The sequence below is a fragment of the Tetrao urogallus genome, assembly GCF_951394365.1.
Source record: "Tetrao urogallus genome assembly, chromosome: 8".
Classification (NCBI taxonomy): domain Eukaryota; kingdom Metazoa; phylum Chordata; class Aves; order Galliformes; family Phasianidae; genus Tetrao; species Tetrao urogallus.
Window position 1 is genome coordinate 26188675 of NC_136821.1, and position 288358 is coordinate 26477032.

At 42.3% G+C, this 288358-nt stretch overlaps 3 protein-coding genes across 3 annotated transcripts in view; 2 read left to right on the forward strand and 1 right to left on the reverse strand.

Annotated features, from left to right (window-relative positions):
• Positions 1-1414, forward strand: part of TYW5 (tRNA-yW synthesizing protein 5) — a gene marked incomplete at both ends in the record, with an annotated part of 5142 nt that extends 3728 nt beyond the window's left edge. Inside the window, 3 exons of the mRNA XM_079539119.1 lie at positions 292-379; positions 888-1004; positions 1158-1414. Of these exons, the coding sequence (XP_079395245.1) occupies positions 292-379; positions 888-1004; positions 1158-1414 (462 nt within the window). The remainder of the gene's footprint in view (positions 1-291; positions 380-887; positions 1005-1157) is intronic.
• Positions 1415-10673: 9259 nt separating this feature from the next.
• LOC306949433 (mitochondrial protein C2orf69 homolog) lies at positions 10674-13132 on the reverse strand (the record flags this gene model as incomplete). Its single annotated transcript, XM_079539307.1, has 2 exons — positions 10674-11513; positions 12821-13132. The coding sequence occupies 2 exons, from the start codon at positions 13130-13132 to the stop codon at positions 10674-10676; spliced, it is 1152 nt and encodes a 383-aa protein (XP_079395433.1).
• A 92505-nt stretch (positions 13133-105637) lies between these two features.
• Positions 105638-227807, forward strand: SATB2 (SATB homeobox 2; the record flags this gene model as incomplete). Its single annotated transcript, XM_079539136.1, has 10 exons — positions 105638-105851; positions 125008-125184; positions 159297-159423; positions 161502-161625; positions 166392-166494; positions 178149-178621; positions 190665-190877; positions 195618-195773; positions 206079-206276; positions 227352-227807. The coding sequence occupies exons 1-10, from the start codon at positions 105683-105685 to the stop codon at positions 227805-227807; spliced, it is 2196 nt and encodes a 731-aa protein (XP_079395262.1). The 5' UTR covers positions 105638-105682.
• Between the last annotated feature and the right edge of the window lie 60551 nt (positions 227808-288358).

Consider the following 288358-nt stretch of genomic DNA (forward strand, 5'->3'; position numbering starts at 1 on the left):
TCGCATTATATTTTCCTGTTTTATGTATCTAAAGAGTGGTGAGCCTTGTGGTTTAAGATGGAAGAACTTGATTTCTGTACAAGGGAAAAAAGTACAGTTGTTGGAAAGCAATGTTGTTTTATTTCAAATGCACTACTTTTAAAGACTCTGCAGCTAAGGGATGAGGTTGCTCACATTCTTACGTTTTTTAGATTAACTATGTGGAAACTTTTAGCTAGTCCTTATATATGAGGGATTTAATACTCTTCATTCTTAACTTTCGGCTGACATCTCTTTCTATGCTCATTTCAGGTAATGGATAACTTCTTAATCCAAGTAACAGGTAGAAAACGAGTTGTTCTGTATAGTCCTCGAGATGTACCATATTTATATTTATCAGGTATGCATGCCACGCACATCTCATTCAGAGTTTGCTCTGTTTGCTCATAGTCGCCCTTCCAGTTTGTAAGTGTTGTGCTGTAGGAAAACAATCTGTAACTGATAACTTTAATTGTGAGAAGTGATTTGGTCCCTCCGATGCAGTTTGCTTTGATCAAAGCCAAGAATTTTAATGATGCAAGTTAGGAAACCTGCAAACGAGCCCTGCAGCTTTACTTGGTTCTGTCTTCAACACTTAACTGTGGAGTGCTGCGCTCTGTTCAGCTTTGGAATGATGTTATATATGTCAGTGGAAGTGTCGTTTAGTGTTAATAAGGCTGCAGTTGCAGGAGAAATACAGACAAGAGAATATTCGTCTTCAGTAAATGAGAGATGCCAGCAGATTTGCCTGGCTTTTAGACGAGCTACAGAACAACAAACAAAACTAAACTGGACTCAAGAACTGCCATTTCCAGCACTGTATTAATGCTTTGTTTCTGTTTTTTTGTTACTTCTGAAAATTTCTCTAGGTACCAAATCAGAGGTGCTAGATGTTGATAACCCAGACTTTGAGAAATACCCACTTTTTGTGAAAGCCAAGCGCTATCAATGTTATCTGGAAGCAGGAGATGTGTTATTTATTCCAGGTAAGTAACAAATAGTTCCTGGCTGTAATATAGTAAATACAGTAGTGGAAGCTTTCCCTCAGGTAGGATTAGTTTGGGTGATTCTGACACTTGTCATGAGTTACAGGGAAGTTTTAGATTGCAATTTTCATTTTAGACATTTTTCTTTCACAGCTATGTGGTTCCACAATGTAATTTCTGAGGAATTTGGAGTGGCACTGAATGTCTTCTGGAAACACCTTCCTGCTGAATGCTACGACAAGAGTGACACTTATGGAAATAAAGATCCCACAGCAGCCTCTAGGGCAATACAGATCTTGGACAGGGCCTTGAAAACACTTGAAGAACTACCTGAAGAATACAGGGATTTCTATGCTCGAAGAATGGTGTTACGGATCCAAGAAAAAGCCTATAGGAATGATTATGGATAAAATAACACTTTGTAAGTCACAGCCTCCTGTGGAAGTAGAGTACTATATGTTAATATAGGAACTGTCCATGTCTACACAAATTCTCTTTCTGTAAGGATAAAAAGCATTGTTGATAAACTTTGTTATACATAACTGTTGACCTTGTAGGATGTTTTGTTTTTCCTCATGTGATGTGCCCAATCCCACTTCTACAATGAAGCATGTATCTGCAGTGCCTGCACTTCTAAATCTAATTTTGAAATTATTTATGTACATTTTCCTGAAAGGAAGTTTTGGTATCTGGACAGATCTAGCAGAATGTACTCTTAGAAATAACTGCACGTCTTCCTGAATGCCTCCTTTATACTAAAGTTAAGGAAAGCTGTAGAAATTTATATGGGATTCAGTAGAGCCATTGGTTGTAACGATTATGGTTTCCTTCTCTGTCATATAGCCTGCGTGGAGAGCTTCTGCTCCCTCTTGTGGTGAAACTCCATATAATTTTGAGCACAATTTAAGGCTGAGATGGGAACAGTGCAGCAGCTTGACCACGAGGTAGATGATGTCTCCCTTTCCAAGCTGAATGAGGCATTACGCAGGAAACTCTGTTGCAACCACAGTCCCTGCCTCAGTGCACTTAGGCAGCACTTCTGCTTCTGCAGCTAAAACACTTGCAACTAGCTTTCCCACAAATCCATCAATCTACAGCAGGAAAATCTGAAATGATTGTAATGCTGGAGGAGATATAGGAGCTGTTGGGAGCAGTATATGAGAAGCATTATGTTACCATATGAAAGGAGGCTGCAATGTTACATTTGCAGGTGATATTTTTAGCAGCCAAACGTATCTGTGCTTACAGAAGCCATGTAGAAGAAGGTGGACGTGTCACAGAAAGGGTTTCTATTGCCCCTTTAAAATGTCTGTTATTTGTGCAGTTTTGGGGATGCAGTATTTATCTGACATCCAGGTCACTCTGTGACTTTCAGCAGTGCGGCTATTTTCAGGAAAATGGTATGTTTTCAAAATCTCTTAGACAAGATACGTAGGGCTAATAAAGCACTGCAAAAAACAAAAAACAAAAAACAAACAAACAAAAAAAAAAAAACCAAAAAAATAAAACCACCAAAACTCTCCAGAGAAGCAGGGGCTTGCTACACTGTGCCCATTATTTCTCTAAACCTATTCTCCTTGGCAGTTTAACTCAGCGAAAATAGCTTGCTGCCGTGTGAATGGGCACCCAGCCAGCGGAATGAATAGACTTGAATTGACTCAGCCAAGCGATTCTGATGGGCATCATTGTGCACGCTGTGGGTAGAATTTAAATCTAGGATCACAAACAGGTCTCCCGAATTTTTTTTTTTTTTTTTTTTTTTTTTTTTTTTTTTTTTTTTTTTTAAGGATTGCCTGTACAATACTGCTTAGATGGAACCTGTGTCTGTTAGGCTGGGAAAGCTTCTTGGCTTTGGCAAAGTTGTAATGTCAAGGGCAACACATGGATTGTTTTTGTATGTTAGGAGTAAATGGAAAGGCTCAAAGAGCCTGCAGGATACAGAAAGCTGTTCCAGCATTGTGCCTTTGCAGCTCTGTTAACTCTAACCATCAGCAGCTTCTCATTATGTTAGTACAGAGGCAGTACTGTGCTGAGCCCTCATTCTATCATTTCTTGATTCTCTGTTGCCAAAAGAGGCACAAAGTAGCTTGGTGTTCTCAGGCCCTCTCAACACTAGGTATAAAAAGGGAAACTGGGTTTTTCGGATGTAGGTACTAGTGTGGAGGTAGCCCAGCAGAAAAGCTGCAATTCACTTGTTGGGCTAGTGTGAAGTTTGGATTGGAAAATACATATCTGGCTGGGCAGAGATAATCATGAATTAAATGTCAGCCAAGGGCCATAGGAAGTGCAGCTACTTGTGCTTCATATTACCAACTTTAATTTTATTTTTATATGGCAGCAAATGAGGTCATCTCACTGTGACCATCAGCTGGTGGTAACCCAGCCCTGCTCATGCTTCTCTTCCAGTGTGCTATGAGAAATGTGGGTGAGGATAGGTTTTTTTTTCCCCCTCCCCAGGACTCTTCTTGTTTTCACATCTCTGAGAAGATAGTCAGTAAATCCATAGTGATCTAAGCACATATTTGAGAAAGACAAATAGTATTCCATGCAGACCAGTGAGAAGATTAGCACAGCAGTTATTTTGTCAGTAGCATCCATTTTTATCCCTTTGAACCAATTTCTTGAATTTCTTAAACAATTCATATGGAACACATGGCTCTGAAATGCTATTAAATTAGTAACCAAGCAGTTTAAAAGTGTAGTTTCTTAATCTGAGCATAATGTCTCTAGTGACAAAAATACTGAAGTTTGTGTTAAAAAATAAAATATTACAAAACAAAACCAAAAGCCCTTGGTGCTTTCTAACCACTGTGGTAGATGTTATGAAGTAAGCAGTAGTGATGAGTGAATGGTGAAAGTATCAAAGAAATAATCTCCAGCTAACACAGTGAGAGAATACTTGTAGCCACACTGAAAATCAGTGACTAAAATAACATGTTAGAGCCACTAATGTTCTGTGGAAGTTCATTCTTTAGGGAGCTACAGCAAAATGGGATCATTTCACAATAAAACACGTGAAGTTGTGGCAATTATAACTGCTGACAATCTTAGACATCCAAAACAGTCACTCTAGCAGAGCACATAGCAGGTTAGTTACCCATGCAGACTGCTCTGGACAAAATACTTACAGTATCTGCAGTCAGTAGTAACCGAATTTTTAGAGTGAATTTCAACTAATGCTTTTAGAGTGTAATCCAGTACATGACAACAAAATAGCTGGAAAAAATACTTATCCTTGATTGCATGATATCAAGGATGACACACAACTTCAGAAGAAACACTTCTTAAGCACTTTTCTTAATGTTTCTGGTAGTAAGAATCAAATGCCAAAACTGATGTCAATATATTCTTTTAGCATCAAGATTCTGCCCACCACACGCATGCTGAAGATTTGATGAACCTCACTCAACAACCTGGTTCTCTCCAGGAGTGATGTAGAGTCTACGTTAAATGCCTAATTTAAAAAGACTAGGCTTTCACAAAGCATCAGAAGTACTTGCAATTGCTTTCAAATATGCAGTATGAAACTATTTGCCTCATTCACATTGTTAGTCTCATAATGAATTTATTAGCTTGACAAAGGCAAGGATGATTTTACCATACTAAAGGTTATATTATGTATATATTACATATATATCTATGTCTTACTTTACAGCTTTAAAAGATTCTTTCCTGCTGTTGCCAAAGTGTCCCTTTACACATCTGGGACACTTGGATGTCTCTATGCAGACAATCCAGGTGTTGGGGATGTACGCTCAAAGACAGTAATTTCTATAAGAAATTCTCTATAATATCATTCCATTACCAAGGACTCTAGTGTTATTCAAATCATTGTTACGTGTTTATTTTTTTGGTGTTTTAAAAAAATATATATTTTATTTGGGCTTGACTCAGACTGTAGCACCAGGAACTGATTCTGATCTCTGCAGCTATGAAATTCTGAGAGCAATTATCTCTTTATTTGGTGATTGCTATGAGAACCAGGAGCAAATTGAAAAGATTAAAAGAACTGCTCAACCATGCAAAATGAGCAGCTCCACATGTGATGCTATGTTTGGCCAGAAATGCTCAGAAGCTACTGCTTGTGGCAGATCACAGCACTGTACAATTTTTGCTGTAAAAGCACTTACATTTCAGATGTCAAGCAATACATGAATTGCCTAAAACTTCCATCACAAAACTCAATGCAGTTCTAAAGAAGACAAATGAGAAAGAAGAACTACACAGATGTTCTGTAAGGGATGCAAGTTTCACCTGATGTCAGGCTAGAGTATTCTTCAGTAACTGAAAGCTGTTGTGGGACATGTGAAGAGCCCCATTCTGCACTTCACCGCTGGTACCTTTCGTGGCAGTCTTTCTGTCTTGCAGCAGCACTTTCACTAGAAACAACTCAGCTCTCAAGTGCCAAGTCTAACAGAGGAGACAACCCTGACTAAAAGTGCTCTTTGAGAACCTACTGAAAAGGGAATTTTCATAAAAATTTATATGAAAATTGGAGTAGTAGCGTTCTGCTGCTTTTTAAATATATTAGATGCTCATAGATGTTCAGAAAAAAAGTATTTTTCCCTTTTTTCTAGCAGATGTTTTTCTGATCATTTGCTTAAAAAGAATCTGGCACTTTCTGAGTCACTTAAGAAACAAGTGTAATGAAACCCCAAAGGCAGGAAACTACTTCAGAGCCATCACTATTTTAGAACCTGAAGTACTCTAAGCAAAATGCCTGCCTTAATCAGTTTTTCCATGGTGAATCTCAGTAATGTGGAGCAGCCAGTACTGTATAAATCTTTGTGGGCTTCTTTTTTCTTTTTTGTGTCAGTGGGAGGAGTTGAAATATGCTGTTAATGCTGCTAAAATGAGTTCAGTCAGGAGTGTCTATCTGGCACTGGGAAAAGCAGCATCTGTCTCCTCCACACAGGTGTTGTATGATCTTACATTGAAAGAAAGATTGCAAAGACTGCAGACTGCAGTGTGAGACATGAGCCTTTGCTTTTTGTTTTGTACAGGGACACCCTTCACAAAATTCACATTTATAGATTCTGCTAGGCAGTACCTAAAAGTAGGGCTCACAAGAGAGCATAGAGGTTAGCAGTTATGTTGCTACAAGAAGGGCTGTGAAGGCCCTGGCTTCTATGGCACAAGGAATCCAAAGCACCGCTCAACACAGGGTTTATGCTAAAGCAACTACAAAAGCATAGAGTCACCGAGGTTGGAAAAGACCTCTAAGATCATCCAGGCCAACCATCCACCTGTCACCAACATTTTCACTAAACCATGTCCCTCAGTACAGCATCTATGCTGATTGCTACTCACTGTAGCTTATCTGCTACCGATTACATTGCCATATATCCTGTATTAAAACACATGTGGCACTATAGATTATTTCAGTGTTATCAAGAAACAATGCAACAAATACCTCAAGCTACAGTTATGATTAATATATTATACAGTTATGTCAGTCCTGTATGGAAACTCAGTAAAAACAATACAAAACCAGTTGAGTCATCCATAATTTTTCACAGAACATCTGTCGTCCATCTTTCCAATATTTTTTTTAATCAGTGTTACTGCAGAATCACATTTACAAAACAGCTTAAGTTACCCAGACAGAGAATATTATACACGTCTGAAGTATTCTTATAATTGAATGAATTATTTGGAAGAGACCAGGCGGGGAGGATTATCCTCAAAAGTACAAAATTCAAAACCAACAAGACCACCCAACAGGGGTGAGATGGACATCAGCAAAGGCAAGATGAAAAGTAATCAGCTTCTGATAAAGTTTAAAGATATCTTGGAGGGTTTGATTTTACCCACATCCTTCCTGCTGTGTTTCCATGGGATACCAGATAAGTCAATTCAGTCTGGTTTTTATCAGACTTTCAGTTAGTTTGTTTATTTGATGGGTACCTGCTTTGAGACCCTAGAACCAGATCTCAAGAAGCAGTGAATATATAGCATTCCACTGTTGCACTGAGCACATGTGAAAAATAAGGCCCTAGTATAATTTAAGATATGCACTTAAAGAAAACGGATGGATGTGGTATAAACTCAGTACTTCAACTTACAGTCTCTAAGACAGGATAAACACCACAGATAGCAAACTGTCCACACAGATAGCAAACTGTCACTTAGAGAAAGGACAACACTGTTAGAAGCGCCGTAAAAGGGAGGGGGGGAAAAAGTGACTTTCTTTCTTCAAATAGCTCCAAAAGACTCTTCTGGGAAAGCTTAAGTGCATGATCAGATGCAATCGATTTATCCACGAATATCCACAGTAATAACACCCTAATTTCTGAAGTGACTTTGCAGTAACTTCTATGACTATTTAAATACATGTCACTCCTATTAGTTATCTCTGTGTCAGCAATTAATGTGAATTTATTAAGCTAGAACAGCTTACTATAAAGTGCTAGTGCTAACTTACACTAGGAGGCAGAAAGATGTTAACACCGGGAGAACAAAAGATTTCAGTAACATTCTAAGTCTTGGACCCTCAATCACCTTTCAGACTTCGGAGTCCAATTCATTACAGAAGCATCTATAGAAATGCGACTACATCACCCCTTAGCCTTTGGTAGGAAAAAAGTTAGCTAAGTTTCTAGTATGTAAGACGCACTCAAAGTAGAATCATTTATGTTATGTGTAATCTGGACAATTTCACAGAACTGAGCACTCTTAAAGGGATTTTTAACAGCTGTGACTTAAAACGTATTAGCATTCCTCAAAATCTGAACAACATCTTTCCTACTGTCCAAAAACAAGCAAGTAATATGAAGAATACCAGCTATTACATACCTGGTTGACTAAGGACAGTGTAACATTCCTTACCCCACTCAGACATATAAGTGCAAGCAAGCATGAAAACCACTCAACTTTAGGCATATTAAAAAACTGCCTTTACAGTTAACCTTGAGAAACAAGCACACGCAAACTATGACCCATTTCATCCTAACATACAAATGTTCAGCCCTTGGGTACTTCACAACAGCTTTCCTATATCTGCAAGTTTCCAGGAAGCTCTTTTAGAATTATGGATGCCAACTATGCTAATGCGAAGCCTGCTCTGAAAAGAAAAAAAAAAAAGGTGCTTTGAAACAAATCACTTTTTAAACTAGGTCACCACAAACACCTGGCAAAGCATAATGCACAGAACTCAACAGCTTTAATCATTTTACACTCACATTGAAGTGTTTTCACCCATTATAAATAGTTTATTTTCTACATTCTTTGCATATCATTTTTAGCATGCATTGTAATAAATGAGGCACATCCAACAGAGCATTACAACTATTAGAGAATGAAGAAAGCAGGCAGTTTTCCCTCCACAACATGAAGTCTCACAGTAAGATTAGCTTTACAACAAAGTGCTTATTCTTCAAACTAATACAGCAATGCTTGAGCTGATTTTGCTTACCAAATTATTGTAAGCCACCTCCACCAAAAGGACAACCGCTCAGGAACTTCTGAAGATGATGCCAATATTTTAATAGTTGTTTTCAAAAGCTTGTACCAACCCTCTCCCGCTGTTTTGGCTGGCACCGCATTGTCTACAAATGGGTCTGTGATCTGCACTGCTACTGGGTAGGGCAAGTCTCAGCATATCTAAACTAGTCTGGTTAATTTTGCAGATAAGCTGAACTGACAGGGAACAAGGTCAGTGATACGTTTGTTTGTTATTTCAATTTAAAAGATATTTCAAGCAATCTGCAGGCATGTGGAGGCCATTAAAACCATTTTTAAGGTGGTCCACATTTCCTTTAGAGAAAAGAGTCCTAATATATGATGCAAGGGTCATCGAAAGGACCAAAACAGTTCTTCTTTACAACAGGTAAGTATTTAGAATCTCACTAAAATGGTAATACATAGAGTTGAACAAATTCTCCAAGAAAACCAAACATAGATACAACTAGATGTCAGATTCCTTTACGTTAGTTGGTTTACACGTTGCTCTTTTCTTCAGCAATTAAAATAGCTTATTTCTAGTTTTGATCAAAGTGGTACACATGGCCTCATAATTACTGACAGCTCCCTTCCACAAGCGTAAAGTATGCACAATTCTTTCTTGCTCTTGATATTTTGAGTTTTTAAAGAAGTTTTCTGAATTCAACAAAGTTTTCTCATTCTTCAGTGGTCATTAATATGTGCATCAACATTGCAAGAGATGTCAGAATAGGTCTCCAGTGAAACCTGCATATTCAAAATATCCCAGTAGAGGAAAGATGACCCAGGTCTTTCCTTCCACAGCTTAAGAATAACAAGAAGCAAGAAATAAGGGGGAAGGATATGGGAGCAATGTTGAATAAAAAAATATTTTTCAGAACTGAATTTGTCTCTACAATTTTCACTAACTTGCTTTTATATTTCTACCCTTCAAGAAATCCAAAGCCACTTTATGCCAAGGTTCATCAGTAAAAGCTGCAGTTGTCTTTAAGGATTCGCTAACATTTATTTGTAGATAAATAGAAGAAGTTGTTTACAACTGAAAAAAACCCTGCATTATTTCCATCTTTCATGTTGAAAAATACTCAGGCTCAAGGCAAGAGCAAGATTTGTCTGGCTTTGTTTTCAGTTAGAATTGGGTGTTGGGTTTGTTTGTTTTTCATTTTTAATTTCTAGATGTGTAGAACATTGAGCTTTGAATACAGATTTTTGGGTGGCTCTACAAGCAGCTGCTGCAATACGTGGAAAGGAGAGAACAGTTCTACAAACAGAAGAACTACAGAATAGCTACAGGCAACAGCCTAAAATTTTTAATGCAACTTCTCATACATTATGTACTTACGGCTTGATTTAGATGAACGCTAATGCTTCAGTTTATAAGAAAAACTTCCACCAATCCCAGATCAGAAGGGCTAAGGATACCCCTTGAGCTGAAAATGCAGATATGACTGCTGGTCCTTACAGAAGTCAATCAAAACAATAGCAAGGTACATTTAAACAGCAATAAACTACACCCTTACAAACATTCTTGGTCACTCAACACAGCTAGGTCTAAATCTTCAAGCTCCCAGGCAAAATGGCTATTCACAAGCAGATGCTGTGCAATGAGTTAAGGAAACTTTGTAGCCACAGAAAAGGCAAGGCGCTCACAAAGAAGAAAAACAGATTGGCACTATTGTTCCAAAGGTAAATACTCGTGATTTCTTTTCAATTAGGAGAAACGCTATAAAACTGGAAGATTTAGATAACTAAAGAAAACAATTTCCAACAAAATAGAGAGCCGAGATTGCTCTAACAATCATTATCTTACACCAAAAAACTAAAGAAAATAATGGACAGAGACCAAAGTTTTTAGCCCTGGAAGCTACTAAGTTGACCCATCCAGACACGTGAAAGTCTCAAGTACTTAAAATTCCCGTTGAAGGCAGCATATGACTGTAGACATCCAGGACTAAAAATTCTGTCAATAATTTAACAATAAATGCTCGCACAACAGAAAACATTTATAGAATAACTCTTCATAGCATTTTTTCTTTTCAGGTATCAAATGATGACGTCTTGCAGATGTCCTCCTTTTGAAGCTACTTGAAATGGTATATGGCAGCTATTAGTAACTCAGGTCTGATTTAGTATTCTCTTCAGAAAGCATCTGCTCAAAGCTTTAAACCTAGATAACAGGATTTACCACATCAAAAGTGCTTTTGCAATGAATATACTATTTAGACAGTCTCAAAATACTTCATGAACTCTGAAATGGTTATCTAAGGAGGGAACTTCGTCAGCAAAATGTAGTTGATCATTTATTTCCACACCAAATTCTTCAAGTATCTGTACAAATTTCTCATGCTCTCTCCCAATCCATGACCTCATTGTGTCAAACACTTGATATGGTGTAACGTGAGAATGAACTTCAATTCCTGTCTGTGCAAGCTCTTTCAGCACTTCAGGATAAGTAACCCAAGTGTTGCTTCCTCCCGAGTGACCACCATCCAACCAGTAAATGGCTTTTATGTTTTTTAGGAAGGCATCGGTATTCTTGTCTTTCTTAGCTTCTTTCAGCTCGTAAAGCAGCTGGTTCAAAACCACACAACCTTTACTGAAGCCGATCAAAGTAAACGACACTGCACCTACAGCAGATGGTATAATGAAGTTCATGGTGGAATTATTAGAGCATTCACAATCTTTCTCTCTTTCTGTGGATGAGCAGCCATTTGCTGTAGGAACAGACTGCGGCTCTGATTTACGAGCAGATACTTTTGCATCCTTGCTGAAACCGTGCGCGGTTGTCTGGGACTGCAGAATATTCTGAGAGAGTCTGAATGCATTAACTAGCAACGCGTGGAGATGCTTGAAAGCTCCAAAGTCGGTGCTGTGCTCTGGTGCTCCAAACATGTTGCTAGCCACAAAGTTGTCATAACAACTGAATTTGTGCAAGTGCATTCGAGAACACTTTACGACCCAAATAAAACTATCAGGGAATCGGTGAGCAAGTATGGTAGCAACATTTTCGAAACTCCAGTGCTCCCACTGAAAGTTTTCTGGGTGGCAAGACATGATGTCATAATAGTTCTGAAAAATTAAAAATAGAAAAGACGCGTTACTACATTGAAAAAACAGCTCAGCTCCATCTAGTACATTCACAAGAAGGGATCATGACCAAGGGAACTGTTTCGCACTACAAAGATGCTTTCTTGCTAGGCTCTGAGAACAAGAAACATGCTACAGAAACTGCTACATTTAAATTTACTTCTTCTACTTCAATATTTTTACCACATATTTTTACATCCCCAAAATCAACATAATAAAAATAAGTATCTTGAAGTACACATCATTTCTGTAATATTACTCCAAAAGAAGACTAAAGCATTACTCATTTTAGTATGACACAGAAGCAGAATTGCTAACGTCGGAAGGAACTTAAAAGCCCATCTAGATCGAACCCCCTGCCGAGGCAGGGTTGACAGCCACTAGATCAGTCCGCCCAAGGCCCCATCCAACCAGAGGCTGCCTGCAAAGACGGGACATCCACAGCTTTCCTGGGCAGCCCATGCCAGCACCTCACCACTCTCTGAATCAAGATTTCTTCCTCAAATCTAACCTAAATCTCTCATCTTTCAGTTTAAAGCCATTCCCCCTTGCCTTATCACTATCAGACCATGTAAAAAGTCAATCCCCCTCCTGCTTGTAAGCTCCCTTTGACTACTGGAAGGTCACAGTGAGTTGTCCCTGTAGACTTCTTATTTCCAAGCTAAACAAGCTCAGCTCCTTTAAACTTTATTTACAGGAAAAGTGCTCCAAAACACATAATTATAATGTATTTACTCCACTTGCAGAAATATTGTTTGTCCTATTACAGGCAAACAAAAGACTTGAATCTTCAAGAATCGGTTTTCTCATGCATGATCCTCACCCTGAATCCCCAGCATTAGAGAACACGGATCAGTTACACGTACTGAGGACAACACAAGCTCTGGACAAGGCGCAAGCAGCAGCAGCAGCCCAAAGGGTTTTCTGACCCTTGAAATGGAAATTACGTGCTACCGGTGACCGCTGCGTACACTGCGGCGCCCCTCCGACGTCTGTCACCTTAGGGACAACACGTGCCCCCTTACAGGCACGGTCTTTAATACCTAGGAAACACCCGGGTCTCCCTGCTATCCACAAATCTGCTCAGGAAAGCTCCCGCTTTTCCAATTCCCTCACCTCTGCGAAGGCACGCTTTGACACAGCCCCAGACGCAGCCGCCAGCAGCGACGCCCCGAGCGCCGTTTACAGACGCTTCCCCTCAGCTCTACGCGGCCGGCAGGGCCGGCTCCCTCAGCCGCGGGATTCCCGCCGCGGACTCCCCGCTCCCGGCCCCGCACCCCGCCCCGTACCTGCACGTCCCCCGGGAAGTACACGACGTGATGCTGAGGCGGCGCCGGGCCGCGCGGGGCCGGGGGCAGCAGCAGCAGCAGCTCGTTGGCCCGCTGCGGCTCCGCGCCCGTCACCTCCGGCAGCCGCAGCCACGGCGGGCTCAGCCGCGCCGAGGAGAAGCCGCCGCCGCCGCCGCCGCCACCGCTCGCGGGCCCCGCGGCGCAGGCGGCCGGCGTCCCGCAAAGGCTCATGCTCCCGCCCAGGCCGAGGGCAGCGGGGCCGATCAGCCCCCGCAGCAGCGAAGCTGCGCCCGCCCGGCAGCGCCCGCTCATCGGGCCGCCGACCGTCTCCCGCAGCCCAGCCCACAGCGCGCCTGCGCGCCACCCCCACGGCCCGCCCATCGGTGCCACCGCCTCCTGAGGGAACCCTCAAAGGGCGGTGCACGTGCGCCCGTAACGGCCGCGCCTCAGCCGTGACGTCACGAACTTTGAAAAAGAGCGGGCAGGGAAGCGAGGGGCGGCTGCGCGGCGCGGCGCGGCGGCGCAGGGCCGGGTTGGGGGGAACGCCTGCGTTTTTCCTCACCGTGCCTCTGCGCGCCGGTACCTGTTAGCAGGGCTCTGAAGGGAGTATTTGCTGACATGCCCTGCTCACGGCCCCTCGGCCTCGTCCTGTATTTGCTAAGTGATGCTGGGCTGGCAGTGCCCACTTTGTGTTCTGTGCGGCCTTGCTTGAAAATAATGTTGGGCTAAAAAATTCTGAGGAAAAATGGGGCAGCGTTTCCTCCAAATTTGCTCCTGTGACCAGGGAGTCCTCTGAGTGAAGTAGGCCCCTGAGTGTGCTGCTGTGGGCTTCCTTAAGTTCTGTGAGAGCAGTCCATGTCAAAACAGGTGTGTGAGCCCTTACCTTCCTTAAAGGTACTGCTGATTTATTACAGCACCTTAGGTGAACCTGTTTCATTTTAGTTATATTGACTTGAATATGGGAGGGCAGACATTGGAGGAAAAGTTTTGTGTGTGTTTTGCATTAAGAAAGTGCATTCATTGCATTATTTGGGAATGGAATGGAAATGGGGACCTTTCTGTTCTTCCCCGGCATTCTGGAGGGAGTAAGAATTCTCCTATTTTTGTATATTCGTTTATTTCTTCTGGTATTTCTACTTTGAACTACATGGTTTTTTGCATACTGAAATCAGAAACAAGATTAATGCCAGGTGCTTTTGAAGGCTGGCCCCTCATCAAAGGCTTGAGATATTCTAAAGATATTTTTTCTACTTTGTATTTCTAGGAGAAACTGGGATTTATAAACTTTTTTTTGTGATTTATGTGAATTGTAGAATTTTAAATTTAAAATAACTATCTTAAAACTCATCTTTACTATTTCTCACGTAGAAATTGTGTTTGATAGTTTTCACGGATCTTGAAAGAAAAATGCGCTTTTTCCTGTTCACCAGGAGACGGCGCTATGCAATGCGAAAGCCCGTGCTGGAGCAGCCTCTTCTTACAGCTATGATTCGGGAGCTTGGTGTTGAAGGTGTGTTTCAGTAATAGCTAGTGTACTTTCAGTAGATCTAGTAGTCAGTTCCAAATTCTGCCTTTAGAGCTGGAGTCCCTCTGGAAACTCAAGTGATGTATTCTGTCTGTGCTTCCAAGAGATTAAAGCTCTGAGCAATCTAGAGCTGTGGAGTGGTTGTGATTGGAAGACATCTGTGCAAGTTGTTAGTCCAACTCACCTGCTCAAAGCAAAGTCATCAAGAACAGGTTGCTCAGGATTTTGGAGAGTCCACAACCTCTCTGCACAACGTGTTTTAGTGTTTGATTATGCTCTTCAGATATAAAGTTGTTTTAATGGCAAGACTGAATTTCCAGTTTCAACATGTGCTCAGATGCTCCTTTCCCTTAATCATGTTGTCAGCATTTCATCGGGCTTGCTTGGGTACATCGGTGTTTCTCCTAGTGGAAAATCTAGAACTGAACCCAGCTCAGCAGGCAGCTGTGCTCTTACCAGTGTGAGCAGAGTGGAAGGACCACCTCTTTTAATCTATATGTGGAATTTTTCATAACACCAGCTGGGATGCTGTTTGGCTTTGCTGTGATGGTACATTGCATATTGTGTGCTTTTAAGTTATGTGTAATACCATATATACTATATATAACAGTAATATAAGCTATTGCGTATTTATCCCTCTCCTATGTGTATAATCTAGGAAGTGTCAGTGTTTAAACTGTTCACATGGGCTTTAGGATAACAGATGCCAAATATCCTGTTAGAAGAATCACAGAATAAGAGAGGTATAAGAACTTACAGAGCTTTTTGATGAAATTCTAGGCCTGTTTAAAAAGTAAAACTGGATGCATGAATTAGCTCCGAAACATAGGCACCTCAGCCAGAGTTTGATTTTCAAAAAAAGTCGTAATTAAGTAACATAACACACTGTCCATATGTATTAGAGATTAAACTGCAAATGCCCAAGTCTGTCACGTATTTGGAAAGATGTTGGACTTTCCTATATTGAGCAGCAGTAGTAAAGTTAGATGATAGACATCAAGTAAATGCTTGTAAGTGTTGAATCTTATTTCACCCTTGCTTCTGCACAGACTATGCAGCAGCACTGTTTCAGGGAGGAGGGGTTGCACTAGGCTTAGTGGAACTCTGTATGAACAAAGATTTGTTTAGGATGAAGGATTAGGGCTGAGTTTCCTAAAAATTTTACTTGACATTTGTGCATGTTAGAGGTCTAACATATCATGCTTAGGGCCAGCTAGAAATATTCAGGTGTTCACTTTGAGATTTTCCCAAGCAAGTCCTCTTTCATTACTTTTTTTTTTTTTAAGAGAATAGTTATAGGGTTTTAGATTTTTCTCTGTGAGCATGCCCCAGGGTTAGAGTCTTAAAATGGAAACTTTCAGAACCAGTGCTAGTGAAGCAAAATTATGAAGGGAAAAAAAACCCTCTAGCTCTCATTGTATAGCTGCTTATTCCAGTTCATGCAGACAGTTTTTCTTAATCCAATTTGAGCAGTTCTGGTCCACACTGACATAAAAATTTTTAATTGACCGGGCAAATAAAATGTGGTCACTTCTATGCTTTAATAGGTACTTGTGTGAAGGAAATACAAATTAAGACCTGCTCAATATATAAGCACATGAAAAAGCACAAGTGGTTTGACTTTCTTGTGGATACGTTTGTAAAATTGGCCAGTTGTCTAAATAGCAACAATAACACTCCTGTGCTCCTAAGTCTGGTTACTTGGACTTTGATTGTTAAGTTTTGTTTACACAAGGAGAGCTCTGTTATGACTACTGAAATTCCACAAGTAGTAAGGATCCATCTAAGAGAACAGGCTAGGGGAACAGGAGCTTCCATTTTAGTAAATACTTTCACGTAACATGAAAGATTATGATTAGTAGCATGAAAAATCTGTGCTCTTGGCCACATCTTGCCTATGTCATTTTCTCCAGATGAGCATTAGCTTTTCCTTAATTTCTGTACAGATGTTATTAACATTTTAATGAATGTTACTCTAACCAAAGGTGGCACTGGTACTTCTGCCCAGTAACGCATTGATATGTTTATGATGAACTTTAAAGATAACAGGTTAATGCATGAGGGAGTATACAGGGCATTTGTCTTCATGCCGAATGTTACATGAGCTTTATAGAAGAGCGTGAAGACTAGTCTGTATATTAGGCAGAGATCAGGTGCACAAAACCACCAAAATGATGGAATGGGCTCCTTTATTTGTAGGAAATGGTTTATGTAACATGTTCATACTTAAAATGGAAGACACCAATCTATTCATAACTCTAAGAAGATGAAAGCAATTTCATTTGATGGCGTAAGATAAATTTTAGTGAGAGTGAACTCTCTGAGTTTGCTTGGCATGTTTGTGATGCGGCTTTTGCAATACACAGGTATCTTCAATGAATCTCAGTATAATTCCTCAGTGTGGAGCATAGAGATGGTGATTTATGCAGCTTTGGTTTCTTAGTTGCTAAATTTATTAGATATATATATGGATTAAAAAGTGGAAAATAGGAGTAAATGTGATGCTAGAAGATGAAACTCATTTCTTTTTTTTAGAATGCAATTGTTTTTGTAAGGAGTTGATTTTGGTTTGGTTATGTGTTTACAAAGTATTTCAAAAGCTAAAAAAAGATGCTGAGTAAATGTGATGATAATCCTAAGTATATTAGACTATTAAGTTTAAGTGACAGCACTTCAGTATGGCGTTAAATAGAATACAGGCTCTTTTGTTTCATAGGCAGGTCAGCATAATTGTGTTTTTTTGCTGATACTCTTTGCAGTTGTCTTTGTTTCTTTCTCTCACCTCCCTTCTTTCCAATTCCTTCCAGTACACTATTTCTGCAAAAGTAAGTATTTAAGCCTACTACTGTACTAATTTTTTCCTACGAGATGCACATATACATATGCTTATCTTTGTATTGTATTTTGTTTTCAGCTGCATGTGTTTTCAGATTACTAGTTTGCAGGTTGGTAGAGGACTGGAAGAGCTGTGAAAATACCTGTAAAATACTGGTAGAAAACTCCTTTTTAGATGGTATGCACCAGGTGTAGCATATCATTCTTTTCAGGTGTAGTAACACTTAGAGGACAGAATCATGCTTCTCTGTGGCAGAGCATGCAGAGAGGAATTTCCAGCAGCTACACAGTGGTGGGTGATGAGGTCTTGACTCAGTTGTATTAGTGGCAACAGTTCCAACAGAATTATGTCTATATGCTTCATTACAAGCACTAAACAATTCTGATGAAATTCCTACGGACAACTATGCCTGTCAACATCCGTCTTCTGTGTAAGGATATTCAGGAGAGCATTAGGGGGGAATCATTTTGTTCTCAACAATTTACTGAGTTGTATGAAAGTGCGAGTAAAAGCTGTTCAGGATGAAAAACAAATCTGTTCTTTTTCTGTCAGAGTTCTATAGGGAACCTACTGAAATAGCAGGATGTGATCTCGTTTCTATCCTTTTCACTGCTGAAAAATCATCAGGGAGTATAAAGAATCAAATACTACTGATGCTGTTTCTCTTGTGCTATTTTTCTGTGGAAGTTTATTTTCTTCTATCAGTCTGTCTCGTACTACAGTTTATCTACATAATCTGTCAGTCCTTCCCAATGGCCCTCTTGGCCACTTTCAATGAAGAATAAGTGTTTTAGAGCAAATAATCTGTGAGTATTGGGAAAACTGCTAGGTGAATAGATGAGGATGATTCAAATGAGTACCTTCACTGAGGGAAAGTTGGAAGAAAGTTGGCCTTTGTACTTCACGTTTGGAAGCAATTAGCTGATAATTCTGCCTGTACTGGATTCACATGTGCTATCTGATGTCTGATCTGGCTCTTAGAGGCTATAGTGTATAAAAAGGGCTGGAATTATTTAATAGAGAAGTTTAGGACAGAGGGTGTGAGTCTATTGAAAATCAAAACCTGAGACTTTGGTACTTGTGCTATTCATGGAATGCTTAGTTAAATTACAAGCAAAGAGCTTGTGTTGCAATTTGTCTAAGAATATGGGAACAGCTTGTAGCTTAAACTGTAAACCGTCTGGTATAAATCAATGTAAATTGGAAACCTGGTCGGGATATAAATGAGCACGTGGTGGCCCTAGAATTGGAAATGGAAGGAGACTTTTATTGTTTAAAAAAAAAAAGTGTGCCAAAGCACAGCCCCTAACCGTTCCTGTGGTCTGAGATGTACCTGGCAGTGAAATTATGAAAATCTGGCTTGTGCACATCTGCATCTCAATTTCCCTTCTCTCATTCTTTGCTTAGCTACTGCAAGTATCAGCCCTTCCATATTGAGCTTCAACATATCGATGATAGCCTTACTTTTTTTTTCTAATCTACCCCGGATACCTTTGAGTTTGCTCCTAATTCTGCAGAGCTGACTGGAGTTTTCCTGAAAAAATCAGGAGTTAGAAGTCCATACTCTGATAATTTTCTAAGTTTTAAAGACATGAGTTTTAGTGGGAGTTAGATATTACTGAATGATGACATGAAATCTGATGGAAGATGTTTGAAGAGGTGAAATTTGAACTTCTGACAGAAAGCAGCTAATTCATACATAGTGTTTGAATAGTACTGCTAAGGTGTTAAGGCAGTCATCTCACTGAAAGACACTTACAGGGTGATTTTAGTCCACCAAACACTTCTTCCACTTGCAGTTATTCCTGTTAATGAAGAGAATGCTTACCTCTTATTACGGTTATCTGAGACTGATACTGTCATAAAACTAGAAATCAGATTTCCTAATAGCTGTTTTAGTCTAGATATTATTTAAATGTTCAGTAGATAGATGTTCTACCACAGTCACTAGAATACTGATATCTAAGCATCTACTCAACAAGAAAAATGGCCTGGTTCTTACGCTGAGGTATTTAGATACAGGGAAGATACGTTTACAGTGGTGTGAATCTGGTTTCAGATGCACAGCACTTTTGTTAGAGGAAACATAGGAATGGTGCAAAGATGAGTGGAAATAAGGTGAGATTCTTTTTGTAGCATATACTAAATTATGGTGAAAATGTAAAATGCTTTTCCTTACAATAAATTTCTTGTTAAAATACTTGAGTTTAGCAATGAATATAAGCGCATTTTTGTTGTGTATCAACTCTCTTTTGATAGAGAAGATTTGTCTTTTCCCTTTAAATGGCACTGTTACTGTTTTAACGTGTGCAGTTAGAGGTACTGATATTTATGCGATGTGTGAATGTCACAAACTATCAAATACTAACATTCAGTGTCCAGAAGGAGTTGTTATTGAGCTTTGCTCAGCATCAAAAACAGCAGCGTAAAATGTTAATTGTTTTGAAAATGACTTATTTCATATTAAATGTTCTTGAGTGCCATTCTTAGTATATTATGGGTTTTTCTTTAAACGCATTTTTTAGAGTTTTAAGACCTTGTAAATTTCTTAAAAACTTCTTATTCAAGATCAGTTGGTAGATTAAGGATCAAGTTACTGATTAGAGTGAATTAGAGATTAAGTGTTGTAATGTAGGAGTAATCTAATTAATATATATAAAATAATATATAAGTAATATATAAAATAATTTCAGTTTTGCAGTCTTTCTAGAAAGTTTGTTTCTAAATGAGTTGTTTAAAATTGACTTTGCTGTTTATGTGGCCCTTAGAGAGGAAGTATTACTCTACCCAGGTCATAGTCATTTGTTTAAATTCTGTGGAAACAAAACTGCACATTTGTATTTAGTGACTGCCTGCATTGACTTTCAAATCAACTGAGATGGCAGTGCAGGCAGGAGTCCATCCTTATGTTGCTGCTTTGGCTTTAATTCCTATTCTTTTGCTCTTGGCTAATGCAGGATATGGATTATCCTGCATAATCCAAAAGTGGTTTGGAAATGTGTAAGTGGAGATATTGAACTGACATTTAAATTTGTTGTCACTGATAAACTGACATTTTTTTCTTAAATCCATCTCGTATATGATTTAGAATAGGATTCAGCATTTAAAGTGTCCCAAATACGCATTTCTGGATGGCTACGTTTCCAGTTATGAAGTGAAGGATGTGTCAGACTAGAGAAGTATGTATGCATCAGTTACTTAGTATTTCAACATAAGCTCTTCAGAAAGCATGTGAAGCCCCAGTCTAGAAAAGGATGTAAACAGGTGATTGTTTTCCTATATTGAAGTCAAACCTAAGAGTAGTTATGAATATTTGGCTAACAGATGTGCAAATTCATCTTGGGTGCCAAGCCTTGAGCTTTTGTAAATGTTGTTCCAACAATGTTCTACATTATTGCTTGCTTGGTTGTTTTTTCTTCTTCGTGGGGGAAGAAAAGAGAAAACTTTTCAAGGTTTTATTCAGGTCTTGATTAAGTGGGAGACTAAAAAGCTGTAGATGCTCGCAAGAAACAACTGGTTTGAAAACAGTTCTGATCTTGATATGTATATAGCCCTACAATCTCTTCTCCCTTTCCTCCCTCATTACAAAGATACGATGTAATTGCAGGTAATGTCAGAATACCCTGAGCACGTTTATCTTTTACGACATGTTCTGTCACTGTATTATGCTGACTTGAAAAATGCTTCCTGTTTCCTAGTGAGTACTTTAACAACATCTGCATTTCCCATTGCATTTGCATTATGTTGAAATATTTCTTTTCTTTACCAACTGGACCTTTCATTCAAACAATTACAGGACGTATTACCCAAATATTGAAAGCTAAGAGAACCATTTTTCAAATCAGTGGCTTCAAATGAGTTAAAAGTCAGTTTAGTAGGTCAGCTCCTTGGGGCTCCTTTGGGGCCTTTAATCCTTCTTGAGGAAAAAAAGCATTGAGAAGATTTTATAAGTATTTCAATTATTTTCCTCATGGCTGGGTACAAGTATGTAGAGAATTCTGGTTAAGCCACCACTGTTGGTTTTGTTTTCATTTAAAATTTCTTTGCAATTCTGTTAATTCGTCTTTTTGTGCTGAATACTTAATGGGAAAGACAGATATGCTTTCCATCCAACAGGCTGAATGTCTGTGCTACGGCACGCTGCATTTAGGAATTGCACAGAGGGTTCTTTGTGTACTAAAATATAGCACTAAGCAGACTTCTAAACATAACAGATTAAATTCAAATTTCATTATTTTGCTGTTAAACCAGAGGACAGAATTTCATAAAGTAGGTTTCGTGTATAGAATTCCACGAAGTTGATTACAAATGAAAGTCAGATGAGCAAAGATGGCAATCTTCTATTGAAGTCCTCTTTAAACCTGAGTTACAGCTAAACTGTGAGTGAAGGAAGTTGTGTTGGTGTAGCTTAATACCAAAGTAAATTCCACAGGATGGCTCTGTGATAGCTGTGATATCTGCCTGTATTGCAGCTGATGTTATTTGCCTGCTGATACAGGATTTTCAGTCCTAGCTATGAATTTTCCATGATCCATTTATAAGAAACATGTATTATCAACTCTCTCACTCTTTACCTCTTTCAAGATCATATTTATGAATGAGCTAATGAATTGATAACAGTCCTTTAAATTGGAATGGCTTCTAAGGCATGAGATGAAAAGTAATGCTTGAAGGCGAATAAAATTATGACATCATTTTAGAAGTATACACAATTAACTAAGCTGGTCAAGATATACTTGCCAGTCTTGGCTAGCCTGACTTGTGAAAATATTCTAGCAAGGTGTCAGCGTTTAAGTTGTTTGAGTCATGGTCCCTCTTACATTGTTATCTTCCAGATGAGTCTCGAGGATGGTGCTCCCACCAGTGACTGAGACAGTAAGCAGAGCTGAAATAGTGTGGATAAATTTTCCCTACAAAGAGCTTTCTTCTTGCAAGTAACGTGTATTCAGGATTTTTTGTTTGGGGGTTTTGAGAGGAGAGGAAGAAGAAAGGAATTGAAGGAGATAAAGGGTGAAGAAGGAATTAAGAGTTAAATCTGTAAGGAGGCTTTGAAATATTTCTTGATAATACTTATGGTTAAGAAGGAATTTGTCATTACAACAATTAAAAAAATGGATCCCTCTAAAAGGTGACTTTTATTATTACTCCAAAATTAAGCTGTTAAAAAGCAATAGTAACACTTGCAAGAGGTGGCTGTAAGAGACTGAAATTATTCAGAAGTAAAACTTCAGAATCCAGAACTGGAGGCAAATATACTTTTTCTCAGAACGTATAACTTTAAGCCTCTAATGAAATCTTGTTAGAAAAGCTAGAAAAGCATTATCTTTAACAATGATATGAAGCTTCATGTTCTTTGTGGTTTTCATCTCTGTTTTGTAGCTTTCAGTTGCCAGACAAGCTAACATTTGATTGAAAAAAAGCTGTTGGGTTTTTTGATGACTTTGGCTGAAGCAGATGAAAAGCAGCATAATTCATCTGAACAGCTTACAGAGAGACTTCAAGCGTTTCACAGGTCTTACAAACAGCTGATCTCAAGACTTGTATTACCCTAACTTTAAAGGTTTGCTGCTTTTTGTCAGACCTCATTCTAGAAATAACGTGCGTTAGTGGAGTTCTTGTCAGAAGATGTAAAATTGAAGAGGAAAGAAATGGGAGCTTCTTCTATGTGAACATTTGTAATGCTTGCCTCTTAATGTCTAATCCAGTGCAATCTCTGAAAGTGCCAATCCTTTCTGACAGTGCTGGATTTTGTGAAGCTTAATTTCTGGATGAAATTATCTCATTTGCAGGTCATCTTAATATCTTTCAGTTCAATACTTGCAGCATTACTATCTGTAGTGGCTTTTAACTGTTCTTTTAAATAAACCAACCCAACTGAGAGCTTAATTACTGTAGTGTCCTGAACACTTGAACTCTTCTGCCATTTCATAAGAGAAGCAGTGTGTGGCTTTTATTCTCTTGTTCTTTAGTGTAACCAGATATAGAAAGGAAATCCACAAAGTGAGCTGTCACACCCACCTGAAGCACATGCTGCTAAGCACTCCAGTACTTTTCCCAGTATCCTGTCAAGCTGCATTGCCAGAGTACGAGTCACCAAAAATTCCTTGTGCTTTTGCAGTTTGCACTGCAGGACACAGTTCCATACAGTACGTGCCTTAGTGTTACCCTTTCCTGAGAGAGTTTCTGGCCTTTGTTTGATGCTGGCCTGAGTTTATTTCACCCAGGACCAGTCGCTTCTCTATTTTTCCAATGTGCTTCTCCACTAAAGCAGTGTGTGAGCACGTTGCTTGGAATGAGATGCACGGGTCAGCTGCAACTGCAGTTGGTTTTGAACTGATATGGGGCCTTTCTCTTGAGGATGTGCTAAATGGGTAACCATAAGAGAAGCTATTTCCTGTCTGTTGCAGGGTGATATGGCTCAAACTTCAGATGTTTTATACCAGCATATTTCTAACTTACTGAAAAGGACTCCAAAATAAATGTAGTCAGCAATTAAGACTTTCCAAATTTTGTTGAATGAAAAGTAAAAAGAACAGCATGCAAGATATGCAGATGGCAAGCAGGCAATTTGGAGCAAGCAATTCAGATTTTCCCTCTCTTTCCACAGAGAACAATCTGATTTTTTTCCTCTAGTTTACTCATTATTCAGATAGCTGTGGGCATTTCTTCATGGTGTCTTTTAGCAGCCAAGTGATTATGTATATTTGACAACTCAAATTCTGATATATTACTTTTAATTGGATGTTTAGGTCATGCAATTTGCTTTCTCTGACTTAATGACCCTTATTTCTATTAAGACTTCCCAAGTAAATGTTCAGTTCTTAAATTAGCAGCAAATAATTGCTTATATTTGTACAGTTCCTGGTTCTCGTCATTTCTGTTGGTAGCTTTGGGTACTGTAGCATCTGCAAACAATGGCTGTGACGTGAGACTGAAATAAAAATTCAAGTGGATGTTTTGGGGACAGAAACATCAAACCATTTTCCAGTTGTTTCCATGTGAATTTGAGAGTTAATGCTGATCAGTGAGGGTGGAGCACAGCATCATATTTATGCTGTTTTAGAATATCCTCTCTAGCTGAAACTGAAAAAAAAAAAGTTGATCATTTTATGTTTAGACAGATATTGTACTTCTAACTCTAATAGTATTCTGAAGAGAGAAATGCTTTCTTTACTTATGGAGCATGTTGCAGTCCTGTGAAACATTATTACGCAAGCAAAATGTCTTCTTGTACAGAATCCTTTCCTGTCCATGAAGTACCTGTAAGCTAGAACAACTTCATCTGAGTACACAGTATCAAAATATGTCTGCAGGATGTGGTTCAAATGTTGCAATTACACAGTCTGTTATGTACATGATGTCTGTGCTCTTCATATCTGCCCATATACAGTTCTCTGCAAAAGTACCAAGCCCAGATATTAAAAGTGAGGAATACTCTTAGTCCTTCTTGACTTCAACTGGTAATAAAGGCACTCATGCGTTTGTAAAGTGCTGGAGAATGGGAAGTGCCTTGCAGATATCATTCTGTGACTAGTTGAAAATGGTTACTGTTTCACTGAATTTGTAGGCTTTGAAGCCTTAAAATTTCAGTAAAGTGTATGATGATCATGTGTTGTCTTTGAAAAAAGTATCAACTTGGTCAGAGCTTTGTATGGTAGGTCAGTGGGATAGATAATCTTTTATATAAGTGCCAAAATGAGTTGCTTGAGAATATGGCAAAGTGCTGCAGACTCTTATTTTCTATCATACATACAAGAACAAATGCTTGTTTTGATATGGCACTTGATTTTGCTTTAAATGTTACTGTCTGTCAATACTGAACTGTGCACTTTGATACTACGTGCGTAGCTACAGTGGCTTAATGAGGAAACTTTCTGGTGGAAAGACGAACATTTAGAACCAGAAGAGCTTAGCAAAAAATGATTTTTCTTAACCTTGAACTTTTGAGGGTTTTATCACCTGTTTTCTTTTTCCTGTCTTTGTTTCATTCACGTTAATGAATTGACTTGAATTCCTTCTGATATAACTACATACAAATGAATGTTTTGTTGACCTATGGATTATTTTTAAGTATATCAGACTTTGCTGAGCTCTTGGAAATCGGAATCTGCTGCTTTTCATTTTGATCGGTAGTTACATTTTTCTCTCTACACTAAGTAACATTGCCGCTGTTTTGGAGTCTCAGCTTTGAAGAAGCTGTTGATTTTTTCTTTGCTACGTTAGAGGGCAGCAGTAGGCTAATAATGAGGGAATTTCACGGCGTTCCTTTGCTGTCATCTTGCCACCTGGTGGCAAAATGCGGAAGGCTGTAGCATGTGAAAAGTAAAGACTGCTCTCAGAGAGGGACTTTCTTCTGCTTGTATTCGCACAGTAGAATAAATTCGGACTGTTAACCCAAGAATCTAGGTTCTTCATATTCAAGTGAACTTTATTTCAAATAACCGCAATAATTTTCACGCAAATCCAGTGTTGAGCGCTCTGCTTGAAAGAGGGAGGAGAAAAAGACATTCATAGCTTCGTTACTCAATGCCAGCTTAAAATGCTTGTCTTTGTACTCTGTCTTAAATGTTTAAGCCTAACTCCGCTTTTGCTGAAGTAAACAGTGAAACTTCTATTGAATTAAGCTTTTGTGCATGTTGTGTATATTAGAAATAAATACAATTTGTTCACTTGTAGTTAATGTCTTAGATGTTGTTTCAAAGTGGTCAAATCCAGTCTTTATTTTTTAAACAGGTACCATGCAGTAGCGGCTGGAACACTCCTGGAACAGTTTCTCTAAGCAGTCCTGTGTGTTGAGCAGCACATGGTGAGTTGCTGAGTTTTTTTTAATGGTTGCCTGTAATTATTATTATATTTTTATTTTATCATAACTAGGTTGTGTTCCTAAAACACAACTTTCAGATCTTTCAAATACAGTAGTGAATTAGTCTCATCAAAATTAATAAATCAAAGCAAATACGGAGTTGATGACAAGAATTGTCTAAGTCTAGGGCAGCTCTTCCAGGTACTCCTCTGACTTGTATTAAAAAAAAAAAAAAAAAAAAAAAAAAAAAAAAAAACACCAAAACCACGAAGAAACCCTTAATGCTTGCAATATCTTGTTTGTTAGCTTTTAAGGATACTTTTACTACAGGATCCTGATTTTATGTAATTTTCATCTTTTACTTAATCAGAAAAATGTGTGTACATTCGAGGAGAGAGAGAGAGAGAGAGAGAGAGAGAGATCTCCCCTCAGTTTTAAATGACTTTTTAATGAATTACTATTTGATGAATTGCGAGCCTTACTCCTTCCCTGTGGGCTTCATTACTGAGGCAGTTGTCTTACAAGTTACAAAGATCTAAAAGTATGTATTAAGTAGATACTTATCTATTGCAATTTTGAAATAGTGTTATGTAGATTTTTTCCAATATTTTTGTAGGTGATGTAGTGGTCTTCAAAAGTGTACTGCAATGAAATGCTTCATGAAATAGTTGCTGGACTTCTATTTTTATGTATAAATATAAAGCATATGGATATGCATGCAAATATTTAAACATGCATTTTTCAGTGAAAATGACTACTTCACCGTATGCTCAAAAATGCTGCTTTTAGTTAATGCTGTTTTGCTGTTGGTTCTGTCAAGATGCTTAATTTTTAATGAAATTAAAATGTAGTTCTTCCCTGATTCTTGGACTGTTTCACATTCAATTCCTTAAGGAACAACGCAAGGGCAGCATTAGGTTTGCATTAGTGTTATTTTTCAGATCAGATCATGCACATTTTGCAGTCATTGAGGGTTCAAAACCCATGACAGTTTAAATAAGGTGGCTATTTAAATTGCAGACCTGAGAGCTTTTCAATTTTTAATGTTAGTTCTCTGAATAAGATGATGCTGGTATAATTTAAGGTTCTATATTGAATGGAACACGGTGACCTGTTCATGATGAAATAGGCTTACTGAGGTAACCTTGGCAGTGGTTTAATGCTGCAACTTCTTGATGTTGGTATGGTAAGTCAGTGCCTGTGCACTGGGCTCTGCCACCTAAATCTAATTACTCCTTACTAGCAGAGTACATTATTTCTTGACCTCACCAATGAACAAAAGCAAACATGATTTTTTTTACTCATTTCTTTGAGGAGCATGTGTGTACATAGGTCACTCTGAAAGTAATACCTCCTCTTTATTTCTGTGGAAACTACAGCAGGTAGAAAGAAAACACTGATGCTATTCGGTAGAGCAAATGCTCAACTACTAAACAGTTTTTCAACATAGTCACCACCATTATGTATGCACTTCTGCCAGCAATGAACAAGAGCCTGCATACTGTACTTGTAAAAATTTTTTTCCAGCAGAGGTGACTGTATCAGATCCTGGTAAATTTGAGTGGAATTAAAAATTGCATCAGTCAGACTGGATCTGCAACCTAACATCCCCCCCGTTCTGTATTGCTAAATGACTAATTTTGAGTGCTACAATATGACACAAATATAAAATTCAAGTTAAATGCAATTAACTCCTAAATGTGTTAATACAACACGTTAAATGACCAATTCTTTAAATTCTAGTGTTTAACATATTTGTTTTGATAGTACATAAGGGAACTGCTAGAACCACTATGTAAAACTGCTTTACAAGTTGCCATAGTGATTACATTGTAGAATTCAAGTGTTCTTTCCCTTCTCGTTTCTTATTTCTCTTGTACGATTTTGAAAAAACAAGCCAATATTTCTTTTCTCTAGCTAAATGGGAAGTCCAAACTGATCTAAACTGTTTTGAATTTGTGCTCCTTACCTTGGCTGTGCTTAAATATCAGCTGCTTTAATTTTCCCATGATTTGAGTTCTTTCTGCCTGCCTTGCTCGCTCACGCAGGATGCAGACCATACAGGGTGAAGTCAATTTCAAAAGATCTCTGATCTGTTTCTGTTCTTGTGTTTTAAGCGTTGTCCCTCTGTGTGACTCCATTCAATACCTCTAAGCTGTATATCTGCTTAATTGGGGGGTCTCTTTTTCTCCCCCAATCTTTGATGTTAATCTTTAAAATTATGAATGGAGGCAGAACTTAAGGATGGTATATTTAGACTCTCTTCCTCTTGGCTCCTTCCAGAGGCTGTAAATTAGTACATGCAAACATTGTTGCATGAAGTGTTATCAAAGATGTGTAAGAGGGAGAGGAGTGATTGAATGTTGTTTAACAGTCGGTGGGGAGCCTGAACACCAATGGTAGTATTCAGTAATCATGCTAAAGTGACCATGGCAAAGAGCTTTTTCTCAGCTCACCTTCTGCAGTGGTCAGTGCACCCCTATCAATGGAGATGTGTTGATTTGGAGAGAGTGATTGTGGTGTGAGTGGGACAAAAGTTATTTCAATGAAATACCTCCTCCGAACAATGTATAAGTTCTGTCTAAACTTCATTTCTGTAAGGATCTTATATACATGAAGAACATAGTCAACATTTAACATCTAAGCACTATTTTACATGTAGAACATTCTGTATGTTTATGCATACCAGGGGGATGATCATCCTCCTGTACTCAACTCCAGTGGAGCCACACTTTGAGTACTGTGTTCAGATTTGGGCCTCACACTACAAGGCATCGAGGCCCTGGAGAGTGCCCAAAAGAAGGGCAGCAAAGTTGGTGAAGAGTGTGGAACATAAGCCTTATGAGGAGTGGCTGAGGGAACAGGAATTGTCCAGTCTGCAGGAGAGGGGGCTCGGGAGACCTTATCACTCTCTACCTGAAAGGAGATTGTGGTGGAGAGGTCAGCTTCTCCTCACAGGTAACTAGTGATAGAATGACAGGGAATGGCCTCAAGTTGTTCCAAGGGAAATTCAGATTGGATACTAGGAAGAATTTCTTCTTAGAGTGGTTGGACATTGAAGCAGGTTGCCCAAAGAAGTGGTGAACTCCTTGTCCCTGGAGATGTTTAAGGGAAGAGTGGTGTAGTACTTCAGCATGTGGTTTAGAAGGCAATATTGGTGGTATGTGGACAATTGGACTAGATGATCTTAGTGGTCTTTTCCAACCTTAATGGTTCTATGATTCTATATATTTATATACTTGTGTGACTCTATATGTGTATGCATGCTCATGATGACACAAATGTTTATGTACTTCTGAATCTTCTCAATCTGTTTTCCCAGCTTTTACTGGGTAGGAATGGAAACTGGGTATGAGTCAATCACAACTGGCTTCAAGAAAGACTGAAGCAACATCAAATGGATGATGTGGCAGTTATCACAAAGTGAGAAACAACTTGTTTTACAGCTTGAGCCTAAGAATGTCTCAATTTCTATCCTTCTGTAAGAGGAAAAAAATGTCACAGTGACATGTTTTTCTTCTCAGAGGGCTTTATTCAGTGTTTTTAAAGCCTGGATGAGCAAACCAGTTGATGCAGTTAGAGCCCTAAGTGCTAATAACTACACTTACTAAATAAAGATGGTGTTCTTTTAAAAGGCTATTTTCAGAGGTACTGTTTGTCAGTTCAGGTTATTTTCCACCCCTACGCCCCCCCCAAAAAGGCACACCTAATAATTTTTCATTACAATATTTTTGTCAATTCTGCAAAGCTGAAAAGCTTTCAATATAGAGAATGCCTTTTCTATGAAATTGGGAAAGAGACTGGTATCATGAAGCTTACTGTTGGTGTGATTCAAGGACTTTTCTGAAGCTGACTAGCATGTGGGAGGAACACTGCAGGGAACCCATTTATATTGTCTGGTGTGATAACATTCAGGCCTGGCCCCTCCTAGTGGTTTACCTCCCCCGTGACTATTTGTTTGCTTTTTCACTTGCAGATTTAGTTTGTAACCTGCACCTTTTCCATTATATTGCATTACAAGTGGCAAAACTTAAGCAGTCCAGATTCTTACACAATTTGTGCTGGAGTGGTAGAATCGTAGATGGGTTTATGAAATGTAACTTAGTAAACAATGGAGAAGGCTGGGCTTCACAAGTCTTTTCATGTATTTGGGTTATGTAAGGCTTAATTGCGATCAGGAGCAACATCACTTTTTTTTCAATGCATGAATAAAGCATTCAGCATCTAAGGACTCTTTGGATAAAAGTTGCTTCAGCCTTGTTGGGTGCAAGTCCCTAAATAAATATCTTTAGAAGTCACTTTGATATAGGTTTATTCATTTTGTTATATTATAAATAATGCAAATGTGATGTCCATCTGGACAGCAGGTTTTTGCTGGCACCTGCCACCAGCTGCAAAATTCACTGACTACAAGCTGTGCAGCTGCATTATACAGTCAGTGCCAAGAGGGAGCATACTGCTAACGCACCTCCAAGTGCTTGGCTGGTATGTGGTACAGAAAACTTCAAGCAGGACATGAACCTTTGTTTTAAGAAAGTCACTTGGAGAAAACACTGAAATTGAATCACATTTGCTTAGGTTGGCATTGGCCCTCAGGACTTGTGTTGTCTTGTCTTCTAGTCTATTGTAACACAAGTTGCAGTGTTTAAGGTTATGCAGTAATAAGAGCTGTGTAACTGCATAAAATCTCTATGTATGTATGATTTTGATGTCTGCATCTGAATGCTACAGTTCTTCCACTTCTCTCATTTATTGACTTATCTGAATAAAGCAGCAGACTTTCTTTAGTTTGATCTCATAATTAACATTTACCAGATATTTTGTCCGCCATAGTCTTGGATCGGCTTGTTAGTCTTTAAACATTGGGGATCTTCATTTCTTTAGGCAACCTATCTATTTTATTTCTTGTCCAGGATTTTGCTGATGCTTTTCCAGCTGCTCACTCTCTTGGAAATGCATGTCCCAGATGACCTGAGGATGCCTGTTGAGGAGCCTAGGGCTAACACTTGGTAAATTGAAACTGAGAGCTCAGAGCAAAGGCAGTTGAAACTGATGATAGAAGTAAATACAAGGCCTAAGTTGGAGATGGATATAAGTTCATTGCAAGTTTTTTCCATTAAGAAAGTGTTCTTTAACTTCAGGGAAAGATCCATGCTTTTTGGGTATTTATATTTATTAAGTTAGCTAATATATTTAGATCTCTCTCTCTAAGCATAAACCCTGTGCTTTGGGCATGCACCTGTATACATTAGCAGTACTCAGTTACAAAGGAATATTGCTTTCTAACAAGGACTTCAGCTAGACAAATGTATTTACCTTTAACTGAAGGTGTCAAATATTCAGTCATGTCCTTCAGCAGCAGATTTTAAGCTGACAAAAATCACTGTCAGCTTTTTGAATGTGTTGGGAGCTATGTAGGTTAGCACAAGCTGATAAGCCAGATATTACTTTGTCTTGGCAATTGCGTGTCTGGCTGATTATGCTATTCTGTTCATGTCATTTGCCAATATTAGAACTGCACTTTAGGAGGTATTAATTTTTTTTTGTCTTTCACACTGCAGTGGATAATCTGGTGGGAATTAGTTTTCCCTACTACAAAGAATGGTATCACTGCACTGTAGAGAGGCATACATACACATATTTAACAGCTGTGAAAAGCAAAACTAGCTTTTTCAGCAGTAAACATTTTAAGAGTCCAGCTTTGGGGGGACTGTCATGTTGTTGGTAAGTAATTCAGAATTTACTGAATGTCAGTCACACTGCACTTCATGAAAAAGGCACATCACCTTTCATGTAATAAAAGAGCAACATAAATAATTTCTTCCACTCTCGTATCCAAAGAAAGATTCTGATCTGACTGTGCTTTCTACTATGACAGTGTGACTGTCCTTGATTTTGAAGTTTGGGATGTGCTTTCCTGTTGTGCTGAATGGGAGCTATGGTTCTGTCTTGCTGCCTTGACTTGAGTGTATTGGCTGTTTATGTAAGCTCAGTAAGGATTATAAAGTATAATCTGGGTAATTCAAAACATGTCAAAATGGAAACCACCAGATGTGAGCAGAAATTATCTCTTGATATTTAAAACAATGGGGTATTGAGACACAGAGTAATTGACCTCTAATAGTCTCCTGTTCAAAACTGAAGTGAGAGCAGTGTCAAATTCAAATACAAAATCACCTGCAGCATCATATCAGATAGGTCTGGGTCATAGTCCTTCAAGTTCTGAGTAACTTCAAGGCTGAAGATGCTACAGACTCTCCTGGCTAGTACAAAGGCACTCACTGGGTTCTTACCTGTTACAAGTGTCTGCAGTGAGACTTGCTTTTTTACTTTTCAGTGTAAAAATACTTGACAGAATATTTTGAAAAATGTGACCCTATTAGTTTCTGGTCATGGTTACCACTATGTGTCTCCAGGAAGTTCCACACCAGGTTACAATGGTAAATACATACAGGTAGTAAAAAGGAGCTGGATCCATGCTCAAAGTGATTTCTGTATATCAGATCAGAAACCTTTGTCACGTGCAGTATCTTCACAAGAATTTTAGTTTTGAGAAACAATTCCTTGAAGTGGATCTGTGCTCCAATTCATTTTAGAAGAAAGAACTACTGAAGTACTTCATAATCTCATTCCAAAATTAGGAGCTCTCTTAATGAAGAGAAGGATAAAAAGCAGGGGAGCTTATCCTCCTATGCATTTTTAAGCAAGCCCTGTCAAGCACTTCTATGAAGCTTGCCTTTCCTTATTCCACAGATTAGCACATCTGGGGTTGCTGTGCTGTGCTCTGGCTGTCCTGGAAAGGGACATGCTGGAAAGATTAGAAATATGGAATGAAGTAATTAGAGATGGGAACCAGTGAAAAGGCTTACCAGATATTGGAGCATGTGTGGCCTGACACTTTCTTTCTAGTCCTTGCTCTGCCCTCTTTGTCTGCTAAGTGTGTTCAACTAAGGTTGCTTTTTGAGGCAGCATATTTAAGGGTATTAGATTCTCTCTAAAAATGCTGTGATGGTCAAATTGGTATTCAGTAAGAAAGGAAGCTGTTAATGTGGATTCTGCCACCCAGACATTGGCTCCTGTAAAAACGTATAGAAATCAGCAGAATTATTTCAAAACAGAACTCAGCCTGGGAATGTATTTATCCTAAGTCCTGAATATCTGCTTTTAAATTAAGGCTCAGAACTTCAGCTACCTCCAGTTTTCTGGCTTTCATGTTTAGCTTTCCAGTGTATACGTAAAATGAATTGTGCCTTGCGATGGCCATTCTAATCGCTACTCCAACAAGCTACTGTTGGAGTAGCTTGTTTACTCCAACATCGAAACTAGTAACCCCAGTATTTGTTCACAGTGAGATTTTAGAAAACCTCCATGTGTTTATGATGGACTCAGACAACTCTCAAAAATTGAACTTACCCAGACGCATTCAGGTTGGCCCATTTCTATGAAAATCCATTTAGTAATAACAGGCTGCTACTATCAGCTTATTTCCAGGAAAAACTAATGAACTGGACATATCTGCCATGATGACAGGCTGGGTGTTGATGTCTAATAATGATTTTGATGTTTGGTGTACTGCTTACTGCCAAAATGTGTCATAGTAAGTGTCCTGGAAGACTTTATTGCAGTATTAAAATATGACTTGTAAATTCTTACAGATGTTTCATATTTATAATTAGTAAAAGATTGCTTTTGAAGAATATATGGCAGTATAAAGCAGCTAATTGAACAATGTAAGCCATAAAGACCTTAAAAGAACTCTTAAATAAGGACACTTTTAATGCTGAGTTTAGAAATCTGCTGGCTTTGGTGTTCGTTTTGTTTTGTTTTGTATTCCTGCCTCCAGCATCACTTCTTTCAAAGGCTGACTAGCACTAAGGAGGCTGGATATAGCAGTTTACTTCCATGAAGGGAAGCAGTAGATTCCCATCAACGCACACTACCAGTCTTTCACAAAGCAAAGAGATAGAGAGAGCTGACACACATTGGTGCAGTAGAGATTAGTTTCTACTGCCTCAGGAGATTTCTTTTCTACATTTTCATAAAGTTATGAGGGGGAAAAAAAGAATATGCATCATTTTTCACTGCTTGCTTTTGGATCCAGGCTTGTGTAGCAATAGGAACAGAAAGACAGTTGTGAGATTAATGCATAAATTTGTGGAAATCTTGGTAATAGTGCAGCCAGGGCTAAGTCTAAGTAGGACTAAGGCTGCTTGTTCATGCAGACTCAGTGTTTGTACCTTTTGTCAATTGATCAAATCTCTAACTGTTTAACCTGCGAAATGGAACAACGTGTAGTTCTCAGAATCCAGTTATTGTCGCAAAGTTCTCTGCAGGCCAAGGATGTTACGTAGGTTGAAGACACCTTGCTTCCATTTGGGAGTTTCTGTCAAGATTCAAATGAACTGTTCATCCATTTGGTGAATACTAAAGCTGCTCAAAATTGCCCACTCTTTTCCTCAGTCTCTCAGAGTATGTTTCATTAGAGTTTGTTTAAAGAAGTGGGGAAAAAAGGTGTTCAATGTGTATGTGTTTGAAGTCCTTCATGTTGACGCCTTCTAAATAATGCTTCCTAAAACTTTGTACTCTTTTCATGGGATTATTCTTTAAAGTTTGCTATTCATATGTTAATTACTGTAGTAATAAAAAATACTGAAGTGCATTTCGAATTTCCTTAAAAACTTCATTTTAAGTTTGTTTTTTTTTTTTTTTTTTTTTTTACTCTGAAAATGTTTACCAAGCTGTTCTTAAAGGAAAATATTCTTTGCTGTAGTTTGTCACATTAGTTACTTGGCCCTAACTTATTTTGACATGGTTAGCATAGCTGCTCATAGGTACTTTAATGATCATGACTTTCCCTGGTGAAGCAATTATTCTGATAATGATTGTGATAGTTCTTAAGATTGAGAGATCTATAAATCGCCCAATCTGAATTCTTCCAGTCTTTGCTTAGTACAGGAATGCGAGGAAGGTCTCCATGGAAATTGTTATTCACGCTCTAACAGCTGCAATGGACATATTCAGAACATAAATAGAAGTTTTTGAAGCTCTGTGATACGCTGGCTCTCTGGTATGGTGGTTAAATAATTCACCATCAGATTAAAGAGCTGATATGACAGACCTGAGCAGCTATAGGGAATTGCCAAGATATTGCCAGTGTAATTTTACCTGTATAATAGGATTAATGAATCCCAGTTAAGCTCCCTTTGGAGGCAACAGAAGTTTCAGATGAGCCCAAAATAAGTCTAGAGTGGAGAAGAAGCTTCAAACGCTACTCAAAGTTTAATAGAAATTAATAGAAGCTAAATATCAAACGCTGTAGGTAGCTTGCATACAAGCCTTGAATTTTAACAATGACCTCTTTTAAGTCTTATTGAGACATCTAGTAGGGGAGCTAAACAGGACCTCTGACCTGAGCCTGGCCTCTTTGTGAAGACGAGCTTCACCAGAACACGTGTAAATTTGCAGGCACATTGACATACACTGGCTAATGGGCCAGGCTGTTTGACTGCCAGTGCTGTACTGTATTACAAAATTACTGACTGAGCAAGGATCTTTAATATATTAATACTGGTGCCTTAGGCCAGGTATCAGGTGGTTTGATTGATGGCAAATTATGTGGTCCCACACTTCAATCCATGGATATAGCAGATGAGAAAATACTATTATCCTCATTTATTTTTCATATCACACAGCAGATCAAATGTTACTTTTCAGGTCTCTACCCCATTTATTTTGCTAAGCAATCCCATTTTATATTGTTTCAACAAATAAGATCTTCAGATGTTTCTGGCCACAGCTGGTTAACTATTTACACATGGATTATTCTGTTGTTATCAAAAGTGATTGTGATCATTCTTCCTTTTTTCTCCTTTTTCTACTCAGTGTAACAAGTCCCTCACAAGCAGCTCAGCACTGTTTGATTTTCAGTGCCTGTTAACAATAGAATGGATTTTAAGTTTTGCACCAATTATCACTATATATATATATATATCATGATGAATTTACATATTGAAAGAAACTGTCTCATTTTAAAGGAATATTTAATTAGAAAAACTAGGAAACAAAACTGGAAGTGATGCTTCGTCTTTACGTTAATACAGAACAGAAGAGCTGATCTATTTCATTACATTCCTCAAGAGCAAGTTGTGTGGTGTTGAGGCAAACAAAGGTCATTAGAACATTTAACATAATACTTAGTTTAATACCACTAAAATAAGACAAGCAGAAGAGTCTCATTTTTCTTTGAGAGAAGAGTCTAGTTCTCAAGATAAACCAAATAAATCCTGAAAGCTCACACAACACTCAGATGAATGAAAGGAAGCTGATTTCTTACTTTTATGAATCTCTTACGATCCACTAATTTTTGGTGTAGGCAGTGCACTACTCCCTGATACTAAGTATTTTTCTTGAGCCTGCATGTGCCATTAGTCTTTTCTTCCAGGGTCTGGTGTGAATTAGCTCACTGATAGATAGAAAACTGAGGTAAAAGCCAAATGATTTGCTGAAGTGTTGGTGCCCAGATGATGGAAGAAGAATTTAGTGCCCTGCTCAGAATTGCAGTTATTCTAGGTTCGAGGTAACTTGTTTCTTAGCAGTAAGAACTTTCCCCTTCTCTTTTTCATCTGATTTTCAGGATTTGAATAGGTCTGGTTCTCTTCTCTCTAGGTATATCGTACTTTCGCTTCTTTACGACATAAGGAAGTCCTTTGAAGAATCCCAATACTTCTTAAGCACAAGGAGGTATTTGCAGTTCTCAAAACATGTTTTAAAGTCCTTAAAGTCTCTGAAATGTTTGCTGGAAGTGCTGAGCTTGAGCTGAATTTGTGAATAGACAACAAAAGCAACTCTTAAAAATCAAGCTTATTTTCTTAAGAAGATACTTAGTTACTTAGTTTTATTGAAAATGTTCACTTTAACTTTCTAGATGAAAAATATTACAATGCCCACAGAAGCCTTTTGTGCTCCCTGTAGCGCAAGGTCTAGCCAAGGCAGCCATTTCCTTTTCAACAGACAGGGTAAGTTCCAGGATAACATGTGCTCCTAAAACTGCCCTGTTTGATTAGAAGTTACATTTGTTTCATCACAAAGAAAACCAGATTCCAAGCATGTGCTTGCCCAACTCTTCTAGCACTGCTTCAGATGAACACAAAGAAGTGTTCTTTGGGGGACTATGGTAAGATTTGGACCTCTGTACTAGTCTAAACACTTTTTGTCCTAGATAACCTCAGAGTTCACTACTGCCCGTGATATCCAACTTCAAAGATTACTTGAGCTGTAGTGAAAGATATTAGTATCTCTGTAGCACAACGGCTTATTTTCAAATGATCATAATTATTGGTTTACTTAAACTACCTTTCATATCTTCACATTGTCTTTTTACTGTGATTGTCAGTAACTAAGTTTGAAATAACTGATGTTGCTGCAGGCACAAATTCTGACAGGTCTGGGCAGGCACTTGGTCCTGTGAACTGCACTTAGCTATCTTTTTACTGCTCAACAGATGCCATCTTCTAAAGCTGAGAGGTGAGCCCTGTATGCGCTCTTTATGAAGCAATTGTTAGCTCTGAACAGGTTAGTAAGCATCAGAATCATGTGGGACTGGTGAAGATGAGCCCACGAAAAAGGAAACCTTTGTGTACTTTAGGAATACGCCCATGCTAATATGGCCAAACGCACAGCAAACTTGGTGGTTTGGGTGGATTATCAGTTCATTTGAATGTGAAATTCAAAGCAAACCTTAGGTGGTGTGAACACAGATGTGAACCAAGGCCAGAAGTACCAATAGAACTGAAACTCACTTTTTGTACTGATCTCATCTGAAAGTGAAATGCATCAAGAAATGAAACCTTTGTAGTACCACCTTAGTGAAGAAAGATGCAGATATTTTTAGACTTCTGGAAATATAATTATCTGCTTTGAGTGGTCTGCATGATCACTGAAGAAGAAATAGAAATCAAGCTTGGGGGCTGGTAGAGTGAGAGACTCAAATTTCTACTCAGATTTGTACTAGACTGTTAAACTTTGATTTCTTTTTCTAACTGAATAAGAAACTCAGGTTCTGGAGGCTCCAAAGGTTGGCATTCCAACCAGATCCTGGATCAACTTGTCCTCAATTGACAGAATAAGAGCCCAATTCTATCAAAGTGCCTCACTTAATTTTTTTTTTTTTGAAGGGAATGTTATCATACCCTGTTCTTTCTTCTGTTGTATTTTTTTTTTCCATTTGTATTTATCAAATCTTCAAACATATTTAGGACCAGACTGCAAACTATAGTGAAGGTGGATGCATATTAGTCATATGAGGAATCAGTAAGCCTATTCAGGTGAGCCCATAATCTACTACACTAGACTTACGCAATATGCCCATAGCAACTTAATTATGGAAGATATTAATCTGTGACTGGCATAATTTCTTTTTGGTACAAGTCTAATAATTATATTATAACAACGAAGGACCTCTAGTGAAGAATATACTCTACTAAGGGCTGATTAGAATCAGAAAAAAGGAGGCTCCCTGCTCCAAAAGGCAGTATATAGTCAGTATATAAACTGCAGCACATGGACAGAAAAGCACAATACTGAATGCAGGTATCTCCCAGGCATTACAGAAGAGAGTATGAAGTGATGCGGAAGAGAATGGTGAAATAGTTTTATAGTTAACTCCTCTCATTTGCAAAAGGCCTCATGAGACAAAGAAGGCTTCTTTGGAACTGTAAGAAGTAGGTAATGAATACTTGTGTTACTTGTGGAATGGGGAGCAGAAAGCTGTCATGATGGAATATGAAATAAAAGAAGCAGAGCGAGATTTGTCCTTGATGGCTTTGAGATAAAAATGTCTCACTCGGCTTCTTTCTAATAAAATCAGATAAAAGTTGAAGAGCATGTGAGATTAAAAAGAAAATCTTCGGGTTGTTTTTTTTTTTTTTTTTTTTTTTTTTTTTTTTTTTGGTGATTGCTCTATGAAATAATTGTCTCTCTAAGCGTCCTGAAATACCCGTGAAGTGACTGTCATAATACAATGCTCTCAGAAGAGGGCAGCATCAGCCTGAACAAGTCAGGAAAGCAAATTCCGAAGATTTCAGTCCAGCTGAAAGAGAGATTGCGAGATGTAGCACAAATGCAATTAATAAGCTTGTTAAGATTAAGGTCCGTATTCTGATGTTAAAACAAATTAATCCAAAATTACAGGACTATTATAGTGTCTCTATCGTGACTTGGTAATTTTTTGTTATCCTGCAATAGTAATGCATTCCTAAGAGTACTGGTTACAGGACATTATGGCTCTGATATCTACAGCCCTCTAGTTATGGGCCTTTTGAAATGTAAAAATGGAATCAACATGAGAAAAGAACCGAATCCTATGCATTTGATGCGGAAATGCTACTGAAGTCATAGCCAAGCTAATGTAAACTAGGTATCAATACAGGTAGTAGTACTTACGCTGGTCCTGAAGAAAGCTGTCAAGGACTGCAGTTTGGCTTGGGACCAGGAATTGAGCTAGATGGTTTTGGTCTAAAGAAGGCAAATGTTCATGTAATTATTTTATGGTTTTAATGTTAAGTGAACTTACTAGGAGTTTACTGAACAAGTACTGGACTGAATCCAGTGTTACTGGGTGAGCCATTCTTTTCCAGCATCTGATGACAAATAGTGCCTTATGCAATGGGTTAAATTCTGTTCCTGTTCAAAGGGCCAGTATGAGAGTAACAGATTTTACTTTAATGAAGTAGCTAGAAATATGGTGAAGTCATACTGATGTCAGTAGTGCTTACATATATGTGGAGTGTCTCTAAGAGGACTCCAAAACAAATTCCCGATCTTTAGGTGATTAGTATAGCTAGACTGTCAGCCTGCACAGTGGGGATAGGTGACTTGGGAAAAAGCGTAGAAGCTGTTGTTGCAAGAGCTGTCTAACTATATTCTTAATCAGGATACAGGGAGATAACAATCTACATTGAGAACTCTGCTGCCTTTGTTTTTGAAGCGTTTGGGTAATTACAGCTATTCTGCTGAATGTACTTAGAGTCCTCTGACTGAGGAAGATGCATCATATTTCACTTGATTCCTTTCTTACTAAAAGAAAGCTGAAAGAACTGAAACGTAAGCTGTTCTGTTTTCTGAATCTCAAGGTAGGTTATTTAACCTTCCATTATGAGTCAAAATCCTGTTTGAGTAGAAAGACTGTATGTATGTGCACTTAATGAACAAGACCCTAGAGTTTTGTATGTTCCATTAAATATCATCTTCACAAGCTAATTAGTTAGAAATTTCACCCTTGCTTATAGTATACATTGTTTTATGGTCAATAACACTAAAATCTGTGTAAACTATGTTCTTTATTAATAAGCATTATGTGCTTCTGGCTTTCAAATAAGGAAATGGATTACTTGTTTTTCTCTTGTGTCTGATCTGCTGGCACTGTAAAATTCAAGGAATTAGAATGATAGATTAACCAATTCATGTGAAATATGAAAGCTGTACAGATAATTTAGTTTTATAAAAGTGAGATTCTAGCAAGGGCACCAGTACAGTAAACCTACATCAGCAGAATCCTTGCCTCTGGAAGGGCATGAAGTCTCTGGGGATCAGTACAGAATAGCTTGATTGTCTCCTCGATACTACAGGTTTAGATTAAACAAAGATAAGTATTTGCTAAAACTGGTTGTTAGCTACTTCTTGGTGGATAACTTCTGTTCCATTTCTACCATATAATGCATATAATTCTAAAACCTTCTCCATATATGGCACTATTGGCTTTCTAACTGGAAACTGGATGATTCTGGTTGTGTACCACCATCCCCAATCCTGCAGAGGCCTCTGTGGGTTAGCATTTGAAGCAAAATGGTGAAATAAAGGTTCCCTGTGGAGCTGTAAATTTCTGTGATAAACTTCTGTTCTGCCAAGGCATGCAGACATGATCATCCTTCCAGTCCAAGGGGGCTCCAGATGATATGTACCTGGGGATATATATAAACAATCAACTAATTTTAGCTTGTCAACTGATAGGATTTCCCATTTATGACAGCAGAAGATACCTGCAACCAATTGTTTTTACCCCTTACTTAGGAAAGTATTGAAACAAAATGGCCACTTACCCTAGAGTGGCAGATTTGCTATGTACAGTTAGCCATGTATGCATGTATGAAGACCTAAAATGCATTGCAGCCCAAATATATTAATTAAATCTCCTGTGGTAACAATCTCTTCTTTAGCCACATTTTTTAAACAGATGCTGCAAATATTTTAATGATTTAATTAGAGAAATAAACCTAGTAGTTACTGTGGCAATGAATAAAAATGTGGATTGCCTTTGTATTTTGCAAACATAGTTATTTAGCAGCAAAGACAGACTTTGGGATAAGTGAAGATCAATTGCTTTTTGTGTTGTAGTAGCCCTGTCTGAAGTAAACTGTGTTCATCTGATTAGGAGTATAATTTTGTTTTAAACAGTGATGCTACCATATACTGCATCTGCCCTGTCTCTCCAAGGATGTTTCTTGAACATCTAACATCGTTCTGAGATGCATGGAGAAGCATGTGAGCCAGTATCCACTGGACAACTGCTCACTTGTACAAAAGTAATTGTTAGACACCTGACATAGACTTCCCTTCCTCTTATATATTCCATTTTTTCATTTCCTTTTTTCCCAAGTACAAAGTATGTTCAGAAGAATATCATTTAGAACACATTCAGAAGAAGCATTTCCTAACTTTTCCTGTACTATAGTAGTTCCTCTGAAAAAATGATGTTGAATTAAATTTATGGGTCACGATTATTGCCAAGTTCAGAATCCCAGGAAATCTGAAGGATTAGTTAATCTTTTAAATGAGTGCATTTCTCTGAGCAACTTTACGGTCCCTGGAGCATCTATGGATGCATTGCTTCTTTACCAAGCAATACAATGGGCAGTTCAAAGAAAATCTGAATCACGTAGAATTAAGTAGTTCAATCCTGTGTTCTAGGGCAGGGCCTACTCATTAAGCTCTTTTGTTTGTTTTCAAAGTTTAGGTCTGATTCTTGTTTGAACAATTCTCAAACGAGCATTAAATATGTATTTATTCCCAGTAATGCAAATACTACTGGTAGGGTTCTATGTGATGGTTGGATGGATTACATTTTACAAATGAAGGTCAAATCCTGTGCTCCTCATGTCCTCTTTTCTGTGTGTTTTGGAGGATTTTACTTCCTCCCAAATAATCTTCTGACTGTACACATTTTTACAGACTCTCGAAGAGATGATGTTTGTTTTTACAAACTGCCATGGCTGTTCCTGACCCCTTGTTCTCACAAGTTACAGATCCTTCTTCAAGTTCTTCCCCAGGCCATGGCATCTAAGTGCTGCAGTCCTGTTGTATTCCAAGTACTATTAAAGCTACATAGTTCAAAGAATTTAGGAACGTAGTACACACAAATTCAGAATGTAGCTTTTATCAAAATACAGACTTGGAACTGGTCATTAATCAAAGCTGATTTATGAGCCTACATTTTAAAGGAGAACTACTTCTTCTGAGAAAATTTCCAGAAGTAAATCAATTTTTCTCTGGAGAAACAGAGGGAGGTGTTCAGATCACAGAGCTGAATTTCCATCTATTACAAAAATTGTCTTAGTGTGCTAAAAAGTAGGGGGTCTGTGGGCTTGAGCGGATGCTTTTCTTGCTGCACATGAAAGCCAAATCATATTGTTGCTTGGATGATGGAATTCCCTTAGTGGGCAGCCACCATCTTATTTACAAGGAAATCTCAACTGCTAGTGTGCATGCAAACTGCTTATGGTCGGCTAGTTGGCTTTTAGCAGAAATGATACAAAGAAGAAATGAGACATCTATTGGGTTGGAGTAAGCAATCTCTATTACCACATCCATATTACTAACTTATGTTTAATTGCTCAGCATTTATGAGATTCATAGTTTATTGTCTTTCTTGCCACACAGTAGTAGGAGCAAGTTTAAAAAGCTCCAGGTTTCAAAGGCTAGAGTTTTGGGTGCCTGCCAGCACTGATCTGTTTAACAAACAGGCAGCAGGGTGCTTATTAGTAGGTTGTGGTTTGCAAACTCTGAAGCCTGTGGGGCCAGAAGCACTGATCAAATACTGGATCTATAGATCACTAAACCCATTAGATGAAAAAGGGGAGTACCACTGAGTATAAATATATTTTTCATAGGCTTCAATTAGGCTAGCATAAATGACTCTTGTAACTTTCTGTTGACCCAGCAGTCTAAATATTAAGTGTTAGTATAAGCAACATTTGTTCTAAATTGCTTGTTTGAGAATTTCCCAGTGACTTATAATTATATAGTACTTGGTACTAACAGAACAAGTGCCAAATTCCTCTTATTATTTCTTTTTATTTCAGTAACAAATAGTGCCTACATACAACTTGAGGTACTTGTATATTATTCATAAAAGCGTAACAAAAATTGGCAGTGAATCAACCACTGCAACCACCAGGTGATTAGCTGGCTTCAATCAGCACAGTTCTATGAAAGTCAGCATCAGTTTATGAGTTTCCTGAAGTCACTGAGGCTATGAAAATTTCTAGTTGTTCAGTATCCAACCAAAGGACTCAGCAAATGACACTTCACCCCTCTAATTCTGAGCTTCAGAGCTGCATGCAGCAGCTTCAGCCATGAAGTTTCTGAGTGGAGGTTTTACTGAGTTAATTACTTTAACTTCTCTGACAATAGTTTTTTTTTCCAATTGTTTCAGCCTGTGAATCTCTTGTGAATTATTTGTAATGACAACTGCTACAATAGTTGTTCAAGTTGTACCTCATTACTTAGGTCAGGTGGCAAGATTCCTCTCATTTTTCCTGATTGTGTACCTGCTGAACCCATGACACTTCTAAGACTGAAGCATTCCCAGTCCTGCTCCTTTCCATAATTGTTCCTGTGGACATATTTTTACTGTTATTGTTTGCAAGGAGAAAGTGAAAGAGGTTGTAATGCTGCTAAAGCCATCTTTTTTTTTTTTAATGCAAAAATTTGTGAATTCTTTCTGCAGTGTATGCTTGATTATAGTTACAGTTTCTTTCGAGGAAGAATTGGTAAAAAAAGAAGAAAAATCTTTTCTTTCTCAGAGTATTCTGAGGGTTTATCCAGATTTATTTAGATAACAAAAAGGAAAAATAAATTACTTTCTGCAGCTAAGAATCTTCTGTTGAAAACACTCAGAATAAAAACAAAGAACTCTCCTCTCATCCTCTTTCTACTCTGTTGTCAGCATCTCTTTTTTGTTTTCTTTCTGTTGTATAACTCAGGGCTGCCCCAAATTTTGAGGAAAAAAATACCACAAAAGAAAACATGTTGGCAGTTTTCATTCAGTGGTTGTCTCAAACTTTGCATGGTTGATATGAATTAATGTATTCAGAAGGTACAAGTTGTTGGTAAATGAATCTTCCTACTAAGCCTAACGAAAGTGATGTATTGCATCAGTTTGTAAGGAATTCATTGCAAATGGCTTTATCAGAACGACGTTTAGTTTTGGGGCCTCTGCAGGCTACCAGAGAAACATATATCTACATAATATAAAAGATAATCAAAACCCAACTCATTTAATCTTATTGACATGCAGCTTTGTTTTAGGTCTCGTATTGGCAAGATACTTAAGTATACACCAAATGCTACATAGGTCAGCAGTTTCACACTGACAGGCTACAGAGACTTATGTGTTTAAAATTCAGTGTCTTTATATTGCTTAGGCTGGTGCAAGCTGGGACTACATCACTTCTCACGTCATCAGTTCAGCAGAATTAAAATACATATATATGATCAGGTTGGCATTTTGTGCATGTGTGATTTACTTGTATGTTTTTTAGTCTTCAGTTACAAGTCTAAATCAGATCAGGCTCCATTAGCTCTCTCAGGTAGGAAACCAGAGTCTATTGCTCTGAGACTAAATTAGGACTAGAGGCCAGATTAATAAATAATATGATTCACATTCCAGAATTCTTAAATGTCGCTCTGCAAGTATACATATCAGAGGTTTATTAGCCTCATTATTCCTGTGCAGAAACGACATCTAAGAGCATAAACAGGAACAAAGACTAACTGAAAAAGAGCCAAATGCTAATACAGAATACCTATGTACTCTTGTATATAGGGCAACCTAAAACCTAGCAATTTATCTCGTAAGCATATTTATTTTTCAAGTTCTAGCACTCTTATTACAAGGGAAATGCGATTACTCTGTGACCTTTGTGTCAAGCTGATCCTTAAATTAAGATGTTTTGGTTCCCATTTTCTCTCTGGGGGCCAATGGCTATAACTCAGCCAAAGCAGCTCCTCACTCCTCCTTGTGCGTGAGGACTGATAACATTTTCTCCCAGTCCAGTTGACAATAAATCTGTTTTTGAAGCCTATGAAGTTTCAGATGTATTGCATGGGAGAAGGGTAAGAGCCAGCAGGCCCTGCTGTATTGTCATCTTTTTCTGTAATATTCCCTATGGCTGGAGAAACTTTTGTCTTTTTGTACAGCTGGAGTAATACAAAATCCTTACAAAATGGCTATGCGGGAGTTAATGCTTTCCAGTACTAACCTGGGCCGCTAAAAGGGATCCTAAATAAAAAGCAGTAGTTGGTTTTCCCTGCTTGATTGCCAATTCAGAACAAACGAAACAACATTACTCCCACCCTCTTTGTGCTAATCTTGAAACTTCTGTCTGTTGTGTGAGAAAACCTCTTGCTGGAGCACAGCAGTATTGCTGTGATACACAGGTGCAGTAAGGAAAGATGTAGAAATTAGCTTCACCCATCTTTCTCCCATTTCAGCTCTTATTTACATGACCTCACACCAGACGAAAGCCCGGAACTTTTTGGATTGCTCAGATGGAGAAGTCTTACGCTCTGGCAAAAAACGCTGTAGTGTGTTAGCTGAGCCTGGCTAAGCCAAGTTAGCTACCTTTGTTTAAAATGCAAAACAGGAAAGGCACCTTGAATTTCAAGTTGTGATGGTACTTGCCATGAACTCCAGATTCCTCAATTATCTGTTCAGCCAATAATTTGTGTTAGAATCTTAGCTTTCTTGGTTTTGTTGCAACCTAAGATATCACTCCCCACACCCCCTGTTCTCTTTTTCTTAATGCTTGCACTTATAGTTTAAACCTGTATTACTAAGGGATAAGTTTTACAGCTCCCAAGGATTTTTGCTGTGTTGCAAATGCTCAGGACTTCCAAACTTTTGAATCTTTAATGATGCATTGAAAAAAAAAAAACAAGAAAAAACACGCCAAGAGTAACACATGCTTCATGTCTGTAGAGAAATATGGAAACTCTTTTCTTCTATTAAACCAATGGATTATGGATAACACCATGAAACTGGACCAATGTTTTCATGAAAACAAGTCAACTTTTTTGAATTCAGGCCGTCTTGCTTTGTCTCAGGTTCTCTATTTGGCTGAAGTTCAGCAGGGGCATTAGGAGTTGCTACTAGCTGAATGCAAAACAAACTCTAACAGCCAAAATTAAGAACAGTGCTGTCTTCTGCAGGGTTTTTTTGAAACCTAATTAAAGCGAATAGTTGGGAATGATTAAAAGGCGTACACCATTTTAAGATAAAAGTTTACTATAGTTAAAAAAGGAAGCTCTGTAATTTAAAATGGAAAGTTTGTGAAGCTTCAGGATAAACTTCAGCTAGGAAAAATAACAGGTTTCAGATGTTCCAAATATCATGCATTAACTCCAAATGATTGTTCTGTAATGCCAGCTTCCTTAGTCCACAGCAGTCAATATCAGAACACGCACTCTGCTTAAAGGCACGACGCTCCCTGTAGTCAGCAGCTAGTCACCTCAGGCCTGTCACACACCAAGGCTGCAAGCTTCATGATTGAAAAGGAAAGAATGACTGTGTGTCTACTTCCACTAATTCTAATTTCATCATATCTGGACATGCTTTGAACAGGAAGTTGGGCTAGAGTCCTCCTGAGGTCTTTTCCAACCTAAATGGTCCTAGCAGTTTATTAAAACAGATGAGTGGTAGAACCAAGATATAATAAGATCAAATAGCCAGGAGATAGTATGTTTTCAAGGGTTTTGGTATTTCAAGTTATCACTTTGTATCAGAGAGAAAGAGAGAGAATATTGAGATGTTATTTAATTGAGAGTAGCTGTTATTTAATCTAGAGTCAGATTTATTTGGATAGTTACTATAATTAAATTCCAACTGACTACTAGAAACATATTGAAAGTTAACAACTATGTAATAAACTTTCTAAGAAACAATCAAGTGTGTTGGAGAGACAAGTCTGGAGATCTTTTGAAGGTGCTTTCAAAAAGGAGACAAAGTAGTATCTGACAGCAGCATACTTAAAAGTATGGTATTACATTAAAAAAATTAGCCTTTGTTTTGCTGTTTTGGGAGCAGCTATCCAACAGTGAGCAGTAAAATGCTGTGTATTAAATTTATAATGGTAGAACCTGCAGCCCACTCTTTGAGGCTGTCAGTGCTCTGTAACTGAAATCAACCAGAACACATGAGCTACAGTCTTCTTGCTGTAAGAAAATGAGAAGCTAAGAGAAAAATTCTTTGAGGTGTGCTGCTCAGGGTATTTCCTGATTCTGAATGTATGACTTCAATGTGGACCATTCTTGCCAGGCATTTTAAGGTTGTGGCGAAGTGCAAAGCCCGTTTTTCTTTCTTTCCCACTTTTCCCTTCCTCCTCTCTTACCCTCCTATTATTCTTCTTTTTTAAATTGGTATGTACTTTCCAATTAATAATTTCATCATAAAAGTAAAGTAGGCAGAAGCACGGGAAATGCAGTAGAACATATCCTGAGCAGTCCATGTGATTAACTGGGTGATAGTCTCAAGATTATTTTGGTTTTTGCTATCTTACCACTTCTTTGATTTCCTACCAGAACTGTGGATTTTCACTGCAGCAGTAATAGTCATTTTGTCCAAATCACGTTTTGAGACCTAGTTTGAAGGATATCAAGAGTTTCTATTATTATATATAATATAACATGCATTTGTATTATTATATGTAATTATTCCAGCAAAATTATTACATATTTTTAAATTAATTTCAGATATACTGTGAGATAAATATTGAATACTTTTTCACAAAATTGGTTGCTGAACTGGAATGGAAAATCAGTAACCGAAAATCCTAAAACCAGAAGACTTTCTCAGAAAAAAAAGAACATAACTAAATTAGATTCTTTTTAAGTGGTTCCTAGAAGCACTAAGAAAATCCAATACTTAGCAAAGTACACAGTGCCTTCAGCAGGCAGATACAGAGTTCCCTTGGAAGCTCATAGGCAGATGCTTGAAACACACAGCTTTTTTGCAAATTAGGCTGAAAAGATTGGTGTGATGCTTCATAGTCTAATCATCAAGATTTTAACACTTTAGACATGGTCTCGTGGAAAAATAATCTACATAGGTATTTTCATAAAACCTGGAAGGAATTTCATGCTACTACTAGATGCATGTGCTCCCAAAATGGGAAGCATGTGAAGAATTGTCACGCACAGCCATGATTTGGTGTTTTTGTTAATCAAAGAGAACAGATAGTTCAACAGAAATGGAATAACTGGACATTATTCATTCAAATTAAAAAATAAAATGCAGGAAAATAGGAAATGCTCATGATACCTTGCACGAAAGTAATGAAATGTATGTTGCATGAGTGAAAACCACTTCTCACTTTGTAGCATGATACCTGCTGTGCAATTAGGCCTAAACTATTGCATTTTCACTAGTGATAAACAATGAAAAGCTCTAATGATATCTTCCAGTAGTAGCCACTTGGCTTGTTTACCTTACCTTTTTTCTATAATACTGTGGAAGTTATTGCACAATTTGTTCTTCTGTCCATTTGCTGGGATAATGTTTGTCTGCCTTGTTAATGTCTTATTTGGAAACAACTGGTGTTTTTTTACAGTCTTTTGGTTGCCACACAGGTGTTTTTTTTTTTTCTTCTTTCCCTTTGGAGCTCAGAAATGTCCTAAAAAGTCCTACTTATACTACAAGAAGTTTTTTCAAGAGTGAGCCAACAGGATAGATGGACAGCTGGTGAAAACGGTACATTGCCTGTTTGAAATTAAATCATTAGAAAATAAATGGTTGAGCAGAAATACCTTTGCAGAAACAGTCAGTCACACATGATGCTAACTCACTGAGGGACCTCTAAATTAGAGTGGATGTCAGGAACCACCTTGTCACTCTGGAGGAGCTCCAAGAAATATTTGAGGATAGAAAGAATCCATCTATAGAAGCAGACCTTTCAATCTTGTTGGGAAACTTGATTACCTGAGTATTCTTTTGAAGATCAGATTTTTAATACAAAACACTCTGCTTTCCCTTATATTGTAATCAGTCTCTCAGTCACAGGCCAAAAATAAAAAAAAAGAGCAGCTCTCTGATCCTGGAAATAAGCTGTTAGTTTCATTCATGAACAACCACCTCACAGCAATGCAAAGAGTATGACAGATTCCATGTTGGCTGACTTTCACAGGGCTTTATCCACAGCAAACCTCTATGCCATTTCCTGGAGTTTGGAGCTGCACAGCTAGAAACACACGCGCACGAAAGGACCTTTGTGACCTTTCTCCTTACTCACCCTGTCTGATGATCTCTATCTTGGCATACAGGAAGAACTCAAATATGGGCTGCTAAATCCAAAAGCCTTAGTTTGAGATAAAGAGAGACTGGGAGCTGTAATGTCACATCCTCTGGACGTTACACTTGTGTGTCAGAGTCATTGTACACAGACACAGAACGGCCCTTGAAGAACCTGTCATGAAGCATCTTATTTCTTTGGGTATTCCATTTAATATAATTTAGTTGTTGGTTTCATCAATACACAGGGCATGATGTAGAGCTTTGTCTCAATGTATAGCAGGGTGACGTCATTTGGTCGGTATGACGTCAGGTGAGGTCTGTATGAGGTCATATGGTGTTTTTTACGTGATTTGGGACGTTCTGCGTCATTTGGTGCGCTGGACGTCATTTGGTGCGGGTGACGTCATTTGGTCGGTATGACGTCAGGTGTGTGAGTTTACTGTGGGATTTAAATCCTAAATAAATGACTAAAATCTAAGATGACAGTCATATTTCGTGAAGTGTTTGACAGCAAGACACAGTGCTTGCTGGCAGAACTGTTTAGGTCTCTCTGTCCGGCAGAGCGTTTAACAGGAGCCCAGTGAACTCCACTGAAGTTTAAGAGGGCTTGAATTCATACCCTCGGTGGGCAGAGTAGCAATGTGTGTAACCTGAGAGCATCAAAATCAAAGCTGTATAAACCAGGAGGTGTTGAACTCTTTAGTATATTCAGTTCCATTGTGATTAAGCCTGATGGATTTGTTGGTGGAGACAATATCATTTAATTTGTTTATCAGGTACAAAGTGAGGGAGTTTCTTTTCTGTCACTGTGGGATACAGTGACCCTCCATGCTTAATGTCAGTATGTGATTCCAGCTCCTACTCTAAGTTCAGCTTTGTTTAGCTTCCACTTATAAGTGGGATTTATTGCTGTGGCAGAACCAGGCATTCATCTGGATCTTTGTATGTGTGCGATGTTAACAGGTATGATAAAGAGGAGCTTGGTTTTGTATTTCTTACTCAAGCAAAACTCCCACTGACTTACTGAATCTGACTTGGAAGTGCTGTTAATTGATTTTTCAATAGAGCTTTTACTGTAGTGCCCTGAGAACCAGTACAGGTTTTTGCAAGATTGTATAATACATGCGTTTTGTTCTTGCTTTTGTAAAGGAATACTACTGCTTTTGTGATAATAGAAACATAGTGCTTCTTATGCCTCGATAGAAGGCCAGACTCTCTCACTGCTCAGTATATGGAGAGGCAAATCTCACACAGTTATATTAAGTAGGACTTACTGCCATTTTTTTCTGCACTTTTATTCACATTCCTTTTCTATTGCTCCTCATTATCAGTTGTTCTGCTAGCTATGCATACCTTAATACTGCGACTGCTCGTCACCAAACGTATTTACTGAGGAGAGGAACATCATCACAGTAGTGAGCACCTGTATGATTTGGCCTTCAACATATGATGTCCTTCTGGTTGTGATGCTGTCATTCAGTTTTTTGCTTCACGTTCCACTATTTTTACTCTGGATTAAGCAATAATCCAGAGCAACTCTGTAGCCACAGAATTCAATATTATGTTGTCAGCAATCAATTACAGAAACAGACAATATTCAGATGCACCATTTGCTTCATTATTAAAATACAATAAACTCTCTTGCTAAAAGGATAATCCAATTTTTACAAAAGATAGGTTGAATTACTAGGTTCCAATCAAGACAACCTCATTTCTTTCATTTTCCTGTTGTAAAAATGTTCTCTGCTCATTTGAAAGAGCTTTTATTCTTCTTTAAAGAATGCCAGCTCCCGGAGAATGCCTGAGTTTTAAAATCACTAGGGTAGCTTCTTGTCACCCATATTTTATGTTCTGACCCATAACACAAGAGAGAAAGTTCTTCACCTGCTAAGTCTTGACTGGTAGTTAGCTCCCTAGTTTTTTTCTAGTCTACTCATTGTGTTCCTGTTTGGTTTCTTTTTGCATAGCTGTCCTAAGAAATTTTGCTGCAAAACCATAGTCTTGAAGTAAGAATATGCATTGTGACACTATGAGCTTCATTTCAGGACCAAAGCTCAGTCACCTGAAATTTCATATTCAAACTTTTAAATAAATGAATGTAACCAATTTCTGGGCATGCTGTTTTAAGCAGGTAGTTAATGAACATCCTTAAGCCAGCACGTCCTGTATCCAAATCCCAAATGGACTTTATGATCCATATCCCCTCTTTACTAGCCACAGTGAGTATTTATTAAAAGTAGGTACCGAAATGCTCTTTAGCAGAAGGAACTTGCATGATTGTATGGGAACTGTTGTATCACGGCCTGACTACTGATTGATCAGCTGAGGGAAGAACTGTGAGCCATGGGAGCACAGGTGAAGGCAATTCAGATGTGACCGGAAGGAGCCAGGCTCCACCCCTTCTAGACCACTTTGGAGGGGTGACTGGCCTTGAGGAAGGTTCTCTTTCTGGAGATCCCTTTTCTGTGGAGTCTTTCCTGCAAACCTGGATCTTTGGACACAGGTGAGCATTCCTTTCTTGGTTGTTTTTTTTTTCCCATTTTTACCGTGATAATCTTTCCAGCTGTAACACCAACTGTAAGCCATGATGAACCCTGGAGATGTTATGATGCACTTCTCAGTCAATTCCCTTAATCTGATGAAGTCATCTATTGAATGTACAGTCAAACACTAGCATTTCTTGTCTAATAGTGATGACTAGCTTAAGATTTTTAAGCTGATATAAATAGCTGCTACAGACTTTATGATTATCTGTTTAAGTTACCCATCATTTACTATTGGAAATCTCCAAACTCAAAGAAGTTCCTAATCTTATAAATCAAACAAGCAAGTAGGATATCAGATCCCTTTTAATGCTTTTATGGCTGATTTATTTTACAAATTTTTCTTGTTTTTTTTTCTTAAATTTGACAGCTATTGAACCTTGGGATGGTGTGTTTTGTCATTGCTAGTAAACAAAATGAATATGATAATGGTATAATAAGGGATAGTGCTACATAAATCAAACTGTATGAACTAGAGGAGTAAAAGGGCAATCTGCTTTGGCTTCAGTTAGAATCAGTTCCTAGTCAGTCAGAGAAACCTGGAAGCTTCTTGTATTCTTTCGTTTCACAACTGGCATATCTTAAAAGGTTACATGTAGTACACCTAAAGATTTCATCCTCCGCTTGCCAAACATGCAATAACTTGGCTTCCTATTCTCTCTCAGCATGAGGGTGATATTAGTATCACAGTACGAACATTCCTGTCAGAAGAAATGACACCGAGGAACCTTTTAAAAATACGTATTTTCTCTATTTGACTATCTGCAATTAAAAAGGATTCTTTGGGAAGCCGCCTGCTTGTCACTCAGCTACATTTCTCAGCAGGGAAAGTTCAAATAATTTTCACAACCATGTTAAGCTCCATTTTGAGGCTGTGCAGGAGTACTTTCAGATGATGCCTGGAAGTTTAGGCGGAACTTGGAAGCAGCATCCAATCTCTCTCCATTTCACTGAAAACAGGAGAAATTCACACAGAAGGACTCTGCACTTCACAAAATGTGGTCATATTCCTGTTCCAAGCTTTCACTACATTTTTTCCTAAGATTCTTACTTCAAATTTTCTTGTCCTCAAAATAAGTCTTTGTAACTTGAAAATCCAAATGCAAACGTAGAGTCTCTTAGTCTTTATTTCAAGAGGAGCTGCTGTACAGTACTCAAAGAACTGCCTCAGAGCTAGAGGAAAAAGTCTATAGCTAGCCAAGCTCCAGTTAGCTTGCAAGCCAGGTTCTTTCTATGGCTGCTGGCGTACCAAGTAGGTTATGTATGGAGTCATGAGTCTGTAGTTTATCAAAAATGTGAGGAACACAATTTCATTACAAACTGTTTAGAAAGCAAGTGATGATGATCAAAAGTTAGCACAACAGTTATAAATGTTTCCTTTCATTATTGAATAAATTTCTGCCTATCTTGATAAATTCTTTGCTTAAAGTTGATGGTACTTCAGCTTTGTCTACAACTTTTTTTTGTTTAAAGTAAGTAGCCTACCCAAGTAGAAGTCAGTTCTAATCAGCAGATGCCACGTGCGGGAGTTATGTTACTTGTCCGTCAGATTCTCTTGAATAACATTTAATTTTGGTACTTTCACACTGCAGTGAATCTTTGCTGAACAAGCCTAATAAATACGATACAAATAAATGAAGTGGATATGAAAAACATTAACATTTGTGATGACAGAATTTATCTTAATACTTACTTGAGGTGGACTGCATGGGCTTTTTGAACTACCACAACAGTAGCTTTGTCTGGGAATTACCTATCTGAGCATTTTCAGATAATTTCTGCTGAATTAACTAAACAAGTGTAATATTCTCTGCATGTAATTTTGTATAATCTGATAATACTCACAGTTTAAAAAAAAATGGTACATGAATCATGTTTTATGGGATGCAGTATAGTTTTAAAAACATTTCATGACCTGATGTGAATTAGTGTGTGTCTGAATAGGACTGAGAACTGTTGTATCCATTGGATCTCAAAGCATTTTACAGTGTACTACATTTTTTCAAGCAATTTGATATGAACTGGGAGCGGAACACTCATCAACAGCTTCTGAGTACTCCGCTTTATCTGCTTGACTCGTATGCCTCTCATGCTCATAAGAATAAAGAGATTTATTGATTTCTTGCTAATGGCTTTTATACAGTTCATATTATTTGTATATGAACAGTATAAAAGCTGTATATGAACTGTATAACTGAATATAAATATATATTGTATATGTATATATATGTATACATATGTATATGTATACATATATGTATATATATATATGTATATATATTGCTATATTTGGGGTGGATATCACAGTATTTGTCTTATATAATTTTCCATGTTGACTTCATGATTCCAAATAGAATAACATAGCAGAAAAGAGTACACTGAAAGTGTACCCAGCTTGGCATGTAGTGTTGTGCTGCTGACTTTGATTTATAGAAGAGCTCATTAACTGGCCTTAAAAAATAATCACAAGTTTACAACCATGGAAGCCTAAGAAGTCTTGCCTAATTTCCTTGTTGATAACTGGTGGTGGCTTATCAATAATTGTTTCTGTTTCTTGTGAACCTGGAAGCTTGTGAATTTTAGTAAGTGAATAGCTATGTTGTCCAAATTAACAGAATAGAATAGAATAGGTTATTATTTCATTCTACACATGTGCAAAGCCCAGAAGCACTGATATTCATACTCTGGGATCCTCGGCAATGTGATCATACAAATGAGCAGCCAGTTAGCTTGCGTTTGAAATTAGTAATTCGGACTGAGTACCTGGGTGTTAGTACGTATATGTGTCTGAGTGAAAATACATGTCAGGCAAGACAGAAGGGTGTTCAGACTATATTTACAGGCAGTATTTGAGTGATCTTGGATATGAAGACATAAGAAGACTGAAAAATGGTGTATATTAAAACTTCTTATGAAAGAATTCATGCAACTCACCTACATTTCCTGTATGTTATAGTATTTGGGATTTCCATTTGGGAGTGTTCATAATTCATTCAAAGGAGTAGTTCTTAACTGTGCTGTTGTTGAATCCTTTGAGGAGTTGTTTTTCTTTCTAAATTCTGGTATATAACTGCTAATCTGGGTGAAAAAGAAGCTCAGTGTACAGTCTACTTGTTGTTGGAAACCCTCAGAAATCCAGGCTCACAGCTTCTTCAGGCCTACAGGCTACTAATGAACCAGTGCTTGCATGAAAACATACCTGAGAACACAAATGATGCAGCAGTCCTTAATATCCTGATCCTGCAGACTTTTTCTGCATAAATAAATGCAAGGAGAGCAAATATATAAAGATTATAGAGCAAACATATAAGGACTAAGTGTTCCCCAGATCACTTCCTGCTTCACATCTGGAAATAATAGGACAGCTACTCAGGTGCTGTACACCGCAGCTCCATTGAAATAAACTGTGCTTTGACTGTCCTCCTAGCTGTGTCTTTGCTCCGGTGTCAGCTACACGCTGCTGTCTGTACATGAGCAGCTTTGATGCATGTGCTGTGAGCAGTGGAATAAGCGTGCTCTCCACATAGTTGGTAAACACAGAAATTTTCAGTAGAAGTGTTGCAGGGTTTGGGAGGGAGCATGGAGCGGATTCCTTATGTCCCTTTGCTAGTGAAAGATCGTTCTGTAAGCTCAGAAAGTGTTCCGTTTCTCTCTGATGAGTCAGGGTCAGCCGATGAATTTGAAAAGAAAAACTTTCTCAGTGTCCTCTGTGTAAAGTGTCCTCAGACTTAAGAGGGCAGTGTGATTTGACAAAGTGGGCTTGCATCGCTGCTTTGGTGTGTTGCTGAACTACGCGGTTGCCCCTCTTTTACCTGCTGAGTGAGAAAGTCATTGTAGTTTTAAAGCGCTTTGAGGCAAATTAGGTTACTTCTACATGGTAAGAACTTGCTTACTTCATAGGTGAGCTATTGTTAACAGTGCATGCTAGCCACAGGTGCAGCCACAAACTATGTAGTTGCAAACTTAGGCGGGTTCAGCCTTACTCGCTCCTGCATCTTTGTGTCAGTAAGGATCTTATTACAGATCAGTGCTTGCGCTTCTCAACCTTTGGTGGACCCTCAGTAGTCTCTAAAATGCAAAGAAATTCTGCACGTACACCTTTGCCCCAAGCAAGGAAGCATACCACCAGAAGAGGTGAAGAGTGAACTCATTCAAGTTTGTACTGATTTGTATACTGGGTAACTTGGGACAGAATGACACTTGTTTCTCTCTTCTCCCCTGTCCAAAGCAAAAAAGTTGAAAAAGATTTATAAACTTTTGTGGCACTTTGTAGCAGTTTGCTGTATCTAGACAGCCTTTTCTAGCTGCTGATGCTTGGTGGGAGGTATGATGCTTGAAAACAGGTGACTGTCTCACAGGCTGCACAGATGACCAAGACCATCTTGCTGCTCAGTAGCAAAGAGAGGTTTCCTGAAACTTGCTACTAAAAGGCATGATAGTTCTCTGATTCTTGATTGATTATTGCCCACTGGGACTGTAAACTCTCAGGGTACCGGATAGTGAAAGAAATCTTAGTTCACTGCCTGTCTCCATAGATACGTGAGATCTCCTACCCTCAGCTGTTGCCTTGAGCCATGAAGTGGAGGGGCCATTAAGGGCAATTCAGCACACATTGTGCATTTGACTTCTGGTTTCTCAGATGAGGCTGCCAAGGCAAGGAACAGTTAATGCCAATTACAGTTAATGCCAATTACAGTTGTGGCTTTTGTGTGAAGAACACTAGTCCAGTAAAAGCTGTCCTGGGACCACCGTGCTCTTTAACAACAACAACAAAAAAGATGGAAATAATTTTCAGTCTTGAAAGTACAGTATCTTGCCAAGGTCTTTCGAAAAACCTTTGCAAATGCTTTTTTCACATCAAAACCAACAAATTCCTTTTATGGCATTAGTGATGTCTCTACCTTGACATTTTTTTTATTCTTTATAATCACTTCTGTTATTTCACAAGTGCTTTAAAATGATCTTCTGCATGTGATTAAATTCTGTATGTGCTTGAGGCTTTCATGAACAGAACGGATTTTGAACTAACTTTCCTTTTTATGTAAAGTTACATGTAACTGAGAGGCTGTGCCAGAATATACTGTGTGAAAGCCTCTGTGCCAGGTAGGTTCCCATTTCATCAGGGTAGCACTCATTTCTTTTCAATCCTTGGTGAACATTTCCATACATCTAAGTATACAAGGCCTGGAGGATTAATTTTACTTCTTGTAAAGAAGTTGGCGCTGTTTGTGATAGTGCACAGCCTTTGTTACAATTACCGCGAGTCATGGGAAGGTTCAACTATTTCATTAGCTGGCTAAATACAACAGAGTCTAAAGTTTCATTAAAATCAGATGTAATGTTTGCATTCCAAGATCATTTAGAAACTAATAGGAATCTAAACCATAGCATCCCAACGAATTTTGAGCTGTGCTAATCACTTTGAGAGTCATTCTGTGTTATGCAGTACTGTAGTCCCAGCCTTTAGAGGTAATCTCCAGGTGATGTGGGAAGTTAAGATAAGGTGAAGCACGCTTTGCTTAGGAAGCATGTTTTGTGGGGCACTTTTCTGCAAACAGGTACTAGATTAAGAGGCTGGTGTGGGTACCTTGCATTCTTCTCGCAGGTTAGACTGTCTCAAATAACGGCTGGAGGGTATGAAAAGTTGCCTGAAGAGACACCTGCAGTATGTAGGCTCCTTAGTCTGGAGGTTGTGCAAAGCTTATGTAGGGATTCCCTCTCAGATTATTCTTTCCAGGAAATTGTGGTGGTATATGGTAGTGAAATGCAGCAGGCTGATTATTACTAACAGTCATATTTGGTTTCCCATTTCCCTTTGCCCAAAGAAACCAAGCTGACCAACAAACAAGCTTGCTTGTACTTTACATTTAAAAGCAGGTCCTAATGGTAAAGGAAGAAGAGAGTGGGATTTGAATGCAGTTGGCCTGAAGAATGTAAGACAGTTTTAACAGCAGCAGTGCTTCCTCCTGAGCTTTACAGCTTCTCTTGATGGATCAAGAGAAGATGGATCACACTACAGTGGACAAAAGGGATGCACAACTAAAGGGTATTGATGGATTCTTCCAACTGGATTTCTCCTGCACTGGTTTCTACTTAACTGAAACATGAAGTGTTGTTACGGTTAAGCCAAAAAAGTGTAAAAAGGTCACTACCTGTAATAGGAAAAAAAAGGGGAAGTTCCAGTTTCCTCTTCCCCATAGTTCACACAGTATTCTTGTTATTCTTTCATCACCATTACAGATGGTTTGATCTGTGCAGAGTGCTCTCTCCCATGAGGGTCACCAACCAGTATAAGCACTGGTGTGCTGACCAAACTCCCCCTTTTAGGTTGGAAATGAGAAACATTCTGGAGATGTAGCAGCATAAGTGCCAACACTTTTTTTCATTATACCCAGGTCACTTTTATGGCTACTCCTGTCAAACAGAAAGACAAATACCTCTCCCTCCACATTTGTTAGCTTATTCCTGCATGACACTCTTCCCACTCGTTTTCCAAAATCTTTTTCATTTGCAAAACTCTCCACTCTGAACTTTGTAACCAGGTTGTGTCCAATGTCTCTTTCAGAGGTCCTTCTTGGGGCACAGGGCCTTGGCCCTATCTTCAAAAACAAACAAACAAGAACAACCAAACAACACCTGGACAGCTGATGACAGCCTCACTCTGTTCATACACAGAGGTGACAGTTTTCAGGAGAGCAGCTAACCACTGGCACTGGGAAGCTGGACACTTATCGAGTGTTTAGGAAATACCACATCTTAAGCAGCTCCAGTAAGATGTGGAAAAATATTGGAAATATCTTCTGAAGTCTGAATGCTATTAGTGTGACCAAATACGCCAGAGACTGTGACTGAACTACTTTGAAAACTAACAAAATTTTAATGCATGCTGAGTGCAGAGGAAAGGCTGACTTAGTCACCCTCATCTTCTAAAAGTCGGATTATTGCCTTGAAATCTGTGGCATGGGAGCTGGCCTGAGTTATGTGGTCTGGCTTAAGAAAACACTAAGAGAACTTTGCTCTAAGGTGTCTCAGCAGTACTCGTATGGCTCTTTTGCCTCAGCCTGCTTAGAATAGATATTTTAATCCTGCTTTACAGGTCACCAGGGTTTGAATGAAAAAGGAAGGGGTATGCATTATGTCTTATTATATCTTGTCATGCTGCTAGTAAGGTAAAATTCTGAGTTTGTGGTGGGGACACGGGAAGGCCAAAGGAAGGCAGAGCTTATCTTTTTTGGTACTACTTTATGGCAAATGAAGAACAGAAAGGCAGGGTTTCAAAATAAAGGAAGCAGAAGATTTTGGCTTGTTCCTTACACAAAAAGGTAATACCCAGTCTGAAAGGCTGTAATTGTGGAACAAATAAAATAATTGTACAGAATCTAAGAAATAATAAAGGAGTTCAACATAGCAAAGTGCAAGGTTTTGCACTTGGGTCAGAATAATCCCAGATTCATATACAGACTGGGAGAAGATCTCCTTGAGAGTAGCCCTGCAGAGAAGGACATGGGGGTCCTGGTGGATGAAAAATGGAACATGAGTCAGCAGTGTGCTCTTGCAGCTTAGAAAGCGAATGGTATCCATCAGAGAGGGGTGGCCAGCAGGGACAGAGAGACGATTGTTCCTCTCTACTCTGCCCTTGTGAGGCCCCATCTGGAGTATCGCATCCAGGTCTGGGGCCCTCAGTACAGGAAAGATGTGGAGCTGTTGGAGAGGGTCCAGAGGAGGTCCACGAAGGTGATCGGGAGCACCTCTCCTGTGAAGACAGGTTGATGGATCTGGGCTTGTTCATCCTGGAGAAGAGAAGGCTGCAAGAAGATCTCATTTAAAAGGGGATTATAAAAAGGAGGAAATCAACTTTTTACTCATCTAGATAGTGATAGGACACAGGGGAACAGTTTTAAGCTTGAGGAGAGAAAGTTTATGTTGGTTGTCAGGGAGAAGTTCTTCACAGAGAGAGTGGAGAGGTGCTGGAAAAGGCTGCCCAGAGAGGCTGTGGATGCTTTGTCTCTGGGGATGTTAAAGACCAGGTTGGATGGGGCAGTCTGTTCTAGTACCAGTTCTGAATGTTGGTGACCCTGCCTGCAACAGGGAGTTGGAACCTGATGATCCTTGGTATCCCTTCTAACCCAAGCCATTCTATGATTCTGCAGTCCTATGATTGTATTTTTTTTTTTTTTTTTTTTTAATATCTGTTTATCTTCAGTAGTTAACATAGTAAAGGATAGAAGCCTTTGTTAGAAAGTAAACAATTGTCTGTGAAGTGAAACTGTGGAAGTTCTCACCGTATGTGTTCTGAAGAAATCTAAGGAAACAAGGAAGTTAGTTCACCATGATGTGTTTATAATCAAAGGGCATTTTGATAGAAAACAACTGCAGCAACAGCAAAACATTTGTGTTAGAGCTATAACAAAAATCAAGATGCTTATGACCAGTTCTCAGTGCTTAATCTTACAAGAGGTGTTTAGCCTTACTATCTGTTCTATGTCAGTAAGCCTCAAACACTGAAGCAACGGAGGTTTATCGATTCCCAATCCGTTATCTTTAGAAATAGATTGAGAGCTCAGTGGAAAACTTACTGAAATAAAGAGAGAAAATTTCCCAGAAACTTTAATCCCCCCAGCAGTGGGATTAAATCAGGTAAGGAGTCCTTTGTCCCAAGACTTCAGAGCTGGAATCCTTGTCTTTTCTATGATTTGCGTGAGGAAAATATCAATGGTGAGATGGAGTTAAATACAATAGAGCAAACTGTCTGAACTTTAGCTGGGCAATGCATATGCCTGTGGATAAATGCAAAATAGGCTGTAAGTGAAGAAGAGATAGTAAAGTCAAGCAGTTTTTCCATTGATAGAAAATTGTTTGCAGTGCAAGAAGAGAGAGTTCAGGTTGGGGAGCTTGAAAGATTAATCAGTGTAGTAACAATGTCTTCTATGAGTTGCTAGACTGGTTTCTTAATCTGCAGAGTTCTGAATTCCAAGGGAATCCCAAGGGAATGCTGATGGAAAAGTGATTTGTTAGAAGATGTGCCTGTAATAAGGACACCCACATAATGAAGGAGGCCTGATTGGGTTAGAAGAGAGCTGGGAATGTGAAAGTGATGCAGTATAACCTAGCCCGTGTTTTGATTCACTAACACTCTCATGGAATGAGCTGAAGTAATTAAATTTCATGTAGTTTTACAGCCTTGCTTGTGTCTTGTCTTCATCACACAAAATTATTTCAGCCCAGAGATAAAACATTAAATCAGAGAAAAAATGAAAAATAAGAAGCAGAATACATGACTTTTGACTAGATTAACAGGCTGTAAAAACTGGGGTGAAGATGTTGAGGTTTACAATTATCAAAGCTCTCTTTGCATTTTTTTTTTTTGCAGCACTTTCTCAGCCACAAATATGCATTCCCACATAAGACAGTAACAGTGCTTCTTTATGCAGGTATCGTTAAGTACAGCAGAATGCCAAGTGAATATCAAAGCTTTGAATGCAAACTGTTAGTGTTTTTTTTCCTTCCTCCCTATGAAAAAGAAAACGAGAGGTTTATTTGAGTTATTTAACACATTCAGATTACAAAATAATATATTGTACGCGCACATTGCTGAGAATTTCTGTCACTAAGATTTTTCTGTGAGATCACTTCTTTTACATGGAGTGTGTATTTGAGACCTTCGGAAAGCTGAAGAATGTTTTCAGCATAGATACAGTGATCTTACCTGAATTTCTCTTTGTCTGATTGAACTTTCTTACTCATCTGAGGTGGCAGGAACACGCACAAAAGCATACTAACTCACAGGGCTGAGGCAGTGATAGTTGATTGAGAACTAATATTGCATATGAGGCGTGTTTCAGTCTTTGCATTTTTGGAAGTCTGTTAAGTTCCTTCTGCGTAATTAGATTGTTACAAGCACATGGTGGATGAAATGTAAACATCACAACTCCATGTAGGACTGAGGTTACATTACAAGACAAGTTAGTTATGTCTACATGGCACAATGCAGCGCTGTGTTGCTGCACCAAGCTAGCACTGAGGACCAGAAGTGTAGCCTTGTGAGCAAATACGGTATGCGACAGAGGAAGCTTAGTAATGCAGGCTGGTGCAAAGCAGCCACAGGCAGGCACACTGAGAATTTGTGTAGCCATGATTCTCCTTCCTACTGTTTGACTCATACTGTTTACTTCATTGCCTTTAATCACAGAAGATAGTAGATGTGCATATGTTCTTTCTACACTACTTGTAGACTCCAGTGCTGGAATTGTACAGGAGTGCTTCAGGAACGTTATTCTCTGGATTCATGGCCTGTGTTCCTCAAGGTTACAATGCGTGGCCCTGGCCTCTATGACTAGGCCTGCCAATTGGTATTTCTTTCCCTCTTCAACCAGCTGCAAAGTTCAGAAAAATATTGTCTTTTTCAAACAGTGTCTGCTTCTGCTTTATCATTAGGGTGCACATGCAGTCAGATTTAAATCTTTATTCTTTTTTGAAGTAATAGTCTACTGATGCTGAAAAGGAAAGAAGAGAACAGACTTTGTAGCAGGGCCTGTGGTAATAGAGCAAGGGGAAATGGCTTCAAACTCAAAGAGGGTAGATTCAGCTTAGATAGAAAGAAAAACTCTATTAGAGTGAAGGTGGTGAGGCGCTGGGACAGGTTGCCTAGCGATGTGGTTGATGCCCTGTCCCTGAAGGCTTTCATGGTAAGGCTGGATCAGGCTCTGGGCATGTCTCTGCTCACTGCAGGGGAGTTGGACTAGATGGCCTTCAGAAGTCCCTTCTAACTAAGGATTCTATGATTCTATGAAAACCTGAGTGCTTTGTGTACTGACCCCTGTGCAGTTTTATCCAGTTAAACAGTGAACTGCCTTACAGGAAAGTAACCATTTGAGGGATTTTTTTTTTTAAGGGTCAGCTCTCATCTGGAAGATTTTAGAATAGGATTAATCACTTCCCAATTCTGTTGAACCTGAAACAAGACTTTCTGACTGAAATGCACGTAACTTAATTTTCTTGTGGCTGAATGTGAAAACCACCAAGAAATCATGCCATGCAGTCAGGATAATTTTATTTCATTTTAGGGAGAATAGGCAGTGGAAACGCTCATGCAAAAATAAGGCAGCCTCTACCCTTGATGCAGCAGGCATATTTTAATGTCAGGAACCATGGATTCATTTGCAGAGGTTCTGAGAGAAGATGAGATCTGTTGGCAACAATTGGAATCTTGTTTTGTCAGTTTTGTGTTGCTTGCAAGGAGAGCAAAGGCAACAACACAGCTTGAGCACTGGAGTGAAGTAAATTATGAAATTGCAAAAATAGGTATAAAATAAGAAAATTAGCTTTTACATTTAGGATTAGAGCAAGCAGAACATGTTGAAATGTCCCAGCTACCTTTCATCTTTCTGGCTGGGCAGCAGAGAACTTTGCTTCTCCCACTGCTCTGAGGATGTAATAGGAAAAACACCAGAAACGTTAAAACAATCTTCACTGCTGAAATTCTCAACTTGAGGTGGCACACGTTGCTGAGATGTGCTGAGATACTACTTATGCTGCAAAGCACACTGCAAGCCACTGGGAGCTCTGAGAGCAAATTTTTCAGCAAGAGAAAGTCAAGAAGCTTCTAAGAGTAAAGCTGGCCAACAGTTTCCTATCAAAAGATTTTTAAAACTAACATAGACTATGTTTCTAAACAAGTTTTTTGTAGCTTCTGTTAAATGCTTCTGCTTTTTCCAAAGCATTTTTGAGGGGAAAAAATAATCCAGGTTTTCTAAAACATTGAGGATGTAATGTGAGAACGTCTTCATTTACATATCAAATTAAAAATAATTTCAGTATTTGAGCTTTTTCTGTTACTGTGTTCTGAGAGTAGGTCTTTGTTTCATCATAATCACAGTGAATGGCCCATGTGTGATGAAGTGCCTCACAAGCAAATAAGAAATAGTTTGTATCTCCGGATAACATTCACAAAGCAACATTTTAAATAGGAAACTTTCAACACTTTTATCCAATGTAGCTGCTTCCATAAGACCCCAGTAAGATGTCGGTAGCTCAATTTCCATTTCTTAAAGTACTGCTGGGACCTCTGTTTTTAGCATTCATATTATTATGGATGTAAAACTTTGACTCAAGCAAAGTATCATGTTAAAGTATTTGTGCATGTAGTGTCGTGTCAAGTGCAGATATTGGCATCTGAGCCTAACGTTTTCCAAACTGCCAGCCAAATGTCTGTTTGGGATGTCTGGCCACAAACACATAAATAGCTGTTCTTTTTCCTATTCTTCTGCTGTTGCAGGTTGCTTTCTGTGATGATTGTTCAGCTTATTTGGTCAGTGAAAGTGTTACTTAGAAAAAGTTAAATATTTGAAATAATTTATTTGTTTTATCCAAGTAAGAATTTGAATATCTGAAAGAAGTGGCTTCACAATGTGGTGTGTGAGAATAATTTCAAGTGCCATAAAATTTATGCCTAGTTTGAGATGTTTGAGGGAACTTATACCAAGTGAAAATGTTGAAAATGAGAGGCCACCACAAAGCTGAAAAACAACAAAATCATTTCAGAATCTCCCCGTGTAAATCTTTCCTTTGGTTTTCTATGTCTTAGCATTGAAAAGTCCAACTGCAAAAAGATTAATCTGTGCTCTGGGATATTCTATGCAGTAAGTGTGTCGATCAAATTGCACTTTTCAAACATAAATGAACTTCTATTGCTCAGAATAATCATGGTTGAAACAGGAACAGGGTGCGTGTATGCAGGGCTTATAACTTGCAAACTGTTCCCCAGGTGTAACAAACATGTCAGTGAATGAGTCAGTGCTAATCGCCACATTTTTATCAATTCTAATTCCCTTTTTTAATGTATTTTGCATTCAGGGATGTAGCTACTTCAAACAGTCCAAGCAGATCAGGCTCTTAAAAAAAGATGCATTTCTCGGTCTCCTTTATTGCCCAGAACAATGCAGTGTATTGTCAGTGGTCATGTTCAGTGCAGATTTAAAAGGTTTGATGACTGAGCTCTCAGTCAGTTTGTCACTGTAGGTCAGATAGATTGTGCTGTCCAGGATGTTGAGTCACTTCTCAGCTTCTGTGTTAATGTGCACCTGCTGGGTTTGTTCTGACTCTGTACAAAGGCATTTGCTATGTTTCTGCTCAAGTCTCTAGATGGTGTTGGCTCTTCATTTCAAGGACGCAGTAGATGATCACAGAATTATGTAATGATATGTAGAAAAAAAAAAAGCGTTCTGAATACCCAGGGATCTCAGCTGAGTATGTGGATGCAAATAGATAGACATCACTTTGCTTGCTCACTGAACCTTTTCCAGAGTGATGTACATACTGGTATTTTTTGTAAGTGTGGTATGAGTATTATTGTAAATAAAAACCGACATTTAAAAAGAGGGTTGTTTATCTTATTATATGATACATGATGAACAGAAGTCTCAGATGCCTTCGTGTAGAACATTTGTGTGTGGCTTCCTCGCTGTGTTAAGACAAAGCCCTTGCATTTCTAAGCACTTTACAGACATAAGCAGGAGGGAGTATTATGTGTCTGCCTAATTGCCTGAAGGAGGATGATTACAGCCACTATAAAGAGGTGAGGAAATACCATTGAAATTTTCTCTGCTGCAATAGCAGAAGCATGAAGTTGCTCATCAAATTTCTTCTACAGTTGGTCCCTAGGGGAAGTGTGGTCACTTCCCAAATCTGCTAGTTCTGACACATATGCTTGGAGAGAGACAAATTAAAACATCTGCAGGGAGTGGAGACTGCTGCTGACAGTGCACGTGGCTTGCATGTGAACCTGTGGTCTTGTTGGGATTTCAGAGCATTCCCCACAGGGCACTGAGATGAGCCAGACCTCTTTAGGAGGGAGCTGAAAATCTTTGTCAGACAGTTAAAAGACTACAGAACAACAAAAACTTCTGTGGATTACAGAATTGTAGGAGTTGGAAGGGATTCCTAGAGGTCACTGAGTCCAACTCCCTGTTAAAGCAGGCTCCCTATGGCAGGTCAAGCAGATAGATATCCAGGTGGGCCTTGAGTATCTCCAGAGAAGGAGACTCCACAACCTCTATGAGCAGCCTGTAAAAGTTTTCCTGTAATGTTTTCTTCAAAGGCCCTGGTAGGTTTGACAACCTTCAGTCAGTCCGCAGGAGGAATGGCAACATTCTCCTAGGCATTGTCTGCCTCTGCGTTTGTAAACTTGTGCTACAGCCATTAGCTGAAGGTGAGGCCTCTAAAAATGGCAAAAAAAAAAAAAAAAAAAAAAAAGGCAAAGAAAAAAAAAAGCCATAATAAATAAATTCCATTAGTTGCAGATACTGCAGTATCCTGACGGGGGAAAAAAAATGGAGCATTAATTAGGTAATACAAAATTACTTCAACACCTAGAAAATATCTATGTCTTTTCTTTGCTGGAAGCATGTTTAACATCAAATTAAATGTTCATGGCAGTTGACCGCAAGTTATTATATGTTATTTGCTACCACTGCTACATTGCAAAAAGCCTCAGCGGTGGCAGAGTAGTATGAATTCATAGCATTTGATAAAAAGAGTCCCTCAGAATAAAGACATGCAAAGATCTTTAGCTTTTAGTTATTTATTTCCTGTCTTCCTCTAAAGAGATATATGAAATGAATTAATCCATTGATCCTCATCAAATCATTTCTTGCTGCTCAGCTTTGGAATTTTAGGATATTAAGAAGGTTATGAGACAGAGGTGTTGATTTCCAAGTCAGTGGTAACTTTAGAAGGCTGTGTCAAAACTAAACTTATTTGACGTGTGGAACCAAAATATTTGAATTCGTATAATGATGAGAAGACTTTGGGTTTTGGTTTTATTTTGGTTTTAGTAGTTCTGGAATAGCAGTTGATGTCCTGTTTCGTGAGACAAAGATAATAGAGTGTTCTGATGTGGAGAGGAAACTGCGTGACTTCTTGCGTTGTAAGAATGTAAGAGGTGGTTGTTTCACGGTGATGGACAAACAGTACTGACAACTGTTCCAGTGCGACTGTTGGTACGGAGGTCTCAGGCACACACTGCTCACAAATGCGTATGTACAGCTTTGACTGTAGATATCCCACTGCTGGCTGTAGTGCGTGTGCTGCGTGTCTATGACTCGCACGTTCCCGTGCCTGCAGAACTACTGTCTGATAGCTGCAAGCTGGGACTAACTTAGCTACGTGCCAGTTCTTCAAATGGATTGCCTAGCCTCTATATTTTTGATAGTTACTGTGTAAGTCTTTATTGATATGCTAAGTCTTAAGGATTATTTGAGACTGACCTGTCATCAGGAAGGCTTGAAGCTAGACTGGTGTTGGTACGATACCAGATAAGTTCAGTCTTGGAAATTTTGGCCTATTTGGTTCAATTTTAAAATGCATGCTGCTTATTCAATGTAAGATAGTAAGAAATTAGCTATTGTAACCGCTACTGTATATGTTCTTGCACTATCTGTAACAACGATGCAGACCTAATACTTACTCCAGGTGACTCATGCATGTATTCCTAGGGAAAGATGCTCTGGATGAGGGAAATGAGCAGTGTTAGGTTTTTGTTACCTTGTTTTCATTGTTTCAAGCTATATTTAGAGATGTGTGATTAGTCAGATCGTGCTGCTGTCTCCTGCAGCAACCTCCCCTCCCTCCCACCTCCTAATGAGCCTTCTCTTGGTGAGAGACTTGTGTGAGAGAATAGACAAAGCTATACGCAGCATTTGTTCCTCTTGGCAGCAATCAGCTGTCAATCCGCAGTGGTGATAGGAGCAGAGGATCCTGCATACAGTCTTTGAAACATTAGCTGCAGCTCCATGGATTCTCGGAAAGGAGTCCTGTGCTATTCTAGAGAGGAGTAAATCCCATCACTGTCAGCATCAAACTGATTAGAAATCTGCAATATAAGGTGGTAAGAGGCCTCCAGAAGTGGTATTTCAGCCAGCAGAAAATGCATGGTCTTAAATAAGCGCTTCAGATAGTTTGAATAAAGAAAACAGGAGTCTTAATTTAAGCCAGTTTAACTGCTTTCAGTCAGGTAAACAGAAGAAAAGCTTGGGCTCAGAAACCCTGTGTTCATTTTGCTCTCCTGCAGAATTCCTAAGTGACCTGGAAAAATAATTTAATCTCTGTTTCCATCTAAGAAGATCCAGTTATACGACTCCTTTCCTCTGTTTTAAAATTACGAAGTTTGAAAACAGGGATTGTCTTTTCCTATTGGGAATACAAGGTATTCAGTAGGAGGGAACCTCATTTCAGCTGAGTCTTTGTTGTTACACAGGTAATAACAGTACCTCTGAAATACAACGATCCAATTATTTAAGTTAAGATTAAAGGAAGAAGTTACATATAGGCTCTGAGGTTTTTCAGGTTGCCAGGGGATTTCTTATACCTCCTAGAAAACTGTGTTGTTATGGAACTGGCTGGAGGGAGAAACCGAGAATCTGGAACTGCCCAAAGAGGAAAGGGAGATCATAGACTCTTACATTGATAGAAATCCTGTCAGAGCCCATGGGAGAGTAAGGGAACTGCTGTGCACACCAGAGCTGGTGAACTACTGAATTTGGGGCTCAACAAGTGAAGTTATGGGTAGGTCACAAGCTGCCTTCCTTTCATGTTTTTGGTGGTAAAGGCAGCCATGATCTGAGTGTCACTGCACGCCTTTTGAATGAATACAAAGGAGCAGACGGACGGCTCCACTTAGTTCTGAAATGAGATGCAATCATATCTGTGAATCAAGCAGTGGCAAATCACAGTAATCTGCATTACAATGCATCATACTGCTGCACTACCAGACTGCAATGCACTGCAAAAGCCCTCCTCGCTGACCTGGGCTGTGTGTGCGTAAGGCGTAGTGCCATCCTGACACAGGAAGACACAAGGAGAAATGCTTTTTGCCACAGCCAAGAGCAGTCTTAACAGGAACCAAGTCTCACTAATCCAGGACTGGTATTGTTTGTTACTGTTTGCATGATTGCATCTCATGAATAGTTACTACCATTGTTGGCTTTTTCCTGAAAACAGCCCAGTGTTCTGTAAGTTAGCTATTTGAACATGACTTTACTACCAGTTTAATGAGCATAGTGTGTGAAAAGATGCTACCTGAGAGCTAACACTTTAAAAATAAGTTCAGTATCTCCAGTATTAGTTGCTACTTCTATTTCTGCTGTCCTGAGACGCTATGAGAACAACAGGTTAGGAGATTTTTGTTATGTGATCAGCAGTAGGAATAGGATCAGGAATCCTCTGGCCCTTTTCTCTCCTCAGAGCATTTATTCTTATTCATATAATGAAAATAGCATATTCAAGTCCTTTAAGAGGAATGCAGCTTTCACGAAAGCTAAGCTAATAGCTCATGATCACAGCCTGGCCAGTTAAGAAGTATGTGCTCTACTCATCACTACTTATCCTTTTCCTTTAAAATAAGGTGGTATGTGAGTATTCGGGCACAGGCAAGAAGCAAACAAAATATCCAGCTGGTAGCAAAATCTTGAACTCTATAAATAAAGAAATTCAAGTCCTAATAGATAGGGAACCAGTTATAGAAATCTAGAAGAAATCTGTTCCTTTCTTATCCTTAAAAGAAAGATACTTTTATGTTTGATTTTTCTCCACACTGAAGACTGGATGGAGATTTTTTGTTTATTTTATTTTAAAATTAAAATAAAACTTGAGAATTTTACGTGATTAAATTTAGTGGAACCTCAGGATTTTTATTCTCTAGATTTTTTTTACTACCTAGCATGGAAAAATAGCCTTTGTGCTGAAGGATTCTCATTCTAAAGAGAAGCAGGTAAGGGAAAATTATGTGTAGAAAAAAATTCTAAATAAAATAGCATATGCATTTATTTTTAGAGATTTTAAATTTAACTCTTTATTGTGAAGCAGCTATAGAAGTTGTTGCATTTGGCTAGGTGGTGGCTAGTTAAAGCAAGGGAAGCGTGGTTAATGAAGCTGTTCCTGTGGCAAAGCGTACAAAGGATTTACTTGACTGTGAGTAGCAGCCCTTCTGGGCTTGGGTGCGAAGTAAAAGGCTAATATTTTTAGAAATACACTTGTATTCACTGATTGATGATAACTAGCTCTTGATCTCTTGCCTTCAAAAACTCCTATTTAAACAAAAGCAGATGTTGCTGTCGAGTCTGGAGTCTTTGTGGTCTTTAGTCCTAATGCAGCAGCTGAGTACAGGTTCACATTTTCAATGTCCTGTGTTAGACCATATTGAGCCCAACACGGAGCAGCCAAGGCCTCCAATACATGTGCCCTGTCATGTTCTGGGCACAAATAAACTATGTTTCAGTCTAGAGATTTGGAGGATGTCGATTTCAATATTACTTGTTCATTATATTAAAAAGTTTCAGGCTTGCTAGCAGTGAAATGTTTTAGAAGCTTTAGGAAGCAGATATTCTGTTTAAATAAAATAGGAAGCAATCCAAACCTGCAAATAGGTATGAGAGGTTTGAAGGATTGAAGAACACATTTATATCAGCTTTTCATCTACTGTAATTCCCTCAGTTTCTTAAAGGACTTCGTTTCATAGTGGGGAAAAGTATAAAACAGCCCAGCAGGGCCTAGCCAGGAAGACTGTTTGCTGTCAGCACCCTGAGGGCACGGGAAAGTAGAGAAGTGGGGAAAAAAGCTGGGAAGGACAGGGCAGGAGACGAGAGAGAGCTTTTGCATTGGTACGGCAACACCTCCCACCTGAGGGTGGAGAGTTTAAGGGAGGGACTGTGCAGTGGGGTTTTAAAGGATATCTGCAGGACTGGTTGCTTACCCTGAAGCTGAAAAAAAGAGGTCTAAGGAACTGATTCTGAGAGTGTAGTGCCTGAGGAATGGTCTGCTCTCTGCAATGTCTGAATAAAACCAGCTTTATGAAGACGTGAGGAATAAGAAGTAAATGAGAAAGACTTGACTGGAATCAAACACATTAAACGAAGATCTTTCAAAGAGGAAGGTTTGTGTGGCAGATCATGGAAATATACTCTTCTAGAAGGGGTTTTGAAGGCTGTGCCAGAGACTGAGGGAGTCTTTGGCTCTAGGATGTTTGCTGAGAACCAGACAACCACACTGTCATTCTCTGGTCAAGTTCATTCTCATTGTTTCTAAATTACTGACTGGGATGAGTACAGGCAGCAGTTTTAACACTGTGAATTTCTTTGTCCTTTCTTCCTTTTCTTGAATGTTGACAAGCATTTTTAGGGTGTGTGAGCTGTGTTGCTTCAAGATGTTGTGGTGACATGGATCACTGATCTTGAAAGCAGAAGGAAGGAGTACCAGGCCAGCTGTGCTGGATGAGCTTTAGATACACGCTCTTCACTTAGGTCAAGTGAATAGTCTGTGCCAAAAGAGAGTAGATGGTGACAGCCAACATTGTGTGACTTTATGGCTTTTGGTATCTATTAATACAGCACCTCAAGCTTGTACACAGTTGTGTCAGACTGTTACAATTCCTGTTCCATTTTGTCACAGTGATTCAGTGCTGTAGATGTTTGAGTAGCACTCTGGTGTAGAGCAGTTGTCAGCTGACAAGGGCACACACTTGTACCACTGAGTACTTTTGTGTAACAAAGCAAACAACTATTTTATCTGTTTAACTACACAATGCAAATGCCTCTTGCCCAGAGCCTGTCTTCTCAGTTTAAATGTGTGTTAATTGAATAACAGACAATATTTGTCACAAGGGAGCAATATATCTCAAGGATGTCTGCCACTGGATCCTGACAAATTTTGCAGAGCAGTATTTTTTAAGCAGCACATCCTTGCTGCACCATGTGGGTTCTGCTGCGGCTATCGTTCCAGACAGGACTGGCCGTAACCTCTGGAATAGATCAGCAGTGTGAGCTTTGTTTTGTTATTGTGGTAACTCTTGTAACTTGAGAAGTCAATAGCTGGCTTCTTTCATTTAACTTATCTTATAATACAGAAATGGCAATGTGCTTCTGGTAAGGAAACCCAATTCTGTTTACTTTTTTTCCCAATTCATAAAGAAACATTGTGTTCACCAAGTCTTACTGGTGCAATCATTTTGAGACTGCAGTCTTGAGATCATGCCCCTGAAATGCCTAGGAAGGATTTTTCTGTCTAAATATTCTCAGGAGCCAAGGTAATTATTACATATTTTAAGTGCTTGCCTTCATCTAGGATATCAAGTCACTAATCTTCAAGACCTTTTGGAATCAGATTGTAAGACCATCCTGAGATCTGTTAAACAAGTTTGCCACTCAGAGGATGGATATTCTAACTTACTAAAATCAGCTCCTTTCAGATAGATCAGATACTCAAAGTCACTAGTCAGTTTTAAATGCTAGAAACCATCACACAGTGCTTTTCAATGATGTATCGTGTTGACATATGACTTGTTTTTTAGAACCCGTAACCACTTACGACATCTAGAATTATATGAAGAAGTTGGGGCTGAAATTAGAATCAGACTACTCCCATTTTCTGGGACACATTTTAAAAGCATTGTATCAAATGTGTATCAGCAATGGCTCTGTTGATTTTATGTTAACTCTTTAGGTACTGGCTAAGAATGCTGAGGTGAATCCACACTAAAATAGACTGTATTTGGCCTTGGTAGCAAACTATTCACAAGGCAGTTGGCTAACACAAACAGGACACACAGGCACAGTTCTTAGGATCCACCAAGCGGAGAAAGCAAAATGTCAGAGTTATACAGGCTTTCTCTACAGCAGGAAGTACTTGCTCAAATTTACCAACTACTGTCACTGTATCACTCATGAGAAAGCTTGTGATGGAGAGACCTTGTTACTTGAATTGCCTTAATAATTACCGCAGGGATGCGTTGCTTTACCTTTAATAAAGTTTGATGATAGAAACATCCAAATAGAATCACGTTCCTGTGCGCTTTGGCGGTTATGACAGGAGATGGAAGTCTTAGGAAACCATCCTTGCGTAAATGCAACAGTATCCTCCTGATTTTCATCCACCTGCTCTGAATAATTGTCCCTTTTGCTTAAAATAATTCGCCACTTGCACTGAAATTTGCCTTTTAAGTGAGAATATCTTGAAGTACAGCTGTAATTACCATAAGGCTTCAGTATTAACTTCTGCACAGATCAATATTTGCATAGGAATTGGAAACTGCAGGGTTTTTGGGGAAGGTCACCTTTCCAGAACACGCTGAAATAGTTTTTTCAAACCCTGATTTTATCCAAGGGTGCAAGACTGGAAAGTCTTCATCGTACTGTTATTTTATTGCAAGCATGTTTGTAACTAGTGATAGGCAAAATTCTTTACTTAAAATTCAAACTTATTTTCACAAGGTTGGTTCTAAAATTGGTTTGCACTTAAGTACCTTTGGTTTTACTTTTTGTTTAAAGCACTTACTGGGGACTGGAAAAAGTGGGCATAAAATCAGAATTGATCTTAAGAACAGTAGAGTAGGGAATGGGGAAAGGAGAGTACATTGAGAACAGTAATGGTGTTGGAGATACAAGGTCAGAGAAGACCTAGAACAGGAAAATTGGTGTCTGAAAAGGAAGGAATGTGGATATTGTCCTAAAGAACATAAGGCACTCCCTTTTCTGCTTTTGTGATATCCATAAGAGAGAAGAGTTTTGATTTGGTATTTAAAAATTGTTTTCCATGGGCAAATCAGTTCACTGAATCAAAAAGCTTGAGCATAGCTTGTGGCTTTTAAAACACAGGAGAAGAAAATGATATTCCTATTTAGTTGTGAGCACTGCAAAACAAGTCTTAAGAGTTTTCTCAAATCAGAAACTCAGAGAAGTTCACCCTTCCCTAATACTAAGCCTCTGGTTTGGCCCCAACTGATCATTGCTTCTGGTTGCCTGGGAGTTGTGGTTTTATTTTGTCTGATAAACTGAGCAAGGGCTTCACAGGAGAAGTGCAGTGTTAGATAGCAGTATACAATCCATCTTAATGCTGCATATTTTATGTTGCTTCTTTTTGAGACACTATTTTTCCTATAGAGTTGCTAAAGACCTTAAACATTTACTTAAAGTAATTAAAATATTTCTAGGAAGTGTTATTATTTCTACTGTTTGTATCTGGCCCACTCAATGAAAGAAATGTACATTTAAAATTGTGTAACCTCTGCATTTAAGTGCATGTATCGGCCCTACTTGCAGTAACTACAGACTGGTTATTTGCCTTTACCTTCCACGTGGCTTTGACTGAATACCACCATCAGTAACATTTTATAGCACTAGAAAATATGAAATAGCATCAGAAATGCATTAAAGCACTTTTCCAGAATGTTCATTTTCTGAGACTCATCATGAAGGCGTCTATTGTAGCTCTAGCTGTTTTATCTATAATGTATTTGCTTTGATTTAGGAAAGAAGCAGTCATTTTTCAAGTTGCCCTGTAATAGTTGATATAAAGAGGAGAAGAATGGTATTATCTCACGAAAAAGAAAAAAACCCACCCAAACTTTATTCTTTTTGTTTAATGTTTTCTTTAATCCTCATTAAGCTTTTCAGATGGAAAGAATAGATATTGTAAATCAATTGTGATTAAGTCCATGTAAAATTCCTTATAACCCAAGAAAAATTTTACTGGAGCCATCTATGCATTTGGTGCAACAGCACGTATTAATTGTCTTTCAAGGGGAAATTCCATTTGAGACCTATTTGACTTTATGTAAAACGATATTCTCTAATGAATGACCGAAAAAAGGATTGGGAGCAGGGCGTTGTTTCTCCCAGATTACAGTCACCTAGCTGTAATGTGAAATTTGACTTTGGAAAAAAAAGATTGTGATTTGGTATTTCAGTCTGGTATGCACTCTTCATGTGTATTTTGGATCCAACTAGAATTAGATGCATTAAAATCCAAGGATGTTGCATCCACGGTAGCCATAGGGATGTAAACTGAGAAGGACACTTTGGAATAGTTGACATCAAATTCTAGAAGTTCTATTATGTTTGGACTTGCAGAGAAGCATCAAAAATGCTTTTGCAGCCCTGAAAGTGTGTCATTCTTTCTTCAAAGCAGACTGCTGGAGGAGATGGAACAGGTGAGAGCTGAAGGGTGTGAAATCTGAATTCCACAAATCCTTGTGCTGTGTACATACGAGGAAAGGAAAAAACACTGTGAAGTAGCTTTTAACATTGTCAGCGGGATGAAGTTCAACAAGACCAAGTGCCAGGTCCTGCACATTGGTTACAGCAATCCCACGCCCCAGGCTTGGGGCAGAATGGCTGGAAGACTGTGTAGAAGAAAAGAAGCTGGAGGTGTTGATCAACATTTGGCAGAACGTGAGCCAGCTGTGCGCCCAGGAGGCCAATAGGGCTGGTGGCATTCTGGCTTGTATTAGAAATAAAGTAAGCCAGCAGGAGCAGGGAAGTGATCGATCCCCTGTACTCAGCTCTGATGAGGCTGCATGTTGAGTACTGTGCTCAGTTTTGGGCCCCTCACTACAAGAAAGACACCCAGGCCCTAGAGAATGTTTAGGGAAGGTCAGTGAAGCTGGTGAAGGATCTGGAGCACAGGTTTTATGAGGAGGAGCTGAGGGAACTGGGATTGTTCAGTTCCTGAGAAGCAGAGGCTCAGGGGAGACCTTATTGCCCTTTTCAACTATCTGAAAGGAGTTTGTGATGAGATTGGAATCTTCCTCTTCTCCCAGGTAACTGGTGATAAGAAGAAAGGGAATGGCTTTATATTGCATCAGGGGAGGTTCGGGTTGGATGTTAGGAAAAAATTATTCTCAGAAGGAGTGGTGAGGCACCGGAATGGGCTGCCTGGGGATGAGGTGGAGTCACCGTCCTCACCATCCCTGGAGGTATTCAGGAAATGTTTAGATGTGGTACTAAGGAACATGGTTTAGTGGACCATATGAGTGGTGGTTGGACAAGATGATCTTAGAAATCTTTTCCAACCTAAATAATTCTTTGATTGTTGTGTGGCAAATGCAGATACAAAAAATATTTGGAAAACAAAGGAATTTGATTATAATACTGAAATTAAGTGAAGCAGATTAGTCTGATGCTAGGAGTAGGGAAAAATATCTGCATTGCTCTGGAAATAATATGCGTGTCCATGGGCAAAGTATTAATGTCAAAAGATCAAATCCTTCCTTCTTTTCCACTGGCTCAAGTTTTTGTTTAGATCTGGGCAGCTATAGACCACTAATGAGAGTTTGGCTTTGAGAGTTCTTTTAAATTTTATTATGCACAGACATTTGTTAAACCTAGAGCCATCCTGCTGCATATTCATATGTTTTGGACTCAATCTGATCCATTTCCAAATGGCTTGTGATAAACTTAAGACTGCCAGTTTGAACTCAAAGCCTTGCAAGGCATTTCGAAAATTCACGATCTGAGGAAAAAAAAAAAAACTGAATCAAGAAACAATTGCCTTACTCCCCTAACACCATCTACTGGGCAGCTGTAAATGAGTTTGCTTCCATTTATACAGTTTATTTGTGTTGGCCAGTATGGCTAAATCTGCTTTGCAAATTGCCATGGACCATTTCAGAGGTCAGCAAAGCAGGACATGAAATGCAGTCTCCAGAGCGGCTCAAAGATATTCACCAACTGTTCAACTTCTTGGAGACCCCAAGGCACCAGATCTCATGACAAAGAACATGTTGTCTCAAGAGCTGAACTGTGTTGCAGGGTAACAGGGAATGCATTCTGTGAAGGAAAAAAATAGTTTTAAAAACCAAAGATTTTTCTACCAAGTCAGCAGGGTAATTAATTAGCTCACCAAGGAGTCCAGCAAGGGGTCCTTTGCCAAGGAGAAGAGTAGGCTGTGGTGACAAAAGCAGCGGCAGAGAAGAGACAAGTGGACGTAGGGGGAACAGCATCTTTCCCATTCTGAAGTGAGAGCTGTTAGATTGGCTCAGCTTTAATTTAGAACCTTATCCTTATAAGAAAAAGTAAAACTGTGGAGGATGGAAATCAATCGTAATGTAAAAATAATGACTGACGTGGTTAAGACGCTTAGGAAGAGGTGTTTCCTACGTGGCCATGGAGAATACTTGCTGATTCAGCTTAACGTAATGTCTCTGAAATCAGAAAGCAGGGACTGGAAACTAGATCCTCAACTAGTTTGTGGTGGACCTTTGTCTGCTACTGCTAATTTGACTGTAGACATGTAAAATGATGTGGTTACACATACAAATGTGGCACACGGAGAAAGGAGGTTTCATTCCCCATTTCATAACGCAGTGCCAGTGCTACCCTGGGGAATTTTCAGGTTTTTTTTTTTTTGTACTTCTTTTGACATATAATAATTGGAAACAATAGCAGTTCCTCATTTTGTGGTGAGTTGTGAAAATTAAAATTGGAAGGTGCTTGGATGCGATGCTAACAATAACCGTACCGAGCCGTTAGATGGATGACATGATACTTTAGTTTCTGCTCAGCAGTGAGGAAGAGTATTCATTTCTCTGACCCTTTGAGCTTTTTACTGAAGTATTAGTGTCGTCTCAAAAAATATGCATTTGTTTCCATCAAGGCTTTCTAGGAGAAATGGTTCAGGGAGGAGGGGAACAAAAAAACATATTTTAATATGATTATAGATAATTCAATTTCCATGCTAGTGATCAGCAGTTAATTAGTAGCTGAAAACATTAATCCAGTCTGTGAACCACAGAACTACAGCCTATTCCAATGACTCTAAGATAGAGCAAACCTTTGGAGCCAGTTTAGTAATATAAGTAGAGCACAAATCTGACCAAAGCGATCTAATGAAAAAGTTCAAGCGCGACCCAATGGTCTCTAGAAAGTTAGAATTCCAGAATAATTGAATTCAGAGTAATTTCATCCATTTGTGTGGGCTTCTGTGAAGTGGGAGATGGACAAGAGTTTTATTTCATTCTGGCTCATCTAAAGAAATCTTAGACTTTTCCTTACCGATCAGATTACCTTTAGTCTTCAGTATGACATTTTATAACAGCTTGTTGGGACTGTGTGCTATTGTTCCCCACGTAATCTTATGGAAATTCTGGGCAGTAGTAAGCACAATGCTTTTACCACCATGATTGGTACACATTTTCCACACTCGATAAATGTGAGTGATTTGCTAAATGCCTGCCAATTACATACTGTAACTTTCCCTTTTTATGCAATTATTCATATAATCTGGAGACTCCAATCAGTGATAGCTTGTGAAGCTGCCTTTATAACAATTAAACCAGTTGTGGTATCAAAATGAGTTCTTGCGTCTTCTACCGGCAACTACAATTTTGGTTAAAAGGATGGTGAATGTAATCTACAGCAGCTCCAAAAAGAGGAAATACTGCAAGCAAATTCCAGCACGGTTTCTTTCTTTTTCTTTTTTCTTTTGTCTGGCTATTTGCAAAGTTCCCAGCAACTTCCATCTGTCTACCTCTGGCATCCATGTAATAAGTTAATAGTGCAATAATAGCTGATGAACTGGGGGGGAGCAGAGACAGCAGCAGAGCTGTGCTAAGAATGGAACGATGTGCCCTTACTATGATAAAGTGATTCCATTCCATTAAATCACAAAGCTGTCTCCACTCTTCATCCCATATGAGCGGCTGAAGAAAAAAATCCTGGAATTGCTATAGCTCACTGCAGCTGTCAGGAAATGATACTAATTAGTTTAATTTGCAATAACACAAGCACTTAACTCTCCAAATAATCTAAGTTAGTAAGTCAGTTTTTATATTATGACAATGACATGTTTAAGAGCCTCTGGAGCAGTGATTTCTTTAACCTCTGACTCAAACGTTTTACAAAGGAACACTGCCAAACTCTTTGTCCCGTGTTATTTCAGTACCTGCTTGGGAGGGCAATTACTTGGTAGGAAATTGTGGCAGCAAAATTTTAGAGGAGAAAATCCGACAGCTGTCATACACTGGGATTCTGCAAAGCAGCATCAAGTAAAGAAATCTTATTTCAAACAAAAGTGTCTGTCTTGTAGTATTAATTGCTGCAAGATGATATCAACAAAAATGATCAGATTGGTCCCTTCTCCTCATTTCCTTATGCTGTTTCTGCATATGGCTATATTTTCTTACTTGTTTCACTTATTGAAATGTAGGCACTTATCTTCAGGTATTGCATGCAAGTTTCTCATTTTTCTGTCTGCTGATGTTGATGAAACATTTGGAAATGCTAGCTAAACTCAAAAAAATTTTTTTGCACCAGATTGGCTTGAAAATGATGAGATTTAAACAGTCAGTCAAGCAGACTATCAATAATCTTGGTTCCGTTTACTGCTTGCTTTCAGACCTTTAAGCTGGGCAGTCGCAGGTAGCTATTCAATTTTGTGCAGTTTTCTGATGCAGTCAGCAGCCATTTGGTATAACATCTACGTGCCAGCTTTAGAACTGTAATCATCGTGGAAATGAACGGGGCACTTCGCCTAGACAAGTTCTTGTTTCAGGCTCCATCCATATTCATACGCTACATTAATTAATGCATTATTTCTATATTCATTGGTTTAGTTTTGCTTAGTACAATGATGATGAGGAGGAGGGATGAACACTGTTATGGTTTATCTTAATTTTGGGATTACGTAACTTTGGAGCAGAGTTTTTTTACTAAGAGGAATACTTGGCGACAAGTTCCCTAGTGATGGAACTGTGGAAATTGGTGGCTCCCAAAACTCTCTGTGAGCCGACTTTGAAGACTTGACTGCATTGACTTCTAAAGGCTTTGTCAGACTTCCAAGGTCGGATCTTAAGAGCTTTTTGTAACTGGTACAGTTTCACTGTACAGAGTCAACCATGCCTCTCCTAGAATCTCTCCTCTGCTTCTTGAATTTTATTTCAAAACACACTCTTCTCAACCTCTAAAAACCTGAATACTAGGAATAGTGATAACAATTCTGAAAGTAGATCAATGTAATTAGCAGGTAAAAAAAGAAGTCTCTGTAATCACACGCATACACATACAAAAAGAAGAAAAATATTTAAAAACCCCTGTTTACTCAAAGAAAAAACTGCAGAACTTCCTCTTTGTCCCAGTTTCTTTAAACCTTATAATTCCGTTTATCAACTGTCAATAGCCAAACGCATGCTTTGCTTTTCCCAAGAGCTGATTAAAGCTGTGGTCTTGTCTTGTAATTCATGGCATACCATTCTGTTGTTTCTTCTGGAATTTTCAAGCTGAATTACTGTAACTAATATACCACTAACTCTGTACTGCCCTGACCTTTTGAATCTCTCCTTTTTAGCAGAAAATTGGCCTAGAACATTTCAACACAATGAATGTTTTCAACTTTTTTTTTTTTTAAATTTCAATATAGAAATACACATATACCATCTTACTAGGTTAGTTTGCCACTAGTATCAGGTTGGGTTAGAGAGTTCTAAAGATGAGGAGATAAGAAAGGATGAACTATTGCATTTGCAGTGGATTAGCTATTACCAGGAAAAGACTGAAAACATGGTTCTTTTGGCATGGTATGTATACCCATATACACTCTGATTGCAAGTCCTGTCAGATGTCTTTTTCCTATCAGAAATACTCTGTTTTTCAGGAGAGACGGCTTTGCAGCAGAAAAGAACAATTATCTGAAATATAATTGTGATTATTCTTTGGACTCAAATCATAGCATTTGCTCTTCAGATCCTGCACAAGTTGAGAGTATGTCAAATGACAAGTGCTAAATATCTTTACCAAGTAAACAGATACCATCTTCTTGTGGCCAGCAGTGCAATGTCAGCATTGCTACTTGTGATGGAGCCTTAGCAACACATTCTGCTATAAAATGGGGGTAGTGGAGGTTAATGGAGAAGAGAATGTCTTTCTTGGGCTCATACTATGTGGTATTTGGAAGGTTATGAAATGACGCTCATCTAGGGGTGCTATGTACTTCTTGAATCAGTTTGGGAAGTCAGTGCTGCTTTTGAGTCTGCTTTCCTTTTTCCTGATGTTTTAAGGCAAACATTGGTATTTCTCAGGCTGTAGTGTGCTGTTTTGGCACATCCTACACTGAGGCAAAAGCAATATCTTTTGATCAGGATAGCGCAACACAAAAAGTGAAATTAACCTTGGCCAGGGACTTCAGTGCTTTCTGGGTAACATTTTCAGGCAGTACGACATATATTTTCCCGTGAGTTCTGGCAAGGCCATGGGCATGGTGTGTATAGGAATAGATAAATGACTCAAACCTCAGTATAAAAAAAAAAAGCAATAACCAGATAACGATAGTTCTCTGGCTGTATGGAATTGCAGGATTCCTTTGAGAAGTAAAACCTTGTTCAGCAGGTGAAATGGAAACCTCAAACTAAAGGCAAGTGATCTTGTTGCCATCAGAGGATCCTCACTGCACAGGACCAGGGAAAAAACAATATGCCATGTCTTTCCTAAAAGAGTAGTTTCTGAAACCTTCATTCAGCTGGAGCTAGTAATTCCAGGCACTAATATGGGTAGGACAGCTTGCGAGTTTCCCCCTCCACCTTCTCTCATCCACTATTGCCAACCCTCATCCTCAGTATACCTGCTTTCTGGTACTGACTTCAATCTTACAAAACTGTAGGTTTTCGATGCGAAATCCATAAACATTCAGAGCCCCTTCATGGTTCAACTGGATAAATTCTTGTACAAATGGCCATCCCAAGAGCAAAGAGACCCATCACCCACAAAAATTGAAATCTTAAGACTGTTGATTAACAACACAAATTCTTTATTAAAAACAGGACTTTCCAAAATAGTTACATTAAACAGTTAAGTATTTAAGGGGAAAAACTCTTTCAGTGTTTGAATCAAAGTGAGTAGGTTTTTTTAAGGTAGTCTGCTCTCTGAGAACAGCAACAACGTAGCTGAATTGAAATGCTCTCATTCGTTCTGCTGTTGTTGGGTTTGTTTTTTCTTCTTCTTTTTTTTTTTTTTTTTTTTTTTTTTTTTCAGTAGGTTGTTATATTCTAAACCCATCATGAAAAATATCTTCTCCTAAAATGTGTAATTACCCTCTGTCACTCCTAAATCTCCTCTGGTTTCTGAGCTCATTTAATAATAGTGAACAGATGAGCAAAAGTTACAAATGAAGGTACTATCAATTTGATACACAGCATATAAATACCTATAATGATAGTGTGCTTGTCAGCTCCATTGTTTCCATTTCTGTCCATTTTCAGCTTCTACAGGGAGCATCGTCGTCTTGTGCAGAAAGTGAGAGACAGATAGGGATTTAAGACTATATAAAAAGGGCCTCAAGAATTATAGAGTGTTTAAGATGTTCTCTTTATTCCCCTAGATTTTAGGCTGCTGGATTAAAAACTTTTAACTTGGAGATTCACATCTTCCCTGAGCCAAGACAAATGTGGAGAGATTTGTTTACAAGAAGCAAGTTGAAAGAGTGAATTAGGGCAAAATATGCAGGCTTATCTCTAGTGTGTCAAAAGCAAAAGCTTGTTTTGTATGCCATATTCTATTTAACTTAACTCATATCCAAGTGGATGCCACAACGAGGAAGTGTTCAGAAAAGAGCAGTGGGAAGTTCTGAAGGGATGGCTGTGGGGAGATTAATGGACAGACTTATTTTGAATGGGAAGGAGAGAGAGAAAGGACAAATGTCCAAAGGTATAAAACAAAAAAAATCCCTATAAATTCCTTAACATGTATTTTGACCTGTTACTATGGCTTTGATCATGCCACCTCTCAGCACTTTCTGGCAGCCATTGTGCAGTCATAACAAGCACTTAATTGCTAATATTAGAGTAGGGTATGCTCTAGTGCATTGTTCTTCTGATAGCTGTGGACATGGCGCAGATGCCGTTATAAACAAAAAGCTGCATGGGCACGGAGCTTTTCAGTGACTGTAGTGTAATAAACCACACTGATGCCTTGCAGGTCATATGTGGGTGGAATGCTTTTGACAGCAATCCAGGCTTGGAAGGTGCTGTCCAAACAAGAGTTCCCAGGGCATTCCTGTAGTATTCTATTTAAAGTGTGCTGGTCTACAGAGGCTGGCCTGGTGAAGATTTTGGCCTCTTGTTTCATGCTGGAAGTGCTGTGCAGTTTTGGGATTTGTCTTCTTTTCAGCTGTGCTCCATTTACATCCATATCTTATAGTCTGTTCTAAGACGAATCTTTAACTTGCACTCAGAGTTCTCTGGAAGTAAAGAAACATCACAGACCCAAATTTATTTTGCTCGTACACTTTAGATCCAATGGGTTTTGTGACAGAGGAACCATAGGGCAATTTGAATGCATGTGCCTGGGCTGTGTGACATCCCAGGCCACCCCTGCTAGTAAAAGCACTTGTGCCAGGCTTCTCCCTAACCCCAGTAAGGAAACTGCGTGTGCAGAGGAGGGCAGTGACTGCAATTCTAGTGGGAACTGTGGTGCCATGCGAGTCTGTGCAAATATCCACATCATTTCTCCTATTTTTGCTTTTCACTTTGAACAAAGACAGAATCTGAATCTGATATTTCAGAGATCCCTGCTTGCTGCTTTTTTGCAGCTGAAGTGCTACTCTGTGCTCTGATTTTAATATATTCATTTCTCAACATTTTAAATGGAAAAAAAAAATGCCACTGTTCTGTGTAATATTTCAAACATAAGTATTTACAGTACAGGCTTCTCCAAGTGGGTTGCACTGATGTTGCCCTAAGAAAGCACAGTACAGATGGGACAAGGCTAGGCTGTGACATTTTTTATGAGCAGTGGGAAAATCCCCTCAGGGCAATCATTTGCTTTGCTACACACAGACATTCCAGGGCAGAGTCAACAACAGTCTCTGAAATACCTTCCTGCAGAATACATGCTTGTTATTGTGATGTGAAATGTCGGACTTCATCAGGGCTGTATAGGCAGTACTCCTACAACAGAATTCTTATTCAGTATTCCATTCTTTCTCAAGGGAGATACCCCCATGTATCTTAACTATGAAAGGAAACCCAATTGCTACCCAATTTCTGTTGTGGTATTAGAAGGATGTCTCAGTGATGCTGATAAAACCAGGAATTTTGGTAAAAGTAAGGAGGTCACAGCTGAGCTCTCCCCAGCAGCAGTGCTATTCTTGACCCTCCCTTCTGCTCCTTCTCAATCACTGTGTGTGGGAGCATGCATACACCTTCTGAGGAAAGTGAAGCTATTATGTCTTCACCCACTGTATTCTACCCATTTTAGTTCAATTCAGTGAGGTGCACAAGACACTGACCCACAGATGATTAACTGTAAGTAATATTTACGTCATAAACAGCATATAGCAGCTTTTATTCTACATCTTTGTCTTTTTCATTCTCTTTCTTTCATGTATTTTCTGTAAAAAGAATATTCTGTGTGTCAGTTTTATAGAACAAGCTGTTTGGCCATTTCTGTGAGCTGAAATGAAAGTTAAAAATGAATGCTTTGCTCAATAAAACTCTTTTTCCGTATGTGTCTCTGTTGAGACTGGGTCCGAACTCGGGGCCTTGATATCCAATCCAGGTGATAAATTTCTGATCCTAAGATCCCAAAGTCACAGCCTATGAGTCCCTGCTGTATGTATTTGTCTTAGCTTCCCACCACCCCTCTTGTTGCAAATTTCAGCTGGGACCAAGATGCTGTCCTGAGATCCATCAGAAGGGTCTTTCATTCAGCTTCTGTCCTTGCTGCACTCATGCAGCAGCACCAGTGAGCTCAGCTCACAGTGCAAAAAAACCCAAAACCAACAAAAACAAACAGACAGAGCTGCACGAGTCTTTGTTAAGCCATCCTTACAGTGAAGAGGATAAACTGCAGTGCTCAGCTTCAGTACGGATGTAATAGATAGGGTGACTCACTGTGGAACTAGATGAAATAAAGGGATGGGTTGTTTTTTTTTTTTATTGATTGAATATGTGTTCAATCAATACAAACCCGAGGCCAGATCTGTGTTGTAACTGAGCCCAGTGGTTAGTATCACAGCTGTGAATACCACATTCAACTTCTCACTGATTTTATACCGTACTTAAAAATAACTTGCAAAATCACATGGTGATATTACTTTCCTATAGATCTTTCTTATTAGTTTTAAGGTTTAATTATATTCCTATTTGTTCTGCATCTCTCCCAGACCTGCCTCCCCCTTCTCGCTCACAAACGTGTGTATGAATGATATACACAATATATTGAAAGGACCCAGAGGTGCTTTGCAAACTGTGGGCTTGATTCTTTCTTTTAAGCCGTTAGCTTTTCATCAGTGAAGTAATGTGATGAACAGCTTAAGCCAGCTGTCAGGCTGTGTCACATAATTGCAGCAGTTCAAGCCACTTGAAAGCAAGAGAAAGTCTGGTGCTTTAGGTCTTGATGTCCTTTTCTCCAAAGAATGAGTGTTCTCCATCCTCATCACAGTGATGTGCCTAGAGAGGCTGTTAGAGTTACCAGCTTTTGTATGTATGTACACGTGGGAGAACAGATGCTGATTTTTAAAAAAAGTGAACACAACACTGTGGAAAAGGATTGCAAAAGTCATCTGTTTCAGTGACCTTCTAATTCTGCTGTACTGGTACTCCAGAGGACATTGCTGTCAGTGCCATTTACATCTCTGAACTGAATGGTTGTATGGCCATGAGGTAAGGACGTTCATCCAATCATATAATCAAAGAATGGCCTGGGTTGAAAAGGGCCTCAAAGATCATCTAGTTTCAAACGCCCTGCATGAGAACAATCACCAGCCATTAGACTAGACTGCCCAGAGCCACATCCAGCCCGGCTTTTGAAAGCCTCCAGGGATGGGGCACCCACTACCTCCTTGGGCAACCTTTTCCAGTGGATCACCACCCTCCAGGTGAAAAACTTCCTCCTAATATCTAAGCTAAATCTCCCTTGTGTCTTGGTTTAAAACCATTCCCCCTTGTCCTATCACTATCCACCCATGTAAACAGTCATTCCCCTTCCTGTTTATACGTTCCCTTCAAGTACTGGAAGGCCACATTGAGGTCTCCCCAGAGCTTCTCTTCTCCAAGCTAAACAAGCTCAGTTCCCTCAACCTTTCCTCATAGGAGAGATGCTCCAGCCCTCTGGACCAGCTCCAGGAGCTCCATGTCCTTCCTGTACTGGGGACCCCAGCCTGGATGCAGTGCTGCAGATGGGTCCTTACAAGAGCTGAGTAAAGGGGGACGATCACTTCCCTCTTCCTGCTGGCCACCCCTTTTTTAATGCAGCTCAGAACACAGTTGGCCTTCCGGGCTGCAAGCGTGCACTGCTGGCTCATGTCCAGCTTCTCGTCCACCGGGACCCCCAAGTCCTTCTCAGCAGGGCTGCTCTCAAGGAGTTCTTCCCTCAGCCTGTACAAACACTTGGGATTGCCCCAACCCAAGTGCAGCACCCTGCACTTGGCCTTATTGAACCTCATTAGGATTTCACGGGCCCACTTCTCCAGCCTGTCCAGGTCCCTCTGGATGGCTTCCTTTCCTTCCAATGTATTGACTGCACCACCCATTTTGGTGTCATCTGCAAACTGGCTGAGGGTGCGCTTAGTGCCATTTTCTATGTCATTGATAAAGGTGTTGAAGAGCACCAGTCCCAAGATCGACCCTTGGGGGACACCCCTTGTGACCAGCCTCCACCCCGGCATGGAACCGTTGGTTCCATGGTTTGGCTGTGACCAGTCAAGCAGTTCTTAATCCATCAAACAGTCCATCTTTCAAATCCACACCTCTCCAATACAGAGAGAAGGATGTGGTGAGGGATGATGTCAAAGGCTTTGCAGAAGTCCAGGTAGATGACATCTGGCGCCTTTCCCCGGTCCACCAAAGCTGTCACTCCATCATAGAAGGCCACCAGATTGGTCAGGCAAAATCTGCCCTTGGTGAAGCCATGCTGGCTGTCTTGAATCACCTCTTTGTCTTGTATGTGCCTTAACAAAGCTTCTAGCAGGATCTGCTCCATGATCTTCCCAGGCACAGAGGTGAGGCTCACCGGCCTGTAATTGATGAGAAATAATGGAGAGTACCTCGGCAACCACATCTGCCACCTCTCTCACCTCATCACCCTGGGATAGATATCATCTGGCCCCATGGACTTAAATACATGCAGTTTCATAAGGAGATCTCGGACATGTTCCACTTTGCAGTGGGATGGAATCCACTCATCTCACCCTCACCTGGAGCTTTAGGGTCCTGGCAGACATGGGGAGCCTGAAAACCAGTGAAGACTGAGGCAAAGCACTTACTGAGCACCTCAGCTTTTTCTATGTCTGAGGAAGCCACTTCTTCATCCTCATTGATCAGCAGGGGAACGCTCTCCTTGATCTGTCTCCTCCTGTGTATGTACCTGTAGAACCCCTTCTTGTTATTTTTCACATCCCTCGCCAAGTTCGGCTCCATCTGTGCCTTGGCTTTCCTGATCTTATCTCTGTGCACGCAGACATCCTTATATTCTTCCAGGCTACACAACCCTGCTTCCACTTCCTGTACATTTCTCTCTTTTCCCTCAGTTTAAGCTGCAGGTCCTGCCCAGCCATCCCAGTCACCTGTCTCCTGTGCTTGATTTCTTCTGCTGGATTCTTCTACCCTTTAAAGCTGTTAGTTGACTTAGTTCCCCTAATTCCTGTTTGCAACAGAGGAATACTTTTTTCTCAATGCATTTGTAAGACCTGGCTTTTGTTTTCCTCAAAATATAAAAGCACGAGAGCCAACTGCCAGGTTTCATCGTGTTCCTTCAAAGGCAGCAAGAGGTAGCATTACAGTTAACAAATGGCCAGCTGTTCTGGGATGAACAAACATCAGCCCAAATTCCTGGATGGGAGAGAGCAAGGCATAGCTGTGGAACTCTGATGACACTGTGTGATTTGGAGACACATTCTAGGCTGACTGGGGCTTAGTGAGAACAAAAGCTTATCTTCCCCATGGTAAAACTGTTGCCAGGTGCTAGCAAACAAGATGTGCAAGCAGAAATATAGAATCATGTTTTACAGGTGGTTTCAGCAGTGAATTACATTGGATCCTGCTGAAATATTTGATTTTTCTTTCAGTTATCCTACAGTCCTTGGGTAACCCTGTCTCTTGTTACAGAACAGATTCCTCTTGTACTCTTTTGCTCACCTTTTTTCAGAAGTAGATGTTTTTCCTTATAAAGAAAACAATAATCACATCTTTTGGATTAAAACAAAAAATCATTCATACAAGTTCAGTTGAAGTTTGCTTTGTAACAGTAGCCAGATTTTGCCAGCTGAAGCGAGTGTGTGTTCAGTATGTCTGAAGAGAAGAGTCTTACTGTTCAAAGTTCATACTTAGACATCATATCTAACTCAGGGAAAAAATAAGTTTGAGAAAGCTCCTCAAATATATGCCTTATCAACTAGGAGAGCACTCAACTATCATTTGAAATTATAAGGTTTGTGCAAGCCTGCCTATCAATAAATTATAATACATCTGCCATTCAGGTCTTGTTACTGGGAGCTGGAGTGGAAGAGCATATATTGTAACCTCTGCAGTTTTGCTTTTGCCTGAGGCAAGTTCCCGGCTCCACTGAAAGCAATTCTTGCGTGTGTTCAATGTGTTCAGTTCAGGGTTCTTCTCCTTCTTTTTTTTTGTATTATATTGGGTAACAGGCCCCACTGACCAACATCTGTCTCAGTCTCCCTAACATTTATGAATTCTGCCTAGCAGGACGAAGCTCCAGTGTACAGAGAAAATAATTCTGCTTAAAGTTGTTAACACTGCGACCAAAGGGACATAGTATGGTGCCTTTCAATCCCAACAAAATATGGATATGAACATGCACCCTGCATCTCACCTGGCCTAAGGCATCCCACAGCTTCATCTCTAATTTGGCTTATTTTCCCCCCATAATTGAAAGCTGGATGAATAATTAGCAAGGGCTGAGTGTACCAACAGCCCCTTGTGGCCTCGACAGCCTCACCTGGGGCTCTGCTTACACTGCTGCCCATCCACCCGAGGTCTGTGTTTAAGCTCAGCTCTGGCTATCCCTTGCTTCTTCTTGGAAGCAATATATTTTGTAAGTGAGAAGCAAACAGTCCATCCAGAATAAGTAATTGTTCAGGTTAGACTGAAAAAAAGAATTTTGCAGTAGTGAATTAATAAATAGAGTAAATTTTTGGACAAAGTTAAGTTAATATATTCAATTGCTGAAGGGTAGGTCTGGTTATTTGTTTTCTTCCTCTTGAAACCATTGATCTTGGTTTTAAGTCACTTGCTTTTAATTTGTTTATGTTTTAACTGGAAATATATATATATCAGAATGAGAAGTGTTGTTTGGAAAATGTTCTGAAGAAACATTTATGTCTAGAATGGAAGGATCCTTGTCCCCAGATGCTTTATCTATTGTTTGGGAAGCGGTGTTGTGCCAAAATACTGGTAGTGCAAAGGTCTCTTAGATTTTCCCATAGCCTCTATCTCCAGCAGGAAAGGTATGGGAATTTGATGGCTTCTGACCTTCACTCTGCAGCTTGGTATCTTCTCTTTTCAATAAATTATTTCAATGACTGATAGATTCAGCCTATTTACTTACAATTTCACATATAAAGTATATAGAAAATCCATGCAAAGTAGTAGATCCTCTATGTGAATTTTGGCTCATGGTGCTTTTCCAAGTTCCTTGTACTGCTGCTTGTCAGAACAGCACTTTGAAGCAACCTCATCTGCTGAATGTTACTAATTATTTTTTGATGGCTTCATAATTCTCTTGGCTGACCATTGTAAAACTTCTCCACTAGCATCCAAATATTTGCTAAAGACACACTGAGAATGAAAGGAGATGAGATGTAAATATGACAAGTGATTCATATGAAATTAGAAATTAAATGCACTTACAGTTTTATTTTCTTGAGATTAGTAGATTTCTGTGTTTCACATGAGGCTACTTTAGTGGATGTTGTTAAAATATACAGATAACATAAAACCAAACAGTTATGAGAAATAAATTTCTTATAAGGATGCCAGCCTATAGAAACAGTACAATGAACTAGAGCACGTTTTTTAATCACAAGTAGCCCATATAAAATGCAGCTGCCTTTTTTTTTAATAATATGTATTCCTAATGCACTTTCAAATGAGAAAGTCCAAGATCCTGAAAATCATTTTGGATAACTAAATATAGCTATGTGTTTAAATGAAATGTCTCTAAACCCTAAAGCAGCAGGATCAGCAAAAGAATAATTCACCAAAACCAAGAGCATTCACCTGAAGGTGAACGTCAGACAGAGACTAGCAAGTGCTGATGAGTTGTCCAAGTCTTATAGCTTGGCCAGTGGCACAAAATTGAAAACTGATGGTTTCTTCAAGGCAGGTTCCTCGGTATAGCAGCTCAGTCTGAGCTGCAGGTGAGTGGTTTCATTTAGTACCATACTGATTACCACAGGGACATAAAACTCTGTGTGTCTGTTAAAGAGTCACCCTTCGTAAGTCTTATTCTCACGACGAAGTCATTCACACGATCCTAGGCTTGGCTCCTATGCTGTTCCAGGCTTTCTGAGTTTATTTGCAGCTGAACTTTTTCCATCTTTCTGCAGATACGATGAAACAAGTTGAAAGTTTCTTCACTGGTTATGGCTCCCTATTTGTTGACATATTGCTTCCAACTTGGGATGTTCTATGATTCTAAGATTCTGTGATTATTCATTTTTGTTGCATTGAGAGTCTTTGAGCAGTGTTCATAGAGCCTGTGGCCTATGAAGGAACACATCAGTAGGTATGCTACCTGGCAAAGTTTGCCTACCGTCTCCTCTTACAACTTGGTACTAGCGATGAATTTTTCAAGTGCATAAGGGGCCGGATTTTGCTGATGAGAGTTTATTAACTCCTTTGATTTAGTAACAGCAAAGGTAGTTTTCGGAGATAGAATGAAAGTGTAGTCTGAGCTAAGGAGGCCTGGTGGAGCAACCCAAAGAACAATGGAAGGTGGAAAGATGGGGCAAAACTTCTTTTTTTGTTTGTTTGTTTTTAGGTATTACTCCAAATTCTAGTTGACTTTAACAAGATTGTTTTAATTTGTCACGCTACACAAGTCTCAGAGTTCTTCAAAAACAGGATAGATAAGAAGGGAATCATCTGGAGCCGTATTCAATGTTTGAGCGCTCTCTACAGCAAAAGGGAAAGAATGTTAGTGGTACTTATTGCAGAGAAACTTAAAATTCAAGCGTATTGGTCCTTAAAATGGTGATTGAATATCAAGAAGATAGCACATTTTAGCTTTGTTATTTGTGCAACGGTACAGAAACCTGCTCTGGATGTAAGTGCAGAAGTGGGAATTTTGACATTGATTTTTATATATGTAAAATTCAGCCCCATCTCTTTAGCTTCTTTCCTACGCTGGGTTGGCTATTGATCCAGACCAGGTGATGAGCCAAATGAAGTTTTAAAATACTTAAAACGTGTGAAAGAAAAGATAATAAGCATACACTATTTTTCCTAGGGAATGTCTAGATGTTACTATTAAAAGAGACTGACAAAATGTGTAATCCAAACATTTGTGTCCCAACAGACAGTTCAAATTGATTCTAAATATGGAAAGTTTGTAGATCATCCAAAACCAAATGAAAATCTGAGAATCTGGATTCTGCTTTGCATTTTGGAAATGTTTTCCCAGTTTGGGACGCAGCCTGGTCTGGAAGAATGCTCAGCACGAGGAATCAGGAATGGCTGGGGAACCTGCCAGTGACCAGCTGCATAGCCTTGGGCAGTCGTTCAGCTCCTCATCTCGCTTCCGCCTCGCACCAAGTGAAGCTCAGTGCATGCAGAGGGTGAGAAGCTGGAGAGCAGTGGGACAGGGTCCTTGCTGTCTTTTTGAGCCTGCCTTCATGTGGAACAGCAATGCCATAGTTCTGCAGGCACTTGGCTCCCCCTTGCTTGGGGAAATAGCAAGAGCCACACTTGGCACGTTCAACATTTTAAAAACAAACAACCAAAAAGCCCTTTGCAACCGTCAGCAGGCTTACCCTTAACGATTTAAGATTGCCTAATGCGTCAGATTGGTTTCCTTTTCCAGACGTAGGAAACAGGAGGTGACTTGTGCAGGAGAACTTCTCGCTTGTGCTTTGGTGACTTCAAAGACTGAATCCGGTAGAAGATGAATCAGACTCGTGCTTCTGTGTCAATATCATTTCTGAAAACTCCACCTAGGAGATCTCTCTATAGACAGAACTGGAACAAAACCAAAAGTGTAGCCCGAGCCTCTCAGTGGCCAGGCTGTGTGCTAACTGTCAGACAGGAGCTCCATCGGGCATTATTAGAAGTAACTGCTCATGAGGAAGTTGAAAGATGGCAATACTGCATCCCAGAGGACAGTTTCTGTTATTTGTTATGTAGCTTCAATTCTACTAAGCCTAAACCCACATCCGGCAAAGCTTTTCCCAGATTACTCTGGCTCTTGTGCAGGGTAGATGCAGTGCTTCGTGTCATTGCAGAGTCTGGGTCATTCTTGATGACTTAGGGCTGGATTTCAGCTGGTGCAAGTTGGCTATCCTTAGTGGCTTTGTTCTGGACAGTGGAGGAACAGCTTCAGATTTGTATGTGCCAAATGTATTTTATCTGCTTTTATAGCCTTGGAAGAAAATGTTTTCTGTACTGCTCCTAGTCCTTAGCAAATCCTTTTCCTGTACTGAAAATCTGCACGCTTAAAGTATCTGAATTTTAATCTGTTACGCCTCCTATTACCACCCTCCTCTTCCCTGAGCAACTTCTTTCCATCAGACAGCAAAACAAAAAAAAATCTAGGCTGTCAGTTACTAATTTAGGTTCACTGAATGTGATGATAACCCTTAGCAAAGTTCCTCCAGCACTTTCACTCCACCTCGAAAAGACACACTGTCTGTCTCTCATGCCAGCCTTTGCTCTGGGACACTGGCAGCGCCATCAGGAAGCTGTGCCTGTATTGCTGCTCAGACACCACGTAAAACTTTGTTTCTGATCTGCTGTGCTTCACTGCGGTGTCAGCTGTGCACTTCCCCTTCCGCTGAAGCTTTATTTACCTTTCTATTCTCCATTCAAGTGCTATCTAGGTTCTAGGTTTCACCACTAAAAACATAAAGAAGGCAAGGCACAGACAAAAGCCTGCCTTCTCTCTGATCTGCCTGAAAAAGCAAAAGGGTCAAAAGCAGGTAATGAGTGCATTTCCAAATCTGAATACTTAATAATTACAATAGTTATGGTTTGGGAATTTTGTTTGTTTGGTTGGTTTTTTAAACAAAGTTCTGCTTAGTGTTGTAACTGATCTAACTTCATGAGGAGCTTATCTTTGCTTATACTCACTGGGGAAGCGGTAGTGAAACATGTTGCTTGAAATCCTAGGTATTATTCAATGTATTTTGATGGAACTGTGGTCTTCTCCACAATTGGAGAGGCTGTGACTAAGTACTTTAGATTTAGAATTTAGAAATCCTGATGCTGTAGTTAACAACAACAAAAAAAAATTGTTGTTTTGAATTAGATTAGGAATTTACTCCTAGAAGAATGAGAATTAGAATGGTATTCAGGGGAAATAATGATTTTTTGCTTGTTTGTGATTTTTTTTTCCTAAGTGAGCTAATATTAGAATGGATCTGTTTATACAAATCATCTGATTATTTGGTTGCCATGATTGTTTGAATGGTGAGAGCAGTGACTAAGAATTGATGACCAAGGAGACCTTTCTCTTTTCTGTTTGGAAAAGAGAAGTTTGTGGGCTCTGCCTGTGTTCTAACCCAGCCCCAAACCGCTGAAGAAGTCGATCTGTTGGGGGATATGTTGTCACTGAAAGGTTACACTGTAGATTGCCACGCCACTGTTTACAGGAAGGGACAGATGTCATAATGACGTGGAGAATTAAATATTGAGAGCACAACACAGAACAACATTCTGATTTCATTTGCTTCTGTACAGCTGAACAGAGGCATGTCACAGCAACATCGAATGGCTGTTTTTCTCCATACTCAGATGACTTATTTCTCTTACACTGTACTGTACATTTTTGCAGCAGTGTGCAGGAACCTGGAGTTCAACAGCCTAAGCTGATGTTCAACTCGTGCTGCTCCAGCTTACTCACACAGAGCTGACAGAAGCAACACCTTGTACTGGTCTGTCTGAAGGGTGCTGTTACTGAGGCTAACTTGCCTGCAGCGGTCTATTTTGTTGCAGCATGTCCCATACCAAACAAGGTAGCCTCACATGAATTGCTTTTAGGGGTTGAAGTGAGGCCCAGGCTAACTCTTGAGACATGCCCAAGGGCTGCTCCGGGGAGCACCAGTTGGCTTAGGCCGATACCACGTCAAGAACCGATCTAAGCCCTTGGTGGCGCAGGCCTTTACGCTCTGGAACCCAGGAACATTCTTAGAACTGCTACATATTTACTATTGGTGAACCTCAAGTGTTACCTGGCACAAAATGTGCCTTGATGGGTGCATTTTCTTAAATATTAAAAACAAAGATTTTTAAAACCTCCCAACTGTGTCAAAAAATTTGATTGCAGTAGAGGTGAGCAAATGTAGCAGGAACATCCAAATGTGGTGCTGACCAGACTATGAGGAAAACAAAACCAGTGAGAGCTCTCCTGGCAACCCAGAACATGAGCGGCTAGTGAGGCTTTTGACACCTGAGTTGGTGATAGGAAAAACGGAATGTGCCACTTTGAAGTATCTGCGCACTGCCTTTGCAGGAGGGGCTGTGGGGTCTTTGTCAGGAAAAATAAATGACAGGAAAAGTAGAATGGAGAAGGAATGATATTTAATTCAGAAAGGTTTTACAGTGCAAATTATTTTCCCCCATAAGAGGTGAAACATTCAAATGTTCAACTTTTTATGGTGGTTTGAAAAAGGAATTATTTTTTATTGTCTTGAAAATTGTGTTAAACCAGGAAAACATGTAGCTCTAAGCAAAATGCTACAACAAACCTTCCAAAAGGTTATCAGCAAACCAAAAGCGATTCTGCAGCCCACCAGAAGTTCTGAAAAAGACTTGGTGATGCAGAAAAAAAGTTGACTTTTATTGCAGGAGAAGTTTGCATGACTGTAGAAGTGATGAAAGATAGCCAAGTAAAGGCTCAAGGAGCTGCGACTGTAGTGAGGGAAGTGGGTGGACAGATCTCTGTACACAACAGTGCTGGGAGATGTGGAATTGCTAAAATAGTCCCTGCCTAATGTAATCACCTTGCAAAGAATGTTTGAGAGGCATTTTGTCAGTCAAATATAAACAAAGGCTACATTTGAAATTGCAAACTTGTCCAAAGTCATTTTTCCTTCAAAGGTTGTTTCCCCTGCTTGTGCTCATTCTTGTGCTTTGAAAAAGACAACTTCTTAAAGGGCGAGCTATTTTTAATTGTTTAAAAAACAAAGCACAAAACCTTTTACAAAGCAGTAAGTAAAACCAAATGTATCTTCCAATAACTTCACTTTTCTAGGAGCAATAGTGAGTACAATAGAAACTGCATCAAAGCAGCCATTACCCAAGGACTTCTAGGAAATGTCAGCACTACCTCTGAATGAGAGATTTCATGAGCATATAGAAAGAGCAGTACAAATATGGGGTTTTTTAACCAGGAAAAAGGCTGTATCGGGATAATAAGATCAGCTCTTAGAATGGTTTCCCATTCAAAACCATTCCAGATTGTGTTACAAACAAGTGGCACGATCCCTTAGCTGTCCCTGTGCTAGGAAGCCCTTGGCTTCCAAGGCAGCGCTGTGTTCAGGCTGCCACAGGATCATGACCTTGACTCAAAGACAAATTGTTCACAGTGCCCGCTTCCACTCACACCGAGCAAGAACTACAGAAAGGAAAGGGAGCAAACTGCTTGGTAATGTCTTCATTAGCTGTTGTTTAAGGCAGGAAAATAAAAATAACAAATCACGCAATTAAACTCATATTGGGAAATGAATCAGTGAGGGTACAAGTGGGCAGCACTGAGATCAGACTCTGCATAATATTGTATCCACGTTTACCTCAAAGGATATTCTCTGGTAGTTGTTACATTTACGAATAACCAGCTCCTCTATCTCGTGTCTGTGCACAGCAGGTAGAGCTGCGTATGTTCCGTCTGGTGGCTGGCTGAGCTGTGAGTTTCTTTCCTGCAGGTGGAGCGTTGATGTAGGCTTTGCTCCGTGATCCTCTACAGTCTGCTAAGCTGGCTTTGTCTTCAGGCGGGTCACACCAGGGAGGATTGGCAGAGTGCTCTCCTCTCCCCATCTCCCTATGGGAGTTACTGATCGCGCACACCTCGGGTCTCCCCGTTCTCTTCTACACGTGGCTTAACTGGCTGCTGAAAGCTTTTGGAGGGAGAAGGGACTAGATTGCAGCTGTGCATTACTTCATGTATAGGAAACTGGAACGCAGCAAAATCACTCGTAGGCACTATTTGCAGACATTTGTAGAAATCTCAAAATGAAAAGTGTTAATTCTTGGGCGCTCCCATAGCTTTTCTTGGTTGCAACGTATATCACCGAAAAGACTCGCCGCGTTCCATTGTATTGCGGCAAGCGGCCCTGGAAAGGCACAGCCCGGACATCAGCGCGTTGCCTTGCTGGGCAATCCGCCCCTATGCAAAATGGGACGGGGAGCGGGGGGGGGGGGGAGGGGGGGAACTGCGGGGACGCTGCTGCCCCCAAGGGGGAATCGGTGCGCTGCCAGCTCGGGGCTGCACGCTTGGAGGCAGCCTGGGCTCGGGATCGGGGTAACGAGGTCATAAACGAAAGAGAACTGCAGCCTGGCAGTCGCACGGCCACTTTCCATGCCTGGTTTCCCAGCAGCCTACCGCACGTTTTGCTACTTTATTAGCTGTTGTTTCTCATTTCTGGGAAAGGATCGGGAAACTCGTTTTAGCCACAATGGTAAACTGTCCCGGCAGAAATGAGGAAACAGTTAAAAGGGAGGGGCCGTCGCTTTGTGCGGGTTACTTAATTGTCTTCATCAAAAGTATTGGAAAAAAAAATAGACCCCGGGCTTCTGTGCTTTTCGTTCCCGAGTCGAGACTCCCGCGCCAGGCCCGGCCGGTGGCAGCCGCCCCTGCTCGACGCCCATAAAGCAGGGCCTGTAATCAAGGTGGAAACCGAGAACGCGATGCCCTCGTTTCTCTTCCTCGCCACCGGCTGCCACCCTGCACCGCGGCGCGTCCCGTCCTGGCGGGGGTGGGCTCGGGTGGGGGCAGGCAGGAGGGCCGGCGGCGGGCGGCTGCTCGGCGACGTTCGATCGCCTGCTGTCGCTGCACGTGTGCCGGGGGTTCCCGGGCGGCGGGTCTGGGAGCGGAAGAGGGCCCGGCGGGATGTGCGGCGAGCGCGCCTCGCCTCCGCCTCGCTGCGAGCCGGCGGCAGCGCTCGGCGCGGGCGAAGGGAGGCGGCCGGGGGGTGTCCTGCCGTCGGGGGCCAGGATGGGAGAGTGGGAAGGCCCGGGCATTTGGCACGGGCCGTTGGCTCGGTGTTTCTGCTCGGCCGTCCTTACGGGCGCCGGGCAGTACAGAGACGGGGAGGGCCTCCCGGTCTTTGCCCCACATGGACATGGACGGTGCTGGGAAGGTTCGCTCCCGCCCGTGCCCTGTCCTGCGGCAGTGCCTGCGGACGGGGGGCCGTCTCCGGGTCCCTTCTCCGCGGCACCTGTTCCCCGCCCTCCTCCGGCACCACGGGCCGCAGGCACCTCAGAGGCCTCTGCTACCTTCCGTTCTCCCCGGGCTGGAGGGAGCAGAGCCGTCTCTCCTCATCCCTTCAGCCGGAGCACGGCTGCCGCGGCGAGGGCTTCCCCGCCCGCCCGGTGTCTTAGGCAGCTCCGCGTCCTCTCACGCATACCGCGTCTCTCCGGCGGAGCCGTGCGCGGCCCGTGGCGGCATCGCTGCCCTTCGCACCGCTGCGGGCTCAGCGAGGCCTGGCACGGGGCCCTCTCGGGGCCGGACCGGGAGGACCGGGCCGCTCTGAGCAAACCCCTCGAGGTGGGCGCTCCACACCCTCCCTGAGCAGCAGGGAGACACTCCCCTGCAAAGCCGCCGGAGCCACCGACGCGTGGCCGCACTTGTGGGCAGCCCTTCCAAGGAGCGCGTTAGAAAAAGAGCGGGGCTGGCAGACGCTTGGCCGAAGTTGGGCAAATCCCTCCCTGGTGGGCGAGGGGAGAGTGAACCGCCCGCCACCACCCCACCGAGCGCGGGGCTGGGTGGGCGCCCGTTCTGGTCGCTGGCAGAGCCCGTGCGCCGAGCACGGTGCGAGGCGAGAGGTGCGGGGCTGCTCCAAGGGACGAAGTCAATGCCCGCAGAAAGCTGGCGGCGCCACAGGTTGAGGTTGTTGCACAGAGGAAAGGATCCAGTAATCGCTAGGGCTATAATACCCTTATTTGTGCTCCAGCATGTGACACAATCCTCAAAATGTAGTAGCTCCGAGTTACCACCTCTTTATTACTTTCACGAGCTAATAGGTGAGGTGACTGTTACCTTCTGTACTCGAAGGAGGCTCAGAGAAGCAGACAGGTAACTCCATGCTGCTCTGCTCGCTTTTATGATGCGAGGGGCAGGGAAGGGAGAGTTAAACCAAAAAACTAGAGAGCGACCGTGAAATCTGAGACAGTCAGTAGTGACCGGCTCGAATCTCGTGATTTTATTTTATTATTATTATTTCTAACTGCTGTTGCAAATATGTCGGAGAATCGAGGACCTCGTCTAGCCGTGTGTGAGCTGCTTTGTTTTGTCCGAAGGGTGATCCGGTAACGGGCGCCTCCCGTTCCGTCACTCATTCGCAATGTCTCCTTAACGGTAGGGTTTTCAATGAAGTTTTTGTTGTCGCGCTTTAGGGAACGGAGCGCGGGACGGAGCCGCGGCGTTCGTTTTCCCCGCGCGGGCCGGGGAGGGCCGGGAGCGGAGCGCTCCCCTTGCAGCCGCCGCGACGGTGCCGGTAGAGGTACGGTGTCTCTGGGCTGAGACGCACCGGGCGCAGGGATGGATGCGAGACAAAGTATCTTGTGTACAAACCGCTCCGAATTTTTACAGGTAATTGTGAACGTGAAATCCCCGCCGCGCTGACGGAGAGCTGAGGTGTCGGGGCGACGGGCACTGTGCGGGGGCCCGGGCCGGAGGTGCCCGCGGCCGCTCGGAGGCTGACCGGGGAAGGTCTCCGCGCCTCCCGCGGGGCAGCGAGGCTGAGCGCGGCGGCCGTGGGGCAGCGAGCGGAGCCCCATCCCCGCCGCGAACGCGTCGCTTCTGGGCTCGTTTCGCCGCGTGGTTTACGGCGACAGTCCTTTCCGAACACGAAATTCGTCACGGTCCCCACGCTAGCCCCGGGAGGGGAAAAGGGCCCGTGCGTTGTCTGTACCCCCGTTCCCCTCCTTGACAGGGCAGCGCGGGCCGGCCGGTTCGGGGCACCACCGGGAGCAGCCCGTCACACGCGGGCACGGCGTCCGTCGGTTGCCGGAGCCGAAGCGAGGCCGTCTGCGCGGGGCCAGCGGGTAGGAGCGGGCTGCGGGCGGTGCGGTGCGATGCCGTACCGGGCAGCCGGGTCCCGCGGCCTTCGGGAGCCGGGGGCGGTCCCGCAGCCGGTGCCCCTTCGCAGAACGAGTGCCAGCCCTGGCTCCGAGAGCTCCACGCAAATATCTGCGCGCGAGGGAAAGCGATATCCTGAGGTCGCGAGAAAAGATCGCGGGCTGCTTGCAGGCGGCGAGGCGGCGGGGTTTGGCCTTTTCCTCCCCCGGGACCCCATATGCGAGTGCTCTGTAGAGCGCTGTTGTTGTCAGCACGGGGCTCGCGAAACCTCAAGTGCTTGAGCGCTGCCCGCCGGGCCGTTGTGGGGCTTTGGACACGGGATGGGGACGGACAGAAGCCCGCTTCGCGGCGTGACCCGAGAGGCACCGAACTGCCTCACGTTGCCGCACCTGTGCGGCATTTGCTCTCTCGTGGGACGTTTGCTGCTCTTGTGTATTAGGGTGCGTTTCCTCGATGTGTTCGGCGATATTCCCAGCCTTTACAGTTCAATAAAACCTCTGTTGTTTGTCTTCACTCGAAATCCCGCGCCGTGGCTGCCCCCTTTCCTCGGGCAGTCCCGCAGCCCTCCGTTATTTGCACAGAGAACCATAAAGCCGCAGCCCCAGCCCTTCAGCCCGGGCCCCGGCAGCGGCAGGCTCTGGGGGCGGCGGCACCGCACGGCTCCCACAGCACCTCTTTGTGCCTCGCGGTGCGGGCAGGGAGGTGCGGGCTCCGAGCGCTCCGTGCCGTTTGTTTTACGCGAGCGGGCCGGGTGAGAGGAGCGGACCTGTTAGCACGGGTAGAAGTCGGGATTGAGAACGCAGAGCGCGGTGAGGGACGCGGCGGGACTCGGGAGAGCTCCGTAGGCGACGGTTCCCGACGGGGCGGTTCCGGTCCCTCGAGCCGGAGCCGGCCGGGCAGAAGGGCTCACACGTCGCTAATTGACCCAAATCGTCGCAATTACAGCGACGCGTGCCGCGGGCGCAGGCTCTCAGTGCGGCGTACTGGAAAGCGGCCGCCGTCGCTCGCCCGCAACTCGGCGGCAGGCGGGGGCCGGTAGCGTTCGGGGCCGGGACGGTTCCGGTTCGTTCGTTCGTTCGTTCGTTCGTTCCCGGGGCTGGGCAGGGCGCCGCGCTCGCAACGGAGTCAGCGGAGCCCTCTCTTCGTTTCTGGCCAGGAGCGCTCTTTCCGAGAACAGCCGCAGGGCACGGGTCCGCGCCGCCCGCTCCCGACGGTTTAAAATAGAGAAAGATTTATTTTGGAAAATCCGTACAAAACCGCAGAGCCACGCACGCCAGCGAGGGTGAGGGAGTTGCCGAGCGGGCATACGGCGGAGAGGCCCGAGTGCGGCCACGTGCGTGAGGGGCGAGCCGCCACCGGGCGCGGACGGAGGCTGGAGCCGGGAGGGGCCCCGTTGTGCGGCTGCCGGGAGAATTCCTTGACGCGGGAATTCCTCGACGAAGGACACGCGGCCCCTTAGCCGCGTTACCAGCGTTAGTGTCTCCGAGGGGAAGGAAGAAAGCGAGGGCACGGTCTGCAGAGACGTCACCCTTCCAAAATCACGGAGTTACAGCTCGGGCGCCTTAAAGCCGCTTTTGGTTCGGTTTTTCTTTTCTGATGGGCACGGCGTGAACCCGCAGTGCGAACGGAGCGGCGTCGGGAGCCGCGTGGCCGAGCCTCGGGGCTCGCGGTCTGCCGCTGCGCTCGGAAAGCAGAGGCGTGCGAACGGGAAGCGGCGATGCTGCGGCCGGCGGTGCGGGCCGGAGCCGGGGCTGTCCCCGCGGGGTGCCGAAGGACCCGTCCCGAGTCCAAGCGAGCCTTCGCCTCGGCTTCACGGCCCGGCCCGGCGGTGGCGGAACCGTGGCGCGGCCCCGGTAGCGAGGCTCGGCGCGGGGCTGCCGCCGAGGAGCTGAGCGAGTCGAGCGAGAGCTCGGGTCCCGCACACCGCCGTGGCGGGATAACTTCGACGGCGGCGGGGCGGAGCGGCGCGGAGTGACCGGGCCCTAGGCAGCGGGGCCCGGCGCAGCCCGGGAGGGGCGGCCGCTCCAGCAGCAGGTGCTGCTCGCCCTGCCCGGCCGGGACGAGGGGCCGCGGGCGGGAGGCAGCCGAGGGCGAGCGGCGCTGCGCCGGCGCCCGCGCGATGGCGCTGTGCGAAGGGGATGGGGATGGCGCCGAGCCGAGTCGAGCGGGGACGGCGGGACGCCCCAGCCCCGAGAAACGGCGCGGGGCTCGAGTCCCGGCTGCCGAGAGGGGAGCCGGGAGCCCTCGGGGGCCGCGGCCGCCCGGCCCCGCCCAGACTACCCGGGGCCGTCCCGCTGCCTCCCGCCGGCCGCCGCTGCCCGGGACCTCCGCGCTCAGAGGTAGCGCCCCGCGGGCCGGCCCTCCGAGCCCAGGCGCGCGGCGGCCGCGATGGTGCTGCGCCGAGCCGCCGTCAGGTCTGCGGCGTCCCCGAACGCCGCGGTCTACGGGAGAGACGCCGGGAGGACGGGGGGACCCCGGGAGGGGAGAAAAGCGCTCGCAGATGGGGGTTCGGCGGTCCCGCTGCGGGCAGCGCGGGCGACCGTCGGGAGAGCCGCGCGGGGCGAGCGTGGGCCCGGCCCGGCCCGGCCCGGCCGGCGGCAGCGCTGCCGGCCGCCTCTGGAGCGGTGGCCGATGGAAACCAAACCTTGCCGAGGTGGTGGTTCTGTTCGTTTGCTTTGTGCAGATTTTTTTTTTTTTTTTTTGGTCCGGAAACTTCGAAACGGGGAGCGCGGGGCTCGGGGAGCTCACACTGCTCACGGCGTGATGCGGGAGGGCAGAAAGCTCCCGCGCTGCAGTTCGCATTGAAAGAGAAAAAGAGGTCACAGTTAGTAATCAAAACTCCATTTCTTCTTACAGCGAGATGTCATGGTTTTATCATCACGTAGTGGACCAATAACCAAAAATCATGAAACCGTGACACAAAATCAGGGACGGACAGGAAGAAATGACGGGAAATAATCGCCCTTTTTTTTTTTTTTTTTTTTTTTTTTCGGGGAAAATAATGGCAACGTAAAAGTCATACGCAGGAGGAAAAAAAAACACATTCGCAATTTAAAACAGAAAGAAAAAAAAATATTGGGAAAAACTTATCAAAGAGAGCAAACACCTCGCATTTAAAATCTGTCTGAATTAACCTTAACGAAACGGTGGCTGCTGGCCGGGACACAGAGCTCGGTTCGGGTCCTCGCCAGTTCGTTCAATAACAAAACCCTTCGCTTCCGCGTCCGCGGTTTCAAACGCTTACGGCTGCCGGCCGCAAAGTTAAAGGAGCATTTCGCAGGGCCGCCCGGCGTGTAACCGCACGGACACACCGCGGACATGCCGGCACTGCGGGGCCCTGCGAGCAAAGCGGGCAAAAACCAAAGGCCGCGTAAAGGTGCAGAGGGTTCGTTGCAAATAAAGCGATTGCCACATATATATTTAAGTGTATTTAATCGTATGCATTATTCAAACGCCCTTCTGACTAGTTTAATAATTTAGAATCGATAGTTTTCCTAAAAACTTTATGAAATATTTACATGCTATAAAACATTAATGGATTGACGAGGCGGCGTGCTCTGATCGGAGCTGCGCTGAAGTCCCGGGATCCGCGCGGCTCTGCTGCTGGGAGAGATCCCTGACGCCGTGTGAATGGAGATCCTCCGACGGCGGCGTTTATAAAATCGCTCATTAATGGGCTTGGATTGAGTCCCTCCATCCATCCACATCATCAGATATAATAATAGTAACGAATCAGACGGGGAGATCCTGGCTAAACCGTTGGCATTTTTTTTCCAGAAGTGTCGAAGTCCCAAATTCCCAATTCCGCCAACTTTGCGGCCATTGATCCGCGGGAGTTCGGAGTTGGACATCAAAGGTAAGAACGGAACATTCTGCGATTATTCGATACCCAGGGTAAAAGGGAACTTCCCCGCGCGTGCTACGGCACAGCGGTGTGAGATTTAAAAAAAAAAAAAAAAGGGGGGGGGGGGGAGGGAGGGGAGATAGCTCGGGTTTTTCAAAAGGAAAAGCGGCACTTCTCCCAGCTACGGGGCTGCTTCACGACGGGAGAGGATGGGCCCCGCGGGATGCCCAGACCCGCTCTCGCGGCTTCGCTCTGTCCCGGCCTGGGGCAGCGACACGGCGGCGGTGCCCCGCTCTGCCCTGCCATGCCTGGGGGTGCAGACGCGAGTGCTGCAGCCGCGGTGGCGGAGCCGCTTTTCGGGACGGGGGCGGGAGTCGCGGGGCCGAGCGGTGTCTCTTACCCTGCCGCGGTCCGCCGCTTCTCTGGCATCGCTCCCTGCACCGCGCCGGGACGACCGAGCGCTCACCGGGGCCGTCCCCACCGCTCGGAGCCCAGCCCGGGGCAGCGCGGCGGGGTCCGCCGGTGCCGATTTTTTTCCCCACCCCCCCGCAGCCCCCTCTCTCTCTCTCGCTCTCTCTCTCTTTTTTTTTTTTTTTTTGTTTTGACCCTCCGGCGCCACCGTAAAAGGCACGGCTCTTAAGGGGGCCCGGTGAGGAGGGTGGCGTGGCGGGCGGCACTCGCAAAGCGGAGAGCAGAGCGGCGGACGGGCGGGGGAGTAGGGCGGGGGGCACCGGAGCCGTCCGCCGCTTTTCTCCCCCGGCCGTCCGCTCGAGCCTTCCGGCGGCGATTTCCCCGCTCCACCTTAACGCGGGGCTCGTTCCGCCGGTGGCGGGCGGAGAGAGCTCGGGGCGCGGGGCTCCGGCGGCCCCGGACCGGGCAGGGGGCGCTGCGAGCCCTCGGGGCGCGCCTGCGGGCATGGCCTTGCCGGGCAGCGCCGCACCTTGCACCGGGCCCGCACCGCGCCCCGCCGGAGCCCCGCCCGCTCATCCCCGCGCGTCTTGCGCTGCCCGCGGTTCCGCTGTTCAATAATTCAGCGGCGGCAGCAGCCGCTCCCGGCCGCCTCTCACCTCCTCCCGGCCCCGCCATCAATTATTCAGGGCTCGCTCGGTAACCGCCTGCAGCCGGGCGCCGGCGGGGCCCTACGTTGGCCGGGCCAGCCGCTGCCGGCCCCCGGCTCCTGGCAGAGGGGCGGCGGAGGCTGCGTGGGACCGAGCGTGCGCCGGGGCTGGATGCCAGTGGCAGCTCCGCTCCTGCCCGGTCGGTCCCCGCTCCTCAACTCCGGCTTATCCTCTTCTCTCTTCTCTCTCTTTTTTTTTTTTTTTTTTTCCTTTCTCCCCCTTTCTTCTCCTTCTTCTCCCAGCTCCTCCTCCACCCCTGCCCCTCGGCCCTCCCCCCGCCCCGCTGCCCCGTCCCCGCGCCCTCCTGCCCCGCTCGCCTGCCGGCACCCCATCCCGTCGCTCTGCCCTTTCCCCGCTCCCTCCTTCCCCCCGTCCGGCTCCGCTCCGTTCTCTGTCCCCGCGCGCGCCGCTCCATGCCCAGGCGCTCCGCTCCCCGCCAGGTGGGTCTTTGCTTCCCACCGGCGTCCGCGCCGCCGCCCGGGCCCGAGCGAGCCCCGCGGCGCGGTTTTTGCGGGGGGGCGGGCAGGGGGAGGGCTGTGGGGGCGAGGCGGGGTGGCGGTGTTTGGGATGCACAGCCCTGGGACGGCCGCGCCGCGCACACACACGGTCAGGCACACGCACACGCGCGCACACGCACCAAATCCGAACGCGAGGACGGCCCCGAGCGGGACTCGCTTCGCCTCGATGATTCAACGCCGCCGATAATCGCTCCTCCGCTCTCCGCGGCGAGTCCCTCCCGCCGCTGCCGTCGCCGGCAGAGGAGGGAGAGATTGAAAGCGACGCCGCGGGGTCGCCGCTTCCCGCGCCGCTCGGGAGCGACTCTGCGGGGCGCCGCGCGCCTTCCGCCCTCGGCGCTCGCCGCTCCCAACGCGGGCGCGGATCCGCCTCTCTCAGCCCTCCGCTCCGCACCGCGGCGGCGGCGGCCCCGCGCCTCCCCGCCCCGCGCCCCCTCCCGCCCGCTCCGCTCCGTTCCGTCCGCCGCCCGGGACCCGCCGGGAGGGGGCTTCGGCCCCGCAGCCCGGGGCGAGGGCGAGGAGGGGGCTAAGGGTGGGGGGAGCGGGAGAAGGGAAGAAAGCGGCGCGCGAGGAGGAACCGAGAAAACTTTCCACCCTGGATTCTCTACTTTTGATCCATGGACAGAGCCCAACTCAGCCAACTTACAGCCAGGCTCTAAGCAGTAAGTACGGCGGCGGCTCCCGGCGGTCCGCGGCGGGCGGCGCGGGGGAAGGCTGCTTCTCCCCTCCCCTGCTCCGCGGCACCTGCCCGCGGGGGCTGCCCGGAGTCCGCCCGGCCTCGTCCCGCCGGGAGCCGCGGGGTCCCGGGAGAAGGCGGCGGCTGAAGCCCCCTCGTTTCTTTCACCCTAGGTCCGTGCTCCTTCTACTGCGACCTGCCAGCGGGAGCCGCGTCCCCGAGCATGGAGCGGAGGAGCGAGAGCCCGTGCCTGCGGGACAGCCCCGACAGAGGCAGCGGCAGCCCCGATGTCAAAGGGCCCCCCCCCGGGAAGGTGGCCAGGCTGGAGCAGAACGGCAGCCCCATGGGCACGCGCGGGAGGCCCAACGGCGCCGTCGCCAAGCCCGTGGGAGGTATAACCGTGCTGCGGGGCGCGGGAACGCGGGGGGGTTCTGCGGGAAAGCCTCGGCCCAGCCGCGCGGCGCCTGGCTCGGCTCCGAGCCTCGGGAAACGGCGGCCGGGCCCGAGCGGTGCGGGCGGCTCCGGGTGCGGCTCTGCTCGGTGGGCACGCGGCGTTCGCGGCTGGGAGAGCCCAGGTGCTGCCGGCTGCGTTTGGCAGCGCTCGGCAGGGTCTAAGGGGGACGGGGACGCACGTACGAGGTTCAGCTCTGACAGCTGAACTCTTCGGCGTTACTTCTGCAGCGATCCCGCAGTTCTCTGCGGTGCCGTAACTTTCATGCTCTGCTATCTCGCTGCCGGTCGGTTTCGCGTTCAGGGAGTGCTTAGGGTGAGTCTGAGTAACACACGTGGTTGCTTTGCTTTCTTTTCTTCCAAGCAGCCCGACTGTCTAAAATGTCTTTTCCCGACCGACCTCTGATGCCGCTGTATTTAATGCGGCATAGCCTCGCGTTTGGAAAATCGTATTTGAAAGTCCGAAATTAGCCGTGTGCTACGAGCAGGGCGGGCCACCCGTAACGTTGCCTTTCTTCTAAAGCCTCTCCGTATTTGTATTTAAAACCGCGCGGAGAGGGAATACACAAACGCGGTTGTTTATACACAAAGAGTTTGTGTAAATGACATTGCGAGAGATACTTCGGGCTGGCCGTCACATGACTCCCTGCTACGTGAGATTTATTTAGCGATTTTCCATTAGATGCTGATTTAGACCTCTTTGGCTCAATAGGCGATCTAATTGCTGAGGTTTGCTAAGGGGCTGCAGATCTTATTTTCTTTTATTTTAGAAAAGTAGGACTCATTTCTGTACCTAATGAAGGGTAAGAAACCTCTCCGGTTTTCTCTGTTTCTTGGATCACTGTGTGTCTGCTTTTAAACCTCTTAACTGTTTTCTTCTAACCTAGAGGAGAAGAAAGCTTTGCGATGAGAGACTTGTAGCACTAATCCACTTAAGAATTGATGGAAAAATAATTATGGAATAATTATAAAAAGCAACGAGTTAATCATATACAAGGCGCTGGAGTAGTAATGTGTGGAGTTTTGGATGCCTTTGGGAGACTGAAGCATTACTGCTGCTCAATTTTACAGGAAATTTTAGAGCTGAATCTTTTTGCTCGTGGGCCTTACTGAAGTACACTTACAAGGAACGTTTTTAAATGTTTTGGAATATGTATACTGCTTGCTGATTGCTGCTGTGTTTGCTAAGGAATTCCTAGGGCTTTACGATGATATTGGTGGCTCAGATTGAATCTGGCCTGTTGGCTCAGGGAACATTTCTCACACGACAAAGACTCATTTCTGAAAGCAAACTTTTTAAGAGCTTGCGTTTTCATTCATTACTCTTTGGCTCGTTTCTAGCGTTGATTCAGGGTGGAGTGTACAAGTGTGGGGCAGTAGGTAATGCATGAGAAAATGTTTTTCCTTGCTGGTGTTTTTTAAGCAGTCGGAATCCCTTTAGTTTTAAACGATTCATAATAAAGTTTATTCATTACTCCGTATCGATACTGAAAGCAAGAAGAAAATTATTCCTGTTTGAATACCTACCTAGGTTCTATAATACTCAATACTAAATTAGTTAAGGCAGGTCTCTTTAATAAGATAATGGTGCTGTTTAAAATTGATTTCATTTTTTTCCTCTCCTGGAAATGCTCTCAGGATAAATCGACAGCTGATTTCCAGATATTTTTCCTCTGCTCTTTTTCAAGTCTGTTCTCTAAGAACCTGTGTGACCAAGCGATCTCTTTCTGGACGCTGATCACACTGTTTCAGTACGTCTGGAAGCCTGCATCTTTGCAGTGAGTGCTGCAGCATTCATAATTCTTTTTCTGTTCAGTTGTGAAACGCAGCTGTAGGCATTAGCGGGAGGACTTTTAATCTACTGACAAATTAGTATGAAACTTCTCTTCAAACAAATATTGATAAAGGCCCTTTTAGTGCTGTTCCTGGTTTTGATAAAAAGGGAACTACTGAAGGATGTAATGAAATGACATCCAGGGCTTTGATTGTCAGTGTTTCAGTTTGTTCCTACATTTCAGCCTCAAAATAAGTGCTAAAATCAATGGAACGTGAACTTCAGGGAAAAAAAAATTGAAATACTTTACTGAAGCTAGAGACCATTTTAGTTTGGATTTTGTTTGTTATTTTTTTAATTTTGTAAAGTGTATATAAAGATTTTGAAAGCAAAGACGGATACTAATAGTTCTTTTGGGCCTTAGTGATGTAAATGCTGACACTCCTTTCTCCCTGTCAAGTGTCTTGTTGGTCTGATACTGTGTGTTCATGAACAAAATCCCTGAGAACAGAAAAATAAGCTCTAACTGACTGGTGCTCTGATGAGAATGATGACCTTTGGTAAAGGTTTTATAGTCACAGTTACGTTTGCTACCATTTTCTTTTTAAGGGACTCCCTGAGAAGTAGAGAAATATTATATTGCTGTAGGTATTTGTAGCTTTTTGTCTAGGTTTACGAGTGGAGAAATGTATAGATATCAGCTTTTGTAGTGCAGGCAGAAGAGCAGTTGTTCTCAAGATAAATTTTGTCTTTATGACTCTCCTTTTTTTTTTTTTTTTTCTTTTTTCCCCGTTCCTAAACTGAAGGCACTTAATTCAGAGGCCATTACACAGCTGTAATAAACTTGCAAAGGTCAGAAAGAAGATAAACAGGCTCTTAGCGGCTGCAGTTAACAGGGGCTTTAGAAGTTCCGGTGCTGCTCACAGTAATGTTAGTGTCAGTCCTACGTGTTAGAGTCCAGTTCTTGTTTGCCCTGACCAGCCCAGTGCTCTGTAAAACATTTCAGCAGCTATCCAACTTGGCTGCTCTATAACTCATATACAAGGAAGCACAAGTGTTCAGATGCTCAGGAGAGGCAGATTTATAAAGGTTCCTGGGAAGACAACAACAAAAAAGGCTAATATTGCTTTAAAAAACATATGAAGCCTGGGAGAGAGTTTAAAGCAAGTAAGAGCACCGTGGTGTTGACAGCTTTATGTCTCTGTTGGGTAACATTCACTTACTAGAATTGGCGTCTCCTTGCAGTTTGTAATTCACTCCATAAGGATTTAGGGAAAAAAAATCATTAATGGCTAAGAAACTTACATTTGTAAAATTGTTGACCACAGTTCACGAACCTGTTTGTGCGTAAGTGGATGTGCGCTTTTGTGTGTTTGTTAGGAAGAGCCAAGAGAATGAGCATCTGCAGCCTCTGAGCACATCTTACAGTGCCAGGGTACGGGCAGAGCTGGTCTGAAATTCGGTTTGCTGAGGTGCAAACGTAGAACCAACATACTGCCAAGGAACGTGTTCAGGTTTGGGGCAGGAAATGACTGCAAAAAAAATTGCCGGTTAGATTATTTTGATGCGGTCTGATAGAAATAACAGTTAAGGGACTCACAATCTATAATACGATTTAATTTACGAAATATTAACGGAGAAAAAAACCCAGAGACAGTTCAAACTAAGTGGTGAGATCGGGACGCTGATCTGCAGCGCGATTCCCGTGCTTACGTGGAGTCGGGTGCACGGGTAGTATGGATGGTGGCTCTCGCTGAGGTGAGCCTTGGAGGCTCTGCTGTGTCACAGCCATGTTGCTCAGGTACAGGGAGAGAGCTGTTCTGATCTCTCTTTGGGGCAACAAACGTGCCGACCAAGGATGGTTAGAGAGTTGTTTGTCAAAATCCATTCTGTTTCTGCAAAAAATGTCATAAGATCTTTGCTGTCTTCTGTATCTCTTACAAGGATTTAGCGTACTTTAATAGAGAGCAAAACTCACTTACATGCAGCTGGAAGAGTAGAGCTTGCTCAGCTCTGCTATTCTGCTCTAAGCAGTCAGGTGGCATAAAGCTCTCTGTGGAATCCTGAAAGGAGCAAGGAAGCAAGTTCCAGTTGTCCTTACTAATTGAGCAGAAGGGTAGGTTAAGTTTCAGATGGTCTTCCTACCTAGATGAGGGGTATCTCCTTGCTGCCAAAAGGAAGCATGTAGCTATTTGGAAGAATTGAATGTTTTGAGATACAGAAGCACGAGAGCTGCGGATCCTTGTTAGTTCCAGCACCAGCAGTGCGTGACTGTATTTTCTGTTGCAGAATAGTTGGAAAATGTTGCCTTTTGTTCCAGTATGATTCACTAGGAATTATGAGGAAATGTAAATGCGTTTCTAATATGTAACAAGGAAGAGACTTTTAGTTTAACCTGAAGCTTAAGAAAAGCAAGGCAGTGATTGCTTTTCCACGACTGATGCTAAAAAGTGGATTTCAGATCTGTTCCCGATTTCCCTCTCCTTTTCCAATCCGCTTATGTCACTTAAATAGAATAAATAGAGCAGTCGCTCCTGAAGGGTCATGTAGTGTATCAGCTGTATTTCTGCTGAGGTAGAAAAATAGCCTCTCTTTATGTGTTTTCAGTAGTCGGCCTGTTATTAAAATAAAGACACGGTCGGTTAAAGTGTATGTGCAATTGAACATACACATTAAACAGAATATAGGGTATCCACCCATTCGGTGACCTAGGCATAATTTGATGTTTAGAGTAATTTTGGAACTCTAAGTTGCATCTGCAGAAAGCCACTGGCAATTTTGAATTCGAGATTTAAGATTAGCTGTAGCAAGATTGTATTTTTTCCCACAGCAGTTCCTAAGTATTTAGCGTCATCTCCCCGCTTCCTCCCCACCCCAGACACAGCCACATCAGTTAACTTGATGCATTGTCCTCATCGTGAGCAAAAGGAAAGAAAAAGCAACCATCTTTGAAGAAGTCGCCATTAATTCTTTCTCCCTTCCCTGTGTAAGTCGTGTCCTGCCTTTCCTTTCTGTTGCTGGGACAATCAGAGTAGATTCATTGTCAATTATTTGTAGGGCGCTTGTTTGAGAACTCTTGCCGGAGTGATTCTGTCAAGTGGCTGCCCAGGATTCTCTTTCTGCCTGAGGAAGATGGCAAAATTATACTAAAATCCACCAAGATGCCGGTGAAGGAACATACTTTTGAGAAATTTAGTTGCAATATCTTTTTCTCTCTCAGAATTTATATTAAATATTTGAACATCAAAGGAAGAAAAACAGTTTTAAACTGTTGTTACAGATAAATGCTTAAAGATGAGGTTTAGAGATTTTTTTCCTAAATATTTAAGTTTTAGGTGCCTTTGTATTCTATTTATATCTCTTTTTTTCACTGCACTGAATATTTTGTCTAGATTAAAAATGGGAAAAGCCCAGCATAGTGTACTTGTAATCACACTGTCATTTTAACAGACTGCAGTTGCCCTTGCAGTTCCTAGCTTGTAGTAGAGGCTTTCAGGTGGTGTCGGGTCATACCTTAAAATGCCTTGAAAGGTATTTGAGTTTAATGCTCCTCATGGAGATGCTAGCCTGAATAATTTTATGGTTACTTTCATTATTACTGCTTTCCTGAAAGCTGTCTGCCTGGAACGGGGAGGGAAAAGGCCACAATAGTGATTTGGAGCTGAAGTGAGCTGCTTGGATCAGTCAGATTTTCGTCACTCGCAGGGGCACAGAAGGTGGTAATACGGTGGCAACCACGGTGGTGGGAGCTGAGGACAGCTTTACTGCAGGCATGTATTTATATTCACCAAACAGATGTGTGACCTGTTTAGGAAAACTCTTTTCTGTGTGTGTGATTGAGCGGTTCCCAACCCGCTTTTAAATCCTATTTTTAAACTTCTTAAAATAGCTGCAAATCTGTAAAACTGAGGAAGATTTTTTTTTCTGAATCCCAAATTGCAAAGCATAGATAAGTTAGGCCTTTAATTACCGTCCTTCATGGTAATCTAGTTAAATTAGTAACTACTGTTGTGCTTGAGGATTAAAGGGCCAGTTGTCCAAGGTATGAAGCATTACCAACTCCCTTTGAATTGACAGGTCAGGATTTGTTCAAGATAACCCGTGCCTGCTGCTGGCCCTGGTGACTGCCAGCACAGCGCCGTCTTCCTGGAAGCGTGCGGGATTTCAGGCCAGCCCAGTGTGCCAAACAAAGGATCGGGGGCCCATCTACCGCTGGGAAACTGTCCTGTGCTAACCTCCTGTATCAGTGTGCTGGGTCATGGACGTTGATCCGCGTGGTGACATGTGTCACTGGTACAGGTTAAAGGAGCTGTCATAGCAGACAAAAGGCACCTGAGCAGCTGATGGCTTTTCAGAAATATTTCCTAGCCTCTAGCCATGCCAAACAAAAATTGCCTCCGACAAGCTTAGTACTTGTTGCAGAACACCCATCGGCGACGTACCTGCTCCTGAGTTACATACAGATCGGTTAAAATGGTAAGGAGCACAGAAAGCACGCTTTGCATTTAGTTCGGGCAGAGCCATTAGCCCATCTCAATGAGGCTGTTGTGGCCATTCACAGCGAGCTGGCGGCTTTAATGTGCGCTGTTTTCTCTGCCAGCCAGTGTTGCCGATGCTGTTGCAGTTGTACCATTAAGATTTTTTTTCCTGAATTCCATGTGCAGAAGCATGTATTGCAGCTGTTCTGTGTACTTTGCCTCCATCTCCATTCGCTTTGATCCGAGTATTGGCATGGGAAAAAGATACCATTCCGTATTCCCAAATTTATTGCCTTTGTTTTACAATTTTTTAAAATGTAAACTAATATTTTAATTATTTCTGTTGTTGCTTTTCCATTTTAAATACCTTTTTTTTTTTTTTTTTCTTTTTAAATACCTGTATGAGCTCTGCTGACAGCACCTGAAGATTTGAAAATATACTAAAATTTCAGCAGTCCACTGTTAGCAGTTATTTGTATTCAAGGCTGCTGACAATGTGAAGTCCTTACAAACAATACTTGAAATTGTGTGGGTTTTTTTTACATGTAGTTGTTACTCTGACTTTTAAAGATGTGAACACTGATGTTGCTAATGTCAGAGGGCTTATTTAAAACCTTCCAGGAGTCTTTTCTGCTTGGAGTAAGACTGCACAAATAATTTGCAGGGTGGCTTAAAAGTCTGAGCAAGAGCCCTGCATTGCTAGTATCATAATCCTATTGCCAGGGCAGAGACTGCACATCTGAACTGAAGATATGTTTTTAAATCTCTATCAAATGCTAAATGCAGAGGTGGTAGGGAAAAGATAGGACTGTTGTAATTTGTAGTAGCTTTATGAAGAGGACAGAAAGAACTTGAGAAAAGAGTCAGGTAGCTCTAGGTAAGAGTTTAAGGATGTGACTTGTTTTCTGTATACAACACTTCCTGCCTGATAGTTTAAACCTTGTCAGTAATTTTGCTTTGCCTGATGTCCTTGTATCAGTTGGGCATGCAATATTAAGCAGAAGAGCATGCAATATTAAGCAGTCTAACTGTGTGTTGTTAGTAGCAATGCCAGCAAGGTAAAAAGGCTCAGAAAATGTTTAATAAAAATAACCTGTCAGACTGCTTTATATGAAACTGAGGCATCTCGTGAAATAACCGCACACCCACTGTGTTTTCATAGCTCGGGAGAAATGTCTGCCACTGAAATACACTCCCTTATTTATTTCCAAAGACATGCAATGAGATGGAAGGATGCTGTTGACAGTGAACCTTTTCAAAAGAGCAGAATCTGGCCAGAAATGTCCAAAGAGGGAGCGTTTCTTCTATCTGAACCATCCTTTGTATCAATGCGTACAGCCGCAGGGTTACCTTCTTTCTCTCTCTTTTAAGATGTCCTATTTCTTCTTGTATTTTGTCGAGGTGCCGCAGGGTTAGTTTGCCTTCGCTTGTGTATCTCTGGCGCTGCACTCTCTAGAAGCTGCTGACTTTTTCTACACTTGGACTGAAACTTCAGATAAGTGAGGAAACTTAAATATAACTATTTACCATCCTGGTAATCTAAACTCAGAGAGAGTGTTTTGTCATAAATTTTGCTGACAGTCATATACTGGAAATGAAGCTTGTCATTTCCAAAACTATAACCGAGCTATTTTTCCAGAGTAATATAAATTCATATTTTGAGCATATTTTGGTTTATATGCATTTCCATTATTTATATATTAAAATTAGATGTGCACAATTTCCAATCTTATTATTTTGAGTGGTTATTAAGAAATGTAGTTATAAATTATGAGTTATACAATACTTCGATGTAAAAGGTGATTTTCATAATGTCTTTTCCCAACTTACAAATAACTTTTTTGCCATAATACAAACATGCTAGCAGAGCAACATGATAGATGTCTCTTTAAGTATCGTAGTAAAAGAAAATGACTTGTATTCTGAGGCTGTGGATAGTTTATGTTGTTTTGGACCCATTTCCCAAGCAGTGATCGAAAACAGATTACAATAACAATTATACAGTCAGAAGATGCAATATCCATTTCTGCTTTAATTGAGTGAAAGAATAATAAAAACATCATTAAGAAAAATGAGGTGGACCTGTCATACACTCTACCAATTTTTAGACTTGGAGAAAATGCAGAATAACAGAAGTATGGGCTTTTTTTCTCTCTCTTTTTTAAGTTGAGTTTGTAGCTGGAGCTCTGGATGGTAGACTTCATGCAAGTTGCTGTGTGTGAGGGTGCAATAAGTAGGCTTGTTGCTTGACTGCTCTTCTTGAGCATTGTCTGAGAGCCTGGGCTTGTCTTAAGAAAGGTAATGCTTCTGTCATTGGTTTGAGTCTTATTATATTAATACTGCCAAATAGATGGGCTCAGAGGATGCCATGGAGAGGAGGAAAGTAATAAAACAGACTTCTTCAGAATAAAGTGCTCTGCTACTTCATGGGAAAGAAGAATCTGCTGTTTTTTTTTTTTCTTTTCTGCAGCTGCCTTTTCTTTCTTCTTTTTTTTCCCCCCTCACCTAATTATGAACCTGGTTTCCAGTAGAAGTACCGAATCTCTTAAACCATTACCAGCTGAGACAGGTTCTTGGGTGATCCTATGGCTACCCCAGCGTCTCGGACTGTAGCCCTGTGCATGTTGAGGCACTGTGCCAGGCGGCATGTGTAGCTGTGCTGCCCTTGAGGTAGGACCTGGTCGTTGTTGAAGGCCCGAGGCTTGGGGAACCTGGCAAACAGTTTTCTCTGAAGCCGAATGCTAGAGCTGTGAGCACAGTGTCCGTTCAGCTGTACTGTGCATGAAAAGGGATCCTCGCTGCAGCAACCTTGTCTGTAGTTGTGCACCATGCAGCTTTGTAAATCAGCATTTGGAGTGGCATCCGGAAGTGAGCTGGGAGCCAACTCAGCTTTTGGATAGCAGATGTAATCTGCTCCCTTTGGCTGACACCTCTGAACAAGCACGTGCATTTGCACCAGCAGGAGTATCTGGTTCTCTGGAGTAGTTTAGTGTAGTGTTGTAGGAATTTAGCCTGCTGAGCCCCAAAAGCTTGGATTGCTGGATCTCAGCCAGTGAGCCCACGCACGGTAGGTTGACCTCACCAGGTCTTTTGCACTTCCTCCCCAAAATGTAGCTTACTGGCTGAACAGATGAAGTGTACTGTGTACTTTGAGAGAGGGGATATATCTGTTGACTCTCGTTCCTCGACCTCATGACCTGTTTGGTGAAGATGCTATAGCTTTTAAAATCTGTTATACTGCTGCCTGATAAAAGTGAATGTTCCTGAAAGGAGAATCTTTCAAAGGAGGAGTTGTCAAATGTGTGGTGTCTTATTCTTGAAAACCAGGAGTGTTTTCCCCACAGCCTATTATCTTCATGAAAAAGAAGGAATCTGGGGATGCTGCTCAAGAAACGTTCTCTCTCCACAGGGCAGAGAGGTGTGGGCAGTGTAATTTCAGGCTGAGCCCCAGATCCTATTCTTGCTCCACAGTATGGTAAATCATAACTGCACACTCAGTGAGGACATGCATTGAGCGGGGAAAGGGGAGGCTAATGCTTCCCAGAGCAGGGAATGGTAGCATGGCTTCTACATCTTCTTTAGCTATGGGTTATCTTCTCCATTCACTTTCCTTCTGAAGATCTGACAGAAGCTTCTGAGGTCCCCCTGTACCAAACAACTATCATCTGGTAATGATGTTGCTGTAGCATTACTTGAACCCCTTGCAGAAGGCATAGCAGGATGAAGGGCTGTCAGTAACCACTGAGTTTGGTGTCCATTACTTTTAGTGTGTAATGTGGTTTATTCTACCTTCTGCTTTCTTCTACCTTTTGTCAATAAAGGGTTCTCCTGTATGTAGCTTAAAAATGAGCTTTTCTAATGCTACCAGTGTCTGAAAGACATGAGAGAAAGAGGTGCCGATTACAGATCCACTGAGCTTGTCTTACAGCAGGAGCAGCCTGTAAAGGGACTTGAGGAGGGACATGTAGCTGCAGTCTCAGTAAGCTTTTCATCTGGTAACATGAAGGAGGATGATAATATTTCTTCTTGTCAGGGGTTGTTCACAGAGGGATGGACGTGAAGGAGAAAAGAGCTTGCTGGTGAGTCCCAATGGAGATCCCACAGAAGGCCTAAGCACGCTGCACAGCTCTTCTCCAGAAATAAAGCCTCAAACCGGCTCCAAAAGCTTTTCTGTTACATTCCAGGGGACTTATCCTGGTACCAGGAGACTAGTTAATAGAACCTTCATTAAAATGCTTTTGCTCAAATATGTTTTTCTTTTTGCTTTAAAAATTATATAATATGGTGGCATCTGCTAGCACCACCAGTTAAGGGCTTATTAGTGGTTTCAGTTTTCAGGGTTTTAAAATGTTGGTCATTAAAATTAATTCTGGGTGGAACTTGGCTTAGAAAGTCTTATCCCCCTTGCCTTTTTTTTTTTTTTTTTTTTTTTTTTTTTTTTTTTTTTTTAACATAGTCGAGAGAAAAACAAGAAAAGCAGCCCCCCCAAACAAAGGGGAAAAAAAATAACCCTCCTGAACCATAAACTTGTTTTTAAGTTACATAAACCAAAACCTAAAACTTATAGAAAATAAATAGCTTAAGAAGACTAGGAAAAAAAAAAAAAAGCCAGATTAATTGAAAGTGTTTCCTTCACTGGTTTTGAGTGAAATCAGTATATTTTCCATTAGTTCATATTATAAATTACTGCTGTAGGGTATTTTTTCTTCTTATTTCAAGTGGGAGACACATAGAAGCAACTGAGCTGTTTTATTTAGGAAAAATAAAGCAGTAGTGTCCTTGCCTTTGCCTTTCAATGTGATCTGGAAGGACTGTGTGTGGTTCTTGGTGAGCACACGGGCCTGGTGCTGGCATAAGCACTTCTGTTTGTGTTTGGGGCTGGCTGGCAGGGAACTCAGCTGGGACAACGGGGCAGTTGGCTGTGCCTTCTTCTGTCTTGAACTCCTGTAAAACAGTGTTTTGACATCTGCGTTCTCTTTTACTGCTCATTTTGGTGGCTGAGTGGAGAGCTGGACGTGCTTTGTTCTCCTATTTAATTGCTTCTGCCTCCTGACTGCTCTGCTGCAGCCTTAGCCTTGCCCGGCTTAACCGGCTGCGTCAGAGAGACTGCGCTCAAAGCTCAAGCAGCTACCCTCCTTCTCTTAGACCCGGGCGGGGTGGCAGGTCCAAGCCGACACGGAGTTACTGTAACTGGTTCAGCAGAGGTGGGGAGCTGCCAGGAGCAGCTGTGCCTCTGTCGCTAGCAAAAGGCCTCATCCCCCGTGAGTACCAGTTCTGTCCCAGGCACACAGCTGGAGAAGCTGTGCTAGAGGTAAATATTCCGTATTCCTCTTTATTTCTCATTTCTCGTTAGTGTAAACACATGCTCTCAATACTGCTTTTTTTTTTTTTTTTTTTAAGAAATCCGAGTATTATCGAATCAACTTACGAGTTTCTTAATACGTTTCTGTGGTGGGATAGTGGCCTGGAATATTTTGTGTCAAACAGTAAAGCTGTTATTTCAGCTCAGAGAAAGATTCTTTGGCTAGTTAAGCTGTCAGAAGCAGGGGACATCTGCAGAGATATTGGTGACTGCTTTATAAAATTTCCTGAGAGCTGGGGTAGTTGTGATGGTTGGGTGACTGAAGCCACAAAAAGGACTGGAAGCTGAAGAAGGATGTAAATAATATCTTGTGGTTTGCATTCACCATTGGCTAAAATATAATATGTAGAAATGCATTTCCTGCCTACAGATTTATTGAATATTTAAAGCCAGAAAAAATAACAGAGGAGGAGAAAGATATTGTCCTTAGTTTATTTCCTCTGGCCCTCCTCAGAAGAGAACTTCTACAATGTAATATTATTTAACATGATTTTTTTATTTGTTTGTTTTTTTGACAAACATTGTATTAAAATCATCTGTGGATTGAGTTCTTCTTTACCAAATTGCATCCTGGAACAAATTATTTTCAACAGGCTTATAAACCCTCAAAGAGTAGGAGTTTAACAGCGTCACATTACTGCCTGTGTACAAAATCAGATATCTCGTGTTTTGTCTAGAACGTACTGGAGAGCAGAGGATTAGCAAGAAGTAGGATTCTTCTTATTATAATGAGGTGCTTGGCACTTTTTTTTTGTATAGGGTTGTACATCTGTGAATGTGCTGGTGCTGTCTCTGATATTTGACATACAGATTTCCCACTGGCCTCCTGTCAGTGTGACACTGAGCTCTCTTCGTGTGTTTCCAAGTGCTTGGTGACAAACAACTGCAAAGTGACTCCTCTAGTCCCCAGTAAAAAAGATTTATGGTGGAAGAATTCCCAGCCTCATAATGAGACTGTTGCAAGTTGCTTTTTGATATGTAGAAGGCTGAAATACAGACAATTTACCCAAACTGTGCGTTTATTTTAAGTTATGTGCCAACAGCACGTATTTTGTCCAAGTTAATTATATTTAAAGTTTATGAAGTAGCTTGAAAGTGAGCCTTCATGGACGTGAGTGACCCTTGCTGAAATGTGTGAGCTGCAGCTCATCTTCCTGATCTAAATGTGTATGTTTGGTGGCCCTGCTAGGCAGCGGGGTTGGAACTACATGATCCTTGAGGTCTCTTCCAACCCGGGTGATTCTGTGATTCTGTGATCTGTGATTCCTCTTTGCTGGACTGCACAGACACAGGCTGTACCCAGGATCTGCTTCAAGCCTGATCCTTCCTGAGTGTGAACAGTCATATGTGGATGTGGGAATGGCACAGACGTGCCTGCTCAGCCTGTCATCATGCATCCTATATCTGCAGGCCTTATTTGGACTCTGCAGGATTTTCTGGGTTAGATCTCACGTTACCACCAGCTAGGGCTGTGCTGTGATTTAAGTAAAAGCGGTGTTTAGATCAGAACAACAGAACTGTTTTTTCAAATACTTTCTGGTTTTCTTTCTCTTGAGGGGGGAAAAAAAAAAAAAAAAAAAAAAAAAAAAAAGAATGCAGTGGATCTTTTCTCATTATAACTTTTCCTCTCATCATATGTTTGTTCATCTAGGTAGCCTCCTGATTTATCAAGTACACACTAGATTGTTATCTCTATAAGCTGCAAACCCTGATCCCTCTTTTGAAAAGTGGCACTCTGGAGCTTCACTTTTTTTTTTTAGTTTCTTCATGATGGTGTTTTATTTTTCAGAATTGAAGTAATAATAACAGAAATATTTACGTTGTACTTGGATATGGGGTGGACGTCTTTCATGCAGAAGAGGAGGTATTTCTGAATAACCAAAAGCTGCCCAACTCGTCTGGTTTTTGCCCTTTCAGTTAGAGGTGCAGGATGTTGGGAGCAGAACTGACAAGGCTTTCCTGTGCTGCGTGGACACTGATTTCTCTCTTTAAAACAGCTTTCTCAGTTTAGGTTCATTTTTCAAATTTCTTTAAAAGAAAGGGAAAGAGCTGAGTACCAAATGAGTCTATTTAAGATCAGCTCTATAGCAGTACAAACAGATATAAATAAATGGACTCTTTTCCCCCCACTGGTGTTCGCTGAATGAAGCGTTTTCGCCTGAAGAAAAAGCAGAAACAGATTAGGTTCGGGGACTTCTGTACTTCAATTGCTTCCTGTGGTTACTGTCAGTTGTGTAAGCATGTTTTATTGTTAAGTGTGTGGAGTCTTCACCCAGATAATTTCCTCAAGACAATCCATGCTTTAGTAGCAGAGACACAGTCTCTGTTGCAGGGAAGGGCTCTCGTATGTGGAAGCCCAGCTGAGGTTGCTGGTATTTTAGTGTTTTGAAGGCATTCGGGATTGAGTCTCAGTGTAGATCAAGTGCAAACTGGAAATGCGTTGGGCAGTTGGAGATGGGGAACAACCTGCTTTTAGCATGTGGATGAGATTTTTAGTCATCTTAGCATCCTTTAGAGTTTTTATTTTTACTTATTTAACACTGGACTTGGAGGTATGTATGTACATAAACATTTGTGTATGCTGCTTGCTTTTTCCTAGGTTTGATTTCTTTTTTCCCTATTGGAATGATTAAGTTAGAGAATGACCTGTGCTACCGTCACTGCAAAGGGAATGTTTTCTGCGCACAGTAATGAAGAGTTTTCAGTAGTTTATGAATTTTTGAATAAATGTCCTGATTTCCCAACCATGTAAATTTGCTTTGTCTTGGAGAGAGATTGCTCTGTGTGTGTCTCTGTTAAAAAAACAAACAGCAATCAAAAACTCCAAGCGCAACGGCAACAACAAAAACTTTATTTTCCCCTTTCTTCATTTGATAAAAATCTCTCTCCTCTAGAATGATTTCCTTTGGGTTTGACACCACCATTTGATCTCAGTTTTTAATAATTTTGGTGGGTTTCACTCCCAGAAGAAAACATGCTTGTGCTGTGAAGTATTCCCACTAGAAATCTGGGAAGTCTTAAACCCTCGTGTTACTCAGGGCTAAGAACTGGCTTCTTTATTAATTCTGTGCTAGACAACCCCTGTACAGTAAATCTTTCCATAACACCACGCTGTTGAAATTAATCAAGCTGATGTTTGGAAATTGTTCAAATTAGATTAAATTAAATAACACCTAGATGGGGCTCACAACTTGTGCTGATGGAAACAGATTTTAATCTAAAAAGACACAAATTTTATCGGTGCCTCTTCTTATTGGCTGATCTTCATATTACGCTTATTAGGATGAGCAAGCACTGCTTCCGATTTAATGGGCAGCAGAGGTGGGTGGCTGGAATAGTTTAACCTCCTCTGCAGCTTTTCTGGCGCCTTTTCTCCTTTGGTTTAGGTGCTGCGCCTGGGGCGGTCATGTGGAAGTTGGTGATGTGTAGAAATGTGACTGCTGGTAGTGCCACCTTTAATTCTCAATCTGGATAAAGTATATTATTCGAAAATGAACCAAAAAAATCAGTGCAGGGCTTCTTAAAGGTCTTCCCTGTCTTGTCCTTTTCTTGGCTACTAGAAATTAACAGCTTGCACTTGCAAATCTCGCAGCTCAAAGTGTTTTCCAGGGAGCTGCTTGACTTCAGTTTGATAACATTTTTTAACTGGCTTCAAGCTTTTGTTTAATGAATATTTTGTGTGGTGGAGAGTCCAGAGTTTTCACTGTTTAGATAGCATACCTGTTTCTTTTTTCTTCATTTTTAGAATAAGTTACTCTATGGGAAAATAAAACTATGGAGTAAAACTAGCAAGTAGGAGAAAAATGTGCATTTGGGCACAGATTGTCTGTATATTTAATTGCTTCTTGATTTTTTTCTGCTGCTTAGATGAGTCTCAACTAAAATGCAAGCAAATGTACAAAGCCTTCTCTGTACATCACAAGTTCTCCATGAAAGCAACTGCAGAGCTTAACTCCCATTTCTGATGTGTTTTAACAGTATTTGGTATACGGAGGTACCGATCACCACCAACCATTCTGTTCTTCTGGAAGCACTCTCTGTGTTCTCTTCCATGGAATACAGGGAAATCTTGTGTACATGTGTTCTTTTAAAAGGCTTTCTGTGGTCTTATTTTATGTTCCTCTAACACTTAATGCTATCTAGATGGGGTTCAAAGCACTGACAGAAGCACTGAAGAGCTGTTTCTAAGCCAGCTCAATGGAGTAGTATCAAGTAGAAAAAGTCTTTTGGATAATTTGTAATCGTTACTGATGTTTTGTGTGCAATTCAGCATATTGTGCTGCTTCTTTGAGAAAACAAGATGTTTTCTTTTCAGCCCTCAGATTACCCCTTGTTTTCTCCATGTGTGAAACTCAGTGCCGTATGTTATCCATCTTGAGTTACACCGCATCATTCACTAAAGCATCTCTCTAAAGCTGGGAGAGCAAATGCACAAGAGTTTTGCTCAAAAGGGATCTCAGCCTTTTTTGTGTGTACACGTGAAGAGGAGGGATGCTACTTCTGGCTGTGCAGGCACTGGAGAAAAGAGCTGAGGGCTTTTAGGGTTTGTGAGTTAGGCTTTTCTTACTGCATGCAGTGCTTTGTTCTGGACGCTTGGTCTTCTGCTCTCTTGAGTATTGCTGTAAGCTGTTCAATGGAATGATGGAGAGGATGGACTGGCTTGCATCCCTCTTCTGTAAGGGCCCTGTAGTGAGGTGGAGGTTCCGTTTATGCACCTAGGAACAAGGCATCGTGCGTACTGGTGTGTAAAGCCTGTGCTGGTTTTAGCTGCAGATGGTTTTCCTTCAGATTTTCATGTACCAGAGGTATGTTAATTTATATTCAGATAATATCAGGAAACAGAGAAATTCACTGTAATAAATCCATTTGAGATATTATGGGTTAACTCTTTCCAGTGCAAAATAGAGGGCAGAGCAGATGAGATTTCCTCGGAGTGAGGTTTGCTTGGGAAGAAGTTGGATGACTCTTGATTTCTAGGAAAGCAAAATTGATTAAGAGTCCAGCCACAGCGAGAGGATCATAACGTGTTAGCAGTGGCAGATGTGGTAACCTGCCCTTTGCTCTCTGTTTTTAAAGTACTAATGGCAGCTTGTCGTCAGTTATGCTGGGTCACTGAGCTTAGAGGTATTTTTGCAAAACCTGTTTCTGTAGCAGGGCTCCTGTGACCCTGGATGGCTCAGATGGGCCATTTGAAAAATAGTCATGGGCAAGCTTCCTGCAAGTCTATCATGCCATCCATACAGTAGAGCTGTGACAACAGCATTTCTGCCATTTGAGGTCCTGTCTGCGCTAAGACAGTAAATTGTGGGCATAAATTGCGTGGAGAATAGGTGCTGCTTCTGTGCTGAAAAGGTGGAAAGGCGGTTCTGTGACGGGGACAGCATACTGCGGGAGGATGGAAGATGCTGTGGCATTCCTCTCATCAGTTTGCATTCACCCACTTACACTGTCTTGCCAAAATGTGGTTTACACAACCGATATTGCAGCCTTAGCATTTGGCCAATTATCTGATTCTTCTGTTGAGACATTAATAGCCCCATCAGGAATGCTGTGACAGACCGTACGTTCGGTAGGAGGGCGTGTTTGTTACTTACAGGGGTTAAATTTCATTTTAACTAGTTAAATGATTTATGGACAAACAATTCAGCTTTTAACCTTGGGAAGGAATAACAATTTTGTCACTGACTTCAGTGGGAACAGAATCAGCCATGCTCTGTCTTTTCAGAAAAGCACCCAGAGATATTTTTCAGTGTATGTTCCTGAGTGAGTGTGTTAAAATTTGTTTACTTGAACTTGCAAAATGCGTTGGTTTATCTCAGAATCAGTGGTAAAGAGGGAGCAGCATCAATATGATGCTGTAACCTACTTACCCATTATTGAAGGTGTGATTAAAAACAGAATGCTAAAACCTATGAACTGGGTATCCAGGCTTGTAGCTACTGCTGGTCTGCAGTTAGAATGTCCAACTGGGAGCTGATCCCTGCCAGCTATGGCACTAAATGATAAATGTGTATCTGAAATACATTTTAAGTAAATCTCATCTCTGCAAATTCAAGCCTGGAGGATTCAAGTCCCTTAGCAGGTGTTCCTGCTGTGACTGTATCTATTTCAGGGCAGTGTGGCTCCTTTTGAAGGCATATTTGACCACTGGTTTGCAGATATTAGAACTACTGATAGATGATCTTAATTAATTGGCTTGGTATAGAAGGAGAACCAACATTTGGCTTTCTCCTCCCTTATGAAGTGCCCAGACCAGGAATGCAGTGATCTGTATCTGTTCTTTCATGAATATTTCCATAATAATTATTTTCATATTATCTACATGAAATTGTCGTATTTATTTCTGAAAAACAGGATTGAAAAGTAAACTAGTAGACTTTCAGGCAAGCTCTACATAGCACATTTTGAGAATGGCTTTAGGCTTGGATTTGTCTTTCCCTTAATATTTCATAGCTTATCAAGGGGCTAACAAAATATATGTATCCAATTAATAAATTTATGTTGCTGGAGGTAGTGACTTTTTCTTTTGTCACACACTTCACGGCCTATAGCAAATGATGAAAATGGATCTTCCAACTCAGTAAGTTTTCTGTGTTTTCCTTTCATGCTTTTCCCTCTATGCACAGACATGCAGTACTATAAAGCCATGTTCCACAAATTGGCTTGTTTCTGGCCTGTCTGTAGTACTGGATCCCTTTAAGTTCACACCTCACAGTTTATTACCAGAGATGACTTGATCTCATTACCACAAAAGTAAATTTACAGTAAAAGAGAATTAAATTGAATCCAGAACGCTCCCTGAGTTTTTTACTTCTGTGACTCACCCTCATCCTTGATTCTCTTTCTAAGAGAGCTGTTCTCACTCTCTTCATACATTAAGAGGGAGAACACTGCCTGCTTCTCGGGGACTGCTGGTCCATTAGCTCTCAACACCACCAAATTATCATTTTCAGCAAAATTTGTGCAAGGGTGTTTACTTTGCAGAACGAGTAGGATGGCCATAGTCTGGAAGTATGTGAATTAACGTAGCCAATCCAAGAAGTGCATGTGGGACTAGCCTCAAGCAATATCTCCATGATGGCCACTGTGTGGAGAGAAGCTGGACAGTGGTGTTTACATGTCAGGTTTTCAGATCTCTTAGTGTAGAGAAGCCCTGACCTGCAAGAATAGGGCATTCAAGGAACTGTAGGAAATTTCTTCAGTGTTAAAAAGTCTTAGCAGAAAAATCTCATTTGCCCTCATGCTGACTGTTATTTTGTTCCTAAATTGTATTCTCTGGGGCTTTTAGTGTGGTTTGTAAATGAGTCAAGTGATGAGACTTCAGTATTTCCCTTGGAAAGAAAACAAAAGCTGTCCCCTGGGGAAGAAAGGCCGATATCCACTTACGATGAGCCTTCTAGGAGGTGTCTTAAATGAAAGCTTTTATCAGAGATGTACGACGCTTTTCTTGTTCCTCTCTCACAGACTTCTTTTTTTCCATCTAGGTTTGATGATTCCAGTCTTTTGTGTGGTGGAGCAGTCGGATGCCTCTCTTGAATATGATAATCGAGAAGAGCATGCTGAGTTCGTTCTGGTTCGCAAAGATGTGCTCTTTAGCCAGCTGGTGGAGACAGCGCTCCTGGCTCTGGGGTATTCCCACAGCTCTGCGGCTCAGGCACAAGGTATTCAGTAAAGTTCTTTTCCCTCTTCTCTGTGTTGACTGAATGGTGCACCTCAGGCTGTTCAGTGCAAGGAGAAAGCAAGAAAATCGGTGGGAAATCTTGGGAGTGTTTTAATCGGTTGTATTGATTACTTAATCTTAAACTAGGTGTAGAACAACACCTACCTTGTTAGCCTGCCTAGAAAGCATTAGCTGGATCTTGCTGAAGTGTGAAATATGGTGATAATGATCAGCCAGCGTATTCATGACACATTTGTTCTGCATCTCAAGGCAGGTTGCTGCTTTGAGGAAATCAGCACAGAAGAGCAGGGTAGAACCTCTAAGTGTAGGGCTAGACGGTATCTGGTACGTCTCTTTCTATCAGGGCCGTTTTGAACAGCATGGTATAATATATAACAGCATTTTTGAAACAGTGTATTGAATACAATAAGGTTATATATACATATTCTCTTAACGGCCAATAGCTGTACTGCAAAATGTGCAAACTGATTTTTGTTTCTGCTTGTCTACGGTACTGCTGCAAATGCTTTGTAAATCTCTACTATTCCTTCTTTTTGAAAATGATTCTCCGGAAGGAGCAAAATCTAAAATTAACAAAGCTTTCCTCTCTATACCCAAAATATCACCACGAAACCTAAGATTGTATAAATGGGGGAGACAGGCAGGAGGTGGGGGAGCGGGAAAAATCTTTCCAAAATGAATTTCACATTTCAAGAAACTTTTATGCTGAGGAGATTATTTCATTGTTTTCTCTTTTGGATGAGAAGCCTGTGACTTTGTTTCATCCTCATGTCATCAGTTGGACCCCTGCAGTTTAGGGTAGTTTAACAGTAGCTTTGCCTGGGGATTTGGATTTTATCTGTTGGTTTTAGTCACTTTGTATAGCTCGGAATTTGAATGCGAAAACAGAGGGAGCAGCGGTAGTGCTGAATGCAGGAGTTCCAGACAGCGGTTAATAGCGCAGCACTCTTTGTACAAACTTCTCTCCAAGCAGGGTGATAATGATTCATTTCCTCTGTCAGCCTCTCTGCTCTGTGAGAGGCTCAGGATCTGCTTACGGGCAGAGCTCATGCAGGTCTAATGTATTTATTTATTTATACAATGCAGCAATAGAAGCTATATGAGAAGATAGTTGTTTTGTTTTTTAACAGGAAACATTTCATGTCGTTTTAGGGACACTTTTTTTTTTTTTTTTTTCCCAATAAATGTGAAAGTTCATTGTATTCCACTGTTTCCATCCTGGTGAGCCAGCTTCCTGTTTGACAGCACTATCCATCTCAGTTAACACGGTTGCTCAATATGTTGTGAGCTAACATGTGGAACACGCTGCATTCAGTGGCCAAGATTTCAGTCTTGGCACTTATGAAGGGGAATGGGCTTTGCGGGAAACCTGCTCTGAGGAGGAATGCCACTCAGTGCAGTGATCCACACTGGCTGAGCATCTCACTTGGGGAACCTTGCATTTGCAGCATCTCTCTGCTGTGAGAATACCAAGGAGTAGAGACAGATTGAATCACAAAGGAAATTAGTCACTGCAGGGAGGAACCGGCCACTGCGTTTTTAAACTACAGACTTCGACAGGGAGCAGGTTCAGCTAGTAATCTGTCATTTGGTGTTGTGCTCAAATAACTCGTCCATAAAATCAAAGTTGAACCTCTGTTTCAATTAATCTAATAGAAAAGACTTCACGGTTTTTGTCTTTAAGGGATTCATTGCCTTCCACTAGAAACATCAGGTGGTATAATATTTAGAAATGACAGAAATTACTTCAAAGATCTGCCAGGAAAAAAATCTCTTCCTTGGTCAGCATGCTTATTGTCACACCAAAGGACCAGTTCTCTGAAGTCTTTTATGCTTCCTGGGCAAATACTGCAGGACATGCTGATTTTAACGTACAAAACTTTAGTGTGCAGCTTGTTCTGAAATAGCTTGCTTCTGTGCTACTGTCTGCAAGCAGAGAGATGAGGTACAGGCAGAGGCAATTTGCTGGTATAGGTATCTGAGACTGGCTAGTTTTGTGAGAAAAATTCTAGAATGTTGGGCTATAATCTGTCAAGCAGTGTTTACAGAAACATGTTGCTAAATACTTTAATAAAGGATGCATTTGGGAGAATAATTTTCTGATATGAGAAAAAGGAAAAAATATAAGGCTAATTTGCTCTGTTCATTCTGGATAAAGTCTGCTTCTGTTCCAGTAGTTGGAATTGATTTCATTTAGCAATATATGCTGATAAACAGCCACTTAGTTCTTCTCTATGCGTTGTGATCAGCTGAATTACAGGATCTGCATGAGAAGCTGCATGAGAAATGCATCAGGAGGTGCATCGCGCACCACCAGCTTTGAGTTGTTCAGACATTGTCGTGACTAGGCGTCCTCATGTCCTCTAGGACATAATAAACATGAGACTGTCAAAGCTTTGTTTTGCAAAGGCTGCTTATGCAGTAATCTTCATCTAGCATGTAGCAATTGTCACCTATTGAGTTAGGAAAATTTCTATATGTCTATATTATATAATTTCTATATGTCTGTTTCTTTGGTTGACTCTCGAAAGGAGAGCCACTGTTCGCTTCATCTCACAGGACACTTCTCGTGTTTGTGCATTCTAAAGAACCATGTCTCCAATGTCAGATAAGAGCTACTTGTGGGGGAAAAAATGGAGTCATGGCAGGAGAGAGAACTGCTGTGCAATTTCACACCGCCTTCGCCGCAGTTCACCACAGCATTTGCACAGCCCTGCTGAGTCTCAAGCAGGTGGTGCGCGATTTGTGCGTAGGGCCCCATCTCACATCGCCTACTGTACTGCAGAGCCTGCGTGCCAGGGACAAGACGTGACATGGAGGGGAATGTGTGTCCGAGGAGGCTCTGCTGTGAGTCTGCCCAGAGCTGCTGAGCTCCCCAGGGAGTTGAGGAGTCTTAGCGTAAATATCTTGAAACAAATACATACTGGGGGATATACATGAAGATGGCCCCATGCCTTGCTGGAAGAAGCTTTTTATTCCCCCACAGTTTGGGCAGGACACAGTTATTATTACACAAACAGCTGGTTGCAAACATTTTTTGTTGATGGTGGCAAGAGCGGAAACTTTTCAGCAAGCTCTGCCCTCGTGAAACTTCCCTTTTCTGACAGGAGCTGTGAAAAGTCTTCTGGAACAGAATGGGAATTTGTTAACAGCTTGGCACTGGGGTGTGAAAGCTGGTGGTGTGAATGGCAACAAAGGTTTAATCAACATTTATGTATTTTTCTTTCATCACTTGAGTCTACACCTGACACTAGGGAACCTGCTACAAGAGCCTTCTGGTAAGAAAAAGAGTCACGCTTTGAAAGGGCACCTGTTCCGTGTGTAATTTAATAAAAATTACATACCCTGGTGCCTTTTTGAAAGTTATTTTCTGTTACTGTTATTTTTTTATTGTTGGGCATGGTACTCTAAGTGAGCTGTGCAAGAGGGGGCGAGCTGGTAGGGACTGAGTGCTGAGGCCAAAGCAGTACGAAGTTACCTGCAATCTGAAGTACTCTGTGAACGGTCTGAAGCTTTGGACCTGCTGTGAAAGCTGACTCTCTCCCACTGTGGAGTTGAGGAAGAGCAGTCCCAGACACTTCTACCAGTCCCCTGACACTTCTACCAATTTCTTAGAATCCATGTGAAAAATCAAGTAGCGTTTTCTCTTTTGACTGGTTCCCTGCTAGCTGTTGTGAGCATACACAGAACTGGTGTACGTTGTCTACAGAGCCTCACAAAGCTTAGTGGCCCATCAAAGTAGACTTTGCCTTTGGTTCCAAGGTTTTTCTGCTGGTTTGTTGGCAGGGCAAAGGAGTGCCTGCCCTGACTGTGTCTGTGGGTAGCATTGTGGGTAGCACATCTTGAATATTGTTGCTGTGCTGTGTTACTTGCTGTGATCTGCTTCTCAAGAGCGAGGCTCAGGGAAGACCCAAACAGAAAGTTAATACAAAAGATCCTGTGAAATATTCCCATCTGTGCTGCCTCTGGGACCATAGTAGTTTCCAACTGAATGTGAGGTGAAGGCAGAATGTACCAACTGGGGGCTGTGTTGAACACATGCAAACTGATTTTATGTTTCTCTATCAAGAAAGGTACAGAAAAAATGTAGCGAAACCCTGCAAAACTTGTGCTGCTTGTATACAGCTAAGTTTGTTGCAATTGGGAAGATAAGTTACTTTTTAATACAGGCACAACAGAGAAGTATGGGCGAGATGAGAGGAAACCTGGGAGAAGGTAGTTCCTGTGCAATAAATTGCGAGAGTGCTATAATCCAGGATCTTCTGCTTCCTTAGCCAAGTGCCCAGTGCCAGTTGTATGGTTGAGCTGTGGCTCCCTGTTTGTATAATCAAACATCTCTTAATCTAGGGTTTAATGAGTAGAAGAGAAACCAACCCAGCCCTCTTCATGGCTCTGTTCACCTGAGTAGTCTCTTCCATCCTTAGCAGCTCTTTATTCAGCAATCTCCTTTTGTGCACCTTGCCTGGGGATGCTTCTTATGGATAAGCTTGCCTTTCTTCTTTCCAACTTTGGAGGTGAAATTGTGAAAGGCCCTGTATGGGAGCTGCTGAGTCACGGCCTGAACCTCTGATTGATCACCTGAGGTGAGCCATGAGTTAACCAGAGGAGCACAGGTGAAGGCAATTCACCTGTGCTGCCGGAAGGGGTGGAGCCAGGCTCCTCCTAGACCCATTTAAGAGCTGGCTACCAGTGAGGAAGGATCTCTTCGGGAGATCTGCTCTGCTTGAGTTTCATAAGTGAGCTCAGGATAGGGGTAAGGTTTCTATCTATTCTCTTTTTGTTATTGTAATCTGCTTTGCCAAACTCTCTTGTTTATTTTGTAATTATAACATCTTAATATTCATTGTTTATACAGGCCCCTACATAATCATTCAGGAGTAATAAGCATGTGAGGTACAACTCTAACAGGCATCCTACAGTAAGCTCAGACATGACATTTAGTGACAAAGTTGTCTGGGTTTGCTGAGCAGACTGGATTTCTTGCAGTAGTACTCAGCCATTCAGATCAAAGCGGTCCTTGTAAAAGCAGCTCCTTCTTGAATTGTGCACTGCTTGAGTTGTGTTCTTTGTCTTTCTCTGTGATGTTTGAAGAAATTGGTCTGAGTACTGCTTGAGTATTTATTTATTTCCCTTTATATGGATGCTTACCAGCAAATCACTGTTTTGTCTACCCTAAAAAACTTCATGACAACTGCAAGTGAAACTCATTTACAGGAGCTGAGAGAGAAAGTTAGACTTCAGTGAGAATGTTGAAAAGCCTCTTCCTGCTTTGTTTTTCAGTAGCCATTACAGTGCATAATGTGCATAGGTTTTGAAAGACACTTGTTGTTAAAGGTTCAGCCTCTCATGCCATTTCAATTATAGCCCAAGCCTTCTCTCTAAATGCCACGTGGGACTATTAAGAAATCTTTAAGTATTAAGGGAGAGATAGAGATCCATTTGTATTCATAGGGTTTACTTAAACTATACTTTTTCGTGATCGAAAAGCAAATACTATGATATCATATTAAAATATGTAATTAATGGAATAGATTGATGTTTTACTTCTATATATAAGAACTATGCATTTGTAATTTAGATCTATCGTGTAGGTACATACAAATTATTTTATACCTGTAAGTTATACAGATACATATTTCTGTGCATGTTTAGAAACAGAAAATCGGAACCCAGTACTTCTCAAGTTGTCTCCCTCCTTGTCCACCATAGCATTAAGCGTGAACGACAGTGAATTGCCATTCTTTGATAAGCTCATGATGGAAGTTCTTAACTTTTCAACAGTGGTCAAAGGACTCTCTTTCCTTTTTCTCCCCACCACCAGCCCAGTACTGATGTGTGCCATGTGGTATTGGCTTTCTGATCCCAATATATTATTTACAGGATTTTTGTGATGGAACAAAACCTTCCACAAATAATAATCTATTTTTCTAGACGGCAAACATCTGGGTAGTATAAGCAAATGGGTACTTTACTGGTGTTTGAACAGCTTAGAGGCAAGTACCCAAACTCAGCCCTGACCAGCTCAGCACTTCTGACACTGCTCTCCATCTCATTTGCGGTTTTTGCCAGGGTAGAGCCTGGCTGGGAAGCAGGAAACAGGGACAGCAAGAGGAGACAGAGGAGACAGAACTAGCCTGGGTGTCACTGGGAAGCCCCTTACCTTTGTGACCTGCCTGCCTGAGGCTTCTTTTGCATGAGGAGCATTCTAGGCCAAGTACTTTGCAATGTGTCACATCTAGGTGCTGGCTTTGGGCTACAGCAGAGTGCCTGTAGTTTATTTGTTCCTTACTCAAAACTGGTAAGTCTCAGATTGTGTTGCTGATAGAGAGGAACAAAACACTTAATAATTCCTCTCTCACTTTGTTTTTGAGAAACATTGCTGAGGTCGCAGCAGCAAATCCACACCTCTGTTTGACGAGGGCGGTGGTCTGTCTTGCTTCCCAGTTGCTGCGGCTGTAGGCTCTGTGTGAGGGTATCTGGGCAGCGCTGGAGTTTCTTCATGTGTCACACTCTTAGAGGGCATATTTTCATATGTTCTGCTTGTTTTATAAACCAGTAAGGAAATGCTGGGGAAATTGGACCATAGACTTCTTTTTAAAAATTATTTCTATTCATTTATTTACTTATTTGCCCTGTCACAGCAACCCTTATAATAATTTGGCATAAAATAAAAACTACACTCTCTCTGGAAGGCCTGTATGTACTCAATTAAAAACTCAGACCAGCTTATAATAAATTCTGATTTTTCTTGGCCCCTTCTCAACCTCTCAGCTAAGCCCACAAGCCCACGAACCACTGGTAATTTTGAGGAAAATTGGGAAATGATGTTTATTCATTTTAATTCAAAACAAAATAATTGTCTTTCTTCCATGAATTTGATAAAGTGCTGTATTTAAAAATGGGAATAAATTAGGTTAGCCTAGGTCTTTCCCTGTCAGGAAAAGGAAAATGAAGTGCATTTAGCAGCCTGGTAGTTAAAAAGCTAAATATACTTCAAAAATTCAGTAGCATATGAGGAGAGCAGAGCCTGGTGGTGCTTCACACAAGTTAGGGGAGCTTTTTTTGTATTTGTTTTTTCTTTTAAGATATTCTTGTCTGCTGAGATACTGCTGCCTTTATCTAGAGCAGGGCCTGGAAAACATTTTAGATCTGTGGCATGAAGAGGATGCTTTCTGCACAGCTGCAGTTGGCCTTGCTCGTCCGTGCTCCTTGTGAACTTGGTTCCAGCTGCTGCTTTCCTTGCCTTGACCGGGCAAGTCTTGTGCCCTGCGTCCTCCTTTACTCTCTTTGGAGGTCAGTTCTGAGTTGCTTACCACCACATAGGAGCACTGTGGAAGACATATCCAACTTTGGTCATCCTGGCCCTACCCAGAATTGTCATGAACTCGTTGATAGATAGCTATCTTTACATTTGCATCTTTTTTGCCTGCACAATTTTATATAGGGGCAGTCTGTCCTACTGTATTGTTTGTCATCAGGAAGTGAAATGGCTAAATGTACAGCATGAAAAACCATTAGCAGAAGGTGGTTCTGTTAGTGACCTTTTTCCAGACTCGTCACTGAGATGTCATTCCTATTAGGATGATTAAGGCTCTAATTAATGCTCACATTCCAGCTTGGGCTGAGAGAAGCGGGTATGCATGCCCTCCTCTGCCCACTGAGCTGCTTGGCTGTTTGCAGTAAGACTCTCTTCCTTTTTCTGTTGCAGGGCTTACAGAACTCTGTCTTTCTGTCTGTCAGTGACCACCTTTCGTTTTTCCAGGGGAAAAAAAACAATAAATTCTAGGATGAAGTAGCTGTCAATTAAACAACAAAGCTATAGTAATGCTGGGATCTGGGGTCCTCTTAATCTCTTTTCACTCCCCAGTTGTGTTTTGGAGAAAGTGTGGTTTTTATTTTATGCCAAATTATTACAAGGGTTGCTGTGACAGTTGTGTATGTGCAGCATTTTCAACTTCACCTGTTTCTGCAGTTACCAATAAGGAGTTAAATTCAAACAAGGAAGCTAGGAAGAAGAGAATGTGTGTGCCAGTCAGGATTCTTAGCTAAATTGCTTTCATACTTTGTTTTTATAATATATTTGCTGCTTAGCCACATTTTGGCCTTTTTCCTTTTCCTAACAAAAATCATTATGTGGGATAACGAGTAGATAGTTCCTACTTCCACAGTGACAGCTACATACTAAAAATGTCCCTTGGCATAGGGATTGCTAACTGATGGTAATTTGTCTGCCTATCTGAATGGATTTTTTTTCCCCAACATGAGCTATAGGATCTATGAAATAGTCTGTGGGTGAAAAAGTGTTAATTTTGTATTGAAACTGAGGATGGACCAAATGGTTGAGGAAAGGAACACATCAAATAATGAGCTATAGATAACACCAGATCTTTTCAACATCCTGGAAGGAGATGTTTAGGCAGAATTGTACAGCAGTCAACATGAGAAAATTGGCATTTTATTTTATGTTCCATAGATTATGTTTCAAACATCACTATTTATGTATCCACTTATGCAGACAGCATCTATTACATATATTTAAATGTTGATGATGGATCTAAAAACTGTGTGCATTACGAATAGGAAACTTTCTTTTCCTGTGTCTTAAGAGTGGAGAACACATGTTTTTCTGTATCTGAATGCTGTATTTGTTTGCTTATATAATAACATAGTAATTACATGATTAATAACAGAGAATGGTGTTCTCCTGGTAGTATTCACAGATATTTATTAATGTATTGTCATGGAACTTTAATAGAGAGGGCTGCACATGTGAATAACTTTTTTTTCAGAAGTCTCTGCTAAAAGAGCATAGCCACACCATGCATTTGCATTTTCTGATCGCTAAAAATCCCCCCTACCATAAATGGTATGTGAAATTGAGAACCTAATTAAAAGATTAACAGCATGTACAGTGCTTTACCCAAAAGGCAAGTGTTAATTTGTTAAAACACTAAAGATTTTTAGGCTGCCTTTTTTGACACGATCAAAATATTTTCAGTGAAACTGGTTAACATGGTCTCTTTATTATAAATTCTTCTGCACAGTAAGATGACTTAATTTCATATCTGATTGCATAAGGAATTATAATTTATCTTTTCTAAGAGACCTGTGACACTAAAATGCAGATTGGACAAATAAAACTGATTTGTTCTAGTACAAATGATGATACGTGGCAGTATTTTTATTACAGGCACCATTTGTTTGGGTTGAGCGTCTGAATATTTTCCAATAAGACACAAAGTGCTCTTTGTAGAGCAGTTGTTCTAGCAATGCATCTTGAGGTGTTTTACAACTAATTGCCACGAAATGAAGAAACCCAAGTCAACAAGAAACAGCCACTTCCATAAAAATAAAACCTTGTGCTGAATGGGATAAATCTGTTCAAAAGGAAATATGCTGTATGTGCATTCATGGAAACATTGAAATCTTGGATCAACGATAGAACTTTTATTTGGTATTCTGAGGAAAGGCCTGTTGCTCTCAGAAGTGGTTTTATCTCCGACAAAGATGACTTGCTGCATCAAAAGCAGTAGTTTCCAGCTAAGTGAAAGATATCACAGTCTAGAGCACAAAGTAAATCATTAAAAGTCTGGCTGTAGTGGGAAGGCATAATTGATGTGTAGGATGGTACAGTGTAGGTGGGCATTTCTGTGATGAAAAGGGAAACAAAGGTGCTGCTGTGGCCACATTAGTGCTGCATTGGTGTCCACACTGCGATGCTGCAGTTTGGTTTTCCTTCCCTCCTGAAGGCTTCTGTAGGAATCTTCTGCAGTTCCCATTTTTGTGCTCTCCTTGGGTGCATCTGCCTGCAAAGCACCATCAGGAGGTATTTTTCTGAAACAACTGGATGTTTATCAGCAAAAAGTATAGTAATAATAAAGGTAATTCAATATTACCCTTCTGGAGGAATTTAGTAGAAACTGGCAGTTGTTAAAATTTGTCTTTTGTGACTATTCTCGATGGAATTTTATTCTGTCACAAAAAGTTTAAAACATTTCATATTAAATTTGCCATTTTGTAGTGAAATGTGTTGGCGCTTGTGCCAAGGCCATTAGAATGTTACTGAAGTTCTGGTTAAATGGATTAGATTAAACCCTACTAACTTCTTGCGGTCTGGAACAAGTATACTGCTTGTAACAGGAAAAAAAAGTCGTATTCTAATGCCCTTTTAAGGGTTAATTAATACATTTATTACAGGGATTAGTTTTATATTGTATAAATGGAGATATTGTTTTATTTGTCCAGAATGGCTTTTATCATCAAGTGTACTGACAGAAAGCTGCTTCTGTTAAGCTGACTGTGATTCCCAGATTCTGAAATACCGACGCAAATTGTTGAAATCCTAGCGTGAGCTTGTGGATTTTTTTAGAAGGGAGCCTGAAGGATGTGTGTGACTTCATAAAAGCAAGTAGAAAAGGGATGTAACGTTAAACTAGAGAGCTTCCACAGTCTAGTTTGGATGGTATGAGAGAAAACTGCAGAATTTATGGTGAACGGTGGATTACACTTAAAAAAAAAAAAAAAAAAAAAAGTTTATATTTATACACACACAGATATGTTTTAACTTATGCCTTGCAATCAAGATTTATTTGAATAGCAAGGATAAGGCATATTTATTTCACTGTAAAAACATGAGATTTTTTTTCTTTACCCTTCTGTGGCTGTGTAGGAAAACTGCATTTAGCAGTGGATTTCATTGCTGTGCAAGTATCTTATCTGTATGGTAAGGTGGGGAAGGAAAGAGCTAAAAAGAGGCAACAGAGCAAGTGTTCCCAAGCTGTTTGTGACCATGATGTCATGGCTCTGGGGTGGCTCAGTTTAATATTTGATGCCACAGTAAGCACCTGTGCCATCCCAATGAGGTGGGGCAGCCCCTGCCTGCTGCTTTCCTTCCCACCTGAGTGAAGCACAGTTGGGATGGAGGCACAGGCTGTGCTGCAGTGCTAAGTGGCACACTGGTGCTGGTGGTAGCAGTGTGGATTTTGTTGAAGGAGAGGCTGTTAAACAATGGAATTGCTATCGTGCATCTTCACAGCTTCTTCTGAATCCTTTTCTTTTTACGTGCATCTCTTATGCCTAAATTCTGGTTTGCATATAAATGTGTCGGAGATGGAGAAATCTTAGCTGCAGATGGAAAGAAAAAACACACTGTCTTGATATTTAAAAAAATCTAGAATTAGATGGAGATAAATTTACGTAGCCTTTGCACCATAATAATGTGGAAAGACTTGACATAAAGCCATAAGGCTTTTTTCACAGATTCAGTTGTCTGGAAATTGTGCAATGTTGTTTAAATGGAATGACTTTTAACAGTTCGCAATAAATTTGAAAAAAAATAAAAAATCATGTTTTCACCTAGGATTACACGATGGCAGTGCTAACTCCCATGCAATTAATAGACGCTCTGTACTTTGTTTGAGTGCTGAGCATTTTGTCTAGATTTTATTTAGCCATGTATCAAGGAACTGGCCGTGGGTGCAAGCTGCTGCTGCTGACTGAACTGCATTCAGAACTATTGCACCACCCCATGGGCTATGTGACAAGATCTCTAGCTAATTTAGGATTGTAACAATTTGGACATAGCGTGTTCTCTAGGAGATTGGTACCTCCTAGTCCACGTGTGCACCCTGTCCGTGGTGGGGAGGTTAGAACTAGGTGATCCTTAAGGACCCTTCCAACCTAAGCCATTCTATGATTTTAATTGACTTATGACAAAATAACTTACCTCTGTAGCATTTGTCTTTTACAAAACGAGCAGTTACTTTCCTGCAGCAGTTGTGAGATGCAGTTTGTGACTTCACAGATCAATAGGTGGAATAGGTTCTAATTTTGGCTCAGGTAATTGGCCCTTTGAGTGGAGTCTCATGTTGCAAGCATTCCTTGTAGAAGAAGGCTGGTCACTGATCTCAGGCACCTACTGAGTGTCATTTGACATGTCTCATTTTGTGGTGTGGTGTTGAAGGGGACAAAAATGCTGTCTAATGTGAGAAGCCACGAGTTTAAATCTGGAAGCGAAGTACCCAGTTACTTCTATGTATGTTTCCTGGTTTTAAACCTTTTATATAGCACGTCTTTTAGAAAAAGGGCAACGTTTGCACAGGAGGATGTGCCAAAACACTAGTAGAAGTGTAATAACTCATCTGGTGGGATGGTCAGACTTCTGCATGCTATTCTGGAATAAAATTAATCGTGTGGAAGTATAATACCTAGCATTGTTAATTCTTGATGTTTCCATTTTCTTCCCCGTAATTCTGGGTCTCTTGGTGAGATCAGCTTCAGATTTTCTTTAAAAATGCAATCTGTAAAGGTAAGAAAATCTTAAAGGATTCAATTGGAAGCTTGTGAGCGTGACCCAGTCTTTGGCATGAGAACATGGAAAGGAAAAGAAAGCAAGTATTTTAATTGGCTGGGGACAAAACGAGAAGCTGTTTGGTAACTTCAGGATATTGTATTGCTATCTGAAGCACATTACTTTGTGGGCGTGCAGGCATTTGATGGTGTGATCGTGCATGGATATGTGTTGGTTTCAAACATGCCTGGGGCCTTCTGTGACTCTTTCATTATTTTTGAGCCTTTGGCACTGAGTGTCAGTGGGGGATGTGCAGAAATGGGGAAAGCAAAAGAAGCTATATATTAGAATCTAGTAGCAAGTTTAAATTAAGCAGAAACCTCAGTATGTTATAAACTTGTAAGGCTATATATACACTATGGCATGTGGCTGGACCATAGTCATGCTCAGTAAACCACTGAATATTATAGGACAATTCATATGTTTTCTAATTCTTCCCAGAAAAGAAAAAAAAAAAAAGGAATCTCGGTATGGAGCAACGTCTTATTATTCTGTTTCTACTATCAGCAGCACAGTAATTTGAACTTGCAAAAATAGCAGATTAGATATTTGCCTGAAACTACGTATGCAGTTTTGCATCTTGCTGATACTCTGGCAGGACATCACAGGGCCTGAAGGGAAGTGGGGCTGAAAGAGGCTTAGGGGAGCTACCATAGGGTAGCAAAGGTTATGGAAAAGTAGAACTTGTCATTAAATGTCCTATGAAGCATTGGCTGTTTAGGCAGTGAGGAGATGGGAAAGGAAGAAAGATGCCAATGCGGGAAGTGCACACCATGAGCACTTCTTTTTTTGCTGAGAGGAGTCAAGGCTGACAATTCCTTTGGGGCTCTGCTTCTTAAGGATAAAGAACTTAGAACAGAAATGAAATGACTATTAGTGGTAGGTGATGTCCTGACCCTTTAAATCATAACATAAGTTGCCTACTTCAGGGTTGGCTACTCCTTCCAGTGGTAGAAACTGAAATACAATTTTATGGTACTGCTGTAGTAAGGTCAGAAAGGGAGTTGGAAAGCTTTGTTTTGGTATCAGATGCAAAAATAAACAGGGATCCTGTTATGTTATGTGTAATCCAAAATCAGTGCACAAAGTGGTGCTGGTGTTAATAACTTTTCATGCTGTACTTCAACAAGGGATTCTTTACAAAAAAGTGAAACCTTATTTTAAGTTATGGCGATGTAAATAAATCTGAATGCTTCTGAAGTCAGTGGAATTTTTGTTTACCGCTGATGCAGTTGAGGGAGGAGGTTGAAACACGATTTTTATTTCTAGGTGTAACTCAAGCTGCATTTCAATCTTGTTTTTTTGTTTTGTTTTGTTTTTTTTGTGTGTGTGTGTGAAGAAGTAACCAACCTGTTGAGAAGCAGGCTGGTTACAGAGTAGGTAACACAACTTCAGATATATTTTCATATAGGATCAGTAGCCACCAATGATACTTTGCAGAGAGCTTGTTTGGGCTGTTCTGTCCACATAATTTTTCAGCTGTGTCCTAATACAGAAAAAACAAACGAACAAAAAAACCACCCTAATTACAGCTGTTCTGAGAAGAGTTACTTAGCTACATGAGGGACAGGCCAAAGCCATTTAATACAGAACTTTTTTCCTTATATGAAGGTCATCAGTCTGCAGGATATTTTTGTCTAATGGTCTACAGATTGTTTGGGTTGTTTCTTTTGTAATATATCATCCAAGCTTGAGTTTCAGTTCTTGCTTGATTGTGTGAATGCCCATGTAGACGTAAATACATTTAGGCTGGAGCAGCAAAATAGGCATTACTCATAGGGATCCTACTTCTGTAGAGTCACAGAGAAAGATTACCTGTGTCCTCAGAATGTGGGATTGCCAAGTTTGAAATTTGGGAGACATGTTTGTTTTGGTAAATAGAAGGCTTGACCTGATTTCTGGTACTTTTCTTAAGAGGAGGAGGGAGAAAGCTACAGAAAGCAGGGAGATGCATGAAGCCAGAGGTTGGGAATCTCACCGCAGGCTTATGGCATTACTTCAATTGGCTGTGTCTGGCTGATGGTGAGGATGGCAAACAGCCACCTTTTTGGCAAGGACAGATAAGTTGGTCTTTAGCTTGACTGATACATATGTGTATGCAGCAAAGTTTTAAAAGAAGAGAAAAATATTTGTTGGTTTTTTATACTATTTATGGTTTAAATATCATAAATGCATGGTTGAAATGAAGGAAATATAGGAGCTGCTCTGGAAGCAATGCTTCCTGTTTTATAATCTCATGATGTCAGAGGTGGTATGACAGTAAAGACTGAACCTTTTCCCCAGTATTCTGTTACACTTGGTTGCTGTGCAACAGAAGGCAGCAGAGGGGCAGTCTGTCCAAATGGCATCTGACACGGAAGGGTCTATGAAGCAAAGGTGTGTCGCTGAGTTCCTCCATGTAGAGAAAATGGGTCCCCAGTGATGTTCGTTGATGCTTGCTGAATGTTTCTGGAGACCAGGCAGTGGATGTGGGCACAGTGAGGCAGTGATGGTGCATTTCAGCAGTAGTAACAGCAATGTGAAAGGCAAGCCACATTCCAGATGGCCATGCAGATTTTTACAAGAGTGACATGCAGGCTTTTGTTCACTGCTAGTGAAAAAGCATAGCTAATGATGGTGACTGTGTTGAAAAAATAATGTTTTGTGGATGAAAATCTGTTCTGTTAAATAGTGTTGTTGTGCTCTTAGTAGTTGCTGTAGTTTCTGTGCAAATAAATAGGAGGCATTACTTTCAGAGCAACCTATGTGCAGTGCTTTTTTAATTTTTTCAGTGAATGTGTTAGAAATATTACTTGAATTTAAGATTCATAGATTTTTGTGAAGGAGGATTTCTGTGAGGCTTCCATGTGAGATTTGGGTTCCCTGTGTAGCAGCATCCATAAATCAAGACAGTGCTTTCTTTCCTTTGGAAGTGAAGGTGTTTGGTTTGTAAAGCTTGGGGTGGTTAGTACTTGTCTGTAGACCTGCAAACAGTGCATAAATTCACAAGATTTTTCTTTGATTCACTATTTTTTTTCCATTTATGAACAAGGTGGTTATGTGGGACCATTCATCAGAGGCTTTAGAAGTCATGGGAGATTTATGATGTCATATGATGTCATTACAGCAGTGTGCTGCATTGTAAAACTTGAGAACAACCACTGCGTACCAGAGTGAATAATGGAGCATTCATTCACTTCTACCAAATCCCAGCATAAAATATTCCACAGGCTCTCTTAAAACAGAAACTCTACCCAAAGGAGCACGTAGGGTGAAGTTAGGCCCCGGAGGGTGCAACCCGAGTACAACGCAGGCAGTCGTAGATGCTTGAATTCCCAGCAGTTCCGGTGCTAAGGCTGCCCAAAAGCTGGAGCCTCTCTGAGGTAAAATCCCTTCTGAAGGAAGTGGCTGAAAAAATCTTGGCTGGCTCATGAGGAGCTTGTGAGAACGAGTACTGGAGGCCAATTTCTGCCCTGTTACACCATCCCAAGTCTGGAATGGTGCCAGGGACGAGTGCTTTCCCTGCTGTGACTGGGCTGGAGGGAGCACAGCTCGGAGGGGTCGAAGCAACCAGTGACTCTACTCTAAACCACACATAAAATGAGTTTAGCAATCTTGGACTGTTGAACAATGATTCATTTTATAATATGACCACAAAATGTAGCTGACTTGGTAATGATTGCTTCAAACAGCTCGAGAAACTGAATGAGGAAGGAGTCAAGATTATCCTTAGCCCTACTCAGTGTCCTTGTAGGGCTGGAGGGCAAGGCTTCCCGGCACAGCTTCTGCCTGGACAGGCAGGGGTGAGCTCTGCCTGTATTACAGGCAAACAAAGGTCTCATTCTCTGGTGGTAAGCAGGCCTTAGCAGCCACCGCTGCATGATGATGCTTTAGAGCTAAGTGAAAGGAAACGTGAAGTGTGCTGTGTGTTTCTTGTTCAGGGTGTTAACAACTGTATGGCAAAACCTCCTATACTAGTATATGATGAAGAGCCAGAAAGGTACAAGCAAACTTCTGCAGTCATCCTTTCATATCTGTAATCACATCCAAACTTGACAGCACTGTCATTTCATTTTGCCGAGGAGTGTGGCAGCCCTTGAAGTGCAATTTCTTGGTTTTCTGTTCCATCTCACAGGGTAGAAAAGATCCATCGCACCCTGTCCTGTTTTAAAACAAACCACGCTGAAGTGTACAGGCATGCTCAGAGCCCCTCTTTTTATAGACTACTGCCATTTGTTGTAAGGGTTGCCATGGCAAACAAGGGCAGAAAATCCTATCTTGCTGTTCAAGTGAAATACTTAGAAATCGTAAGGAGACAGATTTTGAGAATATAAATTAATTAAACGGCAGTAATTGCATTATCGCACTATCTTGCCAGGGAAATAGCTATTCCTGTGAGTCTATTACTGTGCTAGGTCTTGGAGCAGAGTGTAATTTTTTTTAAAGTGGTTCAGATTTTCCAAATACGGCTTTATGATTTTATTCTAACTACTGGTAAACAGCTGCTTAACCCAGCAAAAGTGGTCATCATCCTGTATGCTTGAGTTGTTAAGGTTGTAGGAAGTACTTACAGTTTGGGCTTAAGTTGTCAGAAGTAAGTAACTCACCTGACAGAGCGGGCCACTGCTTGGTAGCAGTGATCTTGTTGGGATCAGCGTCTTTGGACTGGGACAGGAGACATTAGGTTTCTTCCATATAGCAGACCTGCAGCTGTCTGGTGTGTGTTTTGTTCATTGACTGCTGGAGGTGCACAGTGTCAGGGAGGCAGCAGACATCGATAGTAAGTTTTTTCTTTTGCAAGAAAAAGAAAATACCTAAACCTGCTTTTATCCCCGATGTCCTTACTGAAGATTTAACATTCCTGACCTTACTGTGGTACTGTCATCCTTCAAATCCCAAATGAAAGGATGAAAAGTATGCTTCAGAAAATGAACTAAAGAAGTGGGTGCTTCCTAGCATATTTTTAGTCTGATTTAACAAGCTGCTCAGAAATATCTTTTGCTTTTAGAGCTGAAAACATGCAGTTCTATATCTTTACATCAATAGTAGCTACTCATTAGAGTATTTCCTTGCATTTTTAAGTGGGTCTATGTTATGTCCCTTTTATTAAAGTCTGGGAGGAAATGAAGACTGAAATGCCCACTTTGCCAGTCTGAAAGAGAAATTTGTATATTAAAGGAGAAAGAGATCAAGATAGTAGTAAATAGGAAAAGAAGTAAAATAAGGATTCAGTAAATATGTTATGTGGAGCCTTACTCGGTTGGCTCAGTGAGTGACATCTTTCCATGAGGTGGGGCAGATGCTTGGCATTCCTTGAGCATCCTTGATCTTTGCTCACTTCATCTGGGCACCAGTGAAGCCAACTTCTGGCTGGTTGAATGTGTGCGTGGGTCATCAACTGTGCACTCATGCCAATATTGGTGGTCCTAGGAATTGCCTACCTGCTGTTCACTTTTGTCTGCACATAAGAACTGGGCAGTAAGAGCCCAGGTTTAATGCCTACATCAAGGTTTAGGAGCTCTTGAATCTTCTCAGTTTTGCCACTGCCTGTTTGTCTTTAAGTATTCACCTTTAGCTGGTGCTGGTAGTACAGCTTGGTTAAGTTAGTTGCACTGATGAGAAAAGTTAAATATGTACTCTGTTAAACTTCCAGAGTTCATTTTAGTGCACTGAGAGTGTCATCTTGTACATTCCACTTATGTTCCTGAGTAGGCAGTAGGCTGTTCTGTGCGTCCAAGGAATGTAACGTAACAAAGTTTTTATGTTGTGCATTGACTTGATATTTCTGGGAGGGGATACAGCAACTTCCCAAATGTTTGTAAGTAGCTCAAGTCAGCATCCTCGTGTGGAACTGACAAAGTCTGCTTCAGGATGCTTTTGATGTGCCAGTTGCCAGCTACCTGTTAGAGTGAGGTATCTGTAGTGATATCAGTGTTCAACTCTGTTTTACAAAGAGAACGATGCCTCTTCTGGAAAGCTGAGCCGACATTGTTCCTATTTAATATTACTTGAATCCACTGGTTTTCCCTGTATTTTGCATAGAATTATTATGTTTATCACTATTCAGTTGGGAGGTTTTTCACTGTATTATCTGTGTTAAAATAATTTCATGTTCAAGGCTAAAATTCAGTAATTTTGAATACCATGGTATTTTGATTGTTACTGGTACAGAGATCAGATGTAGATGACTGAGTGTTTTGAAAGGTAAGTTCATATCCACTTATAAGCTTTTATTACCTTTATAAAAATAACAAAGAAAAAAATTTTTTTTAAAGTATGAAAAGAGTTAATTCAAACCTACTTTTCTATAAATGTTGTAATCATTCCTTATGGATAAACATATGTATAAAAACACTATAATTGCACCCACAACATTCATCCTTATTAGATGAATACACTTTTTTGTGCTAACTCTGCATGGTAAGTGAATAATTTCAATCTTAAATTCTACATTTTTCCTCTCTGGTTACAACCAAAATTATACAGATTCCCCTTGTGGAATTATATCCTCAACTCTCTACCCCAAGGTATTTTTAAACTTTTCTCCTAAATGATGTATGTTATTTTAATTACAGAACGTAACAATTATCTTGAAGCTATTGGTTGTTTTGTCAGTTTGAGGAGCCACTTAAGTCCTTTTCTTCTCACAGTTAACAAAATAATTGTTTCAAAGGCGGGCTGTGATATGAACCCCGATCAAATACTAGCAGGCGTGTCATTATTGTGGCAGGGGAAAGCAAAGGAGCAGGTCTCTCCATGGGTGCAACCATCAGAAAGAAATGGGTAGCTGTATTTCTTTTGGCAGGCAGAAGCTGTCGTGAGCCCAAAGACCCAGCCAAAGCCGAGTGAGCTTTGAGTTGACTCAAGCCTTTTATCAAATGTTTTTGTGAACACTTGCTTTTCTTTTCCATATTGTTTTAATTATGCTTCTCAGTGTCGTGAGAGAGACACTAGACTTACTCTGTTTCAGGCTTATTTGTGAAAGGATTTCTCATCAGCTGATAGCCTTAATTTCAAAAAAATCCTCATTCTTTGGGTTAAGATCTGAGCTCAGATGTGTGATCACATAAGGGAAAATTCCATGGAGATTTGAAGTGGAACGTAGCCCCCTCCTTAATACTTTTGTCTAACATATGTCACTGTATTAAAAATAATTACTTGGGCTCCTTAGAGGGGAAGTAGAAGGTGTTGCTTTAAAAAAAAAAAAACCAAAAAAAAAACCACACACACACACACAAAAAACACAAAAAGTTGGAATTCTATATCGAGACTAACAAACTCCTGAGACTGCTTTCACTTGAAAAGGATATTTTAAATTGTACCTCTTACTTGAACGTTGGCCAGTTTAATTTAGATTATTGCTTCTGACAATTAACCTCATGTTGGGCTGTGCTTGTCTCATTAGCAATGTGGCAAGTGATGAACTTGGATCCATGAAGGCTCACCCCTCACCTGGGAAACTCACCCACCAGGGCTGTGTTGTGGCTCTGACAAGTAGCAAACCCACTGAAGGACAGCTGGGGAAGGGCTGGCCTTGGGGGACTGAGCAAACACAGGAATAGCCTTATCAGATTTATTGAATACTTCTGCTGGGAGAGAAAGTTAAGCAGTAGGGCAGGCATGGGGCATGGAATTTAAAAATACGTTGTTTCAGATTGATCTAGTCTTGATTTTTATTTTTTTTTTCCTCTGTCACATTTTTCCTGTTTGAGATAGATTTCAAAGGAGAAATTCTGCTTTAAAAATGCAGTTTTAAAAAATAAAAAGAGAATAAAATAATAGGGAGTAAGGACGGGCCTGAATAATTAAAGAATAAAACTCTTACATTCCCTTTGACCGTAATGCTTCATCTGCCAGGAAATTATCGGTTGATTTGTTTTTCTTGTAAGCAAAAACAGTTATGCAAGTTGTGGTTTCATGAACTGACCGCCCCCCCTTTCTCTCTTGGATTTTCGTCCACTAAAGCAAAATATCCGTTATTTCCAGAGTCCACTCATCTGTGCTACGCAGGGAGTATTCAGAAAAACTGTTGTCTTTTGAGGGTGGTTTTAGGAGCAAAAGGATTGTAGGTAATTTTTGCAATAGAAGTAATGAGTTTGCCAACTTCGTGTGTCTGAAGATTTGTTGTTCAAATACCATCAGAGCATGACTGCTTATGTTCAAGCTCTGAGATAAAATACAAAGAATTTTCTGGCATTACTTGGAGAAAAAAATGAAAAGAAACTCTAATTTGCTTTCTAAAATATTTTTTCCTTTGAATTTACTTTGTGTTTTATTGTATCTGCTCCCTACAAGTACTTTACTACTTCTGCTATGAAAATCAGTAAAAGGAGTATGACTTAAACAGACTGCTTTATTCTCTCCCATTATATGGCTATGTATATAATATTTGCATCCACTTCAAAGGCATTATCCGTGTTCTATAGAAATAATTATTCCACCAAGTGTTTAATAATGTATATGTAAAACTGATCGATAAGAGACTACCTGAAGAAAGATTTGCCATGGCAGTTAAGAGGGTTTTTTTAGTGGAAAAATGAAATATTTTTTTCTCCTTGGCTGCAGGGAGAGATGGCAGCCAGCCTGTGAAATGTGTAGTTCATATGCGTGTGGACAGCTAACACTGAGGTGCAAATGTGACCGGCAGGCACCACCAGGGCTGCCTTGGGATATCCTAGAGAAGCTGGGCCTTGCCCATTGGTGCCCCAACATAGGTTGAAATGGCCTGGTGGCAGGGACCTGGGGACATCAGAGAGGGCTTTTGGGGAGCAGGCATCCCTTGCTCATCCCAGCAGGCCAAAATCATTGCCATCTTTAGTGATGTCGTCTTGTTATTTTTGATTTGGATAACATGCATGGGAATGTAGATGGGAAGAGAAGTCATGACTCAGGCAGAAGTGAAAGTAAGTTATTGTCTTGGGGTAGGAAGGGAGGATGTTAGAGGTTTGCGGTCTGTAGATCTTGTAGTCTGTAGAGCTTGTTGGTGGCTGGACATTGTTCCAAGACGAAGCAGAGTGGCATGGGTGAGAGGTCAGAGGTGGCAGGGATGTGGCCCCGGGGTGGGTGGCAGCAGGAACTGACTGGCCAAGCTGCTGCTGTGGGGGAATCTTGTCTGAGGTTCAAAGCATCTTATGGGCTGTTCTAGCAGGAGAGAACACCTATTGATGTATTTGTAAGCTAAAAATGAAAAAGTGTTTGCTTCTTACAAGAGACCTAAAGGACTGGCAACAAAATGGAGATAATTTTCTAGCTGAGGAAGTGGATGGTGACATTTTCTGTCTCCTGAGGTCTAGAAAGAGTGTGTGTTCTATCAGCCTGGCACATCTACCTATTTCTTGTGATATTTTGGTTCTGCAGATTCCCTTCCCACTCTGGCAGAAAACAACTCAGCCATAATAATAGCGTAACTTTGTAATTCTATCAAGATTTTCCTAAAGTTTGAGTGGTGACATCTTGATATATTTGCTAATATTGTCCTTCATTATAGAATTTACTCAAAAGATGACATGAGAATCCTCTTAAGTAATTTGAGTATGACATGAGACACAGCTAATACACTGTGAAGCCTTTTGTATTGTACGTACCTGGATGAAAGCTGCTAAGGCCTTTGTGTCTTTGGTACCTCTGACTTGTGACTGCTTAGAGCTTATGTTACCACAGCAAGAAGACAGAGTATCTCCATTGCAAACTGTTATAGTTTCTATCAATTAACAGTGTTCTTTAGATGTTCCCAGGTGTGGGACCTCCAGATCTTCAGTTCTCCACTTTAGATATGCAGCCTTGGAATAGAGGAGGTAACAGCAAGGCCAATATTTTGGACCACCAGCAACAAAATCGCTCTTCTAGAATCACAGAATCATAGCATTGCTCAGGTTGGAAAAGACTTTAAAGACCATCAAGTCCAACCACAACCTATCCTAACTCTAACAACCCTCTGCTAAATCATGTTCCTCAGCTTCTCTGGGGAGATCGGGTAGAACTTCATTTACAGCAAGATTTGATTAAACAGCTTCAAAACTTCTTTGTAAGCAACATGTTAAGTCTAGAAAAGTGTATCTGAAGAAGCCATTTCCCACAATATCTTATAGGTTCATCCACTGCTTACCAATTTTATTGAATATTTAAAATAGTTTTCTCCTCTGTTATGCTTTTCACACTGTGACACTGTTTTTTATCTAGAAGGTGGTGTTGCCAGGTCACACTGACTGGGATCCTTGTTGCAAGAGCTTTTCAAATTAGTTATACTGTAATAAACTGTAAACCAAGGCCGTGATCTGGAGAACATAAAAGCTGTTTTAGTGATGATGGGTTCTCTGATGGAATTTTCATGCCCTGTAAACTCAAATGTGAAATGGAAAGAGGTGAGTATTTCTAAGGCAGCAGATATTTCTATGTGGACAAGATTTGGTGACAAGCAATTCAGTGGTCTTGACCCCGCAGTTCGGCTGATCAAGAAAGCATGCAGAAAAGCTCAAATTAACCAAGAAAGGCCTGTTGTCTGAGCTGCAGACCTGAAGTGCTGGAACAACCTCTTCACATATATATATATATTTTTTCTCTCTCTCTCTCTTTTTTTGCCCCTGTACTAATCAGAAACAAGTTTTGACTTGTTTTGATGTGTGAATTATTTTAATATTTCAGGTATCCCAGAATTTCTGGAAAATTTTTTAGTAACAAGGTTTCTACTTGCTCAGAAATCTGCCGTTCTTTGTCATTTATACCTGTCTTGAGGCACGCAGTAGGGAACAACTGATAATATTTACTCCCAAATGAACAACAGGCTTTGGGGGAGTAAAATAGACTTCCATTAAGATGCAGATGCCCCCAGTACAACCCACATCCCATCGCCTGAGTGAGTGCCAAGAGCAGGGAATAGATAGTGGCTGTGGGAAATGACTGTGTCGGCAGAAACCAGATTGAGGCTTTTCCTCAAGGGTGACCTTTGAAATCAATCAGATTGTGAAAACGATAAACCTCCTAAAGCTTCCTCTTGGTTTTGTGCTTGCTGTGCCAGTAGTGCTGAAGTTTACTCTGGTTTCTTGTATTCACTCTCCTCTTGCATACATTCGGGTTATTGGAGAGTTGTTCAGCTGTGTGTTCAGGAGTCCATGTGCGTGCGGTGTTTTCTTCTTCCCATATAAGACTTTGGGAAGTATTTATTTGTGTCTCATTATGAGTTTTATCTGCAGTGTTGTTAGCTAAAATCCTCAGTCAGTTACTTTGTATTTGTCAAGTGGAAATAACTGGCAGCAACATTATGATTGTACATTATGGTAGAATGGCGTATTTGGTAAATCCCAGAGATTCTGCAGTATTGGCACCAGATTCTGAATAGGGCATCATCCCAGTGTATCTGTGTTTAGTATTCCCCAGAACCGTGGTCAGGCCTCTGTATTCCCTTCTACTTAGAAATGCAAAAGCTGTGTTGGTCCGAGACACCCAGAACTTTGGGAGAGGACTAGAAGTGACAGTTGTTTCGCCTGTTTCACTTGAGATAGCTCCAATACTTAGCCCTTCCCATTTGAACGTAAGATGTAGTTCAGGAAAGAGAAAGAAGTGGTGGGAGCACTGAGCTCTGCAGGAATAGGATTCTGATACAGAAGTTGGTTTCGTACAGGAGTTTTGGTATTAATTACCAGTTTATTTTTCCAGAATACCCATCACTGGGCCTGTTGTGATAACCTGTGTCTTTGGGTGTCTGCAGTGCCACAGTAGAAGAGGCCTGAGGGTGCTGGTGTGTTGTCTTTAAGTCAATTCTTTGAAAGGGTAGATAACAGCAGAATAAGGGGAAATGATTTTAAGTTGAGGGAGGGAAGATTAAGGTTGAAGTCAGGGGGAAGTTCTGTACAAAGAGAGTGGTGAGGTGCTGGAACAGGCTGCCCAGAGAGGTTGTGGATGTGGAACACCCTGGAGGTGTTCAAGGCCAGGTTGGATGGGGCCCTGGGCAGCCTGGTCTGGTATTAAATGGAGAGGTTGGCGGCCCTGCCTGTGGCAGAGGGGTTGGAGGTTTGTGATCTTGAGGTCCCTTCCAACCCTGGCCATTCTGTGATTCATGGTGGGCATGAAGCACTGACAGCTGCTTCCTAGGAGATGAGTCCCAGGAGGTACTAGAACTCTTCACTCTCATGTAGCTGTTGATGGTGCCACTAAGTGCTTGAGACTTCATTGAGGCTTGCAGTGTCAGTTGGAGTCTTTTAAACTTGACAGCTTTTAATTACTGTGATTTCTTGGTAATCTTAACTGCTACATAAAGAAGCACTAAACTTCTCGAAATATTTTAAAGTATGATTTCCCTGTGCTTAAGGTTTCAGGTACAAAGTGTGAAGAACTCTTTCTAGTCTTTTCCAAGTTCATTGAATTTATATTTGAAAACAAAAAACAAAAAAACTTCTTTGACTCTTTTACTCACAAATTAATGTGAGGGTGGAAATGCTAACAGGGTATAAGGAGGATCTTGTGGCTTTGTAAGGAAATAGATTCAGTTCTAGGAAGATGTGGGCTAAGAAAACAAATCTGGGTTCATCTCAGCATGATGTGGGCTTATCTATGGTATAAGGGGAAACTCTTCTTTTCAAGTCTACTAACAGTTCCTGCTCACTCTGAGTCATCTCCTCTAGCGGTGAAGGATAGTCATTTTTTTTTTCTTTTGTTTTCTGCTGGTGGGAAGTTTAGCATTGTTTGGTAACCAGCACAGCTTTATTTAAACTTATCAGAAATGCAGCGTTTTGCTCATCACTGGAATAAAAGAGGGGGATGAGGAACTTCACAATCAGGTTATTGAGAGAAATGGATGTCAGTAATGGAAGAATTTGTATTGAGCTTAATGTCATATATCTGAACTTACAATGCTGCTCCAGTTAGAGACTAGTATTTTGAAATGAAAGATTGCTACTGTAAAGATAATATTCCTTGTCTTTCTCTAGTAGGTCAATTTGTAAAGGAAGGGTAAAATTTGATCCTTTGCTTCTTACCTCTTTGTGAGCTATGAAGAAGGCCTTGGCCTGAAGGTGAACAAACCTTCAGTCTCTGGTATACTGCACATCTTAAATATATGTATGCATGCGTGTTTACATATAGATAATCTTGCTTCCATATGTTTTATTGTTTTAATATAAAAAATACTGAAATACAAGGCTTGTCTTTCTTGTTAACCTGCTTCATGGTGAAGCCAGTTCTTAGCCAAATGTTGCTAGAGACGCTAGAAGTAAGCCCACGGACATTTGCTTTTACTCTGAATAATACAGCTCCAGAGAGGAAAAGAGTTCTGAGTCAGATTGCAGAGGTAACAGCAACCAAATTTTCACATGTTGCATTTATGTTAAATTAGTGGAGGCAACTGTTCTTTGGGGTTTCCAGCTGAAATCTTGAATTGCTGAGGAAAAAGCGGGATTGATGTTTTCCCACCCTGCTAGTTAGATTCTGTCCTACCAGTCATTCTGTTGTTCTTGAGTTTTTTGTGGAAGTCAAGAACTGAATGCATAGTGGGAGTAAAAAAAAGACAAGGCAAGCCAGAAGTAGTAATTTTGCAAAAAGCCGTTCTGGTAGTTCTGTGTACAGTGTAAGGAAAACCCCTCAAAACCACAAATTTTAAACTAAGAAGATTAAGCTGTTAAACTGTATAGGCCAAAATATGAATCTGCTTTTAGTTTCGGGGTTTGTCTGTGCAGCATAGCATGCTGTGTCTCCTTATTTTTTCTTTGGACTTAAGACCCATGAATTTTCAAATCTACTTGTAGTTGACTCAACACAAAAATGGTTGGCTACTGTATTTCTACAGTCTGAGCCAGATTTCTGTGCTCTCTGTAGTTGTGTTACTGTGAGTAGGCAGGATATTCAGATTCGTACAAGGCCAAACAATGTCCGTAGGCTTAATTCTAAGCCTATTAGCCACTACAATGCCCTATCAGCAATGCTTTTTTATAACCTTTAAAGTGTGTTTTATTAATTCATTTTCAGTGCCATGTTACTGTGCTGTTTTTCCTGCTCAGTGGGCTGCCTTGCTATGTGGAGTGCAAAGGCGAGCAATGAAGCTGGGTGAATTGAAGTGGTCGGGGGCACTTAAATCATTTCAAAAACAGATACAGGTTTGCCCTAAAGAAGGAAAACATTTTCTGGATCTCTCTCTCTCTGCCATTTGAAAGCCACACAATGCACAGTCCAAGAAAGGTTTCTTGGGGGGGAGGACTGAAAATGATCAAATGATCTCAGAGGTTGTCTGCACAGATGCCTTGTTCTTCAGCCCAAGGCACGTTTGTGGTGACTGTGTTATGCTGGATATTAAGAAGGTTAGAAAGCAAACCTTTTGTGTGAAGTTCTAGTCTGTTCATGTGTGCTCTACCTCTTGTAGATCATGAGGTGGCTACGCAGTTACTGAGTCCAGAATTTCGGGCTAGATGATCCAGGCATCATTTATTGCTGTTAAAGAGGCATACTGTGCAGAAGAGAAAAGCATCGACTGTTGAGTACGCTTGTGTTCATGTTTCTTAGTAACTGAGGCAAATATGTTAAAGTTCCAGTTTTCAACCTGCAAGGCTGAGATAGTAAATATTGCAGGTCCCCAGCAGCCTGTGTTGGCTCTCTAGGAGGCAATGAAACATACACAGGACTTGTGGTCTTGGTGCCAGGCGGGGTGGCAGAGAAGCAGCCAGTGTTTGTCCAGGGAGGCTGAAACTCAATGGGAGGCAGCTGTTCTCCAAAATAAAAGGAAGAGTGAAGAAAAGAGAGAATGGTTTTGAGATAGCAAAGCAAACTTCCATGCATGGGAACAGCTGAAGAGAGCTCTTTGACCAGGGAATTGCCCGAGTTGTGTTGCTCATGAATTTTGCAGGCATTCAGCAGACACTGGTTCCTGGCAGGAGGTGTGGAGCTGAGCAAGCTCAAGTGTTCCCAAGTTTGAGCTGGGAATAGTCTTGCTGTAAGAATGGAGGTGGCTCAAATGACAAAGATTTCATGCAGAAATGGAACATGTGCCACACGTTGGGCTTTATGTGGAGATGATGTTAGTGAAAGAGTGGGTACTGCAACCCTACAGGCACTGGGGTTATTGAATAATACTACTGAGGAAGTTGCACTATCATAATGGTGGAGGGCAAAGCTGAGCTTTGGAGGGACAGCGTTATGAAATGCATCCGCTGAAAGCTGTTTATTGTCCTGGACACAGTAGCTTTTCTGTCATGAGTTTGATGACCAAAAAGACTTCTTTTTTTTTTTTTAATGCTATGGAAGTGATGCTTAGAGGAGTGGTTCTATTTCTCAGGAAAAAAAAATAAAAAAAATTGAGGTATTACTTCCCTTTATACAGGTATTATTTCTTGCTGTCCAAGGTAAGTACAGACTGATCCCCAAAATAGAGAAAGAGAAACGTTATGCTTGACTAAATGCTTTTCCTCAATGGTGATTGCAGTTTTAAAAAGCACATAGGAAAGGATTTAAAAAAAATACTGTTTGGTATTATTTTGTACCTCTTTTTGTTCATTACCCTCCTGTATATTCACAGTGTTCATAATCTATTACATAATTTATAAAAAGGCTTTTTGCTTCTTTTTTTTCATTTCTTTACCAATTATTGGCTGTTTTTCAAACAGAATAGGGGGTTGGAAAATTAAATAAAGACTTCCAAAATAACATGCTTCAGAAACATTTATTTAATTTGTGAGTTCATTCTGTTCTCTCTCCCCCTACCTCCCTCCACTTTTTTTTTTTTTTTTAAAGAAGATCTGTATTAATTTAGTTTGGTAACTTAGTGCCTATATTAAATTAATCTAATAAAAGTCAGAGTCCTCACATAACATTTCCCAAATGTGAAGCAGCATCTATTACATGAGGCACAATCTTTATACAGTAAAATGTGAATCTGATATGTAAAATTACAAGGCTGTTTGGTGTACGTTATTTAAGTCAAATGCTTGAGTACAGTCAAGCTGGAGGAAAGGAATGAGCAGTGCTACCATTCAAAACATTAAAAACTCAAACCAAGCTTCACATATCAAAGCAGTTTGTATTTGTGAAAGTATTCTAAAGTTCAGCAGTTAAACCTTGAAACACTAGCTCTTTCTGTTGACAGTTACTCATACCCGTGTTTCTGTAAACATTTCAATATATAATCATGAGTATATAATCTGTATTAAAATCTGCGTATTGCTATAGATCTGAATTCAGAAAGGCTAGATGAGTGTATTTAAATTGACCAACCCATTGCGCTGTTGTGGCACAATTTCATTCAGTAAGCCCCCTTTTTTTGTACACGTGGTTTATGACTGTTTTAAAAACAGCAATAGAAAACATCTCTGTGCAAGTGGCCTTGTGCTGCCAGAGCTTTAGGTGGCTCAGCCGTGCCTTTCCCTTGGTGAAGGTCATCCTTTTGTGCAGAGCCCTAAAGTTACGTGAGCTGGGATGGAGTGTGGGTGTTCCCGCTGATTTGTGTGTGTGTACATCACAGTGTAATCACATAGTTTATTCCTGTTTTCCCACTTAAATATTTATTATGGTCTTAAATGAGGAGGAGGGGGCTCCTTTTGTATTGGCATAAACATAGGATTATGCTCACTGTGTGCTTTCAATCACTAAATCACTGATACGTCAATTGACATAACACAGTCTACCTCACAGGGATGTTGCAGGGCTTAATTAATTAATGTTTTTAGAGGGCTTCAGGATTCTGTGAGGAAAGGCGCTTTAGAAGTGCCGAGGAAGATTATGCTGATTATTTTTCCCATCTATTACCCCAATATGCCACTGATTGAAATTCAGTAGAAGAGTATGGGCTCCCCTGTAATGGCAGGGAAAGGCAGAATAATATTTAAAAAATTATCATAAGAACTGGGAAAGGCAACTCAATAATACAACTATGTAATACAATTATGTAATACAAAAATTAATGTGGTCCCTTTTTTTTTTTTAATTGCTCCTGTTGCTTTTTTCCCCTCCTTTCTGCTTGAAAATTCATTCCCTTTGCTGGATTAACAATAATAAGTAGAAATTACGCCTTTATTGTCGTTACAGTTTGATGATGTATTACAGCCAGGACGCAGGTTAGAAACACAGGCTGAATTATTATGTACTGCAGGGTAGTGATTTCCTGCAAACTGATTTATGGGTAAATAATTTGATGTACTTATTACACGGGACAGGGCAGCTTTAAATTTCTGTAACAAAGCGCAGCTGAACAAAAGAAAATCACTTGCTACAGTATAGGGGCAAGACAAATCTAAAGAGAAACAGGTCTAATCAGTGTCAAACCCCTTGTCTTGCAGGGAACCCTGTCAGCAGTGGTTGGTAGGTAAACAACTTAGTTATCCAGGGGCAGGGATCTTGTTGGGTGTTTCATTGAGGTCTTTTGTTTGGAGCTGTAAATTAATCAGAAGTGTTTGGATACTAATTCCAAGCTGTAGTTTCTTCTGAGCTCCAGTTGTGTTTTATAAGAGCTCTGTTGAAAACTAGGAAGTTTCAACTAAGACTATTTAACTGAACCTGTGGGATGGCAGCAGGTGATGGTTGTGTTCTTCACCCAGCCTTGTGTTTGCAGTCAAATGCTTTCGGGTTGTGATCCTGTAACACAGTAAATTGAACTTTGGAATAGCCATAGCAACATGGGACACGGCCCTGGTCTGGTATAACACTGCCGAGTCAAATTTTCTCAAAACACTTTGAAGTGGTAAATATAGCCCAGGAGACCATATAGTGGCTTGGGCACTGCCTGCTTCCTCAGCCATTTGGAAGAGTGCTGGTTCAGGGTCAGTGAACGTGGAGCTGGAGTGTCAGAGAAGAGCTTTGCAGTACACAGTTTGCAACCTGAGTGTGCCTATTGATCTCCAAGGAGATGGACAGGCACATCCCGTACGAGTCTCACCAGGTTACATTTGCTCATTTTTTTGGTGTTATGCATTAGGGATTCAAATGGTTTGTCAGCTTGTCTTTGACAAGTGCTTTTCTTAATCATGCTTGGTAAAGAATTGCTGTTCTCTGCAATCCCCCTTTTCTGCATTAGCCAAACACAAAATTTCTTCTTTTTCACTCTCTGTACATACTTGGGCAAGCATCATTTATGATTCGTTTTGTAGCTGTCTCCAGAAAACCGTTGAGGCAGTGGTGGTGATGCTGATATAAAATGTCCAGTTGTTGTGGATGAATTAGACAAGTGAGCTCACAGAAGTGTGCCACTAGTCTGTTAGGGCATGGCTGCAGGAGAGGGAGTTGCACAAATTTAACATTAGACTCCTCTGTCTTATTTTCATGTCTGCATTTTGATAAAACAAATGAGTGTGTCTTCAATGCCAGGTGAACACATTGCTGAGATTTAAGCTTAATGAAAGATCTCTCTTTGGCAGGACATGCCATTAAAGCACTAGTAGCCAACATGAGTAGAAAATCTTTTGTAAAACACGGTCTGACAAAAATTTCATTTGAGAAAGCTGTTTGGTTTGTTTTTCGTTTTCAGTTGGCTAGCTGACCTGGGCAACAGTCAAGCACTTCTTAGTGAGTTTTTGAGAGCTGTTTTCATGTATAACCATTTCTTTACCATGTAATCTTGGAAATCTGTTGAACTTTACTTCCAAAGAGCTTGCTACGATATAAGAATCTCAAGGGATCATTGATACAAGAAAGAGAGTGAGACTCATTAAGAAAAGAGTTTTGTGGATTCATGAAGGATGTGCTTTCAAATTTCCTAAGCAAGCTGATCTGCTTCTGGAGCAGTAGGCTATTCACTGAAACAGACAGCGGCCTTGGCTCACTCGTGTCCTCACCCCAGAATCTCAGCTCATGATAGAGTAAAGCTCAGTTCCACTTCTTGAAGTGATTACGTTAAAGCTCTGAGCTGTGCTGTATGGATTCAATGAGCAGAGCCATAAAAATGTAAGTGCTTGTAGAATGTATGCCTTGCTGCTGGGCTGTTCTCATCCATGGGTTGCTGCTGCATTAGCAGTCCAGCGGTCCTGGAAGAGAAGGGACCTTCTTAGAGGGAAAGCTTTGGCCCACAGGCTTTAAATTCAGAGACAAGATTTTTAGCTTGCTGAGAACGGGTTTGCTCAACAAACTGGCATCATCTTCCCAAGTCTGGCCCAGGAGTTCCCTTAAATACAGTGTTGGAGCCATGAAATAAACCACCTGTAAAGTCTGCTGAGGAGCTGGATAGAAACCATGGCTTCTGGCTATCATTTGGACCAGCTTAATGTGTTCTGGAAAAAAAATAATTCACACGTCGTATCACACCGGCTGAAAAAATAGCGTACATCAGCAGTGCTGTAATGTAAAGAACTTGCAGCAGGTGTTAACATGCAGAGGCAAGGAGCATTCTGGTAACACCTGTGTTTGTCTAAATCCAGCCAAAACAATTTCCTCTCCAGTTGTAGAGGAGAATTAAGAAAAAGAAAAAGCCTACCTGACTTCCAGTAGTAGCAGGCATTTGCTGTGAAGCAATTTGCACAGTATTTTCCATGATGCACTGTGGGTGTGCTTTATTTTTGCTTTTTTTTTTTCCTTCCTTTTCCTTGAACCTTTTAGTTTGGGGACACCTTTGGTAACTTCAGTGCTCCCCTGCTGTCTCTTTGTCTCTCACCAGCACTGCCAGGGCCGAGCAGTTGCAGATGGAATGCTCTCTGAGTGCTTTCCTTAATTGAATGAAAAATAAATATTACCAATTTGGATGTGACTTATGGGGCGCATATGATGCTTATTTTTTCAATTACATGAAAACTTGGCATGGTTAAACATAGGAAGCCAAGTGTTCTGTGAAGCTGGTATAGATTTCTGGGTTTTTAGGTGATTTTGCTTTAAATTATTGTATAGCAGAAGGGGATGAAGGAAGTCAGCTGCTAAACTGTATTTTCCCAGCACGTATTTCACTCGGTGGACCCTTGATGCTCATTTTATGACTAGCATACACCGTACTATATGCATTTCTTGTTGCCACCAGAGATAACATTAAGTAAACTATCCCCTTAAGAAAAACAGCTTTTCTTGGCAAGTGGAGTATGACTCAAGGAGCCAGCACTGGAGACATACGGTGCTGTGAATGAGTGCTGTGTGTTACTCTACTGGATCGGAGTCCAGGCACTATTTATACTACAGCATATTCAGCACCAGATTGTTAAATCTTAATACTGAAACAGTGCATCATTTAAATGTTTTTGTTCTGTTTATGTCCCATTTTCAAGCATTAGATATCAAGCAATACTAGCTAACTTTTTGTTGCATTTGGACAAGATCTCTGGGTGCCAAAAGTCTTCTAATCTGTTCTTGAAGCATTAGCATGCCTGTACCAGCATGTTGCATAGAAACTTTGTACCAATCAAGATGAATCATGTCTCTTCTAGCATCTCTTAAGACCTGGTGATAGAATACCTTGCAAATCACTGTATCAACGGTAAATGTAAACAATCATATGCTGCAGAAAAGGAGTTATTCTCTAATTGTTTTCTCCTTTATGTCTATGAAAGAGGAAAAAAACTATGCCGTTTGAGGTATTTAAAGGTTTCAGGAGTGTGGTGTCCACTTGTGTCTGTGCAAGAAAAATTTGTATCACTGTTTCAGATGTGCTATTTGTTTTACAGTTGTCTTTTAAAGATGAGGCTTAAAAGGCCTTTGTTGTTTATTTTAGTTGGATTAATTCCAGAGCTGGTAAGGAACCAGTAGAAAGTAAGGTGAGGAGTGTTGTTTCTTGGCTTCATAGCATCCTTCAAGAGAATAAATAGGCAGACCTCATCCGTTCGGGAGAAATGGGAGAAAAGGTGATGGGCATCTTGTGGGGCTGAGCTGAAAGAAGTTACGTGGGCAGAGCAATGGGGCAATGGTAAATATGGTAAAAGAGAGAAGAAAAGTAATAGTTGTGATGTGTTATACAGTACAGAACAACGCTGAGCTGCTGTTTTCATGTAAGGTGTCATTGTGGCTTTTCTGTTTATTTGTTTGCCTTCTTCCTGGAAGTAATTCCTGGATATTAGTCATTGTTTCTGGTGTGGGCAGGCTCTCGGCAGTTGTCTAAACAGAAATAATACCTCTACACCAAATGGTTTACCATTGAAGTTTATAGTCTTTGTGACGAGCACACCCAGAGAGGTGATGATCCCTATTAGAGAATGAACAGAAGTAGAAACAGGACTTACAACGTCCCCACTGCCCCCATGCTATTTTGGATCTATGGTCAGCAGCTTGCAAGTTGTTTTTTTTTTTTGTTGCTGTTTTTTTTTTTTGTTTTGTTTTGTTTGTTTTTGCTAAGTAAAGCAGCTATCTGCACAGTGTGACTGGCAGCTGGGAGTGAATTCCTACTTATGGATTTCCAGCGCTATCCATCTGCACTGGGAGTAACACCATTATTAGATCTTAACTGTGCTGAAAGCCCACATGTAGGTATTTTCCTGTTCAAGTCAAAACCAATGCATTTATTTGCTGAAAGGTTTTGGAGGCTACGAAGTGTGGAGTGTAGAGTATTTGAAATTTCTTCTAACTTAGAAAGGCAGTCTTTAGTGAGACGATGAAAGATGTGAAGTGGGGAAGCATTCTGTGCTTCCTTGAAGCAATTTAAGAGCCAGGAACATGTCAGCAACTCTCCACTAAGAATCTAAAGTTATTCGTTCTGTTTCCCATGGTTTGCTTGAGGATTCAGTACAAAACTTTTTTTTTTTTTTTTTTTTTTTTTTTTTTTTTTTTTCAGAATGACTGCAATAAGCCTCAAGGCACATATTGAATCTCCTAAACAAACAAACTTATCAAAAGGTTTAGTAAACAGGCAGTAAAATGCAAAGTATGAATATTTTGTTTTCTTTCAGGAATAATCAAGCTTGGGAGGTGGAATCCCCTCCCTCTCAGTTATGTGACCGATGCACCAGATGCAACAGTAGCTGACATGCTACAAGATGTCTATCATGTTGTGACATTGAAAATCCAATTACAAAGGTAGGTGTTTCTAAACATCTGTCCTTTTCTGTTCTCTGAGCTGTTTTGTCAATTACAGCATTACTATAGAGATCAGCACATCCTGTCTTCATTAATTTCTAGTCTTTTGATGACAGGGCGGGAAAAATGAAGAGAAGGGTAGGTCATCTGACAGCTATTTGGTGCATGTTCTGATATTTTTTTGTTGTTGTTTTCTGAAGTAGTAATAGGGTAACAGAGGAAAGGCAGAAACTCACCTAAGAGTTTCACAATCCCTGATTTGATGGGTTCTCAAGGCCTTAATGAGTGCAAAAAATAAACACCCTGCCTTTTTCCAGGGATTGCATTGTGAAACTCAGGTCTTCTACTGCCAGTTGCTGAGACAGGAGAGGAGAGGAGCTTGCTGACATTCCTTTGTTCTCCAGTTGTCTGCCCAATGGAAAAGCAAGAAGATGAGGATGGGATCTGTTACTGCAGCTCCATTTGGCCTTTGGAAAACATTTTCCTTTTCTGAATGCTAGTTCTGACTAGCAAAGCAAAACTTCCTAATTCTTTTATCCTTACTTGGTCTCATTTTCCCTACTCCTACATTTTTTTCCCCATTTTTCTCTATTGCATTCAAAAGAGTTTTTAAACAGCAACTGGTGCCTGTGAAAGGAATTGTGGCAAGGGGAGCATTGCACTCTGTAGACGTGGTGGTAAGCTTACGTTGCACAGTCATTTGTAGCTTTATGGGCAGGATACATCAGAGGAAAGAGGCAAAAATGACAGACGCACTGGAATAATTTATTCAAAGCTCATTCTGAACAAAGTAAGGGTCCATTGATGGTGTATACATACCTACCAACTGTTCAGTTTACTTGGAAATTTGGAAGTATTTGGCTCTTCTCTGAAGTTAATCTCCTGAATGCCAGCATTTCCTTCCTGTTATCTCTAATGTCGATTGAGGTTTCCAGTTCCCCTTACAGACCTTTCCTTGGTTTTATATAGTTACCTCCTCTATGCTGCATCTCTTCAGCATAGTTGTGAAAGCATCTGGAGTCTATGCTTACTATAAAAGGAGTACAGTAACTCACCTCTCCAGAAGTATGAGCTACCAGGATTTCTTCTAGCCTATTGTTCTGATAGTGTTACCAGTGAGTATCAACCCAAGATCAAGGTCTCGCTTTTTATCTTCAAAGTGCCTGAAGGCCTGGATGCAGTGTAAATAGAAAACGGTCCATGACTTTGAGATAAAGATGGTCATTGACTACTTGAACACCTCAAGCACAGCTGAACTTTCAACCCTTAGGGTAAAGCCTGACAGTGTAGGTGGAAAGCAGAACCTCCTCAGAGTCTGATTGGAGAGTGTGCGCTAAGTCTCAAGGCGTGAATGGCAATGACAACTCTCCCTAGCTTTCTGATGTGCTTTTTAGGTCTCACCCCATGTATGTAGACACAGCCCATGAGCTTGTTAAACTAGAGGAGGCACAGTTCACATGAAGACAAAAGCTTTACTACATGTGCAATTCTTGTAAAATGAAAGTGGAATGAACTACATGTGACAGATGTTGGGCATATGGCTTAGTGTTTTTCTGAAAGGCTCTCGGATACTTCAGCGATGAGGACAGTCTAAGAACCTGTATTCAATGAAATTCATTTTTCAGATGCTGCTCAAAGCTTTGTTTCCACACAGCAAGGACCCTTACTGTTCACTGATTTTGCTAGTGACATTGTGGCATGTATGTTTATTTTTCTATCCCAGCAGGAATATCTTTGTTTTGAGAGCATGGCTCTATCCAGTCAACTCTGTGGCTTGGTCTATACAGAGTTTTTTTTCTCTCTATCAGGTCCCAGAGGAAATGGTTATGCCACATGTACATCATAGTAGAATTAGCTGCTTTTCCTGCCGTGTACTGTCATAATTTTGGTTGACCTATACATCTTCTAGGAGCTGGGTGTGATGGGGAGGGGAGAGAGGAGAGAAACACCTTGGTGGACTGGCTTAGCAAGAAAGTCTCATTTCTGCTCACTGCTTAAAGGTCTGTGGCTTTGTACACAAAGTGTAAGCATCTGTGAAGGTGATGTTTCTATCTGCTTTCTACTTTCTGTTTTGACAGTTGTTCCAAGTTGGAAGACTTGCCAGCAGAGCAGTGGAACCATGCCACAGTTCGCAATGCCTTAAAGGAACTGCTCAAAGAGATGAATCAGAGCACATTAGCCAAAGAATGCCCTCTTTCGCAGGTTAGTATTTTTAGAAGGCTTAGGGAAAGCCAGATTCCCAAGATCCAATATTCAGTAAAGGATTTAAGCTAAGCAATCTTTAAGTATTTAATCACTTTATTCATTTCTTTAGAAAGGAAAAATTCCAATTAATGTGAAATAGAGTGTTTTTTATACCATGTTTTATTAATGGGTCATCAGGTAGAAATTATGAATGAATTGCTTGTTTTTTTTAATTCTGCAGTTCAGAGAGTCTTCATCTAGACCTTAATCTGAACGTTTTGCAATAGGAGTGATGATTATTAAATGCAAGATTTGAGTGGCTCCTTTCGACTAGCAGAGGCCTGCCTCCACAACGTAATACATGAGTAGATCTCACTAACCTCCAACTATGATAAAAAGAATACATACTTAACAATTTTGCCCAAATTTCTAGAGAACAGTAATAAAAACCATATATTTATCTTCTAAGAAGCACAGTAATTCATAGTCTCATTCTCATGACTGCTTTATAAATGACAGTACTGTCATGTCTAAAATGTAGGTTCCTACAGACATTGTGAGAAATATTTGTATTTCAGATTGTCGTAACAAGAGATTCAAAAAATATTTGTGGCTGGGACCTCCTTTTCTCAAAAAACAAAAAACAAAAAACCAACAAAAAAACACAGAAAAACACTTCAGCACGCAGACAAGCAACTTGCTAGGAACAAAAAATATATTATTGACCTCTAAAAACTTCATTAAAATCTTATTTGTCTATTGCATCTTTAAAAAGTCAGAATTCTGTAATTCTTGCTTGCTAAAAAATCAACTGCATTTGCTAGCCCTTATCTGATTATTTTTCTCCTATGGCCGTCTGTCTTGCAGCACACTGTATGCTCATCCTGCAGTTCGTGATCCAAAGCCTCTGTAAACCAAGAGAATTCTTTCTGTGTGTAACCTGCACAGATTCACCTCACTGTCTCATGATTACAACTCTAGGAAAAGCACAGGGTTACAGAGCAGAATTTGAATCTTTGCAATTGGTAGGAATTGCTTTACAGCAGAAAATGTTCCTCATCTTCCTTAGTTGTGTTGGCACTGCAGAACTGGAAGGAATAAGAAGGCTGCAAGGAAAAGCTGTGTAACTTGTCTTACTTACTAAAGGAGTCGCAGTGACTCTAGATATGCACAGAGTTTAAGCGTGTTGAATACGGAAGTATTTTTCCTTCACACAGTTTAAGTGTAATTTCTTTAAATAGAATTACCAGTGGAATATGGTCAGCTAATGATGATTGCAGCATATGGTTGTCTCTGCCCAGTCTTCTTCAATATGCAGCATAACTAAACCATGTATCATTTTATATGCAGAATTCATTTGTTGTCTAGGTCGTCTTCCTCCCGCTTTAGTTTCAAAGCCTGCCAGGTGGAAATGCTGCAGTTGGTTTACTCTCTCCATAGCCTCAGACTGAAAAATATTGATGGCAGGACTATAGCAGCAAGAATCCTTGCCCCAGTAGTTATTTAGTGGTCAAAGCTAAATGGAGAAAGAAAATTGAACGTGTTTACTTTTAAGGATAGTTGTTACTGGCCTTGAGTAGTGACTGACCTCTGAACTGGGACTGCAAGAATGCAACATTTATTATTATTATTATTGCCATAGCGTTTCAATCTCTTTTGTTTTGGCTCACAAAATACAAAAGATACAATGGAAGGCTGTGTAGGAGCTGTCTATTACTATCATCTGAATATGCCTGTAATACAATTCCTTCTCCCAAATCAGTTTTAAAAAAATATCGTGCCAAATATGAAATGTCATTACAACCCCCTTGTGGTTAATATATTATTGACAGCAGCAAATTGCAGAGTGGTCTCTTAGGAGTCGAACTGCAGAGTAAATGCTGCTGTTTTTAATGTGTTCACAGTGCCTCAAGTATAAAAGTGGAGAGGGGCAATGCAGGGAGCTCTCTCTCCCACCCGCGATGGTGCTCCATCTCTGGTTCTTGGTGCACGAGCTCTCTGTGCAGCCCAGATGGGGATTCTGATTGCCACTAATGTAATCATTCACTTTGATTTAAAATTGTTCTGGTTTTTTTTTTTTCTTTCTGCAAGGTGTATTATGTGGCTGCAGCTTAGCTACCCTTAGCATAAGGCTGCTGTTCAAACAAATAAATCCCAGTTATCCAAGCTCAGAGGAAGGAGGGTAGGTAGGGGGGAGTGTGTGCCAGAAGGAAATCCAATTACTTCAGCATTTTCATCTTTGCATAGAGACTTCTGTCTTTCCTGTATATCGTATAACTCATTTCAAGACTGACCACGTGTTTTGTCTTCTTACTGGACGAAGATTTCTTGGCATGTGGACACATCCCATGTTTTTCTCCTTGAACTTACTGCACCAAATTTTCTTTATGGGAATATTTCTCAGGTTTTAGTCCAGTAAATTTTCCTTTCACTTGGCCGTCTTTGCACGCACATCCCAAACACAGCATATGACTACTTCATATAATCTATTTTTTCCTTAAGAATTTTCCCAGGAAGGATACTCATGATTTAGAAATTTGCAATTACTCAGTGTTTTCTTTTTTCTTTTTTGTTTTGTTTTTGTTTTGCTACTCTCTTCTGAATAGATATTCCCTTTCTGCAAACTCATCAAGGTTTCTTACAGAAATAGTCATAGGATCCCTTCCAATTTTATAGTGATGAGGGTATTTTTCTTTGTAGTTTGAAAGTTCCACTGCTCTATTGTCAAGTGGGTGAGCAGAATCTGTCCTGGGACGTTCTGCCAGTTGATATACTATTTAAGTTTCCTATTTAGCTTAAGCCTTGCTTTATTCAAATAAAGGTGAATAGGTTAAGATATTCTGTGATATATAATAGTCCTTCAATTTCTGTAATGTTGGTTATTATAGAGCTAGAGGATTTGCAGAAGAAAAGCAGAAAAGAGAAATTGCTGCACAGGCAAAGCTAAACAGTTGTCCCACCATCCCTAAATGACTGAAAATTTAACTGATGTGGCATTCAAAAAATGGAAGATAGATCCACTTTGTTTAGAATCCTTTGTTAGCAGAGACTGTCACTGTGTCATGCTTTCAAAATACTACTGCCTCTTAAACTGATTCAGAACAGGCAGGGATTTATGGGGAAGGAATTGTTGCTGGCTACTACAATGCTAGGTTTATGTCTCAAAATATTGATTTTAATTAGAAAATTGAATCTCAGTTTTAGAAATTGAAGCTGCCACTTAAAGAGGGTCTTATTTTATAGCCTTCCAACTCCACTGCAGTGCACCATAGTAGCTTTCTAGAGGAAAAGTTAAAGTGCAAAGGCAGAAGACCCTGTTTACTGAAAGTGAAATTACGTGCTGAGGACTATACCAGTCTACTCCATCCAGTACTCTCAAGTCTTGATTTTACTTAGACTGGTTTTTTAGTCCCCTAAACTCAAGGTTTAAGAACAACTAGAATTGCTGGAGTGAATTTGTTAGAAGACTGGATGAATGTGGCAGAGGGAGGGAGGGGATGTTTTTTATTTTAAAATAACTGTTAAAACTGACTAAGCCTATGTGTAAGCCTTGTAGCTTTACAGAGATAGCTTAGGTGCTGTTTTGCACAAGAGCTCACAGGAACCTGTGAGGAACAGCTTGAACTTCTATTCTCTCGTCCCTGTGCAGGAAGGCTGTGTAATGTTGCCAGTGCTTTTCTAGGCTTTCACGTTAAGTGAGGAAAGTGGGCAGAAGAAAAAACTGTAGCTTCTGAAGAAGGCACTTTGACTCCCATGTGCTAGTGGTGTTAGATTGCATTTCCTTGAGTTTGTACACAAGCTGAGAGCGAGTAACCCTGGAATAGTTCAGGGAAGAGAAGCAAAATGTTATTTCTAAAAAGTTGCCTCCTCTGAATGGCTGAAGAAACCTGAAAAACAAAAAAAGGAAAAACTACCAGCAACCAGACTTTTTCCCACTTTATATGCAGAAGCGTCCCAGATAGGAACTATTGTTGTGGGCATCAGGTGCTGCAAAACAGCACTGCTTTTCTCTGCTTCCAGTTGGCTTGCAATGAGAGTCACTAAGAGAGAATTCACAAAGAGCAGAGTGGTGGTGGTTAAACAAGCGGTACTTCAGTTTTGTTGGTATCTGCTGAGGTTTTTGTCTGTTCTGTATTGCAGTATGCGTAGTTCCCTGCACTGTGAACATCACTGTTAATTTCTCTTTTGGGTGATTTTTCAAACAAGGGCTAATCACATTTCTATAAATTACGTTAATTTAACTTATTTGCCTAAACATTCTGTAGAGGGTAGCACAAATGTTCTCTCATTCTTGGCTGCATGGTCTTGCTGCATTTGGAAGTAGAACAGAGCTGAAAAGCATTATTTGGTTTCTGCATGCTGGAGTGTCTAATCTTACCTTTAGCCTGACTACCTTTACCTAAGTCATGATTGTTCTCACCTGGATGCAGCAAGCACGTGCTCCCCAGCATGGCACCACCTACTGTTGTGCAACTAATGTATATAATGTAGTAGCACAAGGACAAATGGAAGTAGAATTACTCCTGCTTTCAGCCTATGCTATGTTTCAGGCTGGGTTTGTCCTGCATTATTTTTGCTTTGTTATTCAACCGGAGTAATTAGGTTTGGGGTTATATAGTGGAGAATAAAACCAATTTTGTGTTCTCACCGAATACTGCTTTTTGGTTTTAAAGGCAAAAATGGATGATCACTGTGTGTTTTCATGTCATTCACTTTCCGTGGAAAAATTTCAAATTATGCAAGATATTTTAAGGACTTTTCTGTCTTTTTTTCTGTACTTCCAGAGTATGATTTCATCCATTGTAAATAGCACATACTATGCCAATGTGTCAGCAACCAAGTGCCAGGAGTTTGGGAGATGGTACAAGAAGTACAAGAAGATTAAAGGTAAATTGATTTTTTTATTTTTTTTTTTCTTTCTAGCTTGTTGAACTTCTGATGATGGTTTGCAATTATTTACTTTAAGTAAAAGTGATGGTAAGCTTTAATAATATTAGTGAGTTCATCTACAAAGAGGGAACGGTCACAGCACACTTGAAATTAGATCTGATATTTTACAAACAAGGCTGGCATGAAAACAAGTCACTCAATACATGCTTATAATATACCATTTAGTTGTGCTGGAAGATCCACTGTGCTTTGAATTATGCTAAAATGTTTTGTGAAAAAAAGTGTTCTAGTAGCTCAGAATTTAAAACTGTAATTACTTTGTAAATCACCTTAGTTGCATTATAACCATGAAATCTAAAGAGCCTGTCTAAGTAGCAGGTGCCTTTGCTCTTAGTTTAAAGTCCTGCCAACTATACTGACAGTTCCTGCCATGTTTTCTCATGTGGAATCTGGATACCAGTGGAGCATTTTGTACCTGGCTGTTTGGAGGTGTTGCTAAATAACATTTTTCTTCTATATTTTTCTCTGTTATACTACTGAAGGGAAGATTCCTTGTCTGAAGGAAGGCATAGGCTTTTTTTGTTGTTTCTGTCTGTGATCCTTTCAGTGGCCAGGAAAGTCGTAACAGGATTCACAGATGCTATGTAGAACTACAGCAATGTCCTGTCCTAATTGAGAAGCCGTTGTATTTTGAGTCACACAAAGATTAACGTCTTTCAAAAAATCTGCAGTCTTTTTTCTTAAAAACACACCAAAAAATAGCAGCATACATGAGCTGGGAAACGCTTCTTGTTTAGTTTCCATAGGGCGGACTAGAAATCTGCATGATAGCATCAAGAATCCACTTTTCGAATTAGGAACACAGGAAGCAAAACTGCATGGAATATCAGAACAGGGCACGTGGGTTTTCTCTGATGCATGTCTGGTTCACGCTGCACGTACCTGCAGGACTCTCAGCTGTGTGGTGATTAGTTTTTCACTTGGCAGAAATAAAAAGGAATGCTTTATAGAAAAATTATCTGTGGATGGAAGGAAGGTGGTTCAGGCAGATGTGGGTAACAGTGTGGATGTGGAAATGCAGGTGTTGCTTTTCACCTGTTAAAATGAGTTAGGATTGAAGTAAAAATGTTGATGCCAAATAAATTTAGTAGTTGTTTTCTCTCTAAATTGCCATTGTGTTAGGCAGAAGTGTCTTTTTTTTCTAAATGGTATCTCTTAATAAAAGAATTTCTTTTGAAGTGCTGTAACATATCCTCCTGGTTAAAAACAATCAAAGGACTCGAATAGCTTCAAGGTCATCACTGTTTGCTTTTACTTGCCATTGTTGGAGAGCAGAGATAGGCTTCCCCCCTTCCCCCCAAACTGGGCAAGGGTGTGATGCCAGTTACAGAGGCACTGGAAGCCCTTAACTGTAGTGTTCTTAGCAGTAGAGATGCCACTACAGCTTCTGAGTGTTTCTAGCACACTGCTGTCTTCTATTTTCTTCCATTCTTAGAGCATTGAGTTCTTTAAGCTCCTTTCTTTAAAAAACTTAATAAGTGCACAGTTAAATTGTTAAGTGCCATAAAAACAGAATGAGACCTCAATCAAAAGGTCAAGGATCCAAACCTGAAGAATTTGCCAGATAACTCTGCATACGTGCTATTCAAAGAGATACAGCCAGTTGCTGCTGTTTGGAAGCGTATGTGTGTGCGAGTAGGAGGAGGAAAAGGAAGGTTAAGGTATGTGTGAAGTAAACACAAGCTGCTGTAAAGCAGTTCAAGTCGTGTTGATTCATCAGCCATATGAGTGGGAGAGAAAACAAAGAATCTATGGCAGGTACTTTGGGGCACGAAGAAAAAGCAGCCATGGAACTTCAGGGCAGTAATCTAGGCCCCCTGGAAACAGGAAGGGCACTTGTTTGGGCAGTTTCAATTTCTCATTTCTGTTTTCAAGACGTCTTGTTTCTTTTGCATAGACAGATATTTTTACAGGACGCCTCAATTAGTACTCAAACTCAGTGACTTACATGCTTCATTCATCACGTGTTCCTTAAAGGAAAGGTAGATGCATGACACAACATTTCACTTTTGGGGTTGTAATCTGGATAGCTTAGGTAAAATTCATTTGGAGTCACTGAGGCACGAACCCTCTCCATATGTAAGTCTAGAGCTGGTAATTAGAAAGTAAAAACAAAAAACAATTCACATGAGCTGTGGTAAATGCAAAATATGAAGGAGCTTCAGAATAACTTTATTGATGTTGCAAACTAAATGCAGCCTACAGTGTTAAATGTGTTTCCTATTATCTGCTAATGTCTGTTTTAATAAAACAGTGGGAACTAAATGGTTGCTTCTTAATCAAAACCATAATTTCCTAAACATAAGCTTTATGATTCTGTTACAAATTGCCACATATAGATCTCTTAGGTCAAACTTTTTTCCTTGTTCATAGAGATAAATAAACAGTAAAACAATTGTATACTCTGGAAGATCAAAGTAATTACAACTGAGGCCATGCAAAAGTAAAAAATTCTTTGGGGAAAAAAAAAAAGCATCAAGTTTCAGAGCATGTAGTTCATGTTTAAATAAATATAAGAAAGTGAACAATCAATGATTTGATATCATTAGCAGCAGATATAAGAGCTATGAGATATGAGTGGAATTGTATGTAATTGTATGTAATCTCAAGTGAACGGTCTCAGTGTGCATTCTGTGGAACTCACCAAAAAGACAACCTATTTTTGCTTGCAGTTCAGAAAAAGTTTTCAGCTCAGCATGGTAATTTTGTCTTGTGTCAAGACCATGCAAGTGTAAAACTCTGCTTGATTTTTTTTTTTTTTTTTTTTTTTTTTTTCCCAGCCACCCTGCCCCCATGAGGTTTTAAGATGTTCACAGTTTACTCAGAGGTATGAGAGTTAGTGCACAGATTCTGGAGTCGCTGGTGTGAGGGTGGAGGCTTTTTTAAATCTTGTTCTGAGCCTTCCACTGCATGTATGTTCAGAGGCATGAGGGGCATGAGTGAGTTTCTAACAGGATATCTGCTCTTTGCAGTCTCACTGGAATACACATGCGTATTTCAAAGATAGCTTATATTAACTCAGTTCTAAAAGAAAATGCACAGTACTTGGAAAATAAGAATCCTACAGTTCTGTGAACTTTTTCTTCCCTCTGTGGACCTGTGTAATCATTTAGAGTGGCAGTTAAGCTATTTAGTTTGTATTATCCTTTTGTTCAAAATACACACTATGAATGACTGTAACATTGTTGTGCTCTTTTAAGTTCTGTTTTGTGGTTATAAAATATTTTGAAAAATGTGCACCCTTTTGGTTCTCAGTTGCATACATGACAAGATTTAGGTATAATTAAACTGCTTGAATCAAGAATTGCTCTTTCCTGTTTTTAGTAAAGGCTACATACTAGTGACTGTGGTGATAACTGTACGACATGTAGAGACAAGTTTCCAAACTTCACCGTGCAAATAATGTCATTGTCAAGGGATAAAATTTGCACCAGTTACCTACTCGTTGCCTGGTCTCCTGGGTTCATAGCATTTCAAATACTTCTTTAGTTCTGTTTTTCAATAGATGTTTCACTTCTCAAGTGTCATGCTTTCTATTTTTATCAGAAGGACTATCGCTGTATCAGGATCCTTTCACAACTGAAACTCTTCACTGGTGTGAATCTTTTCTTTTTTTGCCTGATGACACAGCTTGGTTTGGTGGGAGGAAGTTAGGAAGGCAGAGGGAGAAATAAAAATATTGTGAACTTAAAAATAAAGAGATGTATTTTCTTTGTCTGTGTATTAGGAACATATTATTTTTTTTGCTCCTGCCATCAGTGGCTGTCAAAATATAGCTTTCTGTGGATGTGAGTTTTGAGACTGTGGCTGTCTCAAAGTTTTTGTGGAATGATGAGTACTTCTGTTTAAAGGAGGAGGTTCCGGTTATTTCTATTTCAATGGATCCGGAACCAGCTCCCATAAGAGAGTTTTTATAGCTTCCTTAAATTGAGAATCTGCTTTGGCTGCTTTTTGTTTTTTCCAGTATTAATGATGCGATGTTGTCTGCTGTTCTGTTCTGGAGATTATGCACTCATAGTTGCTTAATTCCCATAAGGGATTGACAGGCCAATCTGATTTTTTGATTCAGTGTTCTAGAGGTCATTCTAGGTTAAGAGAGGTTAGAACAGGATTCTGAGGGGTTCCCAGCTTTGTTAATACCAAACTAAAGGAGCCTTGAAATGCAGCACGGTCATAACGCCAGTGTGACTTGGTGAAAATTTTAATTATGTGCTTTGTTGAATAGTTTTGAATTGTTCTTCTGAAGCAGATGTTACGGAAGCCTCATGAAAAGGCATAACAGAACATTCTCAATCAGTGTTTCTGACTTTTAACGACACCCCATTATCGATACATGTGCGTATATGCATAAATAGAAAGTCACAGATAGATCTGTATAAACAGATGTATGTATGTAAGCATACGTACATAGAGATCTTGACCTTTAGCCTTTTTAACTAGATAGTTGAAGCACAAATGGTAAGGCTTTTTAAGCAGAGATAATTTCATGTGTTGTTTAGATATTAGTTGTGGCTCTGCCACTGAGCCAGATAGGGTCATTTAGGTTATCTGGGTGGCTCTTGATCTTACCGTAATTTTTTTTTCTTTCTTTTTACGCTCCTGACTATGTTTTATTCCACTAAAAATAAAACTCACTTTTTAAAAGAGAAAGGTAAGAAAGAAGCATCATTCAGGGGCAAGCATTTCAGCATCTAGATCATACAAGACCTGAAGATCATCTCTAACTTGAACACATCCTCACAGTATGTAGACTGCTGTGTTGTACTGTTTTATGAGGAGAGTTGTTCATCTATTTGCACTGGATCACAAGGAAAAAGTGGAATCTGTTTAAGTATAAGCTGAAGCTGGTACATTTCAGCAAGATTTAGAGACCCCTTGGCTACTGTTTTCCCCACCCATATTAGAATATTGTATTTCAGCATTGTCGCTGATGTTAAGTACCAGTCTGGGGGATTTGTGTGCTTGTATTGTTAAGAGACAATTTACCCACTGTAGTGTGTTCTGGGAGCTTTATAAATTGTGGCCCTCTTGGCTATTTCTCTGTATAAAGAGAATTAAAGCAGGCTCTCTTTAAAAAAAAATTCTTAAGCTTAACTTATATGTAAAGTAAATACATTGATGAATTTCAGCTTCTTAGAGTGCCTTTTTTTTTTTTTTTTTTTTTTTCTCCTGTTCCTTCTGGAGCAGTGGCTCTTGCTCTTAACAGCACTTGTGGCAGGACAGAAGGGGATGATATGTCCATTAGCTGAACCGCCTTGTGTGCACGTGCGTGCCTGAATCTGCAGCCATTGCTGCTATAGGGAACGTATGTCAGTTCAATAAAGGTTGGAAGCCTTTCTGTTGAGAAACCACTTAGCTGTTTGTCCCTTCTATCTTGTCCCTGCCATGCAGAAGGTTTTTATGACTGCTTGTTTTTATCACTTTTTTTTAATCTGTGGATGATGACCGAGTCTGTTCAGATGATCTCACTGTGTCAACTTGATGGTTTTTAAAATGCATTCAGTTCCAAGTACAGTGCTTTTTCTCAGTGAGGACCAGTTGTGTACGAAGGCTGGGACTTCTGTCCAGCCACACTTGATTTCATAGTGACTGCAGAATTGTCTTTGTCATGGAAGTACTTTTTTTTTATATCTCCAGAATTTCAAAACAAAATTTCCTTCAAAATGTATAAGAAGTATTCTTGTGTGCTGCCAAGCAGAATTACTTTTGTTAGTTCAATAGGAAGGGAGTTTTTAGAAAGTAAGCACTATTGGAGGTTAGTTTGGAAAGGGAGGAAGAGATGAAGCTTAGACATAGATATCAACTTTCCTGGTGTGAGAGCTGCAAAATGGCTATCTCTGATCATGTAGACTTCATAGAACACAAAATCCATTCTGTCGCTGAGAACAGAAATGAATTCTGTTCACTCCAAGCGTCTAAGGGCTTACATGTCTTTTGTAATGATGTTTGTGTTCTGTGTTGTTCCTTTCATCATCTTTGCTGTTATGAGTCAGGAAGAGATGTGTATTTATCTCCCAGAGGGGCTGCACAATTGTCTGGGTATTCTAGGCAATTTGCACCTCCCTCTTGAGGTGTCCACAAAAGGTTAGTGCTTAAATAGCAGGGCATGCTTCCATCACAGTACTTTGACAGGGAGCAAGATATTTTTATATCAGGTGAGGCCATCTAACTGGTATGCTATTTCTGTCAGTTCTGACTAATGTTTGTCCTAATTCTCCTTTTCCATTTTACACAACCAGTATTTATGCATTAGATTATGTGGTCTCTAAAATGCCTTCAATGTAATGATTTTTCTGCCTTATGAAGAATAAAGTTCATACTGTTATTTGACCTTCTTAACCTGTACAGCAAACCCAAAATAATCTGGAATGAATTTGTGTTATATTCTTCCTTTCTGAGAAGCAGCTTTTGGAAGCAGTGCAGTTCGGGGACAGCGCATGAGAAGAATGTCTTCCTACGTTTAAGCAGGATTGTCTGAGAACATGTTAGCGTTTGTGTGTCCCATGGGATGACTAGGATCTAGTCTGTAGGACAAGAGGAAGGGAAAGGCTGATGTGTGGAAGTCAACAATGCTGGTTCACTCTACCCAGTTCCCTTAACAATGATGCTGATCAATGGCCTCCTTTTTTGATGGTTCTTCCAAGCACAAAAATAGTGACTTGTGCTTTGGGAACGGAGCGATTTGTAGTGCAATGGAGAACAGACAATGGCCTTTCCTGTCTGTTTTCCATTAGACTTGGATAAAGGCCTTTGCTACCCACAGCCAGCGGCCAAAAAAATTCTGTATGTGCTCCATAGCTATTTTGAGGTTATTTGCTATCCTGCAAGAGTAGAGGAAGTGCAAGGTTTTAAATGTTAAGATTTCCTACCAACTGTGCTGCTCTGGTCAGCTCACATTCTCTCCAGTTCTGGCTGCAAGAACAAACAGCCCAGCCAGAGGTCAAGCAGTAAATGAAACCAGTGGATGACTTCGGGTAACTACAAAAATTGAATGTTGAATGAAAATGAGACTCCTCAGATCAGTCCTCTGCACTGAAGTGGTTAAGTGGGCTGTGATTAAAACAAATAAGTAATTATGCTAATTATAGATAAAAAGATAGAGAATTACCACTACAAAAGCACCTTCTGTGCTCTGGAGTGGCTTTGTTATATTTACAAAGAGGAAGTTGATAATCATAGGGTAAGCAAGAGGACACCCTGTTGGTGTAGTGCAGCACCCCCAGCTCTGCACGTCACTCTGAGATGGAGGTGGTACGGTGTCAGAGCTGCTTTTCCCAAGCAAAGCTCCATGATTCAGAACAGGTTCAGCTCCAGCGAGTAAGGTGCTGTCGAGCTATGAGAAACTGTGGGAACCTTTCCATCTCTATGCCTGTCATACTGAAGCTCACAAACAGAGCTCTTTGCTGGCCCAGACTAGCTCAGTTTGGCCTTTACCACTGCTGGTAATGGCTTTTATGATCACCAGGTTTTAAGTAATAAATAAAACAAAGATGCAAGCTCTGAAGCTGTTGCACTGCAGAACAACCCTGGGGTGGTGACATCCTGTCACAATTGAAGCATGGCAGTCCTGCTGACTAGTAACTTATTACAAAAAGTTTCTTTAGCAGCCTCTTCGTGCTCTATTTTGTGCAAAATGCTTGTATGCCAATGGGACTAAAAAGTTGGGGACTCGCTGGGTCACGGGTGCTGCAGGGCCCTCTTTGTGACCGTGGCAGTGTGGTGCTGGGAGATATGTTAAGATCTGGCTCTCCCTGCTGCATCCATTATTGTGCGCTAAGCAATTTGGATTCCAGTGCTGTCCGTCAGTACAGTGCTGTTCCTAAGCCCTAAATACCCCACAGGCTCTTTGTCAGAATGTTCCTATTAACAACTTGGTGAAAATAAAGGGTGAGGGGAAGGGAAGGTGGAGAAATAAATCTTATTTTAAATCTCTTGAGCTAGTTTCGTTTCAAATGGAAAGTTGCATGTGGACCACCCCAAGCTATTGTGCTGTGGACTGTCAGCTGTTTGTACAGGGAATCTGGGTAGAGGGTAAGAGTATCGTGCAGGGGAAGGGTGCACTGGGTTGTTTTTGTGCTGTATCCAGGAAGTTTCTAGCTCAGTATGAAGCTGAAATACATTGGCACACGTGGTAATCATTATGAGAAAAGAAAGGAACATTTAAATATGACAATTTGCTGCTTCCATTCTGTGGATTATGTTGGTGTCTAAGTGTTTTGCAGAGGTAGCTACATCTTGTAGAGGGATATGGGCAAATGAAGGGCAGATACCATTCTAGGGTGCTCAGTGAGCTGCCTGCTAAGCTTGGACATGGTACTTGTGGTCCTGGTACCTGGAACCTGCCTATGTGGTATGTATGGCTTCTGGAGGCTGGCTCTTAAATGTGGAGGAGGTGTCGGACTTGGAGCAAAATTGAACACCAGGCAACACGATGCAGGAAGAAAAGGGAAAACACTGCTGTAGTTTTTGTTGTGACTGGACCGCAGATGGCAGGTAGGTAACAGCCTTCTGGGCCAGCTTTTGCTTAAATAGCATGGGCACTGTAAGCAGAGGAGGACTGACAGCAGTTCTTGAACACAGACCGCAGGCATTCATGGAGCCCCCTCCTTCCCAATTTAAGGTCCTGCTGCTCTGTCTTCACTGTTTTATAAGCCAGTGTGTTCAAATACCAGCCAGCTTATGAAGGGCTACAGGAGGCTGGCTTCTGCCTCAGCACTGTCAGGCTCTCTCCTGCCCAGGCCCACAGAGCCCCACCAGTTCATAGCCACTGATGAACAACAGGGAACCTGATATGGGAAATGTGTTGGAGAAGGAAAGAACCTTGAGGAGTTAAGTAACACACATCTTTTCTGTCTAGCATAACTATAATGGTAACCTTTTATTATTGAAGGGATTGAAGTGACTAGAATCTGGTTGGCTTGTTGGGAGTGGTTGTGTGGCAATATAGCCTAATGTGATCGAAAAAGCAAATTGATAAGAAGAGGAAAAAAAACCACCTATGGAAGCAAGTCAGATGATGCCTCCTTGTAATTGTGATTCCAAGTAGCATTGCAGAGATTAACAGCCTGGCAGCCTTTTCATCTTAAATTTTATTTTTATAGGGGTTTATGACTTGGCACTGAAGTCAAGAGTGGGTGGAAACTTGGCAAATGTGGTTCAGCCCAGAAAGTGGATGTTATTTATATTTACTTCTCACCAGGATTTCAAAAACACTTGGTTACTGTTTTTGAGTTCTAACAAGTAGTAATTTATTGGTTTCAGTGACTTATTCTCTGTATATTTCTTAAACTACAAAATAGTTGAGAAATTGTTTCAGCTTTCCTGAAGCTACTTGTGGAAGGACTTTAGATCTCCAAAGGGTGTAAATGTAGTTCTTGATGCATTTCCTTTCAGTAGAATGCTCCTATTATTTCATGTACACTGAACAACATCTTTATTGTATGTACATTAAGTTAATTCCTGATTCTCAAGTAGCAGCTGTAGCTTTGGAATAATTACATTTGGTTTTCCTGGCAACAGTGTGCATTTAATAGCATTATTCAGGTACAGGCTCACCACAGAAAGGCTCAGGTGATTATATGGCCATGTGTTTTCTGTGTGGGCCATGGTGCTGGATGGGGTCTTCTCCAGAAACAACAGCCTTTCCTCCCTATGACCCTGCATGCCTTCTGTGCCTAATGCTTGGGAATGGGTACTTAATCAGTACTTAAGTAGGAATTGTTAGTACTTTCAGCAAACTGAAATGCTGTGTTGTGTGTTGAGTAGGCTGCGAGAAATTTATGGAGATGGACAGTCATTTACAATAATGTTTGTGTATTGCAAGAATTGTACGGCATTTCATAGCTGAAACATCGTGCACAAATAAACAGTTATAAAATCAGTTGAGTTGAAACATTGGCTTTTGAAGAAAGACGGAATAAGAATTTTATTAGAAATGTTTGATTTTTACTTATTTTTTTCATTAACAAGGATTTTATTGAAGGTTAAAGGTTTTTTGGATTTTTTTTTTTTTTAGGAAAAAAAAGGGAACAGGGAAGTAAAATATTTTGAAATAAAATTGCTGGGTACTAATTTACCTCGTTATAAAAATGAGTACTTGCGATGTTCTGGAATGACAGCTCTAAAGACAAAAGTTGTGTCTGTGTTCTGGGCATCATTCCCTCCCTCATGAGAATTCAACCCTCTCTGTCTGAGATTAACTCTGAAAGGTGAAAAGAGCTGTCTTTCTGTTTAAAAGGAAACAGAGAAAGTCATCAGTAAATTGTCACCTTGAGTACTATGTAAAGATTCAAAGCTTTACGTGGATTAGGTCTTAAAAGAGTTCAAAATCCTTGTACCATTGTTGATCATTACACAAGTTCTGATTGTGTTACGTTATTTATCAAATAAATCCTGTCGTCTCATTTAGCAAGAGCAACATAAACATGAGGGAGTAGTTTGTTAGCTGTATGGTAGCGGTCCCTGGACACTTCTAGATCAATAGATAAATGCCCAATTTTGTGTAGTGAAGCTCGTGGTATCTTCAACTTTGTATAAAATGACTTTTGATTACTTAAAGTTATCTAAGTAATAGTTTTACTTTTTTATTTTATAAACTTCATTTCCAATTTCAAATATTACTTGTAAAGGAAATTTGGTTTTCTAATACAGGCATTTAATTTGGCAGTTGCATGAAAAGGTGTTGCAGTATTACTGATGTAAGATATCTGAAAGGGCTGTAGCTGCATATATGATTACAATAAATGCATCTGGTTTGTAATGCTTCATTTTTTTTGTAATACAGTGTCACTTAAGAATAACAGGTTTTTGTTCAAAATTTATTTTGAAGATGGTAAAGACATAAAATAACGCTATAAACCAGTAAAAGGTTGCTGTCAGAATCTGTTTTCTGTAAAGTGGACATTCATGCACAGTTCCTTCAAGGTTTCCAGACAGAGTAATGAGGCTTTTGTTAGAACCATTGCTCTGAAATGTTCTCATTTGTGAATCAAGGATATGCGTGGTTACGTAGCATGCTTTCAGGCAAGCAACTTGATTCTGCTGCAGTACATCTAGGTGAATTCGCATTACCTGGTAACTTTATCTGCACATGATGCAAGGTAGACTTTATGTTGGAAAAAATATAATTGCCGAGTTTGTAATGAGAAGTTGTTCCATGAGCAGCATAGGGAATGGTCTGGTTTCCATTGAATTGGTGTGGGTGGATACTAATTTGGGTTTCTTTCCTTCAGCTAGATGCCAGTGATTCTGAAATTTTTCCCCTCTTTTAAAGAGTTATTCAATTTGATGACAGATTCAGAAGTTACTGACAGTGTGAGTGGGAATGTCTAAACTCGTTTCTTTAGGAAATGAGGCTGGAACAGACACCTGCTACCAGTTTTATGAGGAGGCTTCCTAAGAAGTATGAACATGTCTTGATTCTTGTTGCTCTTACTTTGTACTGCTTTTGTTCTGTTTTTGAATAGCTTTTATGCAAGTGCAGATTTGAAAACTAAATTGGGTGCTGTACACCTGGAGTAATTCTTACTCTAATGGTCCTCTTGTAAGTGCCAACTTTAATTGACAGCAAAATAATTTTTCTCTTTTAACAGTGGAAAGAGTGGAAAGAGAAAACCTTTCAGACTATTGTGTTCTTGGTCAACGTCCCATGCACTTACCAAATATCAACCAACTGGCAACTTTGGGAAAAACTAACGAACAATCTCCTCATGGCCAAATTCACCACAGTACTCCAATCCGAAACCAAGTGCCAACGATGCAGACAATGATAAACCCTGGGCTCCTGTCTCCTCAGCTCAGTCCACAACTGGTGAGGCAGCAGATAGCAATGGCCCATCTGATAAACCAACAGATTGCCGTCAGCCGGCTATTGGCTCACCAGCACCCACAGGCTATCAACCAGCAGTTCTTGAATCATCCACCCATCCCTAGAGCTGTCAAACCAGAGCCATCAAATTCATCGGTGGAAGTCTCTCCAGATATTTACCAGCAAGTCAGAGATGAGCTGAAGAGAGCCAGTGTATCTCAAGCTGTCTTTGCAAGAGTAGCATTCAACCGCACACAGGTATCCATTTCTGTTCTATAACCAAGAAGTGCTGAGGGGTCGAAGTTGTGACTCTTGTGGGGCTGTGTGGTTGTTGCAGATCAAGGAAAGGTGTACCCCAGAAATAGGGCATACCATCCACTGTTTTTTCCCCAGTCTCATTGGCATGATTGAGCAAGGCTGTGTATTCATAGAACAGCTGTTTGCTTGAAGTTGTTTACCCTAGTGCTGTTACCTGAGCTTTGTTCTCTAGTTATCGTTCTGCTGGTCTGAGTTCTTTCCTGAGTTCTTCTCTGTGGTTATAAACTTCCACATCTGCTCCTGCCTGATGGCCAGGGAAAGGTAACAAGAGACTAAGGGAATCAGCATCTTTTAGTTTATGTCACTTTCTCAGTTCCTTCTTGTGGTAACTGCTGTTGATTGCACAACTACTGCTGAGGCTATTGATACAGAAATGAGGAAGACAGGTATTCATAGGCCTAAAGGCAGTCTTGGTGCTGGCTGCATAAGAGACGATTGCTGGAAAAGATGTCTGCCATTTGCAGCTGGTTTTCTCACTAAAATATTGAAACTTAGATGTTAAAATAATTACACAGCAGCATCAGTGTAAGCCTAGCACCTGGAATACCTTAGGTGAATGCACATTCAGAAATGCAGGCTGTTTACATTTATCTTGCTGCCAGACAGCGTTCAAGGCATACAAAACACAATTTCTGGTTGATGATACTCCTCCGTAAGGGGAGTGACATATTTAAATATTGGTACAATTTTCTTTTGTACAGTCAGAGCTGATCTTTGAGATTAGCTTCACCAGCAAGAGAAGACAAGGGCCATGTTTGTATGTGTCTGCAGGAGGTCTGTCTGTTGAGCCATACAGTGCCTTTGTACGTTTTCCTGGATTAATGATTTTCTTTGGCACTGCCATTTTGGAAATGCCATATTATGAGGGAACTAATTAAAGTATGGAGCACATTTTTATTACTTCCCTTTTTCCATTAAATTCATAAGATGGCTGCACTCAGAAAAAACATTCATGTTCAATCAGCATGTCTTTGAGTTCTGGGGTTAGCCTTGAGGATATCGAATGAAAACTACATAGGAATGTATGAGTATTTCCTCTTTAAAATGCTGCTTTTAATTTGGAAAAGCTTTTCATCCCTCTGAGATCATAACCTGTTGTATATAAAGCCTTGTATAATCAAGGTAGATGGTACTGACAGAATGACATATTCTATACTTGAGTGAGAGCTCAGTATTAACCTTGCTGGTGAGGGTTTTGCTATAGTCACTGAACATGATGTTTTGCTTTAGTCGGACTGGGACAGATTGGTAATACCCAAATCTGTCACTAGACCACAAGTATATCCCTGTCAAGCTGTCAAACAAATTGTGTGTTAAACTGGCCGTTCAGCTGTAGTGTTTAAAAGGGGGCAATGTTTTATTCTGCGTGCCTAGGAAATCCCACGCCTCGCCTATCCCTGACTGTACACTCCACTTGACTTCTGAAGACAGCAGTGAAAAAGCAGGCGTTTTTGAGAGACTACTCTGCTCTTTTTTAGTGATTTTACAGTTTTTCATCTATCTATGGTGTTTAATAGCAGCTGTGATGGAAATTATCCGAATACGGACTAAAGAAGCTGTAATATGTTTTTGTTGTTATTGTTTATTTGGCCTATTTGTCCTGCACCGAGCCAGTGCAGGAACTGCAGGCTGTTGTCCTGCACACCACAGTGAAGAAAGTACTGCGCTGCTGCTGGGAGCTGTGGCAATGTCTCTGTGGTTCAGTACTTCACAAGTGTCTAACTGTTCAGACTGAGCTCACTCACTGGGAGCACAGACCTGAGCAGCCCTGAGTTGACAGGCCAATGTGATGTCCTTTGGGAAGGTGTCAGAGCACCTCTGCTGGACAGGACTGCACCAGGAAATGGGATGTAATGCTCTGTCCTCCAACCAGTTTACACTTGAGACTGGTATACAAAATAGTGTGTAATTCTTGGGGTATTAGAATCACTGATTTTGTCTTTCCTTCTGTCCTGCTGATATTTGTCTCAGACTGCACAAACTTCTCTAGATTTCACTTGAGGGAAAAAAAGATTGCTTCATTGCAAGTTATCAGACACATTTTTATATAAAAGGAAAGAAATTGTCTACTTCTTAGTCTTCCATCATACCTATGAATGTACCTGTACAGCCTGTGACAGTGATTCCAGAACAGGCTAGTCTCAAACATCCATAAAAGTGTTGCTCATCTCAGAGCTGTGCTTCAGTGGTCTAAAAGACCAGTGAACCTTACATGCAGTGCATTACATCCTTATGACCTATCACTGCAGCAAAATAGTGTAGTTGCATATTTATGCATTACTGTCCTTAGCTTTCACTTTCAACTCAAATCGGTCTCCCCTCAGGCCAGAGACTGTTACCCCAAGTAGTAAGAAGAGGTGCTCAAGCAGTCAGCTTTGCACTGCACTGTAGAAAACGTGGGATAATCCCAAACATCCATGGGGGGGAGAAGTGGAACTTCCTGATGTGAAAGTTCTGCTTTCACCTCCTTTCATTCTCCTTTCTGAGTCCTGTCAGGAGACACAGGGATCTGTGCATTTCTCTCTAGAAATATTTGGATTAGAAACTGAAGCCCTGTTATTTCTCATTATGATATCAAAGAATAGATGCTGTGTGCCAGCCAGCTAATGACTGTATTAATCACTGCGTTATGGGCCGCTGCTTAATCCTTCTTCATGGTAGTTCTGCAGCACACGTTAGCCTATAATTAAGTATAGCTTCATGAAATATGTACTGTGAGACTTGCTTAATAGATAAACTATTCTCTAATTTATTTTCAAGTCCAATGACCTACATACTCAATGCTGAAAAACCCCTTCTTATGAACATTATTTCTCCCCCGAGACCTTCCATCTGAGCAAATCTGTTAAATGAAGTAGAGGAAGCTTTGATCCAAACTAGGCTAAATCCATTGGAACAAATGGCTGACACATGTATGTATGCGTGTATGTGTGTGGGAAAGGAGGATGGTCAGAAGATGGAGAGGTACAGTTGCATGATTTGTAAGACATCCAAACCTTCCTCTAAAAATTGGAAAGTCATAGTTTCAGACACGCTATTTCCTTATGCCTGTGGCCATGCTGTTGTCTGCACATGTGAAAATAAAGTGCTTTGGTTTCTGTCACAAATGCTGCGCATTTCCTAGGACACAAACCTGCCACTGCAGTCCCACTGAGGTGGGAAGCTCAGTACTTGCTCTGTGCCCGGGACTGCAGCACAGCATGCTTGGCTAGGAATTGGCTCTGGCTCTGTTGACCACAAAGAGGGTTTCTTTCAAACAGAAAGTTCCAAAATGAACATTTTGAGATTTATTTGAAGTTGGATATCAGAAACCCTCAAAGTGCAAATAATTGATGCTTGGTGCCTCTCTGTGTCTTCTTTTTCCTTTATTGCTAGAGAATCAATGTCGCAGTTTTAATTCACCCTGTTGCAGAATCTAAATGCTTATTTATTCAGTGGTTTGGGACAGTTGGAAGAGAGTTCTTCAACCCCTACAGAGAATTCAGTTTTTGAAGGTTTTTAATGGCATTATTCCCAACAAGGGAGAAACTCCTACATAACCTTCAAAACATTTAAAATGATTGTGCCCACTAGCATTGTTTGTGTCACCTATGAATGGTGTGTGTTGGAAAGACATCCTCATAGGCTTTGTACATCCTCACAGATGCCAGTAGCACTGCATTTCTGGACTACAGGCATGGTCCTCCTATGTGAACTGTGGTGAGGTGCTATTCAAATTTGTCAGTGTGGTTTTGTAGCCTAAGGAGTGGTACTGGGACTGTTGTGCTGCAGGTTAGGGCCCAGTTGAACTTGGAAGATGCAGGTAGATAGGACAGAGCACAAAGGCTGCTTGTATTCCTGGCCTGCATTTAGCTGCCATCATTTCCTTCCCTCCACGGTGGCCCTGGGGACCCTCAGTCATACAGGCAAGGGAGTGGGTGTGGGTCGAGGCAGTGAAGGAAACTGGTTATAGTGAAGGTGTTCAGCAGCATTGTTGGGGCAAGAGATGTGGTTTCTTGCTCATGTAATTACTTCTAAGACTATGGACTTGCTCCTGGAGGAGAATACACACGGGATTTTTCAGCATCCTCTGGGGAGAGTCAATGTACTCCCTCCCTCTTGTGCCATAGTGTCTCCTAATGCAGCACCCAAGTTGCAACTGAAAGGGCTGATATCACCAAAGCTGGTGGTATCACGAGTTGTAGTGTATTGCTAAGTGGTCATGTGGTGATGGATACAGAGGTAAGAGAGGACTTGTTTAAAGGGAGTGCATGAAAATGCTCTTTTGAGTTCACCCTGTCCTTCTCTGAAATGGTTGTTGTTGTGGTTTCTTTTAGCGAATCAGAAGTTACTGAAGTAATCTCTGCTCTTCAAAATCTGTAGTTTTAAACCAGAAGATTTGAATCCTGCTTTGCATGAGAAAAATTAACTTGTTTTCCACTTGTGCCTGCTTTCTGGGCATCCCTCATTGCTGCAGTTTCAGACAGGGGAGGATGGTCAGGCTGTTTTTGTAAGGGTCCAGACGCCCTAAGTCACTGGATCAGGGAACCGCTTTTCTCTGCTTTGGGAGTACCCCATCGACTGAAAAGCCTATAGACTGAGTGTTTTCTGTTTATATCTTTTTTTTTTTTTTACGCATCTTTTTTTGCCAATGTTTTGACATAATAGCCAAAACTAGTAAAATGTTTGGGCGAATGGCCAGTGCTTGTTTTACTGAACAGCCTCGCAAACTGGGAATATCTGTGAACCTGAGGCTTTTTGAATGAAACAGTTGTGGTGCCAGATACAGAGAGCTGGAGGAGCAGGCATGTTTGGGATGCATGTAACTCTTTTCCCAAAGAAAGTTGGCTGCATCTAGCTTTCTGTTCCTTTTCTCTCTCAATAGTTAGCAACGAGGAAGCATTTTCTAACATATAGACCGGAAGGCAGGTCAGCTCCTGTGACTTGTGCTTTTTGGGTACAATCAAGTAACAGAACAGGAAGGGGGAAACTCTACTTTTACACCCTCAGATGTAGTGATATTTATAACGAAATAAAACAAATGGATTCATCTTGTTTGAGGGATTCTGCCATGCTTTGACTGCAGCAGTGGGCTGAGGTGTAGGTTCAGTTCTGGGTGCCCCAGCTCCTGGTGTGACTGTGGGTATGTCCAGGCTCCTGCCATGAGAAAGGGGACAGTAATGCTGCTTGGTGTGCAAAGATGCAGCAAGTCAGGTGTGGGGGGGCTTGGAGGCTCTGAGGGCAAACGGAGAGGTTGGTGAGAAAACTCCAAAGAAAATCTTTGGAGGCAAACAGGGAAGCGTTGGCAACTCTTCATTCGTGCCTAATTCTGCTTTCTTTGGCAAAATTCCCCCAGACTGGAGTGGGAGCAGAACTGGGACCTTTAACAGGCTTTTTAAGATTAGAAATATGCTCTGTTGAAATAGCTGGAACTTCCACCTCTGCTTTCTTGCGAGCCAAATCCTGGACAGAATTCCTCTTGCAAATAATTCTTCCTTTGACTTAAGTGAGAGAAAGATGAGCAGCTTTCGTTCTCTGCCTACTATCTGGTGAGACATTCAAGCTGCTTTCATTGCTATGGTGTCTGTTCCATTGTGCACAGACTTTCAATTAGTGAGGGTTCTGGTTTTGTTTTTTTGAGGGGGGAATTTTTGTTGTGTTTTTCCCCATAGAAAACTCTGTTATTGCATGAAACCGTTTCATGCTGTCTCCTTGTTTTATTCTTCTGTGTAATGTGGCACAAGCAGCGTTCTGTTATAGTCCCAGGAAAGAAGGCAGTCTGTAAGGGAAGTGCTTAATTTAATAAATTGCAGATTTTTAGTACATGGGATATTTGTTCCAACCGTTGGTTTTTGCACTGCCCAAAATTTCAGTTTCAATTAAGTTAATTGTATTCAATAAGCTGAATGAAAAGATCTTAAGCAGCACGTGAGTCAGGCTTTCAGAATGTGTGCTTGTCGGGGGCGGCTGCTGCCTGCTCAGCTGAGGCACAGGAGCCCTGAGCCTGGGAGCGAGCGCACGGCTGTACAGCGTGCTCGAGTGCTGTGTCCTGCTCGCTTCCCAGCTTGTTTCAGTACAGAGGTTTGACGTGCACCTTATAAATGGTGGCACCGCGTGGCTGCAGGTGGTGGGTCCTTCTCTGCCTGCTTTTCTCCATGCATCCACATTCAGCTCAAGACGCGCATCTTGTCTTCCCTAATAAAAAGAAATACGGTAATAAAAAAGAGACTTTATTAAACTAATGCAATAAAGGCATTTTCTTTGAGAATTTAAACACTTCATTTTTAATAATAAAAATCAAATTGTCATAGTTGGATCCTGTATAAGTTTTATTCAAATCAGCCTCTAAATGCTGCGTGCCTAAGCAGCTCTCTCCTGAGATGTATGTATTTTAGCATTAGTTAAATGAGTTTAAGAACGAGATTCATACTTTGGCTGTAGGCAGTGAATCTAAGGATCAGGAGATTTTTAAATTTTTTTTTTTTAATGAGAGACTGATGCAATGCATTCAGCTGTACTGAGGGTGTTAGGAGACACCTGATTTCCTGTTCACACTGGTGGAAAACAGCACAGTCCTTTGACTTCTGTAGCTCATGTAAATGGACAAGAGCATTGCATGCAGATGCTTTGCATGTTGAGACAGAAAGAGGTGGTCAAGGAAACGGGTGCAAATGCAGTTTTGCGTGATGGAAACTGTGACAGGATAGATCTGAAGGTGCTTGGTTTGGCTAACAACTTGAAATTTTCCACTGATTATCTAAACTAATTTTGCTGCACAAAATTGGACTGGACACATTGCCAGGATAAGCATTTCTAAGCAACTTCCAGCACTTCTGCTTTATATCCTAGATGAAGTTAGGAAGAGATGCAAGGGAATGGAGGCAAAGCTATGTCTGAAAATGAGCTAGATTCCTAAGAAGCAAGTGCTTCCTGTAGACTTGGTTGAGTCCTGCATACTTAGAGGCAAAGATTTCTCTCTTAAAAAATGATTAATGCGTCTTATTCCGCCTAGAAAACAATACTGGAGGTCGAAGCTGAAGCCTCTAGTTAAAGCCAAGAGGCAAAGAGATATCATGGTAAAAGTTTGCCCTGGCACAAGAAAAACATGGCAGATAGAACTGCTTCATTTCCTGGAAGGGTGATGAGAAGTTGGTGCTTCTGCAGAGCTCCACAGACTGACCTTCAACCTCAGCTTTCAGCTGCAAACAGGAGGCAACTTTAAATACAGTCATTCATTCCTGCCTGGCCAAACCAAGCTTCTTGTTGCGTACTGACGTGAGATTTCTGTGTAGGTCACTAGGAAGGACTAGCTAACCAGAGGCTCTCAGGTGTGCTGCCTTCACATGCTGGAAACAGACCTTTCATACCGAATGAGGATGCTGAGAGGGGACAGGCTTATTGCACGGGTCATGAAGATTCAGATTCTGACTTGAATAAACACCTATGATTTCTGATCCTCATCAATCACATCTATACCTGAAGGGAAGCAGAATAGCTTTTCTTTTGAGATGGCTGGTTACGTGTGCTGTTTGTGCTTTGAGTACTACAGAAACAAAATTTTTCAGCATTTTCACTGTTGCTCTTGGCAGTAGCTTAAGTATGGATAGGCACAGATTAACTGACAGTATGAAGAAAGTGTTTATGCTTTTTTAGTCCTTTGTGTGCATATAATCTACAGAACATACAAGCTGAGGTTTAGTGCATTAGTGGGGTTTATTCAGGTTTTTGCCCTGGCCAGTGTTTCAGTTGTCCCAAGCCTTGTTCTGAACCTTTTTAAAGCTGTGCCTGCTCTTGTGGCCACATTGCTGAGGTGTGGGTGAAGCAGAGTGCTGCTCCAAGCTGAGGCTCTGAACTTGATGTGCGTGAGGTCCTGGCCAGTGCTGTGAGTCCCCAGCTGCCTGATGGCCCTCACCCTCCTCTGTCCTGAGGACATCGGTGTCTGGGCTGTGTTCCAGCATGACCTCCTTAACCTGATCCAGACTACTTTTGAAAAGCCTTGGTTGCAAAACTGTCCTTCCTTAGGTCATTGGTAGTGCAGTCTGCTGTCCCACTGAGACCTCATTTATGCCTTTACAAACCTGAATCAAAGCTCTTTGGGAAGAAGGCAGAAAGACTTTGCTTGCCTTCCATGGGCTTTGGTCGAGCCTTTGTGTTGGTCTCAAAGGCTGGTTAGTCGGTCCTTCAGATCGAGGAATTGGCCTGAATAACATTTACTCTCATTGTAGTGCATTTTCTTTCAGAAGTTGCTTGAAAAAGTTTCTTTGTGAGGTTTGACGTGTTTGTCCTGGAAATCCTGTATCTGGGAAAAAAATGAGTTCACAAATGGATTTCATTGGATGAGTGCAGGGCAAACCCCCAAGATAGTGACTTTGCTGAATTGTTTTTGAAAGATTAGATTTCACTTGTTTGAAAAAAAGAGAAAAAAAAAAAGTCAAAATTGCTCCTACCTTAAATAGCTCCAAAGACTTTTTTATTTTGACTGGACATGCGCTCCTTTCTCCACTTCTGGCTAGTTTTTTTTTTTTTTTTTTTTTTTTAAGTCAATTAGGGATCCAGTGTGAAATTTAAAAAATAGCATCAGTTCCAAGCACAAACCAAAATGTGCTTATGCAGAGTCTTTCTCTTGGGATGCTTGGATAGCACAGCTCAGCAGAGCCTGTGCAACTGTTCAACTTTTCATCTACTGCCTTTTCAGTAACTGGCTTAAAAATGATGCCCAGGAGTGGAAAAGCAAAGATTTTAATAAGCTACCTAACTTGAAATTCATCCTAAAAGCTGTGTTTGGTAAAGGAGACCTGTTTGGTCACTTAAAATCAGTACTAGACTTTCTAGTCCCTGAGTCTCTTAGGTTTGCAGAGTTGATTGCTCTGCAGACTGCCAGTTTTATTTATTTGTTTATTTATTTATTTTAGCATGAGATGTAAGTAAGTCGGAATGAGCTAATTTAGCCCATGGAATTTTATAACAAAAGTATGAGTGCTGTGGGTTCCCCCCCCTCAGCCCCTCCAGCAGAAATACAATTTGCAGAAATGAAAACATTCTCTGGCTGGCTTTAGGGTTCTCTCAAAAATAGAAACAGTGGGGTTGTCTGGCTGGGCCAGTTTCCTCACCACACACCTGGTGTATATCGCTTTAAAAAATAAATTATGCCTCATTAAATTACAATTAAATGAAATCATGATCATTTGTTTTTCTGGAAGGAAGATGTTTTGCATATTGAAAGCCTAATTTGTTGCAGGTGACAAAAAGGCTGAACGGATTATTTAATATCACTTTATTTTTATATTGTTGCTCTCTGGTTAGTTTGTGTATACTTCAGTAGCTCAGAATTATATTATTGTAAACATTATTGCTCTCAAGACACTTAAATTTATTGTTCTACTCTACCGCTCAGCTATCTAAGCGCTTTTGTTTACCAGCACTGTTTATCTTTAGTTGCAGGAGGACAGGAGATTTTTCCGTCTAAGTTGGTTTTCTTGTTATATGTCCTGCTGTCGACATGGCTCTGGAGCTGTCAAAGTGGCTTTGCCTACTATAATTGAGCCGCAGGCACTTGTTGCAGCCAGATTTGCTAGCTGCAGGCTCGGAATGAGCACTGGGGCAGGGCCCAGTGGCCACTGATGTGGTGTTCTAGGGTCTGGTGACTGAGATGTGTGCAATATTGCTATGTCTCTGTAAAGGATGAGATCTTCATAGAAACATGAGGCACAAACTCAAGTCAGAACCGTCGACTCTCTCCCACGATGTGCCATTTCTGATTGGAGCCCCCGAGCCCAGAGCTGGTGTCTCAGGCAGTAAGATACCTTGTCAGTGCCATGACTGAGCCACGTGTACCTGTGCCCCTGATTTACATACGGAGTCGATGACTGCGAAAAGTAATTGCTGGCATGCTTTCACATATGCTCTCCATTTTTGAAATTGAACCATAAATTTAGCCAGGCTAAGATGGGAGGAGAAAAAGCGGTCTTAGAGTCAGCTCCAGAAGCTTTCAGGTGCCTTTTTTTCCACAACCCCATTAATTTTTGGAAGCTGACCCAAAGGGGAAACAAAAGTTACATATCCTTTAAGACCTAGAAAATTAAAAATTTGGAGAATCTGTGGAATTGATATTTGTTTACTGCCTTCGGAGAATTTTCCACTGACTTTAAGGGGAAATTATAATAGGGACATGCTGTATTGATCTTGGAATGCCTCAAGTCACAGGCTCAGCTTTCTGAAGCGTCCTGTTTCTGTTACTGTGCAGCGCGTGAGTCTGGCAAACTTTGGAATTCTTTTTACAGAAGATCCCTACTTTCCCTGAGGGGTGGTAAACTCTGAGAAGGAATCTGGGTGCGAGCTCGTGGCTTTGTCAGGGCTGCAGAGTGACAGAAGCAATGCCAGGGCCTGATGGCGCCCGTGCAGGCCTGCTCCACCTGCCCGCCTCCCTGCAGCCTCCTGCTCCCGTTCCTGGTCTGAGGGTCTCGCCATGCCTTCAGGCCCAGACTGGGCCATCTGGGGTCTGCAGGGACTCCTGTCTTTGTCATGTAGATTAGGAGCTGAAAAGGTGAGCTGTGTCTAGCCTACCTACAGGTTACCTTTGGAGCTTGTTTCAAGCACTTCAGGCATCCATACTGCTGAAGCACAGCTTGTGCGTATGTCTTTTAACGTGGATGTTCAGTAGCAGGTGACAGATAAAAGTAGATACAGACACTTGTTTGCCTGTCTGTTTTGTCAGGAATTCTGTTCAGTAAGATCACTAAATAGCAACAGTGTTGGCATTTGCACATTACTCAACTGTATGACCGGGGTTTTAGCAAATCTTTGGGGGGGAGACTCTGGTATGGAAGAAAATAGGCTGAACGTTACAGGGTTTTGACTGGGTGGCTGTTTTCCGGTAACGTTTTCCTTACGAGAAAGAAGTGCTGGTGAGGCAGCTTGCCTGTCACGACTGTGCAGTAGTGGTGCAAAACATTCACGTCAGCAGCTGTGGCTGGATCGCAGTGGGGCCCTGTGTCCCCTTTGTGGCTGAAGGCCGCAGCTCCCATGGTGGCCTGGGGCTTGTGGCACCGCTTCATTGTACAGCAGCGTATGTGAGCACTTGGCTCAGGAGGGGACTTTATCGCTTCTGGGAGTGAAATGGCTTCTTGTGAAGTGGGGATGTGGTGGGTGCCTCTGGAGCGTGGGTGGAACGTGCTTTGCTCTAGTGGTTAGTGTAGGCCCCCCAGGCCTGTATATTGTGCCCTGACTTCCACATAAGCTGTGCTTGCAGTTATGCATTACTTTAATCTCATCATTAGACTTAAGCTTCATTTAATGCTATTTTCCTCTCTCTCTCCATCTCTTTTTTCTTTTTTCTCTTTTTTGATTTTGTGCTGGTTACCTCCTGGCAGAATGGTTTTTGTTAAAATTAGGTGAATATAGTGTTAATTTGTTGTTGCAGCAAGAAGCCCATGGTGTTTTCAAATAAGGCATAAAAGAATGGGTTAAATCCCTAGAGCTGTATTCTAAGGCTTTATTATTTACTGCATTTTCTCCTCTCAGAAACAAGGGTCCAAACCAAAATGAACGGACTATAACATCAAACCCAACCAAATGTTTTTCTTTATAAACCTCCTGCACTGTTTAAATGTCAAAACTAAATATACCAAACTTGGCAGATTTGTCAAAGATGAACAGGCCTGCCAAGCATTCCCAGCATCAAGACAAGACAGAGAGAGAGGGAGAGGGAGACATCTAACAGCTCCTAAAATATTTGCTGCAAGCACCTGGTGGTAACTGCAGTTTCTTCTACCCAGTGCACCTGCCTTCATATCCAGGATTTCTATGCTCACATGCTTATTTATATGCTTATTACAGTGCCAGAATAGGACAGTTGCAAAATAAACTCCAGTCCTCACGAGACAAGCGCTTTCCTACAAAATAGCCCCTGTGGAAGAGGCTATGAGATTCTGATGTAGGCTCTCAGTTTTTCTAAACAAATTTAAAATACCACCATGTGACTGGACTTATAAATTTTTTTAACCAGGGCTTGTTGTCTGAGATCCTGCGTAAAGAAGAAGACCCTAGGACAGCTTCCCAGTCCCTCCTGGTAAACTTAAGGGCGATGCAGAATTTCCTCAACTTGCCGGACTCGGAACGGGATCGAATCTATCAGGATGAGAGAGAGAGAAGCATGAACCCTAATGTGAGCATGGTGTCTTCAGCAGCCAGCAGCCCAAGCTCCTCTAGAACTCCCCAGGTAAGATGTGATCCTTTGTTTGTTATGTGGTCCTGTGCTAATGTTAGTCCAGGGAAGGAGGTTTTCTCTGCCCTTCCCTTGTATGTTGCTTCCTTTGCTCAGGTGAGTTGTGGGAATCCTTTTATAAGTACTTGGAGAGGCTGTTAAGAGGTGTTTATTGAATTGAAACAAGACTTAGTGATGATTCTAGCTTTGATCAATGCCATAAATGCAAAAAAGAGTATTTGATTTTAGTCCCTGAATGGTTGCTTGCGGGCTTTCCAGATAAGAGTATTTTAGACTGTGTTACAGAAAGATTATGTACAGAACTTTTTGTCTTAGTGCTCTGTGATGTTCTACAGAACACAGGAAATTTCTGAGCTTGTGGAGAGATTCATATATGTTGCAGTCAAAAACATGCAGTGATTAGGAGCCAACAGTGAGTTAGAAATCAGTGCACTCTGCCTACGAAATGACAATCCTTTAGTTAGTTTACACTAGTAATTATTTGAAGTACAGAAAGTACAGATGGCACAGTGCTGGGGCAGGAGATGATGCTTTGAAGCTCTAAACCAGTAAACTTAACGAATCAGGTTTATTAACATTCTGTTCCTATCCACTTCTCTACATAAGCAGTTCCTTTGCGCTAAGAATGAACATGCAGGTACTACCCTGTCATAGTGTATCACCCTTCAGCCAGGCTTCTTGCTGTTCCAGACATACACTCCAAAAGGGAAAAGGTGATTGCACAGAGACAACAATTAAATGTCTTGTCATGACATTTGTGTAACTTGAGTTTGAAATTTCTAATTGTGCAGGTGTGACAGCTCGGTCTAGCACTTCTCTTCATCTGTCATAAACAGGCCTTTGTAACCCTCCTGCTCGGGTACTTCCACAGTCATGCAGTCTGCAGAGTCTCTGAGTGCTCGCTCAGGCTGTGCATGTCATAACCATGCTTATAGTATTACTGAGCAATTCTCATCCTGAATACTGGAGCTGCAGCTGCTAAAAATAAGAGTCTTGGAGCAGGGGGTTAAAGGCACGTAGATCGTCCTTAACGTGTGCTGATTTTGTAGAAACTGTTGAGCTCAGTTCACGTGTTTGGGTGGGCTCTACTGCTACACATGATGTAAAGAACTGCTTTCACTGAAAGCAAGCACATCTTGCCAAGCGGAATTGAATGCTGAATTTTTGTAATACACAAAATTCATTGTTGCATAACTCATAACTGTTTTTAGTTATCTTTCTGTGAAAGCAAAATTCTGAAGAGAACTGTTTTAACATCTAAATAGTGTAAACTCTTTCTGCATTTATATTTTCATGAAAGAATTAGCTTACTACTGCTAATATTTAGTGCAATAGATTTCATAACTTGAATAGAATAATAATAATTAAAAAAAAAAAAAAAAACCAGAAAGAAATGGGTGAGTTAGATGCAGTCTGGTGAAAATAAAAATCAGCTCTCTGTCAGATCTGTCACTCTGTCTCTTTCCTCTGTCAAAATAAGAAATCTTCCCTGTGTTCTAGTGACAGCTTTAAGTAAGGAAAATTTTGCTCTTCTTTTTAAGAGTGAAGCATTGTTAGAAAACCATACTCTAGAAATATGTAGCAGCTCGCCTGTCCCTTATTTTCTTGAAGAATTTGGTAGAATATTGTGAGATTTTTTAATCACCAAAAGCAGTGCAGAAACCTTTCTGTACCCAGTGCTTGTCTTGTGCCCACTGGATAAAATTTCCCCAGTCCTCTGAGGGCCAGCACCAGTCAGCACAGGTGCTGTTTTGACAACTTGGACACCTCTGCAAATTAGGCTGCTTCCCAGCTCCTGGGCAGGCAGCTCGGCTACTGTGCTTCCCCATATGCCTGGTATTAGTCCTGATGAGACAAGTTCCTGTTCATATACCATGCAGCCATTCTGAAACATTGCCTCCCCAGGAAAATATGTTGTATACCCCAGATAATGGTGCTTTGGGGGATAGCAGTGCTAACCAGTGAGGAGGAACTATACTGGCCTTTCAAGAATTATGTTACAGTGCTGAAGAAGTTGATTTAATGTCATTTTGAAACATGGTTTCCATAGATACCAATCTCTTGAGGCAGTACTTCTGGAAATGATTTTTTTTAGCGTGCTGGATAGAGCATGGTTAAGCGATGGGACAGCCGTGGAGGTGGGCTCATGAGCACAAGGAGTCCTAGCTTGACTCCGTCGCTCTGGAACCCAAAGCCCCTCAGGGTATTCCCCGAGCACAGACAGATGTGATCTAGCACCGGTGCGGAGGTGAGAGCAGTAGATCCATCTAGCAAGAGGATGCAGGTGCTTGGGGGAAGAGGTTCTGAGCTTTTAAAGGCTATTGCATACATGTTGCCAACTCTCTTTTCTCTGTCGAAGACCAGCACTAACTGCTGGGATTTCAGCACTCCAGCATTGTGATTACAAACCCTTTTCTTTTTTTGTTTTCTTTCTCTTTTTTTCACCATTTGAGATTCAGACATTTCAGTAATGCAAACTTCTTGCTAATATGAAGATCAATTTTGAATCCAGGCCTCTGGCTTTAAACACTTGCTTCTGATATTTCTGTTTAGCACCTGTCCTACCTATTCTGATGCTTAAATAAAAAAGAGCCTGGCTTTCAGGGTGCAGTGGGCAGGCTGGCTTCTGAGTTCTGGCTGTGGAGCTGGCAGTGCAGGAGATCTGTGCAGGACAAGATGTGTTTTGAAACTTTCCTTTATATGCTAATTTTGTTCTCAGAACCTCAGGCCTCACCTTCCAGGCCTTGGTGACTTCAGCTGCTGTGCTAATCAAAGGCTCCATTGCCTGGGAAGACTTTCTTTATACCCTTCGCAGCGCTGCAGTGTCTTCAGTTAAGCTCCACTAAATGAATCCTGACAGATTTGGACAATCCTCTTCCTTTCCCATGATCTCTTCGTTGCTTTCCTGTGTTCCTCACAACTGTCCTGTCTCTTGTCTATCCCTGAGGATTGAATTTTGGAGCTCGTTGTCCCTGTCAGTCCATCCATGGGGCTGTACCCACTCATGGTCAGGGCCTGTGGATGAGTTTGGCCTTGGCCTCCAGTGGTGCCAGAGCACCAGAGGCCCCGGTCTGCCACAACTGTGCTCCTACTGCCCTAGTCTTAATGCAGAGATGCAGAAATCTCCAGCCCTTTCTCTATGGGTCCTGTTCTGAGAGTGCTGTTGTGTTGGAACAGCCAGGAAACAAGCCAAGGAAGCACAAAGCTGTAGGGGGCCCTTGCTGAGCAGGGTGCACACATTCAGTTGGCCGCTGTGCCATGCAGCACTGTGCGGATTGTGCACAGTGATCTCCTGATCCTCAGACTGGCTTCAGAAAGAGAGGAGATACAGGTTGATGAAGGCTTTATCTGCAAGCAGTAGGAAGAGTGATTAGATTGTTGTCTTGATTGAATTTTGTCTCCGTTATTAATGTGGGCCTTGGAATAGAAAAGATGTTAGGCACAAGAAGATTTGGAGGAAAGCATAACGAAGTTCAGAAGGCTTGGTTTTGCCTAGTTAACCTTCTCATTAACAAAGAGGCATTTGGCCATGTCTACCTAGTTAAAAATTGATATTAGATGTAGCAGCCTTCAAATCTGGTACAATGGCAGGAGCCAGCTGAAAAGGCTTATGATTGGACCAGATGACTGAATATCACCAGGGTTTACGGGAGGTTTGCATCTCTATGAAAATGTGAGCTTTGTGACTTAGCTTAGTTTGTTTCTTAAGACTTTCACATCTCAAGAGAAAATGGGGATTTTATGTGAGTAACCTATGTATTTCCTTAGAAAGATGTAGGATTTCAAGTATCAGCCCTGGCAGGTGAGATCTGAGCTCCAAGAGGCTGCTGGTGCTGTGAGCGCTGCCTCCTGTCCCTCACCTGCCTCCACCGTCTGAGGGCAGCCAAGGCTGAGGAGCTTTAAAATAAAAATCTCATAGAAGCCTACAGCATTGTACTGATAGCAGCCTTGCAAGGGTAGTCCAGCCTGGAGAAGGTACTGGCAGCTCTCTTATTGTCCTTCATTTGTCACAGAAGCTGATGGGAAATCATTCAATTAAAAGGAGTGCAGTGGAATACACAAAATCTCAATATGAGTTTAGGAGAATGAGGGCAGCACATCAAAGGCATGCCAAAGCCCAGCTTTATGAAATGATTTTTTTTTTTTTTCATTTCCACTGATTTCCTAGGTGAAATTAGGTGGCTGTCTGGCCAGCATAATGATGATAAGGCTGGGAAACCATACATACTCAAATGACATACGTATAGTTTTAATAAAGGATGAGAGAGACTTGAGGGAGTGCATTAAATTGAGTAATAATTTATTATTTAGAGACCTCTACCCATTTACTCATTTTTTCTGGGAGAATTGTCTCTTCCTCCAAGGTGTAGGACACTTTTGAAGAGGGGGAAGAAGGTAGAGGCTGGTGTCAGTGCCGTGGCAGCTAGCTGGCAGAGCAAACTTTAGCGGCTGCCTGCAGCCGAGCGCCCAGCTACCTATCGTGTTGTTGAGCTGCTCAATAAACATGCTGGGAGAGGGAGAGGGGGGAGTTGACAGGGCCTTGTATGTCCTATAGGAATGCACTGCAATTATTTCCAATCACAATTAACCTGATTAGAATAATGGACAGGAAGTGTCCCTCTGTAGCTAATGCAGTTTGGCATCAGCTGACTGAAATCCTTTGATAATTTCTGCACAGATGGCTGGGCTGAAAGCAGCACTTTTTTAATTATTATTTTCATGGTCTCTTGGTAGGCCAAAACCTCGACACCAACAACAGACCTCCCCATTAAGGCGGACGGCGCCAACGTCAACATCACAGCTGCCATTTATGACGAGATCCAACAGGAGATGAAAAGGGCCAAGGTATCTCAAGCTCTGTTTGCCAAGGTGGCTGCCAATAAAAGTCAGGTGAGTGGTAGAGGGGATTTCGTTCTTTTTGGGGTTTTGTTTTTAAAGCCAACTTTGGGGTTGGAGCTAGACCTATATTCTACTCCCACCAATAAAAATACATCTGTTCATACAATAATAATAACCTTCATCTCTGGGGAACCTGTCGTGTTTCTGGCATTTGCCTGCTTAAGTGGTTTCCTTTTTCCTTTTAAAATAGACTGAAAAAAGGACCGGCTAGCAGCTGAGCTTTCCTCCCCATTTTGTACAAACACACGTGTCTTTTCCCACTTGTAGCATAGAACTTACACATCTATTAGTAGGACAAGGACCTTCCAAAATGATGATGCCCTTCTTGTTTTGCAGGTAAAAATACTGCTTTCTTAAGTAATTAATGGAAGGAAGATGATGGGGAAACTGCATGTTAGGAAGGTGTTTCCTTTTTTTTTTTCTCCTCAGGTTGTATGTGCTGCATGCAGTATTGCCATGTGAACAATTCACATCAAATCCAATCATTTTTACAAAAAAGATGAGAGGGCACTGCAGTGTGTTCTCCTGGATTAATTTTCACCGTGGATGTAAAAAATACATGTGGGCAAACCTAGGCTGGAGTGAAATTCTTGAAGAGAATCCATTAATTTAAAAATTTCATCCAACTGTTTAAAAAAATATAATGTATCAGTATGAATTTTGTGGAAAGGAGGACAGCATTTTTTGTAGGAAGGACCGCAAGCAGATGATGGTTCCATGGTTCCAATGGTCTCCATTGGAACCGATTGATTACTCTGTGCGAGAAGAGCTGCTTCTGATCCTGAATGAAATTACTCAGTTGTGCTAGGAGAGGGCATCGGTATGCATACAGGAATGCACCAATGCCTCTTTGTGGAAGGGTTAGAAATATCTAGGTGCATGTACTCTACTAAATACATTTTTTTCCCTCTGTGAAGGAAAGCAATATTGTAGTCATTAAAATAGATGTAAAATAAGAAGTTGAAAGGCATATAAACAAAGCATCAAAGGCTATCGAAGCCCATGGGAGAGCCTTGTCCTTGTTGCAGGTATTTGTGCCCACACGTTTGGAGGTCTGATCCATTTTTTCCTTCCTTGTTTAATTGTTAATTTTCTTTGCCTTTTGCTTTATCTTGTCTAAGTACAGGGGTTACAGTCCACAAACCCTCAGCCCCCCAACAAAATCCCAGGCACAGTATGAAATACATGAAAGGAAAATACCATGGAACCCTCTTAAACTGTTAAATGCATAAAAATCTCATGTACCACATGGCAAAATATAATGAGAACTGGAGCTGTTAAACGAATAAAGCTGTTAAAAGCATAATGCCACTTGGCACAACTACTGTGCATTTAACGGTTTTCCACTGTGTAATAAATGACATATGTGGTAAACGTGCAGTAAATATAAAAACTGCACAATTGATTTTGCAAACGTGCCCCTTATTCTTTACTCCATGCAGATATCAAAGTTCCACCCAGAATCCGGACTGGACAGCTTTTAATAAGCAGCGTGTAGCACAAACTGAATGCCAGCTTCTCTGAAGTTTGGCTTGAAATTGCTTGTAAGCTTCCTGTCATTATACCCAGAGGCTTCTTGAAATAGAGAGGGACTGAACCACCCAACAGTAATTTGGGTGGCTCACTAGCTTCAGTGTGTGCCAGTTTCTCTGGCAGTGATGCACACTAGCACCAAAACAAAAATAAGCTTTATAGTCTTTCACGTGGAAAAAGAACAGGGCAGATTTTGGAAGCCAGATGCAAAAGGATAAGCACAGGATCCACACATGTTATTGTTTAAAGCAAAGTTACTGCCCATAAAGGTTTTGTTTCTTCAACAGAGGCAAATAAAGAAGCATTTCTCAGGCTGATGTTTCTTTTGTTTCACAGTCCTGCCAAAGCAATACTGGCTCCCTGGGATGACCCAGCATTTGCCATGCTGAGATGTCATAGCTCTCTGCTGGAGCATGAAAGTGGTTTGTGAGGGAACTGGAAGGCAGGAACAGAGAAGCTACAGCCACAAAGCCTAGTGGTACACGGCTCCCCAGCTCCAAAACTCACCTGTGTGGCCCAGCCCTGGGCCTGACTGGGTGTGCCTGTGCTGTGCTGCAGCTGTCCTTGTGCCCCCAGGGCAGTGTAGTGCTGGAAGTAAGGACATGGCTTTTTATGCAGGGGAGGTGCCGTGACATGGTGGAAAAGTCAGTGTCAGCTTACCTAAATACTAGCTGTGGGGCTTTCCCATTGCTTTGTACAGGTCTGCTGTGCCAGTTGCAGGCTCTCCTGATGACAGTGGTGCTGATTTCACCAGCTCAGTTACATGGTGGGATGCGCACACTGAAAAGTGTTCATATTTACAAAAGAAAGAGTTTGAAAGAGGGGGAAAAAAGAGCTAGTCTGAGGGTTTGCTTGGACTCTTCGCCAAGGTTTGTTCACTTGCTGTTCTCCACAGGCCTGGTTTGCATTGCACTGGCTTCCTCTATTATTCCCTCACCCCAGACAACTGAGAGGCTTCCAGTTTGCTAACAAGGCATGTGTTGTGTTGGGCACTGCTTTTCTGTCAACAGCAATCCACGGTGCTGTGAGATCTTCACAGTTTTAGCAGCCAGTGAATCTCCGACAGGGCTGTTCTGACACTTTATATGTGTGGGGCTGTATGCCGTGTACCCAAGAGGGAATCCAGAGCCAATGGAGGCCTCATTTCATCTCCTGTCTTCATACAGGAAGAGCAGTACCCAGTGAGAGCAGTTATTGCAAGTGGCATCATCTACTGGTAGACTTATCTGACTTCTAATTTAACAAGTAGCCATCTTTATTCTTAAGTCGTGGCAGATTATTGGTTCAACAGTGAAAGCAAAGGGCCATTGATAGAAACTGAGGGTACAGACTGTGGACCTCACAAGTCAACATGCATGCAGTATGCAGGACCACATGGAAATATCGAGGTAGTATGCAAGATTCTCCTTTTAGGGGCTCAAAATTCATAAGGGTCTCAAGCCATTCATTTTAGACATCGACTCATTTGTCAATGTCAAAATATTTTCATTAATATGTATTTTATTCCATGTGACATATCTATATCTAGATATTTTTTGTCTTATTTGAGAAGTGCTGTGCATCCCTTTATCCTCAGCAGGAGCTGAAGTGCACAGCACCCTTCAAACTCAGCCTCCAAAGCTGTCATCCCATTCCAGATGCCAGCTGTTAGTGAGGCACCCACTGGACAGCATGCTTCTCTGGGAATACTGCATGCTAGTGATCTTTGTCCCTTAAATGACTAAATCTGGGACCTGTAGTATCACATTGAGAGTGTTTCTGAACACTGGATTTGGCCTTTTATCTGTGCTTCAGAATCCCCTGGTTATATTTAAATCACATGGAGTTACCTGCGTGCCATCTTGGAGAGATTGGGGTGGCCAGTGTGCCTCTAGAATGGGGCAGTGGGACAGGCAACGACTTTGACCTTGGATTGCTGCAAGTTTGAACCAACTGTCAGGACAGTTCCGACAGACCTCTGGTTTCTGTGTCCAGTTCTGCAGCTTGTCTATGGGTCAAGTTTGGGGAAAACCATTTCCCCGTCATCTTGTGTCAGTGCTTCCATAACACTATGTAGCAAGGTCACCCCTCTGACCTCAACTAGTGGGGTCCTAGGTGAAGCTGTGCTGTGTAAAGCAAGTTTAGGAATATAGATCTGTTCATAATAAATAGTCACTTTTGTTTTGATAACAAACAGTGGGAATATCTGACTGGAGCCCTTGCTGAGAGAGGGTAAAGATTGTATGAATGTGAGAGGCTGAACTTCCTACAGCTCTCCCAGGGCAGGAGTCTCTCTGTAATCAACCTGGGCTGTGGAGGAGTGGTGTTGCAGATGGAAGGATCTGACCTCCAGCATCACTAGTTCAGTAAAAACAGAAAGCCAATACCAGCAACTGAAATTCTTCCCCAAGGGACTAGATTTGTTTTAGTTATACCACAGTAAAGTAAGAGAGAACCCTTTGAGCAGCTTTTGAAAAAAAAAAAAAGTTAAGCTGGCAAAGTTCAGTCTCCAGTTCTTATCTTTGCCTCATTTAAAAATAAACAAATCAAAAATAAATTCAAGTGCTGGGGACAGAAAAGTTGAGGTCCTTCAAGTTAAGAGATATGTGGGGCTGGGGACAGAAATACTTTTTTGTCATTCCTTCTCTTTTTCCTGACTTTTCCTTGTGAGATCCCAGGCGCTAGTCTTGGAGCCTGTTCTCTGGCCAAGGACAGGTTGGAGCCCCACAGTAGGAGCTCACACTGTATTGCTCCCAGCCCCTCAGCCACCACCATCACACTGTTCTTGCTCTGAGCAGAAGGCACAAGTACTGTGAGAGATGAGCAGTCACCCTCTGAGGCAGGTTTTATCCTTTACCGTCTGTCCCTCCCAACTTATATCCCCTTTTTCAGTATGATGGAATGCCTTTCCTCCTCCTTTTAGCTTAGAATAGGTATTTCCTGTGCCCTTGAACTATTTAGCTTCCAGTGACAATGAATGACAACTAGAAAAAGACAGCTGGTTGTGAAGGTGCATGTAGTTTATGCATATACAGCATTTCTTCCTGCTACAGCACCTCAGTGCCTTTATGCTTGTGTGTCTGTACAGCTAGGACTTATCTGTTGTATTGATAGTTTAATGCTCTTGTTACATATGCAGGAAGTACAGAAAGACATTTCTCTCCATGACTGAACTTAAAATTTCTCTGAAGTGTATTTGGGTATCCACTACAGCTTCTACAACAGCGCCTTTCTCAGCCTCTGGGCAAAGCATGGTCACTTGTGGAGCTGGAACTTTGCTCAGGAAGCCATTGACAGACTTGGGAGCTGCTGGCCGGCTGCTTGCCCTAGCTATGAGCCTGCACTACCTTTCGAGTGCAGAGAGAAGCCTGTCTGAATTTGGCACACTGGAAGTATTTTCAGCGAACAGCATCCTTCCCTCTGAGCCCAAGAGGTGTAAGCAGACTTGGTGTTCCCATGGGTCCAAGATGTCAGGGTTCGTGTACTTCATTTTTTTTGTATTATTTCTTGTTTTATGAGACTAAGGAGAAACTAGGCCTAATGGAAGTGCTTTGTGTTTTTCCTTAAATTTTTGTAGGATGAAAAGTACCGCATGATACAGAAAATTGAAGCTATCGAGTGACTAACCTTGAACTGTACCAAAATGCTCCCAGTAAGGCTTCTCAGGTTTAGTCCCCCTCCCCCCAGCCCTCATCAAGAATTCATTGAAGCCATGACAGAACTCTCCATTACAGTTAGTCTTTTATCCATTTCAGCTTTCTTGATTAGGTTATCTTGAATCATTAGGGGGTTTATTTATTTTAATAGACACTTATTGGATTCATGGAAAGAGAGTTTGGCGACTAAGGAACAAGAGCTGAATATTATCTGCTCATTTCACGCTGCAGAGTCCCAAACTGAGCAGAGGGAAGAGGCTGAGAAAGTTTGACCAGAGGACTCCCTGTGATCCTGTGTAGAAAGGGAACTTTCTCTGGATAATGCATCATTTCTTTTCTAATCTTTCAAGACTAATGCTGATCATTGCTGCTTTTTTTCCTTTTGTCACATATGTTGACATTTTCTGCACTGATGATGCGGGTGAGGAAATGGCCTTTTACATTTATTTTTGAGATTTATTCCTGAATCACTCTTACTAAAAACACTTCATTTGCCTGCTCATACTTTCATGGGAGACCCTAGAAAATGTCAGTAGAGAAAACCAACTATATTATTAGTAGTAATTTCAATTTGAATGCAGGGAAGCACGAGATTTGTTTAGTTAGCTTTATCTAGGCTGGAGGTTTCTCACAGTCCAGGCAGATGGGCTGCTTGTGAATGAGCCCCATGGACGCACAGCTACTTCCATCTTCCATGGCTCTGAGTAAAGATGCTGCTAGAAGCGTGAGTACTGGCCTGTAACCCCAACTAACTTGTTCTGAACTTTTCCCATGTACTTGTACTTCAATCAGAAATTTGGTCCTTGATTGACCATAGGTTGATCACCATCTGCAGTATGCTTGTGCATACGTTCTTTGAGTGCTGGAAAACCTGATCTCGTGGTAGCCTGGTAACTCTGAGTGCCACAGCAACCTCCCCTGCTCTAGGATAAGACTAGCAAAAGTGAAAGGGTCAGGCTGTAATAAAACGGCTCAGGATAAATAAGAAGAGAATATGGCTTGTGACTGTTGCACCACATAACTGTCCCTCAAGGGGGTTTTGGTGTGCCAGGGCTAATGCCTTGATGTAGTAAGCACGCTGTTTCTTTAACAGCATAAAAGCACAATGGGAATGGATGGCTTCCTGCAGATATTTGTTGATGTTTGCTTAGCTATGTGGAAATGTATTTGATTTTGAGACAGAGAGAGAGGTCAAAAATAGGAAATTAATGTGATATTATTTGTTTTATCAAATAAAATGCTTAGAAGATGTTTATCTTGTCTCACAAGAGCAACAGAAATAAAGGCTGACACTTCTCTGCAGCTCTCCTTAGTGAGCTGATTTGGGCTGCGTTCTTGATGCCTCTACAAGTTTTGGGGTGAAATGAAGGAAGTTCTGAGTAGAATTCCTTGTAACCACAAGCACTGGGTGTGCCTGACTATAGAGCCAAAAGCATCTTTAATTGTGCTGTTTTTCCTCCTCTTATTTTTAATGGAAGACACTCCCATTTAAGAACCTTAGATGCTGACAGAAAGGGCTGGATTATGCCACCCATACTGACGCATCAAACCCTCCTGGTAACTGTGGCACACAAGGGGCTGGTTGTGCTGTGTTGTGAGACTTGTGATGTGCAGGGGAAGCACGATCGGAAACGCAGCGTATCGCAGCTCTGGGGAAGGATGTGTTATTTGTTAGGTTTTTAGAATATGTTCGCGTAAGTTGAATTTACTTGTAATAAAATGAGCTCAGATGTTGTGGATGAGCAAGGGAAAAGGTGGCAAGATAGCATCTTGTTCTTTACTTTTCCTTCTTTGTGCCAATAAATGCAGCTATAGATGAAGATTTGCTGTAAATGGCTGTAGCTCCAAGACTTCTGTATGTTAGCATTTCTTAATTCTTCTGGAAAGCGCTGTGTAACGTACACAGACCCAAAGAAATAAATAAGAGAAAATAAAAAAATTGCGACCAAAAAACCCCAAGTTGATTTTTTTTTAACAGAAAAAGGGGATTTGTGTATTAATAATTCATGAGTTCTCATTGAACATGCACGAAGAAACGGTGCTATTCAATAGAGAATACTGTCATCTGTCACTGTTTTATTTGACATTTACACTTTTTTTTTTTTGCCTGGTACTGCAAAACTTTCTTGGATGGCGTGATAAGATTATTTAAATAAATAATTAAAGAATCCAATGCAGACTTTTCATCTGTATGTGGGGAAGGCGGTTACTTGCGATCATAAAGAACATGCGAGTACGCTGCAGTGCCGTGTTTTCTCACATACTAACCCAAGCTATCACCTAGTAAGCGGCCCCGAAAATGGATGGAGTCTTGAATGGAGGGATGAGAGAATGGGTACTCAAATAAATACAGAGAAAGGTAGGAAAAGAGCAGTGAAAGGAGAGATGTGATGCAGATAGGCATGCACACGCACGTGGTGGGTACGTGCATCTATGTGTGGGGGTGAGTGAACGATAGCTGTTGTGAAGAAAGCTGCCACAAATACATTGCTGTTACTGGTGGAAAAATAAATATTTATAAATGGCATTGGGGAGATCCAGTCGCACAAAATGTGAGAGAAGACAGGGCATTTAGCACAAAGACAATTCAGAGTTAGGCGCACCTTGCAATTTCTTGCTAATATTAGGCTCATGAAAATCTTTCTGCTCTGTAGGTTAGTTATTATTTATAAAAATCACAGAACCAGCTGATACATTCATAAGCTAATTATTGTAGCAGCTGGGTACACATGGTGCAATATGTCTGAGGCTGTGAAGTATCACAGATTTCTTGGGGCCTGCTGTGGTGGGGGTGTGCTGTTGAAGGCTAGATCCCTTAATCTGATCAGCCAAGCAAATACTTTGTGGGGAAACTGGATTAATATCTCTCTAAATACCATGGATGTGCTTCACCTTCAGAACCAGGCTCCTTTAAACGTGCCATTAGCTTATCTCCTTCGGGGAATTGAGAAGTTCTCAGGTGTCCTCAGGATGACGGTGTCTTTGCCTGGTGCCTGCCTTTGCCAGAAATTAATTTCGTTTGCTCATGTCTGCACACATGGTCACACTGCAGTCTAATCTTTTCCCTAATAGCTCCAAGGTCAGGACCTCGCATGTTGCCAGGCAAATTGAGCGCTACCCTTCTTAAAGACTAATGGCAGCGAGTGCGTTGTCCATAATGAGGCCTGTAGTGTTGCTCTAAGTGACTGTAATGAGCGCCGATTATAACGGGACAGATAAATCAAGATGCAGCCCTTGCTGTTGGGCTGGCTGGGCCAGCTCTAGGGAGTGGAGCCTCCTCCACTGAGGAGCTGGGCAGTCCATGGCCCTTGGGAGAGGGAGAGCCGTTCTGCCGCAGGCCTGGCCTGTGCTGGGCTCGGCTCCAGCAGGTACAGGGCTTTGCCTTTATCTGCTGCTGAAGGATTGGTCCAGGTGCTATGGCATCCCTGGGGACGTATTAAACATACCTGCATGAAACGTTTGAAACAGTTCTGGTGGAAACTTACTCAGGTCAGTGAAAAGCAGGGAGAAACACGAGTTTGTTTTTTCCACAGATGGTTTGTTTTCCATCTCAAAAATTATTTCCTTTGTATGGCGAAGCCCCCGAGAACTCACCGTGGAACTGTGAGATTTTTTCCCCTTTATTTTTTCCAAATGAAAGTTTATGGGGATTTCTAAGCTGAGGAAGGGGATTGAGGAGTGCTGAGGGCAAGAGATGTGGTCAAACTGAATTGAAATGCAGGCATCACCTGGCTGAGAGATTACCCAAAGACTAGTCAAAGTACTTGGAAAAATATAGATTTTTTTTTCTTTCCCTTAAGTAAATGATTAGATATCTTGTTTTCATCCTTGCCCCACTACCCCCCAGCCCTCTTAGTTTATTGCAAGAAAAGATCAGGTCTGCACAAATGTGGCCTCTCACTTGTAAAAACAAGGCAGTGTTGTGTTACAGATTAGTTTATAAATCCCTAGTGGCTTCACAGTTCAGTGCCTACAGCTGCTGCAGATGGGCCTGGGTTTTTGTCTCTTCGCTGTGCTGCAGCCGGCAGTTGAAGGAGAAAATGGAATGATCAGGTTATTAACATGTAGGCCGCGAGGAAGAGGCTGCACAATGAGAACAGCTGGTGTTGCTGTCTTGGCTGATGCAGCGGAGATAATCAAATCTTGCCTTTTTTGGGGGGTGAAGGCAGAAGACATAGTGGAGAGTGAGACAAACAACGGCTCATGATATAATATGCAGGGTTTATAATGCATGTTAGAAGTTGTCAATGGCTTACAAGTTGTGATACAATAAAGCAATAAAAAAAAGTCCTGTATGGGCCTCTAATGAACCTGTCTGTTCAGCTTGCTCTTGTCTCTGTTTGGAAAAACACAATTTGGCTACTTCTTGTACTATACGGTTTTAACGTTGATCAAGTTACTTTTTAGGTATTGTAAGGTGTCTGTTGAAGTGGCGTCAAACTGCTGAGTTGCAGCTCAAAAATGATGGGTTATAGAGCTACTAGGTAAAATATTTTGACAGGAGTCACTAAGGCGTGTTGACAGCATCCTCAGCATTATCTTCTCGTTTTCTGTCATTTGCATCCTGTCTCCTTGTGCACACGCACAGGAGAGGCACTGCTGTCCTCAGCCCCACGTGGGCTGGCTGCGTCCCCCACAAAGGAGCAGCAACAGACCCATCCCTGGGTGACTGCTGGGGACGTGGGGTCACCCCCACACATGCTTAGAGCATGTGAGGCTGTTCTCACCTTACAGCTTCTGCCACCTTGCCCTCTGCCTGGCTTTGTGTTTTAGGGTTGTTTCCATCTCCTGAAGTGCTGGCACTTCCTACTGCAGTGCTCTGAGCTCTCAGTCCCTTTGGAGCAGTCCAGAAGGATTTAGTACAGTGGTAACTTTTTGAGATCCAGTCACGCAAAATGTGAGAGAAGACAGGACATTTAGCACAAAGACAATTCAGAGTTAGTTTCAAACTAACTATTCAACAAAATAGGACTTATAAACTCGATTATTAGGATCACTAGCTGATCCTAATTACGATTATTTCCAACTAGCATCTCTCTTTAAGTCTGCTTTAAGTCTGGCTGATGTTCTGTTCACATCTAGTTCCTCAGTGCTTAGCGAATTAACTGTGCTGACCCTCCTGTTGCAGGGCTGGCTGTGCGAGCTACTTCGCTGGAAAGAAAACCCAAGCCCAGAAAACCGCACCCTCTGGGAGAACCTCTGCACCATTCGCCGCTTCCTGAATCTTCCTCAGCATGAGAGGGATGTGATCTATGAGGAGGAGTCCAGACATCACCACAGTGAGCGTATGCAGCATGTTGTCCAGCTCACTCCCGAGCCTGTACAGGTCAGAGTGCTAACTTCCTTCTCAAGGAGTTTTTGCAGGGAAACAGCCAGTGGAAGTAGACAAAAGCAACTGGTTTGAGCTTCCCTGTGGTTGGCAAGTTGAGACACACCAATTTATATCTGCCTGTAGGACTGCATGCAAACCTCAGCTCTGAAGGTATAAGCAAGCTCCCTGTGTGAATGCTGCAGCGTGTATGCGAGTGCGTGCAGGTTTGTGTTGGTGGCTCAAGAAGAGAGATGTGCCAGATCATGCCACCACCAACTGCAAGGTCAGCACTGTGATGTTATGGAGCTCCCATCGTGTCAGTAGCTGTGTTGTGACTGAAGCAATTTAGCTGCCTAAAGCTGCTGGCATTTGGAAGAGCACAAATGTGTTCCTCAGCAGCAGCAAGAGAAGCATACAGCTGGTTAGGAAGAGGAGCAGGAGCAGGGTTAGGTCAGTTGTTCCTCCTCACAGAACCTGAGCTCTTCTGATGCCTGCTCTTTAACTGTGTCCAACAGGCAACTGCAGTCATAGTTTGTAGTTTCTCTCTCAGCCTGACAGGTATCTCTAATAACTAATGAGGCACGTTACAAAACTGAATGTGTGTGGTAGTGGTCAGAAGAGACTCAGGACTGGTCTGAAGTGAGAGCTGGACTTCAAAACTTCAGAGATACTTTCTTCACATTTTTGTGAACCCAAAATTTAAAAGTTACCTGTTTTCATAGTGGAAGGAGAGGTTGTGAGTGTTACTTGCACTTTGGCCATGTTGCCAAACATTAGAGCAGCTGCTGATCTGAAGGCTCTCTGTTAGGTGTTGTTTTAAAAATTAACCAAAATGAATGCTGCTATTCAACTGCAGGGATCTTTCCACAAGACACTTGCAAATGTCATGAAATCAGTGAGACCTGTGAACAGTAGAGGAAGGGATAAGGCCAGGAATGGGAAGAACTTTCCAGAGAGGCAGATTGTTGGGTGGGTCGGCTCCAGGAACAGTGTGGCAGCTCCAGTTCTGAAAAAGCTTTTTATTGTTCTGCTCGTTTTAAGTATGTTATCTAGGTTGTCAGCATTCTTTAGTGGTACTTCTGGAGAATGGGGTAGGAAGTAAGGGAATGTTACGGAATCAAGGCCACTGTTGAGAGAGGGCAAAAGTGTGACAGGTGACAGCAGTCATGATGTAGGGAGGACTGATGTGTGACAGTGGTTGAAGCTCAGGAGAACTTGGGGAGCAGAGACCAAATGAATGAGAAGGGGATGTATATGCTCAATCTAAAAAATCTGGAGTAACGCTTTCCATAGCAGAACATTGTCACTGCTGGCCCTCACAGCCATTTCACCTGATTGTATTGTGCGACGATTGTCAGTCAGCTGTGTTTCTCTCTGATAGTCTCAGGGTTCCTCCTCTCACCTTTTCTCTCCCCCTTATGGTTTGGTCACAACTTGCACTGCTGTGTGACTCTTTCTGTGAATCCTGGTATTCAGCCTATGCTCTTTGTCTCTGCTCTTGTTCTGCTGCTGCTAGAACTGTTGCGAACAATCTATTCACCTTTCTCAAAGGTGGGAGGTTTTCCCATGTAGTCCTGCCCCTCTTAAAACACCTTTGTCTCACCAAGATTAATTACTGCCTACTTCGGTCTCCTTTGTCTCTTCTGCTGTTGACTTCCTCCTTGATCTTCATTTTGTCTTTGCCTAGAAGAAAAAAAAAATTGTGTTTCCTGGTTTTCAGATTCTCAAAGCTTTACAGTAAAGGAAGTGCTGTAATTAATATTGCAAGTTTTGGCTTCGATGTTCCCAAAAGTTTGTGAGATCTTGAAGGCAAGGAACTACAGAAGGGTAAAGGGCTGAGCTAATACATGGGAAGATGACTAGAATTGCGTAATTTGAACAAATTAATCCAGTTGTGGTGCCCACACCAAGCAGGAAATATCCTCTAAGGGATAGTGTGAAGAAAAAGTTTCCTTGAGCTCTCATTGGTGACCTTGTTGATTAGCCTACTTTCTAAGTCTTCTGCATATCACTTAGCTGTGTAGGGCAGGTCGGCTCTTCTGAGTGACACGTTACAGTGCATTGGAATGTGATGCATTTGTATTTGTCAGCAAGTTACAAAGCCATGGATTAATTATTTATTACAGTCAAAATATGAAAAATGAAGAAAAATAAATGGAACCAGCTGGCAACTACATAAAACAAAACTCTAGAGACCTTGGTATATGGTTGATACGGTAGGCTTGTGTTTTGAGGGCGTTGCATTTTAGAGCTATGTTTGCCCATCCAAAAAGCCCAGTAGGCTTCTGCATGGCATGCTACACCAGTGCAAGACACAGGAGGCTCAGTGTCCACCTGCTACCTACTGCACCAAGCAGTTTTTGTGCCATTTTCAGTCTCTGAGACTTGAATTGTTTCAGGCAGCAAGGTTAGTTCTTTGGCTTTGCTGCAAGGGTCAGTATTAGGTAATTAGCTGTGAAGAATCAAAGACAGCAGCAAGAGACATAAAACAGAGGTCCTCACACTTGCAGTCGCTGGAGATTTTGTGACACTTTACATAAGGGTAGGGGTCTTGGGCTCAACTCCTGGCCAAACTCCAGGCCAAGTAATTACATTCTGCCTATCTAAAATTCCCTCTGTAGTGTCAAATGGGGAAGCAATGCTGATTTCCTTCTCAAAGCAGTGGTGGGTGCAGAGTGTCTGTTGTAGTGCCATTGTGCATTTTAGCAGAGGTAGAAACACTGAAGAGCTGCAGAAGCTGTCCTACTTTGCTTTGCAGACTTTGCTAGTGAAAAGTGCACTGTAAATCAGGCCTTTATGTGCAGCCTTGATGTCACGATGACAAACCTTTGAAGGAAGTATGAGTAGCAGTGCTGAAAATAATAGCAGGTGTAGTGCTGTAACACTGAAGCAGGCAGGAGTCTCTTACCTCTGTTTTCTTTCTGCTTAGCCCTTCTTCCTGCCTGCTGTGAAAGACTTGGTGTGTGTACGGTGTATGGTATTTTGTTCCTGATGCTTGAGTCTCCCTCTCCTCCAGTGATGAGGCAGAGCCTGAAATCGGGCTGCCCCACGCTGTTGCCAGAGCACCCTGTCACCACAGCCAAGCCCTTGCTGGGCTGGAGCACCTCTCCATCAGGCTGGAAGAACCTACTGGTTGTCATCGTGAGGCACGGCCAAACAAAAGAGAGTGGATGTATCAAGTATAGCCTTTTCCCAGCACTGCTTCTTGGAAATGGCAAAGAGTTCATTGTGCTGGGCTCTGTGTAGTTCATGTGGTGATTATGGGCTTGGGCACACCTTCAGTGAGGGGATCACCCTGAGGCTGGTGTGGTTTCTGTACAGTCACGGCAAGGTGAGTCCAGTGGGGCAGTCGTAGTGCTGTAGAAGTTGGGACGGAACTTGGCTCCTGATGTTTGAGGGACCGTCAGTTCTCCTGTGGTAGGTTGTTGCCCTCTGTTCTGTGGCACTAGCCCATGCCTCACTGTTTAGTTTCAGGCTTGGTACTTTACAAAGAAACATTTTTTTTTTTTCTCTTCCATTAGATTTTTCCTGTCAGCCATATATTAGGCCATTTAATTATATATTTTCCTATTTCTGAAATGAAAAATGTGCGCAGTGGAAGCTTAATGCACAAGGAATTCTTCCCTGCACACTTGATTTATTTGTTATTGTGTGGAGAAGTCATAAAATCTGAGCCCTGTGGAGCTCTGTGACATGGCAGTGCTCTCTGGCAGCATTGCGTGTGACCATATGGACATGCTGGGGCATGGACTTTCCTACACACGCCAATTGCAGAGCATCCACGCTGCACCTACACAGTGCTGTGCATTGCTGTGCAGGCCGACACAGCCTGCCACAGCCTCAGGTATGCACTGAGTGGCTCTTCGCCCTCCAATTCTGTGCAGTATGTTGCCATCAATGTGTTCTGCTGTGAGACTAAGGAGACCCGTGAGCTTGTGCCTAGCTGGATCCCACAAATACTTCACCTCTGATTTATAGAGTGTCCCAAGTCACAGGCTGCTAGGGATGAGAGGCATGCTGGAAAGCAGCATTGTATTTTTGCAATCTTCTCATCCTCTTCCGCCACCGTCAGGTGTGGGATCCTGACTGGAACTTTGATCTAGCCCAGCCTGGCTCTTTTTACACAGATTTGCTGGACAGCCACTTTGCAGCAAGCAGTCTTCACACTTCTGTGTTCAGCTTCCTGCTCTGCACAGGTGAGACTGCCCTGTCATGCTTTCTGTTCCTCGCCAAATCCCACTGCTCCCAGCTGTTCACTGGCATTGGACCTTCCTAGCATGTTGATGCTGAGAGGTGCCTCCAGCCCTTTCCTGCTGCTAACCAGGGATTTGGTGTTTGTTACAGACATGCCGGGACACAGTAAATCTAATTTCTCTCCCTTCTCCCACTATTTGTCTGCTGTATACAAGGTGACCACTCTGGAGAATAGCCGTGTTGCCTGACACTTTAATATGGTGCTAATTCATTGTTAATTGCTGGGGCAGAGAAACCTGACTCAGTTGGGAAAATGATGAATGAAGCTGTTGTCTCTGGAGTGTTAGGGTGGATAAGCCATTTCTCTGGAGCCATGAGCCACCACTACAGCAAAGTACCTGCTATTTCAAAAGCAGGGAAACCTCGCCTTTCATTTCCTGCATAAGATATCAGAGAATCTTCTGAAGCTGGTAGGTACATGCTGATTTAAGAGCAGTCAGATATTGGCTTTAAAGAAGCGGGAATGGTTTTCACATACTTTCTGATATGTTGTTACTTTGGTAGCTTTATAAAAAATTATATCCTTCCACTTTTTTTTTTTATTCTCTGAAGCTTTGATTTAGACAAATCTGGCAATTTATAATAGCTCAGATTGTAAATCATGGAGGAGTATTAGTAAATAAAGGAAGGCATGAAAGAAAGCTGTAGGAAAGCTCTTTTGTGTTGTGTGTTCATTGCAAACATTGTAGTCTTTCTTTAAATATGCAGAAAATAGCATACTGCAGAACTATAAGAAATACTAATTTTGTCATCTTTTTGAGGGATGGAAGGGAACAAATATTTTAGACAAGACAATGAACTACAAAACAACAGAACATGGAGCCCTAGTAAAAATGGGTCAAGGCAAGTGGTGATGGCAAACCAATGAAACTAATTTCATATTCTCTTTCTAGAAGTAATAAAGAAGGGAATGAACACCACAGTAGTGCTTCCTAATGAAATGTCTAATTCTAAACAGCATCTTAGAGTTCATGGGTCACACAGTACATAGCATGCAGATGGGAAAAAGAGCAATACTTAAATTTTCTTTTAAAAATAATATCAATTAATAATACTTAGGCAGTCATAGATAATGAGTGAAGCAAAGCTGTGTTATTCCACTGAGGAGCAGAGCGTGTTTACTAATTTTTAGGATGATGTTCACAGTTCTTACTATGTTTGTGTGTGTTATAGCAGATTTTATATACAGAAGTCAGGACTGGGTTATCAGAGAAACCCAGACAGAAACTACTTTCCCAAAGCTGCCAGCTCTCTGACTTGGTGCTTGGTTTTATCTAGCCCTGGTTTTGATGGGTGATGTCCTGTGGTTCATCGTTAAGGTCTGCACCCTCATGTTTTCATGTTTTTGCTTGTTGGTTGTTTCTCTGCATCCGACAGACAGACAATAAATTATACCCACTGCTTTTTGTTTCTGCCATCTCCTCGTGGTTGGCAGTGATGTCTGCTCAGACGGAATGACCAAGACAAGTTGTACCCAGAAAGCCCAGGTGGACTTTTAGAGGTATTTGTATCACAAGTTGATTTATTCCACTTGGGAAGCTCAGAGCTTTGGTTTGAGTAGACTGCACCTGGAGTATTTATTTTCTCTTTCATTTAGATCTTTGGGGGAAAACATGTCACAGCTAGACCTGTCAATTTAGGGACTGCAGAATATCTGCCCTCCTCAATTTTTACCTTTACCTTTCTTATGAGAAAGAAGAATAATGCTCTGTATTGTTATCTCCTTTCAGTTTAAACCACTGAAAAATGACTGAAAGCAGAGTGACTCTGAGAGGCTGGGTGGGTGTGCTGGGCCATGGCCTCCAGCAGGCTGTATGTGTGAAGCCCTCCTGGACCGCAGCCCCTGAACTGCTCGCTGGTGCTGCTGCGGTGCTGTGGCAGATGTACCGTGTTGGTAGCAAGCTCTGGCTGCTCGTCCATCCAAATGCGTGGTTGCTTGGTGAACATTCTGGTGTCCACTGTTTTTCCCACAGTTGGTGGTGGCTCAGGAACCTAGCGCAAGTTCTGACAAGGGCAGTAGGAGCACGTATCTGACAGTGAGCCCCTTATATTTGGCTCTGAGGTATCCGATACAGTTTCTTATGATTGATAGTTATCTTGATCGCAGTGGAAAGCTGCTGAGCTTTAACTGCTACAGGCAAACCTACCTATTGCACCTTCTCAGCTGTTTCTGCTTAGTGTGGATATCTAATCTACTGCTGATTTGTATTAGCTTTAAGCCCATGATTCTCCTTATAACGATAGTGAGGAAGTGCACTTGTAGTTAAAGCAATACCGCTTCTGCTCTGAAATGAAATTCAGGTTTATTAATCCATTTGAGCCTAGAAATGGGAGCTTAGTTGGATAGTTTTATTTTTTCAAAGGCGGTGGTTTTAGCCTCACCGAAGGTGTAGCCCCAGTACACCAGAAGACTCTCAGAGCTGCGTGGCCACCTCAGTGCCACCTGCTCCCGCTCACCCCATTTGGGGCAGAACAGACCAAGGGCAGGGACCGAGCGAGGTGGAAGTGCCCAGTGGAGAGCTGCCTGCCCGGCCAGCTACTTTACAGAGCTCCCGCAGCTCTGCTCCTGCTGCCCCAGCTCCTGCAAGGGGCTGCTTAAGGCAGAAAGCCATTCAAAACCTGAATGTGCCGACCTAGTGCTATGGAGACTTGGCAGGAACCGGCAGGGTGATGTTGGTCTGATGCGTCATCTCTTCAGCAAATTACACTGCTGTAGCTTTGGCTCCTGCCGTCTCACCCTTTTGCCTTTCACACACAATTTGGCCAGGTTTGGCCCTCATTTCTTCCAGTGCTGGCCCTGTTATAAATGCTAAGCTGCCAGTGTTGTAAAGAGTCATGGTAGGTTGAGGATGAGCAAACATCCCGGGCAAGATTACTAAATAAAGCTCTTTAAATTCACATAACCTTTGAAGCCTGTGCTGGCTGGCAGCAGGCAAATCTGGAAGGCTGAAAAGCTGCTGGCCGAGCCTCCATTCCATTTATGTTGGAAAATGTTTGCAGTTAAAAACGTTGCTCTTTTTCATTTTAATAGTCCCTGAATGCTCTCTGTTCCTCGCATTTGTATATAAATGATAATATCGGGCTTTAGAGCTATGTGTTTATAGGCTATTGGTTGCAGGCAGCATTTTATTCTCTGGCTCCTTACAGAAGTCTTAGGATAAAGTTAAGAGTCCCGGATCACTGCAGCTGGCCTTTGTGTACAATTACAAAAATTATATGGGGAGGGAAACAATATTGTACTGTGCTGTCCGAGCACATTGCCCTGTTTGTCCCCCAAAGATCTCCAAGAGTGAGCGAGCTGCTCTTCCTCTCCTGTTGCACAGTGTCCCCGCAGAAAACTGCAGCTTCTGGGCAGTGCTGGGAGTCAGGCAACAGCAGAGCAGGAAATAGATGCTCAGTCTCGCTGCCCTAGGCCAGTCTGGTAATACATTTGTTAGTGTGAATTTCTCTCTCTCTTTTTTTTTTCTTTTTTTAAAATTTGGATTGGCTGGAAATGCCCAAAGACTACAATATGTGCTGGGATTGGCTTTTTTCAGGGACAGTGTGCTGTGTATACACATTGTCCCATGTTTGTATGGACTTTTATAGGAATTACAGATTGAAATGGGAAATGTTTCTGTGTATGCACTATTCTCACACATCAAGTATCCAAAAGTACAGTAGCACATATTTTTTCTCACAGTCATCTATGCTTACAGCGTTTCAAAGAATATTCCAAAATATCTTGGCACAGACAGAGCGAAGCTGTTTGCAAGATCCCTAGCTGTGGAACAACAAAGGCTACATTCTGAACACACATCACACATGACTTTAATAAAAGTCTTAAACAAAAATCAGATAATGTATTTAGAAAATTGCACTTCACAATGTATGATGCTGCTCACATTGTGGAAGGAGGCAGGTATCCCCTTCTGCCTCCCTCCCAGTGTCTTTTCCCCAGTTCTGCTCGCATCTTCACATTTTGAATTGGAACATTAAAGAAAAAAGATGTTTTTAAATACATATGAATACATTTTAAAGCCACTGACCAGTGATTTGGGACTAACTCAAATCGTGCAGCGCCTAACTTCAGAAGGACTTGGTGTCCAGAAACCAAGGAATACAGGCACGTATGAGGTGTCTCTCATGGAACATTCGGAAGATTGAAAATCCGAAATCATTATGAATCTCTCTCTAGTACGTATGACAGAAAGGATGTGGTAAGTCACAGAACACGTCCTGGGTAGTACAGACCCAGCAATCTCATTAACCTCATGTCAGAAAACATTCCTTGGTTTCCAGTTTGGACCAACTTTATTTTATTTTTAACATCAGCATGGAAAGTACTGTTGACAACCTTAAACTTCCTAGTGCTTCTTCTCAAATTCATGGTTTGTGTTATGATCCTTCTATTAGTCTGTGCTGTTTGATTCAAGGCACACAGGCAGGGAGGTCTAGAAAGAGCCCTTTCTTTCCTGCCAGAAGTCCCGTCACGTGGAATTAGAGAAGAAAGGTTTCATGCAGACCCATAGGTTAGACGAGAAACATGCAGGACATGGTAGAAGTACAGCAGCTTTCTGCCCATGAGAAATAAGAGCTCACTCCTTTGCTATGCTCAGTTGAGAGGGGCTGTGGTGGCAGCTGTGGATCCACCCAGCTGCAGCAGAAGGAGACACTCTGAAATGCCGGGACTCAAAGGCCTCTTAAAAAGATCTATCTGGACAACACTGCACTAGTTAAGTGCTAAGTTATTATTTATTATTTATTTCCTCTCCTATTTCTTCTCTTACCAAACAAGCAGGAAATGTCTTTGTTCTTTCATTTTAGAAGTGAAATAAATGTATTCCCTGCAGCTTTTGAAATTTTCATAATCCATAATAAATAAAATCATATCTAATAGCATAACTGCTTTCAATTGGCAATGTGATCTAGATGCATTGCAATGGCAGAAACATAAATAGTTACAGCCTCTGAAAGCCTACTTCCTATTTGCTAAATATACTTGGCTTGCTTTAAATTCCTTTGTGTGCAGTCATTAATACAATCCTCTTTGACAGCATTTAATTAAAGTGCTTTTCTCTATTAAATTCATTAAAACTTTTTTTTTATATACAACTGTTTCCCAGACACTGAACGTTAAGGACCTGTAGGCCTCTCTTTAAATAACTTCTCTCTCCTTGTTGTAAATTGTTAATTAAATTTTACTTAGACTGTTTAAAGATGGCTTGGAAAAGAGAGACAGATTTCAGGATATGGTCTCAATCATGTCTGACTTTTTTTAACACAATTTTTTCCATGTTGCTGTAGACTGTGTGTTATATTGTTTATGAATGTTCCTGGAACCACACAAAGAAATATCCTTAAAACCTCATTCCTATTTAACTTCAAAAATTTACATCTTTTTCGTGCAATTTCACAGCCTAAGAGGGGGAGTAAGGAGGGAGGAGCTGCTCAGTATTAATAGATTATTGACAGTTTAATGTCTTGGCACCTAGACAGCCCATAAGGTATAATAAACAGGAAGCTGTCTGTTGTGAGAGCAGTCAATAGCGTATTCAATCAGAACCTTTCAGTTAATTGCTGGTTGACCTCAGAGATTTCCTTTAAGTGAAACTGTCCTTTGCTCAGATCTCATCTGGTTTTCAGAGTTTAATTTGAGAATGCCCTATCCATATGGTAGCTTACGCGTGCGATCCCGCCTGCGTTTTTGCTTTGCTCCCAAGCACGGCATCGCAGGAACCAGCGCCTGCCTGGAGCTTCACAGGACACGAGGACGTGTGTTGTGTGCGGCCCCTCTGAGGGCTGCGAGCGTGGCCAGAGCCAGCACAGTCCCCAGGAGAGCGCCGGGGCTGCGGGCGTGGGCTCTGTGCTGCGCGGGGAAGCCTGCGGAGCACCGGTGGCAGCCCCAGCCTGCAGCTGGGACACGCGGTGTGGCGTGCCGGTGGGCACCAGCAGCACAGCTCATGCAGGTGGGGTTGAACAGCACTGTCGGGAGTACTGCAAAGTGGCTGAGCTGTTGTCCAGTGTTTCTGAATAGAGCTTGGCACGCAGCAACAGAGGAAAGGGCTGGCATTACTGCACTCACACCCGACCCCGCTGCACATCGTTGGTACACACTGCCCTGCTCCCTGGCACAAGCACAAACCCAGGCTCATTTGTATTTTGCTTCCCTAATTTCTGTACTTAACTGTTCTAATTTTTTTTGATTGTGTATCTTGATGAGATCTAGATAAGCTACAAAGGCAAGCAGGCAGGAAACCGCACGGGCAGGCCCAGACCCTGACTAACTGGAAACCGTCTGCTTACTCAGGGGAAGCCTGCATGGAAATCTCTTGTAGCAAGACTGCTGTTTGGGTTTCTCTTCCTTTCCCTCCAACAGTTGCCTCCGAGTGTGTTTTTTCCCTAAGTGTGATGAAGGAGGGTCAGCTGCAGCAGCCCTCACTTGGCTTTCCCAGTGGCAGCAAGCACTACTCTGTGAAGGAAATCCTTCTGCACCAGAGCTCGCTTCATTTACTTTTCATTCAGGCAGGAGACCTTCTTTTTGTCTCTAGATCTTGCAGCAATTCTGTCTTCTAGCCACTTCTCATGAGTTCAGACTGTGGTTTGCTGGAAGAAGTATTATTACTTTTAATCTCTAATTTTGCCCTGGGTTTCATTGATTTCTGTGGTTGTCTTTGTCTGTCAGCAAAGAACAAACTGCTTATGCGTTTTTAATGTCCTGATTAGCACCAGGAAGCACTGCTGACTTGGAGTTATGTTGCTCCTGCTGTCCCCTTATTTAAATGAGATGAGGCTTAAGAACGCCAAGTGGCTCTGCTTGGGGTCCATTTACGCTCAGTGTGGTTCCCTCACTGAGGGAGGCTATAAATTTCTGGGATTCATGAGTGTCAAAAAGGTGATGAGGAATAGTGGTAAGATGATGCCTCCTCTCCTGGAACATTCAAATGATGGAAGAGGCTTTCTGGAGAGGGTGGAACAAAATATAGTGAGACAAACTGGGACTGAGGATAAGATCCCATATATGTCTGTGTCCCTCTGGAACATACACGCTTCATGCCGACATGTCCCTGGCCAGAGATATTCAGAGGTACTTTATGGCTTTATCAGGCTTACTGACCAAGCTGCTAATCAGTGTTACACAGACCAACAGGCTCCCACATGCAGTAAAAATCATAAGCTTTATTGGATTTTGAGATAGGAAAGACTCACATCCTGTTCCTTTTATAAACTGTGTTACATTTCATTCTTACCCACCAGTACACCTCTTTGTAAATATGACCATGAAGTCTGTAGGAAGTTAGATGGCTGTGAATTTCCATCCTTGGTGGTATGGCCCAGAGCTATGGAGGTGCTTGAGCTGAGTTTAAGAAATTGCTGACATTTCTGAACCACAGTAAGAAAAAAAGAGTTGTTGCTTTTAAATTTATTTTCTGTTAAAATAGGGGAAAAAAATTTGCAGCAGTTTGGAACAACATAATGCTTTAAAGGAAAATGGAAAGGTAGAATTTGAAGACCAAAAGTTTTTCTGAATAAATGCAGCTACAATATGCTGTTTCATGAAAAATGCCTGAATGGCTGCTTGAACTTTGTCGGAATATTTCCCCCTCCATCAGGCCAGCAGCTTGGCAAAGTAGGCTTCATTTAGGCAATATCTGTCACTCGGTCAGAATTTTTGACTGAAAGAGAGATGTTTGGCAGAAAAAAGCCGTGTAGTTCTTATCTTAATAAAGCAAAGAACGATCTTTCACATTTCTAGCAAAAGCCCAGGCTCTTCACACGCAGATCTGTGCACGCTGCGGGCTTGTGTCAGCCTGGGTCTTTCCATTGCAGTTGGATGTGTGGGGCCGTGCAGGGGGCTGGCCAGTCAGCAGGGCTCTCCTTGGAGGCAGTGAAAAATCTGGAGATGGGTCCCAGTGCCACAACGTCTTGCCCTCTGTTGTTCTACATAGTAACCCATTTCATTAAAAATGAACAAGTACCTTTTATTCCCCAATCACATATATTCTTGAACTGTAAAGAGAAACTGCAGGTGCTTCAGATAGGAGACTTTCTGTAAAGCCTTTTTCTTCCAGCACCCATAACCCACGAAATAGGTGCAGGTCAGGGCAGAGAGCCACCAAGAGCGCTTACACTGGCTCAGCTCCCTCAGCTGCCAGAGGTGCCCACCTTTTGAAAAGTGTAACCAGGAAGACAAAGGATTTCACATCTAATTCTGCAAAACCTCCCACCCTCAGTGCCCCAGTCTGTGGGCCAGGATGTACTTTGGCTATTTATTTACCCAGTTTCAAGCTAAGGGTATAATAAAGCACGTTATGCCAGTTGCATGTGTGGCATTGCTGGATATTTTGCCGTTTACCATGGTAGTTGATTATAATGCACTTTTAAAGACATACTTTCTAAAAAAAGGAATATTTATACTTTTATGTGTTTGATTCACACAGTATAGTTTGCTGAAGTCCTGTTATTAAGTGCATTGGTGGTTACGTCTAGAAAGCAAAAAACATGCTGAGTAGTATTTTATCAGCACAAATCTACCATTTCCACTAACCATAACTGTCAGGTTCTTCTGACTCCTAACTGCCCCCACTGTAAAAATTAACGGTAGAGTTGGGTATTCCCGGAACCCCAAATAGCCATCTGTGAGGACATAAAGCAGTTTGAAGGGACAAATAATTACCCCTCCCCCCAGCGAATGCAGTGCCTAATCCAAACATACCCTTCCTGAAATAATTCAGTGCCTGCTCCTGAGCTGAGTGACTGGAAAACAGCGTGATTATGGTGGCGCCGCTCGTGCCACCATGGTTAGGGGGCTGGGGAGCGACCTTACGCACTGCACGAGGTCAGGGCTGCTGGGGGAAGACCTCGCTCAGCCTACCAGCAATTGCTGCTCTGCCTTTTCAAATGAAAAGGAGAGCATGTGTAGTGTTAATTAAACAAGAAGATGCAGAGGATGCCAGAAGTATTTCGTCTGAAATAAAGCAAATCAAAAAGCCTTTTGTTGCTTCCTTAGATCTGTGGCGTTGTGCCAACTCCTCATTAGGATTAGCGGGGTTGGGACAGGGAAATTCAGGATCAAGCTGAAATCTTTGGCAGACACTCCCTCCTGCTGCATCCAGGCCCGTTTGGAAGCTGCAAAGCTGGGCTCTGCACACAGCAGCACCCATGAGCCTCGTAGGGCTGCGAGAGAAAGCACAGAAGAGCTGAGTCAGGCCCACGGTGTTAAGTTGAAGGTTTTGAAGCCCTCTGTGCACATGTGTTGTAAGTCCTGCATGGGTGGGACTACAGTTAGCATCATCACGCAGAAGAGCAGTGCAAATTCTTATGGGGCCGTTGCTCTCTCCCTTGTAGGAGAGGCTGCCCCACTGCTGCAGGTTATGGGCCTGAAGGGCATGAGCTGGTGGCCTGGAGGCCAGCAGGACCCTGCCTGCCTGCTGGGGGACGCAGCCAGCCCCATGCCAGCTGTGCTGGCCGTGCCCCATCCCCAGACAATGGAGCCATCCATCACCGATGCCTTCAGGAGAGAGTCTGCAGCGGTGTTGTGCAATGCTTCCTGGCCACATCGGCCTCTCTGTCACCAGCACCCGGGTTGTGCCAGCAGGAGCCGGAATGAAGCCGGCCACTGCCTATTTATACAGTAGGTATGTGCCGGCTCCACCTGTGGCTGAACAGTGCTTGTTTACAGCACTCCCAGTCTGCAGTTGGATACTTGAGCAAGGGATGTTCGCTGTTGTGCAGTTACTGTGCAGTAAAGCTAAGGATCTGGCTTAAACCAGCCAAAGATGGGGATTTCAGAGCTAATCCACTAACGTTCATCAGCATGAGCTCATTTATGCTAGCCCATAAAATCAGCCAGTTCTCAGGCACTTGCACAGCAATGAAAGTTGTGCCTGTGCTTTTGTGGGAAGAGTTGAGTTAGCGTTTGGGAGAGAACAGTTATCCCAGGAAACACCGGGACACTGCTCTGCATTGTCAGAGTTTAGTGATTTATTTTTTTAACATTATACAGACAAAATAGTGGCTATTGTGTAGGCACGTGCTGTCTATTAGTGGAGATCAGGAAAGGGAAATAAACCACGCATTACTGAAGAATAAGATCATGATTGCGGTCAAGTGATGGCAGAATTTCTTTTTTCTCTTTGTCAAGCTGATTTGTAAACATTCTTCAAACAACTGTGCAGACAGCAGTTCCACAGCTCGGGGAAAGAAAAGCAAAGATGAGGACAAATTCCTCTACACAGATGTTTTACAGGAACTGTAGGACCTGTCCAAAAGTTATCTGGTCATCTCCAGTTGTCACTGAGAGCTACGCCGCACACGCAGCCCCTGAGCAGCACGCTGTAATCAGGCTGTAATTTATATTTTATCTCCCGTGATGATAGCTCTTAAAAATGTTTTCTGGTGTATTTGCTCTTTGATGCGTGCTAAGCTCCTGTTAGCATTAATGGGAGCAGCATGTGCCGGGGGTGGAGGGGGCAGACACCTTCCCCTGCCTTCAAGTCAGGATTAATTGCATTTTGCTTATGCTTATAACTTCTGTGCGATGACAGATGCTATGCACAGCTGAAAGTTTTGCTATTTTTTGTCTGTTTTTCATGTCTCTCTTGTGTCTTTTGATTGCTTTTTGACCACTTTTGACTCTTTGAGTCCGGAGAAGAGTTGCAGGATTCGGCCCATATTTCAGAGGCCAGGTGTTTGCTCAGTGCTTGCCTTGTTTTCAGATCGCTGTCTATTTCCTGCCCTTGAGCAACACGACCGCCGTAAAGCAAAGGGAAGCATGTGGAGAGTGTGCTCCAAAGATGCTGAAATGAATCGCTTCAACCAGCTCACATTCCAGTCTGGGAAAGCTTGCTTTTGAGTTTGGATTCTCTGTGGAATTCATTTCTTTCTTCCCATTTTCCTCTTATGCCCTTTTTCGCGTGGCTCAGAGAGAGAATCATACCTCAGAGTGGAGACATTTAGGACACAGGGGTTTTCTGGTCGGACTCCAGGTGCGATCAGTAGCAGATAACGGTGATATTTAGGGAAAGGCCTGACTGTCCAAGGGATTTTTTTTCACTGTGACTGCTTTGTCTTTGCAGCTGAATAGGGCGCAGGGCTCTTGGGTTACAAGTTGGCTCTAGCCAACAGCTCATAAAGCTTTGGTCTGGCTCGCGTGAGATGAGGCACATCACTTCACAAACAGGTACTATAATTATCTGTAATAATGGTGTTTACTCTTGTGAAGCAATTACTAAACTGCATTGGAAAATGCACAGGATGTGCTGCTAGTATTTGAGTTACAAAATTAAAAGAAGCTCAGAGTGAAGTTAGATGAAAGTGAACATATTTATCCTTGTCAGACTTCCTACCATTTTGCACGCTCATATTGATTTCTTTTGACACGGTCTTCTTTTATTGAGTACCATATATATTTTTTAAATCCCTTACCGATAACAGTACCTGCTAAGGGCAATTGTAAAAGGAAACTGAAGTATATTAAACCTGCCTGGAGTCAAAATGTAATCTAACACCTGTAGTCTGCAATTTGTCATCACTTCATAGATACTTTTCCTTTTTTAATAACAGTAGTGGATTTTCCTGAGTTTTGACCTTAGGATACTGTATAATCCAAGAAAAGCAAGGAAACTAAACCACAGTCTTTAACACAGTTTTATGATGTCAAGGTGTGAAATCACCGCTGTGAAAATGAGCCCAAAGAAAATACTTCATTTGGGGCTGGGACTCGTTTTGCAGTGTTTACCCGAGTGGATATATTTTTGCAAGGAAGAAAAGAAAAAAGGTAGTAGAACAGCCACATTTTTTAAAAGAAAGAAATGAATGCAGGTGCAAATTGTAACTTCTGCTACAGTTTCTTGTTCAGACATTCCTAGGAAACCTGTAAAGTGTCTTGGCTCAGCGACTATGTCTAATTGCTGCGTTAGCTGCTGCAACCAGGAGGCTGTCGAGGTGCAGTCTTGTTTATTACGGCTGTTTGTTCAACCCTTGCTTGCTTCTCTATATGAAGATAAGCTGCCAGAGACAAGGCGTAGCGGCTGTAAGGTTGTTTGAGTAGATTATTTCTGTAAGATCTGCTACAAGGGGCAGACCGTACATCCTTCCATGTATAAGATTTATCTGCAAAGTGATGGAAATTGTCTCTTAAGGAAACTACTGACATGATAGCCAGGCACTGTTTCTAATTGGCTGCAGCACCTGCATGGGCAATAAAAGGTGGCACTGCATGGTGGTGTCAGCTGGTGCCCTGCTGGCAGCGGGTACGTCTGTGCCTCCTCCACATCCTGCCTGGTTCCACTCAGCGAGTTCACATCTCTAGTTCTAGCCAGAGTGAGGGTGGGAATGGAGGCGAGCATTGGCAGAACAGCGAATCCAGCCAAAATTCAACACAGCACAGACAGCGACTGCAGCGACACAGTGCTCGTTCAGCCTGGGTTTGCTCACCTTCCTTTGCTGTGGGGACGGCTGTCCCAACTTCCAGAGCCAGGTTTCTTCTACAGGAACATCCCGAGAAGCGGGGAATGGGACATGTGAAGCTATGCGGTGATCCCTTCCCCCCAATACTTCTTGGCTTTGGATTTTAGAAAGACCACAAACCCTTAGCTTATTACAAGTAATCCTGATCACTCCCATAATGATACACTACATTATATACTCTCCTAAACTTAATCATTCAATATCTCACTTCCTTCCCTGTAGGCATGTACTATTATATTTTACACATGGCTTCCAGCTGGTTTTCATTGCGGCCTTCAAATCGTATTTCAGAACAGCGCGACTTAAGACCAGTCATTTTATCTTTTAAAGTCAACTTCCATCATATAAGTTTTCCTGCAAGTTTTCTGCCAGGGCTGGTTAATTTGTTTGAAAAAATGACTTCGTCTGTGAGGCTAAAGCCTGCCTGAATGAAACTTCGTAATGCGGCATCTCTCATACCTGCTCTGTGTGGACGCTAGGAACACAGCGATGCCTGTAAACATGAAATCTCTTGAAGGGATGGAAAAAAATAAGTCCTCTGGGCACGGAAGGAAATCTATATCTTCACATTTGATTCGAAAGTAGATGGAGAGATGGTGAGGAGAAGGGAAGGGGAAGTCAGCTCCAGATGTGGCGGCTATGGCGGGGCTGCCCCACCTGTGGGCTGGAAGCAGTGGGAAGGAGACGTGGATGGAAAGTAGAGGTGGGATCGCAGAGCCTGCAGAGGCCTCTGCAGCAAGGGGCCGCAGGGCGAGCCAAGGCTGGCACTGAGCGGGGCGAGGGGACACCGTGCCAGGGCTGTGCTGAGGATGCACTGCAGAGGGAGAGGGGATGGGGAAGGCGGCGGGCAGCGTGCCTGCCCCGTGGGACCTGGCTGCCCGTACAAGGAAAGCTGCACCTGGCTGCTGTTTTTATACAATTTAGTGGCGTGTTCAGGACACAGTTTGGAAGCGTTTAGCTGCGTTGGGAAATGTGCTGTAGCTGTTATCACAGAATAGACAGGCTTTCCTTTTTTGCCGTATGGAAGCAGAACAGGGCTGACTCAAAATACCGAGGGTTCGGCAGGCTGTGCAAAAGGGCGTGAGGTCGATGGAAATTGTAACCACAGATTTAAGGACATAATAACAACCCCACAATCTAAAAATCTGCAAGGTGAAAGCCGGGCAGTTTCTTTTATGAGGATGTGGTACACAGAGCCAGGCACAAAGTAAGCAAATTGCTCACATCAAGCACTGTATTTTACAAATGTAGTTCAGAGCAAATAGCACAAAGGTAACTTAAATCTCATCTTGTATCATGTGCCTCAGTTGTTGATTCGTTTCCTATAGAAAGGCACACACAGCCCATTTTACTGGAAGGAGACAAAACCGATTGCAGCCGAAATCCAAAGGAAATTCTGCATATTTATCCATCTCTGTCAGTGTGCATGTTTAATGTCATATCACAGAAGTGCATTCTCAATGCCACTAGAAATCCAGAGCAAGCCCCCAGAAATCAGCGAAATTGTGAGATTTTATGCAGCATAAGAGCAGCTTTAGGGTTTTGTATTATTTAAGAAAACAGTAAGGCAAATGAAAAACAACCTTTTTGTAATGTTATACATGGATAGTTCCATGGTTATGTATTTTTCTCTTCTGGAAACGATGGAGAGGTCACTCCAGAGAAGGAAGGGTTAAGGAAAATTATTCTTTCCCTCCTGCTCTTGGCCTTCTTTGGTTGATTGCTTTATAGATGCTGTAGGCATCTCTTCATCTCCTTCAAATTAAACATTTTACTGCTGCTGATCCTGTATTGTTGGATTTTTTTCATCATTATATTTGATTGGAAGTCTTGTAACGTTTTTCAGGCTGGATCATTTCTCATGCTATTTGTCAACTGAAGAGGAAGAAAAACACACTTCTAACTCCAAGAATGAACTGAGTAATTCACACTGTTTCTGGATGTGTTTCTATCTGTGTTAGCTGCTACTTAAATTTAGCTTCTGATTAGCAGTGCTACATGAGCTTTTTCATATGACACCGTCTGTAAATTCACTGGCAGTTTGTAGTGTTACATCCTTCTCTTTTTGGCTGCTCTGGGCCTTGTGGTGTCAGGGGGCAGGTCCAGAGGGCACTGCAGTGGAGATAACGTAGGTGGGGTCTGTGTTACAGAGGCATGAGGCTGGGTTCTCATCAGCTGGCATCAGCAAGCCCAGTACTTTGGCTCTCGGTGCTCCCTACTGATGTTGGTACAGATCTCACCCTCATCTGTAGTGCCTCTCTTTGGAAACATCAGTCCTTTCCTTCGAGAGCAATCCATGAACAAAAAAGAAATGCTCAAAGAGTAACTGAGCTATTCAGTTCACTGGAACGTTTGCTCTTTTATTGCATGATAGGTAGTAAAACACAGAATACTAGGCATTCCCATATGAGTTCCTCCTATCTCCTAATCCTTGGTTAGTTCCATTTGACACCTGGAGTGTTTACGTGCTTGAGAGAAAAATTCATTGGCATCAAAACATATCTGCAGTTCTGCTCACCAGCAGCTCTTCCACAGTTGTACAGACCCTCTTGTCACTGGTGGCAACACCTACTTTTAAACGCCTGCCGTGGAGCTGCCTCCTTGTTCCAGTGCTTTCTGCCCCCTCCTTGAGCATTGCTCCGTGCCGCTGCCGTGTGCTGCGGTCCTTGGGACGTGGTGCTTCGCCCTGCCTCGTGTACAGGAGTTGGGCTGGGACGAAGCCCAGCATGCCTGCAGCGTGCTCCTTGCAGCCAGAGGCACAGGCAGCGCAACACAGCTGCTCTGCCAGGATGTGAGCTGCGCTGCGTTCACACTGACTCCTCCAGGCTCGGCTCCTTGGCAGACCGTGAGCAGCAGGCAGTGGTTGGGGCACGTCACTTTTCACACGCTGCAGCTGGAGATGAGCGGTGGTGTACGTTACGGCGACATTAGCTGAGGAAGGAAATGAATGAAGGGCTCTTCAGGACAGAGCCGTTTCATTTCTCTGTGCGGACAGCCTGATATTCTACAGTGGACTTTCATTACGCACTCCTCAATAACTTGAACAGAGTAGGATTTTACTGGGAGCTTTGTGTGGGTGCAAAACTCGGTGCAGGTTCTCAACACATTTCCATTATTTACTCTTATTTTTCCCTTTAGAGAGCTTTAATGTAAGGTTGATCTTCTTGATGCTGTTTGCAGCAAAGCTGATTTCTTTTTTGGTTGAAGAGCCAGAATTCCTTTTTATTTATTTATAAGGAAATATTTATCCATATTGATTTTGTTAGCTCTGTAGCACTGAGTTCTAATAATTATTTCCCTGCATCTGAAGAAACCCCTAGGCAAACACAGCCTTCAATCCTGTAGGGGATTATTGCCGGTAATCTCTCTTGTATACATTTTGTTTTAAAGAAAGCATATGTAGTTCCTCTGTGCTTCTAGCAGTTCAGAGCGAGTATTTTTCTCCTGGAAAGAGGGCTATACAAGGCTGCTCCTTAGCCATTTTCAGTGGCTGTTAAGAAGATTAAAAGCTACACAGCTTTCTTAAACTTGCCAAAAAGGAGATTCTGCTGGTGAAATCTGTTACAAGACTGGAAAATGTGTCTGCCCAGAAGTCTTCTCAGAATGGAGGGGTATAATTATTTGAATAATATAATATGATTATATTATTCAAATAATAATAATTAATAATATAATAATTATATTATGGAGGGGTATAATTATTTGAACTCACAAGTAGTGATATTAATACAGTTGTAACAGAAAAATTTGCTCGAGATGCACTTAAGCTGGCTCTGATAAAAACTGACCTATCCACGATGTTACCTTGACAGAAAGGAAATCTTATTAAATCTCTTGACTTCATATATATATATATATATATATATGTTCCCATAAAGCAGCCATGATAGATTTCAATGCCAAATCATTACTGATGAAAAAGGAGCACCTCACAGTCGCAGCTGATCAGTCTTTGTAGTACTGGGCATGTAGAAACGTGGCCTCCAGGATAACAGCAAGAGGAAATGAGAAGCAAAGAAGCGGAAGGCCTTGTCTGAGATGTGACAACTGGCCAGTCATGACCGTGAGACTATTCCAACTTTTGAATTAATTTTTATTTTGGCTGTGGTTCTTTTTAATGCCTATATTCTGTGTTAATTAGTTCGTATTTTTCTATTTATTTTTTTACATGCATTGTTTGCCTTTTACATTGCTTTCTCCTTTCAGTCTGTAGTTACCAGTGCAGCTGCATTATAGGTAAGAAAGGAACTGGGAAATTAATCTAATTAGTACTTTCCTTCACTAAAACAAATTAGACCCTGTGTGAAGACATGTATAAGTGCCTCTTATCTCAGGCACCAAAGGGGTCACCATGTACATGAGCTACTTGTCTGCTTAACCCTACAGGTGCTGCACAGACAGCAGTCCCAGCCTGCAAAGGAGAGTTCCCCACCCAGAGAAGAGGCTCCTCCTCCACCCACTGAGGACAGTTGCACCAAAAAGCCCAGATCCCGCACCAAGATATCCCTGGAAGCTCTAGGTATCCTTCAAAGCTTTATCCACGATGTAGGTCTCTACCCTGATCAGGAAGCCATTCATACCCTCTCTGCTCAGCTGGATCTCCCCAAACACACCATCATCAAATTTTTCCAGAACCAACGTTACCACGTAAAGCACCATGGGAAGCTAAAAGAGCATTTGGGAACAGTGGTTGATGTGGCAGAGTACAAGGATGAGGAGCTGCTGACAGAGTCGGAGGAGAACGACAGTGAGGAGGGCTCAGAAGAGATGTACAAAGTGGAGCCTGAGGAGGAAAACCCCGACAAAAGCAAGGCAGCTCCAGCAGACATCGACCAGAGATAATGTGAGATAGGAACACAGAAAGCAATACAGTGATCCAAGGATGTTGTTTCTGTTTTTTTTTTCTCCTTCCTCTTTTTACTTTTTGTTTGTTTCTGTTGCACATGATCCATGTGCAAAATGAATGAATTCAGCATTGCCCACTCAGACATCGCCTTGACACAGACACTTGAGTGTTACACATCCTACATGTGACTGAAGTAATCATTGTAATCACATAGGATTATGCCTTCATTAATCTTGCACTTATGAAAGGGACATCTAGCAAGTAAATGGGAAGAAAAAGTCCTATGAAATCAATGAAGGAAAAATTACAACTTTGTGTGTGTATATATATATATTTACATAAAATATATATATATTAAAATTGCATGGGACGGAACTTTACAACCTGGAAGTACAGACTGTGAAATGAGTTCTTTAAAGATGAGACTTGTTTATGTATTAAAACCACTTCACAATGAGTTGCTTTGGCTTTTTGATAAACTGCCGCCTGCTCTCAGGGTGTGGTGACTATTTTTGAATTTCTATTTATTTTCTATGTTTATCCCTGATTTTTTTTTTTTTAATTATTATTATATGGCTTCCTATCTGGCAACTTGATGGGTAATTTTTGAGGTATGTATTTAAAGACATAAATCAACACTGCCAAAAAAAGAAAAGAGGAAAGAAAGAGAGAAAATGGAAAAACAAATCAGGGCACCTTAAAAAGAAAACTAGTAAGTTGAAGTACTTTAAACAAAATGCGCACTTAAAAGGATACAGCCTGTTCCACTCTCCAGACAGTCCTTTCTGTAGTGAACAGATGAATCTTCATGAGAGTCAGAATGACTAAAACTGAAATTCAGTGCATAGAAGACTTGTCCACTAAAGAGGTCTTTATAGAAAGAGAAGACAAATTACGTGTTGAGATTTGATGTATGGAATTCATACTATGAACCACATTTTACTGTGGATTTTATTTACTTGTTCTCTGTTTCAGATCTTAAGACTTACAAGCTTCTTTCTTGTTGCTTTTTGTTTTTACTGAAGTGAAACACGTACACACACACATGCAAGTGTAAAGTCACATTGGGACACAGAATGCCACAATCCCAACAATCCAGTCCAGGTAGATTGCTGAGAGATGAAGGGTTTGCGTTGCCGATTCCCATCCACCCTCCTCTCCAGCCTCCCCGCGTTTCTGTTTTAGCTGGGCTCCCTCTGTGTCATGCATTTTGTGCCAGTGAAATGAAGTGTTTTCAGCCACGGGTCTCCCAAGCTGCAGCCCCTCCAGCGCTGAGCGCCCGAGGTCTCCCCGCCACGGGGCACCAGGCCCTTCACATTCACTCACCTCCTCCTCGGAGGGTTTCGCAGCGACCTAGCTAGCAACTACATCGAGTTACACTAAGCAGAGCTAACACTGACTGACTCTTCAATGGCGTGAGCGCTAAAGCTGCAATCTACTCTAGTTTCCGCCTGTTGTGAGGCATCATGTCGCAGGAGACACCAAGTAGTACTTACTTTTCACTTCTGGGCAAGGATTTCCCAGGAAAGACCTCACCTTCGCTACCGCCTCTGCAGCTGGATTGATTTCAGACGCCTGTTCAAACTGCAACCATAGCCATACCAACAAGGTCTCTGGTCATTTTTTTTTCTTCGCAGGCTTCTCACGTAACCTTGACAAAGACCTCATGCAATATCACTTTGAAAGTTGTTTTCTGTTTACTACACCAGGCAATGTAATATAGCTGTTAATACTATTTATATAATTGAAAGGTATAAAAGGTAGGAGATGAAAGTGAAAAACGAACCTCTATGTGTAGATATTTACTCAGAACAGACAATATACAGGGAGAAGACATTGCAATACAAGCTAATTCTAGCTGCTCAGTAACCTCTGGAATTTTTAAGGGATTTTTTCAAAAGAAATGTTTGAAATGTAAGAGTATCTCTGCATAAATCTCATATACCTTTGCAAAATATTGGTGGGTTGCTTACTTAATGCCCCTCTTGCTCTTCATCTTTTACTTCTGTAGTATGCTGCAGCTTTAATCAGAATTTCAATGGTTGCTGCTTTGTTTCTCTCAGAGCTACTCTTTCAAAACTGTCTTCTTATCCTGTAGCTGAAATCACTCCATACATTTGAAAGGAAACTGAATTTTGCCAAGCTACGTTAAGTTGTTCATCTGACGATGGCATCAACATTTGGTATCTTTTACACTTCAACCAAAAATTTTATTAGGTATTTTTTCAATGCTGAGTCTTGCCTTTTTATTTTAAATTTCACTGCCAATTTTGCAGTGATTCTAAGTGAATCTGTGGGCATTTTAGCCTGTGGTCTTGCCAGAACTTTGCGAATTACAATGCATATATGTCTATTTATTCAATATCCATCATATAATATCTATTTGGAGAAAGAAACTTTTCTTGTAGTGCCTCTTAACAAAGCACAATTTTCCGCCTTTTTTTTGTGAAATAAAAAACAAACAAAAAACAAAAAAACAAAAAAACAAATTGTGTTTTATTGCGGTATCAACAATGTGAATAAGGATTAACATATTGTAAATGTTCTTTTTTTTCCATGTAAATCAACTTTATCTTTGTTATCACTAAGTGATAATTAATTTTTAACTTATGTGCATTGTTAGGCTGTTAGAATTTTTTGGTTGTTGAAATAAAACGCATTCAATAAATATGACTTAATTTGTCAAGTAATTTACTGGGCTTTTAAAAAATTTCTGCTGAGTTTAAGTGGAACAAGGTCTGCAGAATGGGAGGGGGGAATATCTGCATGTCAGAAGGACTGATCTGAGCGGTGTAAACAGGCTCAAAGACTCCCGTGAGCCCACCTGGGTCGGCACAGTTGACAAATTCCTATCATGCAAGACTGACCTGCCGTACCACAGGCTTTTTACGTACGTGTGTGCACACAAAGGGTCTCCTGCAAGGTCTGCAGGAGGGTGTGGGTGCTGTCAGCCCGTCAGAGAACATGCTCAAAACACACAAAGATCCACTTCCAGTCTGCTGCCTTCTTTTGCTGGTAGATATTTTCTGTTTATAATTAAAAAGCCACAAATGACTGCGTGTCAGGAAACTTTTGGAGCACACATGTCCATGGTTAATGGACATAATAAAAGGCTTTATTATATTTATAGCAGGGCATCCTACTGAGTGTCTAGAGGAATGCCGGAAGGACTGATCTATCTGAGAAATGTGCGAAACAATTTTGGGGAGAATATGGATAAATGGAAAAAATTGCTCAAAATTCTTAGGCTAACAACGTGGTGAGTGTCTGGATTCAATCCCAGCACACAGAGCATACAGCACACGTCAGACTTGAGTTGTCTAGGAATTGAGGTAAAGCAGTTTTTAAAGCATTTAATATTTTTCTATAGTTCTAATACAGTTTTCTTCTTTTTAAGGCATATTTACATCTTATATGAAATACTTCTGTGCTCCCCTGAGGAAAAAAAGATGGAGGAGTGGGAATAACTACATCTTTTGATATCTAGCCACCTGCTTGTCACTTGAATTTAACCTGAGACCAAATAAAACTAAACATCTGTCTGTCCACGCAGGGAACCTCATCACTCCGAAGCTGTGGACAACAGCATCCGGCCATGTGCTGAGCTCTGGAATGCAATACAGCTCTCCCTGCATCGCCACTGAAAAGGTACTGGGCTCCCTTTGCCCCTTCCACAACAACAAGCAGGCAAAGGAGAACCAAACAAAACACCTCCACACCAGAGATGCAGCCTGTTTGTACCAGCGAGTGGCTGTAAGGCAGCAAACTTGGAGCTGGAGAACTACCTTTTGTTCTCAACTGCTGGCAATGACCTGGTGCATAGGGCAGGATGGCGGGGCTGCGGCTCCACTCGCCTCAGTGGGGCATAGGCCATCCCTCCAAACTGAGCCCATGCCTTGGGCAGCTGCTGCCAAATTGTCAGTGGTGTTGGACTGGGGCCTCTGCCTGCCTGCCAGCGGGGCAAGAAACAAAAGGAGCAACAGCCCTTGCTTTGCTGATAGATAATTTTATACATGCACTCTGTGCGTGAGTGTAAATAATATTTACAGAAAGACACACACACACAGTTTAATTGGGGGAAAAAAATCCTATAAACATATGGGTTTTTCTTAGAAACAGTAAAAAAAATAATTTAATAGCTGCTATAACGGAAATATTTCTATTAATGCTTCTAGTTCTCTATACTTTACATGCTGCTACTCCTATCTGCTTTTCATGTTTTAGTCATCCGGACATATGTATTTCCCATTTCAAACCTGTGTGAGTGAAATAGAAACATTTTAAGATCAGCTTGAAATGCTTTTAAGACAATGAACATACAGCCTATTGCCTGAAGTTCACTGTTGTTTAGATAAAAGTAACTGTTCAATCTCTTCCCACTTAGTAACCAATTATTTACACTAGACTAAACGAATTAGAATTCTTCATTGATGAAATTTGGTTTCTATCCTGAAGCTGTTAAACATGCAGGGATAAAAGCTAGGTAGGTTTGACAGTGAGCAAATGGCATCTTAAAATCATAAACGAGTCATTACAAAAAAGCTCCACTTACAATATAAAGTGCAGTGATTAATTAAAGATGCAGTTTTGACTTATTTATAGCCATTAAAAAAACATACCAGTTTTAACACAAAATAACACGAGCCAAGTCATCCAGGGGGAGAGATGCTGGCAGTCTGAGACTTGGAGAGCAGGCAGCGTGACAAAGCCAACAGGGAGTGGCAAATGCAGGCCACCCCTGAAACCTTAGGGTAAGTTCACAACAGAGTGGGAAGAGGTGGCTCTGACGTCCCTGCCCAGCTGCTCTTCTTTTTGCCACATGCAGACCTCAGCTGCAAAGACAGTTTGAGCAAGGCAGCAACAGTTTGAGCACGGGTTTCTACAGAACTCGTCCTCCCTACAAACACATTGACAGCTGATGGACAAATGCTGGTTCTGCTTCAATGGTGGGCATGGGTCAATAGAGCCTGAAGGAAATAATTTAGGCAAAGGGAGGCGGGGGGGGGAGGCTGTCCTGCTGTTGACAGCTTACCTCTGCTGGGGGTCCTGCAGTGCCCAGCACTGCCCACAGGGCAAGGTGCATCTCCTCCGTCCCATAGCAGTGCACTACATCTGCTTCTGCCTGACAGCAGTGGCATCACATACCCTTCAGAGGGGTCTGGTCTTGATTTGAAGACCTCCAAAGCCAGAAAATTCCCCACTGCCCTCAGTAGTTTGTTTGAATGGTGGTTTTCCTCTCTACTAAACTTGTGCCCTATTCCAATGGGAATTTGGCTGGCTTTCCCTCCCAGCCTTTGTTTTTTGCTAGGCTTTTCTCTTCTGGGTGAATGCCACAGGTAGTGAAGGATGCTTTCTCTCCTCCCCTGAAGCAGCTGTTCTGTCAGATGAATTCTCCCGACTCAAGACCTTAATGCTCAGCAGAGGATAGCTGTGGCTACTTCAAGGAAAAGTCTGCTTTTGCTAATGACAGAGTTCACAGTTTTAGTCGTTTTTAGAGTGAATCAAGGTACTGACAAGGCGTTTGGTTTTTTTAATTGAAAACCGTAGGCTACAAAGAACCTTACGCATTCACAGACATTGCCCACTGCTGTTTGTTACACTGCTTTTTTATTCTGCAAATCTGCCACACGTTTGCAGCGTGTCACTTCATTAAACCTGAGCAACAGCAAACCTTTGCCCGGGAGTCAAGATGAAGCCCTCAGCTGTGCCACCTGCCCTTCATCACACAGGTGCGAGCTGCCCGGCGGCTCCCCGCGCCGCGCTCCCTCGGGGCTGCCTGCACGCGGCTGCCCGCACGCGCCCTCACACGCAGCTCTCGCGCCGCCAACGGTCCTCCTGAGGCGGGAGGCAAGCGCAGCCAATCAGAAGCGGCGAGAGCCGCGTCCCAGCCAAGGGGGGAGGGGAGAGGCACGGCCAGGTGAGCGCCCTGCTCCGGGTGGCCGCCATTTTAGCGGCCGTAGCGGTCATTTTAGGTACCTGCAGTAGAGCATGTGCTGTGCTACGGCTGTGGCCGGCGTGGGTCCTTTTTGCCCAGGTTTCTTGGCCACGGAGCGTGAGGTGATACGTGCCTGAGATGTGGCGTGGCATGTCCTACTTAGCACCATGATGAGTTCTGGCACTGGGCTTTGGAGCAAAGTCCATCCCTAGAAAAAGGAGAAGTGCTTGCAGCTACCCCAGTAAAGAATGGCCGGGTCACAATCCAGCATGAAGACAAGCCTGTACTCCAGCTCTTAGGAAGCTTCCTCACCTCACAGTGGAGAAGACAAAAAGCCCAGAGAAAGCGAGGTAATGAAAGATCACAACAACCAGCTGCCAGCTGGGAAACGCGTATGAATTGTAGAATTGTGTAATCACAGAATGGTCGAGGTTAGGAGGGACCCGCTGGGATCATGTAGTCGATCGGTGTCCAACCTTTTGTCTGTCTGGGCTGCATACGTCTAGGTCACTCCAGAATTAATGCCTCCTGTTTAGTTCTGTGCACTGTAACACTGTTCAATAGAGCGCATTCTCAGCTGCAAAAAACTGTTTTTCAGCATAGTCACCACCATTAGCTCTGTGTTTTTGTCAGCAATGAGCAAAGCTTACGTGCTGTGCTCATTAAAACCTGCATCAGCAGAGGTGACCACTGCCACTGTCACCACTGCTGAAACACCCCTCATTGCTCACAGACACTGTTTGGTCTCCATAAATGTGTAGCAAGTGTCGATGAATGTCAGTGGGTGCCATTATTCCTCATGGAGGAATTCAGTGACACAGCTTTGCTTCTTCTGTACTTCCACGTCAGACTCCATTTCATCCAGCTGCCCCTCTACAGCCATCTGTCACGTGGCAACAAAATTTAGCAGAATATTGGTGGGAAAATTCAGCCTTTACTGCTGTACCACCAACAGCCTCTAATGTAGGCCAACATAGTAAAATAGAAAGCATTACTTTTGGAGCAGCCTCTATAAAACACATACTACCGTTAATGTGTATAAGTAACAAGATGCTTTTATTTTTATTTCATTAAAACATAAAAAAAGGAGAGTAACAAAACCATACAACTAGGGAGATGTGTGACCTTGTGTTTGTGAACCTAATGCAGTAGTCTGGTTCAGTGCCCTGCAGACATTGGGCCTCGTACATTACGTGTTTTACCTTTAGCAATCTCTTAGCCACCATGCAGCCCTGGGCTGCCTGCTGCTGCCCTATGGGAACACTGCAAATGGTGCCATGGGGAGCCGTCTGCTGCCATAACATTGTGAGGCACACAGGAGGTCTGGCACGTGAAATTTCAGTGGATGCTGTTGTTGTGGCTGTCTTCTGTCACCGTGTACAGCGGTGAGGATGTGTGGCATTGATGACACCCTCTGCTGTTATAGTTCCATCTGTGTTTTATCTCAAAGGTAGTGGTATCTTTTCCTCTTGCTGCCTCTAAAAATGCACATGTGGCTGTTGGGTGAATGTTGGTTTCCTACCTGACGGGCATGGTCTTGGCAATATCCTGCTTAAGTGCCATTCCTTGTCACATCGATATCATCTATCAGTGCCCGTTGTCTTTATAGCGATCTTGAGCAAACAGTTTTATTTCCAATGAGGGCATCACACATTGATCTAAACACTCATCTGTAATGGATCGATTTACATTAGGAGAACAGTATTTTAGCATTGCTGTTCATTATATTGAAAGAAGTGTATGTTTAGTTACAGGCTAAAATCAATTAAACAGCCTTCTACCTTTTGCTGTGAGAAAGTCAACAAGCCACTCTGTCTTGGACAGTTATCCATCCATAGCTCCTTAAAACAAAGGCTTCCAGCATCTCCCCAATCTCTTGGTTCTCAGTTTCTCCTTCAGAGACCCCTTCTGCAATGATTTGCTGTTTTGCAGTCTGATAAAACACTCTCAGCCAAAAGCACAAGAAATGAACCTGCTTCTGCTGCTGCCAGTTTGGAGGGGGTTTCCTCAGGGCTGTGCAGAGCCCCACACATCCAGAAGGGAAGCCTGCATGTTCACCAGCCGGCTGCTGGTAGCACGTGCTGGTGTCTGTGGGAGATGCTGGGAAATGGTGATGGTGCTGTTTGTATCTTCATGTGTGAGAGCATTATCACCAAGCGGCTCTCATTTCAGGGGGGGAGAAAAGGAGGTATTGGGAGAAGGGGAGGAATTTGTACAGTGGGGTGGTATTTAGAATTTCAGAGTAAGAGAGAAGGCTGCAAGGAGTGCTGGCGGTTTTCTGACAAAGGGAGCACGATTTCGGTTGGTGGTGTAGCTGCAGAAAGAAAGGGATCCTGCAATTTCAGAAGCAAAACACATAGGGGAACTGCAGGGCAATGCAATGCTGGGATATGAGGAACACGTCTCGTGGGGCTCCAGCGGATTTGGCCCTGGCAGACGGAGGCATTACCTGCCCCAGCACACTGCCACAGGTCGGTGTCCTCCACGTGCCCATGCCCTGCCTGCCACGTGTGTCACCATGTAGGGCTGCCTGGATGAGTGCTGGACACTGAGCTCTGTGCCCCAGTGCAGGCTTCCAGCAGCGTGTGCCTGTTGGCAGCCATTGGCACAGCTTGTGGGCTGCTCCGGACCCGTAGCACTGTGTGTATATGTTTACATCTACACAGATTCCTTCTTTACCACCCAGGCCACTCCAGCTCTTGTCATACTCTTTCATTATACACACAAAACACTGCTGCAATGCTAATGATAATAATGAAAGGGAAGGAATAGCAGATATTACAAAGCTTATTAAGAAATTGATCTTTGTTTTTCTCTTGAATAAAGGGGCAGACCTTGAAACTGCTGAAGCCATTCAGATAATTGGTTATTGGCTCTCTTGAGTGATTATATCCACCTCGGTTCCACCAAGTTCAGCAGGTCTCGTGCTGGTCAATTAGCCTTTGGCATCTGGGAGAGGAAATGCTTCATTCAGGTTTTCTCAGAGCCAGTTTCTGCAGCATACGGTGGCCTGAGCAGGATATGTTCTCCATCTCAGTGCTCACAGTCTGCCACTGTACTTGGGCATTTTGGCCTGGCCCTCTGAGGAGAGGCATGCTGATAAGGGGAAGAATCTTCCTCAGGGGACGCCCTGCAGGAGGGGAGCCGGTTTGAGCAGGGCTTCCTCCACCTGGCACGCACTGAGGCCTGGCTCTCCTGTGGGCCAAGCAGAGCCACAGGGCCTGAGCCTCACACTGCACTGCTGCCCGTGGCTACCCTGGTGCTGCGCACAGATAAGGCTGCATGCTCCCCCAGCACTGCAGCTCCCATCCCTTTGGCATCACCAGGGCCGTGTGGAGCTAAACAGCTGATGCCGTATAGTGGCTTTTCCTGCCGAGCACTCGGTCTTGCCGTCACCGTGATGGCTTGCCAAAGGGCTCCAACACTTGCATTGCTGTGAGGCAGACCCTGTAATAATCATTGGTTACATTCAGAGAATTCAGTTCAGATTTTAAAACCTCATCAAATAGTTAATGACTGACTATTTCAACACAGCAGTTCCTGCAAGACTTGAGAGAGAAGAGAGAGTGAGATGGAAAAGTTATTCATGTCCCATCTGTCTGGAACGCTTGTCCCCTCCCTCCCACCCACTGAGTCACTTCCTCTCTTTATATCTCACTTAAATATTTTTTCCCCTTTAGCTTATGATTAACAGGCATTCACCCTCTGCAAATCGTCTTTTTTTTTCCTGATGCAGTGTTAAAGGTTCTGTGGGTAAGCAGAACACATCTTGCACATAGATGTATGGGCTGAAATGCAGTATATGCTGCATTCAACTGTGTAAATCAACTGCTGCAACATCCTGTTGGTGGTGCAGCATTCCATAGCCACCCAAGAAACACTCGGTATTCTGCCCCAGTGATTTTGTCCCGCTTGTCCAGCACCTAGAAGAGAGCTTTGGCAGCATCAGCTTGGCAGAGTTGTGGGGCCTGACCCAGGTGGATGTGTGGGGTGGGCTGGAATTACTTGTTTTGGGGTGGAGATGCTGAGATGACCTAGGTTGGTCCACCCCACTCCACCTCACCTGAGGCTGTCCCAATCACTGCTGTGCTGGTAGAGTCTAAGAGAGCTCTCTGTTAATATCAGGAGATGAAGAATGAGAATAAGGTGCCTTGTAAGATAGGACAAAGACCTGCTTTCCAGTGGTGTCTTGGCTGGGAGTTCACAGCCTTCAGACGTGTAGCAAGTAGGGGAGGTGGGCTACCTAAAACTCCTGGAGGAGGAGAACAGGTTGCTTCCAGGATGAAGAGACCCATGTGCTTCCTGAGTACGTGTGTAAGGTGGTGGGGATCATCATCATGAGGCTGTAAGCTGTATGTAGATGGAGGCTGAGAGGAGGAAACAAACCTCCTTAAACAGGTTACATAAATTACTGAGGCTTTCTGGTGAAGGGTGAGAAGATAAAGCTCTATGTTGGGTGCTACAGAAACCTTGCATATGCTCTACCTGCCTCAGCCGTATTGCATGTGGTTCAGAGATGGGATGTTCTATCTTCTTGGTACTTGTACTACAGGAGAAGTCTTGCTCTCCTCAGGGATGTTGGGTCTACAACTCTCAGGAAAAATAACTTTGCTTTGTTTTAGAGCCAAACACTTGAGCGGCTCTGTCTGACTGGGATAATTCACAGAGAAACACCATTAGTGAGTGCTCAGTGACTACTAGCTGCTGCCTTTTTCAGTAAGCCTTTTTTGCAGCAAGATCCCCCTGGCTTTTCTGGTTCCAGTCAGTTGGCCATCAGCTAACGGGTGATGCAGAAACCTGGTTACTGTGTCCGCTGTGTGATGCGGTGCAGACCGGGGCACAGATGTGTCACACAGGCTCTGCAGAGTCGGCTTGGCTCCTGCTGGAGGTTTTAGCTGTGTGCAGGTTCTGCAAGGCCATGGGCTGGCCCTGTGCTAGCCTCCCAATTCCAGAAGCTTGCTGTGGGGGTGCCCAGGCTGCCTCTGCGCTGGCACGGCTCCATCAGTGCTTTTTTTGGCTCTGACTCCACAACCAGTGAAGGTAGCTGTCCTGTCCCCAGCCGTGGACATTACAAAGAACTGGAACTGCCTCATAAGCCCTGTCCTGACTGGCCTCTGAGCACTTGGGACCAGTGTCTTCATCTTATGTGCGTGGATGGTGGTGAGGGCGGGCTGGGACAAGCACAGGACCTGAGGGGGGCCTGCCTTTATTGTAGCTTCACCAGGCGTGGCCCTGTGCCTGTCAAACACCAACGGTTTCCCTTGAAGAATGGTGCTGAGGAGGAATATGAAGGCCCTGTGGCAGTGGGACAGAAGTGAAAGTTTACGTCTTTTTGCTTTCATGACACCTAATGAAGGACTGTAAAATGGCCAGGTGGACTTATGGGAGGGTTGATGTGTACACAAAATGGTGTGCTGTGTTAGTAAAAACTGAGCAAGCATTGAGCTGATGTTGCTGGGTGTCTTTTTGTTTTCTTTTTTAAAGGAAAGTTTGTTAGTTTGTTCTCCCAGGCCTTTGCAGTGCATTCTTTAGGGATTTCCTCCTTCAGATTATTTTTAGAAACAATTTTACAGACATGCATGCACGGACAGTATAGCTGCCCTTGTATGACGTATGATGGCTAATGAAATTAGTATTTCAATTGCCCCAGGCAACCTTTGGAAATAACACAATAGCTTCAGTTGTTTATTTCCCTGAGAGATGTTAATCATTAACTCTGAAAAGTGATTCTTCTACCTGTACTACAGAAACTTCCCTAGCTCTATGCAATAGCAGGATATCTTTAGGTAATATATGGCTCGCAGAAAGCTAAGCTCTGTAACATTACTGTGCAGATAGATTTGGCTGCTGGAAAACTGCTTCAGCCTATGATTTTAGTGCTGCCAGCTGGCAGAAATGATCACATATGTAAAACCTTCAGCTGAGCCAGAAAACCTGAGTTCAAATCTCTTGCCAGGGATTGTAGGATAGAATGATTAACCTGATTTTATATTTCTGGATAACTATCAAGTGCCTGAATATTTATAGTAATAAATGTCTTCCATATGTGCTGATACTGCATCCGTAGAGTGTGATAGCATGATATAGTTATTGTCTTACTTGAAGACACTAATTATAGCTAATCCTATAGGCACATGAATCATGAATCACTGGCCCAATTTCTGCCATCTTCTGTAGGTGCATCTGACTCTGCTCATGTGAGCAATGCAGGTCAGCAGAGAGCTCAAGACAAATTTGAGATAGCGCTGAGGATCCTGAGCTGTGTTCTCAGAAGCGATACAAGCAATTGGTATTTAAGCAAGTAAGCTGGTAAAGTGCCCACCCGCAGCTGATACCTTTTGAGAGTTACGAGCAGGTGCCTTGATGTATCTTTAAGCATCAGGATGCCACTGAACACACACAGACTTTGAGCAACAGGCCTGTAGTTTGAGTGGCCCTGGGAACCTCTAAGTCAAAACTGGCAGGGGCTTCCAGGTTCCTAAATCTAGTTGGTGCCTACTGGACAGGCATAACAACAGTGCCTGGGGAAGTGCGTGTGCCTGCTGAGCTGGCTCAGTGCTGTAGTGAGGAGGCTCAGCTCCTGCACCACGAGTGCTTCTCCACTAGCTCACCAGGTCGTGCTCTGAAGCACCCCTTGGTGCAGTAAAACCTCCTCAGTGCAATAGCTGCTCTCCACTAGGTTGGAAAAGGCAGCAGAGGCACTGTATGAAAGTTATGATGTTGTAGTACGAAGGCTATAAAAACAGAGGAAGAGGGACTAAACCACCGTTCCAGTAGTTTTCTCTTCCCTTGAAACAGAGGTAAGCCCGCCCAGACGTCTTCCTTTTAAATACTGACTACTGCATCTGTTTTAAACCAAAAATAATACCTTTTGATTGGAAATGTTTCAATAACATTATTTGTGCATTTTATTGAGGCAGAGGTTGCAATTATTAGAGTCACTAGGAATTTCAGACATTTAAACACAGCCTTTATTTCTCCAGAGTAAACCACATCCCTGTGCAATTATTCTTCTATCTAAATGCCTTCTAACCAAGTCCTGAACCAAATCTGACATTTATTGCTGGTGGTCCCTCTTACGAATCACCCCTTGAAATGAACGCATGAAGCCAGAGAAGCACTGAATAGGTCAGGCTGGTGCCTTGGGCTGCTGAGGAGGGCAGAGCCTGCCCAGCTGCATCAGGCAGCCCTGGGTAGGTGCTGTGGCTCTGGGCTTACAGCTGCCGGCCTGGTCAGGTACTGGAGTCTGGGCCTTGCAGACTCTAATAGAACAAAAAAAAGGGTTTGTCTGGTCATGGAAACCACTTCAGCCATGTGATTTCTTTATGGCTTTTCTCTCAGCTGGCCTCTCACCAAGAAGCAAACAACTGCATCTGCGGCAGAAAAGGAAGTCAGCTCAGTAGCCAGAACGCTCCCCGAAGTATGCTCTCAATGTTGCCCCTTAATCTTTTCAGCAAACGTTTTTAGAAACTTTAATTAAAACCGTGAGAATGGTAAGGGGCCACTAAGGCCTGAATTTCCTTTGTCTTCTGGCCTCTCTACAGACTGTTGGCAGCACAGAGCCTAGGAGTTTAAGAACTTTCAGTTTCGGTTTCTTCTGGCAACAGCATAAGTAAAAGTTTGGGCCTGAAAGTTCTTCAGAGTCTTGGCTTCGGTCAAACAATAAACCTTGAAGCCAGTGGAGGTGCACAGCCTGCAGCGTACCTTGGGACACAAGAAGGTGAGAGCTTGCTTAGGAGGTGATTTCGGGCAGCAGTAATAAAAGAGAAATCCTTACCTGACCAAGGAAGTTTGGCACCTGCTAATTGAAATTCCTAGCAAATGCTGTCTGGCTTTTGGCGGGAGCAAGATTAAGCTCGTGGTAGAGCGTGAGGGTGTCAGTCATTACTTTTTTCTGCTATCTATATTGGCTAGGAGAGTTTTCTCACCCTCAAGAAGAGGTGCTCTGAAACCTGCGTGACATACCTGGACACTGGTATGCCTGGAGAGGGTTCTGCAGTGCTAGGCCAGGGTTTCAGCTTTCATAACCCTATCCGAAGTGTGTGCCCTCTCCCTGCATGTTGATTGCCCCATGCCTGAAACCAGAGCAGTTCTCCTGAGAAACATTGCTCTTGCTTATTCCTGTGATGATGGTGAACAGAGCAAAACACATAACTCTATTAAACAAAAAAAAAGCTGGGTCTCTAATAATTGCTCATTTGAGGGCAGGCAGACTGTGTGTGTGTGCACACATACGTACTTTGAGGTTTTTGTCTATATAGCGGACCAGGTCTTGAGTGCCCTGTCAATTAAAGACAGCAATTCAAAGTGATTCACAGCAGATTACGCCAGCCTGTCTCTTGATGGAGCTTGCTCTGGTCCTGCGCCTGCAGGTGCTGCACAGGCTGCCAAGCCTGGAGCAAGCCCGCAGTTATGCTGTCAGCCTCACTTAGATCTAATGCTTTATGACAACTGTCTACCTGTAATGTGATAATGGGCTGAAAACCTCTGCAAAATTGATAGGGTCTCTCAAAAGGAGGAGAAACTTCAAATGTGGCAGGCCTGACTCTTTCTTCTGCAAGGTTTGCATAATCCGCAAATGGTGTAGCTGGGAGGTCCGGTTCTCCTTGTGCCCCACCAGGAGGGGTGGCTGTGTTAGTGGCTGTGAAGCTTCTGGCCTCCAACTCTCTCCAAGTGCAGAGGGGTCAACCTCTTGCATTTTCAGGTGCTTTAGATCTGCTGTGAACTCTGAATCCTAAGACAGTCTGGGCTTCTACCTTTTAGGGCTTCCGGTGCTCTCTCTTCATAATCTTGGTGTTCTGGATAAAGTCATTTTTTACCTGTAAGATGTTTCCAGAGTTCATACAATAATTTGGTTATGTTTAATCCCCAAAACATTTGTCATTGGCTAGAATGTGTAGCTGGTAGCATTCAAAAAGAGATAATTCTTGACATCAGGTAACACAGCCTGTATCGAAGGGGCCAGATTCCTGCCCATCTTTCGGCAGTATGATCCAGGAATAACTGCGGTGACTGTGGACGGTACTCTCAAGATCAGAGTCCCCTCTGGAGAAAACAGAAGTGTTTACACAGAGCAGGGCTGTCCTAACAGCCATGTGATAATTGCTGAGAGGCCCGAGGTCATAGCGTATCCCTTCCCTTCCACTTCTCATCCTCCAGAGTATAGGTCCTTGTGGTAGCTCTGACCCCCACACTGCTTGCTGTCACATATGTGGGCTTATCTTGCTTCTTAAAGAGCCCATAAACCGATTAGCTCTGGGTAAATGATCCCTGGGCTGTCTTTAGAATAATTAAAACCAAAAGGCAAACAGTTACTCTGGACTATCAGCAGCCTATCAACAAAACTTGTGCCTTGAAATGTGTGTTCAATTTCTGTTATTAAAAGGCACAGAGCCATATGTGAAACATTATCACGCATCTTTGTGAAATTAGCAGAACTATTTGAACAACCATTTTGTCTCTATCAAAACAGTCTTGTTGTTATTGTTTTTTCATACTGTGTAGGAAGGTGAGAGAGCCTTTGGAGAGCAGGAGGGCTGAGACAGAACTCTGACTTCTGTGGGCTTGGCTGTATCTGTCTGAGAGGTGCGTGCTGCCTGAGAAGCCCAGACAGTGCTGGTCACAAACCATGAAGCAGGGAGAAGAGCAAGAGCAAGAGCCCTACATTACTTCAAATCCTGAGCTAGAAATGCTACCTGGGTTTCCTTTAACCAGTTTTTTGAAAATAGTCTTGGTGATTCTGTGATTCTTAGACTTCTTTTAAAATAAATAAATCTAGCCCCCACTTTCTTGAACTGCCCTTCTGAAAATCACACCAAAAACAATTAAGGCCAAAGTTTTCTGGAGGAAGGCGAAGAAAGAAGAGAATGTTTCTGGTAAGAAGCGACCAAGAACTGCTGGTAAATTCAACATACAGCCTACAGCAGGGCTGAAGGAAAACATGGTGTGTTTTGTCCTTTAATGGACATTTTAAAAAGAGAGAAAGAAGAAAAAAATCAAGTACTGACCTGTTTGGCAACGCATTTGGCAGCTGACACTAGCATGCCAGTCTGTCCTGTAAGACATGTGCTGGCTTTGCATGGCACGCCAAGGATGGAGTGGCGCTGAAGATGAACGAGATCATATTCGGAGGAGATAATTGTTAAAGAAAATGCCATTGCTTCTTGCCAGCCCTAGTTATCTGCCAAATGGACTGAGATAAGGCAAACAAAACTGAAGAAATACGAACAAAATCGTTTGATTTAGTCTGCTTAGTCAAATTGAACAACAACATCCCTTGGTTGTCATAGCTGAACCAGCAAATATAAAAAAACCAGAGACAGCCAACCCTACACTTACAACCCACTTGAGGTTTTCACGCTGACAACCCAGTTGCTAAGTATAAATGGTCCTCCCACTGCTGGTTTGTCTGAGTCTCGGGTTATATTCTGGGATATGACTGCATTGCTAGCCTCTTGATCTTGTTTTTTGGTGTTGTTTTTTTTTTTTTTTAGCTGAACAACTACATGAGGACTGTTTTCCTGTGCCAAGTATTTCTGCTAGAAAATATTTTGGAGAACTCACGTAATAACAAACATGTGAAGGATTTCTGATATGAAAGAGTCTTGCTTATGTTCATTTTTTAGCTCCAGAGTGAGATTAACTTTGTTCAACAACTGCTTAAAATCTAAACCCATATGTTTCCAAAAGCGCAGTGCTCAGATCTACAGGCTCTTGATACATCTATAGTAGAAAGAAGATATTTAGAAATAGTAATGTTTGATATGACCCTTGCTTACCTGGGCTCAGCTCTCGGTTGTTAATATAGAGCAGTGGCTTTCACCCTTTCTCTGCAGAGCTACGGATCCTGGTTGAAATTTGACATATTTTGCTTTTCTGAGATCTTCTGTGGTTCCTTTTAGAAGCAGCTCAGGGTTGTGTGTACCAGGAAGAAAAGCTTCAGACCTAGATATTGAGCTGTGTTTGTGCATTAACAGTTGTGTATGTAATCTTTGTACATAGATATTGTCATTGTTCTGTACACTAAGATTCCATCTCTTTTCCTCTGGCAATGTTATACAATGCAAATATGGAGAATTTAGGATTTCTGATATATTGAAAAGGGACTGAACAAAAATGCTTTCAGAGATACTTTCTGAGTCTATTGCGAACAGCATTCGGAACTTTCATGACATAATAATCCAGGAAACTGAAAGCGCCTCTCTAAACATGATAAATTACCACTGTTAGCAAAAGGTAGACACATTTTGGGGTAGGACAGAACAACAAACAGTCTGAAATCTCTTACTGTGTTTTAGCTCTGGGGGCTGAGCAGCCATTACAAGGGACTTCTGCACATTTTCTTTTATGGAATCAAGCAACTTGAAAAACACAGCTACTTTTTTGGCTTTGCAGAAGGATGTTATTGTGCCTGGTGCCAGCAGTGCTGACATGTTAGAACGGAGGAAAGGAAACCACCTCCCTGGTGCATCTGGGCCAGCAGCCTGGCAGTGTCCCATCTCACTGCCCTCCTGAGGGTGCACGAATACTTCTGGGGGATGAGAGCTGGGAAGTGACCCCTCTGGCTCTCAGCTCCTGCCTCAAACACAGATGCTGCAGCCGGCGCGGTTACTGGTGTGCTAGCACTGCTAGGAAGGATGTCTTCCACATTTTGCCTGGACAGGACAGTATTCACCCTGAGTGTGGTTCCTCAACAGTGGGATCTAGGAGAAGCAACAGTTCTATCAACATTTCTTACTGCTGTATTTATTAATGCCTGACATACAAAATAATATAGCTATAGGAAAGATGTAGAAACATTTCCAGCAGGGACCAAGTTAATAGTCTGTCTGATAAGCTGCAGTGGCTCTGATTGCAGTGGAGATATCGGTCTGGAAGACTGCCCAGTGTGCTGTAGCAAGAGCCCTGTAATTAGCACGTGACCACCGCTGGTGGTGTATCAGAGAGTAATAAGAACCTGATGAAGTTCGTCATCTCTTTGCAGTTGTTGCAGGCCCTTGGTCTCCAGCTCTTTATGAAGCTGTGGGTAGCCCTTTAATTAAAGCTACCAATTATGTACTTGACAGAGATCCTGTCGGCTGGCGAGCTGTAATGTTAAACGCCAATTGATTACGGAATGTCTCTGCAACTTTGCAGCCCTGTGATCCACCCCATATCAATATTATACTTGGATGTCTTCTGAAATTGTATATAATCGGTGCCTTATTAAATCTGCAGCATCCCTGTTAAATTACGTGCCGTATGTAACAGTTGCTAGAGAGCTGAATCTCGGTAAAAGTGCTGCATGGATGGGGAAGTGGGAGTGACTTTTGTCGGTAGCTGCAGTGAAGTGGAAGGACGGCCGGAGTGCCTCTGGGGGCAGCAGGGGGGCCTCTTGGGCAGGCGAGCCCTTTGAGATGCGCCGGCTGGAACAGTATGTGCACGGGTGGGGATCTCTTTTCAATAAAAGTTGAGGGTTTGTATCTTCCAAAATTTTCTTCTGACAATATTTTAAAATGGTTTATTTTAGAGTTCTTCTACCGTTGGTGTTTTTGTTTTTCATTTTCTCGCCAATTGCAAAAGGTTCATTTTTAAGGTTTATCCCACCTCCCTTTCCCTTACCCTTTCTCCTGCCTCCCCCCCCTCCCCCCCCCCCCCCCCCGGAAAAAAAAAAATTTGGAAAAAATAAAATTCTATTAAAAATTCATGGCAGGAGAAACCACAACCACAAAAGAGACAGTCTCAATGATTACGCTGGAAAAATATTTGTCGTGGAGGGATAACAGGGTACATAAGTTGTGAGTCTAACTAGTCTGATACTTCTCTGATGTGTATGGACTGGCAGTTTAATGTGGAGCTGTACATCCAGCGTCTAGAAAGGGAACTATTTCTCATAAGTTTGCTTGAGCACTTCTTAAGTCTTTCTGGTTTTACAGTATCCTGTGGCAATGATTTCCACAATCTAATTGAAATTGTTTAGTTTCCCTGCACCGATTATTGATTAGATGAAGAGGCTTTCTCCATCTGATTAATCCATAACTACCTTAACTATATAATAATCTCTTTCAAGAGAACTAATAATAAGTTTAAAAAGGCCTACTTTTGTATCAGCATTGTAATTTATTTATCTGTCTTTACAACACTCCTTTAATGCTATTCAGTCTCATCTTCCTTTCTGAGCTCCCTGCTTTGCACAAGCGCGTGCTGTAATGCTGTGGAGGTGGCTCCCACCTTTTCACAGGTAGGCTTTGTGTAACTTCCTTCCTATCCCTCAGTCAGCCCCCCACCACTGTGTCAGCTCCAGGCTGCTGCCCTGCCCTCCCCTGCAGACAGTGCAGCTGTTGGGACCTGGCAGAAATAGGTCCTCTGGGGGGGGGGTGGCAGGGCTGGGAGTCTGTGGTGTTGTGCTGGTAAAGTCCCATGAAGGGAGAACACAGATGTCGTGAAAACCTTGGCTTCTCCCTGCTTTTTCTTAGTGCATCACAGTTGCAGTGTAGTCTAGAGCCTGGGGTTTGTACAGATGCACAGAGCAGCTTGCTGGAGCTGCTGCAAGTGGGCACTGACCTGGGGAGCACTGTGCTTTGTTCTTTGCAGACCAACGAATTAGCCCAGGCAGGGACCCCTGCTGGGGTGGCAGCACTGCTTCAGGTCCCCGGTGATCCCAGATATCTGCCCTGAGCTGAATTACCCAACGGATGCACATTTTTTGTCTTTGCTGAATGCAGCTTGGTGGTGGAGAATGAGGCCTTGAATGCTCCTGTGAGGCCTTGTGCTCCTATGATTTGAGTAGGTGTGTGTCAGTGGGCACTCAGTTGCACTTGCCGTTTGCAAAGCAGTCACCAGGAAGTATAACACAAAGCAGCTTTCTGTACTCTTTCTAACACAGGTAAATTTCAAGCTTTTCCAGCCCAACCTCAGGGCAAGGCAGGAGAGCTCTGGTAGTGTCACAGCTGTGTAATTGCACCTCATGTAGAATGTATCCCAAATATGGTATTGATTTAGAAAGAAAAGATGCGTCTAGAAATTATCTCTTCATTTGTGTTTATTAGAGAATTGTGTAAAAATGCATGCTCAATTGCTGCTGAATTGCTATAATTTATTACATTATACCTTGAACATTTGGTTAAAATGTATACGTTTAGAGCTGGACCTGAACAGAGCTTTGTGTCTGTGTTCTGCAGGAGCTGAGGTAGGGATTTCGTTTCTATTGGCATTTAAGTGTTCTGGAGTAAAAAAGTTCCTTCCAAGAGCCTGAACCCAAGCAGAGGAACTGAGATGCTCCCCCCAGCACAGAGCATCAGCCAGCACTGGCAGAAATGTGCTGGCGGGAGATCTGCTTTTTCACTGCTGCTCACACATGGACTTTTGTGTAGCTGTGTTCGTAGTTCTTACATACATTTGAAAGTATTTCACCCTCTATTAACAAAAGAACCATATCCCTGCTGAATTCCCAGTCAGAATGAATTATCTCCTCCTACACTGGTTTGTGTAGGGATTTGATTTTTCCTGCTCCTGTAGCATAGGCTTTAAATCTAAGGGCGTGGGCACTTGAGCAAGTCACAGGAGGAAAGCTAGTGTGTATACCGTACTAAAGTGTGAGCCACTTTGACCCCTGAAGACCTATGTAAAGCTGGGAGTCTAAGGTCATGGCTGCTTCCAAGCCAGTTCAGCAAAAACCTTTCACTAAGCCATGGAAGCAGCTTCACTGGCTCAGAGCAGGATGCTCCCAATCAGCTGCAGTGTGTTTTATGGGCATGCACGCTGGCTGGGATACGTGTGTGGCAGTACTCGATCCCTGCAGCCCCTCTGCTCTGGGGAGAGGATATGTGAATTCAGCACAGCCTAGGGAGATGGACAAAAGGGCAGTGACCAACAGTGGATGGTTTGCTGAGTTCCCACCCAGTACCCTGACTTGCAGATACGGTCTAGTCCTGGGTATGGATGACAGATCTGCCCCCACACTCTCTGGTACAAGTACCCCTGGTCACGCTGTGTGTCCTCCTGCTGGGCACCTGGCTGCCTTCGTGGTCTCCTGGGCTCCTGTTGAGCAAAGGTGTTTCTGTCTCAAAGGCAAGTCCCTCTGTTCAGTGTCAAGGGACCTTGTGCATTCCTAGAAGCCCGAGCCGTGCTCTCCTTTAGGGATCTTTTCCAAAATCCTCGCTTCAAACTTTGGGAGTTTCTGCTCCCAGTTCCCATGCGGAGAAGGAGGAGGGTGTTACAATGTCAGTCTGGGCTTTAGAGTCGCGTGCTGTATGGCATGCAGCACTTAACATGCCTTAGCAGTCCCAGTGCTCTGAGGAGCAGGAATTTCATAGTGCCCACCAAATATTGCCACAAACTGCCTAGGGAGATGGGTTGTCCAGAGTGCTGGTTTGCACTGTGAAGTTCATCAGGAAGCTGAGGTTTACAGGTACTGTTTCTTCAGTTCATGGACAGTTAGAGATCAGCCCAGCTCTCGGTAAGGTTCAAAGGCTTGGGGAAGAGGGGGGGGGAAGTGGGCAATAGATATGCTCCTCTGCTTCATGCTCCAGTTGGCTTCAGATCTCCCATTTGGCAGAATAGGTACCTTTAATGTGATTTCAAATTGTGGGTCACAAATGACTTGCCAAGTGATTTGCTCATATTAAGTTGCACTTTAGACTTTCATTCTCAAAGGTGAACATTGGTTTATTTACGATTCTCCGAGGGAGAAAAACAGAATTTAATAGAACTTGCTAAATAAAGCAAACGAGGCTGCGATACACCATCTCTCTGTTATATATTAATCTAGTGTTATTAAGTGTTAACTTAACAATGTGTTGTATGAACAGCTAAAAGGGGCCAGGAACAGTCTGAGTGTCAAACATGTAAACAGCTAGTTTTTTATTGGAATCATTAACTGCACTGCAGCTAAATCCTTTGTTTTCATGGCTGGTTTAAATTAAACTAGCAAAATTGTCCTCTTTAAAAAAAAAAAGAAACAAACAAAAAAAAAAAACCCGAAACATCGCTCTTAGTACATATCAAAAGGTTCAAAAGCATAATTTGATTCTATGTCTATTTAAAAGATTTTGTAATTTTTTAAAAATTGATTCACTCCAATTTCCTTTGGTACAAAGCTGGGATTGTGTAGGGCTTATTCAGGGAAGCATATTTAATGTGTACTTTTTGGAGACACTCATAATGCAATCCATTGATATTTGATAATTTTAAGTACATGCATAGAACTTGGGAATATCCTCCTGAGCTGGACCCTGAGGAACATGGCTGCTGTCTACTGAATTTCAAATATTTGTGTATAGAACTCCATTAGGTTCCCAAGGAAGTGCTCGGCTGCTCTCTGCAACTAAGATAGCAGGTTTAACGATACGGCGATCTTTTAGTTGGCTGAAGAAGGTGATCAGCATCATTACAGCTTGCCATGGAGCCACGCTGCGTGTGGTTTGGGGTTCCCAGATTCAAACTTGGGCACTTTCTCCCCCAGTGGGTGCTCTCTACAAGCTTGCGGGCTAGCCAGTCCCAAAGGTACTGTGAATCCTTGCCCTTCTCTGAACAGACCGTGTATCTGTGGGCTGCCAGATGCTTCAAGGTGACTCATATCTTGGGGAGGGAAGCTTGGTGCCAATGGTGGGCTTACAGGACCCCACCCACAGAGCTGGGATTGCCTTCCTGCTTCACCTTGCCTCAGCAGCAATTCATCACAAATACACAAATGATCCCTGCTGGCTGCTGAGCTGTGCTAGGGGGTCTGTCCTCTCCCCTCTCCCTGCTTGCTTACATGGCACTCAGCTGCTTCTCCCTGCTCCGTCCTTCCCCTCTCCTCCACACTCACCTGGCCATTGCAGCCTCTTGGCGTGCAGATGGGCCTGCTCAGTAGCCTATGTTTGTAGAAGAGTCTAATTTGAAAACATACACATTTGCCTCTTATATAAATGTTTTTATGCTGTACTTTTGCACTTTTACATTAAATGTTGGATCTAGTTGTCCTGAGCACCAGGAGGGCAGTAGCACCTCATGGGCGGGATGAGGTGCAGTAGCCCACAGGCTAGGGTTAAGACAGCAGCTTCCAACTTGAACGTGCTGCTGGCTGGGCAGTAATGCTTCCAAAGCTGAGGCTTTGGAAAAATCCTCTGTATCTCCTTTGGTTTTAGTTTGTTTTACATGTAGGTGGGTGTGGTGAGGAACCTCCGAGAAATGGTCTGACTGGAAGTATTTGCATGGACAGCTAGGGGAGCTTGGAGCCTCGTTGCAGAAGAGGTGGGCAGCAGGAGGCAGAGAATGAGCAATTACCCTTCCTCACTGGGAGAGGAGATTTGAACATGACCTAGAGCCACGTAGGGGAAAGACAGTATAGAACAAAACATCCCTGTCCTTCCCTCATCTTTCTGGGAGTACTTCAAAAGGAATGAAATGGGCAATCAGTAAATGATTCGACAAAATACATTCCTGATTTATCAGTAAAGTCAAATGAAATTACTCAAACAATTTAGAGATTAGGAGCATTGCAGAGCTCTACCTCTTCCTTGAGGGAGGTACGCCCAACAGTCTTTATTTACCAGAGCACTAAAATACAATTTGTTTCAGTTGAAGATGATAGGATCACAAGCAGTGCTGACTTTCCTTCAGGAGGGTCTGAGCCTTGCACAGTAAGGTAGGGGGCTGCAGCTAATGTAAGAGCAGGGTCAGTGTTTCCAAAGATATATTGAAGAACAAGCCGGGGTGGTGACAGTAACTGGTGCCCCAAGTAATTTCTAGGGACTTGTTGCTGAAAAGTCTACCCGCAGAATTGCTTACTGAGTTCCCCAGGCTTTTAATAGACATCACTTAATGCTGGAAGCAGCAGGGTTCTTTGTCTCCTATGTTTGAAGTTGGGACTGGCTCTCCTGTGTGTTCCTACAACACATAGTTTGATATCGTAGTTTGATACAGTAAATACTTCCCTGTCCTCTTTCAGTAATCATGAAGAAGCTGTTTTAGTAATGCGCTGCACATTGGCAATATGGCAATATGAGCCTTTCCCCTGCACTGAAGGAGGATGTGGAAGTGTAACAGCTCAGACTGGCCCCCATCCCTGCAACAAAAGCTTGCAGGAAAAGCGTTCATGCATAGCCTCACTGATGGAAAGGGCTTTCCTTGAGCCAAACTTACTCATCTTGGTGTCTCAACCCTTCAGGTGTCTCAACCCTTCAGTGAAGTTAGCTTACTTGTGCCTTAGACAAGAAGCATTGTGGAAAGTGAAACAGGCAGGCATTCGATAGGCTCTTTGAGGACTTGCATGAAGGAGTCAAAAATTGAAATGTTTGTGATTGGTTGAGTGTAGTAGGCAATGCAACAGTTGAGGAATACTTCTATTGCCTCATGCACTCTTGAATTCTGTTTTTGGCTCTTGAGATTGGTGGAAGAAACTACATAAAGGCACTGGTAGAGGTGACTGTAGTGATGTTCTTCTGTTTTATTTTGAGAGAGCGTCAAGGCATTGTGAAGCTGCATTTTAGTGGCTTGTGCCCTTCTCAGCAGTACAACTGGTTTATACTTTGTTAGGCAATAACCTAAATGTTTATAAATATTTCTTTCCTGATAGTGTATGCAAAAGCTGTTACCAGTTTAAGGGGTGAAATAATTGAAACAAATATTTCCCTATTTTTATTCCCCACTACTTTCCACATGCAGAGGCTCACCTCAGCTCTCTCCAAGGAATATATAGAAAAGTTTTGTTGAGAGATGCTTGGAAGGAAACCCTGAATTCAGCACATCCCACGCTCTGTGGATGTTCCAAGTCAAACCCGAACTGAACAGCTGCAGTCTACCTTTGTGGCCTTTTTTCCTCCTGCCTCACAGCTGCTGCTTTTTGTTATGTGTCCTGGGAAGTGGAAGTCTTGCTTAGAAGGTAATGCTGTACTTTGATAGGCAAAGAGAATGACTTACAAATCTTTTTTTCTGACTAGAATGATGAAATTAGGAAAAAAGAAGCAATTACATCTCTTGGATGTGGAAAACTCTTGGATACTGGAACGGGTTGCCCAGGGATTTGGTGGAAACCCCGTCCCTGAAGACATTCCAAACCAGGCTGAACCAGGCTGAGAGCAATCTGATTGAGCTGTTGTGTCCCTGTACGTTGTGAAGGAGTGGGACTAGATGATCTTTAAAGGTTCCTTCCAGCTCTAAGGATTCTATGATACTTCTATCAGAAGAATGAGCAGAGTGAGAACTGGCAGGCGAATTCTGAACTCAGAATAAAAATAGCGCACTGCAGTAAACCTTGCTCATTGCACACTGCACATCACTTCTTGTGGAGCCACTACTGTTTCTTCTTGGTTTTGTGACCCCCAGGCCCCGTGTGCCTGCTGGCTGCAGGAATGAGGCCACTCCAGGAGGGCCCTGGCAGGCAGGCTAGCTGCTTTCACCCCATGCAGCATCTCTCCCCCTGCTTGTTGCCCTTGCAGGCTGGCTGAGCCAGCTGGCTGCTGGAGGGATTTATCAGCTGCTTCCATCTATTGAAGTGCTGGAGGGATGGGGTGGCTGTTTCATGGCAATTACAGTCCTCTCTCACCAAGCAAGGCCAGGTTTTCCTCTTGTTCTGTACTTCCATGTCTGTAGAGTTAATTCCAACCTACAGTGATGCTGGAAAACTCTGACCTCGGCAACCAATTTCCAATTGTAATCCTAAAAGAAGAATGGTTGGCTAGTTTGGGTTTTCTGCCCGTGCTTAAGTGCGTTTTGTTTTCATTATGGGGTGTCAAGTTGTTAATATTTATGGAGTACACAAAAGAATGAAAATTCTGTTTCGTGTTCAATCTGACATCTTTTGGCACTGCAGCCTTTTACTCATGGTAGTAGTTCTGTTTCAATTCGACAGTGCTCTTTCGAGATGAAGTCCTTTAAAGTGTGGTTTGGCTCTAAGGAAGGATTCTATGCAAATGGTATTCAGGAGGTCTGTCGTTATTGTTTCAGATATTAATAATTTCCAGATCAAATGCAATTTGCTTGGATTTATTTTCTTGCTCTTTCTTCCTGTTCTGTCAATGCGGTCAAATGCACCCTGGTGTTTTTAAAGTCAACCTGCTTCTTTCCTTAGCAGATGCCACAGTGCCTGATGAGGTTTGCAGACCTCCCTTGGTTCAGTTACCCTTTCCCTCCGTGGCCTCACAGACCTGGGAGCGTGGCCCGTATGGCCACCGCTTGGCCTGGCTCCACGTGGGCATAAAGCTGTAGGAAGGGAAATGGAGTTGGGTGAGAAACCAGTTCTTCCTATACAGTCTTCATCTTCATTGGGATAAAAGATGAGTCCTGTGCAGAAGCCAGAAGTGTAGAAGGTGACTTCTGGAAGCTGTACCAGAGGCATGTGCTTCTCTGAGTGGCTTCACTCGATCTCTGGGGTCACATTTCTGTGAGCCTGTAGGATGACACTGCTCTTCCTTGCTCTGGGACAGCTGCCTGCGTATGCCAGCACACATCCAGATCTCCTCAGCCCAGTCCAAACCTATGAGGCTGTTGCAAGGGATCACTGAGGGGTGATGTCATTGCTGCCATCACTCACGTTGTGATGCCTAACCTCTTTTGCTGGAGCTGCACAGCTATGCATAATAACATGGATGAAGTGATGCTGCTCTGAAGGTTCTAGGGTTAATGTTGCCTGTTTTTAAAGAAAAAAAAGGAGGAAGGCAAAAATTACATTAGTACCACCATAGATGTATACACGTTATTGGTTGGCAGCAAAAATAATTATATCCCATGCACCCTCCAAAGAATTATCCAGAAAGCTGAGGGTAGAGAGAGAATGCTAGTGAAAAGGACATGTAATTCTCTGCCTGTAGATCTTCAGAAAGTTATGGAGCGTTGAAGATCTAAGCTGCACATCTCTGCATGCCCTGATATAGTACGTGCATTTGGAGATTGTATTTTTACACATCAGCTACATACTCATGAGCATGCATCATGTGTAATACGTGCATTGCATGCAAAAATGAATTATGAAATATAGGATGGATGCACTGAGAACAAATGATGACTCTTGAAGTGTTTTATAGACATAAATGCAGTTGTTGAAATCAAGGTTATCTGGAAAACCTTCCAAGAAGTGCGCTGTATTCCCTGCTAAGATTTCATTTAGTATTTGGCATACTAGCCTGGGCATGCATTGTGTACCTTTAAGTTACCAAAAGATACAAAATAATCAGACCAAATCTTTCACATTGAATAAAACCACTTAGGTTTGAATTCCATGAGTGTGTGCTAGATATCCCCATCTTCTTATTTATTCATTTCTTATAGTTCTTTCCTGCACTATGTTCTACTACTGAACAGGTACCCTAGTATTACTAGATTTCTAAGTGAAGATTTATATAGGAGGAAAGAAGCACACGGTTCTAAGTAGGACATAGCCAAAAATGAAAAAGCAATAGTAACCTTTGTGCTAGAGGCCTAGGTTATCAGTCACTTAGATAACTGCTTGTAACTGCCAGTGATCCTGTAAGTACAGATGTTAACGCTGCGTGCCCTCCTAAGAGTACACTCTATCACACACTCCATGCTAACATTTAATGCACTCCACCAACTGAGTAGGATGTAACATGAAAGTTAATTTGCAAACTTTCACATTTTCTAGCATATTTCAAAGTCCATCCAGACACTTTAGTTAGGGTTATGGTGCCAATGGATTGCAACCTTTGATCTGGAGGAATCCAAGCTTAGCTTTTGCTGTGCTCGCCTCTCCCTGTGGTCTTTGTGAACTGCGAGTGGCTGTGTCCAGTGTTCAGGAAAACAAACCGGGTCTTGGTTCTGCTCAGGAGAAGGATCCTGATGTAAAGCTTGAGCTGAAGTTTCCCGGGATGCTGACATAGTTTTATTTTTTTTCCCTATTTTAGTGACCGAATGAAATAACAGTCTAGAATGGCCTGTCCTCTGACATGCAGACTGTGAATTTGTCTTCTTTTTCTTCTGTCCTAAAATAGAAAGTGTAATTTATTTATGGGATCTCTAGTGTAGTCTCTCTACTGTTTTCTTACATTTGAAATGGGAAACACCTGTAGGTGCCATCAATGCTTGATTTGCTGCATGGGAATGGTTATGGTTGCAGGGAGCTTAGGGACACTTTATGAGCTGTTAAGTAACTCATTAACTAGGAGGCTGCTTAGTTGACATGAAAGACCCAGGTAGGCTGGTGTCTTCTGATACAGTGTGCAGCAGTTTAAGATGCAGCAAATGGATGTTTCCCTAATAGTACAAAAATAGGCTCTCCCATCTCTCAATTGACTAAAAAGTGCTTCTTTTTAGATGGTAGGTACAATTTGCTGCTGAATCTTTCCCAGAGAAAACACCAATTTGTCACATAGCTGATATTAATGCTAGATAAAGCTTTTTGTGCTATGAGCAAACGTGTGTTAGGAAGTGAGATTGTTCAACCATTAAACTCTTTTTCTTTGTAGTTTTAGTGTATAGATTTGAATATAGAATCTAATTGTGTCAGTTAGTGGTGCTGTTTTTGATTTATACCTTTACTCCAGAGTTCTTGGGTCAGCTGTAGAACGTGTCACAGCCATACACCCCCCCTACCCCTGTTCCCTAGTATCTCAGCAACTTTCACCATAAGCATGCTGCAGGGAAAGAACTATTACAGGCAGAGGGTGAGTGCTAACAGAAGAGTGAACTAGTGAGTGCCCCCTGTGAGAACAAGGAAGAGCAAGCCCTTTCCCCTATGAGACAGGTGATCCTTTCCCTGAATGGAAAGAAGGGCAGCCATGCAGCCTGTGTGGTACTCAGTTAAGGTTATAATGCATGGGCCCACTTACTCAAAAAACATAGAAGCAAAAAAACCCATCTCAAGCCATTACGACAGTTTTGGAGAAACACTGCAGCTGACATCACACACCAATTTGGGCATGGTGAGTGGAGGAAGAAAGGGAGCGTGGAAGGAGGGGGAAAAAGCTGACAGAGGTCTGGGATAGGCACCACGTTTGTCTAGCTGTCACTGAGGACTGCAGTGCTTCGGGGTAGAGACCTCACTAGATCCATGCTCTGGCTGGGAACCTTGTTTTTTTCAGTTAGGAGCTGCGTGACTCCTGCTGCCTATTGTGGCAATTCCTGCAGTGTGCTTGAGGCCTGATGCTGTCAGTTAATCGTGGGTGATATGACTCCACCACCTTAAATGTATGACTTTGTTCTGCCAACTGCATGCAGACGGAGTTAGGGTAGGAGAGGATGCTCACTGCAGCACTTGTAGCAGTGGGGTCAGGGTTTTGAGACCAGTGAGAGGGAACAGAAACCATAGAAATTCTGCATTGTTGCCTGCAGGTCAGCTGGGTAGCACAAGTAACACATTTGGGCCAGAAACAGACTTGGTGTTTTCAACTGCAAAAGACTGTGAATGTTTTTAGGGAAGCTATTGATTAGAGTGACGATTCCAAATTAACTCAGTTCTCCTGTCATTGCTAATTGAGAAAATGAGCCATATATGCTTTTTGGCTGGAGAATTAGTTGAAACAGCAGTCTTTTTTTGGACTTTGAATTTGATCATCTCTAACTTCCTAAGAAAACATAAAAATCTGGACATCAGATGGATTAAGCTTCACTTTTTGTAGCTTGCCATGATAAAAAAGATAAAAAAAGCAGATAAAAAAGAGTCGTACTGTATTATTTTGTGGTCAGCGTAGACCATTGCAGACAAGTTCTCATGAGAAACTGACATTCTGACTGCTTAGCATTTCCCTGGCATCCCTACTGTTTGCAGATGACCTCTTGGTGTCAGGCTCAAGAACTTCATAGAGGTATGCAGTAAAACAGAAAAAACAAAAGGCATGCCTTTTATTCTTCTCCTAAATAAAATGTCACTAGAGACGAATAACTTAAGATCTGGAAAAATTTGGAAGACAGTTTTTAGATTTGAGATGATGTGGCCAAGGCAGATGGAAAATACTTGTATACATGCAGTTTGGTCAGAAATTCCCTCTAAGTAGTGTAGATCTGTGGGCTTTCAGCATAGTCACTGTCTTCTGGTGAAGGGAAAGGAGGAAAGAAACTGCTCAAATTACCCTGAGACTACCAGGCAAGTAAGTAAATATTCTTCAGCCTACTCTGAGCCCTAGATATCCTAATCCACTTGAAATCTTTTATGATGTGTACTGTATGCAACATAAAAATTAAAGTTGAAATATGACGTTGCTTATAGTGTTGAAACCCATTCACAGTCAGTATCAATATTTTCAAGCCCAGCTATTGGTAAACTGTGACTCACGTGCACTAAAGCGGAGTCTTCAAAATTTTGAAGACTTGGACTCCTCAAATGCCCCTCTGGCTTCTGTTTGTTTGTTCAGGGTGCAGTGGGCTGCTGTTATGAACGCTTTCCCCACCTGTAACTAAGACAGCTTACAAGTGTGTGGTTTAAACAAACACGAGTTAAAATTCTCCCACGTTCACCTGACTTACAGCTGGTGCTGTGAGATGCTTGACAAATATTGCAAGACTCCAGCTAAGTATTTTGGCAAGGCTCCCAGTTGCTTCCAGCTGATAGATATGCATCAGACTTAGACAATATGAAATATTGGGGTACTCTGAAAAAGGGTGCAGTAACAGGGAGTGAATGAAGAAGGAAATGAAGCAAGATAAATAGTTTGTTCTTTTGTATGGAATTGTTTTTAGTGTTTAGCTTTTTTTCCTTCTTTTCTTTTTCCCTTAAACTGGTTATTGTGATGGGGAACAGATGAGGCTGGAAGAGACCTCTGGAGACCATCTAGTCCCACCTCCACATGCAAAGCAAGGTCAGGTAGAACATTTATGATTGGAAAACAAGGCTGGTTACACTAGAGAGCCCATGTGGGTTTGAGTGATGGAAAAAATTGCACTTGGCATTTCAGAATTTCAGTTGCTTTTACTCAACCGGAAAGCAAGGAGGAGGAAAGTGTGCTGGGCTTTTAAGAAAGCAAAAGTGGCTGGCTTCACTGGCCACTTTTTTAAGTGTTTACTCTGAATATACTATTAGTGGCTCTGATCATACACCTTTGTGTATGTGTCTGTTAAGTCTCAAAACAGATATACAATCCAAGTTCTTTGCTGAGCTACATGATGATATGGGTATGTGAGATGTATGTGTATTTTAATGAATGTCATGCTTGAGAAAGGTAGATTGCAGCTGTGCGAAAATGTTGAAACCTTTTCTTCAGGCAGACTTCTCTAATGCCAGATTAGAGCTGTGTACAGCTGTGGGGCACAGCTAGAAGCTTAATCGTAGAATCACAAAATGGCCTGGGTTGAAAAGGACCATAATGATCATCTAGTTTCAGCTCCCCTGCTGTGTGCAGAATCAGCAGCCACTAAACCAGGCTCTGGAGCCACATCCAGTCTGGCCTTGAATGCATCCAGGGATGGGGCATCCATGACCTCCTTGGCAACCTGTTCCAGTGGAACCTGTTCCTACCTCAAGAACTCAAGCTTGCAAGTGGGCACTTCATTGTGGAGCAAGCACAGCCAACAAACAGCAGATTAGCCATGCATCAGAAGTGCTAGGTCTGACACACCTTGGAGTGGTGCACTTCTGGCTGCCACCACTCTTGTCTGGGCTGGCTCTCCTGGTCGCTGTCCCAGGAGCAGGAGGCTGGAGACAGACAGGTGATTCCAGGTAATGACTGACTTGGGCTGTTGGCAGCAAGAAGCCCAAATCCTGGCTAACAGCAAGTCTAAGTGTTTAAAAATTAGAACTAATTTCTAATTGAAGTAAAAAATGAAAATCTCAGCATTTTAAGTGAAGCAAATTCAGGGGAATGTTGATTATTTCGCTAGAAATTGTTCTGTTGGATTTAATGTTAAACATAAGAGTCATATTAAATACGAATTGTGTGGCTATGGAGAGTCAATGTAAATATTTACTACAGCATTAACTGTTATGATATAATTGCAATGGAATGTTTGCAGTGCTGTAGAATCAAAGAATCCTTAGAGTTGGAAGGGACCTTTAAAGGTCATGTAGTCCAACTCCCCTGCAGTGAGCAGGGACATGTTCATCAGGTTGCCCACAGCCTGATCCAGCCTTGCCTTAAAAGTCTCCAGGAATGGAGCATCAACCACATTGCTAGGCAACCTGTTCCGGTGCCTCACCACCCTCACTGTAAAAGACTTTTTCCTTATATGCAACCTAAATCTACCCTCTCTAAGCTTGAAGCTGTTTCCCCTTCTTCTTTCACTTCAGACTCTACTAACAAATCTGTCCCCTTCTTTCTTGTAGCTCCCCTTTAAATATTGAAAGGCTGCTGTCTGGTCGCCCCAGAGCCTTCTCTTCTCCAGGCTGAAGAGCCCTAGCTCCCTCAGCCTGTCCTCACAGGAGAGGTGTTCCGGGCAGTGGTGACATGTAAGGTGGCAGTCAGGCTCCCCTTATTCCTTCCATCAACCCGCAAACAGCTTTTCTGTTGGGTTGCTCTTGTAGATTCAAGCCTGGGTTGAAACAAATAATGTGATGGAAAGAATTTTGGACCACTTAGGAAAGGAAAGGAAGTCATAACTGATGTTTTAGCTAAGAATAGAGCAACAACAGAAAGGGGACAGCCAACTCCTCACAGATGCTCCCGTTTTTTTTTTTTTTTTAAAGAGAAATCAAGTGACCTTAGGGCATTCCTCAGCCATGTGGGGCTGTGTCAAAGCCAGCCCACTCAGACATGCTGGGATGGGGTCATAAACCTGTTGGAAAACCCCAGGCATCAGCCTGAAAGTGCTAAAGCACCAAAGTCATGGGCTGCAGCTGTTGGGACTAGGTTTTGAAGCTGGGGCAAGCCAGCCCTCCTCAGGACAACGCTAGAGCAGCTGTGCTGCTGTGGATTGGGGAGGGGATCTCACCAGCAGGATGGACCCTGCACCTCATTCTGGAGCCACAGAGCTGCTTTCCCTAGCTGTCCCTGGCTGCTGGCACCCTCCCTCACTGGTGCAGTTTGACTTTCTTGCTGTCTCTGAAGTCTTGCTCGCCTCCCAGGTTCACATCTGTGCTTATCCTATCAGCTCCCTGTTCTGAAGCAGCCACTATAGGAAAAGGTACTGGCAAAGCTGATTTTAAGCAGTTTGCAGTGGGTTTTATCATTTTCCACTTCTGTGAAGAGGGAAAGCCTTTCCTATGGCTTTTTGCTGTCTGTGTGTGGTGGAATAAACATCTGCTGGGCCAGTTCTGATTTGCAAGCGAGGGCAATTACCCGTGGCACAGGTGTGTTATCCTCTGAAAGATTTTATTTCTCTCAAATGTGGACATGTCTGCAAATAATTTGAGGTAGTGCCATTTTATAGCCTTACACCCTGTGGAGGGTAATTGCTGAGCTTTTTTCCCTTCACCTTACCATATCCTTGTTTTATTCATCAGAGGCATACTCCCACTTATGCCCCTCCCACTCACCACATAAAAACTCTCTTTGAAGTGGGAATACAACTCACAATAAGTTTATTGTTAAAGTAAATTAGCACTGAATGAGAACACAGTGCATGTTTATGAGCCAATACATTTTGGAGAACGAGCCATTAAATTCCAGTAGTTTGGCTCCTGTCTTTGTGGTTTGCAGCTGGCTTCTGTGAAGGTTTGATAAGGATCAGTGGAAGAATGAACTGACCATCTCCTGCTAATAGAACACTTTTCTTTGACCTTTCTGTCTGCAAAATACAGAACCTTTATGGATCTGTTTCCTTTTGTTGCCAGCTGCATCTGCAGATGATTGGAAACATACCTACAAGTCCCAGGATGTTCAGATCCAAAGTCTTGGAAGTTCAGTTCTGCACCAAACCCTTTGAAGTTCATTCTCATCTCTGCAAATGACTGATGGAAATGACTGAGCATCTGAAACTTGTTAAGACGTAATCCAAGGACTCCCATTTAGCTTAGTGGCATTTGGATCAGGCCCTCACCGTGAACTCTCCTGAAATAAGGGACATTCATTTCCCACCTCAGTTTTTGGATTAATTTTGATTGGTAGGAATCTGAAGTGGTGACACAAAATCTGCTGAGATTTTTCTTTATACCTGCATTCATTTCAGTAGTTTTTAAATGGCAGCCTGGCATAAAGTGGTATTTAAAACAAAGCAAGACTAACAAGCTTCAAAATACTAAAGAAAATGGACGTCCCTGAAATTTGGGCTGGACTGCAGCACTGATGCACTCACTGGCCATTTTCTGGATTCTGACCTTCATCCTGGTCAATTCATTCTGTTCTTGAATATGGTAGCAAATTCTCATGGATGAGAAACAGAGGTAATGTGGAATGCGTTGCTTTCTGGCTCAGGCTCCCCTTATTTTGGGAGGATTTCAGATCATGAAATGGTAGATATGAACAGGTAGATATGGGAAAGTCTCCTTACCACAGGGAATTCCAGCTCTCTGGAGGCCACAGGCCCGAGGCCTGGGCTGTAGGGCTGGGGGCTGGGAGCTCTCTTTGCTCTGTACCAGCTGCACCAGCACATGGCAGCTGGAAGGCACTGCTGCAGCTCTCAGGTTGTTCCTCCAGTTAGCACAAGGGTTCAAACCTATGCAGTGAAATATTTCATACTCTAGGAACTTAAGTGCTAAATGCAATCAGCTTAGGAGCATGAGGCCAAGTAAAGCATTAACACTGCAGTTAAGACAAACGAATTCAGGACTAACTAATACTGTTGACTTTGCTAGCACAAAATGTCACTTTCCTTGAGCTTTTATTCTCTCCCATAAGAGCAGGTATAAGGGCAAACACAAATATTAGTCATCTTCCTCCTATTAATTATTGTTAAAGATTTAAGGGATCATAGACTTTGAGGTTAATGCCCCATTCAATGTGGGAAAAGGCAAAACTGTATCCCCAGTGTGGTGTTCGTTCTGGCTGGCTGCCTGATCACAGACCAACTGTCCTGCCTTGTGACATCAGCAGTGCGTTTGCTCACCAGCACTGTGTGAAATGGAGCAGGCTTCAGGGGAAGAGTGAGGGCATGAACGTGCCTGATGGCGTGTGTTGCACACACGTGCCTGTAGGCGGATGGGTGCACCAGTGGACCTACTTCTAAGTCCTGGTGTGGCAGGCCTGCTTTTGTTGCCATTGTGCAACAATTTATCTTTGTTTATCCTTCAGAGAGACCTCTTTCATGTCTTACATATAGAACAACTCCTGAAATACTGGATCAACTTTGAGGGACAGAGATCATCGAGACCAACCCCCCTGCGAAAGCAAGTTTTGACTTCTTCAAAACACAGGCACATTCAATGACCCGCTCTTCTCCAAAAGTGATTCTCCAGTTGGCATCATGGGGCTCCTGGGTTCACATTTGTCCACTCCAGATCTGATATGTTTGCTTTACAAAAGTGATGATGTACTTGCTGCCCTTCTGTGCTCTTCCTTGGATCAGGACGAGCAGGGCTCTCCCTCCTGTAGCAATCTGTTCTGTTGGGGCTGCCCTTTGTCAACCCATTCCAAGGATGGAATTTAGAATCTAAAGAGTTATTGCGGGATATGTAGTTGTATAGGAGAAGAGGAACCAAACCTACTTGGTGGCTCTTAGGAAGATTTGAAGAATGGAACATTTCATTTAAGTTTGCACATTTGTTACACAGTACTGAATACAATATTGAATATACAAACATTTACCTAAAGGTTTTGTTTGTCCCAACATTCAGTTTTGGAGCAATCAAAGTCAACTGCTAATCTGAATAAAATTTGATGAATAGTTTTAGCTATAAGAGTTGTAATATTTCATATTATATCGGAATAACTGTACCTGTAACAATGTAAACTGCATTACACTTTCCAAAGTGTTTCATCTGGGGCATTTATAGTATAGAGCTGAGCATTTTTTTTCTGCATTGATGATTCAAGCTTCAAAACTCAAATTTATGAATTGACATATTTTTCAGTTCTGTCTGAAGAAAAGGGAAGACAATATTTTGAAGCAGTAGTTTTCTTTATTATTTTAAGCTGAAAGGCTTAAATAATCATAAAGATTTTTGCATCAAGAGGACTGCAAGGTCTGCTTGAACTTATGATAAAATTTAATTTTTAAATATTCTGCGCAGTCACTGAAGCCAAACCTCCATTGTTTATACAGCCTTGCCTGTAATAGTAGCCAGGGAAGTTGCTTCCTGGCAGGGGGCTTGTACCCACACTGCTGGCTTGCCAGGGAAAGCCCCAGTCACTACCCTCCGTGCCACTCGGGGGTGTTTGGCTCTCCACCTCATCCAGATTTACCTGAGTATTGTGAGGTGGAAAGGAAGGGAACTGACTTTATAGTCTGCTCTTGTGTTTCTGTACATGGAAGTCCCTGATGTAAGTTCTTCCCTTTACTGAAAAGATCGTAAAACATTTTTTTTTTAATTGATACCTACTGTCTTGTTCTGCACAGCAACATTTGTAAGAATGAAAAAGCACTTTTCCTTCCTTTCTGAATCCATCTACTCTTCTGTGAGAGTACTGCTGAATAAGACAGGTGAAAGTCATGTATGCAGAGGGACTGGGTGGAAAATTGCACTGCAATCTGCCATCCCCCGGTAAGCAGGAGGGAGATGGTGCTGTGCCAGCACGCCCTCCGTGCACACTGCTTAAGTGCAGGAGGAGCTGGACTCTCCCAAGCACCAGTGCTGAGCTTTAGCACGTTTCTGTGTCGTGGAGACAGTGCTGGGGCCGCAGCAGGGGCGAGGGCAGCAGGAGCCCATCACCTGGCAGCCAGCAGGTTGAGGCAGCGCTGCAGAAGGCCGCTTGGCAACGGGCAGGTGGGCCAGACAGCAGGGGAGCGGCACCATTTGCTCCGCGACTTGGCATTAATGAGACACCTATTGGAATTCTGCACACTCTTTAAAGACCTTCTGTGCGGAAAATTGTTACGTTTACTGTAATCCTTTGCAAGTGAAAGACCAAGCTGGGATCTTTCCCGCTGTACTTATTTGTGGGCTTCCTAGGAGGCTTTTGGAGCCGTGCAGGTCACTTTGCTTTCAGGATGGAGGTGCTGAGAGGTAGGCAGATACTGAAAGCGATGCCCACACTGGAGAACCTTGGGCATGAAGCGGGTAGGGCACGTCCTGAAAGGCTATTATTTGACTTGACAGTCAGGGCTGGGTTGTTCCAAGTGATCCCCTCTGTGTACTCACTGCTGAAAGCATTATCACTGCATGTGCAGGAGAAAGCTAATGTGCCACGGGTGAAAGCACACAATGGAGAACACCTCTTAGAAAGGTGGACCCAAACAAGGGTTTCGGTTTTTAGCAGCTTAAGCATCCAATGTGCTGAGTTCCTTCCCACTGTGGGATTAGCACTGAAGTGGTAGGCTGTGAGCCACCCAGGTTGTGTTTAAAGGTACTTTGTCTTAATCCGCCTAGAAGGAGGCTGTGTTGAACCAAAAGCAGCCCAACGCTCTCCCTAGCTTTTGATGTAGATAGGCAGCAGGGAGGGAAGGTGCCTTTTTCATATCACAATGCTGCTGATCACTTACTGGGTTTCACTTCCCTTCCAAGGAGGCTCCCCTTTCTCTATACTTGGAAGCACCATTGCTCTCTCTCCTGTCCTGGTACTTTTCCTGCACCGTCACTGTATGAACACTGCATCAGCCTGCAGCCCCCGCTGGTTCACCCTGAAGCTGTGGCCCAGCTGCTAGAATGCCCAAGTGGAGATCCTGAGCCCTGCCCCCAACGAGCTGCTCCTCCCCCCGGGAAGAGCCGGCTGCTCCCTGCTGCTCACGGGCTCACTGATTCACAGCTGTTCGGGAAGCAGCACCGCAGCCCGTCACTCCTTTGGCCCACCTATAGAGAAGGACGAAGAAGACAGAGGGGAAAATAGAAAGGAGAGGAAGTATGCTTTTGTTGAGGGAGGGCTGGAGGTGTCCTGTCACTTGCTGTGCCTGGGAACAAGCGTAGCATCCTCTGTAGGACTGGAGCCAAGAGGCAGAGAGAGAAATGTATAATCATGTGCCTGGTGTGCTAGGGGGAGGGGAAAACGTCTTAAAGTGTAATAACACCTAGGTTTTATAATCCTGCCCAGCTCAGGCTTGACAATTCTTCTGATAGCCCAAATACTATAAATTTAGTTGAAGATAACAGAACAGATGGGAAAAACATATGGTTTGTAGGTAGTGTGTGGTGGTTGGTATTTGTGGTACATTAGGGGAATTTATTTTATTATCTCTCTTTCCCTCTGTAACTTTTTTGATACTTTCTTGAGTTCTTTCTGCCTCTAGGTGAGCTTAGGGTTTTGGAAATGTCTGTTAACTTGGCCTTATTCAATAAAAACTATCTGTTGCTTTATAAATCTCCTTTACTGTTAGGAATTTTCTTGCCTGTGTGAGTTTTCGAGCTCCTGTTTAAGCCAGTAGAAGCTGGATCACCTGGAGCCCAGTCATTTATTCCATCTGTCTCATTGATATCTATGGAGAGCTTGAATGGACAAGGAACGCTGCACTGGAACTTGCTGCTGCACGGCTGTGTTAGCAGTCAGTGTAATGTGTGCTGGCCGTGAGGTGATGCAGCACAGGAGCATGCTGGCACGTGCAGGCAGGGCCACAGCACGGCACTGGGGTGACTGGGCAGTGGCCACAGTCCCTCCTGTGCTGGCTCTTCCTGCCTCAGCACAGCAGCCCCCAGCTCCCTCTAGGTCTGGGTTGGAGAAAGCCTGCCTGCTCTGCAGAGGGCTGTTGGAAAGGCACCAGAATATTAACCCTGTGGTCTGCCTGCCAATCCACTCCCCACAGAATGTGAGCTTTGTGCCAGAGCTAGAGATGAAGCTCAGATTTCTTGTGATATGAAATCAAGGGAAGCCGAATTGTATTTACAGCATAAATATGCAAACCTTTTGGGCAGTTGCCAACTGAAGCCATTCTATGATTTTATGAAAAGACGTGTAAGAAATGCAAGTCATAGCTGGAGCACAGACTTACCCTTAACGAACAGGAACTTTATACAGGAGTTCAGGAGAAAATACATTTGTCTGTAACTGTAAGACTCTAGAGAATAACCCTCTTTGTCTTTGGAGAGGACTATGTAGCTATAGTTTGAAGAGAAGGAATAAGTTCTTGCCATTGTAAATGAAGACAGGATAATGACAGTAGGGGCCAGCTTTTGATAAAGGATGAGATCAGGCTTGAACTAAACTCAGTCTCTTAGCTCTCAGAATTTTCTGTCTCCTATGCCCCACCTAAGTGCTGGGAGGTCTGAGATAGGCTGCTGACCTGCTGGATCTCCACTCTGTGTCTGTATACTTCTGGTGCAGCACTTGGACCAAAGCTCCCAAAGTATGTTCAAGGCTCTGTTATCCAGCAATTGACCTTGGTTGATCATCTCAGACCCCACAAATCAGCCTGGTGATGTGTGATCATTCATTAGAGATATGGTGTATGGGCACACCCTGATTAAGTGAATGCTGCAATTATTTTCTGTTTTGTAAACATTGCCCTGTGGAATGACGTAGAGAGCATGGCACCAAGCTTATCCTGAATGCCCTGTGGAATGACGTAGAGTGCATGGCACCAAGCTTATCCTGAAAGCCAAGTGTGCCATAGGGAACCAACTGCAAGAAACAGAGTTTCTACAGCAACTTAGTTGAGACAGGTTTGGATTGATGTCCATGTTGCTGGAAGCAGGAGGTACCAAATAGCTGTGTTTTTTGCCCAGGGTGTGGAAATTCAAGCTGAAGATTTTTTTCTTTGGCTACATGTGGAAAGATGCTCTACAAATTAATGTGAAACCAAAGCTGTGATCCTGCAAAGTGTTTTACATTCAGCAGTCAGATTGTGCTTGATCTGATCCGAACCAGCTGACTGGGATCAGTTCTGCACTCCTGTTGACAAGGATGGGTTTCGGATTTTGGTTGTGGAACTGACTGGGACAAGCTCAGTGACATAGATGTGTGTTTCCAGAGCAGTTGTCAGGGTCCAGCTGGCAGATGGTCACTGTGAGTTGCCATGGAAAGCAAACCTCAAAGCTGAAGAGAAACTGTAAGAGAAGGATTTTCTTGGCAATGCAATTTGGGACTACCAGAATGTTATAACTGATAAGCATGTGCGTGTCATAATAATGAAGATCCTTAACTCTGGCATCTCCCCCTTGAGGCCAGACTTTAAAATTACAGAACTCTGAGGATCAAAAGAAACAGTTCAAAATAGCCCTGACGTCCCAGAGCTGTAGCTCCTAGTGGAAGGACTTTTGACTCCCACAAATACCAGGTGACCCTTCCATTCTGTCTGCCTGGTAGCCCAGGAAATGGGGAAGTCAAGTTTTGCAGAAGGGAGCCCTCCACACCTATCGATTGATACTGGTGTGAGCAAAGCAGAAATGAGATCAGAACTTGGCAAGGAGAAAGCTCAGTAACAGGCCTGATGTTATGGCAGAGGATGCATGATTGCTTCCCCCATCTCATAGCAGGATGCTGAGCTGGGTATGGGATCATGTGCCGGGGAGCTCTATGAAAGGGTCTTCGGTTTTTGCTTGACAGGAGAACACTTTTCTGGCAAACATCCATTTTTTGTTTGCCTAACTTGTTTGCAAAGTGACTTTTCATGCCTAAGTACATTTTTTAGAAAGGGAATGCTCTGTGGGTTAGATTTTTTTTTTTCTAAAGTGGTAAAGTTTCTGATTGTATTTTAGGTATGTTTTCTACGTCATAAATATTTCTCTTGGAAGGATAGAGGATGTAGGACTACTCACCTGGTCTTTAAGCTCAGTGATTTTCAGCTGTAATTGTGTCTTAGCTTACTTCTTAAATTTACCCTTATAATGAGAAAGTACACAACAAGCTTTAGCATTCCTGAACTATGATCCACTGAATGTGATTGGTTGTACTTGATGTCTTTTTCTTTCACTTTCCTCTGTCCTTCTTTTGTTCCTAACAACCAGGTAGTCAGAATTATTTGTTTGCTACCAATAGCTTTTCCACCCACTTGCCACACTTATTTAGCGGTTCAGCAAGGCAGTACTTTAAAGTGACCCAGAAACTGATTCTGCCTTGGCTTATGCTGACTCTCTATGCCCGGCGAGAGAAGGGAGTCAGCCTCAATCTATAAGCATTATTCCTCTGAAATATTTGGCAATGACTTTTTTGTTTTAACCTTACTGCAGAAATTTCCTCTGCAGGACCATGAAAATGTCTTTTATATTTGATAGGGCATTTAATTAATCCTTGGTTCCCTCCGAGTTCCAATATATGTTTCTTGCTGGAAATTTCATTGACAGCCCTGTTTGCAGGGGGATGGGACAGAGCAGAGCTGAGGCCCCCGGAGACTTAGGCTGGAATCCCTGCTGAAGTGAGCTTGCTCACAGGAGCTCAGGGGATCAAAGCCCTTCATGGTCCTGAAGCAATGTCCATCTGCTTTGTGCTGGTATAGCCTGCACAAAGCCCACGGAGCTGTGCTTGGCATAGTTTCCTAGGTGCCAGATGAGACTGGGGCTAAGTGAAGCTGTACAGGTATCAAAGGATACTAAGAGAAAGCAGAATGAATGGCCCTTGACTTTGCTGTGGAGGAAGGGTAAAACCCTTGGTAACAAGACTGCAACAGAAGAGCTGTTGGCTTCACAGATGGTTGAGAGTTGCAGCCTCCATTCTGCAGGCTGTTTGTAGCAAAGGTGCCCAAGACCTCAGCTGTCCCTGGCTTCCCTCGAGTGCCTTGGCCCCTCCTCAAAACCCTGCATTCTGCTGCCACCTCCTTGCGGGGCTGAAGGCTTGTAGGCTGGGTTGTTTGTCCCCTGCATCGGATGTGGTGACTGTGATTAGTTATCCATTGTAAGGGAAATGTGAACTAGGGAATAGAAGGAAAATGTTGACTTTCAATTCCATAGCACTTATAATCTGTTCAATACCAAAAATGTAATTTATTACTGAAGACTTGTGTTTCTGCTATTCTTCGTATTGTTGCAAGGAAAGTCTAATTATTTCTCTGCATGGATTTATTTATACTGCTTGCGCATGCTCTTCTCCCTGCCCTTTAAGTAAGGTGAAGGCCAGCGGAGCCTGGCAGCAGTGAGGGGCTGTCTGTCCCTCTGGGAGGCAGCCCAGCCAGGTGCCCTGCCGTTCCCCATGTTAGTAGGAGCATAGCCTGGCCCAGAGTGAGGACACGCCTGCCCTGCTAACACATCTGTCCCTGCTCCGTTTTGGCCCAGGGTACATCCTTCTCCTGACATTTCCCTCTTCTCATAAACTCATGGCTTGAACTTAGACAACAGAAAAGGAGGAGGGCACTCAAGAAAGGAACGATGAAGGAGAAGTGTGTGGAGGTATGGGGAAAATGGGGATAGCGTCTGGCACTCGGGGTAAGTGGGAGCAGGATGAACACAGCGAAGTGCACTGCTTTTCATCCAGCTGCCCAGCCCAGAGTTTATGGCATTTAAATTCATGTTTGGAGAAGGACACCTGGTCTCTCTGGGTAAACTCGGTGAGGCCATCCTTGTGTCCTCGTAATGGTGCAGTTTGCATGCTACTGCTGGATGTGCCTATGGAAGTGCACATAAACAGGGTGCTTTCTGTTCACCTGAAGTGAAATGAAGGCACAGTAAATAGGTCAATAAAATATGTCTTGGGGAGGAAGTAAAGGAGCCACTTTGTGTAGGAACATGCCTACGCCTGAAGCACCCACGTCAAACAGGCAGCTGGTCTTCTGCCAGCCCCTCCCAGGTGTCCATGTGAGGGCTGCGCTGGGCGTTGCTCTGCTGAGCACCGGAAGAGTAAAGCAGAAAACAAACACTCCTGAAAACAAAGAGGCAGAGGAGCTTGGTATCTGATTTGGGAAAGGAGGAAGTGCAATTCAGTATGTGAGGGAAATAACCATTTAAGACTTCTCTTTAGGGGGGGCAGTCTGTCAGGTTTTGCTCAGGCCAGAAGGATGAGGCTCTGTGTTTGTCATCAGGACTAGGTACACACGGCTCTGTGGATTTTGTACTTTTACAGCTGCTCCGTGATATGTAAGAGAAAAAAAATAATCCTTTATAGTCCCTGATTATCGGGTTACAGTTTATTAGAGATATAAATGCCAGCAATTTAAATGACTCTGTATTTAGTTGTCCTTGAAAAAACATGATTTGTAACTAAAAGGACAGTGCAAGGAACTCTTTATGAAACAACAATACCTTATTAGTTGGAACAAGCATTACATATTTAGAAACTTTAAGTATTTTTAAGCAAAGTTTATGTGCAGTGATTATCTTCCTTCTTTATGGACAAAAATATTTTATTGCTAGCTATTATGAACTCCACAATCTCTAGGCAGAGATTATAATGGACTAGATACAGGGCACTATCAATAATCTGAGTTAACATGTCATCTCTATTAGCTTACTACACTGATAGCGGTCATTGTGGACTGGCTGACAATCAAAAGTATGCCACAAGACAACCGGACAACATTTACATTGATGAAGAATTATTCTACGGGGCCAGATATCACGCTGATGTCTGAAAATCTTACTCCATGCTGCAGTTTGCCACTGCTGTTCCACTGTGCAAACGATTGTAAAGCGAGAAGGTTATGGGAGGACGCTTGTGCGAAGCTTTACTGAACACCGGCTGTGGTGGCTTGTCTGTACTTGGTTGTCTTCCAGATCTCTGGGGTTGGGCTCCACCTGTGCCAAAGAAGTGTGTCGTCTAGTGGTTCCCATCCTCTCCAGAGCCAAGCCTCATGTTCGAACCCTGGCAGTGTCCCATGCTTCCTTGGATCCAGCTCCAACTTGAAGTCCTGGTTTGCCGCTCGCACATCTATGCGTGCACCTGCGTCTTGATGTGAAGTGTTAGCAAGTACAGTTTGGCGTGTCAGTGCAAAATCTGTCAGAGCAGGTTGCCCACCTGAAGTTGGTCTCTCAAATGTAGGGCAGCCACATTTCTACTGGGATTTCTGTGATTCTGGAAATGCTGTTGCAGTTTAGAAGGGAGAGGTTGTGCTGTCTCTGGCTCTCCTTCCCGTCATACTGGAAGTTGGACCAGGTGGTAAACTGTAGCCTCTATACCCTAGCTCTGTTTATGAATGTAAGGGGCATAAGATAGAATAGCCTGGGGCTTCTCTGCCCCAGGCTGCAGTGCAGGCAAAGCGCCGCGCTGGTTTCCCAAACTCTTCAACACACTGATGCTCAGGGAATGTGCTCAGTCTTTCTCACAAACCTTACTCAGACGAAACTGTTGAGCAAGCCACTTCTTTGTTGCTTTGCTGAAGTTCTTCAGGTCGGCTGTTGATCCAGTACTTCAAATGTGTTCTCTTTTCCCACTGATTTGCAACGAGACATGCATGTGTTTTAGGGTTTTTTAAACAGGCACACTTTCCACAACCAGGACCAAGTTTTGGTGTTTATCACAGTTTAGCAAGAATTTCAGCAGGATGTAGTTTTATTTCCTTTCTCTTAAACTGTGCTGTTTGTCAGATGAGATATGTACAGTATCTAAGAAATATTTCATACTTACTGTTTAAAGGCAGTTGTTAGACAGGCAAACATTTCAGGTAGTCTTAAACAGTCTTAAACAGGTCTAGGAGAGGTGGAGCCTGGCTCCATCCCTTCCAGCAGCACAGCTGAATTGCCTTCACCTGTGCTCCTCTGGCTGACCCATGGCTCGCCTCAGGCTATCAATCAGAGGTTCAGGCCGTGACTCAGCAGCTCCCATCCAACTATCAAAACCAAACAGAAATTGTTAATTTCATCTGGATTCATCCTAAATCTGGGTCACTGATCAGACAGAGCTGCTTTGGGTCAGGTGCTTGGTACCCTCTCTCTGTCAGTGTTAAAGACATTCACTGTCAGGTATGTTTACATGGAATATTGCAAACAGACGCAAGCCAAAATGTTTTTAAAATAAGCCTCAGAATTGCATTAGTATGGCATTGAGCTTCAGGTAACAGAACTCATTTCTCACCAGGGTTCTCAAGTTTGTCCTGTGTAGCTAGGCTTTTAGTGGAATAATGTAAGTCTAAGGTCTCATTTTTACTTCACTGTCCAAAGAAGTGTGTAAGATTCTGCTGTGTAGATCATGAATATTCAGATTTCCTTCACGCTTGCTGTATTAGCGTTGTTTTGTTTTGCCAAGTTCTAGGTTAAGTTGGAACCATGCTGCAGAAAGGCAAATTATGTTGTGTTTGCTTTAGCCCAAAAGAGTACACAAAGCACTGGAGCTCTCCAAACCCCCGTCAAAGGTGAATGTACCCTCTGCTGTTTCAGACATGTCTGTCAGAAGGGATAAGCCTTCCCTGCTGCATAGGAAGATACTTAACCTGTCTACTAATGTAGCAAATTATTTCTGCCCCTCCTACCTTGGGAAAGGCACTTGAAATTTAAACCCGTGTAGTGCTGGCAAAATGCAGAGCAACTCAGGGGGCAAACAGCTCCACAGAGAATATCAAAGGAAGAGGACATAAGAGAGATAATAAATATTGTGAAGGGATGTATTTGGTGGCAGTGCCTTCCAGTGTGCTGTATGAGAAGATCCCCTTGAATAAGAACTCTCTCATCTGCTCTTTGCTTTGCTTAGACAGGAACAAAGCATGGAGGACTCCTAGGTGCAGTGCAAAGCAGGGTATGGGGAACTTGTTTTGCCTAAAATCTGTCCCACTCAATTACTGTCAGACTGAGAACCAGACTTTGCTCAGTTTGTACAGCTAGCCTCAGGCTCCTGTAATTTACTTTGATCTACATGGATCCCTGAGGATCTCTTAACTTGTGAGTTGCGCTCTGCAGCCTGTTCCAAATGGGAAATTGTTTCTTAGTGACAGGCTAAGTGCAAAGCTCCCTTCCCTCCATCTCTTCTCATAGCAGGAAGCAGTTTTGCTCTCCCAGTCACAGGATGCAGCCCTTTTCTTAAAAGTGGCTTTCTAACAGGGTAAATACAGTTAATGATGCACTGTCAGTGCCACAGATTGGGCAAGTGCGACCCACATCCTGGGGGTCACATGCAGCCTGGACCAGCCCCCTTGCCCTGGCAACTCAAGCAGACTTTTATTATAAAAGCTAGATATATGGTAGCAAATCTGGCTGAAAAACAAAACAAACAAAAAACAAAAACTGTTATTGATGGTGAGTTTATTAAGTAATGATGGTAAACATGGCAGATATGATTCGTCCTGACAAAAAAGCCCATGGATTTTTCTGAGATCAGTTTTTCTCACCAGACTGTAGCCAGGTGTATAGAAAAAAAGGGAACATCTATCAGAGAAGTGTGGAAAGTAAAGCTGGGAATTTCAAACTGTTTGCTTTGGCGATAGCTGAAAGTACTGATGGTACAGCTGCAGCTCAACTTGCTTTTTCCATTAGTTATTGGTAACAAGCATACTGTCATTGAAGAAGTGGCTTCTTTGGTGCCATTGCAAGACACTGCTAAATATCTTCATTTGTATGAAGCAGTACGAACTACATAAAAGTGGTTTTATTCAGCGTTTGTCATCGTATCTTGCACAGCTACTGATGGCCCTCCAGCAATGGTTAATTCAAAAAAACGAATTTATAAAATTAATAGAAGATGATGCAATTGCTGCTGGCAACACATTTGGTGAAATATCACTGCATCAGGCGTAAAGAAAACGTATGCATGAAAACTTTACAAATGGATAAAGCTGTGCAAATTGAAATTTGCACGGCCATCCAGAATGTGTTTGTGTTTCACGTGGCTGTCATCAGTGCTGAAATGCACCCCAGCCCTCACTGCTGACATCCACTGTTTTTCTCCGTAAACATTCAGCAAGTGTCACTGAATGCCACTGGGTGCCATTTTCTCCACACGGAGGAGTTCGGTCACACACCTTTGCTTCATATGCAGATGGCTTCCATGTCAGACACCCCCTGTCAGACTGCCTCTCTGCTGCCCTCTGGCACACACAACAGCATGTAATGGATATGGGGGGAAGGCTCAACTTCTACTGCCACACCACCAAGATTCACCTCTGCTATTGTGGACCAACATCAGAAAATAAGAGCAGAGGACTTTTCTGTCCTAGAAAACTTCCTGCCTACGTCTGTCTTGCTCAATTGATACTACTGCCTTAAATGTCAGCCGGCATCCAGGGATGCTCCTCTGGCTTACTCAGTTTTGTCTGAGAGCAGGGTGGGAAGTTTTCTGTCAGTTTTATTTCTCACACAAAATACATTTTTCACAACATGCATCTGCTTCTGCGTGGGGAATGCTGACTTCAGGGATTTGGGGTTTAAAGGTTATTTTTCTTTCTTTTTTATTTTTTTAAGCTAGCTTGAAGCTTAGAGTCAAACACATTTGAAGAAAGCTTACATTTCTGTGTGGGGAATACCAGATATTTTGGTGGCTCCCTCCCTGTCAGTTTTGCAGCAGGAAAATATGGTTTTGTACAAATGGGTGTGGAAGAAGGCCATTAACAAAAGTTTTCCACCAAGAAGTTGTCTCTTCTGTAGCTGAGCTACATATTTTCTGCTTTGTTTGGTTCGACCATTTGGCCTTGTAGGACGGAAATGCTTTGCTTGGGGGCCCAGATAAGCTCCCCAGGCCCATGGGCCGGAGACCAACATTCACCCTGGAGTTCCCCTTCCAGCTTTCCCACTGCTGTATTCCTCTGCAACTGGGCTGCAGTGGGGAACCCGGGCCAAGGAGGAAAAGCAAGCTCTTTAGCCCCTGGAGCAGCTTATCTCTTGAACTGCTTGATGAAATGTTTTTTGCCTTTCTGAACAGAGCTGTTTCGGTGTCACTTATTCCTCAAGTGTAGTCCAGGATGCTAAATAAAAGTGATTTCTATACGCCGATGTAGCAGTAGATGTTGAATACTGGCATTTTGCTCAGGACTGAAACTCTGCTTTTTGGCTGTTAGGAGGAGAGCCCAGGTTTAGACGGCAGAGTGTTTGTGGTTTAGCTTCCTAGTTCCACTTGCGAGGATTTACAGTACTGTAAACCTAGACTAATGTCATGTAAATCCATAGTAATGTGACTATGTTTATTTCCCTCCATGGAGCTGTCTAGATTTACACCAGTTAGAATGGGAACAGTATTTGGCCCTTTAATATCTATCTCCAGATAATAAAAGTCAGATGAGGGTTTCACTAAATATTTGGCAAACCTACTAAAACAAGCCCAACAAACTGCGCAGGACGTAGATTAATTTCCTCCACCAGCATCTGGGTTCAGCATTATAATTAGCAGCAGATCTCCTAGCGATATGCCAAACAAAGATGTTTATGTCAAATAGCTATTTCTTAAAAGAGAAAAAAGAGAGAAGGGGTGGCTTAAATTTATGGAATACCTCGCAATCAGCCCACATTGCTAGCCTGTGTGATAAGCAGTTACTGCCAGAGGTGCCTACAGTTGGCACAGCATTCAGTTATGTTACTGAGTTTGTGCCTGTACTGGGCATCTGCATTGTGAGGACAAGGGGCACATAATAGTCTTCCTTTCTGACTTCTTGTAACTTCCCTTTTGATCTTCTGTCATGAGAATCACACCTACTAACCTGGACTAGCCTGCTTTAAATCAGCTGTGCATGCAGTGTGTGCCTCCTGCTAGTGAGAGGCGATGCTCTGAAAAGCTGGCACAGGCATCCCCTTAGCCAGCAACCAAAGCACTCACAGCCAAAGCCTGCAGAAGCCTGCACCCCCTGGACTGCAAAAGCAGGGCTGTATTGTGAGGAGGATGAAGTTCCTGGTGATGTTTTGGAGCAGGGAGATCCCAATCACTGCCAGGAATCTGTGGAGAGGAGAAAAAAGGAACTATTCGGACCTCTGAAGAAGTCTGAATAGTTACAAGCACATACAGATCTACATGTGGCCTCAACAAAGGAAACTCTGACCTCTCTGAGACCAGGCAATCGTTCTGTAACTAGCAGAACTGCAAAGTGTCAATTAAATGTGGAGGAATTCTATGAATTTCTGAAATTACCGAATGAAATAACCATAGAGAATGACGAGGAGTAGTCAGAAGACAGATTTGGCAACTGTTCTAAACTTACAAAGTTCTCTACAAAAAGGACTTTGGGCCTGGAACTGTGGCACACCAGCATTTGAACCTTCAGTTTGTGTGCTAGAGGGCTATATCTCCATCAGTGACACAGGATGCTTTCACTCATTCATAACCTAGAGACATTAGATATCATAAAAAGTTCAGTATACCATTTTGATGATAATGTATTTGTTGTCTGCACTGCAAACTTCTTAGCTAGCATTCCAGGATTATTTGTCAGGCAGTAATTAGAACGGTGCGTTTTAAATCTTCTGAAATGGTGCCAAGAAGAAAATTGCTTTCCATTTTAAACAGTGTTAGTGGTACAGCTGGAAATGCTGCTGCCTGATGAAAATACTTTTAAACATCTCTTGGTCTGCTTTTGGTCCCAGCCTGCCTGAGGAACACAAGCACTATCTTATGTTCTCTTTTCCAAGTTGCAGAAGAATTACTAACGAGCTGTTCACACATATGGAAGAGTCCAGGTTGGAACACCATTGAACCGTACTGCAGAGAGCTGGACGTGGTACCTGGGCTTTATGCAGATTTGTAATTCTGTCTGATAATTGGTGGGGAACACCTTCCTCCCAGCACATGTGACCTCCCCAAAATCTCCAGTGGGTTTGATACCATGTTCTGGATGATAATTCGGAGAGCAGCCATATTTATCAGGATGTTTGTCAGTGGGATTTTAGTTCACCACAGAAAGAGAAGTGAACTGACATTTTAAATCTATGGTTTTTAAGTAGTGCAGAGATACGACCAGGACATTGATAGGCTTTTCTGGATTCAATCCATAGCTCAAGAATGAATGTCTAGTACTAGAGTATAAAATAAAGCTTCAAAAGGGAGATTTCAAGACAACATTTACTGAACCTTTCATGAGGAACTTTAATATTTATGGTTGTAGCTGCCACGTCTGTGATGGAATGTCCTAATATTTCATTTGTCTGTGACCTATACCCAGGAATGAAGTCTCTGGGTCAGATCAAGTCACTGTAATCACAGCGTTATGTAACAAGAAGTCTGACTGTAGCTGTATTATCTCCCACTCAGGTTTCAGAGTGGCATTCAGTTCATTCTGAGTTTCAGAGTAAGTTGCTGAATGAACAAGAGTCAACATGGACTCTTTTCTACCCAAATCAGTAAGAAAAAGTCTTGGTAAAGCAAATGAGAAATAAATGTGTCCATTTAAGGTATTCAGATGTTATCTTTTGGTCACAGTAGTATTTTTGCAAGTTGAATAAGCATGCAGGAAAAAAATAGTTTGTGGCTCCTTCTTCCACTAGATGTGAATTTGTCTTCCACTATGTAGAAGTCCTCAAATTCCAACAACCAGTCTTTGGGAATGTCTAAATGGTTTATTAGGGTTATTTAATTAAGATTAATGGCGTAATGATTTATCACATACTTTTTATACTGAACAGCAAGTCTTTAGCTGATGTAAATGAGCATAGCAAGGCTATGTGCTGATTTAAAGCAACACGGGGAAAGACTGAAGGAAAGTAAAAGAGTGTCACCATCCTGTATAACAGAACTGAGTGCATGAGTGTTGGAAGTGCTTTCGCTTCTCAGCTCTGTTTTATTGTTCTACTCACAAACATTTGTGCTTGCTTGTCTACAGGGATGAGGACTGGTACCACTGGGAAGTGCCTGACGGATAAGTCTGCTTGCAGACATTCTGTGGCTCTTGATCGGGAGCTGTCACTCTATTTGGGTTTTTAAATGAGACCTCTATCTGAGCACTGAAATCCTCTTCAGAGCCCCCTTTTCCGCTTTTACTTTGCATTACATGATCTCTGCAATAGTTACAGTTGGTGTTGTGCTTCCGTACTTGTTTCCATTACTTCCACAGGGATCTTACCTGTGCTGGAAACATGAGGAAAGGCCCCGTGTGCTTTCTGCCTTCAGACTGCAGAAAGAAACAAAGCACTGTCAGTGTGAAGGCTGTGGATCAATGAAGGCCCACGCTAGCTGCATTTGCCTTGCTGGATTTCCTGCCCCCATCCCAGCAGCACTCATGGAGTGCCTCTCCATGCAGCTAGGCCTCCTTGCGCTGTATCAACTGCTCCTGTCAAATTGCATTTGGGGAGAGAATGAAACAACCCACGTCATTTCTCCCGTATTAATTGAGGAAGTGCAGTGTGTGGCTCTCATGGCAGAGTGCAGAGGCACCGCAGCAGTAAAAGTGGTGAAGAGGCACAATGTGACCAATCCCCTCTTGACAGCGTGGTCTGCTCATGGCTTCTTCTGCTCTTACTTGAGACCTGCCACAGCCTTCAGCACTGCCCGAGTGTCACTGCACCACATCTGCTGAGCCTCTGTGGCTACCGTGACTGCTGGGGGTGGGGAGTGGCTGTGCCCTCCCCAGTCTGACCGGCAGTGTGGCTGCTGGCAGCTCAGGATGGTATTGGTCCCTGTGCCCAGAAAGAGACCCCTTCTCTGTTTGCCAAGTAATGGGAAAGGCGGATCTTCTGCATTCTCTTTTTCTCAGTGCAAGGTGAGCCACAGTTTGGCACTTGGCATGCAACTCCATTCCTTCTGCTTTTTTTTTCTCTCACTTTCTCTCTGAAGTGCAAAAATAGTATCAGTAACACATTTGTATCCTGCCCGAAAGGTAACATGTGGACAATGTTGTAAAACTCCAGGTGGGAGCTGTGGCTGTCGTACAGAAATGACATATGTAAAAGTTACGAAATATACACAGAAGCTTTGAAGGAGAAAGGTGTGATTTCAGAGAAAATCATCTTGTGCTTCCTGAGACAACTGGGAAACCAGGTTGCTTGCCCCTCATGGGAGCTTTCGTGGCACTGGATTACTTGAAAGTAAGTAAGTTGGCCCTGAAAGTCCTTACGCAAGGTGGAAAACATCTTGCCAACATCTAGCTCTCCTTAGTAGATTCAGAACGATATGGTTAGGCGGTGGCACAAGACCAGGGAGAGCTGTGGGAGAACACACTTCTCACAGATAGCCTCTTGTGAAGGCTCTCTGTGCTCTCAGATGGCTCTGAGCCTTCTCCTGTTCCACAAGCGTACTCCCAATCTGAGATGTTTCTGATCTTCCATCCATCTGTGTGGCTCACCCTTCCTTGCTGTTATGCCTGCTGGCCCCTGTGAACTCATGCCCTGAATATTTGCTGTTTGAGTCGGAGTAGTCAAGGCTGAAGCCACTGCTTTAGCTGTGCCAATTGCCCAGGTCACTCATTAGCTATATGCTCTGTCTTTGCTAGCAAATTCACTTGCAGGCAGGGACAGCTGCATGAGACAGCAAGGAGTTTGTGCTTCCTCCCTGAAAAGCTCATGTTGCAGCTAAAACCTTGCAAATCCTACCTTATCAACAGCTCTGGGCACACCCCTCAGCAGTGTATTGGTGCAGAGAATTCAGAGGTGTGTTTGGGTCAGGACAGGGCAGCTTGTTCCTCAGTTCACTTAAAAGTAATCTGTGTGCATACTTCAAATGGCAGCCAGTTGCTCAGTAGAGCATTGTCTGTGTTTTCCATCACTTTTGAGAAACTGAGCATACACAGCCTAATGCCATTCAGGCATCTCCCTTCCTGGTTCCTGACAAACCATTAATAAGAGAACTGCACAAACCTGTGTAAGCCCAGCACAGTTATCTCCTGATTGACTGTAGAACATTTTGGAACTGGGCTGATAAGAAAATCCAAATGCTTTTGTAAAAAGCATTTTAGGTGGATAACAGATTTTAGTGGGTGTGACTTACATGAACAGAAAAAAAGTTTCATCTTAAAACAGAGGTATTTCCATTGAAGCTAGCATTTTGTCTATTTCATATGAACCCCATCTGCAGTTCCATTGACATGGTAGCTGGGCTGCACCTTTTGTGATGCACCACAGAAAGAGAATCCAGCAGTAACAAGCTCCTCTTCACAAGGAGTGCTGCCTGGTGGAACAAGAAACCTGGGCAGCTAACCAATACTCAAACTGCATTGTCTAGGTGGCATTCCTGCTCACTCTGGTATGAATGAAAAACATTTTGTTTCTTTTTTTCTTCTGGAAAAAATGTCCATTTCATTAAAAATCAAACAAGGTAAAAGAAAAAATAGAGAGGAAAGTGGTTGAGTCAGTTAGAGGCAAGGCCGGATTTCCATGTCTTGCCTCTTGTTCTAGCTGCTTGGGAGTGTCCATAATTTGTCCATTACTCATGAGAGATCTCTCCCCTTTCACGCGTCGTAGAACTTAATTTCAAGTTCATGTAAGGAATTGGTGAATCTTCACTTCGTCAGGAACTGGGCCCAGCCCTGAACTCATCCCACCCAACCATATACTCTCTGGAAATTGTGATCTTTTCAGCACAGATTTTGTCTTCTTTCAGCTCATTCTACATATAGACATTGGAGCATAAGCTAGCTCCTTAAATAAAAACCAAAGCAAAGCACTTGACTTGAGAAGAATAGAAGTCCCAAAAGGAAAGAACAAAACAAAAATGACACTTAGGTACTGGATTGAGCAGATGCCGTAGGTTGTTATAGCAACTTGAGTTCTAAAATGAGAGAGAATACCCACATGCTGCCACATCTGAAGTCTGGAGTGTGTTTCTTCAATAGAACCCAGGCTTTGAGGAAACACCTATTTGCTATTATTAAAAAGAAATCAGCGTGTAAGGCTTCCTCAGAAAGATCTATGTACATTTTCCTGTGAAAGAGAAGAGCTCTTTAGGATGCTTTGAAAAGGCTTGTGGTATCATTTGTTTATGATATTTACAGCAGAGTGTGTGCATGCCTGTATGCATGTGTGCGATGTGGATTTCAGCTCACAAAGAGAACTTGAAAGCCTTCCAGCAGAAACATAAGCGCTCTGACAAAGAGCTTGTGAGGGAATAACTGGCAGCAGCAGATACTGAGGTGACAGTGAGCGGTTGTAACATCAAAACTGAAACACTTACAGTTTTGTGTACTTGTGTGAGAAATAATGACTACTCAGATGCTGTCTGTCTCTGTCAACGCAAGGAAAAAGCACCAATTAACTATCAAAGCTGAGATAAAGCTTCAGGAAGATATAACTGAATGTTTTCACGGCAAAATACTGTATTTTATGTGAAAGTATATTAATTGGACTTCAAGTTCAGGTAGAAATGTGGCCCAGTGAAGTGAATAAGAGCCTTTGTCTTGACTCAGCTGAGCAGGTCAGGCGCCAGATACTTGCACATGTAGGATTGCTAGCTTTGGGATCTTTGCTCCAGTTTCAACTTGTGTGGGAGTGCAACAGCCTGAGATGTTCCCCTGGAAAATGCAGGACACTTGAAATGCCGCATTTGGTGATTATACCCTAAATTTACTTTGCGGCTTTTTTTTTTTTTGTCAGTGTTTGCACTGTAAGTCATCTGTGAATCCATGCCTTGGGTAATCCACCCACCAGCTGCCTTTACGTAGTGAAAGTGGAGCGAGTGGCTTGCAGCACCAGCTGAGATCAAAGCCTGCACTTAAATAAAGGCTGGCTGTGGGGAGGGGGCAAAGCGAGCACGGGGCTGCCCTCGGCGCTGGGGGACTGGCCTGCCTGGGATAGCAGGGTGAGGCTGGCAATGGGCACAGACCTGTGCAGGGCTGGGTCAGTGCTTGGCTCTTGGCTCTGTGGCTCCTACACCGTGTCTCAAAATCACTCCTCAGTGTCTTTGAATTTTTCTCTCTTACCTTGCTGTTTCCTAGAGGTATAATTTTCAGCAGAAGCTAGCTTAGGCCAGCTGTTCTTTGTAGCCATCTTCCAAAAATAGTGCATCTGGTTGGAATTTTTCTTCTCTCTCCCTTTAATTCAAATACGGCTGAAAGACGTTGCCCAAACATACCTCCAGTAGTAATAATATTTAACGATACATCTTCAGACAGAAGAGAATATGGAAGCTATTAAACCCAGAGGCAAATATTTTCTGAGTTATGAGTGTAAGAAAATTGAGTTATAGGTAGAATGTGAGTGGTTTTGTAATCTTCATAGCAGGTGTTAAGGCCAATCTGCTAAAATAATTATTTATTTGCCTTAAAAGTGTAAGCTTGACTTTTTAAAGCTATTCTGGAGGGAGTGTGGTTTTCATCTATGAATGAATTAAGCAAGAGTCGGGATATGAAGCAGTGTTATTAGAATTGGTGTGGTTTTAAAAATAATAATCTAAACCAACAACAAAAACAAGAGAAAAGTCACATGAAGAGCTAGATTTTTTAGGTCTGTTGGTGAATGCCCAGCCACTGGTAGAAAGCAATCCATGGTTCAAATTCAATTAGATATCCAGCGTTGGTATTTTGTGGAACAGCTGTCAGCTTTAATTCTGAAAGATCTGAGACAAAATAGGCTCTAGGAGAGATTTTTTTCTGGCATACTGGCACTAGTGCTGTGTTGGACATGGTGCAGTTACTGCATGAGCTAACTCACAGCTTCGGCAAAGTCTGTAAGTGAAAAGCGACCATGTAGTAGTGCTTGCTCTTGTATTCTCTAATGGATTTGTCAGAGAAGCTTTTCTTAATGGCTATGTCTGTCACACTGGATGATAAACATGGGATTGTTTTTTCTCCCTGCAGAAATCAATGTCAGGGATGGGAGTAAAAGCAACAGAGGCTCATGCTTGTACAAAACCAGTCCAGCACAAGAAAGGTGTCAGCAGCTGTGGACATAGCGAGAGGAGCAAGAACAGTCAGAAAACCTGCTGGCCAAGTGGCAGCCCAGCTGTACCTCCTAGGTAAGCTTGTTTGGTCTCAGCAGAACACCCCTTTTGGGGATACAGGATTCCAGGGCCTGAGACAAGGTCCCAGGAAGGTCCCACCCTGCACACAGGAGGGAAGCTGCAGCCTAGGGCATGGGCTTCTGCTGTATGGAAGCTACCATAGGTGCCTGAAGTAGTGGCACTGACTTTGGGGAATGAGAAGTCCCCTTAGCCAAGTGTAAATGCTCTGGTGGTAGAGCTCTAATCAGTGCCAGGTGATAAACTGAATATTTCTATCTCTGGAAACATGTCACAAATGGAAAACTTGCAGACAAACTAGAGGCATATCAGAGTTTGATTCTAACAAAACAAGACCTGTGCCTCAAATGGCATTCACACAAAGGCAAATCCCTGCTTTGCCTGATGAAACATGGAGTTTTTGTTAAGGAACCATCCATAGTTTCCTTCCCAAGATTTCATTTAGACAGTCTCATTGAAGTTGAGGAATAATGTGGAAAAGAGGGTTTTTCTACCTTGCAGAGATCCAAAGAGATCCAGACTCCCATTTCACCTCCAACGGAGACAAGGTCTAACTGTTTCAACTCAAAAATGGGATGCAGGCTTTATTCTCATGTTGAGTGGTGGAGGAGAAAAAGAATAAAAGACCAGATTTTGTCCTTGAGCTTACTAAAAAGCCTTCTAAGCCTTCTTTGAAAATAATTCCTGGCACAGTCAGCTTTAAACCTAAGTTTGACTTTTTTTTCCTCTCCTAGTACCAAACACGATTAGAACATAGTATGGATTAATTGCTCTGCCAAATGTCATTCCTATAAATCAAATCTGTTTTCTGACATATGAGTGAGTGTCTGAATACTCCAAAGCCATTAAAAATATCTGCATAATTTTAAAACCTGCTAAATGTTGTTGTTTTCTCTCTCTCTCTCTTTCTCCTTTCATTCTTGGTACAGAATGGTATTTTACTCTGATTCTCTGATGATGAGAAGTTGAATGGCAAGTTTCAGTCAAATGCTTTTTTTTTTTTTTACAATCCAATTCTAAAATCTTAACAATGATACTCACAGTGGAAAATGCCACCAACTGTAAATTTACACACGGACAACACTTGGCAACCTCAGTCAGCTCTTTTTCAGGCATCACTTGTGGGATCTCTGCCCGCATTCCCTCTGCAGGAGTTGGTGTTATCCTGCTACTCAACTATTCATGTGTTAGTGCTACAGGTGTATAACAGCATGCGGGACAAAGTCTCCAGAGCTCATTCTACAAGTTCTTACTGTGTCTCCTGTGAGATGGTATAAATATTTGCATGGGGTAATAATGACTGCCCCACTCTCTAGTTATCTATATCATGCAACAAGAGCTGAGGAAAAATTATCCAGCACATCATCATTTTTTCATTGGTAATGCTAATTCAACAGATCCAAAGCAGTTTGTGGGACTTGTTCAGTTTTGCCAGCTCTCGAGAGGAGTTGGCTGCACTTGTAGACGGACCTGTCCCAACAAGCTGGCATGACTGCCCTCTTCTTGAGACCTGTGCACTTTTCAGTAAGGTGCTGGGGAATATTTGCAAGTGGCTTCTAGGAGTCCTCTATCTGTGACTCCTAGAAGAATGCTCACCCTGACCTGGGGACACCACCAGCCTGGAATGGCTGGCAGCCTGCATGACAAGCTGAAAAAATCATTTTTTTCCTTCCTCCCTCATATTTCCCCTCTAATGGAGGAGGATAAAAAAAGTAATAAAAAGGTAACTATTAGAAGAATAGTTTCTGTCCCCTTTTACAGGGACTCTTTTAATGTGTCACAAGAGGAAATTTGGTTTCTCATTCACATTTGTCTCTTGTTGCCCTGTGTCTGTACAGAAAGATGAGTTACATCTGGCCTCAGCCTGGTCCAGAGCCCGCTGTTGCCCACAGGGGCCCTCCTTCTTCAAATGGTTTTCTGAGCAATGCCTGGAAAATCAGAGGAGTGACTGCACTGAGTGCTGTGACAGCTATTCTGGTTTCCTTCCTGGACCTGCTTCTGTGTCTTTTGGCTGTGACAATGCACAAAAAGATCTCAAACCATCCTGGGAGGGTGGGGGGGAGGATGAGGAGGAGAGGGCAATCTGGCCATGACAAAATCCTCCTCCCAGCAGAAATTGCCTTCCTCTGAGACAGGCTCTTCTACAAGCACATCTGCAGGTAGCTGGGGCAGCTGTGACACGGGGTCACCCATCCTCTGTGTGCAAGGGAGAGCTATTTAACAGTGTGTGAACCTGAACCCACAAACCTGGCATATGGGGTAAATTGCAAACCACCCTATGTGAGTCATGATGGCTTTTTTTTGTATTTTGGGATCTCTCCTGTACAGATCAAGCTCAGATATTTCAGTCCTAAGAAGTCTTCCATGCTCACTGTTCTATGATTTTGTCCCCATTTGTCCCTATTTAGTTAATTTTATTCAAAAGTCTACCTCAAAGGAAATTACTGCTTCAGAACTGAAAGCTAGAAACTTTCGTTATTCCTAGTAATGTTTCCCCTTTTAACAAAAGATTGACTAAATTCCAAATGCTTTTAATTGTCCTAATTATTTTTTCTGAGAGATGAGCTATGAAAATCACCAGCCGTTACACTTTTCAAACTATTTTTCATTTGAATAAATTCAAATAATAACCACTCAGCATTAAGAGGGTTGCCATGCTGCTCTGCAATGAGAATGGATGCAGGTTATCATATAATTCATTTCAGACTTTGTGCTGAACACTATGATACAGCATGGAAAATGGGGTTCTGTCCTCTTTAGCTTCTGTGGGCTGGGTCTGAGTTGTTTCTTTGAACTGAAGCAGCACACTGGGAAACTGCTTCTCGATTTCAGAATTTGACTAAACCCTGAGTGTGTTGCCATCAAGAGCTAAACAAGTGCAGTGGAGGTGCCTGAGGGATCAAGTGATTTTGTATGTTTGCTAATGCTGTAAGACAGCTTTAAATAGTCAGAATAGTCCTTTAGTTGCAGATGTACCCTTATCTCCTTCTTGCAACCTATGTGTTCTATCCTTGAAGAATTAATTCTGTTGGTTTTAAATCAAAGAAAGCAACAAAACTATTTCAAGAGGTCATAAAGCCTGCTAAGATTAGTGTGAGTGGCCCAAAAGAATCATCTTTCAGTTCAGTATGGCTTCACTGAAAATGTCTGGAGAAAGTAAAGCAGTGCAAGACTGTATGATCCAGCAAGGGGTGGTGGTGGGACCTGAGAGTGGAAGTGTTTTTGTCTCATCATTTATATCAAGGCAAGATGTTTTACCTTTCTCTTGTCTAATCTGTATACTTAGACTGTGAACTCTAGAGCTTAAACTGTTCTGTATTATGTAAGAAAAAATGTGTGTATTTCTAGGGTAACAAGAAGAGCACTATTTCTGTGGGATACATGTAAGTGGAAGCCTACTGATTTTGAAAGCTTCTGGTGAAAAATGCTTGTGTGAGTGCAAAAGTACAAAGCAAGGCTGTTATTATTCCATTTTCACATGAATGATCTAAGTTGTTTGTGTCTGGGCTTAATATGCAGTTACTAAACCAGAGTTCCCATTATGGGCAAATAAAAGAGGCAGAAGATACGATAACCCATATGGAATCTAGCTGTTGCTGGCTGAACCTCACTGTGTTAGGTCTCTCCTTCCACCTCTGAGCTGCTCTCAGGAGGCAGAGGAAAATGTGATGGGAGCCAATACAGCCTAGCCTGAAGCCTTCACTAGCACAACCCAAAACGTCCTGGATGGAAATTAAAGTCCAAAAGCCTCCTCATGCACAACTGGTATTCCTTCACATATCCTGCTCCATGGAGCAAGATTAAGGCGAGAGGAAACTTGAGAAAGGCATTCTTACCAGCAGCTGTTGAAAAACCTGCACTGGTAACCCAGCGCTATAGTTTCCTCATTATTGTGCTTTGTTTCATAAAGTGCATTCTTCTCATATCTTTGCAGTTCAAACTCCTGGCCATGCAATAATTTGGGAAACCAGAGCAGGTAGAGCAGCTGTTTAGACAGAATCCTTCATTTTGTCAAGAATGCAGCTTTATGCAAACAAAGTTGATTAAGACCAAAATCAATGGTTGTTGTGGTTGGTTTTTTTTTTTTTTTTGTCTGGTTTTATTATTACTTGTCTCACTGAAATTAATGGCCATGCATTTTTTTAAAATGTTTTTATTATTATTTGTCTTATTACTCTATCTGTTAGCTTTTTGTCTTAAGCTGAAAAATACTGTTGTTCTGTAACTTGCTTCCAGCATCTGGAATTTCAACAGAAGATAAGTTTCAACCTGAAACTAAGGCAAACGTCTCCCCTGCCTTGCCCCCCCCATATGGGAGCTGCTGAGTCACGGCCTGAACCTCTGATTGATCACCTGAGGTGAGCCATGAGTCAGCCACAGGAGCACAGGTGAAGGCAATTCACCTGTGCTGCCGGAAGGGGTGGAGCCTGGCTCCTCCTAGACCTATTTAAGAGCTGGCTACCAGTGGGGAAAGATCTTGTCTGGAGATCCCCTCTTCTGGTGCTTTCTGTAGGTGAGCCTAGCATGCGGGTAAGCCTTCCTTTTATTCTCCCTTATTATTTTAGTCTACTTTGCCTACCTCTCTTGTTCTTTTGTGATTATAACATCTTAATGCCCATTGATTATACACCCCCATGAACAACATTTGAAATGTTAATAAATACAATAAAAACATCCCCTCTAAAGAAAGACATTTTTTCCTCACAGCCAGAGGCAAAGTGTGTACAGGACCCAAATTTGCCTCTGCCCTGAGCACAGTTGTACCAAGCTGCGTGGCTGGTGGTAAATATGCATTCCAGACACTGACTTAAGGATAATGAAGGTCAAGTACAGAAATGCCCAGATCATGTTAATCAGCTGAGAGGGAGAGTACAAATAATCTGCTCATAGCTTAAGATGCTGTACCCTCTTCTGAGAGTCCCTAGAAGAGAAAAACCCGGGTGTAATACAGAGAGGCTGCATGTGAGGTGGCTGATTTGCTCCTTGTGAGAGTCAAGCCTCCTTCTATCTGAGTTCTCCAGGCAAGTGAAGCAGGAAGAAAGCTTTTGTGTGCTGCTTGGTGCAGGTGTAGGTGTTACTGCATTTATTTTTATGGTAGCTGCAACAGACTTGCCTGGGCCAGGTACTGCCTTTGAGTAGGAATTGCTGAGATCTG